The sequence below is a fragment of the Chiloscyllium punctatum genome, chromosome 21, assembly GCF_047496795.1.
Source record: "Chiloscyllium punctatum isolate Juve2018m chromosome 21, sChiPun1.3, whole genome shotgun sequence".
NCBI classification, from domain to species: domain Eukaryota; kingdom Metazoa; phylum Chordata; class Chondrichthyes; order Orectolobiformes; family Hemiscylliidae; genus Chiloscyllium; species Chiloscyllium punctatum.
Genome location: NC_092759.1, coordinates 10,602,418 through 10,850,806, shown reverse-complemented (window position 1 = coordinate 10,850,806; position 248,389 = coordinate 10,602,418). Strand labels below are relative to the sequence as shown.

Below are 248,389 nucleotides of genomic sequence, written 5' to 3'. Positions count from 1 at the left end.
ACAGCACTGAACGTGCTGCACCAACGCAGTACTGACAGAGCACTGAACGTGCTGCACCAACGCAGTACCGACAGAGCACTGCACGTGCTGCACCAACGCAGTACCGACAGAGCACTGAACGTGCTGCACCAACACAGGACTGACAGAGCACTGAACGTGCTGCACCAACGCAGGACTGACAGAGCACTGAAGGTGCTGCACCAACACAGGACTGACAGAGCACTGAACGTGCTGCACCAACGCAGTACTGACAGAGCACTGGACTGTCCTGCACCAACGCAGGACTGACAGAGCACTGAACGTGCTGCACCAACGCAGTACCGACAGAGCACTGAACGTGCTGCACCAACGCTGGACTGATAGAGCACTGAACGTGCTGCACCGACGCAGTACTGACAGAGCACTGAACGTGCTGCACCAACGCAGGACTGATAGAGCACTGAACGTGCTGCACCAATGCAGGACTGACAGAGCACTGAACGTGCTGCACCAACGCAGGACTGAGAGAGCACTGAACGTGCTGCACCAACGCAGTACTGACAGAGCACTGAACATGCTGCACCAACGCAGGACTGATAGAGCACTGAACGTGCTGCACCAACGCAGGACTGATAGAGCACTGAACGTGCTGCACCAACGTGGTACTGACACAGCACTAAACGTGCTGCACCAACGTGGTACTGACACAGCACTAAACGTGCTGCACCAACACAGGACTGATAGAGCACTGAACGTGCTGCACCAACGCAGGACTGAGAGAGCACTGAACGTGCTGCACCAACGCAGTACTGACAGAGCACTGAACGTGCTGCACCAACGCAGTACTGACAGAGCACTGAATGTGCTGCACCAACGCAGTACTGACAGAGCACTGAACGTGCTGCACCAACGCAGTACTGACAGAGCACTGAACGTGCTGCACCAACGCAGTACCGACAGAGCACTGAACGTGCTGCACCAACGCAGTACCGACAGAGCACTGAACATGCTGCACCAACGCAGGACTGACAGAGCACTGGAACGTCCTGCACCAACGCAGGACTGACAGAGCACTGAAACGTCCTGCACCAACGCAGGACTGACAGAGCACTGAATGTGCTGCACCGACGCAGTACTGACAGAGCACTGAACGTGCTGCACCAACGCAGTACCGACAGAGCACTGAACGTGCTGCACCAACGCAGGACTGATAGAGCACTGAACGTGCTGCACTGACGCAGGACTGACAGAGCACTGAACGTGCTGCACCGACGCAGTACTGACATAGCACTGAACGTGCTGCACCAACGCAGTACCGACAGAGCACTGAACATGCTGCACCAACGCAGGACTGACAGAGCACTGAAAGAGCTGCACCAACGCAGTACCGACAGAGCACTGAACATGCTGCACCAACGCAGGACTGATAGAGCACTGAACGTGCTGCACCAATGCAAGACTGACAGAGCACTGAACGTGCTGCACCAACGCAGGACTGACAGAGCACTGAACGTGCTGCACCAACGCAAGACTGACAGAGCACTGAACGTGCTGAACCAACGCAGTACTGACAGAGCACTGAATGTACTGCACCAACGCAGGACTGAGACAGCACTGAACGTGCTGCACCAACACAGGACTGACAGAGCACTGAACGTGCTGCACCAACGCAGGAATGAGAGAGCACTGAATGTGCTGCACCAACGCAGTGCTGACAGAGCACTGAATGTGCTGCACCAACGCAGGACTGACAGAGCACTGAACGTGCTGCACCAACGCAGTACTGACAGAGCACTGAACGTGCTGCACCGACACAGGACTGACAGAGTACTGAACGTGCTGCACCAACGCAGTACTGACAGAGCACTGAACGTGCTGCACCAACGCGGTACTGACACAGCACTAAACGTGCTGCACCAACACAGGACTGATAGAGCACTGCACGTGCTGCACCGACGCAATACTGACAGACCACTGAATGTGCTGCACCGACGCAATACTGACAGACCACTGAATGTGCTCACCAACGCAGGACTGACACAGCACTGAACGTGCTGCACCAACACAGGACTGATAGAGCACTGAACGTGCTGCACCAACGCAGTACTGACAGAGCACTGAACGTGCTGCACCAACACATAACTGAGAGAGCACTGAACGTGCTGCACCAACGCAGGACTGAGAGAGTACTGAACGTGCTGCACCAACGCAGGACTGACAGAGCACTGAATGTGCTGCACCAACACACAACTGAGAGAGCACTGAACATGCTGCACCAACGCAGGACTGAGAGAGCACTGAACGTGCTGCACCAACGCAGGACTGACAGAGCACTGAACGTGCTGCACCAACGCAGTACTGACAGAGCACTGAACGTGCTGCACCAACGCAGTACTGACAGAGCACTGAACGTGCTGCACCAACGCAGTACCGACAGAGCACTGAACGTGCTGCACCAACGCAGGACTGACAGAGCACTGAACGTGCTGCACCAACGCAGTACTGACAGAGCACTGAATGTGCTGCACCAACGCAGTACTGACAGAGCACTGAACGTGCTGCACCAATGTAGGACTGACAGAGCACTGAACGTGCTGCACCAACGCAGTACCGACAGAGCACTGCACGTGCTGCACCAACGCAGTACCGACAGAGCACTGCACGTGCTGCACCAACGCAGTACTGACAGAGCACTGAACGTGCTGCACCAACGCAGTACTGACAGAGCACTGAACGTGCTGCACCAACGCAGTACTGACAGAGCACTGAACGTGCTGCACCAACGCAGTACTGACAGAGCACTGAACGTGCTGCACCGACGCAGGACTGACAGAGCACTGAATGTGCTGCACCGACGCAGGACTGACAGAGCACTGAACGTGCTGCACCAACGCAGGACTGACAGAGCACTGAACGTGCTGCACTAGATTGACTAGCGACTAGTCTTTCTGTCCCTGTCTTTTAGTTTTCAGTAGTCTCATTGGGAATTTAGAATGGTGGGAATGGTGGTTCGGGCAGTTGAATGCTCCTCCTGCACAATGTGGGAGGTAAGGGTCACCTCACTAGTGTCCCTGCTGACTTCGTCTGGGGGAAGTGCACCCAACTCCAGCTCTTCGGAAACTGTGTTAGGGACCTGGAGGTGGAGCTGGATGAACTTCGGATCATTCAGGAGGCAGAGGGGTTTATAGAGAGGAGTTACAGGGAGGTATTCACACCTCAGGTGCAAGAAAGAGGCAGATGGGTTACCATCAGGAGGCGGAAAGGGAACTGGAAGGCAGTGCAGGGATCCCCTGTGGCTGTTCCCATCAACAAAGTGTACTATTTTGGATACTGTTGGGAGGCACGACATACCAGGGATAAGCCATGGGGTACAGGTCTCTGGCGCAAAGTCTGTCCCTGTTGCTCATTGGAGACTCCATAGTTAGGGGGACAGATAGGAGGTTCTGTGGGAACAAGAGAGACTCACGGCTGGTGCGTTGCCTCCCAGGTGTCAGGGATCCTTGAGGGGGAGGGGGAGCAGCCCCAAGTCATGGTCCACAGAGGCACCAACGACATAGGGAGGAAAAAGGGATGGAGATTTAAGGCAGAAATTCAGGGAGCTAGGGTGGAAGCTTAGAGCTAGAACAAACAGAGTTGTTAATCTCTAGTGTGTTGCCCGTGCCACGTGTTAGCGAGGCGAGGAATAGGGAGAGAGAGGAGTTGAACACGTGGCTACAGGGATGGTGCAGGAGGGAGGGTTTTGAATTCCTGGATAATTGGGGCTCTTTCTGGGGTAGGTGGGACCTCTACAAACAGAATGGTCTTCACCTGAACCAATCTCTTGGTGGGGTGGGTTGGGGGGGGGTGGGGGAGAGGAGGAGTTGGCTATTGCTCTTTGGGTGGGTTTAAACAATTCAGCAGAGGGATGGGAACTGAAATTGTCGCTCGACTCTACAGGAGGGTGAGAGGAGTGAGGTCTAAAATAAGGTTTCAAAGTTGTAGGAAGGCACTAGCAGGCAGGAAGTTAGTTTGAAGTGTGTCTACTTCAACGCCAGGAGCACCTGGAATAAGGTGGGTGAACTTGCAGCATGGGTCGGTACCTGGGACTTCAATGTTGTGGCCAATAGGGTGAGAGGGGAAAGATAGAAAAGAGACCTAAGGGACAACGTTTTCACCCAGAGGGTGGTGCGCGTATGGAATGAGCTGCCAGAGGATGTGGTGGAGGCTGGTACAATTACAGCATTTAAGAGGCATCTGGATGGGTATATGACTAGGAAGGGTTTGGAGGGATATGGGCCGGGTGCTGGCAGGTGGGACTAGATTGGGTTGGGATATCTGGTCGGCATGGACGGGTTGGACCAAAGGGTCTGTTTCCGTGCTGTACATCTCTATGACTCTATGACACGGGTAGAGCAGGGCCAGGAATGGTTGTTACAGGTTCCAGGATTTAGATGTGTCAGTAAAAACAGGGAAGGTGGTAAAAGAGGGGGAGGTGTGGCATTGTTAGTCAAGGGCAGTGTTACGGTGACAGAAAAGACATTCGAGGACTTCTCTACTGAGGTAGTATGGGCTGAGGTTAGAAACAGGAAAGGAGAGGTCACCCTGTTGGGAATTTTCTATAGGCCTCCAATTAGTTCCAGAAATGTAGAGGAAAGGATAGCAAAGATAATTCTGGATAGGGTGGTTATTATGGGGGACTTCAACATCCTAAATATTGACTGGGAATATTATAGTTCAAGTGGGTCAGTATTTGCAGGCAGGAGGGTTTTCTGACACAGTATGTAGACAGGCCAACAAGGGGTGAGGCCATATTGGATTTGGCACTGGGGAATAAGCCCAGCCAGGTGTTAGATTTGGAGGTAGGTGAGCACTTTGGCAATAGTGACCACAATTCAGTTACATTTACTTCAGTGATGGAAAGGTAGAGGTATATACTGCAGGGTAATAGTTATTGCTGGGGGAAAGGAAATTATGATGCAATTAGGCAAGATTTAGGATGCACAGGATGGGGAAGGAAACTGCAGGGGATGGGCACAGTTGAACTGAGGAGCTTATTCAAGGAACAGCTACTGCCTGTCCTTGATATGTATGTACCTGTCAGGCAGGGAGGAAGTGGTCGAGTGAGGGAACCATGGTTTACTAAGGAAGTTGAATCTCTTGTCAAGAGGAAGAAGGAGGCTGATGTTAGGATGAGATGTGAAGGCTCAGTTAGGGAGCTTGAGAGTTACAGGTTAGCCAGGAAAGACCTAAAGAGAGAGCTCAGACAAGAAAGGAGGGGACATGAGAAGTTTTTGGTGGATAGGATCAAGAAAAACCCTAAAGCTTTCTATAGGTATATAAGGGATAAAAGAATGACCAGAGTAAGATTAGGACCAATCAAGGACAGTAATGGGAAGTTGTGCAAGGAGTCAGAGGAGATGGGGGAAGCGCTATATGAATATCTTTTGTCAGTATTGCCACTGGAAAAAGACAATGTTGTTGAGGAGAATAGTGAGAAACAGGCTACTAGACTAGAAGGGGTTGAGGTTCACAAGGATGAGGTTCCAGAAATTCTGGAAAGAGTCAAAATAGATAACTCCCCTGGGCAGGATGGCATATATCTGAGGATTCTCTGGGAAGCTAGGGAGGTGATTGCAGAGCCTTTGGCTTTGATCTTTATGCCATCATTGTCTATAGGAATAGTGCCAGAAGGCTGGAGGATGGCAAATGTCCCCTTGTTCAAGAAGGGGAGTAGAGACAACCCTGGAAAATACAGACCAGTCAGCCTTACTTCAATTGTGGGTAAAGTATTGGAAAGGGTTATAAGAGATAGGATTTATAATCATCTGGAGAGGAATAGGTTAATTAGGAATGGTCAACACGGATTTGTGAAGGGTAGGCTGTGCCTCACAAATCATATTGAGTTCTTTGAGAAGGTGATCAAACAGGGGGAAGGTAAAGCGGTTGATGTGGTGTATATGGATTTCAGTCAGGTGTTTGATAAGGTTCCCCCACGGTCAGCTATTGCACAAAATAAGGAGATGTGGGATTGAAGGTGATTTAGTGGTTTAGATCAGAAATTGGCTAGCTGAAAGAAGACCGAGGGTGGTGGTTGATGGGAAATGTTCATCCTAGAGTTCAGTTACTAGTGGGGTACCGCAACGATCTGTTTTGGTCCACTGCTGTTTGTCATTTGTAAAAATGACCTGATGAGGACGTAGAAGGATGGGTTAGTAAATTTGCGGACGACACCAAGGTCGGTGGAGTTGTGGATAGTGCTGAAGGATGTCGTAGGTTACAGAGGGACATAGATAAGCTGCAGAGCTGGGCTGAGAGGTGGCAAATGGAGTTTAATGGGGAAAAGTGTGAGGTGATTCACTTTGGAAGGAGCAACAGGAATGCAGAGTACTGGGCTAATGGTAAGATTCTTGGTATTGCAGATGAGCAGAGCGATCTCGGTGTCCGTGTACATAGATCCCTGAAAGTTGCCACCCAGGTGGATAGGATTGTTAAGAAGGCATACGGTGTATTCGCTGGTAGAGGGATTGAGTTAGAACATAGAACATAGAACAATATAGCACAGAACAGGCCCTTCGGCCCACGATGTTGTGCCGAACATTTGTCCTAGCTTAAGCACCCATCCATGTACCTATCCAATTGCCGCTTAAAGGTCGCCAATGATTCTGACTCTGCCACTCCCACAGGCAGCACATTCCATGCCCCCACCACTCTCTGGGTAAAGAACCCACCCCTGACATCTCCCCTATACCTTCCACCCTTCACCTTAAATTTATGTCCCCTTGTAACACTCTGTTGTACCTGAGGAAAAAGTCTCTGATTGTCTACTCTATCTATTCCCCTGATCATCTTATAAACCTCTATCAAGTCACCCCTCATCCTTTGCCGTTCCAATGAGAAAAGGCCTAGCACTCTCAACCTATCCTCATACGACCTATTCTCCATTCCAGGCAACATCCTGGTAAATCCCCTCCGCACTCTCTCCAAAGCTTCCACATCTTTCCTAAAGTGAGGCGACCAGAACTGCACACAGTACTCCAAATGTGGCCTTAGCAAGGTCCTGTACAGCTGCAACATCACCTCACGACTCTTGAATTCAATCCCTCTGCTAATGAACGCTAATACACCACAGGCCTTCTTACAAGCTCTATCCACCTGAGTGGCAACTTTCAAAGATCTATGAACATAGACCCCAAGATCCCTCTGCTCCTCCACCTTACTAAGAACCCTACCGTTAACCCTGTATTTCACATTCTTATTTGTCCTTCCAAAATGGACAACCTCACACTTGACAGGGTTGAACTCCATCTGCCACTCCTCAGCCCAGCTCTGCATCATATCTAAGTCCCTGTGCAGCCGACAACCAGGAGGTTATGCTGCAGCTGTACAAAACTCTGGTGTGGCCGCACTTGGAGTATTGTGTACAGTTCTGGGCACCGCATTATAGGAAGGATGTGGAAGCTTTGGAAAGGGTTCAGAGGAGATTTACCAGGATGTTGCCTGGTTCGGAGGGAAGGTCTTCTGAGGAAAGGTTGAGGGACTTGAGGCTGTTTCCGTTAGAGAGAAGGTTGAGAGGTGACTTAATTGAGACATATAAGATAATCAGAGGGTTAGATAGGGTGGACAGTGAGAGCCTTGTCTTTGATGTTCAATATAGCTCGGAAAAAACGTTTGTTCAGTGGACAGGGAGAGCCTTTTTCCTCGGATGGTGATGACTAGTACAAGGGGACATAGCTTTAAATTGAGGGGTGATAGGTATAGGACAAATGGCAGAGGTAGTCTCTTTACTTAGAGACTAGTAAGGGTGTAGAACACACTGCCTGCAACAGTAGTAGACTCCCCAACTTTAAGGGCATTTAAATAGACTTTGGATTGGCATATGGACAAGAATGGAATAGTGTAGGTTAGATGGGCTTCAGATTGGTTTCACAGGGTGGCGCAACATTGAGGGTCTAATGTCCTTTACTGTGCTAGAATGTTCTAAGACCAACAGAGGGCAACAAAAAAAAAAGACATAAGGAGGGAGAACATGAAATTTGAGGGTAAGCTAGCCAGTAATATAAAAGAAGACACTAAGAGTTTCTTTAGATATATGTGTGGGCGGCGCGGTGGCGCAGTGGTTAGCACTGCTGCCTCACAGCTCCGGAGACCGGGTTCAATTCCCCCCTCAGGCGACTGACTGTGTGGAGTTTGCACGTTCTCCCCGTGTCTGCGTGGGTTTCCTCCGGGTGCTCCGGTTTCCTCCCACAGTCCAAAAATGTGCAGGTCAGGTGAATTGGCTATGCTAAATTGCCCGTAGTGTTAGGTAAGGGGTAGATGTAGGGGTATGGGTGGGTTACGCTTCGGCGGGGTGGTGTGGACTTGTTGGGCCGAAGGGCCTGTTTCCACACTGTAAGTAATCTAATCTAATAAGGGGCAAAAGTGGACATTGGGCCAGTGGAAAATGTCGCCGGAGAATAGTAGTGGGGTACAAGCAGATCTGAAGTCAGTCTTGTTTGTGTGTTGTGTGGAATCTTTCACCCGAGTCCATCAGAAAGATTGCTAGCCTGAAAGGGGTGATTATCCTTTGTGCACAACTGCATTGAGTTGTGCGTAGACCCTTGGTACACAAACACCAAATGTCACTACGTACTGAGGTTCTAGTGATCTCCATTGTTACAAAGGATGGGACTGGCCTCATTGCCACGCAATACTCCCAAGTAGTTGGCCATTCCGTATCACCTGTCCCTTGTGGAAAGATTTATGGAAGAAAACACCTTTGACCACAAGTCCATCAGGAAGTGGTCAGCATGAAGCCCTTCCAGAAACAGGAAAGGTGGACCCTGTCACATGGTACCCTGGGTAGATTGTCATCACCAGAGCTTTCCCGCAAACACCACGACATCGCTTGGCTGCTGGTGAGAAGGGCACTGCCAGTTCGATTCCTCAGGTATGTGTGGACTTGCTGTGCCACCACACGCTGCCCTCAAAGAGGCCGTGGGGGTGAAGTAGAGACGGTCACACATCTCCTGCTAGAACGTGTGCCTTTGTAAAGCAAGAGGGATGCGGTAGTTTTGTTGATGCACCGCAAAAGCAGCTCCGCGTTGCAGTACTCTGTATCCTACAGTCTGCTCCCTGGGAAGTGAACAGAGATCAACGGCGACTGCATCTGGACTCGGTCAAAGAGGTTCTGTGATCTTACCGAAACTCTTTCTAAAACATGGAGATAGACCGAGTATTGCTGCACAGCGGTTAGCACTGCTGACTCACAGCGCCATGGATCCAGGTTCGATTCCACTCTCAGGCGACCGTCTCCGTTGAGTTTGCACATTCTCCCCGTGTCTCCATGCTCCAGTTTCCTCAAACAGTCCAAAGATTGGCCATACCAAATTGCCCCATAGTTCTCCAGGCTAGGTAGGTTCGACATGGGAAATTCAGGATGGGATGGGTATGGTTGATGTGCTTTGGAGGGGCAGTACAGGCAAGGGGCCAAATGGCCACCTTCCATTATAGGGATTCTATGAGTGTTATAGACTGGCACATTCCAAGGTCCAGGACTTCATGCTTAGGGATGCAATAAAGCTTGGATTTGCAGTGGGGGAAAAACTACAGTCTTTCCGAAGTATTACAAGGGTCAGACCCTAAGAAATGCCTTTGGTTTATGCAGCTGCGGGCAATGTCAAATTTCTATTATTTGCTTTATTTGGTGCACAAAGACTGTACAGAACTACTTTAGCACCCACCAGTGCAAATGCAAGATCTTATTGTGAATAAAGTATATTTTTGCAACAGAAACATTTCCCCTCGGTAATTGTGGCCTGCTAGTATAGACAGCAGGAGTGAGGGAGATGAGATGAGATGAGATGACGAGTGGGTTGGGTGGTATATTCGGTTCCTGGATTATTGTCTGTAGGCTGATAAAGTTCAAAATGGCAGGAGAACGACGCATTACGTGGGAAACCAGAGATAGTTCTAGTGTCCGCGGTGACCATGTACACAAGAAGTGGATTCAGCTGCAGCTCCTGATGTGCATCACGGAGCACCCGGAGCTCCGGCCAAACTCACTACGGAGCTTCTGCGAGGCTGTGAATAATATGGGTAGCACCTTTCGTGAGCTGGTCACACCAACAGTAAGCACTACACAGAGAAGACTTGGGTGACCACCAGGAAGGGGAGGAGTAAGCATTGGCAGGCACTGCAGGAGTCGGTTGTGCCAAACAGGGGAAACCGCTTTGGATGTTGCTGCCAGGGGTAGCCTTGCTGGTGAAAGCAGCAGGAAAAAGGATATTTAAACGACTTTTGGATAGGCACGTGGATGATAGTAAAATGAAGGGTATGGAGGTTAGTTTGATCTTAGAGTAGGATAAAAGGTCAGCACAACATTGAGGGCTGAAGGACCTGTACAGTTCCATGTTCTGAAAGCCAGATCAATGGCACCACAGATGTCAATATCATACAGGAGAAAGTGTTGAAGTGTAGGTGAGCACTAGTGATTGTGGATAGTTAGGGCACAGACAGGTGTTTCTATGACCAGGAGAGAGACTCCAGGATAGGGTCATACCTCCCTGGTGCTAGGGTGAAGGATGTCTCTGAGTGGGCACAGGATATTCTGAAGGGAGAGTGAGCAGCCAGTGTCTGTGGTCCATGTTGGCATTAAAGCAGAGAGATGAGGTCCTACAAAGAAAGTTGAGGGAGCTTGGTAGGAAGTAGAAAAGCTGATCGCCTGAAGTTATAATCGTGAGATTACTTCTGGTGTCAAGTGCCAGTGAGGGTAGGAACAGGAAGATAATACAGTTAAATATGTGGCGAAAGAGCTGGTGTAGGTAGGAGGGCTTCTGGTATGTGGATCATGGAATGCCTCGGAGATGAGGGTGGGACCTCCATAGAGATAGGATGGGCATCAATATCCCGGCAAGGAGGTTTGATTAAATTAGATTAGATTACTTTCAGTGTCGAAACAGGCCCTTCAGCCCAACAAGTCCACACCGCCCCGCCGAAGCGCAACCCACCCATACCCCTACATCTACCCCTTACCTAACACTACGGGCAATTTAGCATGGCCAATTCACCTGACCTGCACATCTTTGGACTGTGGGAGGAAACCGGAGCACCCGGAGGAAACCCACGCAGACACAGGGAGAATGTGCAAACTCCACACAGTCAGTCACCTGAGGCTGGAATCGAACCCGGGTCTCTGGCGCTGTGAGGCAGCAGTGCTAACCACTGTGCGTTTGGTACTGTCACTGGAAGGGGGTGTACCAGGACAGTGGTCAGAGACTTAGTCCAGTCAGACCAAGAGGAAGAGTAGCCAAGGAGAGGTTACTAAAAACAGCAGGACTGGTGGTCTGAGGTGTAGCAGTATTAAGTTAAGAGAGATAAACTTCAAATTTGGATTAATACATAGATAGGATAGTGAAGAAGGTGTTTGGTATGCTTTCCTTTATTGGTCAGAGTATTGAGTATAGGAGTTGGGAGGTCATTCTGCGGCTGTACAGGACATTGGTTAGGCCACATTTGGAATATTGCATGCAATTCTGGTCTCCCTCATATTAGAAGGATATTGTAAAACTTGAAAAGGTTCAGAAAATATTCACAAGGATGTTTGAAAAGGTTGGAGGGTTTGAGCTACAGGGAGAGGCTGAACAGGCTGGGGCTGTTTTCCCTGGAGCGTCGGAGGCTGAGGGGTGACCTTATAGAGGTTTATAAAATCATGAGGGGCATGGATAGGGTAAATAGACAAGGTCTTTTCCCTGGGGTCGGGGAGTCCAGAACTAGAGGGTATAGGTTTAGGGTGAGAGGGGAAAGATATAAAAGAGACCTAAGGGGCAACTTTTACACACAGAGAGTGGTACGTGTATGGAATGAGCTGCCAGAGGATGTGGTGGAGGCTGGTACAATTACAACATTTAAAACGGCACCTGGCCACTTATACACAACTCAGGAATAGTAATCACTTTGGCGGGGATGGTACCAGAGGTCTCTCAACAGGCTGCTGGTTAGGAGGAACAGAGCATGGAAAAATACAAACAAGAGGGTTATTGTGGTGGGTGATTTTAATTTCCCTCGTATTAACTGGGACTCACTTCCTGCCAGAGGCTTGGAGGGAGGGAGGGCTTGGGGGCGGAATTTGTTAGATGTGTCCAGGACCATTTTGTGAAACAATATGCAAATAGTCCGACTAGGGCTGGAGCCACAGTCTACCTGGTACTGGGGAATAAGCCCAGTCAGGTGATCAAGTTTCAGTGGGGGACATTTTCAGAACAGTGAGCATAATTCTGTAGGCTTTAAGTTACTTACGGATAAAAATAAACATATTCCTCAGGTGAAAATATGAAATTAGGGGAATATTAACTACCACAATATTAAGCAGGATCTGGGAAACATAGCTGTATGAGGGCAATGCTTTAAGTGGGAATCTTTTAAAATGGCAGTTGATTGGAGTTCAGAACCAGCATGTTTCTGTGAAAATGAAGGATACGGATAGCAAAATTCAGGAGCCTGAGATACCAAGTGAAATTGAGAGCTAGTCAAAAAGAGAAAGGAGGCATAGATGCAGGAAACTGAAAACAGCCAGAAACCCTCAAAGAACACAAAGGTAGCAGGAAATAACTCAAACAAAGAACTAAGAGCTTTAAACAGGGCCATGAAAAGTCCTTGGCAAACAGGATTAAGGAAAATCCCATGGAGACTTATACATACGTAAGAAGCAAGACAGTAGCTAAGGCAGCACAAGGAACCACGCTCGGAGTCAGAGAAAGTGGAGGAGGTTCTTAACGAATGGCATTTGCAAAGGAGAAGGATGTGGTCGATGGTGACTCTGGGGAGGGCTGTTTGTTCTTTTCCTTCCTCTCAGTGCTTTTTTCCCTTCTTCTCTCATGATGCCTGATAACTCCCAGCTTCCAGCGAGCAACGGTCCCAGACTTGCAGTCAGCAACAATGCCTGACCTCCTACAGCAGTCTCCCGGCACGGTGACCTCCCACAGCAGTCTCCCGGCACGGTGACCTCCTACAGCAGTCTCCTGGCATTGCATGGCATGGTGACCTCCCAGAGTGGTCTCCCATCCTGGCATGATGACCTCCCACAGAAGCCTCCCAGTGTGGGTGTCACCTGGAGCCAGGGCCCAGTGTGGACAGGAAGCTAGGTGCCAGAACTTTTACTTCTGTGAAGCTGGACATTTCGCTATTGCCTATAAGAAGCTGTGCCTGGGTACAGGCTGCTGTAATTGGTGTCATATACTTTTCACTACACTCATTAAGTAGGTGTGACAATAAAGGCTATTCTAATTCTAATTCCGATATTCTGGGGAATGTCAATATGAAAAAAAAAAGAGGTGCAAGGTGTTTGAAAAATATTAAGATTTCCAAAGATTCGATCTGAACTATTCCAGAACGCTGAGGGAGGCAGGTGAGGAGATTGCCGGGACCTTGTAGGAAATCTTTATACCCTCTTCAGATACAGGTGTAATCTAGTGGACTGGAGATGAGCCAACATTGTCTCTGTTGTTCCTTTGTTTAAGTGCAATCTGGCAAATGACAAGCCAGTGAGCTTTACATCATTGGTAGGGATATTAAATGGAGAAGATTCTCAGGAATGGGATTTAGTCACATGTGGAAAGATATGGAAGTATTAGTGATAAGCAGCGTGGCTTTGTGTGGGGAAGGTAGTGTCTCACAAACTCCATTGTGCTTTTTGAGGAACATTGTAGGTTACAGAGGGCCATAGGTAAGCTGCAGAGCTGGGCTGAAAGGTGGCAAATGCAGTTTAATGCAGAAAACTGAGAGGTTATTCACTTTGGAAGAAGTAACAGGAATGCAGAGTCCTGGACTAATGGTAAGATTCTTGATAGTGCAGATGAGCAGAGAGATCTCTGTGTCCAGGTACATAGATCCCTGAAAGTTGCCACCCAGGTTGGGTTGTTAAGAAGGCATGCGGTGTGTTAGCTTTTATTGGTAGAGGGTTTGAGTTTCAGAACCACAAGGTTATACTGCAGCTGTACAAAACTCTGGTGCGGCCGCACCTGGCGTATTGTGTACAGTTCTGGTCATCACATTATCGGAAGGATGTGGAAGCTTTGGAAAGGGTTTAGAGGAGATTTATTAGGATGTTGTCTGGTATGGAGGGAAGGTCTTACAAGGAAAGACTAAGGGACTTGAGGCTGTTTTTGTTAGAGAGAAGAAGGTTGAGAGATGACTTAATTGAAACATGCAAGATAATCAGAAGGTTAGATAGGGTAGACAGTGAGAGCCTTTTTCCCTGGTTGGTGATGGCTAACGCAAGGGAACATTGCTTTAAATTGAGGGGTGATAGATATAGGACAGATGTCAGAGGTAGTTGCTTTACTCAGAGAGTAGTAGGGGCGTGGGCTTTGCCTGCAACAGAAGTAGACTCGCCAAATTTAAGGGCATTTAAATGGTCATAGGACTAGAATGGAATAGTGTAGGTTAGATCAGCTTCAGATTGGTTCCACAGGATGGCACTGGAATGTTCTATAAATGACAAAAGATAACTTATGAGGGGAGGATGGTAGATATTGTCTACATGGACTTGAGCAGTGCCTTTGACAAGGTCTCTCATTGCAAGCTGACACAAGAAGTGAAGTATCGTGGGAATCCACAGTGAGCTGGTAAGATGGATTCATAGCTCCCCTGTTTGTAGGAGACAGAGTAACAATGGATGCCATTCAGATTGGAGACCTGTGACCAGTGGTATTCCACAGGGATCAGTGCTAGTACTGCTCTGATTTGTAATTATTATAAATATAAATGATTTGGAGAATACAGGTGATCTGATTAGCATGTTTGTGGGTGACACAAACGATTGGGGAAGCTATGGATAGTGAGGGAGGATTACCAGAGGATACAACAGGATATAGACAGGCTGGAAACCCGGGCAAAGAAGATGGCAGATGGAGTTTAATCTGACAAATGCAAGGTGATGCATTTTGGGAGATCTAATGCAGGAAGAGTGTTTACAGAAATGGCAGAGCCCTTAGTAGCATCAAAATACGGAAGCATGCAGGTCCACAAGTCCCTGAAAATGGCAACACAGCTGACATGGTCAGGGCAGCATTGGGCATTGTAAGAGTAAATTACTCAAATGCTGGAATTTGAAACTGAAATCAAAAAGTACTGGAGATCACAGCAGGTTAGGCAGCATTCAGGGAGAGAGGGCAAGCTAACATTTTGCGTCTGGATGACTCAGAGTTGAACTGAAGAATGGAAGGAGTTTCATTAATGCAATGGGGGTGGGGTTGGAGTGCAGGGGAAGAAAGGATAGTTCAGATTAAGTGATGGAAATGGAGAATAGCTGAATTATGGGGTGTCTAACTGCCAGACTGGGAGGAACAGACAGTCCCACTGGAAGGGGCAGGGGGTGGAGTAACTAGCAAGGATAAAAGAAAGAGAAGGAATGGGTTCTCAATATGGAGGTGTTGAACCAATACTGAGCCCAGTAGGTTGTAAACTGCCTAGTTTGATGAGATGTTGTTTCTCTTTCACTGCAAATCACAATATGAGGCACAACAGGTGAAATAAAGCCACAGCTGATTGCAAGGAGGAGCCATGAGGTGGAGGAGTTGGAGTTGGACTGGGGAGGACAAAGTCAAACATCACACACACCAGGTTATAATCCGATAGGTCGACTTGGAATCTAGTGCTTCCTAATAAACCTGTTGGATTACAACCCGGTGTTGAGATTTTCAACTTTGGAAGAGAAAGATTTATGTTTCAACTTTGGAAGAGAAAGATTTATGTAAATTTTCAAGCTAGTTTTAAAGAGTCACACAGCACAGAAACAGACCCTTTGGTCCAACTAGTCCTTACCAAACATTATCCCAAACTAAACTAGTTACACCTGGCCTGTATTCCCTCCAAACCTTTCCGATTCATGTACTTATCCAAATGTCTTTTAAGTATTGTAATTGTGCCCACATCCATCACTTACCCTCAGGAAGTTCATTCCATACATGAACCGTGTTAAAAAAACATCTTTTTTAAACCTTACTCACCTTAAAAATGTGCCCCCAGTCTCGAAATGTCCCATCCTAGGGAAACAACTATCATTAACCTTATCGATACCCCTCATTATTTTATAAAGTTCGATACTGTCACTGTGCTCCAGTGAAAAAGTCTCAACCTATCTAACCTTTCTTTATAACCTTTTAGTGGTGGTATGGAAGCTCCGTGGTTAGCACTGCTGCCTGACAGGACCAGGGAGTTGGGTTCGATTCACCCTGAGGCAGAGTTTACACATTCTCCACGTGTCTGCGTGGGTTTCCTCTGGGTGCTCCAGTTCCCTCCCATCCCATCCAAACAGGTGCAGCTTAGGTGGATTGGACATGCTAAATTGTCCGTAGTGTCCAGGAATCTGCAGGCGAGGTGGGTTAACAATGGGAACTGCAAGGTTACAGAGATGGAATGGGTCTGGGTGGGATACTCTTCCGAGGGTCAGGGAGGATTCAATGGGACGAACTGCCTGCTTCCACACTGTAGGGACTTGATGAACTCAAACCTTCCATACCCGGCAACATCCTGGTAAATCTCTTCTGAACCCTCTCCAGCTCAATAATATCCTTCCAATAACTGGGCGACACAGTATTCTAGACCAGGCCTCACCACTACCCTGTACAACCTATGAGCTCTTTGATGAGCAACGTTTAATACAATTTCATGTCTTCCATACACGGTATGGAAAGATCCACCATCCAATTCAGACTTGCGTATTCCATGTCACTGGGGTCAGGCTGCTCATAAGGAAAGGGTAACGTCTGCTTCCTCCACGATGCAGGCAGCTTGTGGTTTGCTAATATTCTCCTCACGGGGAGGTGAACCATCTTGGAGGTGTTCTTTCCCCCTCAACCATCAACCTTTCTGACGTGTCTGTTTCAAGCAATGGGGTGGGGGTGGATTGGAAATGCTCTGGTTTCCTGGAAGTCCAGATCAGGGCTGGGTGGAGGGGTCACGCGAGAGGAGATTGCCTGTTCGACCCCACACACACACTATTGTCAATCGACCAGGCCGAGGAAGGTTCCCCATAACATCAAGTGACTCACTGGTTCCAGTGTTGGAGACATCTGTGACGGGCCTAGATAAAAGGTTGATAGTAAAATGTCCAAAAATCCAATAAAGTCAGTGAAGATAAACTTTGAGGGTAACCATTACCAAAACGGACAGAAAAAGCTTCTCAAAATGTATAAAATGGAAGAGGAAAGTTAAGGTGAACATATGCCTCTTAGAAAACAAAATAATAATGGGGAAAACAGGAAATGGCAGAGATGTTACATCAGTCTCCACCATTAAGACATTAATAATCAAGGGCAAAACATGAGGGAAATAAATACAATAACTATCACAAGAGGAGGCATGCTGGGGAAACTAATTGAACTAAACACCTCCAAGACCCTGGACCTGATAGGATACCACCAAGGATTGTTTTGTTTTAAAAATCACCGCAGACATCGTGGATGGAGTGTTCGCAATTTTGCAAGAATCCTTAGATTCTGGGACAGTCACAGATGATTGGAACAGTGCCAACATAAGGCCTTTGGTAAAAGGGAAACGATAGGCAAGTTATCCTAATGTCTATTCCTGGGGAAATGCTATGCGTCTATTATAAAGGACGCAACAGCAAAATAATATAATCAAACAGAGTAGCATATCACACCCAACAGCTTTACTGGAATTCTTTGAGGCGAAATGTAGGATAGGTGAAAGGGAAGTAATGGATGTAATATATTTGGATTTTCACAGGTAATGTATACCATACGCTACTTAAGAGTCTATGGTGTTGGAGATGGGTACATTAGCATAAAGAGAGGATTGGCTAACTAACAGTTAGGATAAGGGTTCATCTTCAGAATGGCAACCTGTAAGGAGTGGTGTACCAGAGGGTTTAGTGCAGTTATTTAGAATATACGTTAATGACTTGTGGACATAGAAAGTGAACTCACGATAGCCTTGCTTGCAGATAACACAAAAATAGGTGGGAAGGTAAGTGATGACGACTCAGTCTGCAGAGGGATACAGCAAGTGAGCGAACATTCGGCAGAAGGAATGTAATGTGGGGAAATGCGCACCTATGCACTTGGAGAAAAGAGGAGCTGAATATTATTTAAAGTGAGAAAGACTGTAGTAACAGAGGGACTTAAAGAGTCTCTTGTGCCAAAATCACAAAAAGCTAGCATCCCAGTTAAGTGAGCAATAGGGAAGGCAAACAGATTTCCTTTACCTTTAGAGGAAACGGAGTATAAAAATAGCAAACTCTTACTGAAACGATTAAAGGCACTTGTCAGAGCACAGCTGAAATAGTGTGGAAAGTTTTGGCGCCTTTATCTAAGTAAGCAAAGATGTCCTGGCATTGGAGACAGTCCAGAGAAGGGTCTCTAGGTTGATCCCAGGTTTGGAGGAACTCTCTTAGGAAGGAAGGTTGAGAAACGCACAGTGGTTAGCACTGCTGCCTCACAGCGCCAGAGATCCGGGTTCAATTCCCGCCTCAGGCGACTGTCTGTGTGGAGTTTGCACGTTCTCCCCGTGTCTGCGTGGGTTTCCTCCGGGTGCTCCGGTTTCCTCCCACAGTCCAAAGATGTGCAGGTCAGGTGAATTGGCCATGCTAAATTGCCCGTAGTGTTAGGTAAGGGGTAAATGTAGGGGTATGGGTGGGTTGCGCTTCGGCGGGGCGGTGTGGACTTGTTGGGCCGAAGGGCCTGTTTCCACACTGTAAGTAATCTAATCTAATCTAAAACCTGCAAGATCCAGAGGAGACTTGACAGTCCAGATGTGGATTACCTTCCCCTGTGGCAAAGTCATGGACCAGAGGACACCATCTCACAAAGAAGGGGTCTCCCATTTAAAACAGGTGAGGAATTTCTTATGAAGGCAGTGAATCTTTACAGAGATCTGACAAGACTGCATCGTTAAACCTATTCAAGGCTGAAATATACAGATCTTTAATCAGTAGGGAACTCAAAGGTTATGGGGCAGTGGGGCGGGGAGGGTGCAAGGCAAGCAAGTGGAGTTGAGGATTGTCAAATCAGCCAATCACTCATCAAAAGGTACACCAGAATCAACAAGGACAATGGTGCATTCCTGCTCTTACATCTTATGGTCATCTTCCATTTCTCAGGTCACTTGTAACATTTTCCTTGTCTACTGGCCGATGGGCTATTACCAGCTGAAGAAATGCAGTGGGGGGGGGGGCTTTTGCAGTCAGGAGACTGACCATGTCTGCATTTCTCTTCTCGCCCTTCGTATCCACTTCACTGTTATCCAGCCAATCAGGGATGGACCAGTACTTGGGCGTCTAATATTGTAGAAATGGTCTACCGAATGAATCAATGAAAGCCTGAAAGCTCTCCCTCTTTGTGCCATAATCACTGCGATCTCAATACATCATCAAGACAAACTGTTAAATAGATGGAACAATGGCACTATACAAAAAGAATAACCATTCGGCTGAGGTTAAACAATTGGTGATTACTCTGCAATATTGATTCTTTTGAGGGGTGGGGGAGATGATGGTATACAAGGAACCTCAATTATCCAACATTCTGTTTTGTGATCACATTTTCTCAAGGTGGTGTGCACGCAAGTTGTCAAACCCAAATCAAGAGGATCATTGCATCATGCATTGATAGATGAACAAAATATATATTTTGAATGAACGGTAGAACGCAGCAGAATTGGTGTAACAGTTTTAAAAAAAATTAAAAGACACAGAAACAAGCCCGAGATACCAACAGAGCAGCTCGCCAAACAGTAACAAGGGGGAGACGGGCCAATTCCGGATCCGATCATCACCAGGTCGGTTTTCACTTTACAGCAGTCTTTGGAATGGAAAGGCATCTTCCGAGACGGGGAAAAAACAATAATCGATCGGGTGGAGGAGACGGTCCGTCACAAGGAAGTGGGAGGAATGCAAGTGGACCGGATAAAGCACTGCAAAGTGGGGCTGAGGAGGAGGAGGAAGAGGGGGGCAGCAAGTTGGGAAGGGCAAACTGAGGAGAGAGTTGGCTTACGATTCCGAACGGGACGCTTCGGATTTTAAAACAGGGAGTCCAGTGATCCGTCCCCTCAGTGAACAACGATCGCCGCAGCTGGCGGGGTGTTTGCAGCAATGACAGTCTCTGGCAACGCGTAGACACCGCCTCTCCCCACGGCTCTGTGCTGCTCACAAGCTCCCCTTCTCACCCTCTCCCGGCTGGGCTTGGACAGCTGCCGGACGTTTAAGGCTCGTGTCCGAAGGTTCTACAAACGCCGAGAGCACCCACACCGCTCTCCGCCAGCCCAGTGACAGCACACGCACCTGAAACCCACTCCGGGGGGGGGGGGGGGGTCAACACAGGCAAACTCTAGGAGGGGGGCACCCGCCCACTTCACTGCTGCCCAACCCAGCTGTGTCACCCACTTGCCCCAATAAACTCCCCACAAGCCGGCCTGTGCCCCTGATGCTGTGTGAAACTGCACTTCAGCAACTATCCACTTTCCTCCGCCCCCTCACTTCCCAAAACCCCTCTGACAGTGATAGACGGAGTTATATGCAAACTAGGAGGATTATAGACCCCAAGCCTCCCCAGTACAAACCCCATCAGCATACAAGTCTTGCCATCCACCCCCCTCCCGGCCTCCCCACCCGCCCCACCTACTTACCCGAAAAGTACTCCACTGCTTTGTTTAGACCACACAGCCTTCAGCTGAACCGAAGGGTTCCCACATCTCAAGAGCTACCTTTACCCTCTGCTGTCTCCTTCCCACCCACCCCTCCCTCCCGAAATCCCGGCCCCAAACATACCATGTGAATGAGGCTGAAGCTTCTGTGAAGGCCAAGGTGCCTCCATGCTCTCCCCGTTCCTGTCTACCCCCCCAGAGACCCCACCCATCCTCTCCACAATATAGCCTGCACTGGTATTTGGTTGCTAACACGCACAAGGAATATTGCAGTGCCTCAACAGCCCCCACCCAACTCCCACCCTCCCCTGAAGTATAGAAATGTGTGTACTGGCATTAAGTATGTTACAGCTGTTGGTCGACTCCTGTGGTTTAAGGCGATTTTTTTGTTTTTGGAAGAGCCACATGCTGGAAGTATTGCAGGTCACTATAAGAAGGGGTTGGTAGATGTGCTTCCTGCTGCAAACTGTCCAGTCGGGGTTCCAGTCTTCACAGCGAGAAGGGAGAGAGGGAGGGAGGGAGGGAGAGAGGGAGGGAGGGAGAGGGAGGGAGAGGGAGAGAGGGAGGGAGAGGGAGGGAGAGAGAGGGAGGGAGAGAGAGGGAGGGAGAGGGAGGGAGGGAGAGAGGGAGAGAGGGAGAGAGAGCGAGAGAGGGAGGGAAGGAGAGAGAGCGAGAGGGAGAGAGAACAGGAGGGAGGGAGAGAGGGAGGGAGAGAGGGAGGGAGGGAGAGAGGGAGGGAGGGAGAGAGGGAGAGAGGGAGAGAGGGAGAGAGGGAGAGAGGGAGAGAGGGAGAGAGGGAGAGAGGGAGAGAGGGAGAGAGGGAGAGAGGGTGGGAGGGAGGGAGGGTGGGAGGGAGGGAGGGAGGGAGGGAGGGAGGGAGGGAGCGGGAGGGAGGGAGGGAGGGAGGGAGGGAGCGGGAGGGAGGGAGAGCGGGAGGGAGGGAGATCGTGAAAGCAAGAGAAAAGGTGAGGGTGTTCAAGAAAATGAAACCAAGATAGTGAGTGAACAAGATACAGCAAGGTCAAAACCCAGTGAGAGCAAACACAAGACAGTTAGTCAGATGGGAGCGAGAATGAGTGGGTGCAAGAGCAGGAATGGGAACGAGAGCATGGAAGAGATGGCAGAAGAGGGGAAGAGATAGCAAGCGGGCAGAGGGCGAGACAGCGGGCATGACAGGGAGCAACAGACAGATATGAAGAGTGATAGAGATATAGTGACAGATATAAAAAGATGGATATAGAGTGAAAGTATATACACACACACACATTGTGACAGACAGAAAATGAATGCAAGTAAAATTGAGGGAGAAAGAGAGAAAAAAAGAGAGGGAGAGAGAAAGAGAGGGGGGAGGGGGGAGAGAGAGAGAGGGGGGGAAAGGGGAGGGGGAGAGAGAGAAAGAAAGAGGAAGAGAGGGGAGGGAGAGAAAGGGGGGGAGAGAGAGAAAAAAAGAGGGAGGGAGGGAAGGAGGGAGGAAGGGAGGGAGGAAAGGAGGGAGGAAAGGAGGGAGGAAGGGAGGGAGGAAGGGAGGGAGGAAGGGAGGGAGGAAGGGAGGGAGGGAGGAAGGGAGGGAGGAAGGGAGGGAGGAAGGGAGGGAGGAAGGGAGGGAGGGAGGAAGGGAGGGAGGGAGGGAGGAAGGGAGGGAGGGAGGAAGGGAGGGAGGAAGGGAGGGAGGAAGGGAGGGAGGAAGGGAGGGAGGAAGGGAGGGAGGGAGGGAGGAAGGAAGGGAGGAAGGAAGACAGACAAACAAAGAGAGGGAGAGGGAGGGTGAGGGAGAGAGGGAGGGTGAGAGAGACAGACACAGAGGGAGGAAAAACATATGATTAACCTCTGGATTATCAGTAACAGTTCTATATTCAGTGACCCACTGCCTGTCTTTTTCTCATTCTTGCCAGAGTGGTGGTTCACCATCCATTAAATAGCTCACCATGACCCCATGCCCAAATGGTCAGTCTTGACTGGTGCCTATTTGACCACAGAGGTAACGTAGCTGAACTTGCTCTCAACATCACGACTGTTTACATAGCAAGCTTATGGGGAGGGATGCTCTTCCAGCACCACACTCACGAAACTTCATTATACCCCTGGTCAGGTTTCCTTTTAAAGGACATCTATTTCCCACACCTCTGGCTGCATTTCACCTTCGAATGGATCACATGTTCCTCCAAATTCCAACACACTCTCAGTTGAAGACAAATGCTGGATAAACTGATGAGGAAGGAGGGAACAGACGGGTATACCGATTGGATATGAAGATGGGGTGGAAAACAGCATGGAGCAGAAAGGCCACAGGACCTGGTACGGTGGGGAAAGATCCCACACTGAGGTAACAAAACTCAATAAAACATCGTTCCAACTAAAGGATAAAAGCTCTGCCAGGATTTAAACAGAATCAATGCTGACTGGCTACATTCCCCCACTTCCCCCCCCCAACCCCAGGCTGGAAAACCTGGCACACAGGAACACGCACTCAGGATAAGGTTTTGGACCGAGTTGTGCACTTAATGGGATTGTGACCTTTGAACCTCAGAGTGCTGCGGATGCTCAGTTGTTGATTACGGTAAAGACTGAGATCAATCAACATTTCAATTCTCAGCGAGTTTTGAGAAGATTTGTAGCTCAGGTTGAGGTTTCGGATGTAGGTTTGCTCGCTGAGCTGGAAGGTTCATTTCCAGACGTCTCGTCGCCGTTCTAGGTAACATCTTCAGTGGGCCTCAGGCGAAGCACTGCTGAAAATTCCTGCTTTCTATTTATGTGTTTGGGTTTCTTTGGGTTGGTGAGGCCACTTCCCGTGGTGAGGCCACTTCCCGTGGTGAGGCCACTTGCCGTGGTGAGGTCACTTGCCGTGGTGAGGTCACTTGCCGTGGTGAGGTCACTTGCCGTGGTGAGGTCACTTGCCGTGGTGAGGTCACTTGCCGTGGTGAGGTCACTTCCCGTTCCTTTTCTCAGGGGGTGATCGATAGGGTCTAACTCAATGTGTTTGTTGACATCAACAGAGAAAAGGAATAGGAAGTGACTTCACCACAGGAAATACCATCACCACAGGAAATGGCATCAAGCCAAAGAAACCCAAACATATAAATAGAAAGCAGGAATTTTCAGCAGTGCTTTGCCTGAGGCCCACTGAAGATGTTACCTAATAGGATAACGAAACGTCTGGAAATGAACCTTCCAGCTCAGCGAGCAAACCTACATCCAAAATTTCAATTTTCAAGTGGGAAAGTAGTGTAGAAGCACAAAATCTAAATTGACTGTACTGACTGGTGTTGGAGGATTAAGAGGCTGAAGGCCTACTGTTATTCATCTTTCCAATGCTCTAATTGCCTATGGTCTGTTGCTATGGCCAGATCAGCCCAGCTATTCCATGTCTATCGACGACTCACCCTCCCCATAGATCAGGGCTTCCCAAAATCTCATGGCAGCAATGGCGCTGTGTCTCTCGGAGTTACAGTAATTGTTCCCTCCCCACCCCCAGCACAAGCAGTGGCTTCCAGACCATTCTCATTCACTGCGGAAAAACTCAGACCTTTGACACACTGCCACATCAGCTGCCCAAAACCACGAGCCTGTGTCCCCTTCATCCTTGTGCCAGCTGACGGAAGCTCTCTTTCGTCTGCCTTCTTCCAAACCTCTCGTGATCTCACACACCTCGATCAAATCCTCCCCTCAATGGCTTTCTCACTGGGCAGAGCAAGCCCAACTTCTCCGACCCAACCATGTCACGAGAACCTCTCATTCCCTGGAACCAACTGGGGACGTCTCACATCCTTCGCATAGCGTGGGGACCAGAACTGGACACGCGGCTCGAGTTTGGACGTAGATGCATCTTTGTCTAGCCCTATAAGGGTCTGAAGAAGAGGTACCTCACCTCCTTGCAAACAGCGTAACAACCAAGCAATTCACAACAGGTTCAAGACAATTCAGAGCCGTGAGGTTATGCTGCAGCTCTATCGAACCCTGGACAGACTACTATGGAACACTATTGTTCAGTTCTGGTTGCCTCATTATCGGAAGGATGTGGAAGCTTTAGAGAGGAAATTTGCCAGAATGCTGCCTGGACTAGAGGGCAGATCTTATGTTGAACGGTTGAGGGAGCTAGGGCTTTTCTCATTGGAACGAAGGAACATGAGAGGTGACTTGATAGAGGTGTACAAGATGATGAGGGGCAGAGTGGATAGCCAGAGACATTTTCCCAGGACGGAAATGAGGGGGCATAATTTTAAGGTGCTTGGAGGAAGGTTTTGAGGAGTTGTCAGAGGGAGGTGCTGGGTGCGTGGAATGCACCGCCATCAGTGGGAGTAGAGTCAGAGACATGAGGGACATTTAAGAGACTCTTAGATAGGCACATGGATGACAGTAAAATAAAGGGTGCGTAGGTTAGTTTGATCTTAGAGTAGGATAGAAGGCCAGTACAACATCGAGGGCTGAAGGGCCTGTACAGTGCTGTACTGTTCTGTGAGACAGAGCAGTCTGAGTAGGTGAGGCAGGGACATTGAGTGAATCCTGACAGTGACCTTATTTTTTTTTTGCACATAACCTCTGGTTTCAGTTTCATGCTGCCCTGAGCCCCAAAACCAGAGCTCGTGGCTCCGCAGATTGGGACTCCGAGCTTGCCAGCATGCGGTTCCTTAATCCAGTCCCATTCACTTTACCCAGCTTTACACATTACAGCTCATCTTCGCTCCCGTTGAAAGCAGTCAGTGTGGCACATACCATAAATGGGTTGCTGGGCACTCCACCTCCTTGTAGCAATGGACCCATCATGTGTGGCATTCCTTTCGATTGCCCAAAGGCACCAAACCCAGCACCTACACACACCAGAAACAGGCAGAAAACGGAATAATACATATCACTGCACTGAAAAGATAAGTATATATTGGAAGCTTCTCCTCTCTCTCTCTCTCTCATCTGGACAGGAGTGCCGCGTTTCAAATGGTCACAGCTATTTATCACAGGATAGGAACGGGTGTTGATTGTTTGGTGAGACGACTCTGTGGTTGAGACACTGACATGGACACAAACTCCCTTAGCTCCCAGGTCGTTATTAGAAAAAGAATGGAGAGGGGCGAGATTTCGATCCCCTTTCAAATATTGTTCCCCACATAGCCCCCAAGTCTGGCTTACACTTTAGGGCACTGCCCTCTTGTTGTGGAGTCCGCTTGGGTGGAGCATCAAGAGAAGATTAGATTAGATTAGATTAGATTACTTACAGTGCGGAAACAGGCCCTTCAGCCCAACAAGTCCACACGCCCCGCCGAAGCGCCACCCACCCATACCCCTACATCTACCCCTTACCTACACTACGGGTAATTTAGCATGGTCAATTCACCTGACCCGCACATCTTTGGATTGTGGGAGGAAACCGGAGCACCCGGAGAAAACCCACGCAGACACGGGGAGAACGTGCAAACTCCACACAGTCAGTCGCCTGAGGCGGGGAATTGAACCCGGATCTCTGGCGCTGTGATGCAGCAGTGCTAACCACTGTGCCACCGTGCCACCCACGGTTGCAAGTTGGTTGCAAGTTAGTTACACACACAGTTGCAAGTTGGTTGCAAGTTAGTTACACACACCCCCAACCCCCAAAACACCCCCCCCCCTCCGTCACCTCCCCGCTGTCATTTAAACCCTTGGAGAGACCCATTCAGCGCTCCAACCCCAGCACACCCTCTCCGTCATGGACAATGTGGCAGCTTGGCTTTTCTATCGTGACAGACATTACCATTTTGTTGCTGAGCAAATCCTTGCTGCTGCAGGAATGACTGCTGCTGGGCAAAAGCCTGTTGTTGTTGCTGCTGCTGGCTGTATCCTTGCTGCTGAGGGAAGGCCTGTGGCTGAGCGAACACATGCTGCTGTTGTTGCTGCGGCTGCTGCTGCGAGAAGGGATGCTGCGGGAATCCGGCGAACCCCCCTGGGACTGAGGTAGGTCCGTACCCTGGTGGCACTCCACTGTACATTGGAGCTGAACGAAAACAAACATGTGCATTACTGCAGAGACTCCTGCCTTCCCCCAACCAGCGCTGGAACACAACGGAGGTCAGCATTTTTGAAGAAATCTTATCACGGGAGAATGTTGTGAACGTTCTCCGACAGTCAGCCCACACTGGACCCACTGACGGTTCTGGGCACCATGTGCTGAGCATCCAAGCTCCACGACTCTCAACGCACAAGGAGAGAGCAGGAACCCAGCCATTCTGCAGCCAAAGGTGGCAGGTCAGCCTGTCGGCCTCACAGTCCCCCTGGATCGGCATTCAGTCCTCCAGCTTCCTCAAACACTCACAGAGTCAGAGAGATGTACAGCATGGAAACAGACCCTTCGGTCCAACCCGTCCATGCTGACCAGATATCCCAACTCAATCTCGTCCCACCTGCCAGCACCCGGCCCATATCCCTCCAAACCCTTCCTATTCATATACCCATCCAAATGCCTCTTCAATGTTGTAATTGTACCAGCCTCCACCACATCCTCTGGCAGCTCATTCCATACACGTACCACCCTCTGTGTGAAAAAGTTGCCCCTTAGGTCTCTTTTATATCTTTCCCCTCTCACCCTAAACCTATACCCTCTAGTTCTGGACTCCCCCACCCCAGGGAAAAGACTTTGTCTATTTACCCTATCCATGCCCCTCATAATTTTGTAAACCTCTATAAGGTCACCCCTCAGCCTCTGACGCTCCAGGGAAAACAGCCCCAGCCTGTTCAGCCTCTCCCTGTAGCTCAAATCCTCCAACCCTGGCAACATCCTTGTAAATCTTTTCTGAACCCTTTCAAGTTTTGCAACATCTTTCCGATAGGAAGGAGACCAGAATTGCACACAATATTCCAACAGTGGCCTAACCAATGTCCTGTACAGCCGCAACATGACCTCCCAACTCCTGTACTCAATACTCTGACCAATAAAGGAAAGCATACCAAACACCTTCTTCACTATCCTATCTACCTGTGACTCCATTTTCAAGGGGCTATGAACCTGCACTCCAAGGTCTCTTTGTTCAGCAACACTCCCTAGGACCTTACCATGAAGTGTATAAGTCCTCGAGTGCAACAGAGAAAGCCACACTCTCGTACGAACCCGTGGGGGCTCAATACGGTCAAAAGGTTACCCGAGTCAGCAGCTGCCTTCTGATGGCACTCCGCGAACTGAATCGCAATGACTGCCTGTCGTGACGCAGGCACAGCCTCTGGCCAGGTGTCAACCTTGGGTGTTACTGGAGCTGCAGGTGGGAAGTTACCCATCATGCTCGTAGCTTGCCCAACATCTACAAGGCAAGTCAGGAGCGTGACGGAACACTCTCTGCTTGGACGCAGCTCCAACGCCACTCCAGAAGCTTGACACCATCCCGGGCAAAGCAGCTTGACTGGGACCACACCCCTCCACCAGCGTCACCCAGTCGTGAGCAGCGTATTCTATCGACAAGACGCCTCACCAAGGCTCGTTCAACAGCACCTTCCAAACCCACGACCGCTTCCATGTAGAAGGACAAGGGCAGCAGACACACAGAAACATCACCACACCTCCAAGTCACTTCCCCATCCCAACTTGAAAATACATCGCTGGTCAAAACCCTTCCCCTAAAAGCACTGTGGGATATAACCTCATCCCACGTACTTCAGCTGTTCAAGACTTTGAACCCGAACACTTTCTCCAGGGCAATTAGGGACGGGTAATAAACGCTAGCAACAACATTGACACACCAAGTACACAAAAGAGTTTAAAAGAAAGTATTCCGAGATGATCTGCGTGCAGAAAAAGCAAGCAGGTAATGTGGAGAATTTACCAGAAAATCCGAGCACAGAACAAAATTATGACTGTACATACTGCAGCATGGATACAACATCCACCAATATTTTCTGAGAGTCAATATTCCAACCCGTCATGGCCCTGAACTCCAACTCCTCTTAACGTTTCCCACTATAAACCTGACTGCACTGGGCAAGCTTTGGCCATCTGTCCAAATCGCATTTCATTTCAGACTGTTGCTGTGGCCCACTCTACCACACTTGGCCACATTGAAGGTGCTATATTAATGCAGTGGCTATTCTGATGATATTGCCGAACAACCTCTTCACACAGCGAAACACAGAAACACCAGGCAGTATGCAGCGTGTGCGGCATTCACTGATGCTTCGGATGGACAGGATTACTTTGAAATGCTCGATTAGAAATCTGACCACTTTATCATCTCCCAGACTGCAGGGCGTGACCTCCCTGGAATCGAGGGGGGCATGACGGCTTTGGGAAGCAGGGAGTATCCCCCTGGCTGATGCCCAGTACACCGCTTTGGTCCAAGTGCGCATTGGAAGGGGGCTGAGCCGGCTCAGGAAAAGACGGACATTTCTGCAAAGAGTTGGCAGGGAGCCAAGGAAAAGGTGACCCGGGAATGGTCAATGAGCTCAGGAGGCAGGGAACTGTCAGAGAAGGTGAGAAAACCGCAGGTTAGCACTACTTCCCACCAACCAGAGAGAAAGAGACACAGAGAGGCTCCAAAGACTCACCTGGTGCCATTCCGTTGGTCTGGAAGGGGTTGGTAGAAGCAGCTTGTGCTGTGGCAGTAGGAGCAGCAAACGGATTACTGAAAGCTAAAACGCAGGAAAGAGAGAGAGAGAGGGAGAGAGAGAGAAAGAGAGAGAAGGAGGAAGAGACAGGGAAAAAAAATTGGAGGAGAGAGTGATTAGTGATGTACAGCGAACAATACATTTCACTGGGGACAGCAACCAAGCACAAAGTGTTGACACAACCCCCACATACATGAAGCTCAGTCCCTCAGAGGTGCAGTGGCTTCTTAAAGAAATATCCCCGAACTCAGCATGCAAAGAAAGTAGGTCGGCCTTTCGAGGGGATCGAGGAGGAGAGGGGTGGGGACAGGGGTAGAAGAGGCAATATACACTAGGGAGGGTTAACATGTGAACAGCAAGAAGAATAAACAGTAAAACTTGAACCGTTTATCAATACCTCCAAAGCTCGAAGCATTCGCGGTGCCAGCTTGCTGTGTAGGCACTTGGCTCCCACTCATCGTCCCAGAAATACTGAAACCAAAGGAAGAATGAGAGAAACTGTGAGCAATTAGAAATTTCATCCACTTGGGGTGGCACGGTGGCTCAGTGGTTAGCGCAGCTGCCTCTCAGCGCCAGGGACCTGGGTTCAATTCCAGCTCAGGCTACAGTCTGTGGAGTTTGCACATTCTACCTGTGTCTGCATGGGTTTCCTCCCACAGTCAAAAGATCTGCAGATTAGGGTGGATTGGCCATGTTCAATTACCCCATAGTGTTCAGGGATGTGTAGGTTAGGGTGGATTGGCCGTGTTAAATTACCCCATAGTGTTCAGGGATGTATATGTTAGGGTGGGTTGGCCGTGTTAAATTACCCCATAGTGTTCAGGGATTTGTAGGTTAGGGTGGATTGGCCGTGTTAAATTACCCCATAGTGTTCAGGGATGTGTAGGTTAGGGTGGGTTGGCCATGCCAAATTACCCCACAGTGTTCAGGGATGTGTAGATTACAGTGGATTGACCACGTTCAATTACCCCATAGTATTCAGGGATGTGTAGGTTAGGGTGGGTTGGCCATGCTAAATTACCCCATAGTGTTCAGGGATGTGTGGGTTAGGGTGGATTGGCCATGCTAAATTACCCCATAGTGTTCAGGGATGTGTAGGTTAGGGTGGATTGGCCATGCTAAATTACCCCATAGTGTTCAGGGATGTGTAGGTTAGGGTGGATTGGCCATGCTAAATTACCCCATAGTGTTCAGGGATGTGTAGGTTAGGGTGGATTGGCCATGCTAAATTACCCCATAGTGTTCAGGGATGTGTGGGTTAGGGTGGATTGGCCATGCTAAAATACCCCATAGTGTTCAGGGATGTGTGGGTTAGGGTGGATTGGCCGTGCTAAATTACCCCATAGTGTTCAGGGATGTGTGGGTTAGGGTGGATTGGCCGTGCTAAATTACCCCATAGTGTTCAGGAATGTGTGGGTTAGGGTGGATTGGCCGTGCTAAAATACCCCATAGTGTTCAGGGATGTGTGGGTTAGGGTGGATTGGCCGTGCTAAAATACCCCATAGTGTTCAGGGATGTGTAGGTTAGGGTGGGTTGGCCATGCTAAATTACCCCATGGTGTTCAGGGATGTGTAGGTTAGGGTGGATTGGCCGTGCTAAATTACCCCATAGTGTTCAGGGATGTGTAGGTTAGGGTGGATTGGCCGTGCTAAATTACCCCATAGTGTTCAGGGATGTGTAGGTTAGGGTGGATTGGCCATGCTAAATTACCCCATAGTGTTCAGGGATGTGTGGGTTAGGGTGGATTGGCCATGCTAAAATACCCCATAGTGTTCAGGGATGTGTAGGTTAGGGTGGGTTGGCCATGCTAAATTACCCCATAGTGTTCAGGGATGTGTAGGTTAGGGTGGATTGGCCGTGCTAAATTACCCCATAGTGTTCAGGGATGTGTAGGTTAGGGTGGATTGGCCATGCTAAATTACCCCATAGTGTTCAGGGATGTGTAGGTTAGGGTGGATTGGCCATGCTCAATTACCCCATAATGTTCAGGCATGTGTAGGTTAGGGTGAATTGGCCGTGGGAAATTACCCCATAGTGTTCAGGGATGTGTAAGTTAGGTGCATAAGTCAGGGGTAAATATAGGATATGGAAATTAGTCCGTGTGGGTTAGTCTTTGGAGGGTCTGTGTGGACGTGTTGGGCCGAAGGACCTGTTTCCACACTGTAGGGAATCTATAAATTCTATTCTATAAAGAGAGAGGCACCTTTACTCTCTGCTTAATCCTATGCTTCATGTGCCATGGGATGGAGACGGTGTAAAGAGAGCTTTCCTCTGTATCTAACCCTGTGCTGTATCTGCCCTATCACAAAGACAGGGAGGACCCAACACAGGGAGAAGAACGTTGGTGCACAGTCAACACTGGGAATCCTCAACACTGGGAATCCTCAACATTGACTCAGGACCACATGAAATCTTATGGCATCAGGTCAAACATGAAGAAGAAAACCTTGCACTATTACACCTATCCCTTTCCTCCGTGTTGAGTGTCACTTGGAGGAATTTTGAAGGTGACAAGGGAACAAAAGATGTTCTGGTTGGGGAATTTCAAAGTTCATTACCACAAGTGACTCGGAGCAGCACTGCTGATGGGAGTTGACTGTACTAAAGAGCTTTGCTATTCGACTGGGTCTGCAGCATGTGGTGATGGAAACAAGAGGGAGAAAAGTATATATTTTTCCTCGCCAATCTGCCTGCCAGACATGCATCTGTCTATGACAGTATCCGTTAAGAGTGACCACTGCATAGCCCCCTTATGCAGCCTTCACAGAGGACACCTTCCAACGTGTTGTGTGGCATGATCACAATGTCAAATGGGACAGAATAGGAACAGATCTAGCAAATTAAGACCAGGCACACATGGGCCATCAATAGCAGCAGAAGTACGTTCAGCCACAATATGCAATCTCAAAGCCCATCATATCCCCTACTCAACCATACCATCAAGTACGGGGATTGAGTGTGGTTCAAAGGAGAGTGCAGGGGGTGCCGGAAGCCGCACCAGGCATAGCTAAAAATCGAGTGAAGCTGCAAAATATTCGCCTATCGAGCAGCAAGGTTGCAGAGCAAGTTTTAGCATCAGCAAGCATACAGTAACCTCTGCGCAAACAATGATTTAAATCTACGCTGCAGCTTTCAGGGCAGCACTACAAGTGCTCCAGGCGACAGGTTCCATTCCACCCACAGGCATGGAGCCTGCTTATTCTCCCCATCTGCTTCGGTATCCTTCCTCAGTCCAAAGAGGTGTAGGTTAGGTGGATTAGCCATGGGGCTACAGCGATAGGGTCGGGGCATGGGTTTGGCACGATGCTCTTCAGAGGGTCAGTGTGGACTCAAGGGGCCAAATGGCCTGCTTCCACACTGTGGGAATTCTAGGATTCACTTTGGCTTTACGGGCGATTGTCAGTTGTATTTTTAACTACTGCACTAGAGGTTTTAATATGGAAAAGGATGAGGTTTATTTTCCTAAAATGGTAGTTTTCAAAAATTATTTTACCCTGGACTTGAGCTTGGATTGTCAATAGTTTGTTAAAGAAACTTATAATGACAGTGTTTACAACAAATAGAAGAAAAACAAAGCAGGTAAAATTGGGAAACGGCAAAGAAATCCTTTAGCTACCTGATAATTAGATTAGATTAGATTACTTACAGTGTGGAAACAGGCCCTTCGGCCCAACAAGTCCACACTGACCCTCCGAAGCGTAACCCACCCAGACCCACTCCCCTACATTTACCCCTTCACCTAACACGATGGGCAATTTATCGTGGCCAATTCACCCTAACCTGCACATCTTTGGACTGTGGGAGGAAACCGGAGCACCCGGAGGAAACTCATGCAGACGCGGAGAGAACGTGCAAACTCCACACAGACAGTCGCCTGAGACGGGAACTGAACCTGGGTCTCTGGCGCTGTGAGGCAGCAGTGCTAACCACTGTGCCACCCTGAAGACAAGCTCCAGGGATCCCCAGAATCACAGACACCAGGCTTCAGCCAAAGCGATTCTTTCCAAGTGATATATCAGGTTGAACACCCCCTGACAACTACCTCAGCAGCAAGTGTGCCCCCTACAGCTTCTCATCAACTGCACCGATTGGTTGGAGCGGCAGTCGGACACACCTATCAGCATGCAGGAGGTGGAAAGGGTCATAGCTCGGAGTTTCAGGGACATGGCCACACCCAAGGTTGTGGTTCTTGGATAAATGGCTGCCAGGCAGTGCAGGCAGTCAGTACAGCAATCTCCTGTGGCTACGCGCTCTCAAACAGGTATAGTGTTTTGGATTCTGTTGGGGGTGGTGTGCCTGTGCCCGTGCCCGCTCAGAGACATCCTCGACCCTGGCACCAGGAAGGCAACACACCATGCTGCCTCGTAGCCTCAAAGGCACCTGCCTGTGCCCCGACCACAGAGTCGTATTCATCCCTGTACTTTGACCCTTCCTGCTGTATTACAGAGCCAGCTGTGGTGCCACTCCTCTGGCTGCTGCCATCGCCAAACCCTGATAGGCAAATCACCCCGAACAGCATTCAAAACAGTTGAGAGCGCGTAGCCACAGGAGATTGCTGTACTGACTGCCTGCCCTGCCTGGCAGCCATTTATCCAATAACCCCAACCTTGGGTGTGGCCATGTCCCTGAAACTCCGAGCTATGAACCTTTCCACCTCCTGCATGCTGATAGGTGCGTACAACTGCCATTCCAACCAATCCCTGCAGTCGATGAGAAGCTCCGGGGGGGGGGGCATAATTGCGACAGAGGTAGTTGTCAGGGATGTTCAAACTGATGTCGTGTGGCTGAAGACAAGTGACTGTGATGCTGGGGACCTCTGGAGAAAGGGCAGAGTGATCAACCAGAGGTCACGGTCTATACTGGAAATAACACCATAGTTGGGGGGGGGGGGGGGGTTGGGGGAGGTGGGAGATAAGGTCCTGCCAAAGAAATTTCAGCTAAGTTAAAATGCAGAACCCCTTGGGTTATAATCTCAAAAATATTAGCCGTGCCACATGCTAGTGAGGCCAGAAATAGGAAGACAGTACAGGTGAATAACGTGTCTGGTGTAGGAGGGAGGGACTCATATCTGGATTGTTGGAATCTCTTCCAGGGACAGGTAGGACCAGCACAAAAAGGGACAAAATTGAGGGGCATCAAGATCTTTGTGGGGAATTTTGCTAGTACCACTTGGGAGGGTTGAAGTGAGTATGGCAGGGAGGTGGGAACCAGTCAAGTTGTTAGAAAATTCATAGGGTGAACAAGCAGGATCAGTTTAATGAACAAAGCAGGACTAATAAAAACATTTACTCAGTAAGCCAGAAGGGAGAAATAATAAAAAGATGAAGGACAGACCGAAAAAGGATAGATCAGGGCTTTTTTTTTAAGAAGGCTCAATGTTAAATCCAATGGATATCCAAACAAATACAGGGGCTCAGGTGTACAGTTCTTCAAAATGCTTGAATGGGTGCAGAAAATAGTCAAGGCAGCTAATGGAATATTGTCTTTCATATCTAAAGGGTTGTAGTATAGGGGTGCAAATATTATGCTGCAGTAATACAAAACCCTAATTACACACCACTTAGAGTACTGTGTGAAAGTGAGGTCTGCAGATGCTGGAGATTAGCATCGAGAGTGAGGTGCTGGAAAAGAACAACAGATCAGGCAGCATCTGAGGTGCAGGAGAGTCGATGTTTCGGGCAAAAGCCCTTCATCAAGAATGTGTACGTGTGGGTACCACATCTTAGAATGTATGTTTTGACCTTGGAGGGAGTTCAAAACAGGTCTCCAAGAATGAAACTCTTGGACTTCAGGGGTTAGTTTATGAAAAGAGATTAGACAAATTAAGTCTTCATTCTCTTGAATTTAGAAGGTTATGGGGTGATCCAATGGTGGTCCTCAGGACATCATCAGGGAAAGACAGGATCAATAACAATAAATTACTTCCACGGTTGACGATTCTAGAACTAGGGGCATAATAAATGGATGAGGCCCATTCATAAGAGATGTTAAAAAGCAATTCTACACACAAAGAGAAGGGGAAGTTTGGAATTCAATTCCTCAAATGGCTGCCAATGCTAATGCTAAGTCAATTGTTTAATTTAAATCTGAGATGACAAACTTTTATTAAGCAAGTGTATGAATCGATATGGAGACAGATCAAACAGATCATATTGAACAACAGAGCAGCCCGAGGAGTGAAATGGCCTACTTGTGTTCCAAAGAAATGGTTGGAGGCACTGGATACTGCAAAGGCTATCGGCCCTGACAACAATCTGCCTATTATACTGAAGACGTGTGTGCCAGAACTTGTCGTACCCCCTGCCGAGCTGTTCCAGTACAAGCACACCCCTGGCATCTATCACGATGTGGAGAACTACCCAGGTATAAAAAGCAGGAAACATTCAACCTGGTCATTAATTTCCTAAAGAGTCCACTTTTCAACCAGCAGTAAAGTGGTGGAAGGGGCCACTCATAGTGCTGTCGACTGGCACTGCTCAGCAATAACCTGCTCATGGACACTTGGCTTGTGTTTTGCCAAGGCCATTGCACATTTAATCTCGTTACAGCCTTGGCCCAAACGTGAGACAAAAGAGCTGAAATCCCAGGGGTGAGAAGATCAAGTGACTGCCCGCGACACCAAGGCCACCTCTGACCATGCATGGCATCAAGAAACTCGGGAAAAACAGGACTCAGTGGGAATCGGGGGCATACCCTCTCCTGCTTGGAGTCAATCCCAACACAAAGGAAGATGGCTGCGATTATTCAAGGTCTGTTATCGCAGTTCCAGGACATTTTGCCAAGTCCCTCAGGGCGGACGCTCACTGATGTTCAGGGATGTGTAGGTTAGGGTGGATTGGCCATGTTAAATTACCCCATAGTGTTCAGGGATGTGTAGGTTAGGGTGGATTGGCCATGCTAAATTACCCCATAGTGTTCAGGGATGTGTAGGTTAGGGTGGATTGGCCATGCTAAATTACCCCATAGTGTTCAGGGGTGTGTAGGTTAGAGTGGATTGGCCATGCTAAATTACCCCATAGTATTCAGGGATGTGTAGGTTAGGGTGGATTGGCCATGCTAAATTACCCCATAGTGTTCAGGGATGTGCAGGTTAGGGTGGATTGACCGTGCTAAATTACCCCATAGTGTTCAGGGATGTGTAGTTTAGGGTGGATTGGCCCGTGCTAAATTACCCCATAGTGTTCAGGGATGTGCAGGTTAGGGTGGATTGACCGTGCTAAATTACCCCATAGTGTTCAGGGATGTGTCGTTTAGGGTGGATTGGCCGTGCTAAATTACCCCATAGTTTTCAGGGATGTGCAGGTTAGGGTGGATTGACCGTGCTAAATTACCCCATAGTGTTCAGGGATGTGCAGGTTAGGGTGGATTGACCATGCTAAATTCCCCCATAGTGTTCAGGGATGTGTAGGTTAGGGTGGATTGGCCATGCTAAATTACCCCATAGTGTTCAGGGATGTGTCGTTTAGGGTGGATTGGCCGTGCTAAATTACCCCATAGTTTTCAGGGATGTGCAGGTTAGGGTGGATTGACCGTGCTAAATTACCCCATAGTGTTCAGGGATGTGCAGGTTAGGGTGGATTGGCCGTGCTAAATTACCCATAGTGTTCAGGGATGTGTGGGTTAGGGGAGATCGGCCGTGCTAAATTACCCCATAGTGTTCAGGGATGTGTAGGTTAGGGTGGATTGGCCGTGATAAATTACCCCACAGTGTTCTGGGATGTGTGGGTTAGGGTGGATTGGCCGTGATAAATTACCCCACAGTGTTCAGGGATGTGTGGGTTAGGGGGGATCGGCCATGCTAAATTACCCCATAGTGTTCAGGGATGTGTCGGTTAGGTGCATTTGTCAGGGAAAATGTGGAGTAAGAGGGTAGGGGGAATAGGTCTGGGTGGGTTAATCTTCGGAGGGTTGGTGTGGACTTGCTGGTATGAACAGCCCGTTTCCAGACAGTAGGGAATCTATGTAAGGAGTCTATTCTACTGGCCAAATATGAGAATCCAGGAGCAGGTCAAAGTTGAGAATTCTGTGACTAGTAACTCATCGCCAAGCTTGTCCACAAGACAACAAGTCAGGAGTGCAGTCAGTACTCCCACTTGCTGGATGAGTGTAGCTCCAATACTCAAGCGGTATTGGACCATTTTACCAGGGTAAAGCAGCCAACTCGGTTAATTCTCTGTTCACCAGAGTCAATATTCACTCCCTTCATCAGCGATGCACAGTTGCAGCGCTGTACACCACCTCGACGATGCAGTGCAATAACTCACCGAGACTCCTTTTCAACATCTTTCATACCTTCAAAAACTTCAATCACAAAGGCTGACAAGGACAGCAGACGCATGGAAATACCGCCCACCTGCAAGTTTCACATCACCCTGACTTGAACTATAATCAACATTCCCTGGGTCAAAATCCTAGAACTCTATCCCCAGCAGAACTGTGGGACCCTTGCATGCGAAGGACTGCGGTGGTTCAAGATGGCGACTGACCACCAACTTCTCAAGGGACAAGGTGGCGGCTGACCACCAACTTCTCAAGGGACAAGGTGGCGGCTGACCACCAACTTCTCAAGGGACAAGGTGGCGGCTGACCACCAACTTCTCAAGGGACAAGATGGCGGCTGACCACCAACTTCTCAAGGGACAAGATGGCGACTGACCACCAACTTCTCAAGGGACAAGATGGCGACTGACCACCAACTTCTCAAGGGACAAGATGGGGCCTGACCACCAACTTCTCAAGGGACAAGATGGCGGCTGACCACCAACTTCTCAAGGGACAAGATGGCGACTGACCACCAACTTCTCAAGGGACAAGATGGCGACTGACCTCCAACTTCTCAAGGGACAAGATGGGGCCTGACCACCAACTTCTCAAGGGACAAGATGGGGCCTGACCACCAACTTCTCAAGGGACAAGATGGTGACTGACCACCAACTTCTCAAGGGACAAGATGGCGACTGACCACCAACTTCTCAAGGGACAAGATGGCGACTGACCACCAACTTCTCAAGGGACAAGATGGCGACTGACCTCCAACTTCTCAAGGGACAAGATGGCGACTGACCACCAACTTCTCAAGGGACAAGATGGTGGCTGACCACCAACTTCTCAAGGGACAAGATGGCGACTGACCTCCAACTTCTCAAGGGACAAGATGGCGACTGACCACCAACTTCTCAAGGGACAAGATGGCGACTGACCTCCAACTTCTCAAGGGACAAGATGGCGACTGACCTCCAACTTCTCAAGGGACAAGATGGCGACTGACCACCAACTTCTCAAGGGAAAGATGGCGGCTGACCTCCAACTTCTCAAGGGACAAGATGGTGACTGACCACCAACTTCTCAAGGGACAAGATGGGGCCTGACCACCAACTTCTCAAGGGACAAGATGGCGACTGACCACCAACTTCTCAAGGGACAAGATGGCGCCCGACCACCAACTTCTCAAGGGACAACAAGGACAGTGACCTGCCCAGTGACACCCACAACCTGTGATTAAATTTTTAAAAAGCAGCTCTTCTCAAACAGGGTGCCAACTTGCTCTCAACTGTTCTGTTAGATTGTACAAGTTGTTCAACCCCAGAACGACACGGTGGCTCAGTGGTTAGCACTGCTGCCTCACAGCACCAGGGACCTGGGTTCGATTCCTGCCTTGGGCGACTCTCTGTGTGGAGTTTGCACATTCTCCCCGTGTCTGCGTGGGTTTCCTCTGTGTGCTCTAAACAATCTAAACGTGTGCAGGTTAGGGTGAATTGGCCATGCTAAATTGCCCCGTGGTGTTCAGGGATATGCAAGGTTAGGTGCACTGGTTGAAGGTAAACGCAGAGTAATGGAGAATGGGTTTGGATGGGATAGTCTTTGGAGGGTCAATGTGGAATGAAGGGCCTGTTTCCACACACTGTAGGGATTCAATGAAATTGCCCAATGCTTAACTGACATCATTCCCCCTGCCCAACAGAATAGAGTACACGAGGAAGGATCGAAGAGGAAAGGGGAGGCAGTGAAGGAAGAGGAAAGGCCACCACAATACCTGCTAGTGCCAGCACTGGCATTATTTGAAGGCACTCCCATATTGAAGACGCTGCTGTATTCGGCTCCTGTATAATGGCTCGAAGAGACCGTGGGTTGGCTGCTCGTTGCTGACGTGAAGCTGAAACCGGACATCTGACCACCTGCTGCTTAGAAACATCAGTGAACAAGGGAACAAAGTCACTGCATTGTTCCGTTAACGTTACTTGCTTTTGGTGGGTGGGGGGGGGGGGGGGGGGGGGGGGGGGTGTTAGATAGTGCCTCATGCTCCAAAGTGATCACCCGCAGTGGGAATATCCTACAGGCCAGGTCTAGGCCCAGACCAACCCTTGGGAGGGCTGCCGGAGCTACAAACGGGATCAGGCCAACTTTATCCACTTTCCCTCACCCTTGGTGGGGAGGGGCGTTCCCATGCCACGAGGCCATGGCTCTGCTGCTGAATGACAAGCCTGGGACATTGTCTGTATTGACACAATGTCTTTCACAAAGTAAAGTGGCCTCGGGTAGCTTTGAGGAGTATCGAAGGGTCGGGCGATGTGCGAGAGATGTTAAGACTGGAGACCACCAACGTGGAGTTGAAAGCACATCTTAAAAGGGATCTCCAAAGCTTGACGGAGGCAACCAGTGCCAGAGTGAGAGAGTTCGGGACTGACAAAAAGGCCAGAATTGGAAGGTGGCAAGGCTGCAACAGATGGATGAGGGAGGGAGGCAGCAGACAGGGCAGGGATGTGAACAGGAATTTTTAAAATCCATGCAATGCTGGACCAGGAGGGTGAATGGAAGATACTGAAGGCAGGGAAGGAAAGATGAAGGGGTCTTGGTGTTGGTGTTTAAACAGGTATCAGAGTTTCAGGTGGGCAGACATTTACAATTTGGGGAGTGGGGTGAGCAGATGTGCTTTGGAATATTCAAATTCAGACATGGTAGGACGGTGGCTCAGTGGTTAGCACTGCTGTCTCACAGCACCAGAAACCTGGGTTGGATTCCACCCTTGGTGACTGTCTGTGTGGAGTTTGCACATACCCAGTGTGTGTGGGTTTCCTCTGGGTGCTCCGGGATCCCCCCCCACCAACACATCCCCCAAAAGATGTTCAGGTTAGGGTGGATTGGCTGTGCTAAATTGTCCCATAGTGTGCAGGGATGTGCAGGCTAGGTGGACTATCCATGGGAACCCATGCGGGGTTACCAGGATAGGTTAGGGAGGTGGGTCTGGGTGGGATGCTCTTTGTAGGGTCAGAGTGGACGCAATGGACCGAATGGCCAGAATCCACACTGTAGGGACCCTACGATTCCCAGGGGAGAGATAAGGATTTCAGCAGCTAATTTGAGGCACCGAAGGAGTTATGAATGGTACAACTCCACACTTTACAAACCATGCCTCAGAGCGGGGCCGAGAAAAATTGGCGTGACCTGACTGAAGGCAAGGCTGACAAAATAACAGAATGACTCAGCACTTCCACTAGAAAACTTGGCGAGTTTGTGACGCATATTTCCAAACTGAGGAAAAAAGCTGCAGGAATGAAGTGAAACCGGAATTTGCAATTACAACCAAACTTCTGAAACGCAACGCCACCCTTTGGGGAGTGGACGAGGTGTGGTTCAAAACTTTTCATGCATATTTAAGAAAACAAAAATCAAGAAAGACAACAGATATTTGATTTCAATAGTTTTTTTTAAAAACATTTTAACATTCCAAACAAAAATTAATTATTTCTTTAAAACAATTTTCTCCTGGGCCATTTCAGGACTCCACAAAATGGAAGTAAATTGGAAGGGGTTTGGATCCATTGGGATTGTGTACAACAGGAGGGGAACAAATTTGAATGTTGTCTGTGGGATCACAATGGTAGTAAGGAATGACCAGTTACCCAAACGTTGTGGGGCTGGAGGATCAAGGGTTATGGGAAGTAAGCGGGAGAATGGGGTTGAGAAAATCATCAGCCATGCTTGAATGGCAGAGCAGGCTCGATGGGCTGAGTGGCCTTATTTCTGCTCCTGAGTCACATGGTCCCATCAGAGAGCAGCAGAAGTTGAAAAGATGGCAAATACCGTTGAAGAAGCCACATTTCGGGTCCCAAGCCACATCAGCAACTAGAAAAGGTGTATTGTGACAAGGCTGGCCCTGTCATTTCGGCGTTACTTAGTGGCATGGGTCTGCAGCTTTGGTAACTGCACCAATTTTTCTTTACTTGTAAGACATGGGCATCATTGGCTGGCAAGCATTTATTGCCCCTCACCTTTGAGAAGGTGACAGCAAGCTGCTTTCTTGAACTGCTGTTCAATGGGAGACGTGCAACGCCGTTACAGAGGGAATTCGCCAATGATTGCACACTGTTCAGCCTCATTCGAGACATCTCAGAGACTAAAGTAGTCCAAGTTCAAATGCAACAAGATCTGGACAATATCCAGGCTTCAGGTGACATGGGGCAAGTAACATTCACGCCACACAAATGCTAGGATATGAACATCATCAATAAGACACAAATCTAACCACCGCCCTTTGATATTCAGTGTTGTTATCATCATTGGATCCCTCAAATCCTGGGGATTACCATCAACCATAAAATCAACTGGGCTCACCATATAAATATAGTGGCTGCAAGACAAGAGGCGAGGAATGCTGCGGCAAATAACTCCTGAATGATTCACAGAATCCCTACAGTGTGGAAACTGACCATTTGGCCCAACAAGTCCACAGACCCCTTACCCTATGAGTTCATATTTGCCCTGACTAATGCACCTAACTTACACTGAGCACTATGGGACAATTTAGCACGGCCAATCCACCCCTAACCTACACATCCCTGAACACTATGGGGTAATTTAGCATGGCCAATCCACCCCTAACCTACACATCCCTGAACACTATGGGGTAATTTAGCATGGCCAATCCACCCTCACCTACACATCCCTGAACATTATGGGGTAATTTAGCATGGCCAATCCACCCTAACCTACACATCCCTGAACACTATGGGGTAATTTAGCATGGCCAATCCACCCTAACCTACACATCCCTGAACACTATGGGGTAATTTAGCATGGCCAATCCACCCTAACCTACACATCCCTGAACACCATGGGTAATTTCCCATGGCCAATCCACCCTAACCTACACATCCCTGAACACTATGGGGTAATTTACCATGGCCAATCCACCCTAACCTATACATCCCTGGACACTATGGGTAATTTACCATGGCCAATCCACCCTAACCTATACATCCCTGAACACTATGGGGTAATTTAGCATGGCCAATCCACCCTAACCTACACATCCCTGAACACCATGGGTAATTTCCCATGGCCAATCCACCCTAACCTACACATCCCTGAACACTATGGGGTAATTTACCATGGCCAATCCACCCTAACCTATACATCCCTGGACACTATGGGTAATTTGGCATGGCCAACCCACCCTAACCTGCACATCTTTGGACTGTGGTAGGAAACCCACACAGACACAGGGAGAATATGCAAAATCCACACAGACAGTCGCCAGAGGCAGGAATCAAACCCGGGTCCCTGGCGCCGTGAGGCAGCAGTGCTAACCACTGAGACACTGTTCACCATCGACAAGGTGAAAGTCAGAGTGTGATGGAATACTCCCCCACTTGCCTGGATAAGTGCAGCTCCAACAACACTACCCATTTAGCCTGCTTGATTGGCACCAGACCCACAAATACCCACTGCATCTACCATTCACTAACAGCAGTGTGTCCCATCTACAAGGTGCACTGCAGAAATTCACCACAGATCCTTAGACAGCACCTTCCAAACCCATGACCGTCACCATCTAGAGGGGGGCAGCAGATACATGGGAGCATGACCCCCCCCCCCCCCAGTCAGTCCCAGAGCTTTCATGGTTTTACTGGAGCACCAGGCAATAAAGATTGATACAAAGAACAAAGAACAACACAGCACAGGGACAGGCCATTTGACCCTCCAAGCCTTTGCTGACAAATTTTGCATTTCCAGACGAAAACTGCCTTCACTTGAAGGATCCATATCCCTCTATTCCCTTCCTATCCACGTAACTGTCCAGGTGTTTATCGAATGCGGTTGTTGCGTTTGCTTATAAACACCCAGCAGCGCATTCCAAGCTCACTTTTAAATTTAACACCCCGCCCCCCCCCCCCCCCCCGAACCAGTGACCCCGAGGAATTGACCCCTCCACCCTGGGAAAAAGCCTCATACTTTTCACTCTCCCCACGCCATTCACTGTCTTATAGACTTATATCAGGTCACCGCACAACCTCCTGCAATCCAGTGAAAACAAATGCAACTTATGCAAACAAAAACAGACAGTGCTGGGAAAGTTCATCAGGTCTGGCAGCATCTGTGAAGAGAAATCGGTTAACTTTTTGGGTCCGGTGACCCTTCCCCCCCAGTCTATCCCAACCTTCCTTCATTGCTAAAATACCGCATACCAGGCAACATCCCGGTAAACCCTTTCTGCACCCTCTCCAAAGCATCCACATCCCTCGGGTAGTGTGGTGACCAGAACTGTACACAATATTCCAAGTGTGGCCTAACTAAAGTTCTGTAAATCTGTAGCATAACTTGCCTCTCCTTCTACTCAATGCCCCTTCCAATGAAGGCAAGCATGGCATTGGCCTTTTTCACTCCCTTCCTGAAGAAGGGCTGACGCCCGAAACGTCGATTCGCCTGCTCCTTGGATGCTGCCTGACCTGCTGCGCTTTTCCAGCAACACATTTTGAAGCTCTGATCTCCAGCATCTGCAGTCCTCACTTTCTCCTCTACATTCATCTACCTTGCCTTGGATTCTTTTCACACTGAAACACCTCCCCTGCTCTTTTCAGCAGCCTGTTCCTGTCGGTCTTGGTTTCTACCTCTCCCTCAGTTTCTGTACCTACTGCCTTAGTCCTCTGGTTCCAATCCCCCTGCCACACTAGTTTAAACCTTTCCCAACCATTCCATCAAGTACATCCAAAGGACATCAGTCCTGTCCTGCCCAGGTGTAATCCGCAGGTCCAACCACCCCCAGTATTGATCCCAATGCTCCTCAAATCAGAAACCCTCACCCCCCACACCATATTTTCAGCCACGTACTCATCCTACACACACATTGCTGTTTCTATTCTGACTAGTTCGTGACACTGATAGTTATCTCAGGATTACTTATCTTTGAGGCCCTACATTTCAACTTCCTTCCCAGTTCATATTCCTGCCATATTCTGCTTTTAGGACCTCATCCTTTTTTTTAAACCTATGCCATTAGTACCATGACCACTGGCTGTCCACCCTCTCTCTCTCTCTACAATGTCCACCGCTCTGAGACATCCGAGGATCGTAGCACCAGAGGTAATATACCATCCTGGACTCTCATTTGTGGCCACAGAAACGCTCATCTATTCCCCTAATGATAGAATCCCCAATAAATATAGCATTTCTATGCCTTTTTCTCCCTCCCTCTGCAGCAGAACCAACCATACTGCCATTCCCCTCAAGAGTATCCAAATATGTCTGTTCTGCAGGGGAATAGCCACAGGAGATAGAAGTTCTTTTTTTGGTTCATTCACGGGACAAGATATCCTTGCGATCCGAGGCAAGTTAGCAAACTGGATGAAAATTTGGCCTCCTAGGAAACTGCACACTGGTGAGTCTCATGTCTGTTGTTGAGAAACTACTGGAGAGAATCGTTAGGCATATGATTTACATACATTTGCAAAAGTGTGGCTAAATGAGAGAGACAGCATAGCTTTGCGTAGGGCAGGTCATGTCTTACTAATTTGATTGAGTTCTTCAAGGAGGTGATGAAGGTGATCGATGAGGGTAGAGCAGTGCATGCTGTCTACGTGGACTTCAGTGAGGCTTTTGACAAGGTCCCTCATGGTAGGCCCATCCAAAAGATTAGGATGCAGGGGATCCATGCCAAGTGTTTTTTTTTTCTCTTTATTCAGTCACAGGATGAGGGCATCATTGGTTAGACAGCATTTATTGCCCAGAGGGCAGTTAAAAACCAACCACATGGCTGTAGGGCTAGACCCAGATGTAGGCCTGGACCCACATGTGGGCCAGGCCAGGTAAGGATGGCAGTTTCCTTCCCTAATAAACATTAGTGAAAAACAGATGGCTTTTTACCCCAACAATCAGCAATGGATTTATGGTCATCATTAGATTTGAAATTCCAGATATTTATTGAACTCAATTTTCACCACCTGTGATTCGAATCCAGGTCCCCCAGAACATTATCTGGGTTTCTGGATTAACAATCCAGCGATTATACCACACCTTCCCCCGGATTTTGCTAGACGCCACATTGAGTTGACACTACGATTATTACTCAAGTCAGTCTTAGGGTTACTTAAAACCCTGTGTGCCTGCTAGTGAAAACTGGACCACAGAAACGAGGTGCAAAGAGTAACAAAGGGGAACTAATGGTCTCATTCAAAACCACAGGTAGGGCTAGCAGACCTCAATTACGTTCAAAGTGAGCATGACGATGAAAAAGTACTGAGATGGGCACAACAGAGAAGCTCCCAGAACACCAAGAGGAAACTACAACGAACAATACTGACAAAGGGACGTGCTTCCAAACACAGCAAACATGAAAACACTCGTGTCCAATCATTGCCTCCAAACAACAGAGGCAGTTATTCAGATTGAACAGGCAATGTGAGTTAGCACGGCAAGCACCTTTCAGTCAATTTCACACCCAGCTCAAGCACCACTCATACGCTTGCCTAACAATGATTTACTGCATGCACTGTGTCCAAACAGTCCAGCAAGGCAGCATCATATTTCAGTAATGCTGGAAACTCGTCTTTTCAGCGATTTCAGAACCTGTTCGGACTAAATCATCTCGTGACCGACCAAACGGGTCAATGCTTGCAATGTACCAGTTTCCAGACATGCCAATCTCAACATATTATCATTTGTTCACTCATGACTGGAAGGAAAGACGCCCAATGTTAACATGAGGACATTCCCAGGACAGATTCAGTACTGCGTGGGGTTATGTACAAAGCATAAAGATCTCTCTACTACTGTAAAAGATGGAAGTTAACAAAGTCAGAGGCTCATACAGCACAGAAGCAGATCCTTCGGCCCAACCTACCTATGCTGACCATAATCCCAAACTATACTAGTCCCACCTTCGCGCATTTGGCCCATGGCGTTGAGGTGTCTGTGTTGGACTGAGGTGGACAAAAGTCACACAACACCAGGTTGATGCGAAATCACAAGCTTCCTCCTGACGAAGGAGCAGCGTTCCAAAAGCTTATGATGTCACATAAACCTGCTGGACCATAACCAGATGTCATATCACTACTGATCAAATCATAGAATCATGGAGTCATCCCACCCCCAAATATTTCTTATTCGTGTACTCATCTTTCAAACATTGTAACAACACCCGCATTCAAAGTGATCTTCTAAATGATGATGTCCAGAAGGAGGGCTCAAATTAAAAGGACAGGTTGGAGGGGCTTGGACTGTTTTCACTGGAGGAGAAAGTGAGGACTGCAGGTGCTGGAGATCAGAGCTGAAAATGTGTTGCTGGAAAAGCGCAGCAGGTCAGGCAGCATCGGGCTGATGCCCGAAACGTCGATTCTCCTGCTCCTTGGATGCTGCCTGACCTGCTGCGCTTTTCCAGCAACACATTTTCAGCTCTGTTTTCACTGGAGCATAGGAGGTTGAGATGTGACCTTTTGGAAGTTTCTAAAACCATGAGGGGTACAGATAAGGTGTTCTTTTCCCCCTCGGGTGGGGGCCTTCAAGATTACAGGGCATATTTTTAAGGTGACAGGAAAAAGAAATGAGGGTCAATTTTTTTTTAAAACAGACAATTATTAGAAAGTAAAACTCACTTGACACTATCCCCATCACTACTCCCAGGACAGCGACAGCACATGGTGAGAAACAGAGTAAAGCTCCCTCTACTCTTTTAAAATGAAAATAGACAAAGTTCTCTCTACATTCTCCATCAAACACTCCCAGGACAGGTACAGCACAGGGCAAGGTAAAGTTTCATTAACAGAGACAAGAATCTTCCTCAGTCACAAAACATCTGCGCAATTGTTTCACGTGAAATTAAGCCTAGAATTTCTGTATCTGTCTGGCTCAGTATCAATAAGTGGATTTTACTTTTATAATTATAATTAGAATCCCTACAGTGTGGAAACAGGCTCTTCGGCCCAACAAGACCACACTGACCCTCCAAAGTGCAACCTACCCTGGCACATACTTTACATTTCCCCTAACTAATTCATCTAACCAACACATCTCTGAACACTACGGGCAATTTAGCATGGCCAATTCACCCTGACCTGCACATCTTTGGACTGTGGGAGGAAACCGGAGCACCCAGAGGAAACCCACGCAGACACGGGGAGAACGTGCAAACTCCACACAGACAGTCGCCCAAGGCTGGAATCGAACCCAGGTCCCTGGCGCTGTGAGGCAGCAGTGCTAACTGCTGAGCCACCGTGCCACCCAGTGGATACTCTATTAAAACAGACGCAAGCATGCAGGAGACAAGGTAGTTTAGATGTCACATTCCAGGTCTGTCACCACATCAGAGTTTTCTCAAAAGCTCTCTCAACCGATCACAGGAGACTACTATATCACCAGAGGGGCTCCAGGGCCAGCACTTAGAAATGTACAGCACAGAAACAGACCCTTTGGTCCAACTCATTCACGTCAATCAGATATCCTAAATTAATCTAGCCCAATTTGCCAGCATCCGGCCCATATCCCTCCAAACCCTTCCTATTCATATACCCATCCAGATGCCTTTTAAATGCTGTAATTGTACCAGCCCCCTCTGGCAGCTCATTCCATACACACACCACCCTCTGCGTGAAAAAGGTTGCCCCTTAGGTCTCTTTTATATCTTTCCTCTCTCACCCTAAATCTCTGGACTCCCTCACCCCAGAGAAAATACCTTGTCTCTTTTATTTTATCCATGCCTCTCATGATTTTATAAACCTCTATAAGGTCACCCCTCAGCCTCTGATGCCCCAGGGAAAACAGCCCCAGCCTATTTAGCCTCTCCCTGTAGCTCAAACCCTCCAACCCCGTCAACATCCTTGTAAATCGTTTCTGAACCCTTTCAAGTTTCACAACATCCTTCCTACAACAGGGAGACCAGAATTGCACACAATATTCCAACAGTGGCCTAACCAATGTCCTGTACAGCCACAACATGACCTCCCAACTCCTGTACTCAATACTCTGACCAATAAAGGAAAGCATACCAAACACCTTCTTCATTATCCGACATACCTGCGACTCCACTTTCAAGGAGCTATGAACCTGCACTCCAAGGTCTCCTTGTTCAGCAACACTCCCCAGGACCTTACCATTAAGTGTGTATTTAAGTCCTGCTCTGATTTGCCTTTCCAAAATGCAGCACCTCACATTTATCTAAATTAAACTCCATCTGCCACTTCTCGGCCCATTAGCCCATCTGATCAAGATACCATCGAACTTCAAGGTAATCTTCCTCGCTGTCCACTACATCTCCAATTGTGTCATCATCTGCAAACTTACTAACAATACTTCCTACATTCAAATCCAAATCATTTATGAAAATGACAAAAAGTAGTGGACCCAGCACCGGTCCTTGTGGCACTCCACTAGTCACAGGCCTCCAGTCTGAAAAACAACCCTCCACCACCACCCTCTGTCTTCTACCTTTGAGCCAGTTCTGTATCCAAATGGCTAGTTCTCCCTGTGTTCCATGAGATCTAACCTTGCTAACCAGGAGGAACCTTGTCGAACGCCTTACTGAGGTCCATGTAGATCAAATCTACCGCTCTGCCCTCATCAATCCTCCTTGTTATTCTTCAAAAACACAATCAAGTTAATGGGACATGATTTCCCACACACAAAGCCATATTGACTACCACTAATCAGTCCTTGCCTTTCCAAATACATGCAAATCCTGTCCCTCAGCATTCCCTCCAACAACCTGCCCACCACCGACATCAGGTTCACTGGTCTATAGTTCTCTGGGTTTCCCTTACCACCTTTCTTAAACAGTGGCATCACGTTAGCCAACCTCCAGTCTTCTGGCACCTCACCTGTGACTATCGATGATACAAATATCTCAGCAAGAGGCCCAGCAATCACCTCCCTAGCTTCCCACAGAGTTCTCGGGTACACCTGATCAGATCCTGGGGACTTGTCCACTTCTATGTGTTTTAAGATACCCACCACTGCCTCCTCTGTAATATGGACATTTTTTTAGACATCACAATCTATTTTCCCACATTCTGTATCTTCCATGTCTTTTTCCACAGTAAACATTCATTTAGTATCTCCCCCATCTCCTGCAGTTCCACACATAGGCTGCCTTGCTGATCTTTGAGGGGCCCTATTCTCTCCTTACCAATTTCCTTCTTGACTATACTCCTACTGCCTTTATACTCTGAAGGAATCACATGAACTCGGTTGTCTATACCTGACATATGCTTTCTTCTCTTTCTTAACCAAACCCTCAATTTCTCTCATCATCCAGCATTCCCTACTTCTACCAGCCTTACCTTTCACCCTAACAGGAACATATTGTCGCTGGACTCTCATTATCTCATTTCTGAAGGCTTCCCATTTCCAGCCGTCCCTTTACCTGCGAATATCCGCCCCCAAACAACTTTTGACAGGTCTTGCTTAATACTGTCAAATGTTGGTCATCCTCCCACTTAGGACTCCAACTTTTAGATCCAGTCGGTCCTTTTCCATCACTACCTTAAAGCTAATAAATTATGGCCGCTGGCCCCAAAGTGCTCTCCCACTGACACCTCAGTCACTTGCCCTGCCTTTTTTCCCCCCAAACTCAGGTCATGTTTTGCAACTTTTCCATGAGGTACATCCACATACTGTATCAGAAAATTTGGTACACACTTCAATTCCTCTCCATCTAAACCCTTAACACTGTGGCAGTCTATGTTTGGAAAGTTAAAATCCCCTACCATGACCACACTATTATTCTTACAGATAAATGAAATCGCCTTACAAATTTGTTTCTCAATTTCCCTCTGACTGTTAGGGGTCTATAATACAATCCCAATAAGGTGATCATTCCCTTTCTTATTTCTTAGTTCCACCCAAATACCTTCCCAGGACGTATTCCCAGGAAAATCCTCCCCAAGTACAGCCATAATGTAAAAACACTCCTCACTTGCCACCCCTTTCTAGCATAAGACAGTACATCCTTCGAGATATGGGGCCTATAACCGTGCACAATACTCCAAATCTGCTCCGACCAGAGCCTTGAGCCTCAGAAGTACATCCCTGCTTCTACATTCAAGTCCTCTAAAAATAAATGCCATCACTGCATTTGTGTTTGTAACTACTGACTCAATCTACAAGTCTACCTTGAGAGAATCTTGACTCGAACTCCCAAGTCACTTTACATTTCAGGCTTCTGAATTTTCTCCCCATTTCAAAAACAGTCTGTTGCCTTTATTCTTCTGACCAAAGTGCATGACCTCACACTTTCCTATGTTATACTCCATCTGCCACTCCTTTGCCCACTCTCCTCACCAGTCCAAATCCTTCTGCAGCCTCCCCGCCTCCTCAATGCTACCTATCCCTCGACCTATCTTTGTATCGTCTGCCAACCAAGCCAGAATGCCCTCAGTTCCTTCATCTAGATTGTTAACATTTGAAGTGGAAAGTCGTGAGCCTTGCAGAAGACCGGCTGTCATCCTGTGAAGAACCTTTCTATCCCCACTCTCTGCTTTCTGCCAGACAGCCAAGCTTCTATCCATGCTAGCACCTTGCCTCTAACACCATGGGCCCTTATTGTACTCAGCAGCCTCCTGTGCAGCACCTTGTCAAAGGTCTTGAACTCCAGGTAGATAACACCCATTGGCTCTCCTTGGTCTAACCTGCTCATTACTTCCTCAAAGAATTCTAGCAGATTTATCAGGCATGCCCTCCCCTTGATGAAACCATGCTAACTCTGCCCTATTTTACCATACACTTCCAAGTATTCAGAAATCTGATCTTTCACGATGGATTCCAGGACCTAATAACCGAGGTTAGACTATGTGGTGTGTAATTTTCCATCTTCTGCCTTACTCCCTTTTTAAACAGGGGTGTTACATTAGCCATTTTCCAGTCCTCTGGGACCCTCCCTGTCCCTAGTGATTCCTGAACGATTACCACTAACATCTCTACTATCCCTTTAGCCATCACCCTTAGCGCTCTGGGGTGTGGTCCATCTGGTCCAAGTGATTTATCCACTTTTAAGCCATTCAGTTTTTCTAGCACCTTCTCCATGGTGCTGGTCACCCCCATCCTCACCTCTGCCCGCTCTCTCACGAATTTTTGGGAAATTACTCGTGTCTCCCACTATGAAGACTGATAAAAAGTAATTATTCCGTTTTTTAAATTAGATTCCCTACAGTGTGGAAACAGGCCCTTCGGCCCAACCAGTCCACACCGACCCGCCGAAGAGTAACCCACCCAGACCCATTTCCCTCTGACTAATGAACCTAACACTATGGGCAATTTAGCATGGCCAATTTACCCTGACCTGCACATCTTTGGACTGTGGGAGGAAACTGGAGCACCCGGAGGAAACCCACACAGACACGGGGGAGAATGTGCAAACTTCACACACGCAGTTGCCCAAGGCTGGAATTGAACCTGGGTCCCTGGTGCTGTGAGGTAGCAGTGCTAACCACTGAGCCACCATGCTGCCCTTAGCCAGTTCCTTAGCCATTTCTTGGTTCCCCACTACTCTCTCTCCAGCGGCTCAATGCCCACCTCTGCCTCTCTTTTACCCTTTATATATCTAAAGAAACTCTTACAGTCTTCCTTTATATTATTGGCTAGCTTACCCACATATTTAATCTTCTACCTTCCTTATTTCTTTTTTGGTTGCCCTCTCAGCTTCCTAGTCCTCTGGCTTCTCACTGTTCTTTACTACTCCACGTGTGTGGAATGAGCTGCTGGAGGAGGTGGTGGAGGCTGGTACAATTGCAACATTGAAGAGGCATTTGGATGGGTATATGAGTAGGAAGGGTTTGGAGGGATATGGGCCGGGTGCTGGCAGGTGGGACTAGATTGGGTTGGGATATCTGGTCGGCACGGACGGGTTGGACCGAAGGGTCTGTTTCCATGCTATACATCTCTATGACTCTATGTTATGTCTGGCTTCCCCAGTCAGCCACGGATGCCCCATCCTCCCTGTAGCACGCTTCTTTTTCCTTCCTGTAGCATTTGTATCCTGGAACATTAGGCTGCTGTCCTATCCATCGCTGAGCTATGTCTCTAATTGCTATGATATCCCAGTCCCATGTTCCTAACCATGCCCTGAGTTCATCTGCCTTCCCTGTTAAGCCTCTTGTATTGAAATAAATGCAGTTTAATTGATCAGTCCTACCTCATTCTCTGCTTTGTTCTTAACTCTTTTCCCAACAGTACCAATCTCAGACGGAGCTCTTTCTTCAGTGCCTCCCTGGGTCCCACTTCACCCACCTTACTAGTTTAAATTCTCCCGAGCAGCTCTAGCAAATATCCCTGCCAGTATATTAGTCCCCTTCCAATTCAGATGCAATCCAACCTCCTTATACATGTCACTTCTACCCCAGAAGAGACTCCAGCGAGCCAGAAGTGCAAGAGTGAAGATTGTGGCGCTGCAAAAGCACAACAGGGCAGGCAACATCCGAGGAGGAGGAGAATCGACATTTCAGACACAAGCCCTTCACCTGGAATGAGGCTTGTGGGCCATTGGGGAGGGGTTGAGAGATGAGAGGGGAAAATGAGGCTGGGAGGAAGGTAGCTGAGAGCGCAATAGGGCAGATAAAGGTGGAGGAGAAGGTGATAGGTCGGAGAGGAGGGTGGAGCGGACAGATGGGAAAGACGATGGACAGGTGAAGAGAGCAGTGCCGAGTTGGAGGTTTGGGACTGGGATAATGTGGGGGAAAGGAAAATAGAGGAAACTGGTGAAATCCACATTGATCCTGTGTGGTTCCAAGGCGGAAGATGAGGCACTCTTCCTGCAGGCATCAGGTGGGGGCAAGGATTTGGCAACGGAGGCTGCCCTGGACCTGCATGTCCTCGGTGGGGTGAGAGGGGGAGTTGAAGTGTTCAACCACAGGGTGGTGGGGTTGGTTGGTGCAGGTGGCCCAGAGATGTTCCACAAATTGCGCCCTGACTTCCCGACCACACAGTGTGCAACAGATACATGCGATGACGTCCTGGAAAATTTCTGTTGGATGCGGAAGGCTCCTTTAGGGCCTTGGACGGAGGTGAGGGGAGGGGGGGGGAAAGAGAGGTGTGGGCACAGGTTTTGCATTGGCAGGGTAAGGTGCTGGGAGTGGGCTAAGTGGTGGTGCGGATCTGGCAAGGGATCCAAAAGAGTGCAAGTCCATGTCATCTGCTCTATCCTCCTAATCCTCCTCTCACCGGCACCAGGAGTAATCCACATATCACTACCTCAAAGACCTTTTTAAATTCCTGCCTAACTTCCTACATTCTCCCTTCAGAATCACATCCTTTGATGCTCAGGCAGTTCATTCAACTGCGCTTCCTGCAGGTTCGCAAATAGCTACCACGTATTGTTTAAGAGCTCTACATTTTCAATTTAACAAGCCAAGTGCCACAGTCGGGTTGCCCTGCAGCTTGAGATAAGGAATTCAGGAACTGAGCTCCACCAACTGCAGAGTCAAAGGCTGAACAAAAAACCAGGATGGACAACACAATGAGGTGAGAATCTAACCGGAGGCAAGGACTACAGGCTGAGAGAGACAGAGCCAAACAGAGAATCTGGTGTCCCAAAGCAGCAGCAGCTGAAAGTCAACAACTGGCTTCCACAGCTTTGGGGATGCGATTGGAAACCCAGAGGAATGTTACATCATGAGGTAAATCGCCCCCCCCTTCTAATTTAAACCAGCAACATAGAAAAAATTTACCCCATGTGGTAATCTGAACATTCGAGAGGCCAAGAACTATCCCAAAGGTCACTATTTGAAGTAAAAATTAACATTTCTTTTTACAAATCTTACAGACAATTAACTAACAACTATTTACAACTCCTTTCTCTAACCAATCTTTTACTTGCCCTTCTATAATACTGGTCCGATAAAACCCCTGATTAAGATTTACCAAAAAATTCAACTTCCTAAACCAGCCAACTGTTGATTCTTCTCTTTGTATCTTCTTCTGTCTTCCTTACCACTACTTATTGATAGATAAAGGTACCTTTAAGGGAGTTATTCTGTGGACAGTTCTCCTCCAACTATTCAATTTGTTTTCGGTTTTATACCCCAAAGCATCAGATTTTTTCTATGGTTTTAATATTGTCACAATACCAAATTCAAACTTGATTGGAGTTTAGGATCTTGGGGCATAACTTAATCGGATTTTGAATTTGTTTTTGTCTTATAGCAACCCGGGTACTGCTAGTTGCTGGACCAAATGTTACATTGTAAACTCTCCAGTACTCTGTGTGCTTGCCAAGTCCTTCAACTCTCTTAAAGGTACAATACCTCTCTACCTTCATACAGAAAGCAATCCTGTACCTGATGCTCAACCAAAAGGCACCCAACAATCTCTGACAGCACATCGTCACTGTGTCTAAAGACAGAACTCAGGGGCTGTGATAGATCCAGGCACAGGATCATTAGCCACAGCAAGAGAGAAATTTCACTGGTGCTAGCGGAAGAGCTGTGATCACGTCAGCGAACGTTCATGCCACACAAATGTCAGGCTATGACCATCACCAACAAGAGACAAAATAACCACAACCACTGCTGTTACCATCAATAAATTCCACAATATCAACCTTCTGGAGGTTTACCACTGACATGAAACTGTCACATAAACACAGTGGCTACAAGAGCGGGTCAGATGCTAGGAACACTGTGGCGAGTGACTCAGTTCCTGACTACCCAAAGCCTGAGCAAGACTCCAAGTCAGGAGTATGATGGAACACTCCCCACTTGTTGGAGCTGCAGCCATCTAGACAACACTCAAGAACCTTGAGCCCATCCAGACAGAAACCACCTATTTGATTGGTACTACATCCACAGGCACCCACACCTTCCACCACCAGTGCTCAGGAACTGCAATGTGCACTACCGACATGATGTGCTGTAGAAATTCAGAGCACCTTCCAAAGCCACAACCATTTCCATGTAGAAGGAAGAGGGCAGCAGATACATGGGAATTTCAGCACCTTCAAGTTGGCCTCCAAGCCACTCACCATCTAACCTGGAAATATATTGTCATTCATTCACTGCTGCTGGGACAAAATCCTGCAATGCCCTCCCCCTAAGGGCATTGTGGGTCAACCCCCAGCAGACAGACTGCAGCAGTTCTAAGAAGGAAGCTCACTACCACCTTCTCAAGCACAACTAGGGATGGGCAATAAATGCTAGCCAGCCAGCGATGCCCACATCCCATAAGTCATTTTAAAAAAAGCAAATGCCTGCTTCTGGGTGGAGGATCCTTCAGGAATGGATTCTGCTACCATTAAATCAGACACCAGGAAGACAAAAGGAAACTATCTTGTATATTCATCCCCCCAGTCAGAATGCTCCTTGCGTTTTGAAAATGGGAGACTCTCAGAAAAATAAGTCGAGGATCTGCCCTTGGCTGGAATGACCCCACTTCTCAATTCACCTACTGAGGCAGGTAAAATTAAAATGGGGCATTTAGAGGCTGAGGGGTTGACTTATGCTTGCACACAATGGATCAGTTGGGAATAGAGCTGTTCCTTGTCACATTCTTTCAGTAGGGCTGCTCGTTCAACTGTCCCTCGATCTCCAGTTTCTCTATTTGACATTTCTTGTCGCAAGGTGTGAGGAGACTGTTCCAATGTGCTAAAATGAGAGACAGATTTCGGATCGATCTAGGAACTCATGATTGGGAATCCGTGAGATGTGGTAGGTCAGCAGCAGCAGCAGAATTGTACTCCAGCCCAATCTGCAACCTCATGGCCTGGTATATCCCCCACTCAAGCCAAGGGATCAACCCTGGCTCAACAAGGAGTGCAGGAGAGCATGCTGGGAGCACTGCGAGGTATATCTGAAAATGAGGGGTCAACCAGGCGAAGCTACAAAACAGGACTACTGACATGCCAAACAGCAAGTGATACAGGCGAAGCGATCCCCAAAACAGTAGATCAGATCGAAGCTCTGCAGTCCTTCAACATCCAATTGTGAATGATGGCGGACAAATAAACAATTCACTGGAGAAGACTCCACAAAAAGAGTCCCATCCTCAATGGTGAGGAGCTCACTTCATCTGCACAAAAGAGAAGGTTGAAGCATTCAGAACTATCTTTATCCACAAGTGTTGAATGGATGATCAAGCGCTTCCAAACTTGCGATCATGGTCACCGCGATGGACAAGGACAGCAGAAACTTGGACACATCACCATCTTCGGGTTCCCCTCCAAGCCACTCACCATCCTGATTTGGGAATATTTTGCTGTTCCTTCAGTGTCACGGAGTCAAAATCCTGGAATTCCCTCCCTGATGGCATCATGGAGCGACCTATGACACATGGACTGCAGGGGTTCAAGAAGGCAGCTCTCCACTACCTTCGCCAAAGCAATTCGGGATGGCACCAAGCGTTGGCCCAGCTAGTTACACCATTGTCCCACAGGTGGGAAAAACAAAAGACAGACTAGCAAGGAACGATAAGGAGAAAAGGAGGGAGAGGAAAGAAGATGTAGATTGATAGGTGTGAGAGAGGAACAACTGGCAAAAAGCACATGTGAACAGTTGGAAGGAAGCTAACCTTCTGGAGAGTGTAATTATCTGTAACACACAAATGAGTGAAATGCCTTGGGGTGGGGGGGTGGGGGGGAGAAGGTAGTACAGGACAGAGTCAAAACTCAGATGCTGATAAAGCTTACATGCTGAACTCAATGACAAACAAATTGACGACTGGGCATTGACTCAGAAAACTCCATGTACAGAAGTGAGATGTGCTCTCCCAAAAAAGTAGTAAATAATTTCCCTGGAAAAGCGCAGCAGGTCAGGCAGCATCCAAGGAGCAGAAGAATCGACGTTTTGGGCATGAGCCCTTCTTCAGGAATTAGGAAGGAGCCTTCCTGAAGGAGGGCTCATGCCCGAAACGTCGATTCTCCTGCTCCTTGGATGCTGCCTGACCTGCTGCGCTTTTCCAGCAACACATTTTCAGCTCTGATCTCCAGCATCTGCAGTCCTCACTTTCTCCTGAATAATTTCCCTGCTTGTATTTGCAGTTCTCTGTTCACTGTCAAGGCCTGCTGAGAAACCTAGAAATTTTTTTCTGCTTTTTACTTCAGACTTCCAGTAGCTGTATTATTTTGCTCTTCCTTTTATAAACCAGAAGGTTAGAAATGCCATTCAAGTTTCAATAGTGAGGCAGCCCACAATTGCTTTAATGAAAGTTAAACTCAAGAGGGATGACACCTCAAATCGGACTGACCAGTGTGGCCCAGCGGTTTGCACTGCTGCCTCACAGCGCCAGGAACCCGGGTTCGATTCCCACCATGGGTGACTGTGTGGAGCTTGCACATTCTCCCCGTGTCTGTGTGGGTTTCCTCCGGGTGTTCCAGTTTCCTCCCACAGTCCAAAGATGTGCAAATTAGGGTGACAGAGATGAGGAGAAACTACTTCACACAGAGAGTGGTGGCTGTGTGGAATGCTCTGCCCCAGAGGGCAGTGGAGGCCCAGTCTCTGGATTCTTTTAAGAAAGAATTGGATAGAGCTCTTAAAGATAGTGGAGTCAAGGGGTATGGAGATAAGGCTGGAACAGGATACTAATTAGGAATGATCAGCCATGATCATATTGAATGGCGGTGCAGGCTCGAAGGGCAGAATGGCCTACTCCTGCATCTATTGTCTATTGTCTATTGTCTATAATTGGCCGTGCTAAATTGCCCAGAGTGTTAGGTGCATTAGTGAGGGGCAAATGCAGGGTAGGGGAATAGGTCTGGGTGGGTTACTCTTCGGAGGGTTAGTGTGGACTTGTTGGACTGTTTCCATACTGTAGGGAATCTAGTCAATATCATTGATTTCCCTCACTCGATAAATAAACAAGAGTGACGGATTGACATAACAAACTCTGGTTAGGGATGACAATCTTAATTGAGAGTCCTTCTCAGTGGACTGAGAAACTCCTGTGACCCCTCTCCACCCCTTAGGTCCAGCTCCTGTTGAAGGTACCTGGAGTACTGCCGATAGTCTTGGTCCCCTTACTTGAGGATGCATGTAGTTGCATTGAAAGCAGTTCAGAGAAGATTCACCAGACTGATTCCAGAGATGAAAGGCTTGTCTTATGAGGAGACTTGAGCATGAGAGAAGAATGAAAGGAAGTCTAATTGAAGTGTACAAGATGTTAAAGGGGGATGGACAAAGTGGTGCTGCCCCTTGTGGACAGTCTAGAATGAAGGGTCAAGAGTTTTCGGCGATGGGGTGGCAGTTTCCAAACAGAGATAAGGTGGAATTACTTCTCTCAAAGAGTCTTGAAACCTGCGGAATTCCCTACCTCAAGGTGCAAGGGGCATAACGTTGCGGAAGAGACAGACAGGTTTTTAACAAGTAACTGGTTGTGGAGAGCAGGCAGGAAGGTGGAGTTGAGGCCCAAGTCACGAGCTTACTAAATGACGGAGCAGGCTCAAGTTGCAGAATTGCCTACTCCTGCTCCAAGTTCTTATGTTTCATCTTAGTCCAAGTATTTGTTTGAGACCAGCGTAAACCCCGAACAATCTCCCTCTACCTACCCCAATACAACATAGTAGCACTGATCGGCTTGCAGCCAGCTTGCTCGGAGTTGATCTGAGATGGGACTGAAGGCTATTTGGACCTGCACATCCTCCTCACTTGTCTGTGTCTGGAACTGTTGTCAAGCCCTTCCCCACCCCCCCCCCCCCCCCCCCCCCCCCCAATAGCACCACCCCCCCACTTCCAACACTCTAATGCCATTTGACTGTCGCTTACCTGCAGAGGACTTAGGGGCATTGAAGATGCTTTCTAAGTCCGCGAGCGCTGCGTATTTGTCGGCTTGCGAGGCAGCCTGTTTACCGGAGGAAGTGGCCGTCGAACTTGCCGGCACGGATGTGGCCTGAGAGCTAGTGAAGGATCCGAAACTAGTGCTGGAAGATTTTGGGAAGGTATCAAAGTTTGCAAAGTTAGCGCTGCTCGAACCACCTGTTGCAAATGAAGAAAACAAAAAGGAATGGGAGGGGAAAAGAAACTAAACGAAAATGAAAACAGAACGAGAAAATAAAATTGACTCGAACTAAATACAATGCATGTCATGGAGTCACACACAACCTTGCAAGTCTCCAGGTCCAAAGTTTACATGGGGTTTGATATAGTGGGAGAATCAATGTTGAGCTTGTGGGGGAATGTGTATTTTGTTAACCCTGTCACAGTTAAGGCATCTGGTGCCCTTGGCTCTCACCCTCCCTCTTCGATTCCCGCCTACGGTCGCCAAGGCTACGATATTCCACTCAAAATCCGACCATTCAGGCAGAGAACCAACGTGCTCACTTTACAACCCTTCAAGGCACCCAAAGTGGCGATGTCGAATTACTGTACTGAACCGATGGGATCACTGTCAAACCTGATCTCAGGTTCCATCTGCCAGTGGAAGTAACCCGCCACAAGACCAGCAAAAAAAAACAAATCCAAACGGCAAAAAGGGCGCAAGTAACTCACTCACACAGATGTGCTTGGCGAGACACACTGCACTCTCCCGCACGCTCACACCCAGGCGTGCACACAATCAGAGGCAAAAACAGAAATCGCTGGAAAAGATCAGCAAGTCTGGCAGCTTCTGTGGAGAGTGTGAACGTTCCGGATCGAGTGACCTGCAAAGGAAGTCACTCAATTCACGAGGACATTAGCGATGGCAATACTCGCTGGCTCAATTAGATATGCCCACATCGTGAACAAATTTTTTAAAACTCTTCTAACCACACTGCTCACTTCAAAACAAGCGGAAACAGTTTCATCATATCCGTGCTCGTGAACTTGTCTTAATTTTAAAGGATGCTAAGGCATCCGTACTCGAACAGCACACCAAGCCAATCAAACTCCATCAGTGGGGGTTATTTGGAGCTATTCAGAGCAGAAGTCACCAGGCTGAACCTCCAACCTTGACTCTCCACCACACCCCCAATTCCGCTCCCAATCTCAACCTCACTGTGCTGTTTACACTCAGCTTTGGTATTACTGGAGCACACAATAATTCAGCCAATGCTCCTGCTTGCGATCAGACAAACCTGGCTGGTCTGATTGTCACCTTCAATCTACATGCTTGACTACTCCTGATAATCTTTCACCCTCCTTGCTTAACAAGAATCTATCCACTCTTGCCTTAAAAATATTCAAAAGCTCTGCTTCCACGCCCTTTCAAGAACATAGAACATAGAACAATACAGCACAGAACAGGCCCTTCGGCCCACGATGTTGTGCCGAACATTTGTCCTAGCTTAAGCACCTATCCATGTACCTATCCAATTGCCGCTTAAAGGTCACCAATGATTCTGACTCTGCCACTCCCACAGGCAGCATATCCCATGCCCCCACCACTCTCTGGGTAAAGAACCTACCCCTGACATCCCCCCTATACCTTCCACCCTTCACCTTAAATTTATGTCCCCTTGTAACACTCTGCTGCACCCGGGGAAAAAGTCTCTGACTGTCTACTCTATCTATTCCCCTGATCATCTTATAAACCTCTATCAAGTCACCCCTCATCCTTCACCGTTCCAATGAGAAAAGGCCTAGCACTCTCAACCTATCCTCGTACGACCTATTCTCCATTCCAGGCAACATCCTGGTAAATCTTCTCTGCACCCTCTCCAAAGCTTCCACATCTTTCCTAAAATGAGGTGACCAGAACTGCACACAGTACTCCAAATGTGGCCTAACCAAGATCCTGTACAGCTGCAACATCACTTCACGACTCTTGAATTCAATCCCTCTGCTAATGAACGCTAATACACCATAGGCCTTCTTACAAGTTCTATCCACCTGAGTGGCAACTTTCAAAGATCTATGAACATAGACCCCAAGATCCCTCTGCTCCTCCACCTTACTAAGAACCATACCGTTAACCCTGTATTCCGCATTCTTATTTGTCCTTCCAAAATGGACAACCTCACACTTGACAGGGTTAAACTCCATCTGCCACTCCTCAGCCCAGCTCTGCATCATATCTAAGTCCCTTTGCAGCCGACAACAGCCCTCCTCACTATCCACAACTCCACCAATCTTCGTATCGTCTGCAAATTTACTGACCCACCCTTCGACTCCCTCTTCCAAGTCATTAATAAATGGAAATATTTGGAAGATATTTCCAAAGACACTCGCCCCTCAGAGAGAGAAAACACCTCATCTCTATCTCAATTGGGCAACCATGGTTTATAAATAGTGATGCCCTAGTTCAAGATTCACCCTCTCCACATCCATCCTGTCAAGACCCCTCAGGGATCCTGTACGTTTCGTCTGCAGGGAGTGCACCATATAGACAATGCAATTGCTACAGCACTGTCATGGCCTCTGTGGTCAAAAGGTCACCCTGGCAAACAAAATGGTGGCTGCTTGAGTCAGCATGGGTCATCACCTTCAGGGAAGAAAGCAAGCTGATTGAAAAACGATTATTCCATTTTCCTACCACTACAGTCGAGATCAGGGCAGTTTGTTTAGGCCACAACAATACTGAGAGAGCAAGGAACTGTTCTCAGGAAGACTGCTCAACTACAGTTTGCAAGAATTAGCAACGGCAGTTAGAACAACCTACTTGGAGAAGCTCTGGCTACACACCTCTAAAAGGGAGTAGTCTCGGTACTCAGCACCATCAGACAAACTTACTCCAGGCCAGATGGCTCAACGTCTCATGTTCAGGGTAACATTTACCACTCATGTCCCTCAGAGATGGAAATCTGCTCTTTAGCCAGTGTGATTTACGTGACTTCAGACCAATAGTAATGTGGTGGACATTGAACTGCCCTCTGAAATAGCTGAACAAGCTGCTCACTTGTACCCACTACAGGAAAGATAAGATTAAAATGAGCTGTACTGCCAAGCGTCAACTAAAGTCTGTCCACTGTCTGGAAAGCGCAGGTCAGGACTGCGACAGAATTCTCCCCAGTTGCTTGGAAGAATGCAGCTTCAACAACTCAAGAAGTTTGATTCCATCCAGGACAAACTCGTTGATCAGTACGTTAACCACTACCGTCAATATTCAGTACCTCCACTACTAATGCTCGGTAGCAGCAATGTCTGTGCTAACTATAAGGTGCACAGCAACAACTCACCAAGGCTCCTCAGACAGCACTTTCTGAACCAGAGATCAGAAGAGAGTTCCAGAATTTTGACCCATTATGAACAAGATTTGGAGATGCCGGTGTTGGACTGGGGTGCACAAAGTTCAAAATCACACAACACCAGGTTATAGTCCAACAGGTTTAATTGGAAGCACTCGCTTTCGGAGCACTGTGTTGTGTGTTTTTTAATTATGAACAAGGGCAGGGAAACATCATCTGAAAGCTCCCTTCCAAGGCACTCACCATCCTGTGCTCTCAGTGACATTAGGTCAAAACCCTGGAACTCTCTTCAACAGCATTGAGTGTACACCTTCATTCGGAGGACTACTGGAATTCAAAAAGGTATCGCACTAAAACCCTCCCCAAGCAATAAACTGCTGGCCTAGCCAGCATCACCAACATCCAAATACCAAATTCCTAAACAGGCTGATAGTCTCTGTAGCATCTATGTGTGTATCTGATATTGTGTACGTGGATGTTCATGCGAGTGATTGAGTGCATGAAGGAATGTGCGCATTTCTGTGAGAATGTGCAGTTATATGACACTGCATCCATCATTCTCGCAACATCATCTGATATCATTTCCCATCAAGTACTCTGCCAATGAACAGATCTATTGGAACATTGAACATTCAAGTGTGGTACAGACCCTTCGGCCCTCGATGTTGTGCCGTGCTGTCTGAACCAATCTGAAGCCCATCCAACCGACACTATTCTATTATCATCCACATATTTGTCCAATGCCCATTTAAATGCCCTTAAAGTTGGCAAGTCTACTCCTGTTGCAGGCAGGGCATTCCACGCCTTTCCGACACTGAGTGATGATACGGAAGAGCCAGTGTTGGACTGGCATGGACAAAGTTAAAAACCACGCAATACCAGGTTATAATCCAACAGGTTTATTTGGAAGCACTAGCTTTTGAGGTGCTGCCTCTTCATCTGAGGCGTGATCTTTACTGAGTCAAGAACCCATTTGTCCATTATCTATCACCCCTCAGTTTAAAGCGAAGCCCCCTCATGCAGGCCATCACCATCCGAGGAAAAAGGCTCTCACTGTCCACCCAACCCAATCCTCTGATCATCTTGTATGTCTCTATTAAGTCACCTCTTAACTTTCTTCTCTCTGACAAAAACAGCCTCAAGTCCCTCAGCCTTTCGTCATAAGACCTTCCCTCCGAACCAGGCAACATTCTAGTAAATCTCCTCTGCACCCTTTCCATAGCTTCCACGTCCTTCCTATAATGCGGCGACCAGAATTGTGCGCAATTCTCCAAGTGCGGCCACACTAGAGTTTTGTATAGTTGCAGCATGATTGCATGGCTCCGAAACTCAACCCAATAAAAGCTAACACATTGTACGCCTTCTTCACAACCCTATCATTCTGGGTGGCAACCCATCCTTCTACGCCCTCATCAAGTCATTTTTATAAATGACAAACAGCAGTGACCCCAAAACAGATCCTTGCGGTACCCCACTAGTAACTGAACTCCAGGATGAACATTTCCCATCAACCACCACCCTCTGTGTTCTTTCAGCTAGCCAATTTCTGATCAAAACCACTAAATCACCCTCAATCCTATGCCTCCATATTTTGTGCAATAGCCTACCATGGGGAACCTTATCAAACGCCTTCCTGAAATCCATATACACCACATCAACCGCTGTCCCCTCGTCCACCTGTTTGCTCACCTTCTCAAGAGAACTCAAAAAGGTTTGTGAGGCACGACCTCCCTTCACAAAACCATGTTGACTATCCCTGACCAAATTATTCCTTTCTGGATGATTATAAATTCTCTCTCTGATAATCCTTTCCAACACTTTACACACAACCAAAGGAGGGCCCACTGGTCTATAATTACCAGGGTTATCTCTACTTCCCTTCTTTCTCAAGGGGACAACATTTGCTATCCTCCAGTCTTCCGGCACTATTCCTGTAGACAATGATAACAAAGATCAAAGCGAAAAGTTCGGCAATCTCCCTAGCTTCCCAAAGAATCCTAGGATAAATCCCACCCGGCCCAGGGGACTTACCTATTTTCACACTTTCCAGAATTGCTAACACTCTCTCCTTATGAATCCCATCTAGTATAATAGCCCGTATCTCAGTATTCTCCTTGACAGCAATGTCTTTCTCCTGTGAGAACACTGACAAAAAATATTCATTTAGTGCCTCTCCTATCTCTTTGGACTCCGTGCACAACTTCCCACTGCTGTCCTTGACCGGCTCTTGACCCTTCCTCCATATTTAAACTGACTGAATGGCTCTCTGACATCCAGACTTAGTTGAGTGCTAACTTCCTTCAGCTAAAGACTGGGTAGAGTGACCCTTTGGTCCCTGTAACAAACTCAGTTCCTTAGTCACCGACCACACTTTTCTCCCTGACAAGTATCCAAGGCTGAAGGGTTAGCGATCTCAGTGTTATTCCTGATCCCGAGATGATCTTCCTATGAAGTGTCCACACATTTCTAATATTCCCTCCCACCCCAATTCACATGGTAGCACTAACAGTGATACCTTCAGCAGCTCTGGAAATCCATTCCAAAGTCACTCTGTCTCTCACTCTCCTATTTTCAGATGCTGTTAAAACTGACCTCTTCAAATACATTTTTATTCACCAGTCACAAATGCCTGATATTGTTTGGTATCTGATTTTCTCCCCCCATTGGGGCAGGGGGTGGGATTGGGAACTAATGACAGAGAGGCAGGGAGAGAGACACAGACTAAGTATGATGTGCAGCACATTGGAAAAGACCATTTGGCTCATCTGCTCATTACTTCACATGAAATACCTCTCCACATACTATTCATAGAGTCATGGAGATGTACAGCATGGAAACAGACCCTTCGGTCCAACCCGTCCATGCCAACCAGATATCCCAACCCAATCTAGTTCCACCTGCCAGCACCTGGCCCATATCCCTCCAAACCCTTCCTATTCATATACCCATCCAAATGCCTTTTAAATGTTGCAATTGTACCAGCCTGCACCACATCCTCTGGCAGCTCATTCCATACACGTACCACTCTCTGCATGAAAAAGTTGTCCCTTTTATATTCATTTCAGGAAATATTTCCATTCCTTTCTCCCTTGTGTATTTCCACATTCAGTGTTATCAATACTATTCACCTCAACCACTTCCTGTGACAGCAAGTTCGAAATCCGCCCCCCTCTCTGGGTGAAGGAGCTGCTTCCGAATTTCTGATAGGACTATCTCACACCGACGGCCCTGAGTTCTGGCCTCCGATAAAAGCCGGTGCACCTTCACAACGCCTATCCCTTGATCACTTTCAAAGATTTCGATATGCTGGGAGCTGAGTAAGGGGCCATACCTGAGGTTGCGGACTGGACCTGGAAAGGGGCTTGGTTGGCCGGTGGGAAATTCCCAACATTAGCTGAGCCTCCGCTGCCAAACGGACTGAAGCCTGGGAAACCCGGATGTGCGGTCTGCTGAGCTGGAAGAGAAACCAAACTGTTTACTGCTGTGCCTACAGGGCATCGTCACACAGAACTCGTTGGTATTGTTTCTCAATGTAACCTAACTTTGAACCCCTGCATTTAATTCAGTAATAGAGGCTGAAATCACACCATTATAATGGAGGAGAGGTGGCAGTGTACTGTTTATAGTCATTTGAATAGTCACTCAAAACCCTAGGCTAACGTTCTGGGGAAATGGGTTTGATGGCAGATGGTGAGGTCTGAGTTCAATAAAAGCATGGAATAAAAAAATTCAGTCTGATGTCGATTGCTGCAAAAACTCATTCCTTAAGGGAAGGAAATACTCTCTACTACTCTACCTCCTGCTGATGGTTCCAGACCCACGTCACAGCAATGTAGGAAAGCAAGAACAGGAGTAGGCCATTCAGCCCCTCCAGCCTGCTCTGTCATTCAATAAGATCAAAGTTGATCTGCGGCCTAACTCCATATGCCTGCTTTGTTTAATAAAAAAATTCTCAGATTTACATTTAATAAGCACGGTGGCTCAGTGGTTAGCACTGCTGCCTCACAGCACCAGGGTCCCAGGTTCGATTCCAGCCTCGGGCGACGGTCTGTGTGGAGTTTGCACGTTCTCCCCGTGTCTGCGTCGGTGTCCTCCGGGTGCTCCGGTTTCCTCCCACAGTCCGATGATGTGCAGGTCAGGGTGAATTGGCCATGCTAAATTGCCCGTAGTGTTAGGTGCATTAGAGGGGAAGGTCTTTGGAAGGTCAGTGTGGGCCGAAGAGCCTGTTTCCACACTGTTGGGAATCTAATCCCAAAGTAAACTGTTGTTTTAGGAAGAAATTTCCACTACTCTATGCGTGTACAAGTGCTTTCTAACATCTCTTCTGAATGGTCCATCCATAATTCTTAGACAATGATTCTGGAATCTTCAACCAGTGCAAAGAGTCCACCTACCCTGTCCGCCCCTGTTAATATCCGAAAGGAGTGATCTGATTAAGGTCTTAAGCTTACAAATTCAAGCCTAATGTCTCCTCATAACTTAACCCCAAAGTCCTTGCAAACCTGCACTGAATTCTGTCCCAGGCTAAATATCCTTCCAAAGGTGTGGTGCCCAGATCAGCACTATAAGTGGGGTCTAAGTAGGGTTTAGTGTGACTGCAGCATAACACCTGCATACAATGGCCAGCAGTCCACTCACCTCCTTCACTATTTCTGAACCTGCTCATGGCACTTTAAAGAGCAAAGCACCAGGACCCTCAAATCTCATTGGACACTTTGTGTATTCTTTAATAAAACCCCTATCGATCCTTTCTCAGTCTGAAATAGAGCACCTCCCTCCCACTTGCTTAAATTAAAATCCATCTGCCACAGCTTTGCTCATTCACCTGTAAGCATCCTGTTGGACGCTCATGCTGTTGTCAACATGCTCAACAACACTGCCCACTTTTGGGTTGACTTCTTATGCCATTGTGCAAGTTCTGGTGAATAATTGAGGCCCCAACACAGATCCCTGCCAACTTGAGTACTTGCCCATTATTCCAACTTATTGGTCTTATTGATTAGTAATTTGTCCCCAGTTCCATGGCCTTCCAGCTTTGCCAACAGTCTGTTGCATGGGACTTTATCAAAAACCTTTTGGAAGTCCATGTAAACAACATCCGCCAACTTACCTCTGTCCACTATCTTTGTCACCTTTGACTACCATGCTGACTCGCTCTGAAACCTGAGGTGACCAGTACCCAATCCTTGATTTTGGAACAATTTCTGTTAGGCGAAATGGTCTTTAATTCCCTGGCTTCCCCTCGAAAGCAATACTGACTCTTAACTGCCCTTTGGCAATTAAAGATGGGCAATAAATGATGGCCCAGCCAGTAACATCCACATTCCATGCATGAATGAAAAAGATTTCCACAAATGCCCCGTGGGCGGCACAGAGGCACAGTGGTTAGCACTGCTGCCTCACAGCGCCAGAGACCCGGGTTCAATTCCCGCCTCAGGCGACTGACCGTGTGGAGTTTGCACATTCTCCCCGTGTCTGCGTGGGTTTGCTCCCACAGTCCAAAAGAAAACGTGCAGGTTAGGTGAATTGGCCATGCTAAATTGTCCGTAGTGCCAGGTTAAGGGGTAAATGCAGGGGAATGGGTCTGGGTGGGTGCGCTTCGGCGGGTCGGTGTGGACTTGTTGGGCCGAAGGGCCTGTTTCCACACTGTAAGTAAGTAATCTAAATATATGTATACTACATGGTTGGTCAGTTTAAACTGCCCCATTGAAAAATCACACCTCACAAGGAAAATAGTTTTTCTATAGCAGTCCCACCGTCCAAGGCAAAGAATCCAAGGCAAAAGCATTTTAAGGAATGTTTAACTCTATTAGATTGCCCCTTGACCATCTAAACTCAAGAGAATGGGACCCTACCCAACGTGTCTGGATAACAACCCATGGCACCTTTGCCAAATAGGCAAATTTGGACGACATCAATCCCAAGGCCCACATGTTCCCCTATGAGGTGCAAAGCCCAGAAATAAATCCACCCACCGACACCAGCATCACAAAATCCCAACTGTGGAACGTGGCAAGCTATTCACTTACAGACCTATACAGTCATACAGCATAGAGGCAGACTCTTCTGTTCATACCAACCAGGCTTCCCAAACTGAACTAGAACCAATTGCCTGTATTTAGCCCATATCTCTCTCAACCCTTCCTATTCATGTACCTGTCCAAATGTCTTTCAAATGCTGCAACTCTTTTGGGCCTCTGCTACCTTCTCTGGTAGCTCAATCCATCTGTAAGATAAAGCTGCCCCTCAGGACCCTTTTAAATCTTTCCCCTCTCACCTTAAACCTATGCCCTCTACTTTTGGACTCCCGTACCCTGGGAAAAAGACCATACCTATGCCCCTCAAGATGTTATAAACCAATATAATGTCACCTCTCAGTCTCTGACACTTCGAGAAGAAAGGCCCAAGCCTAACCACCCTCGCCCATTAACTCAAACCCTCCGGTCCCAGCAAAATCCTTGTGAATTTTTTCCGAATCCTTTCAAGTTTAACAACATCCCTCCCATAGCAGGGCAACCAGAGTTGCTAAAGCTGCCTTTTGTCTATAACCGTAACACGATGTCCTAACTCTTATACACAATGCTCTGACCAATGATGGCAAGTGTGCCAAACACACTTGTGGGTGAGGGTGAGGGCGAGGAGGAGAAGGGTCACGAGTCAGCCTACATTTGAGGGCCACGCTCTTGCATGAGAGTGATGGACAGTTGTTGCCAGGCCAAGGGAGTTAAAGCTGATTGGGAATAGGTGGGAACGTGCAACTCCGAATGCAAACAAATCAGGCATGAGCAGGTTTGATGGGCAGAACGGCCTACTTCTGTTCCTGGTCCATATGCTTGTAAAGGAAGCAGGTTCAGCTGTAATCACGGTGTCAGGATAGATCAGAGTCAGACTGTTCAGGCCTAGACCTCAGTTGGTGGGTACAGGCCTGTAGCTATAAACCAGCAGCACCTCATGCAAGGTGTTGGGCTTGTGATCAGAGGTGAGACATGCAGTGGAAGAACAAACAGTTCTCCTGTGGTTTCGGTTTGGTATACTTACCTCCGAAGGCAGGGAAGGCCCCAAAGGCCTGTGCTGCGGTGTGCTGGGGTGCCGGGGAAGCAAAAGGATCACCTCCAATGTCTGCCAAAAGATCCAGCTGCGATTTCTTCACTGGCTGCTGATTCTGGTGCTGCACCGATGCCTGGTTGGCAACCTAAGGTGGGGGAGGGGAGGAGAGAGAGAGACTGAATGAGTCTAAGGGAGGAAAGAGAACCACAAGACTGTACGCCATTCAGATCGGCTTTGATAATCCTCAACTTTAACTTTCCTGACTTTCTCCCATAATCCTGGATTCACTTACTGGTTTAAAAAAAAATCTCTCAGCCACGAATGTACCAATGACACAGCTTTGACAGCACTCTGCAGTAAAGAATTCGACAAATTCACTGCCCTGAGACAGGAAATGCCTTGCTGTAGTCTTAAACTGGTGACCCCTCAGTCAGATTATGTCCCCTGTTCCAAGAATCTCCCACAAGAGGAAACATGTATTCTAAAAAGCCCGTTAAGAATCTTCTAGGTTTCACAAGGCTTCAATTCCTTCTTCCAAACTCCACAGGGTACAGATCAAACCCACTCAAACTCTCCTCACAACACAATCCTGATCAGGGCGGCACGATGGCTCAGAGATCAGCACTGCTGCCTCTCAGCACCCGGGACCCAGGTTCGATTCCAGGCTCAGGCGACTGAGTGGGTTTCCTTCTGGTGCTCCGGTTTCCTCTCACAGTCCAAAGATTTGCAGGTGAAGTGGATTGGCTGTGACAAATTGCCCATATGGCTCAGGGATGCGTAGGTTAGGTGCAATAGTCAGGGGAAAGTGGAGTATTACAGGAACGAGTCTGGGTGTGTTTCTCTTCAGAGGGTTGGTGTGGACTTGTTGGGCCAAATGGTCTGCTTCCACACTGTAGGAGCTCTACGATGAAGATACTGATCCTTCTCTGGGTTGTCTCCAGGAACAGTGGAGAAATCCAAAAGCTCTGTTCTTTATAAATGGGAATGCTATCCCCAGCTCTGGGGCCAATGTTTACACCTCAAACACGATCATTAAAATTGATGGATCTGGTCATTATCATGTTGTGTTTTGTGGCCCCACACTGTGCATAATCTGACTGCAGCATTACCTGCGGTAGCATAGCGGCACCACTTTAAACGTGTTCCATTGTTATTAAAGTGATTAGATTAGATTAGATTATTTACAGTGTGGAAACAGGCTCTTCGGCCCAACAAGTCCACACCGACCCGCCGAAGCGCACCCACCCACACCCATTCCCCTCTCATGAGTTTTGAGGGTCTGAAAGGCACTAAGAGAAAGTTCTTCCTTGCAAAGGGAACATTTTGCATTTACATAGTGCCTTTGACATAAGGAACAGGTCAAAGGCATTGGGTTGGAAAGAGTTAGGCATCCCATTTGTATTGCCCAAAGCCTGCCCCAATCTACAAAGCACAAGTTAGGCATGTGACAGAATACTCCACACTTGGCTGGGTGGGTGCAGCTCCAACAGCATTCAAGCAGCTTGACATCACTGAGGTCAAAGCAGCCGGTTTGATTTAGCGCCACATCAAACATCCATATCCTTCATCACCAATGCTCAGCAGCAGCAGCGTGTGCAATCAGCAGGATGCACTACCGAAATGAAAGCACATTCTGAACCACTACCACCGAGAAGGACAAGAGCAGCAGCTACACGGGAACACCAGCCCTTGGAAGCTCCCCTCTGAGCCACCCACCATGTGACTTGGAAACCTATCACTGCTCCTGAAGTGTCACTGGGTCAAACACCTGCATCTCCCTTCCTGCCAGCATTGTGGTGTTAACACCACACAGACTATAGCAGTTCATAACGCAGCTCACCATCACCTTCTGAGGGGTGGGTAGTAAATGCTGGCCCAGTCTCTGGTTCTCACATCCCATGAAAGAACCTTTAAAAATGTGAAGTATTGACACACTAAAGCCTTGGCTCAAACCAGCGTACTAACTGTAACAGGCCTCGGTGAAACGAGGGACAAACCGGTACACAGAATACACACGCGCGCTCACAAGGTACGAGCAACAATCTTGCTGAAAGATATCGGAAATGGACTTGTGTACTTATACAGAACCTTTCATTGTCCCCAGGACATCCCATTCACAGCCGATGAAGGGCTTTTCGAAGTGTGGTTACTGATGCAACGGAGGGAATGCAAGGTTAATTGATGCACAGCAAGATCCCCAAACAGAACGATAAACAAACAGGCCACCTGATGCTGGAAGTCAGGTATTGGCCCTTGTAAACTAGAGGAGATGAAGGTCGGAGCTGAGACACAGCAGAGAAAGGAACAAGGAGAATACTCGGCCTTGTGCTGGTTGACACCAACACTGGTCAGTTTCAATGGAATGCTCTCCGCACTGTTTCATTAAATTATTTCACCTTTAAAAATCTGAAAAAGAATTTAAAGCTGCTTTGTAAGATAGTGCAATGATTAATGACATCTTCATTCCTTCTCCGCCCAGGTACTGCCAAACAATGTTAAACAGCTACAGCTCAAGGCCTCTTGCCCAGTCAGCATCTGTGCCCCAAGCTTCCAAAAAACAGCCCTCATTTCTGCAAGTTGTGCTGGAACTACACGGTGGAGCCATTGGCAGCTGTAGAGAAAAGGTTTGTTAATGTTTTAAACAAGCTACCGGAGAGCATAATTTAACTCTCTTTCAAGGAACAAGCAGTGAACTACAGTTAAACCTTCCAGTGACACTGTGGTGACCTATAGCCAAGGTGAACTTGTGCTCAGCTTGCTACGATATCCAGTCCTGCAATGGGAATTGGGAAGGAACGAAAACAAACTTGCATTTCTAGAGCAACTTTCAGCACCTCAGGATGCCTGGAAGCAGTTCACAGCCAATAGCAGCATTCCCAGCTGCAAATCTGCATACAGGAAGATCCCACAGAATAAAATAATGACCAGAGCTGTTTGAGGGTTGAATACTGGTCCAGAGTACCGAAATGAAAACCTGTGCTTTTCTCCCAGTGAAGGCCCTGGGATCTAAGGCAGCCTGCCAAGAGGGGCTTTATTCAAATGTTTCATCGGAATGACAGCACCTCCAGCATGGTAGCACTCCAACTGTACTGGAGAGTCAGCACCATTTATTGATCTGACATCTCTGGGTTGGGCTTGCATCTAGCACCTTCTGACTCCAAACCGAGAGTTACTGACTGAGCACATGGTTGTTCATATTAAACCTGTCCATCTTTTCTCAATTTCTGAAGGACGGTGAGAGGAATGAAGGAGAACAAAACTGCAGTGGTGCTTCATACAAAGCAGGACACACCAGACACAATCTATAGTACTGGCCAACTTAACTGTCCCAGGGCATCGCGTACAGTTATGAGAATGGACGCTGCTACACCAGTAAGGATGGGATTGTGAGGAGCTGTTGTAGCGTTTACAGTAAAACAGCCAGCTGACATTATGTTTACTTATCCAGAACAGCCATACATTAAGGAGCTGGAGATTTGCCAGAGCACAAGAAATGTTTTTTCCAGCAAGGTGACTGCATTTCAGGAGCACGGGAAAGCTCTTAAAATTCTCATCATTGTTTGCAAATGCTTCTGTGCTCACATTCGTCACCACTCTCCCTCCTTCAGACCCAACACCCCTCCCCATCTCTGTGCCATCCTTCAGCAATATATTCCCCCCCCTCATCCCCCAGGCTTGAAACACTTCCGAGATCTCTGCGCTGTCCCCAATTCCAGCCCCTTGAGCATCCTCTGATTCCCATCACTCCATCATTTGCAGCTGCCTGGGCCGGAGCTCTGGAATTCTCTCCCTAAACTGCTTCAACTCGCTTTCCAACTCAAATACGACTCTCCAACCAAGCCTTCTGTCACATGTCCCTAATATCTTTCTCAGCGGCTTGGGGCCAAATGTGATTTAAAATGGAGTGCCTTAGTTCATTCGAGGCTCTTTATAAATGCAGGTGTCTGTTGTTACTCCTGAATAGGGGAAACATGCAGCGCTCTCACTGCCTTGTTACCTGCCCAGCACTTTTGGTGACGCTCAGGGCTGGAGTTGAATCTCCCATGAGGGTCTTCAGCGGTTTGACATCAGGTGTGCTACTCCTGCTGCTCAGGGACGTCGTAGCTGACGTGGCAGCAGACACTCTTACCCGGTCTGGAGGAACATACCTGCAAGTGAAGACCACATTAAGTCCAACAAGAACAGCACGCATCGTCAGCCTTGAAACTAAAACATACTAACCTTACCATGTTACAGTCCATTTCACGTGTCCCACTGGCCATTCAGTCAGCAATTCCAAATTTGTCACATCACTTTTTTTTTTAAGTAATTACAAAGTTGATAAGACAACAGGACTTTCATAAGCAGACCCTGCAATCCCCATCAATATAATGCTGGATCACACGATGCCCTTGACTTCACTATACTGCAGGTAATCAAGTACTAAATTTGCCAGCCTTCCCATGTGGGGAGGAATCAATGCCCAGTTTCGGTTTCTAACTCCCAGTCTTTACATTTGACTGTCACTGGCAAGTCAGCACATGACTCGTCTAAACGGAAGAGCATGGAATCTGACTTGCCTGTAATAATCACTGTTGTCAAATCGCAATCTGAACTTGCGCAAAGTTGGTCATAGTACTAGAGACCTCACAGGACTCCATATTTCGGTTGAAAATCCACTCTGTGGGAATTTTTAAAAAAAATTCATTCATGGATGTCAATGGCTAAATCAGCACTTAATGCTCATTCCTAATTGCCCAGGTGGCAATTACAAGTCAACCACATTGCTGTGGGTCTGGAGTCACAGGTAGGCCCAGATCAGGTAAACATAAGTCATTTCCTTCCCAGTATGACTCAGACAGATTTTTATAACAATTGAAGCTTTGTATTCCAGCACTGTAATGAATTCAAAGTTCACTATCTGCCACAGTAGGATTCAAACCCATGAACTCAGAACATTAGCACAGATCTCCAGATGATTAATTAGTTACATGACCACGGTGATAGAAATTAGTTGGGATGGGGTTGTGGGTATACGCTTGAGTTGCGTTTCCTGGTGCTACTTCACAAACACACCTTAGACAACCTGCTACGGAAATCACACAGCAGCAAGAGGATTGGCTAAGGGCATTAGGAGCTGGAGTTAGCCAAATGGCCCTCAGCAGATCAAAAGACCCCAGAAAACCGAGGAGCAGAAGGAGGCCATTCAGCCCATCACGTTTACTCTGCCATTAAAACGAGATCATCACTGATAAGCTTCCTGCCTTTCCCCCATAATCCTCGACCCACAGCGGAAGCAATATGGCACATAATTACTCACCACTTCTTTTTCTCATATTTATCCTGTAGGAACTCCTTGATTTTTTGCGGATCCCTGTAATCTGGTATAATTGATGATCGGGAATCAAACAGGCCTAGCCAAATCTGCCGACACACCTGCATAGGAATAAAAGGGAGAAAAAAAAATTAGGAAGTTACAGACGCTGACACACGTATCTGGGGTTGTAGCTCCTCATCGCTATCGAGTGATTCAAGGTGAGAAGTGATCGCAGTTCTACTGCGATGCTCCCAAAGTCAAATGGTTTGTCAGCACTCAAGCGGAAAGAATGGTCTCTTCAGCAAAACTGAAAGAAAGCCAGCCAGAGTGGTGCCCTTAGATTACAACACCAGAGGAACAAAAGGACATCGTTAAACCACCACCTCAGGAGATTTTAACATCCTTCACAACCAACTAAACACAGTCGGTTCTGACATAACTTGATAGTTCGGCTCTCGTGTTATAAGAAAATCGCGCAATAGCTGTGCCATTTAAACTAATGGGGTTGGAATTGTGTTACAGTCAATTTGGGTAAGAAAAGTTTGCGCTCTACAAGGAACGGTTTGAATTCTTCAATCGCGTTAAAGCCAATTTGCGTTCAGGGAACACATTGCAGGAAAACCAACTGCACTTTCAAAGTGCAGCTACCGTTGTAAAGTAGAAACTTTAGTGTGCAATTTGTCCACAGCAAGATACAATGAATAACAATGCACTGATGACCTAGAGTCACAGAGATGTAAAGCACGGAAACAGACCCTTCGGCCCAACTTGTCCATGCCGACCAGATATCCCAACCCAATCTAGTCCCACCTGCCAGCACCCGGCCCATATTCCTCCAAACCCTTCCTATTCATATACCCATCCAGATGCCTCTTAAATGTTTCAATTGTACCAGCCTCCACCACATCCTCTGGCAGCTCATTCCATACACGTACCACTCTCTGTAGGAAAGAAAGGTTGCCCCTTAGGTCTCTTTTATATCTTTCCCCTCTCACCTTAAACCTATACCCTCTAGTTCTGGACTCCCCGACCCCAGGGAAAAGACTTTGTCTATTTACCCTATCCATGCCCCTCATGATTTTGTAAACCTCTACAAGGTCACCCCTCAGCCTCCGACGCTCCAGGGAAAACAGCCCCAGCCTGTTCAGCCTCTCCCTGTAGCTCAGATCCTCCAACCCTGGCAACATCCTTGTAAATCTTTTCTGAACCCTTTCAAGTTTCACAACATCTTTCCAATAGGAAGGAGACCAGAACTGCATGCAATATTCCTAAACTGGCCTAACCAATGTCCAGTACAGCCACAACATGACCTCCCAACTCCTGTACTCAATACTCTGAGACCTGGTAGTCGTTGAGGGATAAACACTGGCTCCAGCCCACCAGGAGAAAGCCTACAGTGCTGTGGAGGTAATGGACCAATAGGATTCTAGAAGGATGATGATATTATTTTGTGGGAGAGGTTTTCAGAAGCAGTGACACCACAGACTGGACTTGGAGGAAGAGGGGCAATAGAAATGAGTAAATAACTCCAGAGGTGATGCTGGTCAGGTGAGACTGCTTCAATGAAGACTGCTGAACCAGAATATGAGCATATACTATGGTAGCAGTGTACAGACAGCAAGCAGCACTCACCTCATCTCTGCAACACATCACGAAGGGCAGGATAAATTGTACCAACATAGCAGCCAGGGCACAGACAATACTATTGCCTAGGCCCTCTCTCTCACACACACACACACACACACACACATACACCCAGTCTCTCCTTCCCTCACATGAGTGTGCGTACGCGCGCACACACACACATTCTCTCTCTCCCCCTCATGTGCGTACGCGCGCACACACACACACTCTCTCTCTCTCCCCCTCACATGTGCGTGCGCGCGCACACACACACTCTCCCGCCCTCTCATGCACGCGTGCGCGCACACACACACACACTCACCCGCCCTCTCATGTACGCGCGCACACACACACACACTCTCTCCCGCCCTCTCATGTAAGCGCGCGCACACACACACACTCTCTCCCGCCCTCTCATGTAAGCGCGCGCACACACACACACTCTCTCCCGCCCTCTCATGTAAGCGCGCGCACACACACACACACTCTCCCGCCCTCTCATGTAAGCGCGCGCACACACACACTCTCTCCCGCCCTCTCATGTACGCGCGCACACACACACACTCTCCCGCCCTCTCATGTAAGCGCACACACACACACACTCTCTCCCGCCCTCTCATGTAAGCGCGCGCACACACACACTCTCTCCCGCCCTCTCATGTACGCGCGCACACACACACACTCTCCCGCCCTCTCATGTAAGCGCACACACACACACACTCTCTCCCGCCCTCTCATGTAAGCGCGCACACACACACTCTCTCCCGCCCTCTCATGTACGCGCGCACACACACACACTCTCTCCCGCCCTCTCATGTAAGCGCGCACACACACTCTCTCCCGCTCTCTCATGTACGCGCGCGCACACACACTCTCTCCCGCCCTCTCATGTAAGCGCACACACACACACACTCTCTCCCGCCCTCTCATGTAAGCGTGCACACACACACACACTCTCCCGCCCTCTCATGTAAGCGCGCACACACACACACACTCTCCCGCCCACTCATGTAAGCGCGCACACACACACTCTCTCCCGCCCTCTCATGTACGCGCGCACACACACACACACACACACTCTCTCCCGCCCTCTCATGTACGCGCGCGCGCGCGCACACACACACTCTCTCCCGCCCTCTCATGGACGCGCGCACACACACACACACTCTCTCCCGCCCTCTCATGTACGCACGCGCACACACACACTCCCGCCCTCTCATGTACGCGCGCACACACACACACACACACACACACACACACACACACACACACACACACACACACACACGCTCCCGGCCTCTCATGTAAGCGTGCACACACACACACACACTCTCCCGCCCTGTCATGTACGGTACACACACACACACTCTCCCGCCCTCTCATGTAAGCGCACACACACACACTCTCTCTCCCGCCCTCTCATGTAAGCGCGCACACACACACACACACTCTCTCCCGCCCTCTCATGTACGCGCGCACACACACACACTCTCCCGCCCTCTCATGTAAGCACACACACACACACTCTCCCGCCCTCTCATGTAAGCGCGCACACACACACACACTCTCTCTCCCGCCCTCTCATGTAAGCGTGCACACACACACACACTCTCCCGCCCTCTCATGTAAGCGCGCGCACATACACACACTCTCTCCCGCCCTCTCATGTAAGCGCACACACACACTCTCTCCCGCCCTCTCATGTAAGCGCGCACACACACACACTCTCTCCCGCCCTCTCATGTAAGCGCGCGCACATACACACACTCTCTCCCGCCCTCTCATGTAAGCGCACACACACACTCTCTCCCGCCCTCTCATGTAAGCGCGCACACACACACACTCTCTCCCGCCCTCTCATGTAAGCGCGCACACACACACACTCTCTCCCGCCCTCTCATGTAAGCGCGCACACACACACACACTCTCTCCCGCCCTCTCATGTAAGCGCGCACACACACACACACTCTCTCCCGCCCTCTCATGTAAGAGCGCACACACACACACACACTCTCTCCTGCCCGCTCATGTAAGCGCGTACACACACACACACACTCTCTCCTGCCCTCTCATGTAAGCGCACACACACACACACTCTCCCGCCCTCTCATGTACGCGCGCGCACACACACACTCTCTCTCCCGCCCTCTCATGTAAGCGCACACACACACACACACACTCTCCCGCCCTCTCATGTAAGCGCGCACACACACACACTCTCTCTCCCGCCCTCTCATGTAAGGCGCACACACACACACACACTCTCTCCCGCCCTCTCATGTACGCGCGCACACACACACACACACTCTCTCCCGCCCGCTCATGTAAGCGCGTACACACACACACACACTCTCTCCTGCCCTCTCATGTAAGCGCACACACACACACACTCTCTCCTGCCCTCTCATGTAAGCGCACACACACACACTCTCTCCCGCCCTCTCATGTACGCGCGCGCACACACACACTCTCTCTCCCGCCCTCTCATGTAAGCGCACACACACACACACACACTCTCCCGCCCTCTCATGTAAGCGCGCACACACACACACTCTCTCTCCCGCCCTCTCATGTAAGGCGCACACACACACACTCTCTCCCGCCCTCTCATGTACGCGCGCACACACACACACACACTCTCTCCCGCCCTCTCATGTACGCGCGCACACACACACACTCTCTCCCGCCCTCTCATGTAAGCGCACACACACACACACTCTCTATCACCCTCTCATGTAAGCGTGCACACACACACACTCCCACCCTCTCATGTACGCGCGCACACACACACACTCTCCCCCGCCCTCTCATGTAAGCGCGCACACACACACACACTCTCTCCCGCCCTCTCATGTACGCGCGCACACACACACACTCTCTCCCGCCCTCTCATGTAAGCGCGCGCACACACACACACTCTCTCCCGCCCTCTCATGTAAGCGCGCGCACACACACACACTCTCTCTCCCGCCCTCTCATGTAAGCGCGCGCACACACACACACACTCTCTCCCGCCCTCTCATGTAAGCGCGCGCACACACACACACACTCTCTCCCGCCCCCTCATGTAAGCGCGCGCACACACACACACACTCTCTCCCGCCCTCTCATGTAAGCGCGCGCACACACACACACACTCTCTCCCGCCCTCTCATGTAAGCGCACACACACACACTCTCTCCCGCCCTCTCATGTAAGCGCGCACACACACACACTCTCTCCCGCCCTCTCATGTAAGCGCGCGCACACACTCTCTCCCGCCCTCTCATGTACGCGCGCACACACACTCTCCCGCCCTCTCATGTAAGCGCACACACACACACACTCTCCCGCCCTCTCATGTAAGCGCACACACACACACACACACTCTCCCGCCCTCTCATGTAAGCGCACACACACACACACTCTCTCCCGCCATCTCATGTAAGCGCGCACACACACACACACTCTCTCCCGCCCTCTCATGTACGCGCGCGCACACACACACTCTCTCCCGCCCTCTCATGTACGCGCGCACACACACACACTCTCTCCCGCCCTCTCATGTAAGCGCGCACACACACCCTCTCCCACCCTCTCATGTACGCGCGCACACACACACTCTCTCCCGCCCTCTCATGTAAGCGCACACACACACACACACACTCTCTCCCGCCCTCTCATGTAAGCGTGCACACACACACACACTCCCGCCCTCTCATGTAAGCGCGCACACACACACACTCTCACTCCCGCCCTCTCATGTACGCGCGCACACACACACACACTCTCTCCCGCCCTCTCATGCACGCGCGCACACACACACACACACACTCTCTCCCGCTCTCTCATGTACGCGCGCACACACACACACTCCCGCCCTCTCATGTACGCGTGCACGCACACACACACAACTCTCCCGCCCTCTCATGTACGCACACGCACACACACACACTCTCTCCCGCCCTCTCATGTAAGCGCGCGCACACACACACTCTCTCCCGCCCTCTCATGTACGCGCGCACACACACACACACACTCTCTCCCGCCCTCTCATGTAAGCGCACACACACACACACACACTCTCCCGCCCTCTCATGTAAGCGCGCACACACACACACACACTCTCTCCCGCCCTCTCATGTAAGCGTGCACACACACACACACTCTCCCGCCCTCTCATGTAAGCGCGCGCACATACACACACTCTCTCCCGCCCTCTCATGTAAGCGCACACACACACACTCTCTCCCGCCCTCTCATGTAAGCGCGCACACACACACACACACTCTCTCCCGCCCTCTCATGTAAGCGCGCGCACACACACACACACACACTCTCTCCCGCCCTCTCATGTACGCGCGCACACACACACACTCTCCCGCCCTCTCATGTAAGCGCGCACACACACACACTCTCCCGCCCTCTCATGTAAGCGCGCACACACACACACTCTCTCTCCCGCCCTCTCATGTAAGCGCACACACACACACACTCTCTCCCGCCCTCTCATGTACGCGCGCACACACACACACACACACTCTCTCCCGCCCTCTCACGTAAGCGCACATACACACACTCTCCCGCCCTCTCATGTAAGCGCGCACACACACACACTCTCTCTATCACCCTCTCATGTAAGCGCACACACACACACACACTCTCTCCCGCCCTCTCATGTAAGCGCGCGCACAGACACACACACACACACACACTCTCTCCCGCCCTCTCATGTACGCGTGCACACACACACACTCTCTCCCGCCCTCTCATGTAAGCGCACACACACACTCTCTCCCGCCCCCTCATGTACGCGTGTACACACACACACACACTCTCTCCCGCCCTCTCATGTACGCGTGCACACACACACACACTCTCTCCCGCCCTCTCATGTACGCGTGCACACACACACACTCTCTCCCCCCCTCTCATGTACGCGTGCACACACACACACTCTCTCCCCCCCTCTCATGTACGCGTGCACACACACTCTCTCCCGCCCTCTCAAGTAAGCGCGCACACACACACTCTCTCCCGCCCTCTCATGTAAGCGCGCACACACACACTCTCTCCCGCCCTCTCATGTAAGCGCACACACACACACACTCTCTCCCGCCCTCTCATGTGCACACACACACACACACTCTCTCCCGCCCTCTCATGTAAGCGCACACACACACACACACACTCTCTCCCGCCCTCTCATGTACGCGTGCACACACACACACACACTCTCCCCCGCCCTCTCATGTAAGCGCGCACACACACACACACTCTCTCTCCCGCCCTCTCATGTGCACACACACACACTCTCTCCCGCCCTCTCATGTAAGCGCACACACACACACACACTCTCCCGCCCTCTCATGTACGCGCGCGCACACACACACTCTCTCCCGCCCTCTCATGTAAGCGCGCACACACACGCACACACACACTCTCCCGCCCTCTCATGTAAGCGCACGCACACACACACACTCCCCCGCCCTCTCATGTAAGCGCGCACGCACACACACACACTCTCCCGCCCTCTCATGTAAGCGCGCACACACACACTCTCCCGCCCTCTCATGTAAGCGCGCACACACACACACACTCTCATGTAAGCGCGCACACACACACACACTCTCTCCCGCCCTCTCATGTAAGCGCGCACACACACACACACTCTCTCCCGCCCACTCATGTAAGCGCGCGCACACACACACACACACTCTCTCCCGCCCTCTCATGTAAGCGCGCGCGCACACACACACTCTCTCCCGCCCTCTCATGTAAGCGCGCGCACACACACACACTCTCTCTCCCGCCCTCTCATGTAAGCGCACACACACACACACTCTCTCTCGCCCTCTCATGTAAGCGCGCACACACACACACTCTCTCCCGCCCTCTCATGTAAGCGCACACACACGCACACACTCTCCCGCCCTCTCATGTAAGCGCGCGCGCACACACACACACACTCTCTCCCGCCCTCTCATGTAAGCGCGCACACACACACACTCTCTCCCGCCCTCTCATGTAAGCGCGCACACACACACACACTCTCTCCCGCCCTCTCATGTAAGCGCGCACACACACACACACTCTCTCCCGCCCTCTCATGTAAGCGCACACACACGCACACACTCTCCCGCCCTCTCATGTAAGCGCGCGCGCACACACACACACACACTCTCTCCCGCCCTCTCATGTAAGCGCACACACACACACACTCTCTCCCGCCCTCTCATGTAAGCGCGCACACACACACACACTCTCTCCCGCCCTCTCATGTAAGCGCGCACACACACACACACTCTCTCCCGCCCTCTCATGTAAGCGCGCGCACACACACACACACTCTCTCCCGCCCTCTCATGTAAGCACACACACACACACACACTCTCTCCTGCCCTCTCATGTAAGTGCACACACACACACACACACACACACACTCTCTCCCGCCCTCTCTTGTAAGCGCGTACACACTCTCTCCCGCCCTCTCATGTAAGCGCGCACACACACACAGACACTCTCTCTCCCGCCCTCTCATGTACGCGTGCACACACACAAGTCTCTGGGGTGAACTTGCATTTTAGAATTGTATGTGCAGATACATTCCATTTTGTTCAAAGAGCACACAATCTGCAGGCAGTCAACATTTTTTACAATTCATGTGACATTTTATAAATTCCTACTTTGGAAACAGAACCAGTCTGACTCAAGATTGGAATACAGGCAGACTCTAACCTCACACCTTTAATGCATTGTCTCAGCTGATAGGTCACTTTCTTTAAATAAAACTTTGTTACCTTGAGACTGTGACTTGAAGGAAGTTCTGGGATTTTCAAATTAAACCTGCAATCCATTCTAAAAGATGAAAGACTTAACAGCAATCAAGGCTTGTTCAATATATTGCATCAGTTGCATCACACTGTGATCTTTTGCTACAAATTCTGTGTCCTATGATCCTACCCCCTGATGAAGGAGCAGCGCTCTGAAAGCTTGTACTACCAAATAAACCTGTTGGACTATGATCTGGTGTTGTGAGATTTTTAACTATTATCAAATAGAAAGAGGCGACATTCGAGTCAGATTCTTCAGGAGTATAAGCCTCTCACCTACAACGTTCCAAGGGCTCCATGCTCCTCAAATGTTGTCCACATCAACACTGATGTTTGTTCATTCGACCATGAAGCCTTCAGCTTCTGCACTCTAAGCCCTGGAACTGCCTTCCTAAACACCTCTGTCTCCCCTCTTTCAAGCTTCTTAAAAACTACCACTTTGACTAATCTTATCATCAGTCCCTAATATCTCTTGTGGTTCAGTGTCAGGTTTTCCTCAATACGTTGAAGTACCTTGGGAGGACTGACTTTGTTCATTTTTATTTAATCATTCACAGATGTGAGTGCTGCAGGCTGAGCTAGTATTTATTACCCATTCCTAATCCCTAAGTGGGCGGCACGGTGGCACAGTGGTTAGCACTGCTGCCTCACAGCGCAAGAGACCCGGGTTCAATTCCCGCCTCAGGCGACTCTCTGTGTGGAGTTTGCACATTCTCCCCGTGTCTGCATGGGTTTCCTCCGGGTGCTCTGGTTTCCTCCCACACTCCAAAGATGTGCAGGTCAGGTGAATTGGCCACGCTAAATTGCCCGTAGTGTTAGGTAAGGGGTAAATGTAGGGGTATGGGTGGGTTGCGCTTCGGCGGGTCGGTGTGGACTTGTTGGGCCGAAGGGCCTGTTTCCACACTGTAAGTAATCTAATCTAATCTAATCTAAACCCTGTGAAGGTGGTGGGGGGAGCTGTATTCTGGAATTTTGACGTAATACCACCAAAGGAACTGCGATATATTTCAGGTTGATGCGCAGCTCGAAGGGGATCTTGCTAAGGGGACTACATAAACGCAAGTGATTGACTACAGAGATTAATACAGCCCATCAGAAGTTCACTCAAGAGCCTTCAAAGCAGACACTGTCTGAAAAGATTTCTGTACAAACTGTGGTGGCTTTTGGAAAAAAGGAGATTTTGAATGCAGTTTCTCTCCGAAGGCCCAACAGTGAGGTTTCTCAAACGAGGGCCTGAGAACTCACTGCTCGACTGTGCGGTGAAATCAAGGTAAAAGGTGAAAGGGAACAGTGCAGACCACCAGTGAGAATGGAGGTTATAAAAAGATGGTTCAGGAAATCAAAGTGCTTTCAACTGGTGCCAATCATTGCGTTTAATTACTATTGAATTTGGGAATGAGGGAACATTTCGGCTTCCTGAGATGAAACAGTTGAAGCAGGTAGTGAAGCAGAGAGCGTGCTCCAGTGTGACTAGTCAACATTCAAGGGGGCCAGTCAGGTAAACACTCAGACCTTTCATCGAGCAAGTATGCGCTGTGCAGCATTCATTACACCCTCAGGAGTAAATGGTTAATGGACAATTATACTCTGCAGCAATAATGGAGAGCTTTAACATGAATCAGTGCTGCTCTGCTGAGTTTTATTGTGGTTTAGTCAGATCATATGTTTGAGGATGTTTGATAATTAACCCCTCACTAGCAGGTTATGTGGGTCTCACGTCTTCCCACGCAGCCAAGCATTGATGGTGAAAGCCCAGACACTCTGCTACTCAGAGGCACGAGACACGCACCAAAGGGAGCAGCATAGTTAAATATTGGAGAAGTTCACACCCCAGGAACTCCTCAATCACTGCCGCTTACAGAGTGAGCTACTGTGCAGACAGTTATGTCTCACACTCTCTTTGATCTCCACATATTATACTCTGTACAGTTTAAAAAGAGAGTAGGGGCTTTGTGGGATGAGGATCAGAGCAGCACACAGCCAGCCAGAGGAGAGAATGTGACCATGGAAAAGCCAGTGGGCCTCTCAGCCCCGCAAACCTAACTGGAACTGTTCATTCTGTCATTGAATGAGAACAAGGCCGAGCTCGCTCTGTGGACGGAATAAAATTCTGCTCAAAGAACCAACGAGATAGCAGAAGCCTATTAACCCTATTGAATCCCTTACATTCAGCATCTCACACAAATGCTTTGTTAAACCTGCAAAACCAAACATGTAATGTGCTCTTATAAGTAACCTCCTATTCTATTCACCTCTGTGGATAAAAGTCCTCGTGGAGAACCAGTGCAGGAAGGGTTTGAGGCAGACCCTCTCAACCCTCTGCACCAGCCAGGAAATGCTTTATTCCATCATTCCACAAGACTGGTCATCAGCCTTGTCCACCCTTTCCCATGCACATCCAGAGCAATGTAGGTGGTGTAGTGGTAATGTCACTGGATTAGTAATCCAGAGACTCAGGCTGATGGACTGGGGACATGGGTTGGAATCCCACCATGCCAGGAATTCAGCAAAACGCCATTCTTACTGGCAACCAAATAAGCACAACTCGTTACTGTAAAAACCCCAAAAGGTTCACTAATGCCCTCTGGAGAAGGAAATCTGTCCTTAACTGGTCCTACCTACATGTGACTCCAGAGAGCAATGCTGTTGACTCTCAACTGGATGTCAATAAATACCAGAGGTAAAACAATGACTGCAGATGCTGGAAACCAGATTCTGGATTAGTGGTGCTGGAAGAGCACAGCAGTTCAGGCAGCATCTAAGTAGCTTTGAAATCGACGTTTCGGGCAAAAGCCCTTCATCAGGAATAAAGGCAGTGAGCCTGAAGTGTGGAGAGATAAGCTAGAGGAGGGTGGGGGTGGGGAGAAAGTAGCATAGAGTACAATGGGTGAGTGGGGGAGGGGATGAAGGTGATAGGTCAAGGAGGAGAGGGTGGAGTGGATAGGTGGAAAAGGAGATAGGCAGGTAGGACAAGTCCGGGCAAGTCAAGGGGACAGTTACTGAGCTGGAAGTTTAGAACCACCGTCTTCCGCCTCGGAACACTTCAACCCCAGGGCATCAATGTGGACTTCAACAGTTTCCTCATTTCCCCTTCCCCCACCTCACCCTCGTTCTAAACTTCCAGCTCAGTAACTGTCCCCATAACTTGTCCGGACTTGTCCTACCTGCCTATCTTCTTTTCCACCTATCCACTCCACCCTCTCCTCCTTGACCTATCACCTTCATCCCCTCCCCCACTCACCCATTGTACTCTATGCTACTTTCTCCCCACCCCCACCCTCCTCTAGCTTATCTCTCCATGCTTCAGACTCACTGCCTTTATTCCTGATGAAGGGCTTTTGCCCGAAACGTCGATTTTGAAGCTACTTGGATGCTGTCAATAAATACCAGCCTAGCCAGCAGACACACAAACCTTCACTCCCCTACTTTGTGTGAACACATTAAAACATTTGTGTAGCCGGTCAGGGGGTCTCAACATCTAAAATCATAATATAAACGGCCCCTCTTTCATAACTTAAACTGTTGTCATTTTGAAAAAGATCACAAAAGTCAAACATTATCAGGAAAGATTGAAGAGACTGGTGCCCTTTCCCGTCCATCGAGGTGGTATGGGACCAGTGGGATGGGAATGTTGGTTAGACCTGATCACAGTCTTTACATAGCGGAGAAGGTTCAAAACGGTGCACACAGAGATATATGGTTTCACTTTTGTGGGGTTGACCAGAACTCAGGCTCATCATTCTCAGACAGCACGGCAAAAATCCCTTCAGGAATTCAGGACTTAGGCCTTCATCCAGAAAGCTGGGGGGGGAGGGGGAAATGTGGGGCTTGCTCCTACAGAGAGTGGGTAAGGGGAATGGTATCGATATGAGAATGTGTATAGGGTATAAACTGGCAGGGAAAGAGTTAAGTTCTGAATTTTTGTAAAACAAGAGGTTCGGCTGAGCATGACTCAGATCTGAATGAGAGACGAAATGCAAAGATACTTCCAGGAGCTAAGATCGTCTCCATTCACAGGTAAAGCACCCCTCCGGACCACCACCCACCCCTCCGGACCACCACCCACCCCTCCACAGCCTGATCCAACGGATTCCAAGAGCTCCCCAGTCACGAACACAAAATGTAAAGAATAGCAATGAGGAGGTGGTCAGTACGCTTTGTCGGTGGTCTTCCTACGGACATTAAACCACGTGAGCTTTACCTCGTCTTTCGGTCATTTAAGGGATATGAAGGTTCACTGATCAAGTTAACATCAACACAACAGCCAGTGGCTTTGTTCCATTTGACAGCAGAGTGGGAGCAGACGCAGCAAAGGATGCTGCATTCACCGAGCCAGCTGCTGCACTACATTACTTAGGTGTGCTGGTATCCTCCATCTGAAGCATCTCCGCAAGGATGGCAGTCTCTTCAGCTTTAAGTATTTAACTGCCCTTATCCAAGAAATCAAATTTCTCTCAGGTGTGATACAAGAACAGACTGAATTTTGTTTTCAGGTTGGACTTTACTGAAGAAGATTTTGGAGAACTGGCTCATTTCCACTCGATTTGGAGGGGATGGAGTGCTCACGAAGGACTGTGGATTTAAGAACTTGACTGGTGAATTTTTTTCCACATGGGAGGATTCTCCAAACTCCAATTACTGTAATGGACCAGTAATATTTGGTTATAAACATTGTTTGCAGTGTGTCAATAACTTGGTTAAATATTGGCTGTCAGAGTCTGCTGAAAGCAGTTTAGTGCCATCTCAGTGGTTATCGTGAAATGATAAAAGGAGTGAATGAGAATGCTTACAGGGTATGAGCAGGCAGGGAAAGAGTTAAGTTCTGAGTTTTGGGGAATAAGAGGTTCAGCTGAGCATGACTCAGATCAGATGAGAACTTACAGTGAACAACGGGGAGCTGGAGGCAAGGGTAATGGGTTAACAAGGTGGAAATGCAGTCATTATGTAGAGTCATTTAACAATATTGGAAGCATTCAGTATGCAAGGTCAACTAACAAGACGAAAGGTATTCATTATGTGGAGCTGGTTAACAAGGTTAAGGACATTTGTTGTATAATAGTAAAGGGCTTGGTCTCTACTATTGTAACAGTCACCCAATTACTATGTATGTTGCCTTATCTGGATGCTCCTCCGTGTAAGTGACTATATAATTCATTGAGAAGCTGCTGTTCCTGAGAAGATTGAGAGCACAGGTCTCTCCCTCCAGGGCCCAGAATAAAGATGGAGGTGGTAAAACTATATTGTATCTCTCAGCAGGGGGGGGGGGGGGGAGAAGAGGGAGGAGAGATATGGGACAACAAATACACTCAAAGGGGAGAGCTGGTAAAACACATGGAGGGAGGAACAGGAGGATACACTAATAGGGGATGGAGAATGAGGTGGATGGGAGGAGCGTGTGCGTGGCAGAAACACTAGCACGGAATAGACAGACCAAGTGGCTGTGTTAGAGATTGTATCTAATCCAGTACAAAAGCTCCCAGTGACGATAATCAGAGGGTAGGAATAAAATGACTCTTGCGATATTATCCTTGCTGTCCAAAGGTTCTTGCCACAGTCCTGTGCATTCAGCATTGGCAGGCGTACCGGGGGGAGGGGGGGGCTTTGCGCAGTGAATCAGATTCCACAATCTCGTCCTGCTCTTTGAAAGCTGACTGAATAAAAACCCGGCAAACTATGAGGAAAGAAGCAACTAAAGACAGGCACGCATTTACAGAGAACATTTCAACACCACCAGATGCTCCAAAGTGCTTGACAGCTAACAAAGTGCTTTTTGAAACGCAGCCTCTGTAGGAACAAAAGGAGCTGCTTCCGCACAGAGTGGGCTTTAAACTAATCAGGGAGGGGAGGGTTTAGGAGAGGGGAAAACGTAAACTCACAAAGCAAGGGGATATGGCAGCATTTCAAAGGAACCATAGTGGGGGCAGACAGGAAAGCACACAGCGCACAAACGCAGAAAATCAGCAACAGGTTGGGTCAAGGGAGAAAATGAGTAAAAAGGTAAAATGAATTGCTCTTTACTTGAACTAAATATTTGTGACAAAATAAACGAACAGGTAATGAATAGGAATTGTAGAGACATGGGAATCAAAGCTCAAATTAAATATTCAGGGGTATGCGGCTTTTCCAAAAGACAGGCAGGATGGAAAGGGCGGTGGGGCATCTTTGTCCATGTATGAAGAAATAGGTATGATAACAAGAAACAATCTTGGATCAGAAGATACAGAACCCAAATGGATGAAACGAAGAAACACAAAGATTACGAGACCAGTAGGAGTAGTACACATGTCCTCCCTTTCAATAGCTGCATCGATAAATTAGGTGATAATGAGGGCATGACAAAAAGGCAGCACATTAATCATGGGTGACTCTGACCTACATATAAACTGGGATAGCCAGATGTGGTTCCGAGGAAGATTTGATGGAGCCTATTCAGGACAGTTTACGAAAACAGGAAAGGCTGAAGGTAGTGGTGGAAGGGTGTTTCTTTTTGGCTGAAAGTCAGTTCCACAGGGATCTGCTGTTTCAGTGGAGTTGTGTTTAGTGCAGAAGGTTGTCAAAGGATACAGCAGGACATAGATCAGTTGCAAATATGAGCAGAGAAATGGCAGACAGAGTTTAACCTGGGTAAGCTTGAGTTGCTATACTTCGGGAGATCAAATATCAAAGAAAATTAAATGTCAAGAATAGTTAATGGCAGGACCCTAAACAGCACTGATGTATAGAGGCATCTTGGGGTTCAAGTCCACAGCTCCTTGAAAGTGGCCGCACAAGTAGATAAGTGGTAAAGGAGGTGTACGGGGAATTGAGTACAAGAGTCAAGATATCATGTTGCAACTTTATAAGACTTTGGTTAGGCCACACTTAGAGTATTGCGTTCAGTTCTGGTCACCACATTACAGGAAGGATGCGGAGGCTTTGGAGAGAGTGCAGAAGAGGTTTTACCAGGATACTGCCTGAATTTGAAGGACAGGCTAGAAGCTCAGGTTGATTTTCATTTCAGCAGCAGAGGCTGAGGGGAGAGTCGATAGAAATCTAGAAAATTATGAAATGTATAGATAGGGTTGACAGTCAGAATCCTTTTCTCAGTTGAAATGTCTAAAACTAGACGGTATGCATTTAAGGTGAGAGGGGCAACACTGAGATGTGGGGGGGGGGCAATTTCTTTTTAACACAAAGACTGGTAGGAAACAGGAATGCACTACCAGGAGTGGTGGAGGCCGAGACAATAGGGCATTTCACAGTCATGTTCAACACAACATCGTGGGCTAAAGGGCCCATTCCTGCCCTGTATTGTTCTATGTTCTAATTGTGGATCCAAAGGCTGCTTTGGTGATCTGGTGAGGTGCAACAAACAATGTTGGAGTGAAAGATCCCCTTAGAAACAGTGACCATAATATGGTCGAACTTAGCATTCAGTTGGCGGGGGAGAAATGGGTGGGTCAGAAACAACTATGCAAGATTTGTAGTGGGGCTGGAAGAAGTTAAAGAGGAGTGAAGAGGATGGAGATTGTTGCAAAGATGGGGAGTGAGAGGCCACATGAGATTTGAAAATGCTTCTGTTAGAAACGATTACAGCCTTTATTCTTAACTGCACACAAATTTTCCTTTTACTAATTCCCTGACTGTCCCTGCCCCCTCCAACTTCACTTAGCCGAAACAGCGGATCCTGCTGCATGTAGGTGCCACGGTAGAGTCTCCTACTCCAGCACCAACCCTTTTCCAGGATCCACCGAAGTCAGAAAACACATGACTTTATGAAGACCAAATCTGGAGGTGTTATAAGTAATCACACTGATTGAACGTGAAAGTGTGCAGTCAGGCCTGTTCCCTCAAAGACCGTTTCAGTTCTGTAGATTGCTGGTAAAACTTGCTGCTTTTCTCAAGGTCAGAAGAGGCTGACATGAAGGAATGGATTTCGCTTTTTCACTCATGCTTCATAAACACTAAGGTCATAATGCCTGAAGTGTGACAGAACTTCTCAAATTAGACACAATAAATCATTTTATCTGGGGTATTGTGAGAGTCAGTGAACCCCTCACTTTGAAAACCAGGGTTCATCAATCAGTAGACCCACTGAGATGGTCGTCTACTGGGATTTGAAGTGCAAAATCTATGTTTATAGTACAAGCAAGTCCACATATTTACAGTGGCAAGATAGACACCATAGTGGATGTTTATCTGACAGAACTGTACAGGTCATTTGGAAGTTCCCAAACTTTTGCATACGGGATCAGGTTCTCAGGTTGTCTTGATGTTGTCGTCATATCTCCGAGGACAGCACAAACCTCACTGTTGACTTCCGAAACGCAGTTGAGACCCTGTGACTGGACACAGCACCATGTTGGGATTGAGGGGCTGGGGGGGGGTCCTTGTCACATGTCACTCAGTTCCCACTGGAAAGACTGTGGCTACAAGAGCCAGTCAGAAGTGAAGAATCCTGCAGCAAGTAACTTACCTCCTCACTCCCCAGAATCTGTCTCCCATCTACAAGGCACAAGTCAGAAGCGTAATGGAACATTTCCACCTTGCCTGGATGGCTGCAGTGCCAACAATATTCAAGGAGCCATCATTCAGTACAAAGCAGTCTGCTTGATTGGCAACTTAACCAATACCGTCACCATGTCCTCCCACATCACAGACTCTCAGCAGCAGCAAGTAGGTACTATCTACAATAAGTAACTCACCAAGACATCGGTGACCGCCTTCTCCAAACCCAGAACCTTGACCACCCAAGAGGGACAACGCCAGAAGATACAATGGGAACACCGCCTCCTGCAAGCTCCCCTTCAAAGACCCACACCATCCTGACTTGGAAATACAATGCTGTTCCTTCAGAGTCACAGGGTCAAAGTTCTGGAACACTCTCCCTCATGTCACCGTGGTTCTGCCTCAAGTACATGGATGGCAGCAGGTCAAGGCGGTAGCTCACATCATCTTCTCAACAGGTCATTCGGAATGGGCAATAAATGCTGGCCCACATCCCATGGAGGAATAAGGAGACTCCAACTTGAGCAAACAATCTAGATGGACACTCCCCGTGCATGCGGAGGGGTGACGGGGAGAGGGAGGGGATAGACTCATACAGATGTACAGCACAGAGAGAGACCCTTCGGCCCAACCCGGCCATGCCGACCAGATATCCTAACCCAATCTAGTCCCACCTGCCAGCACCCAGTCCATATCTCTCCAAACCCTTCCTATTCATATATCCATCCAGATGCCTCTTAAATGTTGTAATTGTACCAGCCTCCACCACTTCCTCTGGCAGCTCATTCCATACACGTACCACCCTCTGTGTGAAAAAGTTGCCCCTGAGGTCCCTTTTAGAATTTTCCCCTCTCACCCTAAACCTATGCCCCTCTAGTTCTGGACTCCCCCACCCCAGAGAAAAGACCTTGTCTATTTACCCTATCCATGCCCCTCATGATTTTATAAACCTCTATAAGGTCACCCCTCAGCCTCCGATGCTCCAGGGAAAACAGGTACTGGCAGTTATAGGGGAGGGGAGTACGATGAAGGGTATGGGGAAGTGGGAAGAAAGGTAAGTGGAGTAGGGTGAAAAGCACAAGGAAAAAGGTGGGGAAGGAAGGGGTAAGTGGGAGAAAAGAAAGTGAGAGGAAGAATTGAAGTGGCAGGACTTGAGGAGGTGGGAAAGGGAGAAGAGACAGGGACGGTGCCAAGGTTACGAAAGAGAAGAGAGGGGAACAAGGAGGGGGGAGTGTAGCTGGTGAAAGTGGAGGAGGGAGGAAGGGATAAGGAGAGAACAAGATAAAGGGAAAAGGGAAAAGAGAGGAGGAAAACAGAAATGGAGGGCAGGACAAAGTGCCAAAGTGAACATGAGGCATGGGGGCACAAAGGGAGAGAGAGGGGGACACAGGATAAGACTGAGGGGCAGGGAGAGAGAGCAAGAGAGAAGCAGTACAGAAAGACAGGGCAAAGAAAGAGAGGACAAGGACTGGTGGGGGTTGGTAACATAAAAAACACAAGAAAAAAAGATGTCAGTGAAAGAGAGGAAGGAAAAGAAAGAGTAGTGGGGTGTGGCTGAAGCAAGTGAGAAAAAGCAAAGTGATATTGTGCACTCTGGCTGTGGCCAGGATTTCCTCCTAAGTTTTCGTCACAAACTTCCTCTTTGTACGGGCCACACTTCACAATGTGATGACATCGATTTAGTATCCCCATCAAGTGTTCAAGTCACAACCCACAAGACCCCTGTCTGTGATGAGTCAGCTCATCTCAGCTCTTTGCCACTGTCTAATTGCTGCATGTCAACCATGACTCAGGCCATTCCCTTCAAGTCAGCAGGTAATGAGGTAAAGACTCGTGACAGACAGCTGCACGTAAAACCATGTGACGTTCCAGTCTGAGGTGCTGGCATTCAGAGGAGATCGAAGTCCCATCTGCCCTCTGGTCTGGTATTATAAGATCTCAATGGTACTAATCTGAGCAAGAGCAGGCAAGTTCTATGCCAGCAAACACTCTCTAGACCAACATGAGCTTATTGGAATAAGTACTGACATCAATGAGAACTCCACCTCCAGGAAATAGAGAACCTAGAACCAAACATCATAAGAAGAATCAAACAAGCCATAGGGAGAGGCTGAATAGGCTGGGGCTGTTTTCCCTGGAGCATCGGAGGTTTATAAAATCATGAGGGGCATGGATAAGGTGAATAGAGTTGGACCGAAGGGTCTATTGCTGTGTTGTATGACTGTGCTTCTATTCATTCCCCAAGACGGTGGCGGAGGTGGTGGCTTCAGAAGGCTGTGAATGTTTCAAATAGGACAACTCGTCCTTAGCCATGAAGCTCATCAACCCATTCAAACACTACTCTAAAGATTACCAGCAACTCAAGTCACAATCATTCAGGTGCAGCAGGGAGCCAGCTCTCTTCTGGGCAACCCAGTCAGTCCCATTCATCTCCGCCCTCTCTCCCCAGCTCATGTAGGTTACCTGCTGCAACGGTCTGTCCAATTTCCTTTTGAAACTGTTCATCATTTCAACTTCCAGCATGTTCCAGGTTATTTCCACTCGCGACAGAAAAGCATTCCTCCCTCAGCATCCCCTGCCCCGTTAAATCCATTTCCCTTTGTGCTTGCAGTGAATGGGTGTAGCTTCTCTTGGAATAAAACAAAAAAAAAAAAGCGCAGATGCTGGAGTTCTCAAGAAAAATATACACATTACTGGAGCAACTCAGCAGGTCTGGCAGCATCTATGGGGAGAAAGCAGAATTAGCGTCCAGTGACACTTCAGAACGTGGCCAGCAACGTCTGGGGGAGGAGTCTGTTTAACCCAAACCTACCACCATCTCCTATACCTTGATGAAATCACCCCTCAATCTCCTTTGCTCCAAGGGGAACGAGCCCAACATCAATGCTAAAATGCCCTCACCCCTGGAACTATGTGGGGAAATGTCCTCCACCCCTCTCTTGGACACTCGCATCCCCGCTGAAAGTATGGCGAGCAGAAGTGAGCAGGGTGCTCTTGTTGTAGTTTTATATAAAGGCTCCACATGACTCAGTTTTTTGTTTTAACTAAAAGCCTCTTACTTCCAAAGCCCCAACTGCTTTCTTAATTGCGCTTTCCAGACGTCCCCCAACTTGAAAGGTTGATAAACCTGAACCTCTAGTCCCTGCGCGTTCCACAGGATGGGGCCATTAGGCAGAGCAACAACAGGCACAAATCAAGGCGGAACCTACTCGGCTACCTGGCTCTCAAATTCTTCAGAGATGCTGACACCTTCATGTGCCAAGACGCTCTCAAGGGGACTGTTAATTTATATCGCCAGCATAGCAAGAGTAGAGCGTTTGGAAAGCATGTGGCATCAAGCAACAGACAACCCATCTCTGGTTGGTAAATCAACACTGGTGCTGTTGACCAGAATGCTGCCAGCGATGTTTAGCCTGAACTTTATTTTACTATCTGTGCCCGGGCATGCATTTTACTTAAGACGAACATAAAATCTTCCCTTAATTCAACCTCTGGTTTTGACACTTGACTTTATTATAAAGCATTTTTTTTAACATAATGGAGGGGAGGGAGTGATGCCTCTATAAATCGCGAGCCCAAACCGCACTGCAGGATTCTGAAGTGCAGTCACACTGCTGTACACGAGGATGATGGAGAATAAAAGGAGTTGCTGACAGGGCTGCTTTCTGCCCCACTGAAATGCTGAACGTCAACACTCTGTTGCAAAGTGGTGAATAATGCAGTGGGAGACAGCGTATATTGTTACAGGATGTTGACGTGTGTGTGGGGTGGGGGGGAATAGATTAAAATTCAGTTGCTGTCGGCAAATCAGGTGTCACTACGTGAGTTACGAAAGTCAGGCAGTCAAAAGGTGTAAAAAAAAATTGCTGGAAAAACTCAGGTGTGGCAGGAGATGTGGAGAAAACACTTCAGCTTCAGTCACCCTTCTTCAGGACCGATTGCAGCAAACTGCTGAGATTTTCCGGCAATTTCTGTTTTCGCTTCAGATTTCCAGTACCCAGAGCTCTTTGGCATTTTTTTTTTACGTTTGGTCAAAAGATGTCTTTATCAGGTTGCAGCTTGTGGCAAAATTCCGAATCGGGTCGGACTCTTCATCAGAACAGTTCTGAAGAGTGGTACGGGATTCAAAACTATGCTCCTCTCTCTCCACCGATCTTGCCAGATGGGCTGGATTTTTCCAGCAATGTGTTTCAGAATTCCAGCCTCCACAGTCTTGTGCTTTTACGGTCTTCAAGTTGGACAAAGGAAAGGCTGGGGTACAAACCTAAACTTCATTATTAACCACACCGCCTTCTTGCGTGCGGCTCGTCTTAACACACGGGGAAGAAATGACAAAAAAAATCACCTCCGTATTCTGTCCCGTGCAACAAAGGCCGATTGCCGGAGATGTTCAAGTTCGGACACGACTCTAAACCCAGTCAAATAGCCAGGAGACAGTCCTGAATCATAGGAGGCCATTCACCGATCATGTCAGAGCCAGATCTCAGAACCAACAATTCACCTAGAGATACTCTCTTGCTTTCCCCCTGCACATTCTCTCTGGGAAGAGCTGAATTCCCTTTCCAGAACTTTGATTGAACCTGCCACCATCACACTCTTAAGTGACACATTGCAAAAGCCTAACCACTTCCTGCATGCGAAAGGTTTGCTTCTTGCATAGTTTGTTGCTTTTCCTTTTTGCTAATTATTTCGATCTGTGCCCTCTCGTTCTTAAGCCTCTCACAAATTGGAAATTGCTCCCGAACAACTCTGTCCAGATCCCATGATGATTTTATCTTTTGTCCAAGGCAAAACTGGAAGCTGGTTACCACCCTCAAACTGAGGCAAGTAGTCAGGTGGGAAAAGGAAGGAGGAAAATACAAAGACTGCTCCTGACAGGTAGCCAAACTGGCCACCGGTGAGAGCAGTGGAAAGCACCGAAGGCTGCAATTCTGAGGTTTTCTTCAGTCAGAAAATGGCAGCATTCATCCAAAGCTGTGCTCCCAATGTTTATTGGATTACATCCCACTAATGCCTCTGCCAGACTGACCAACACTGGTCAAGCGACTGCACCGATTTTAAAATTCTCATCCCCCTTTTCCCACATACAAAATCTTGCACTACCAATCTATCACCACTGTAACCTCCTCCAGGCCCACAACCCTTCCCCATCTCTGCAACCTCCTCCAGACCTGAGACCCCTCCAGGCCCTACACCCCTTCCCTCTCTCTGTTACCTGTTTCAGCCTCTACGCACCTCATCTTTGAAACCCTCCTCCAGCCTCTCAACATTCCGCCCCACCGCGCCCAAGGTGGTTCTCTCTGAAGGCAACTTAAACACTCCCCTCACCTATTTTTCACCATAACCCTGCAACCTTTCCTACTCCGAAAATGATTCAATTCCGCTTCGACAGATCACAACTGAAGTTGCCTCACCACACCCCCTAGTAATATATTCCAAATCCTATCTCGCTCCGTGGTTAGCACAGCGACCTCACAGTGCCGGGAACCCAGGTTCGATTCCAGATTCAAGCACCTGTCTGTGTGGAGTTTGCACATTCTCCCCTTGTCTGCGTGGGTTTCCTCTCACAGTCCAAAGACGTGCAGGATTGGCCATTCTAAGTTGCCCCCATAGAGTCCAGGCATATGTAAGCTAGGTGGATTAGCCATAGTAATTGCAGGGTTACAGGAATAGGTGGGTCTGAGTGGAATGCCCGTTGGAAGGTCGGTGTAGAATATATGGGCTAAAAGGTTTCTATCTGCACTGTAGGGATTTTCTGATTTTGAATCACTTATGTCCTCTGGTTCTATTTGGTCTTATTACAGTCCTGAAAGTAGAATGGGATTTTTTTTTAAACTGAGGTTCACGGTGCTATACAAAGGCAACTTCTTGTTGGTGCTGCCATGGACTCTGACACACTGCACTGACTTCATACCAAGTTCCGCCTGACCCACCCAGCAAGTACGCAACCTCTAAATTCTTTACACCAAAACAGGTCCATAAAAGGCATATTTTAGCAGTGGGTCTTCCTTTTTTTTTCCCCCCAAAAAGAGCTTTCCCTTGCGAGTTGATCCTTACTTCAAACTCTAATCCAGAAACGCAAGTATTTCAGCAGCAGAGCATGGGGCAATATCAAATGGAATTCTGCAAGACAGGTTTGGCAATGTGAAATATTAAACAGTGCAAGCTGTGTTTGTGGAGTGAGGCACTCTCTGTGCAGGAGGTTCAAACATTGATCTGTACAGAGGTGACTGCAGCATTTTTTTTGGAGCTGAAGGCACATTTATTCACAGGCACACGATGACAGCCAGGACAGGGAAACAGGCAGGCAGGGATCACGAGGGTCAAAGGAGAAACTCGAAGGAGAAACATTTAGAGATATGGGAGACGGGTGGAGGAAGAGGGCTATTCTTCGGAAAGTGTCAATAGGCAGAATGGCTTCCTGCTGTGCTGTACTATTCAATGCTTCCAGTGTATGTGTTTCAGCCAAGCCTGGCTTCACTACATCCAGCGGCCCAGCCAAATAAAACTCACTGAGCAAACACTGGGCTGCTCTCCAACTCACAGCTGAGCAAGAGAAAAATAAGTCAGTCTCAAGGTGGAGCATGTCTGCCTCAGGGAAACACCAGGAGAATTATCTCTAAGATGAGACTGGAATAGTTATTCATCCTCAGGCAGGCAAGGTGGGGGACATGGGTTGTAATCACCCAGAGGTGTACCAGTTACTTCAGGTCAGGTTACTCCTATCACTGGGGGCAAGACAGAACCACAAACACACGGACACAGAATTGGATGGCACTGACATGAGAGAACACTTTGGGAAAGTAGGAGGGGTCAAGATGATCTGTGTCAGGTAGCTGTTCAAACTATTTAGAATCATAACAGTAGAGGAAGACCATTAAGCTCATCAGGCAGTCCCAGTCCCCACCCCTCTCGCCCCAAAGTCCTGCAAGTTTGCTTCCTTCTATTCAATTTCTTTTCAAAATTATTCCACCACCCTCATAAATATTGGTAGATTCGAAGAGACTGAAATCATGGCAAATTAACACATTTTCTTTTTTGCATAGATCTTATTGACTTCCTCGGTTTTGCCACTCTCGTTTCACAGCCAGCATAACAGCTGCTCCATATAGATATATATTATAAATGTTATTACACATTACCTGGAGCAGGTAGGGCCTGAACCCAGACCTCCACATTCAGAGATAGGAACACAACCACTGTCTCACAAGGGTCCCCCCCCATTTGCTTCTTGCATAGTTATTTTTTTTAAATACTTGCCTGGTTACCTCCTCAGTCTTCACTGCTTCAAAGTAACGTGTAAACAAAGGAAGAGAGCGATGAGGGGAAACCCTTTCTCACCCATCACGTTGTTCGGGAATACACAGTCTGGAAATGTCGTGGAGGCAATTTCAATTCAGGCATTCAAGAGGACATTAGAGGATTATATGGATCGAAATAGTATGCAGGGAATGCGGGAAAAGACAAGAGATCGGCACTCAGTGATAGAACCAGCACAGGCACAAAGGGCCGAATAGCCTATTTCAACATTCTGACAATTCTATGATTCTGTATAGGAGAAAGTGAGGACTTGCAGATGCTGGAGATTCCTGAAGAAGGGCTGATGCCCGAAACGTCGATTCTCCTGCTCCTTGGATGCTGCCTGACCTGCTGCGCTTTTCCAGCAACACATTTTCAGCTCTGATTCTGTATATCCAAGGTTCTGGACATGCCTTCCAATTGAAGCAGCAAATTATCTACTCTACTGTACTCGCTGCTCAAGATGTGGTCTCCTCTACACTGAGGGGACAAAACCCAGACTTGTAGGACACCTACATTGTATCTGCACAAACGACGCTGAGCTTCCAGCCTGCAATTTCATGTTCCCTGACCAAGATTTCTGCCTTAGGCCTGCTACAGAACTCCAACGAGGCTAAATGAATATTTGCTGCTTGGGAACCCTGCAGCCTTCAGAACTGTACAGACTGAATACCTTCTTCCACATCCTTTACCCACCTCGACACTGCAGCTTTTGGCATGACATGGGTTGCTTTCATTATAGCCAACCCAATTTTACCTACTCACGGACTCTGTCTCTCTCTCTCTCTGTCTCTCTCCACCCCTATTTCTTCAGCAATTTCTGTTTTTTTTCTAGGAAATGCTTATCTGGACACAGGCTACAGATACTTTGAATATGCAGTGTCACCTGCAGAACTGCATCAAAAAAGAATTGCGGGTGATGGTTAAATATCAAAGTAGTGTACTTCAAGAGCCCTTGGAGGTTAACTGTTTCAATGTGGGAAAGATTATAGAGGGCTGTAAAGTCTGCCCATTTACGTCTGGCCTTCCACACCTCAAAACGGATATGCTCATCTTACACAGGGAGCAACACTCCTTCACCAGAAAGACACTGGAGCTAAAAAAAAATTACATTGTGAAGACTGGTTGTATGGCTTCTGCTTGTAATCCTTCCTCTACCCTGGAAAGCTGGAGAAGTGCCTGGCAGAACAGGGGCGTAAAACAACAGAAAACAAAAACTCAAAATAACAGCTGATCAGATTCACTGTCAAATTCTCTCATCGATCATGATTACAGTTCTGTAAATCGCTAGTTAGTCCCCATCTGGAATTAACTGGTCCCACTCCTTCGGGCAGAGCTATAAATGTAGCACAGATTCAACAAAATGATCCTAGGGTGCCTTAAATTTAGAGTCCAGACCACATGAATGAGGCTTGGGATATTGAGTACAATTCTGGTCTCCCTGCTCTAGGAAAGAAGCTGTGAAACTTGAAGGGTTCAGAAAAGATCTATAAAGATGTTGCCAGGGTTGAGTTGCTGAATAGGCTGGGGCTGCTTTCTCTGGAATATCAGAGGCAGAAGGGGGACCTTAGAGAGGTTTATAAAATCATGAAGGAGATGCAGAGGGTAAAGAGTCATAGTCTTTTCCCCAGAGTAGGGAATTCCAAAACTAGAGGGTTTAAGGTGAGAGGGGGAAACGATCTAATGAGTAACCTTTTCACACAGAGGGTGGTGCACTTATGCAATGAACTGCCAGAGGAAGTGGTGAAGGCTGGGACAATTACAACATTTAAAAGGCATCTGGATGAGTATTTCAATGAGGAGTGTTTGGAGGGATATGGGTCAAATGGGAATGGAATGACTTAGGATATCTGGTCGGCATGGACAAGCTGGACCAAAAGAGTCTGTTTCTATGCTGTACATCTCTAGGACTCTGAGTCAGAGCAGTGGCTGCGTCATCCCTTCCGTAAGCAGGATAGGCTGATCACTCCTGATTCTACAGACTGAGGAGCATCAAATAAGCTGCTGGGGGGACCCTTCAGCATTTTGAAAGAGCCCCAGGTCTCCAGCTCCCCTTCCTATCCCATCCATCCATGCAATACACAGCGTGCTCTCCCCCCTCCTCCCTCCCCCCCCCCAGGCAAGCTCTGAACTCACCTCATTACCATGCGACTGAAGGAATTCAATTTCCTGTTCAGTGAAGGTTGTCATGGAGATGGACTTCACTCGGTGAGGTGGATTGAGGCCTCTCCTGCAAACACCAGGGTCGAGGGTGGTGGGGAGAGAAGAGAAAAGAAATGCCCTTTGAGGAATGTGTTACATAAGCAGCTCATAAAAGACAAGGTCATAAAAATCTGTTTCCAGCAGAGTGCAGAAAATCTCAGACTACATTTTATAATGCCTGCAATTTCTTGGAATATTTGCAAACCATTTATCATACACTGGAGTTTATTGCTCGGGTTGACGTATCAGCAGCTTTTGCAGCACCAAGGAAGGCCACTCAGCCCACTGCATTGATTGCAGAATTCCAAAGTCCAGGGACCTGGGTGTTCGAGTGCACAAGTTACAAAAACGTTAATATGCAGATACATGATTAAGGCGGCTAATAGAATACCACCATTTATTACAAAAGGATGTCCTGCTTCAGATGCACAGGGAATGGGTGAGACCACATCTCAAATACCATGGGTAGCTTCGGGCTCTTAACTTGGAGGGTGTAAGTGTGTTGGGGGCAGTACAGTGGAGGTTTCTTCAATTGACGACTGAAATGAGCGAGCTGTCTTCTGAGGAAAGGTTGGACAGACCGGGTTTGTTTCCACTGGAGTTGAGAGAGTGAGAGCTGACTTAACTGAAATGTACTAGGCAAATGTGAGGACTGCAGATGCTGGAAACCAGAGTTGAGATCAGAGTGGTGCTGGAAAAGCACAGCAGGTCAGGCAGCATCCGAGGAGCAGGAAAATCGACGTTTCGGGCAAAAGCCCTTCATCAGGAATGAAGGACTTTTAATTGAAATGTATAAGACCCTGAATGATCTTGACAAGGTGGACATGGGGAGGAGGTCCCCTCTTGTGACTGTACTGTTTCAAAATTAAAGGTCATCTTTTTCGGACAGAGCAACTCTTGAACACGTTGCCTCAAACATTGGTGGATGTGGATTAATTGAATATTTTTAAAGGTAGAAGTGGAAAGACACTTGGTAGACAAGAGACTCAAGTATCAAAATCACAGCGTTCATACGGGATCAGGACATTTGCCCCATTGAGTCTGCACCGATCCTCTGAACAGCATTACACCCAGAACCACAATTCCCCCACGATATGTCTAGAACCCAGCAACTAATCCATCTAACCTGCACGTTTGGGATATGGGAGAAAACTGGAGCACCACACAGAAACTTATGTAGAGGTGAGAATCTACAAACTCCATACAGAGTAACCAGAGACTACAATTGAACCGCTGAGGTAGCAGAGCTAACCACTGACCCACCCATTATTAGTTGTCATATTTCAAGTCCTCCCTCACGCATTTGTGTGCAGCCAATCAGGTCAAGTCTGTATGAGTGGAATTACAGCTCTCTGTTCACCGGGGGAAAAGAAAAGGCAAGTGTTTTCTCCAAATTCAAATGCGTCCTGGAGAAAAGCCATATTGGGTTTGAGGCGTGTACTCTCCAGGTACTCAGCTTTTCCACCATTGTTTCAGATTTTCACCGGTTTGCTTTTACACATCATGGTTTTCAGCGAGCCACCGTGCTGCCCATTAAGTGGGGAGTAGATGGGAATGTGGTATAAAACACTGCTTCCTAAATGGCAGAGCTGTCTCAAATGGCTTATCGTTGCACCTAACCCATGCCCACATGCCCCAGTGCTGGTCCTGACAAAGAACTGGCCCATCCCCAGCTGCCTTCCAGACTTTTACATGTCTTTTCCCCCCCAAAATATTGTTACATTTCAGCTTCTAAAACTGGACTTTACAAAACAAACAGCAGATGTTACAAAAGATGCTTAGGTCTCAGTGCGCAGTGGACTTTCACCTGAGTCAGACAGCTGTGGGGTTTTGGCCCAACGCACAAAGACTCTTCGCTGACAATACCAGTTCCAGTATTGAGGGGAAACTTCAATGATGGGATCCTTCAGCCCAGGTATTAAACCAAGGACCCCGAACACCCTGCCAGCTGGATATAAACACCCCAGATTATTATACTGAAGCTTGCTGTACACAAATTAGCTGCTGTATTTACAACCACAGAAACATTAAGCACAAGAGGCCATCCAGATCATTAAATCTGTATTTCCTGTGTTACAACCTACAGTTCCAAAAGTTGGTCGTCTTCCCAACTTCACAGAATTCTTTGAGGAAGTGACAAAGTTGATTGACGAGGGAAGGGCTGTAGATGTCACATACATGGAATTCGTAAAGGCGTTTGATAAGGTTCCCCACGGTAGGCTGATGGAGAAAGTGAAGTCGCATGGGGTCCAGGGTGTACTAGCTTGATGGATAGAGAACTGGCTAGGCAACAGGAGACAGAGTAGTACTGGAAGGGAGTTTCTCAAAATGGAGACCTGTGACCAGTGGTGTTCCCCAGGGATCGGCATGGTGGCTCAGTGGTTAACACTGCTACCTCATAGCGCCAGGGACCCAGGTTTGATTTCAGCCTCAGGCAACTACCTGTGTAGAGTTTGCACTTTCTCCCCATGTTTGCGTGGGTTTCCTCCAGATGCTCCAGTTTCCTCCTACAGTCCAAAGATGGACAGGTCAGCAAATTGGCCATGCTAAGCTGCCAATAGCATTAGGTGCATTACACAGGGGTAAATGTAAGGAAATGGGTCAGAGTGGACTTCTTGGGCCTAATGGCCTGTTTCCATACTGTAGGGAATCTAATCGCTGAAGGGATCAGTGTTGGGACCACTGCTCTTTATGATGTGCATAAATGATCTGAAGGAAGGTATAGGTGGTCTGATTAGGAAGTTTGCAGACGACACTAAGATTGGTGGAGTAGCAGATAGTGAAGGGGACTGTCAGAGAATACAGCAGAATATAGATAGATTGGAGAGCTCGGCGGAGAAATGGCAGATGGAGTTCAATCCAGGAAAATGCAAGGTGATGCATTTTGGAAGACCCAATTCAAGAGCGACCTCAATCAGCTCCCCCCTCAATTTCCTTTCTTCTAATGAAAACAATCCTAACCTACTCAACCTCTCTTCATAGCTCGCACCTTCCATACCAGGCAACATCCTCGTAAACCTTCTCTGCACATTCTCCAAAGCGTCCACATCCTTTTGGTAATGTGGCGCCCAGAACTAAATCCCACAGCATTCTAAATGTGGCCGAACCAATATCTTGTACAATTTTAACATGACCTGCCAGCTCTTATACTCAATACCCCATCCGATGAAGGCAAGCATACCATACGCCGCCTTGACCACTCTATCCACCTGTGCATCCACCTTCAGAGTACAAGGGACCTGAACTCTCAGATCGCTCGCTCATCAGCTTTTCCCAAGGCTCTTCCGTTTACAGTACAGTTCGCTCTAGAATTAGACTTCCCAAAATGCATCACCTCACAGTTGTCTGGATTGAACTCCATCTGCCACTTCTCCGTCCAACTCTCCAGCCTATCTATATTCTCCTGTATTCTCTGACAGTCCCCTACACTTTCTGCCACCAATCTTTATAGTCATCTGTAAACTTGATCAGACCAACAGTGCCCTCTGCCATATCATTGATGTGTATTACAAACAACAGTGGCCCCAATACTGATCCCTGTGGAACACCACTCCATTCTCCATTTCGAGAAACTCCCTTCAACTACTACTCTCTGTCTCCTGTTGCTCAACCAGTTCTTTATCCACCTCGCTAGAATACCCTGCACACCATGTGACTTCACTTTCTCCATTAGTCTATAATGGGGAACCTTATCAAACGGCTTACTAAAGTCCATGTATATGACATCTACAGCCTTTCCTTCATCTATCCTTCCTCAAATAATGCTATTAAGTTGGTAAGGCACGATCTCCCCCACACAAAACCATGTTGTCTATCATTGATAAGCCCATACTTTTCCAAATATAAATAGATTTTATCCCTCAGCACCTTCTCCAGCAACTTTCCCAACACTTATGTCGGTTACTTGGAATACCCCTACCACCCTTATACAAGGGGACAACATTAGTAACTCTCCAGTCCTCCGGCACCTCACCTGTATTTAAGGATGCCACAAAGATATCTGTCAGGGCCCCAGCTATTTCCTCTCTCGCCTCCCTCAGCAACCTGGGATAGACCCCATCCGGTCCTGGGGATTTGTCCACCTTAATATCCTGTAACCTACCCAATACATCTTCCCTCCTTATATCAACATGATCCAGAGTAAACAAACTTCTATCTCTAATCTCAACATTCATCATGTGAACACTGATGCAAAGTCACCATTAAGAATCTCACCCATTTTCTCAGGTTCGACAGGCAACACCCCTTCCTTATCCTTCAGTGGACCAACCCTTTCTCTAGTTACCCTCTTGCTTCTTAGAGATGAATAAAAGATCTGGGCATTCAGGTCCATTGTACCCTAAAGGTGGCAGTGCAGGTCTGTAAAGTGGTCAAGGCGGCATGCTTTCCTTCTGGGGGGGCATTGAGTACAAGAGTTGGCAGGCTATGTTACAGCTGTATAAAACTTTACATCTGGAATACTGTGTACAGTTCTGGTCGCCACATTGGACCAAAAGGTCTGTTTCCATGCTGTATATCTCGATGACTATTACCAAAAGGATGTGGATGCTTTGGAGACGGTGCAGAGGAGGGTTCACCAGGAGGCTGCCTGGTAAGGAGGGTGTTAGCTATGAGGAGAGGTTGAGTAGATTAGGACTATTTTCATTAGAAAGACGGAGGTTGAGGGGGGGAACCTGCCTGAGGTGTACAAATAATGACAGGTATAGGCAGGTGGATAGCAAGAAACATTTTCCCAGAGAAGGGTCACGAGTTCAAGCTAAGAGGGGAAAGGTTTAAGGGAGATATGCGTGGGAAGTTCTTCACGCAGAGGGTGGTGGGTGTCTGGAACATGTTGCCAGCAGAGGTGGTAGAGGCGGGCACGATAGCGTCCTTTAAGATGTATCCAGACAGATACATGAATGGGCAGAGAGCAGAGGGATACAGATCCTGAGAAAATAAGCGACAGATTTAGATAGAGCATCTAAATCGCGCAGGCTTGGAGGGCTGAAGGGCCTGTTCCTGTGCTGTAATTTTCTCTGTTCTTTGGCAAGCATCAATTGCTGTGGAAAAATTTGAGACAACCAAAGTTGCAAATGGTGCTACAAAAATGCAAGTCTGAAGGACAAAGGAAGGGTAAAACACGGCAACTTAATCAAACGTCTGACAAGTCCTTTACCAGGATGATAACGAGGGGATTTGGCCACAAACCAGAGCTGTACTTTATGTGGCCCCTCCTATTTCTCAAGCACCATAAAATGCTTCCCTGTGGTGCTTTAAAGTGCAAACAAATAGTAGGCAAATGAAGCAACTAATTTGCAGAAATTAAACTCTCACAATAAAGCAGAGAAATGAAATATCGGTCTGGCTGCTGCTGCTGCTGCTTTTGGGATGCACGCTGGTACGAGACTGAAGTGCCAAGTTTTCACCCTCATTCAAACACCAGGAGAACTTTTGCTGTTTTTTTCTTCAGATTGTGGAACGTTAAATGTCTACTCGAGCTGGGTCAGAGCAGGGGTTGCTGAATTTAATACCTCATAACTGGAGAGGAGGATCTCAGATGACGTGGCCCTCCCTCAGCACCCGCACAGAAGCTTTGGCCTGTGCTATGTGGAGTGGGATTTGGCTCTCCAACGATATAAACTTGGACAGGAATGCTGCCAGCAGGACTAGGCAGAGTAAATGCACATTTTCCTTCACTCTGAACCTCCAAGTTTAAGTGGAAGCTTAAGCTGGAGAACCAGCCGGGTAAAAAAAAAATGCACGAGTTAGTTGGAATAATGGAGACGTGGCTGCAAGGTGACCAGGGGCAGCGAAAAGGAAAAGGAGATGGCTACCATTGTTGGCGAAAGAGAATATCAACGCAATTGGAAAGATATTAGCCCCGGGAAAGTGGGATCTTGTATGGGTAGAATGTAGAAACACCAAGTGACAGCAAGCAAATGTGGTTGTTGGACACAGACACCCCCCCACCCCACCCCCAAAAAGTGGAGTAGAAAGGCATTAAACAAGAAAGTACAGGTGCAAGTAATAAAAGTAAAGCTGTGATTTATGGGCAACAATATGCCCACAATGTGCACACGCATCGATACGCACACAGATCGGACAAATCAAATCAAATCAGTAACAATGCCATAGAGGAGGAATTGTTATAGTGTACACAGAATTGTTTTCAGGATAAATATTTAGCAACCAATTGGAGGAGAGCCTTCCTGGCCTGGAAACTGTACAATGAGAAACAGACAACTGGCAATCTAACTGTGTCAGATCCCTTAGGGAAGAGGGACCACAACGAGGGAGAATTCGGAGCCTGGAGGAGAGGTAGCGATCACGGGTAAAACCACCAGCTGCTTTCCCCAATCCATCCGAAAGCAAAAGCAATTATAATGAGCCATCCAGAAAACACCCCCAAGGAAGGGAAGCTAAATTCAAGGACAACCACTGTCTGTCTTTTCCCAGGCAACAACAGATGACAAACTAACTCAATTGCCTGACACAGTTGAACGTCCTGCAGTACAATGTGTTAAGTGCTTGCAGCAATGCTATTGCTCAAACATTAAAAACCAAGTAGGCAAAAGTGAGGACTGCAGATTAGAGTGGTGCTGGAAAAGCACAGCAGGTCAGGCAGCATCCGAGGAGCAGGGAAATCAACATTGCGGGCAAAATCCCTTCATCAGGAGTTAGGGCTCCTGCCTGAAACGTCGATTTCCCTGCTCCTCAGATGCTGCCTGACCTGCTGTGCTTTTCCAGCACCACTCTCATCTTGACATTAAAAACGAAGTGCCCCCCACATGGCATTGTACACTTGAAGCTTCCACTTTCGTCCCCTTCAGGTTCATCGACACAGTGCTGGAAACCTATGGCAGCCTTGACAGCTGAAGGGTGGGAGGGACTGAGTCACGTAGGCCATACTGCACGGTCAGCCAACCTTGCTCGAACAGCGCTAGCTTGGTGTCTGTGGTTTAGGAAGGAGGGAAACAGCAAAGAGCCCAGAGCTCCTCACCCCGACTTGTGGCTGTTATTTATCTGGTGAATAGGCAAGCTGTGCGGCTCTGTCAGATATATAACCACGTGTAGCCTCTCACACAAACATCAAGGGGAGGGGATGACCTTGTGGTATTACCACTATACGATTAACCCAGAGACCCGAGTATACAGGAACCTGGGTTCAAGTGGCAGATGGTCGAATTGGAGTTCAGTTTAAAAAAAACTGGAAATAAGAGTCTAATGATGACCATGGGCAGTTGTTAGGAAAACCCATCCAGTTCACTAATAGCCTTTAGGAAAGGAAATCTGCATTCCCCTAGGTGACTCCAGACCCCAGCAATGTGGCTGCCTGTTAACTATTCTCTCAGCAATTAAGGATGGACTTAAACATCACAAGAAGGCTTTTTAAAAATATACATGTGAAAGGCATGGGCTCAACCATTACACCCTGCCTTTAACAATAATTCAATGATAACTTTGACACCAAGTCACAGCTAGATTTCAGAAGAGATAAAGCAGGACAAGTCACTGAGCTGTCAGTGGGAGAGTACAGTCAGGCCAAAGATCATAATTCTTGTAGTTTTAAATAGTTATGGGAAAGGATAGACCTGATCTAAAAGGTATAGCTCAATATTGGAGGAAAGCCAAGTTTGATGGTCACAGGCAACAACTTCCAAAAGCTGACGAGGGGCGACGTTCACTGGTAAAGGACAGTTGGTAAGTGGGAGGCCTTCAAAAATGAGACAAGAGTCCAGTGGCAGTACGTTTCTGTGACTGTGAAGGGCAAGGCCGGTAGGTGGAGGGAATGCTCAACGATTGGGGAAATTCAGGCTCTGCTCAAGTAAAAGGAGACAGCAGGTGTCAGGTATAGACAGCCGGGATCGTGAGAATCCCTCGAAGAGTATCAAGACTGCGGGTCATATTTCTAAGGCGAGAGGAGAAAAATTTTAAAAAGACACAAGGGGCAACTTTTTTTTTTACACACAGAGTGGTTCATGTGTGGAATGAACTTCCAGAGGAAGCGGGTGGATGCAGGTACAGTTACAATGTTGAACAGACATTTGGCTAAGTTCATGAATAGGAAAGGTTTGGAGGGATAGGGGCCAATGCACAGGCAGGAGGGACTAGTTTAGTTTGGGATTATGGTCAGCATGGACACTGGCTGGACTGGAGGGTCTGTTTCCATGCAGTCGGAGTATATTCAAGAGGGAAATCAGGAGGGCAAAATGGGACCATGAGACAGTTTTGGCAAACAGGGTTAAGGAGAATGCAAACAGATTCCATAAATACCTTAATGAGTAAAGAGCAGCTAGGGAGAAAATAGGACCTCTTAAAAATCAACAAGGCTAACTGTGTGTGGAACCAAAGGAGACGGGGGGGGGGGAATACTAAATGAATATTTTGCATCAGTGTTCTTCAGTGTTACTTCTCTTCAGTATTTACGAACGAGAGGGACCGTATTGTTGAAGAGGAGAGTGTGAAACGGACTGATAAGCTAGAAGAGATACCTGTTAGGAAGGAAGATGTGTTGGACATTTTGAACAACTTGAGCATAGACAAGTCCCCCGGGCCTGACGGGATATATCCTAGGATTATGTGGGAAGCAAGAGAGGAAATTGCAGTACCGTTGGCAATGATCTTCTCGTCTTCACTGGCAACTGGGGTGGTACCAGGGGACTGGAGAGTAGCGAATGTTGTGCCCCTGTTCAAAAAAGGGAATAGGGATAACCCCGGGAATTACAGGCCAGTTAGTCTTACTTCTGTGGCAGGCAAAGTAATGGAAAGGGTACTGAGGGATAGGATTTACGAGTATCTGGAAAGACACTGCTTGATTAGGGACAGCCAGCACGGATTTGTGAAGGGTAGGTCTTGCCTTACAAGTCTTATTGAATTCTTCGAGGAGGTGACCAAGCATGTGGATGAGGGTAGAGCAGTGGATGTAGTGTACATGGATTTTAGTAAGGCATTTGATAAGGTTCCCCATGGTAGGGTTATGCGGAAAGTCAGGAGGCATGGGATAGAGGGAAATTTGGCCAATTGGATAGAAAACTGGCTAACCGGTAGAAGTCAGAGAGTGGTGGTAGATGGTAAATATTCAGCATGGAGTCCAGTTACAAGTGGAGTTCCGCAGGGATCAGTTCTGGGTCCTCTGCTGTTTGTAATTTTTATTAATGACTTAGAGGAGGGAGTCGAAGGGTGGGTCAGTAAATTTGCAGATGATACAAAGATAGGTGGAGTTGTGGACAGTGAGGAGGGCTGTTGTCGGCTGCAGAGGGACTTAGATAGGATGCAGAGCTGGGCTGAGGAGTGGCAGATGGAGTTCAACCCTGCCAAGTGTGAGGTTGTCCATTTTGGAAGAACAAATCAGAATGCGGAATACAGGGTTAATGGTAGGGTTCTTGGTCAGGTGGAGGAACAGAGGGATCTTGGGGTCTATGTACATAGATCTTTGAAGGTTGCCACTCAGGTGGATAGAGTTTGTAAGAAGGCCTATGGAGTATTATCGTTCATTAGCAGAGGGATTGAATTCAAGAGTCGTGAGGTGATGTTGCAGCTGTACAGGACTTTGGTTAGGCCACATTTGGAGTACTGTGTGCAGTTCTGGTCGCCTCACTTTAGGAAAGATGTGGAAGCTTTGGAGAGGGTGCAGAGAAGATTTACCAGGATGTTGCCTGGAATGGAGAGTAGGTCGTACGAGGATAGGTTGAGAGTTCTCGGCCTTTTCTCGTTGGAACGGCGAAGGATGAGGGGTGACTTGATCGAGGTTTATAAGATGATCAGAGGAATAGATAGAGTAGACAGTCAGAAACTTTTTCCCCGGGTACAACAGAGTGTTACAAGGGGACATAAATTTAAGGTGAAGGGTGGAAGGTATAGGGGAGATGTCAGGGGTGGGTTCTTTACCCAGAGAGTGGTGGGGGCATGGAATGCGCTGCCCGAGGGAGTGGTAGAGTCAGATTCATTGGCGACCTTTAAGCGGCATTTGGATAGGTACATGGATGGGTGCTTAATCTAGGATAGAAGTTCGGCACAACATCGTGGGCCGAAGGGCCTGTTCTGTGCTGTATTGTTCTATGTTCTATGTTCTATGTTTACTGTGGAGAAGGATATGAAAGCTGGAGAACTTGGGGAAATAAAGGGTGATATCTTGAAAAGTGCCCATATATTACAGAAGTGGTGGGGCTGGACACCTTAAAATGTACAAAGGTGGATGAAGGCCCGAGACCTGATCAAGTATACCCTAGAACTCTGCAGGAAGCTAGGGAAGTGATTGCTGGGACCCTTGCTGAGATATTTGTATCATCAATAGCCAAGGGGGAGGTGCTGGAAGACTGGAGGTTGGCAAACGTGGTGCCATTATTTAACAAAGGTGATGTGGAAAAGCCAGAGAACTGTAGACCGGTAAGCCCTGATGTCAGTGGTGGGTACGTTACGGGAGGGGATTCTGAGGGACGGAATTTACATGTACTTGGAAAGGCAAGGACTGATTAGGGATAGTCAGTATTGGCTTTGTGTAAAGGAAATCGTAGCCATTTGGATACAAAGTTGGCCCAAAGGCAGGAGACAGAGGGTGGCGGTGGTGGAGGAGGGAGACCTGAGACCACAAAGATTTATGCTGGATCCACCACTTTTGTTGGTTAGATAAAAAGTTTGGATGTGAATATAGGAGGGATGTATACAGAGTTTACAGACGACACCAAGATTGCTGGTGTGTGGACAGTGAAGGAGGTGACCTCAGAGTACAATGGGACCTTGATCAGATGGGCCAATGGCCTGATACGTGGCAGATGGAGTTTAATCTGGATAGATGTGAGGTGCTGCATTTTGGTGAGGCAAATTATGGCAGGACTTAATAGTAAAAGTTCTGGGGAGCATTGTCTAACAAAGAAACCTGGGGTTACAGGTTAATAGTTCCTTGAAACTGGAGTCGCAGGTAGACTGGGTAGTGAAGGTGCTGTTTGGTATGTTTGCCTTTATTGGTCACTGCATTCAATATTGGAATTGGGAGGTCACGTTGCTTCAGTACAGGACATCATTGAGGCCACTTTTGGAACACTGCGTTCAATTCTGGTCTCCCTGCTACAGGAAGAATGGTGTGAAACATGAAAGGGTTCAGAAAGGATGCTGCCAGGGTTGGAGGGTTTGAGTTTATATGGAGAGGTTGAATAGGCTGGGGCTGTTTTCCCTGGAGCACCAGAGGCTGAAGGGGTGACCTTAGAGAGGGATATAAAATCATGAGGGGCAGGGATAGGGTAATAGCCAAGGTCTTTTCCCCAGGGTGGGGGAGTTAAAAACTACAGGGCATAGGTTTACGGTGAGAGGGGAGAGATATAAAAGGGACCTAAGGGGCAACTTTTTCACACAGAGGGCGGTACGTGTATGAAATGAGTTGCTAGAGGAAGTGGTGGAGACTGGTACAATTACAACATTCAAAAGGCATCTGGATTCAAAAGGTAAATAGGAAAGGTTTAAAGGGATATGGGCCAAGTGCTGGCAAATGGGACTAAATGAGTTGGACTAAAGGGTCTGAATCCACACTGGACTCCCTGAGGTGACCAAGAGTTAAGCCGAAGAGCATGGAGCATCTTAAATGGAAAAAAACGGAAAGGTTTAAGGAAGGAATAAGGGAGCTAAATTCCCAGGAAGCTGAAGGCATGGCCAACAATGTTGGAAACTGAGAATTGGAGGAACACAGAGTGCACAGAGTTGTTTGAGTCAGGATTCAGGTACAGGAAGGAGCCAATACCTTTAGAAGTGTATCCCAGGCTGCAAATAGTGTATTCAGAAGATAATATCACAGACAGAGAGAGAGAAAAACAGATTGTTTGGCCATGTAAAGTACTATTTTGCATGCTTCCAAGAATAGGAGAGGTGGTGTGCTGATAATGTCATTGACCAGCAACACAGAACTCCTGGGGACGAGGTTCAAGTCCCACTATAGCAGACAATGAAATTCAATTCAATCATACCGTTGGCCGAATGGTAAACCATGATGAATGTTTTACAATTTTGAAAAATTTATTTGGTTTACTAACATGCTTTAGATGATGAAATCTGTCAACACGTGACGAGACCCACAACAATAAGTTCACCCTGAACTGCTCCCTGGCCAATCAGCAATGCCTCTAACTGATTAAGAAGTTCATATGGTGCTGTAACAGCATGAGGTGACAAGCCGCAGCAGCTCAGTCACGCAGACACCAAGGTGGGTTAAATTTTTTTTAACCACAGCAATCTATTCAAATCAGACAAGAAACCTGCCAGACAGTCTCTTCACCTCACCAGGAAGGTGCTGAGATCATCACATCTACGATCATTAGCAGCCTCTGAAAGTCATGCAACTCAAGAAAAAGAATGTCTTCTGAGTCATAATGTAAGACAAATTAAACTCACACTCAGGATATCAGGGCATCGCAAGCTATCACAGGAAGCAGTTTACAGGCTCAGCTGCATCACGCGTGGTATTCCTGTCCTGCCTCAACCAGGTCACAGCTCGAGTCAGGAAGGTGCAACTCCCAACACGAGGACTGTATAAAGTCCACACGCCAGTAACTAGCGTCACTTTGTTGGAAATGTTATCCATTTGGTGAGGCGGAGAACCACAGCGGTGCAAACCTCAACTTACCGATGTTAAAGATCCCTCAACAATACTGGAGGCAAAGCATACCTCTCAGCACGCCCTTTTCAACATCAAACACCCGGGGCCAGTTTACAGGTTAGGAGGAAGAGCAGCCCCTCGGGCCGGTGTGGACATTGGCTTACAGTTGACCCCCTTGTAGCTGCCAGCCACTTTCTGCCCAGCCCCAGATAACCTTTCATTCTCCTGCTCTTCGGATGCTGCCTGACCTGCTGCGCTTTTCCAGCACCACTCTAATCTCCAGCATCTGCAGTCCTCACTTTCGCCTAACCTTTAGAAACTACTGAGTGCTGCCTCAACTATTTTGCTGCTGACCTCCAGAGATCACAATTCCAGACAAACGGCTGGACAACTTTAAAACAATCCTCCTAATCTCTATTTGCGGGAGCTGGCTGCATGTATATGGACTGCACGTTGCTCCACGTGACACCAGCAGCTTTGCTTCAAAGACCTTAATACTCCTGAACGGGAGGAGGCCATTCAGCCCTACACCTGTGATGCCAGCCAGTGCGACTGTGGCAGCACTCAGATGTAATTGCAACACACTGGCCTTCACACCCCTCTGCCTCAAAATAAAAACACCCTCAGCTTTCAAATTAACCGCACTGGCTGCAAAGAGCTTCAGGGCACGAGTACATTCAGCAATCGTACATCTGCTCCTTCAACGAGAAGGAGAAATTCAAATAGCGCTCACGGCTGGCACTTGTGCAACGTTCCGATCTTTCATGGAGCAGCACACACGCGGGCAAACTGAAGGTCTTGTGGCATTTGAAAATAAACAAAGAGTTAATGAGGAAAATGCCCAGTGGCAAAAGACCTGACTACCAGATGGGACAAGTTCAGGATGATTTACAAAGCGGGCATGAGCAAAAGGATTCTAATGAATCCAGTGGTGAATGTCCGGAAGATGCTGCCAGGTCAGCTGGTGGACACAGATTCAGAGAGCATGGAAAAGGGGCATTAGAATAAATACAGGACAGGGATTATTAGGAAGAAGCTGGTTCAGACCTGATGGGCTGAATGGTCTTCTCCATTGCACACTTTAGAAATTAATTCATAGCGAGTGGATGGAGCTGGTTAAGGCAGCAATTATCGCCCATCCCAAACTGTCAAGTGGGGCTGGAGTCTCATGTAGGCCCAGGCCAAATAAGGAGGGCAGAAATCCTTCCCGAAAGGGCATCAGTGAACCAGGTGGGTTTATACTACTCTGGGCAATGGAAACAGCCACATGATTCCCAGATTTTAATGAATTCAGGTTTCACTACCTACCAATTGTGGGATTCAAACCCATGACTCCAGATCACTGGCCTAGGGTTCGAGATTGCTCGCACAATGGTGTTAGCACAAAGCCATTGCGTACCCTTCACTGTTCTAAGATTTCACAACCTCAGATCAACTCTATCTTTGATCAGGATCAAAACTGTATCATACTTCATTTAATGTGTTGGAAATGTTTTTCCAAGGGCGGCACTGTCGCTCAGTGATTAGCACTGCTGCCTCACAGCTCCAGGGACCCAGGTTCGATTGCAGCCTTGGGAAACTGTCTGTGTGGTGCTTGCATATTCAGCCTGAGTCTCCGACAGTCCAAACATGTGTAGGTTAGGGTGGATTGGCCATGTTAAATTGCCCCATAGTGTTCAGGGATGCGTAGGTTAGGTAGGTTAGCCATGGGAAATGCAGGGCTGCAGGGATAGGGTAGATTCTACGGAGAACACAAAAGCCAGACAATTATTCCATGTGGGAGCCCAGGCACATTGGTCTGTTCTCTGAAGATAGATGCTTCCTGCAGATCTGATCAACCCTCGTGTAGGCCTCATGAAATTTGCAATCCCAAAATCCTTCACTAAACAGCCTCAGTAGCCAGACCTTTGAGACTTTAAAAGCATTCCATACCAGTGAAATAGTTTTACAACCAATTTCACATCCTTCTCTCTCTCTCTCTCTCTCTCTCTCCACTGAACCAGTGTATTACCATTTGATCCTGAACTGAGCTCATGTCCCTGCATTCTCAACATTGGCGAGCCTGACTCCTTTCACCTCCATCAGCTTGCCCAGCTATGCCTGGCTGGAAAATATTTTTCAAAAGTCTTATTCCTACTCTTATCCTTCCCATTTCCTGACACTACTTCTCATCCACCTGCCCTCCTTCTATGCATCAGCCTAAAGCTGGGGGTTGCTCAGGAGTCCAGAATTGGTATCCTCAGCATTTAGATACGAGATTCCCACCCTCAACCTGCGTGCCTCTCCTTCATCCCTCGAAGTTCCTCCAAATCTACACCTCTTGTCTAAACCGAAGGTCACCTGCGCCAATGTATTTTGTGGTTCAGTGAAAATCTGCATAATCATCACTCTATGATCATCAGTTCTGACTGAAGGGAGCTCACTGGATCAGAAACATTAACTCTTGCTTTCACCACACACATCCTGCCAGGCCCGTTGAGTTTCTCTCCCAATTTCTGCTTTTCTTTCAGATTTCTACAACTGTTTATTTTTTTGCACTGAGTTCCAACCTGACTCGAATTCGAGTGAAACCTCAGTCATTGAACGTAGACCTGCACAGCACAGCAGAAGGCCCTTCGGCCCACGATGCTGTGCCAAACATGATGCCAAATTAAACTATTCCCTTCTGCCTCTGCTTGTTCTATATCCCTCCATTCCTGGCATATTCATGTGTTTATCTAAAAGTCTCTTAAACACCCCTATCATATCTGCTTCCACACCACCAAAGCAGACTCCTTCCACTGTGTATTAAAAAAAGGGCCCCTCACATCTCATTTGAATTTGCCCCCTCTCACCTAAAATGCATGCCGTGTAGTTTTAGACATTTCAACTCTGGGGGAGAAAGATTGTGACTGACAACCCTGTCTATGCAGCTCATAAGTTTATGGACTATTAAGTCTCCCCTCAGTCTCTGCCACTCCAGGGAAAACAACCCTAGTTTGTCCAGCCTCTCCTTAGAGCTCATACCCTCGAATCCAGGCCGCACCCTCTTCTGCACCCTCTCCAAAGCCTCCACATCCTTCCTGTAATGTGGCAACCAGAACTGAATGCAGTCGTCTAAGTGAGGCATAACCAAACTCTTATAAAGCTGCAACACAATATCCTGACTCCTGTACTCAATTTCGCCAACCAATAAAGGGCAGCAACGTATCTACAGTGGTTTCAGGGTTTAGCATACCTCTTGCCCAAGAGTACTGCTTTTCTTGATACCCATACGTATCACCCGCTGCTCAAGTCTTTTTGAAATTTCATTCAACAGACATGGGTGTCAATGACTGGGTTAGCATTGGATTCCCACCCCAGGTTTGAGCTTCCTTCTCCAAACACCATAACCCATTGCTGTGGTAGGCTCACAATGTACGTGGGGAGGAAGTCTAGCATTTTAATTGGCCGACACTGAAGGAACAGTGATATATTCCGAAGTCAGAATGGTGTGTGGTTTGGAGGGAACTTGCAGGAGATACAGTTCCCATGTATCGGTTGCCCTTGCACTCCTAGATGGTAGAGGTAATGGATTTGGAAGATGATGCCAAGGGAATTCAGCTACCTGTTGCGTTCCTAAATATTAAGGCATCCTCCTTTTCCTAACACTGTAGCTCTCTCCAGCCTTAGAGACCCTCTTTTTCTCTCAGAGTTAAAACCCTCCTCAGTGACCAGGCTTTTAGGCACCTGTCCTAATATTGCCAAATATGACTTAGCTTCAAGTGTTTCTGGATTACAACTGAGAGTATTATAGGGACAATACAAAGGATAGTTGTTGTACGTGTCCGGTACTTAGTATCATGGATAGACAGAACACAACCACAATATAGTATTTTATATCTATAAATGCACTATAATCACAGCATGTGGTATAGTCAGAATATCTCATGCAGTATCTCATGACTCAGTAAACTATTTATGATCTCTATATTTGTGCTATATGTACTATGAGATGAACTCAAGAATAAGATGCCTCAAAAGTATGTTACATTTATTTTGATGAGTCAGTCACAGAAAACACACTATTTGCTCCAGAAAAAGGGCAGCACGGTGGTTCGGTGGTTAGCACTGCTGCCTCACGGCGCCAGGGCCCCAGGTTCGATTCCACCCTTGGATGACAGTCTGCGTGGAGTTTGCATATGCGCCACGTGTCTGCGTCAGCATCCTCCCGGTGATTTCCTCCCACAGTCCAAAGGCGATGTGAATTGGCCATGCTAAATAATCCACGGTGTCCAGGGAAGTGCAGGCTGAGCGGATTAGTCAGAGGAAATGCAGGGTTACAGGAATGGGTCTGGGTAGGATGTTCACCAGAGGGTCAGTGCGGACTTGATGGGCTAAATGGTCTGCTTTCACCCTGTAGGAGTTCTACGATTCTAAACAAAAAGTGTTTTATTCCCAATTGACTGGACTTGGCCTTGTACACATTCCACACTGCATACACACCCTGCAGAGTAGAACCAGAGTACATGTCAAGCGGTTCAAGCGGGCTGTTTTTATTTATTTATTCATTTTTGTGGGATGTGGGCATTGCTGGCACACATTCCTAGTTGCCCTTGCGATGGTGGTAGTGAACTGCTGCAGTCCACCTGCGCTATGTTGACCCACAATGCTATTAGGGAGGGAATTCCAGGATTAGCCCCAGTGACAGTAATGGAAGAGCAAATTAGTGGCAGATGGGGTGGATGCAGTGCCAATCGAACTGGCTGCTTTGTCCTGGATAGGGTCAACCTTCGAGTGTTGTTGGGGCTGCATTTATTCAGACAAGTAGGGAGTAATTACTTCACATTCCTAACTTGTGCCTTGCAGATTAGATTAGATTTCCTACAGTGTGGAAACAGGCCCTTTGGCCCCACAAGTCCACACCGACCCTCCGAAGAGTAACCTACCCAGACCCATTTCCCCTCTGACTAATGCACCTAACACTATGGGCAGTTTAGCATAGCCAACTCACCCTAACCAGCACATTTTTTTTGGACTGTGGGAGGAAACCCACACAGACACTGGGAGAACGTGCAAACTCCACACAGACAGTCGGCCAAGGCTGGAATCGAACCTGGGTCCCTGGCGCTGTGAGGCAGCAGTGCTAACCACTGAGCCACCGTGCCACCCCCATGACCAATCCACCCAACCTGCACATCTTTGGACTGTGGGAGGAAACCGGAGCACCCGACAGAAACCCACACAGACACGGGGAGAACGTGCAAACTCCACACAGTCGGCCAAGGCTGGAATCGAATCTGGGTCCCTGGCGCCGTGAGGCTGCAGTGCTAACCACCGAGACACCATGCTGCCCTAATGGTGGGCACATTTTGGGATATCAAGAGTTACTTGCTGCTGTGCTCCTAGCTTTGGACCTACTCTTGTAGCCACTGGGTTTATGTGATGTGATGAGTTCAGTTGAGTTCCTGATCAATGATAACTCCCAGGATGTTGATAGTGGAAAATTCAGAGATGGTAATGCCACTGTGTGCCAAATGTGTAAATGCAGAATGTCTTTTAGTGATGGTCATAAATGTTACTTGCCACTTCTCAGCCCAAGCCTGGGTGTTGTCCAAATCTTGTTGCGTTTGAATATGGACTACTTCAGTATCTGAGTCATCACAAATGATGCTGAACATTGTGCAATCATCAGCAAACATCCCTCCAACTGACTCTATGATGGAAGGAAGGTCACTGATGAAGCAGCTGAAGATGGTTACACCATGGGCACTACCTTGAGGAACTCCTGCAGAGATGCCCTGGAGCTAAGATGACTGACCCCCAACAATGATGACCATCTTCCTACGTGTCAGTAATGAGTCGAACCATTGTTAAGTTTGCCCCCTGATACTCAATGATTCCAGTTTTGCTACGGGCGCCTTGATGCCACACTTGGCCACAGAGTCATAAAGACAAACAACACTGAAACAGACCTTTCGGTCCAACTTGTCCATGCCAACCAAATAGAATAAGTTACTCTAGTCCCATTTGCCAGCACTTGGCCCATACCCTTCTAAACCCTTCCTATTCATATACCCATCCAGATGCCTTTTAAATGTTGTAATTGTACCAGCCTCCACCTCTCCCTCTGACAGCCATTCACATACCACCTTCTGCGTGAAAAGGTTGCCCCTCAGGTCCCTTTTAAATCTTTCCTCTCCCACCTTAAACCTGTGCCTTCTAGTCCTGGACTCCTGGCTGTCAATCTCACCTCACCTTAAGCATTCAGCTCTTTGGTGCATGTTCGAACCAAGGCTGTAATGACATCCTGAGCCAAGTGGTCCTGGCGGAGCCCAAACTGAGCAGGTTATTGCCGCGCAAGTATCACGAGTGTATCATGAACAGGATCAGAACAGAACAGAGTGCTGTAGCCATACAGTCCAGGCGGTGCATTCTGTAGGAAGTCACGTACGAGGTGCCCACAGTATGAGGACTTCCCAGGTTTTATTGCCCTGCTGCCTCTCAGCACATTAGCATATAATGTCCATCCTGAGGCCAAGGGACCACAGTGCTGTCAGGGCCCCACAGCAGCCTATGATGCAGCCTGTCTTCCCTGTCTAGCCCACTCCAGGCCCTCAATCCTCGCACACTCTCCCTCACCCCAGCACCAGGCTGGGGCCTCATGTACTCTCCAGGCCCCAAGGGCTCTGGAGGCCGCAGTCTCCCGCCTCAGGTATTACCCTCGGCCTCAGCCAGCAGATCTCAAACACAGTCCACGGCCCAGGCCCCAGGCCTCGGGTACCCGCCAGGCCCCGGGCCCCCCTCCCCCAGGCCCTGGGCCCCCTCCCCCAGGCCCCAGGCCTCGGGTACCCGCCAGGCCCAGGGCCCCTCCCGCAGGCACCCGCCAAGCCCCAGGCCCCCTCCCTCAGGCCCAGGGCCCCGGCCTCGGGTACCCCCCAGGCCCCAGGCCCCCTCCCCCAGGCCCCAGGCCCCGGGCCCCCCTCCCCCAGGCTCCCTCCCCCAGGCCCCCTCCCCCAGGCCCCCCTCCCCCGGTCCCCCCTCCCCCAGGCCCCAGGCCCCGGCCTCGGGTACCCGCCAGGCCCCGGTACTCACAGGATGCCTGAGCAGGAGGTACACACGAAGCTGCCCACCGTGATGTCGATGTAGGTCGGACCCCGCTGCTCACACTCGAAGCACTGCCGGTTGTGGGGCCGCGATCCCAACTCCCGCACCAGCTTCAAGTGCTTCTCCTCCTGCTTGCGGCGGGCCGTGGCCGACATCCTGAGGCCGGGGCCGGGACTGGGCGGGCGGCGGCGGCTCGGATCTCCCAGTCTCTCCCGCTTCTCACAAACACCGCCGCGCCGCCATTACCGCGTCAATCAAACGAGGGCGGGGCCGGAGGACCGGGGAGGGGGCGGGGCCGGAGGACCAGGGGCGGGGCCGGAGGACCAGGGGCGGGGCCGGAGGACTGGGGAGGGGGCGGGGGCCGGAGGACCGGGGAGGGGGCGGGGCAGGAGGACCAGGGGCGGGGGCCGGAGGACCAGGGGCGGGGCCGGAGGACCAGGGGCGGGGCTAGACGAAAGAAGCGGGCGGGCCTGGAGGGGCACGGGCAGAGCTGGAGCACCAGGGGGGACGGGAGAATACCGGGGGCGGGACTGTAAGACCAAGAGCAGTGTTGGGGGACCGAGGGGCGGGGCTAGGCGACTAGGGGCGGTGCTGGAGGACTAGGGGCGGGACTGGAGGACTAGGAGTTGGACTGGAGGACTAGGGGCGGGGCGGGGCGGGGCGGGGCGGGGCGGGGCGGGGCGGGGCGGGGGTATTAGGGGCGGGGCTGGAGTATTAGGGGCGGGGGCTAGAGGACTAGGGGCGGGGCTAGAGGACTAGGGGCGGGGCTAGAGTATTGGGGGCGGGCTAGAGTATTAGGGGCGGAGCTGGGGTGTAAGGGGCGGGGGCTGGAGGATTAGGGGCGGGGCTGGAGGACTAGGGGCGGGGCTGGAGGATTAGGGGCGGGGCTGGAGGACTAGGGGGCGGGGGGCTGGAGGACTAGGGGGGCGGGGCTTGTGGTCGATGGGGCGGAGCTGATGGATCAGGGGTGGGAGTGGGGATGGAGGGCCAGGGGCGGGTCTAGGAAACCGGGGAAAGGAAGGTCGGGGGAGCCGCGGAGAGGGACTGGAGGATGAGGGGGAAGAGGATGGGTCAAGGGAGTAGAGGACCAGGGGTGGTGCTGGAGGACCAGGACGGGCGATGGTGGCGCAGGAGCGGGGCTGGAAGTCACGTGGGTGCACGGAGAAGGCACGGATTGGCGAGGACCAGGGGAGCTGGGTGGGTAACTGGGAGGAGGAAGAGGAGGTGGCGGGCTCGGCGAGAGGACTGGGGGAAGGAGTAGCATGGGGTGGAGAGGGCGGGGCCGGCGGTGGTGGTGTGGGGGCGGAGTTTGGAGGACCAATGGGAACCCTGGCGGTGCAGGGCGGGATACCTCGGGGCGGGCTGGGAGGATCTCCGGACAGCCTTTGATTATTGACGTCGGCGGCGGTGGGGAGGGGCGTGGGATATGACGACTGAGAGCTGGAGGAGCATGGGATAGGGCTGGAGGACAGGGGGCGGGCCTGTAGGACAGGGGGCGGGGCTGGAGGTCAGGGGGCGGGGCTGGAGGACCCGTGGACCGCTGGTTGGGCGGAACGGAGGTCCAAGTGAGGAGATGGACGCAAGAGGGCGGGGCTGGGGATCGAAGGGTCGGGGGGGTGGGGCGGAAGGATCGGGGGAGGGGCAGGTGAACTGGGGACAGCGCGAGTAAGGTCAGGGACAGGGTTCGACCGTTAGGAGGCGGGGCTTCGAGGGTTAGGGGCGGGCTTGGTGTTAGGGGGTGGAGGGCTAGGGGCGGGGCTGTTTAATTATGGGGCGGGGCTGTAGTTTTAGGGGCGGGGCTGGAGGTCTGGGGGCGTGTGGAGGTTTGGGGGGCGGGGCTGGAGGTTGGTGGTTGAGGGGAGTGGCTGGAGGTCTGGCGGGCGGGGCTGGAGGTTTGGGGGGCGCGGCTGGAGGTCGGGACGGGGTGGAGGTTTGGGGGGGCGGGGCTGGAGGTTGGAGGCGGGGCTGGAGGTTTTGGGGGCGTGGCTGGAGGTCTGGGGGCGGGCTGGAGGCTTGGGGGGGCGGGCTGGAGGTTTTGGAGGCGTGGCTGGAGGTCTGGGGGCGGGCCTGGAGGTCTGGGGGCGGGCTGGAGGTTTGGGGGGCGGGGCTGGAGGTTGGGGGCGGGCTGGAGGTTTGGGGGGCGGGGCTGGAGGTTGGGGGGCGGGGCTGGAGGTCTGGGGGCGGGCTGGAGGTTCTGGAGGCGTGGCTGGAGGTCTGGGGGCGGGTGGAGGTTTGGGGGGCGGGGCTGGAGGTTGTGGAGGCGTGGCTGGAGGTCTGGGGGCGGGCTGGAGGTTTGGGGGGCGGGGCTGGAGGTTGGGGGCGGGGCTGGAGGTCTGGGGGCGGGCTGGAGGTTTGGGGGCGGGGCTGGAGGTCTGGGGGCGGGCTGGAGGTTTGGGGGGCGGGGCTGGAGGTCTGGGGGCGGGCTGGAGGTTTGGGGGGCGGGGCTGGAGGTCTGGGGGCGGGCTGGAGGTTTGGGGGGCGGGGCTGGAGGTTGGGGGCGGGGCTGGAGGAACACAGGTGGAGCTGCAATGTTGAAATGTCAGGAATCTGGGCTGATGCATCCATAATGCACTTAAGACAATTAACCTGATTATTAAAAGGGTATGAATTGAATTTGCAAAATTATCCATTTTGCAAAATATAATTTTAAAATCCTCAATCTAATTTAAAATTTTCAGCGCACATATTGCCAAAGTGCTAAATAAAACATATTAATTTTCACTATATTTTAAATCCACAAATACACGTTTTTTTTAAGTTTCTTTACTGAATTTCAAAATGCTAAACATGTTGAAATTTATTGTGCTTGAAAGTATCAATATATAAAATTTGAAAGTTATCCTGTTTTTCAAAGCAGCATTGAGGGTCATGGAGATGTACAGCACAGAAACAGGCCCTTCGGCCCAACCCCTCCTTGCCAAGCAGATATCCCAACCTATTCTAGTCCCATCTGCCAGCACTTGGTCCAAACCCTTCCTATTCATATACCCATCCAAATGCCTCTTAAATGTTGCAATTGTACCAGCCTCCACCACTTCCTCTGGCAGCTCATTCCATACACACACCACCCTCTGAGTGAAAAAGTTGCCTCTTCGGTCTCTCTTATAACTTTCTCCTCTCACCCTAACCTATGCCTTCTGCGTCTGTATCCCCCCAACCCAGGGAAAAGACCTTCTCTGCTTTATTCATGCCCCTCAGGATTTTATAAACCTCTATAAGGTCACCCCTCAGCCTCTGATGCTCCAGTGAAAACAGCCCCAATCTATTCAGCCTCTCTCTTTTGCTCAAATTCTCCAACCCTGGCAACAGTCTTTTAAATCTTTTCTGAGCCATTTCAAGTTTCACAACATCCTTCCAATAGGAGGGAGACCTAATGTATCCCTTGTTACGTTGGAGCCAGTCTCAGTACCAGAAACCTGGCTGTTTGTCCCAGCAATTTCCTCCTTTGTCTCCCTCAGCATACTGGGATAGATATCATCAAGCCCTGGGGATGTATCTACCTTAAAAGTCTGTTTCCCCTTGATTTGGTATTCTTGAGCATCTGTCCTGATGAGTTAAAGATGAAAAGATTAGACAAATTACTGTCTGGAAATGTATCTCTGTCTTGTACATGCTCAATGACTGAACTGCCACAACCCTCTGATTCCAAAGATTCACCCTCCCTGCGTGTGAAGAAACTCTTCCTCATCTCAGTTCAAACTGGAACTTCTTTATTCCAAGACTGTATGCACAGAAAGCATCCAAAAGATTATCTCTCATTCTTCAGAACTGGGGAGACTCAGTAATCTTAAAGCTTTTTGCATAGGACAATCCCACTGTACCTGGAATCAATATGATGAACTTTCAATACACTCCCTCTATGCGAAGCATATCTCACCTCAGGTAGCACAGTACTCCAGCTGCGGCCTCACTCTAGTTCTATAGAATCGCATCAAGACATCATTACACTTGTAAACAGATCCTCATGCACTAATGGCTAACGTACCTTGCGCCTTCCAAATTGTTTGTTGCATCTTCCAGCTAGCTTTCTGTGACTTCTGTAACACTGGGGTGGCACAGTGGTTAGCACTGCTGCCTCACAGCTCCAGGGACCCAGGTTTGATCCCAACTGTCTGTGCGGAGTTTGCACTTTCTCCCCGTGTCGGCGTGGGTTTTCTCCGAATGCTCCGGTTTCCTCCCACAGTCCAAAGATGTGCAGGTCAGGGTGAATTGGCCATGCTAAATTGCCCCATAGTGTTCAGGGATGTGTGGGTTAGGGTGGATTGGCCGTGTTAAATTGCCCTATAGTGTTCAGGGATGTGTGGGTTAGGGTGGATTGGCCATGCTAAATTACCCCATAGTGTTCAGGGATGTGTAGGTTAGGGTGGATTGGCCATGCTAAATTGCCCCATAGTGTTCAGGGATGTGTGGGTTAGGGTGGATTGGCCATGCTAAATTACCCCATAGTGTTCAGGGATGTGTAGGTTAGGGTGGATTGGCCATGCTAAATTGCCCCATAGTGTTCAGGGATGTGTAGGTTAGGGTGGATTGGCCATGCTAAATTGTTGCATTGTGTTAAGGGATGTGTAGGTTAGGGTGGATTGGCCATGCTAAATTGCCCCATAGTGTTCAGGGATGTGTAGGTTAGGGTGGATTGGCCATGCTAAATTGTTGCATTGTGTTAAGGGATGTGTAGGTTAGGGTGGATTGGCCATGCTAAATTGCCCCATAGTGTTCAGGGATGTGTAGGTTAGGGTGGATTGGCCATGCTAAATTACCCCATAGTGTGAGATTCATTAGTCAAGGGTAAATGTAGGGGTCTGGGTTGGTTACTCTTCGGAGGGTCAGTGTGGACTTATTGGCCAAATGGCCTGTTTCCACACGAGGGAATCTAATCTAAAAACAAAGTTCATGTTCTCTGCCTTTGAAGGACACATCCCCTTCCAGGGTAACCCAGAACATTTGTTTGAGAATCGGTGATAGTCATTGACCATTGTGTTCAAGAGCTGGGTTCTTCCCCAGTGGAGACTGCCTTCAGGACACAAGAAAATGTTTGTGTACACCATACATTTACAACAGAATCTCAAAACCTTGCTGCCAATTTCGATACCTGAATATTGGTCTTTTTAATACCTGTGGACATTCGAGACTTCCCAAACCCTCGCCATGTCAGAAATGTTCTGCTTTCCAAACATTGTATTCCTTTTTCCAGGTTCTTGCCTTTTCACTTCAACGGCTCAGATCGGAACTCTGCAGTCCTGCCACCTCCAGCTGTGAATGGCGGTGGACGATCAAACAACTCACTGGAGGAGAAAGCTCCACAAATACCCCCACCTTCAAGGATGCTAGAGCCCAACATGTCAGTGCGAAAGGTAAGGCTGAAGCTCCCGCAACAATCTTCAGTGGATGATCCATCTCGGCCTCCTCCAGTGGTCCCCTGGCGCCACTGATACGAGTCTTCAGCCATATTCAATCCACTCCATGTGATACCAAGAAATGGTTGGCGATACTGGGTATTGCAAAAACTATGGGCCCTGACAACCTCCTGGCAATAGACGTGTGCTCCAGAACTTGCTGCTCCCCTAGCCAAGCTGTCCCAGTCCAGTTACAACACTGGCATCTACCTGACAATGTGGAAAATTGTCCGGGTATGTCCTGTGCATGAAAAACAAAACAATTCCAAACTGCAAAGTTTGCTCCATCAGGAACTCTCGATCATCTGTAAAATGGTGGAAGATGATTTGATTTGATTTATTATTGTCACGTGTACTGAGATACAGTGAAAAGTATTGTTTTGCATGCCAACCAGACAAATCATACCCTACATAGGTATATCAGGGTAATAGAACAGAACGCAGAATATAGTGTTGCAGCTGCAGCGAGGGTGCAGAGAAATTTCAACTCTCATAAATGAGAGATCCGTTCATAAGTCTGATAACAGCGGGGAAGAGGCTGTTCTCAAAACTGTTGGTCTGTGTTTTCAAAGGTTTGTATCTTTTGCCTGGTGGAAGAGAGTATAACCAGGGCGGGAGGAGTCTTTGATTGCTTTCCCAAGACAGCGGGGAAGTATCGATGGAGTCATTGGAAGGAAGGCTGGTTTGTAGGGTGGTCTGGACAGTGTACACAACTCCCTGTAATCTCAAAATAAAAACTGAAAGAACTGTGGATGCTGCAAACCAGAAACAAAAACAGAAACTGCTGGGCAAGTTCAGCCGGGCTGGCAGTATCTGCGAAGAGACGCCAGAGTTAATGTTTCAGGTCCGATGACCCTTCCTCACATCTGACCTGCTGGGCTTTTCAAGCAACTTCTGACTCTGTAATTTCTCACCGACCTGAGCAGAGCCGTTGCCATACCAAGCCGTGATGCATCTGGATAGGATGCTTTCTATGGTGCGTCGATAAAAATTGGTAAGAATCATTGAGGACCTGCTGAATTTCCTTACCCCTTCTGAGGAAGTTGAGGTATTGGTGTGCTTTCTTGACCGTAGCATCGACGTGGGTGGACCAGGAGAGATTGTTGAGGATGTTCACTCCTAACACCATGAAGCTCTTGACCACCTCCACCTCAGCCCCTTTGATACAGACTAAGGCATCCCCTTCACTCCACTTCTTGAAGTTAATGACCAGCTTTTCATTTTGCTGACATCGAGGGAGAGCTTTCTTTCCACCAGGGCGCCGCAGTGGCTCAGTGGTTAGCACTGCTGCCTCACAGCACCAGGGTCCCAGGTTCGATTCCAACCTCGGGCGACTGTTTGCACATTCTCCCTGTGTCTGTTTGGGTTTCCTCCGGGTGCTCTCATAATCCAAAAATATGCAGGTTAGGGTGAATTGGCCGTGCTAAATTACCCCATAGTGTTAGGTGTATTAGTCAGAGGGGAAACTGGGTGGGTTACTGTTCGAAGGTTTGGTGTGGACTGGTTGGGCCGAAGGTCCTGTTTCCACACCGTGGGGGAATCTAATCTTAAGTTGTCTATTTCTGCCTCGTTGTTTGAGATCTGACCCACTACGTGGGGTCGTGAGCAGATTTGTGAATGGAGTTCGAGCTGAATTTGACCACACAGTGGTGAGTGTGTAAAGGAGCTGGGTACGCAGTGTTGAGGATTAATGTGGAGGAGTTGTTGTTGCCTCGTCTCACTGAGTGTGGTTTATGGGTCAGGAAATCGAGGATCCAGTTGCAGAGCGGGGAGCAAAGTCCTAAGTCTCTGAGTTTGGAGTTTTGTTGGAATTACGATGTTGAAGGTGGAGGTAAAGTCAATAAATAGTGGTCTAATGTAAGTGTCCTTGTTGTCCTGATGCTCCAAGGATGTTCTGTAGGGCCAGGGAGATGTGTACCTGTTGTGACAGTAGGCGTATTACAGTGGCTCAAAGCAGTCTGGAAGGCTGGAGTTGATGTGTGCCATTACTATCCTCTCCAGGCACTTTATAATGGTGGCTGTCAGAACCACCATGCGGTAGCCATTAAGGCACGCTGCCCGATTTTATTTTGGTGTTGGGATGATAGTGGTCTTCTTGATGCAGGTGGGGACCTCTCATTGTGTTAAGGAGAGATTAAAGGCGTCTGCAAATATTCCCGCCAGCTGGGAGGAACAGGATCTGAGTACACGGCTGAGGTGTCACCAACAGCACTTACTCAACAACAACCTGCTCAGTGACGCCCAGTCTGGGTTCTGCCAGGGCCACTCAGCTCCTGACCCCATTACAGCCCTTGGGTCGAATATGGACTAAAGAGGTGAACTCCAGGGGGACGGGGAGAGGGACAGCCCTTGGCATATGGCCAAGTGCGGCACCAAGGAACCCTAGCAAAACTGCAATCAATGGGTAGCAGATGGCAATCTCTTCCACTGGTTGGAGTCGTATCTAGTACATTGGCTGTGGTCGTTGGAGGTCAGTCACCTCAGCTGCAGAATATCTCTGCAGGAGTTCCTCAGGGTCAATCCCTTCGGCTCAAACATTTTCAGCCACTTCATCAATGACCTTGCCTCCATCATAAAGTCAGAAGTGGGGACGTTTGCTGAGACTGCACAATGTTCAGCACCATTCGCCACCCCGCAGATACCAAAGCAGTCCATGGTTCAAATGGAGCAAGACCTGGACAATCACATCGCTGTGGGTCTGGAGTCACGTGTAGGTTCAGACCAGGTGAGGGTGGCACATTTCCTTCCCTAAAGGACAGGGGTGAACCAAATGGGGTAACTAGGGCGGCACGGTGGCTCAGTGGTTAGCACTGCTGCCTCAGAGCACCAAGGTCCCCGGTTCGATCCCAGCCTCGGGTGACTGACTGTGTGGAGTTTGCACATTCTCCCCGTATCTGCGTGGGTTTGCTCCGGTTTCCTCCCACAGTCCAAAGATGTGCCGGTCAGGGTGAATTGGCCGTGCTAAATTACCCATAGTGCTAGGTGCATTAGTCAGAGGGGAAATGGGTCTGGGTGGGCTACTCTGCGGTGGGTTGGTGTGGGCCGAAGGGCCTGTTTCCACACTGTAGGGAATCTAATCTTTAATTGTTTACTTATATTTATGTTTACCTTTGAAGCACAGATGTACATCTAACTAGTTCTTCCATGTAATGAGGGTTTCTGTCTCTACCAACCTCGCAGGCAGCGAATTCCAGATACCCACCAGCCTCTGGGTGAGAAAAGCCTTTCCTCACATCTCTAAACCTCTATTGCCTTGCCTTAATCTGCTACATCAAAGGGAGAATTTCTTCCTGTCTGTGCCCCTCATAGTCTTCTACGTCTCAGTGATGACCACCCTCAATCCCCTCTGCTCTCGGGGGAAACAACCCCAGTCTTTCGAATATCTCCTCATAACTGAGACTCTCCAGCCCAGGCAACATCCTGGTAAATCTCCTCTGCACCCTCTCAAATCCCTCCTATAATTGGATTCCAGAACTGCCACCTAAACCAACATTTTATACAGTTCCAGCACCACCTCCCTGCTCTTAACCTCTATGGCTAATGCCGTCTTAACCTACATTATGCATCTGTCGTGACACCAGAAGGGACTGGTGGACATGCGCGCCAAGATTCCTCTAATCCTCGGTGCTTCCCAGGGTCCTACTGCCCATCATGTATTCCGTTAACATGTCTGGTCTTCCCAACTGCATCCCCTCACGTTTATCTGGAATGAATTTCAAATTTTGACTGTTTTCATGAGGGATCCCATGGCCAGTACTGAAGCAAACCACCTCATTCTTAATCCCAACCCTTCATCTTAGATGGCATGAATTATCGGCTTTCATAGAATCCCCACAGTATGGGAACAGGCCCTTCGGCCCAACAGGTCCACACCGACCCTCTGAAAAGCAACCCACCCAGGCCCATTCCCCTCCCTTATCACCTATATTTACACCTGACCCTACACATCCACGGTGGGCAATTTAGCTAAATCTGCACATCTTTGGACTGTGGGAGGAAAGCAGAGCACCCGGGGGAAACCCACGCAGACACGGGGAGACTGTGCAAACTCCACACAGACAGTCACCTGAGGCTGGAATTGAACCGGGTGCCTGGCGCTGGGAGGCAGCAGTGCTAACTACTGAGTCACCGTGCCACCCCAGGTTATTTCGAGCATAGAACATGACAGCGCAGTACCCTTACTACTCTCTGAGTAAAGAAACTACCTCTGACATCTGTCTGATACCTATCTCCCCTCACTTTAAAGTTGTGTCCCCTCATATTTGCTCTCCCTATTCTTGGAAAAAGGCTCTCCCTGTCCACCCTATCTAACCCTCTGATTAATGTCTCTATTAAGTCACCTCTCAACCTTCTTCTCTCTAACGAGAACAGCCTCAAGGCCCTCAGCCTTTCCTTGAAAGACATTCCTTCCATACCAGGCAACATCCCAGTAAATCTGCTCTGCACCCTTTCCAAAGCTTCCACATCCTTCTCATAATGCGGTGATCAGAACTGTACACAATGTATATTCTTGAATATACTTAAAGAATCTTTTTGAATTCACCCTAATCTTCTTAACCAAGGCTATTTCATGTCCCATTTTCACCCTCCTGCCTTCCTTCTTCAGTAAACCCCTGTATCCCCTTTATATCTCCAGGGATTCTCCTTGCTCCCAGCTGCCTGCACATGAGCTATACCTCCTCATTTTCTCTTAGGCCAATTTTCCAAAATTTGCTGGACTCTGGGGCAGTTCCGGCAGATTGGAAAACAGCAACTATGACGCCACTGCTTTTTTTAAAAAAAAAATCCCTTCCCAAGTACGGAGCAGGTGAATCGTGTGACTGCGAAAGATTTCCTGCTGGAATGGATAATAGAATCCTTCCTCAGAACCCTCACATTCCCATGGTTCCTCCGTGGTGCTCAGGCTTTGCATGTAGATTAACCAATCGTAAAACATCGCTAATTTACTGCTGGTGGTTAATAACTGAAAAATGTAGCATGGGGGTATTTTAGAGTCATGGAAACAGACCGTTCGGTCCAACTTGGCCATGGCGACCAAGTTATGATCTCCCTTGTACCCTTGGTGTTAGTGTAATTTGACAGGGGAACCTATCTGCTGATTCCCCAAAGCTGCCCAGTGTCTACAAGGGGCAAGTCGGAGTGCGATGGAATACTCCCCACTCTCCTGGGAGAGTGCAGCTCCACACCATCCAGGACACAGCAGCCTGCTTGATTGGAACCTTATTGACATTCATTCTCCTCACCAACAACACAGCACACTTACTACATGGACTGTAACAATTGACTGAGGCTTCTCTGACAGCACCTGCCAAACCTGTGAACATTTGGTGTTTGTGTGCAAGACCACTTCTGGACATTAAAAAAAAATCAGAAAAGCTCTTACTGGTGTCCCAGTCAGTACTAACCCCAAAACAAATCCCTCAAAAAAAACTTTACATCCCATTCATTATCACCTTGCAGATTCTGGGATCTTCCTCTGCACAGATTGTCTGCAGTATATTGCAGCAATGACTTGCTGCAAAATGTTCCAGTGTCTACGGTGGGCTTTGCGATGTCCTGGAGTTGTGGGAGAGGCGCTATATCAATGCCAGTCCTTCTTTTTCCTTCCCTGACAGCCAACCTCCCCCCCACCCCCAGGGACTTTCCACACTTGTATTACCACCCCGTTATTCATCAAAAGACAGCTAGAGCCCTTTAAATGCTGCAGCCTGCATGGATTAGATTAGATTACTTACAGTGTGGAAACAGGCCCTTCGGCCCAACAAGTCCACACCGCACCCGCCGAAGCGCAACCCACCCATACCCCTACATCACCCCTTACCTAACACTACGGGCAATTTAGTATGGCCAATCCACCCTGACCTGCACATCTTTGGACTGTGGGAGGAAACCGGAGCACCCGGAGGAAACCCACGCAGACACGGGGGAGAATGTGCAAACTCCACACAGTCAGTCGCCTGAGGCGGGAACTGAACCCGGGTCTCTGGCGCTGGGAGGCAGCAGTGCTCACCACTGAGCCACCGTGCCGCCCATAAATTGTCTCAATCCTCCTTCAAAGTGTCTTCCAGGAAACATTTAAACTCTCTGAACTAGCTTCTCGTTTGTGCTAAGCCCCTTCAAGATAAGGGTGCTGAGTCTGACACAGCCCACTGAGACCACCAACAAACCAGCATTTCGCAAGCAGCATAAAAGCTGAGGCCGATCTGAGAGGGTTTGGCGTGAAAGGTAGAAGTACACCGTGAAATGCTCAGACATTGGAAAGCTTTGGTGCCCCGAGAAGCCCCTAAACATCAGTGTTCACGATTTACAGTATTCAAGGCAACCAACATTTCTCTGAAGGAGTTTCCTAGGCACCAGGTATGTTTATTATGGTTTAGAAGACCAACGAATGTGAGCCTTCCCCAGTGTTCCTCTGTGTAACACCATGAAGATTACCGTCAACCTTTGGTGAGCAAGGAGTGGCCAAAGGTGACGGTGCGAGGTGGCAAGGGCCCTGACAGTATGAAGCTCTCATGACATAGTGAACCTTGCCAGGGTTAGAGGCAAAGGAGCATACCTCCACAGAATTTTGTTCTCCAAATACTGGCCTGGAATTTCTCTTCTGATTTTGACCCCCAGCTCCAGGAGCTCAGCTAGTGTCAAGGGGATATTAGATTAGATTAGATTAGATTCCCGACAGTGTGGAAACAGGCTCTTTGGCCCAACAAGTCCACCCTACCCACTGAAGATTAACCTACCCAGACCCATTTCCCTCTGACTAATGCACCTAACACTGTGGGCAATTTCGAATGTCCTGCACATCTTTGGACTATGCAAGGAAACTGGAGCACCCAGAGGAAACCCACACAGACATGGGGAGAATGTGCAAACTCCACACAGACGGTCATAGAGATGTACAACACGGATACAGACCCCTCAGTCCAACCCGTCCATGCCAACCAGATATCGCAACCCAATCTAGTCCCACCTGCCAGCACCCAGCCCATATCCCTCCAAACCCTTCCTATTCATATACCCATCCAAATGCCTCTTCAATGTTGCAATTGTACCAGCCTCCACCACATCCTCTGGCAGCTCATTCCATACACGTACCACCCTCTGCGTGAAAAAATCCCTAGGATCTGATCAGGTGTACCCGAGAACTCTGTGGGAAGCTAGAGAAGTGATTGCTGGGCCACTTGCTGAGATATTTGTATCATCGATAGTCACAGGTGAGGTGCCGGAAGACTGGAGGTTGGCAAACGTGGTGCCACTGTTTAAGGAGGGCGGTAAAGACAAGCCAGGGAACTATAGACCGATGAGGCTGACCTCGGCGGTGGGCAAGTTGTTGGAGGGAATCCTGAGGGACAGGATGTACATGTATTTGGAAAGGCAAGGACTGATTCGGGATAGTCAACATGGCTTTGTGCGTGGGAAATCATGTCTCACAAACTTGATTGAGTTTTTTGAAGAAGTAACAAAGAGGATTGATGAGGGCAGAGGGGAAGATGTGATCTATATGGACTTCAGTAAAGTGTTCAACAAGGCACGGTGTCTCAGTGGTTAGCACTGCTGCCTCACAGCACCAGAGACCCAGGTTCAATCCCCGCCTCTGGCGACTGTCTGCGTGGAGTTTGCACATGCTCCCCGTGTCTGTGTGGGTTTCCCCCAGGTGCTCCGGTTTCCTCCCACAGTCCAAAGATGTGCAGGTCAGGGTGGATTGACCATGTTAAGTTGTTCATAGTGTTCAGGTATGTATAGGTTAGGTGTATTAGGCAGGGCAAATGCAGCGCAATAGAGTAGGGGAATGGATCAATGCAGACTTGTTGGATAAATGGCCTGTTTCCACATGATGGGGGTATCTATGATATGATAGACTGGTTAGCAAGGTTCAATCGCATGGAATACCAGGGGAACTAGCCATTTGGATACAGAACTGGCTTGAAGGTAGAAGATAGAGTGTGGTGGTGGAGGGTTGCTTTTCAGACTGGAGGCCTGTGACCAGTGGAGTGTCACAAGGATCGGTGCTGGGTCCACTATTTTCCATCATTCATATAAATGATTTGGATATGAACATAGGAGGCATAGTTAGTAAGTTTGCAGATGACACCAAAATTGAAGATATGGTGGATAGCGAAGAAGATAACCAGAGTATAACAGGATCTTGTTCAGATGAGCCAATGGACTGAGGAGTTACAAATGGAATTTAATTTAGATAAAATTGGAAAGGCAAATCAGGGCAGGACTTATGCATTTTAAGACATCCAGGACTAAATGCTAAGATCCTGGGGAGTGTTGCTGAACAAAGAGACCTTGGAGTGCAGGTTCATAGCTCCTTGAAAGTGGAGTCGCAGGTAGATAGGATAGTGAAGGCTGCGTTTGGTATGTTTTCCTTTATTGGTCAGAATATTGAGAACAGGAGTTGGGAGGTCATGTTGCGGCTGTACAGGACATTGTTGGAATATTGCCTGCAATTCTGATCTCCCTGCTATCAGAAGGATTTGTGAAACTTGAAAGGGTTCAGAAAAGATTCACAAGGTTGTTGCCAGGGTTGGAGGGTTTGAGCTATAGGGAGAGGCTGAACAGGCTGGGGCTGTTTTCTTGGAGCGTCGGAGGCTGAGGGGTGACCTTCTAGAGGTTTACAAAATCATGAGGGGCATGGATAGGGTAAATAGACAAGGTCTTTTCCTCCTGGGGTGGGGGAAGTCCAGAACTCGAGGGCATAGGTTTAGGGTGAGAGGGGAAAGCTATAAAAGAGACCTAAGGGGCAATGTTTTCACACAGAGGGTGGTACGTGTATGGAATGAGCTGCCAGAGGAAGTGGTGGAGGCTGGTACAATTGCACCATTTAAGAGGCATTTGGATGGGTATATGAATAGGAAGGGTTTGGAGGGATATGGGCCGGGTGCTGGCAGGTGGGACTAGATTGGGTTGGGATATCTGGTTGGCATGGACAGGTTGGACTGAGGGTTCTGTATCCGTGCTGTACATTTCTCTGTCTCTGAACTGTTTCCAACATATGAACAGCCTTCAGCACGTACAGTGACCAGTAATATACACTGTTTAACAGAAGCATAACCTCCCTATTCCTGCATTCAATTCCCCTCACAATAAACATTGTATTAGAATCATAGATTCCCTACAGTGTGGAAACAAGCCCTTTGGCCCAACAAGTCCACACTGACCCTCCGAAGAGTAACCCACCCAGACCCATTCCCCAAAAGTATTACTCTACATTTACCCCCGACAAATGCACCTAACCTACACATTCCTGAACACTATGGGGCAATTTAGCATGGCCAATCCACCTGAACCTGCACATCTTTGGACTGTGGGAGGGAACCCACACAGACACGGAGGGAATGTGTCAACTCCACACAGACAGTCGCCCGAGGCTAGAATCGAACCTGGGACGCTGGTTCTGTGAGGCAGCAGTGCTAACCACTGAGTCACCGTGCTGCTGATTATTTGCTGTTCCTGGATGCTAACCCTGTGTGATTCATATACTTGGCCATCCAGATCACACTGCACCTCCGAGCTCTGCAACCTCTCACCCTGTGTCGCTCTCGTTCCCACCCCTACCCTGTCCACTGGTAATGCATTCCAGGCACCCACCACCCTCTGTGTTATGAACGTTCCACACATATCTCCTTTAAGCTTATTCTTTCTGTCAAAATGGATGGTTTCAGACCTTCTCAGGAAGGGCTTTTGCCCGAAACGTCGATTTTTCCCGCTCCTCAGATGCTGCCTGAACTGCTGTGCTTTTCCAGCACCACTCTAATCTAGAATCTTCTATCGTCTATTCACCACATCTTTGCCCACTTGCTGAGGCTCTCTGCATCGACATTCTGATGTCCTCTTCACAACTGTCTTTGAGTCACTCACAACGTTGGCCACCAGACCTTCGATTCCTTGTAAGAAGGAACTATAGAGTGTTGAGGCCCTCAGACGGAACTCTGCGACACATCGCTGGTGACATCCTCTCAGCCTAAAACAGACTGTCTCATCCCTACTCTCTCTTCTGTTCGCCGGCCAATCTTCTATCTTGGCCGGTGAGTGGACGCTGTGCGGTCCCGTCAGAAGGCGCCTGGGTTGCTTCTGCATCGGTCCACCCGTTGGCTGGGGCGGCAGACGCGAGTTTGAATTCCTGGTGACGTCTGCACCCAGGGCAGCCTCACGGAGGCCACGCCAAGGGCAGGCTTGGGTCAGAGTAAGATCCCACGGAATCGACAGCGGCCACACACTCACGGGATTGGCCCAAAGCTGACTCTTGGCAGCCACAGCTGCAGAGTCGAGTTTGGGCCAGTGTGTATGTTCAGGTCCCTTGTTCCCTAAAGATGGGAGCACAGGTCCGTAGAGTGGTCAAGAAGGCACACAGCATGCTATCCTTCATTGGACGGGGTATTGAGTACCAGAGTTGGCTGGTCATGTTACAGTTGTATTGGACTTTGGTACTGCCACATTTGGAATACTGCGCACAGTTCTGGTCGCCACATTACCAAAAGGACGTGGATGTTTTGGAGAGGGTGCAGAGGAGGTTCACCAGGACGTTGTACGGTATAGAGAGTGCTAGCTACGAGGAGAGGTTGAGTAGATTCGGATTTCGTAGACCTCAAAAGGGGGTTGAGGGGGGAACCTGATTGAGGTCTACACAATCATGGGAGGTATAGACAGGGTGGATAGCAAGAAGCTTTTTCCCAGAGTGTGGGACTCAATTACTAGGGGTCATGAGTCCAAAGTGAGAGGGGAAATGTTTAGGGGAGGTATGCGTGGGAAGTTCTTTATGCAGAGGGTGGTGGATGCCAGGAAAGCATTACCAGTGGAGGTGGTAGAGGCGGGAACAATAGTGTCATTTAGCTGTACCTAGACAGATACATGAATGGGCAGGGAGCAGGGGGATACAGATCCTTAGAAAGTAGGCGACAGGTTTAGATAGAGGATCTGGATTGGCACAGGTTTGGAGGGCCGAAGGGCCTGTTCCTGTGTTGTAAAGTTCTTTGTTCTTTGGTACCCAGTGACAATGATGGTATCTGCGTTGGCAAGGTCCAGTGAGGACCCACAGTGGTGGAGGTGAGATGGCATCGAAGACTGGCAGCATTCGGACCAGCGGGTAATGGATTGACGAAGGGACCAGTGCCCAACATCCATGGCAGAGCACTTAACAAGAAAAACCGTACATTCGGACACTTTTCCTTTATTTCTTCATTCTTATATTCCAAGTTGTGATTTATTTTTGTCTGCTTTAAGATGGCACTGGAGACTGGCGACGCCATTCAACACTCCTCACTGTATTTTGTAACAACAAATAAATCAAACCAAATGTTACCCTCCCCACCCCCCCACCCCCCTGCTCTGTGAGCTTTGATTTGTCACAGTTTGTGGCACCTTTTCAAATGCTTCCTGGCCAACCTAAGTGTTCCCTGGTTCCTCTTTCTCTCCAGCACAAGTTCCTTCTGCAACGACTTCCAATAAATCAGAAAAAGATCATTTCCCTTTGCTGAAACCTTGTTGGGTCTTTCTGGTTATCCTGGATTTATCCAAATGCTCCGTTATTATGCCTTTAATAATTGCTTCAAATATTTTCCCTATTACAGATGTTGAGCTAACTGGCCTGTAATTTCCCATTTTCCGCCTCTCTCCATTCTTGACTAGACAAGTTACATTGGGCTGGTTTTCAAGGCAAAGAAATCTTCTCTGAATCTAATGAGTTTCGGAAAATAGAAAGCCAACACATTAACTGTCTCTCTGGCTCCTTCTTTTATGACCCAAGGATGAAATCCATTGCCATCTGGGGAGTTGCCAACGTCAGTAAAGCCTTTGACAAGGTTCCACCCAGTGAACTAAATTAAGTTGGATCGCATGCGATTCAGGGTGAGCTCGCCAATTGGGTACGAAATTGGCTGATCAGCAGTCGACAGAGGGTGCTGGTGGCGGAGGGCTGGTTTTTAGGCTGGGGCCTGTTGACCAGCAGAAATCGGGGCGAGGTCCACTTTTGTTTGTCATTTATGTAAACCATTTAGATGTGAATATAAAAGGCCCGGTTAGTACGTTTGCAGATACAATTGCAACATTGAAGAGGCTTTTGGATGGGTATATGAATAGGAAGGGTTTGGAGGGATATGGGCCGGGTGCTGGCAGGTGGGACTAGATTGGGTCGGGATATCGGGTCGGCATGGACGGGTTGGACCGAAGGGTCTGTTTCCGTGCTGTACATCTCTATGACAATGACTGTGTCACCAAAACTGATGGCATAGTGCACAGTAAGAAAGAGAAATTGATCAATTGGGTCAATGGGCTGAGGAGTGGCAGATGGAGTTTAATTTGGATAAATGTGAGGGATTGCGTTTTCGTAAAACAAACAAGGGCAGAACGTATACAATTAATAACAGGGCCTTGGGTGCTGTTGTAGAACAGAAAGACCGAGGGGTTCAGGTACATAATTCTTTGAAGTTTGTATCACATATAAATACGGTAGTTAAGAAGGCATTTACCCACTTACATTCAATGCTCAGTCCTTTGAGAATGGGAGTTGGGACATCATGTTGTGACTGGATTATTGTGTCCAGTTCTGGCCTCCCTGTTGTAGGAAGGATATTATTAAGCTGGAGTGCACTCAGAAGAGATTTTGCCAGGACGTTGCCAGGAATGAAGTGTTTGAATTACAAGGAAGAGCTGGATAGGCTGGAACTTTTTTCTCTGGAGCGTAGGGGGTTGAGGGGTGACGTTACAGAAGTTTATAAAATCATGAAGGGTATGGATAAAGTGACTGGCTGGTTTCTTTTAAATAAAAGCAAATTACTGCAGACGCTGGAATCTGAAACCAAAAGAGAAAACGCTGGAAAATCTCAGCAGGTCTGGCAGCATCTGTAAGGAGAGAAAAGAGCTGACGTTTTGAGTCTAACTCATCCTCTGACAAAGCCCAAAGGGTCAGTTAGACTCAAAAGGTCAGCTCTTTTCCCTCCTTACAGATGCTGCCAGACCTGCTGAGATTTTCCAGCGTTTCTTGTTTGGCAGGTGTCTTTTCCCTAGGGTGGGGGATTTCAAGACAAGGGGGTACATTTTTAGGGTGATTAAATTAGATTCCATACAGTGCAGAAACAGGACCTTCGTCCCAGCGGAACCACACCGACCCTCCGAAGAGCAACCCACGCAGACCCATTCCCCTACATTCACCCCTGACTAATGCACCTAAAACTACGGGCAATTTAGCCTGGCCAATCCACCCTAACCCACACATCCCTGAACACTATGGGGTAATTTAGCACGGCCAATGCATCCTAACCTACACATCCCTGAACACTATGGGGTAATTTAGCACGGCCAATCCACCCTAACCTACACATCCCTGAACACTATGGGGTAATTTAGCACGGCCAATCCACCCTAACCTACACATCCCTGAACACTATGGGGTAATTTAGCACGGCCAATCCACCCTAACCTACACATCCCTGAACACTATGGGGTAATTTAGCACGGCCAATCCACCCTAACCTACACATCCCTGAACACTATGTGGCAATTTCCCATGGCCAATTCACCCTAACCTGCACACCTTTGGACTGTGGGAGGAAACCAGAGAAGATAAAGATTAAAAAAATTCAGGGCATTTGTTTTACACAGAGAATGATTCATGTGTGGAGTAGAGCAGAGTTGCTTTTATTTGTTATTTCTATCATATACAGTAAAAACAAGACAGTGGTCCTCCGGGAGCAAAGGTGCGACATGGACGGCACAAACTTACACAATCGTACACAGCATAAAGTGCATAAGAAGTGCAAAACACTCAAGTTACAGTGTAACAGAAGAATGATGAATGATAGACATTTTGCGAGCAGCAATACGGAAGAATTTCAGATCGGCAAGAGTCCAAACATTGGATTAGTGGTGCTGGAAGAGCACAGCAGTTCAGGCAGCATCCAACGAGCAGCGAAATCGACGTTTCGGGCAAAAGCCCTTCATCAGGATGAAGGGCTTTTGCCCGAAACGTCGATTTCGCTGCTCGTTGGATGCTGCCTGAACTGCTGTGCTCTTCCAGCACCACGAATCCAGTATTTGGTTTTCAGCATCTGCAGTCATTGTTTTTACCAAGAGTCCAAACATACCGTGTGAAGGAGCCTGATGGCCTGGGGGGGGGGATGAAACTATTGCACAGTCTGGCTGAGGGAGACCAAATGCTCAGCTGGGAGAAGAGTTTGAGTGAGGGGCGTGTCTGGGGTCTTCCACAATGCTCTTAGCCTTTCGGACGCAGCGTGTGGTCTAAGTGTCTGTCACGGACAGGGAGAGAGACCCCGATGATCCTCTCAGCTGTCCACACGATCCGTTGTAGGGTCTCACGATCCGAGACGGTGAAGGTCCCAAACCAGGCAGTGATGCGGCAGCTCAGGGCACTCTCTCAAGGAACCCAGTGGACAATATGGGGAGGATGGGGGTCTGGGAGGTGGGCTTTCCTCAGCCTGCTGGGCTTTCCGGGCTCTGGAGCTGGGATTGATGCACCTAGTGACAATGTTTAGAAGACGTTTCGATAAGTACGTGAATACGAAATGTTTGAAGGAGGATGGACCGAGCGCGGGCAGGTGGAACTAGTTTAGTTTAGGAAGATGGCCCACAGTTCAAACATGTACAGGTCAGGGTGGGTGGGCCATGGGAAATGACCCATAGGGCTCAGGGATGTGTAGGTTAGGGTGGATTGGCCGTGCTAAATTACCCCATAGTGTTCAGGGATGTATAGGTTAGGGTGGATTGGCCATGCTAAATTACCCCATAGCGTTCAGGGATGTGTAGGTTAGGGTGGATTGGCGGTGCTAAATTACCCCATAGTGTTCAGGGATGTGTAGGTTAGGGTGGATTGGCCATGCTAAATTACCCCATAGCGTTCAGGGATGTGTAGGTTAGGGTGGATTGGCCGTGCTAAATTACCCATAGTGTTCAGGGATGTGTAGGTTAGGGTGGATTGCCCGTGCTAAATTACCCCATAGTGTTCAAGGGTGTGTAGGATGGGTGGATTGGCCGTGCTAAATTGTCCCATAGTGTTCAGGGATGTGTCGGTTAGGGTGGATTGGCCATGCTAAATTACCCATAGTGTTCAGGGATGTGTGCGTTAGGGTGGATTGGCTATGCTAAATTACCCCATAGTGTTCAGGGATGTGTAGGTTAGGGTGGATTGGCCATGCTAAATTACCCCATAGTGTTCAGCGATGTGTAGGTTAGGGTGGATTGGCCATGCTAAATTACCCCATAGTGTTCAGGGATGTGTGGGGAAGGGTGTATTGGCCATGCTAAATTACCCCATAGTGTTCAGGGATGTGTGGGTTATGGTGGAATGGCCGTGCTAAATTGTCCCATAGTGTTCAGGGATGTGTAGGTTCGTGTGGACTGGCCATGTTAAATTACCCCATAGTGTTCAGGGATGTGTAGGTTAGGGTGGATTGGCCATGCTAAATTACCCCATAGTGTTCAGGGATGTGTAGGTTAGGGTGGATTGGCCGTGCTAAATTGCCCCATAGAATTCTGGGATGTGTGGGTTAGGGTGGATTGGCCATGCTAAATTACCCCATAGTGTTCAGGGATGTGTGGGTTAGCGTGGATTGGCCATGCTAAATTACCCCATAGTGTTCAGGGATGTGTAGGTTAGGGTGGATTGGCCGTGCTAAATTACCCCATAGTGTTCAGGGATGTGTGGGTTAAGGTGGATTGGCCATGCTAAATTACCCCATAGCGTTCAGGGATGTGTAGGTTAGGGTGGATTGGCCGTGCTAAATTACCCCATAGTGTTCAGGGATGTGTAGGTTAGGGTGGATTGGCCGTGCTAAATTACCCCATAGTGTTCAAGGGTGTGTAGGATGGGTGGATTGGCCGTGCTAAATTGTCCCATAGTGTTCAGGGATGTGTCGGTTAGGGTGGATTGGCCATGCTAAATTACCCATAGTGTTCAGGGATGTGTGCGTTAGGGTGGATTGGCTATGCTAAATTACCCCATAGTGTTCAGGGATGTGTAGGTTAGGGTGGATTGGCCATGCTAAATTACCCCATAGTGTTCAGCGATGTGTAGGTTAGGGTGGATTGGCCATGCTAAATTACCCCATAGTGTTCAGGGATGTGTGGGGAAGGGTGTATTGGCCATGCTAAATTACCCCATAGTGTTCAGGGATGTGTGGGTTATGGTGGAATGGCCGTGCTAAATTGTCCCATAGTGTTCAGGGATGTGTAGGTTCGTGTGGACTGGCCATGTTAAATTACCCCATAGTGTTCAGGGATGTGTAGGTTAGGGTGGATTGGCCATGCTAAATTACCCCATAGTGTTCAGGGATGTGTAGGTTAGGGTGGATTGGCCGTGCTAAATTGCCCCATAGAATTCTGGGATGTGTGGGTTAGGGTGGATTGGCCATGCTAAATTACCCCATAGTGTTCAGGGATGTGTGGGTTAGCGTGGATTGGCCATGCTAAATTACCCCATAGTGTTCAGGGATGTGTAGGTTAGGGTGGATTGGCCGTGCTAAATTACCCCATAGTGTTCAGGGATGTGTGGGTTAAGGTGGATTGGCCATGCTAAATTACCCCATAGCGTTCAGGGATGTGTAGGTTAGGGTGGATTGGCCGTGCTAAATTACCCCATAGTGTTCAGGGATGTGTAGGTTAGGGTGGATTGGCCGTGCTAAATTACCCCATAGTGTTCAAGGGTGTGTAGGATGGGTGGATTGGCCGTGCTAAATTGTCCCATAGTGTTCAGGGATGTGTCGGTTAGGGTGGATTGGCCATGCTAAATTACCCATAGTGTTCAGGGATGTGTGCGTTAGGGTGGATTGGCTATGCTAAATTACCCCATAGTGTTCAGGGATGTGTAGGTTAGGGTGGATTGGCCATGCTAAATTACCCCATAGTGTTCAGCGATGTGTAGTTTAGGGTGGATTGGCCATGCTAAATTACCCCATAGTGTTCAGGGATGTGTGGGGAAGGGTGTATTGGCCATGCTAAATTACCCCATAGTGTTCAGGGATGTGTGGGTTAGGGTGGAATGGCCGTGCTAAATTGTCCCATAGTGTTCAGGGATGTGTAGGTTCGTGTGGACTGGCCATGTTAAATTACCCCATAGTGTTCAGGGATGTGTAGGTTAGGGTGGATTGGCCGTGCTAAATTGCCCCATAGAATTCTGGGATGTGTGGGTTAGGGTGGATTGGCCATGCTAAATTACCCCATAGTGTTCAGGGATGTGTAGGTTAGGGTGGATTGGCCGTGCTAAATTACCCCATAGTGTTCAGGGATGTGTAGGTTAGGGTGGATTGGCCGTGCTAAATTACCCCATAGTGTTCAGGGATGTGTAGGTTAGGGTGGATTGGCCGTGCTAAATTACCCCATAGTGTTCAGGATGTGTAGGTTAGGGTGGATTGGCCATGCTAAATTACCCCATAGTGTTCAGGGATGTGTAGGTTAGGGTGGATTGGCCATGCTAAATTACCCCATAGTGTTCAGGGATGTGTAGGTTAGGGTGGATTGGCCGTGCTAAATTACCCCATAGTGTTCAGGGATGTGTAGGTTAGGGTGGATTGGCCATGCTAAATTATCCCATAGTGTTCAGGGATGTGTAGGTTAGGGTGGATTGGCCGTGCTAAATTACCCCATAGTGTTCGGGGATGTGTAGGTTAGGGTGGATTGGCCATGCTACATTTCCCCATAGTGTTCAGGGATGTATGGTTAGCTGCATTAGTCAGGGAAAATGTAAAGTAATCGGTTCGGGGGGTGGGTCTGTGTGAGATACTCTTCAGAGGGTCTGTTCAGACTTATTCTGCTGAATGGCCTGTTTGCACAATGTTGGGATTCTATGATAGTCTGGTTGAACGGAAGGGTCTGTTTACAAGCTGTATTACCCTATGACTCTATAACTTACAATTCCAACAATTTACGTGGTCTTACTTGCCTGGTAACTATAATTATTTGAGCTTCTCCCTCCCTTTCAATTCACAGCAATTTCTGAGATGTTACTAGTATCCTCTCTGGTGCAGAACAACAGCAAATATCTTCAATTCACCGGTATTCTCCTTAATGATTCTCCAAACTATCTTCTCCAGGACCAAGACTTACTTTGTTAACATATTTTTCTTTTTAAATATCTGAAGAATGTTTTTGTATTTTCACATTTTTGGCTAATTTTCCCTTGCTCTATAGTTTTCCACCTCCTTATGAATCTTTTGGTAATTCTTTCCTTTCTTTAAATATTCTGTCTATTCTTCTGAGCTGCCACCCATCTCAGCACAATTAAACAACTTCTCTTTCAGATTGACGCTATGTTTTAACTTTCTGGAATAATCACAGAAACGCTGGCCGATCCTTGAACCTAAATTTCCACTTCACTTTGACTAGTTCTTTTTGCATGTCCTTATAATTCAAAACAGACCCACATTTCTCTCCTTTGAAACTGTATGTAGAACACAGAACATTCCAGCGCAGTACAGGCCCTTCGGCCCTCGATGTTGTGCCGACCTGTGAAGCCCATCTAACCGACACTATTCTGTTATCATCCATATGTTTATCTAACAAACATTTAAATGCCCTCAAAATTGGTGAGTCCACTACTGTTGCAGGCAGTGTGTTCCACGCCCTTACTACTCTCTGAGTAAAGAACCTACCTCTGACATCTGTCCTATATCTATCACCCCTCAATTTAAAGCTATGTCCCCTCATCCTAGCCATCACTATCCGACGAAAAAGGCTCTCCCTCTCCACCCTATCTAACCCTCTGATTATCTTATATGTCTCTATTAAGTCGCCTCTCAACCCCCTTCTCTCTAACAGAAACAGCCTCAAGTCCCTCAGCCTTTCCTCGTAAGACCTTCCCTCCATACCTGGAGGTAAATCTCCTCTGAACCCTTTCCATAGCTTCCACATCCTTCCGATAATGCGGTGACCAGAACTGTACGCAATACTCCAAGTGTGGCCGCACCAGCGTTTTGTACAGCTGCAGCATGACCTCGTGGCTCCGAAACTCAATCCCTCTCCCAATAAAAGCTAACACACTGAATGCCTTTTTAACAGCCCTATCAACCTGGGTGGCAACTTTCAGGGATCTATGTGCATGGACACCGAGATCTCTCTGCTCATCCACACTACCAAGAATCTTACCATGAGCCCAGTAAAGCAATTGTGGTTACTGCTACCCAGGGGTAGCTTTCCCGACTTGGTCAGTAATTTATCCTATCTCATTGACCAAGTACAAAACCAGAAATTGCTCAGAAACTCAGCAGGTTGGGCAGTATTTGTGGGGAGAAAGCAGAGTTAAAATCCCCTATTATAATCATGGTACCATTTTGAAAAGCCCCCTTTATTTCTTCTCGATATCCTGTCCTATCATTGTGTCACTGTTATGGGGCCTGTGCACAGTTCTCACAAGTGACCTCTCGCTTTTATCATTCATCATCTCTCCCCAGACTGTTTCAATATCCTGGTTTCCAGAATTTCGGTCATCCCTCTGAACTGTGCACATATAATCCTTAACTAACAGAGCCACTCTTTCCCTCCACAGACAGAGAGATAGACAGAGAGGAGAAAGAGAGGCGAAACCAGAGAGATGTGTGTGTGAGAGAGAGACGGGGAGAGTGAGAGAAAGACAGAGAGACAAAGACACAGAGAAAGAGAGATGTGTGTGTGTGTGTGTGTGTGTGTGAGGGAGAGAGAGAGAGAGAAACAGGGAGAAAACCAAAGACAGAAAGACAGTCACAGAGAAAAAAAACAGTGAGAGAGAGAGAGAGAGAGAGCCAGAGAGAGATGTGTGTGTGTGTGAAAGGGACAGGGAGAGAGAAAACGAAAGAGAGACAGAGAGAGAAAGAGAAGTGTGAGAGAGGACCCAGAGACGTGTGTGTGTGTGTGTGTGTGTGTGTGTGTGTCTGTGTTAGAGGCAGCGATAGGGAGGAAGACAGAGAGTTGTGAGATATACTGGGAGAGAGACAGACAGACAGACAGAGAGGTGTGAGAGACACAGGGAGAGAGACAGACAGACAGACAGAGAGGTGTGAGAGACACAGGGAGAGAGACAGACAGACAGACAGAGAGGTGTGAGAGACACTGGGAGAGAGAGAGAGACAGACAGACAGAGAGGTGTGAGAGACACTGGGAGACAAAGACAGACAGACAGACAGAGAGGTGTGAGAGATACTGGGAGAGAGACAGACAGACAGACAGAGAGGTGTGAGAGACACAGGGAGAGAGACAGACAGACAGACAGAGAGGTGTGAGAGACACAGGGAGAGAGACAGACAGACAGACAGAGAGGTGTGAGAGACACAGGGAGAGAGACAGACAGACAGACAGAGAGGTGTGAGAGACACTGGGAGACAAAGACAGACAGACAGACAGAGAGGTGTGAGAGATACTGGGAGACAAAGACAGACAGACAGACACAGAGGTGTGAGAGATACTGGGAGCGAGACAGACAGACGGACAGAGAGGTGTGAGAGATACTGGGAGAGAGAGACAGACAGACAGACACAGAGGTGTGAGAGATACTGGGAGCGAGACAGACAGAGAGGTGTGAGAGATACTGGGAGCGAGACAGACAGACGGACAGAGAGGTGTGAGAGACACTGGGAGAGAGAGACAGACAGACAGACAGAGAGGTGTGAGAGACACTGGGAGAGAGAGACAGACAGACAGACAGAGAGGTGTGAAAGACACTGGGAGAGAGACAGACAGACAGACAGAGAGGTGTGAGAGACACTGGGAGAGAGACAGACAGACAGACAGAGAGGTGTGAAAGACACTGGGAGAGAGACAGACAGACAGAGAGGTGTGAGAGACACTGGGAGAGAGACAGACAGACGAACACAGATGTGAGAGACACTGGGAGAGAAAGACAGACAGACAGAGAGGTTTGATAGACACTGGGAGAGAGACAGACAGACAGACAGAGAGGTGTGAAAGACACTGGGAGAGAGACAGACAGACAGAGAGGTGTGAGAAACACTGGGAGAGACAGACAGACAGACAGACAGACAGAGAGGTGTGAGAGACACTGGGAGAGAGACAGACAGACAGACAGACAGAGAGGTTAGAGAGACACTGGGAGAGAGACAGACAGACACACAGACAGACAGCGAGGTGTGAGAGACACTGGGAGAGAAAGACAGACAGACAGAGAAGTGTGAGAGGCACTGGGAGATAGACAGACAGACAGACAGAGAGGTGTGAGAGACACAGGGAGAGAGACAGACAGACAGACAGAGAGGTGTGAGAGACACTGGGAGAGAGACAGACAGACAGACAGACAGAGAGGTGTGAGAGGCACTGGGAGAGAGACAGACAGACAGACAGAGAGGTGTGAGAGACACTGGGAGAGAGACAGACAGACAGACAGAGAGGTGTGAGAGACACTGGGAGAGAAAGACAGACAGACAGACAGACAGACAGACAGACAGCGAGGTGTGAGAGACACTGGGAGAGAGACAGACAGACAGACAGACAGAGAGGTGTGAGAGACACTGGGAGAGAGACAGACTGACAGAGAGGTGTGAGAGACACTGGGAGAGAGACAGACAGACAGACAGGCAGAGAGGTGTGAGAGACACTGGGAGAGAGACAGACAGACAGACAGACAGACAGACAGAGAGGTGTGAGAGACACTGGGAGAGAGACAGACAGACAGACAGGCAGAGAGGTGTGAGAGACACTGGGAGAGAGACAGACAGACAGACAGGCAGAGAGGTGTGAGAGACACTGGGAGAGAGACAGACAGACAGACAGACAGAGAGGTGTGAGAGTGTAGTCTCAATGGGTAGAAGGGCTCCTTCTGTACTGTATGACTGTGGGTGAGAGGTGTGTGAGAAAGAGAGAGAGAAACAGAAACAGAGAGAGACAGAGAAAGGAGACTGAGAGGTTTTAGGGGTTGGAATGGTGGTGGGATCAAATTCTGTCTCACTCCACGTGAGAAAGATCTGGGACGATCTGGTATCAATCCCCAGCCAAGATCTAACACTCCCACCTCTCCTGACTGTCAGCCTCGGTCGATTCCTCTGGCTACTGTGAGTGATAAAAGCTTCTCAGTTAATCTCTCAAGGTGGAGGAGCAATAACGTGTCAGACATAGGAGTTGCTTCATCAACCTGTCATTCACCCTCCTTCCATGTAACTCATCTGTTACCTTACCCAGAGTGTAGCCGCGCCCTCTGCCCCACCAACTCTCCTGTCATTTAATCTCTCCTCTCCTCCACCTTATTACAAACATTGTCTTTGTTTCCTTTCCCACTCCCTTCACATGTAATACCATTCTCATTTATCTCAATGACAGCTCTTAAATGTTATTTCCTGTTTCTTTTGTCCCAGATACTGCCTGACCTGTGGAATGTTTCCATTATTTACTGCTTTAATTTCAGATTTCTGACACCCTTTGCAAAAAATGTTCTCTCTTCAAAGTGTTATGACCAATCCCCTCCCTCGAGCCATCCGTGTGGGAGTGACTTTCCGCATTCTTCCCCGCTCTCTGGGTGAAGATGTTTCGCCTGACTTCCTGACAGGATTTATTCCGACCTGACTGAGATGGATGGCCCTGTATTCAGGTTCAGGCGATTTTCCTGCCCCTCGGATGCTGCCTGAGCTGCTGTGTTTTTCCAGCACCACTCCGATCTAAACTCAGCGAGAGAGCTGACCACTCCCCTCTCTTTATACAGGTCGCTTCTAAAACATGACCACTGTGGCCTGAACTCTCGTCTGTTCACATATCAACAAAGGGCCTCTCAAAATCCTTTTCATCTCTGTACCAAACCAGACAGATTGGAGCCCGTTGTCCCTCTGGGAAAAAAAAAATCAAGACCTTGAGCCAAGGAACAGCTTCTAGGAAAAAAAAGGGACTAGCTTTGTGACAACATTTTCAGGGACATAGACAGGGTGGATAGAAAGCAACTGCCCCTCTTCGTCAAAGGCTCAGGAACAAGGGGATATAATTGTAAAGTGAAAGTTGAGAGGGGATTTGTGGAAAATCTTTTTCAGCCAGAGTGTGGCAGGTAGGGGTTTCTGGAGTGCACTGCCTTGGAAATTAGTTGATGCCTCATAATCTTTAAAACTTTTATTACGAGAGGAATTGAACACAAAGGTGATTAGATTACTTCCAGTGTGGAATCAGGCCCTTCGGCCCAACGAGTCCACACCGACCCTCTGAAGAGTGACCCCACCCAGACCCATTTCCCTCTGATTAATGTACCTAACACTACGGGACAATTTCCCATGGCCAATCCACCCTGACCTGCACATCTTTGGACTGTGGGAGGAAACCGGAGCACCCGGAGGAAACCCACGCAGACACGGGGGAGAACGTGCAAACTCCACACAGTCAGTCGCCTGAGGCGGGAATCGAACCTGGGACCGTGAGGCAGCAAGTGCTAACCACTGAGCCACCGTGCCACCCACAAAGGATGTTATGTTTCTGTTACACAGGGCGTTGGTGACCTTTAAAGGATGGGCACTTCAAATATCATCCAAGGGGACGGGCCAAGTGCTGGAAACAGCCCCAGCCTGTTCAACCTCTCCCTGTAGCTCAAACCCTCCAACCCCGGCAACATGATTAGATTAGATTACTTACAGTATGGAAACAGGCCCTTCGGCCCAAGAAGTCCACACTGACCCTCCAAAAACAACCCACCCAGACCCATTCCCCTACACTTACCCCTTCACCTAACACTAGGGGTAATTTAGCGTGGCCAATCCACCCTAACCTACACATCCCTGAGCACTATGGGACAATTTAGCACAGCCAATCCACCCTGGCCTGCACATCTTTGGACTGTGGGAGGAAGCCCACACAGAAACAGGGAGAACGTGCAAACTCCACACAGTCAGTCGCCTGAGGTGGGAATTGAACCTGGGACCCTGGCGCTGTGAGGCAGCAGTGCTAACCACCCTGCCACCCATAAAATCCTTGTAAATCTTTTCTGAACCCTTTCAAGTTTCACACAACTTTCGATCCTCCCCAGAACGGGAGCAGTGCCTTCCTCTCGATTCTGTCCAGACCCATCCTGATGTTGAACCCCTCGATCAAGTCCCCTCTCGAGCTCCTCACCCCCGAGAAAATTGCAGCTAGCTTCTCCAATCTATCCTCCTCTCTGCAGCTCCTTATCCCTGGAACCGTTCTCCTGAACCTTTGCAAGAGCCCTCTCTGACACCTTCACATCCGTCCTATAGTGCGGCTCCAGGGACTCACTGTGTGAATGCATCAGACTAGTAACCCTAGTGGCCTAGGCTAGTGTTCTAAAGAGTCGAAAGGGCGGTGCTGGAAAAGCACAGCAGGTCAGGCAGCATCTGAGGAGCAGGAGAATCGACGTTTCAGGCAAGAGCCCTTCATCAGGAATGAGGCTCTGAGCCGAAGGGGGTGGAGAGATAAATGAGAGGGAGAGTGGGGCTGGGGAGAAGGGAGCTGAGAGTGCAATGGGTGGATGGAGGTGGGGGGGAAAGGTGATAGGTCAGAGAGGAGAGTGAGCGGATAGGTGGGGAAGGAAGATTGGCAGGTAGGACTGGTCATGTGGGCAGTGCCAAGTTGGAAGGTTGGAGTTGGGGTGAGGTGGGGGGAAAGGGGAAGTGAGGAAACTGTTGAAGTCCACATTGATGCCCTGGGGTTGAAGTGTTCCGAGGCGGAAGATGAGGCGTTCTTCCTCCAGGTGTCTGGTGGTGAGGGAGCGGCGGTGAAGGAGGCCCAGGACCTCCATGTCCTCGGCAGAGTGGGAGGGGGAGTTGAAATGTTGGGCCACGGGGCGGTTTGGTTGATTGGTGCGGGTGTCCCAGAGATGTTCCCTAAAGCGCTCTGCTAGGAGGCGCCCAGTCTCCCCAATGTAGAGGAGACCGCATCGGGAGCAACGGATACAATAAATGATATTAGTGGATGTGCAGGTGAAACTTTGATGGATGTGGAAGGCTCCTTTAGGGCCTTGGATAGAGGTGAGGGAGGAGGTGTGGGCACAGGTTTTGCGATTCCTGCGATAGCAGGGGAAGGTGCCAAGAGGGATGGGGAGATGGGTTAGTGGGGTGGGGGGGTGGCGTGAACCTGACAAGAGCATCGCGGAGGGAATGGTCTCTCCGAAATGCAGATAGGGGTGAGAGGGAAATATTTCTCTGGTGGTGGGGTCTGTAAATAGGTGGCGGAAATGCAGGAGGATAATGTGATGTATATGGAGGTTTGGTGGGGTGGAAGGTGAGGTTCTAAGGACAGGGATTCAAATCCCATCATTGGCAGCTGATATATAAAAGTCAGCTTCAGCGACCGAAACCATGACAACCATGATCAATTGTTGTCAAAACCCATCATGACCTTGAGGGAAGAAAATCTGCCGCCCTTCCACAGTCTGGGCCAATATGTGACTTTGAAATGGCCAAGCTGCTCTGAATAAAGGGGACTGAATGGCCTGTTGTTGTTCACATAAAGAGGGGCTGAGTGGCCTTTGCTGTTCCCGTAGAGGGTCTGAGGGGTCTTTGCTGTTCCTGTAGAGGGGCTGAGTGGTCTTTGCTGTTCCTGTAGAAGGGCTGAGTGGCCTCTGCTGTTCCTGTAGAAGGGCTGAGTGGCCTTTGCTGTTCCTGTAGAAGGGCTGAGTGGCCTTTGCTGTTCCTGTAGAGGGGCTGAGTGGCCTTTGCAGTTCCTGTAGAGGGGCTGAGTGGCCTTTGCTATTCCTGTAGAGGGGCTGAGTGGTCTTTGTTGTTCCTGGAGAGGGGCTGAGTGGCCATTGCTGTTCCTGTAGAGGGGCTGAGTGGCCTTTCCTGTTCCTGTAGAAGGGCTGAGTGGCCTTTGCTGTTCCTGTAGAAGGGCTGAGTGGCCTTTGCAGTTCCTGTAGAGGGGCTGAGTGGCCTTTGCTGTTCCTGTAGAGGGGCTGAGTGGTCTTTGTTGTTCCTGGAGAGGGGCTGAGTGGCCGTTGCTGTTCCTGTAGAGGGGCTGAGTGGCCTTTCCTGTTCCTGTAGAGGGACTGAGGGGTCTTTGTTGTTCCTGGAGAGGGGCTGAGTGGCCTTTCCTGTTCCTGTAGAAGGGCTGAGTGGCTTTTCCTGTTCCTGTAGAGGGGCTGAGGGGCCTTTCCTGTTCCTGTAGAAGGGCTGAGTGGCCTTTGCTGTTCCTGTAGAAGGGCTGAGTGGCCTTTGCTGTTCCTGTAGAGGGACTGAGGGGCCTTTGCTGTTCCTGTAGAGGGGCTGAGTGGCCGTTGCTGGTCTTGTAGAGGGTCTGAGTGGCCTTTGTTGTTCCTGTAGAGGGGCTGAGGGGCCTTTGCTGTTCCTGTAGAGGGGCTGAGTGGCCTTTGCTGTTCCTGTAGAAGGGCTGAGTGGCCTTTGCTGTTCCTCTAGAGGGGCTGAGTGGTCTTTGCTGTTCCTGTAGAAGGGCTGAGTGGCCTCTGCTGTTCCTGTAGAAGGGCTGAGTGGCCTTTGCTGTTCCTGTAGAAGGGCTGAGTGGCCTTTGCTGTTCCTGTAGAGGGGCTGAGTGGCCTTTGCAGTTCCTGTAGAGGGGCTGAGTGGCCTTTGCTGTTCCTGTAGAGGGGCTGAGTGGCCGTTGCTGGTCTTGTAGAGGGTCTGAGTGGCCTTTGTTGTTCCTGTAGAGGGGCTGAGTGGCCTTTGCTGTTCCTGTAGAGGGGCTGAGTGGCCTTTGCAGTTCCTGTAGAAGGGCTGAGTGGCCTTTGCTGTTCCTGTAGAGGGGCTGAGTGGTCTTTGCTGTTCCTGTAGAAGGGCTGAGTGGCCTCTGCTGTTCCTGTAGAAGGGCTGAGTGGCCTTTGCTGTTCCTGGAGAGGGGCTGAGTGGCCGTTGCTGTTCCTGTAGAGGGGCTGAGTGGCCTTTCCTGTTCCTGTAGAGGGACTGAGGGGTCTTTGTTGTTCCTGGAGAGGGGCTGAGTGGCCTTTCCTGTTCCTGTAGAAGGGCTGAGTGGCCTTTCCTGTTCCTGTAGAGGGGCTGAGGGGCCTTTCCTGTTCCTGTAGAAGGGCTGAGTGGCCTTTGCTGTTCCTGTAGAAGGGCTGAGTGGCCTTTGCAGTTCCTGTAGAGGGGCTGAGTGGCCTTTGCTGTTCCTGTAGAGGGGCTGAGTGGTCTTTGTTGTTCCTGGAGAGGGGCTGAGTGGCCGTTGCTGTTCCTGTAGAGGGGCTGAGTGGCCTTTCCTGTTCCTGTAGAGGGACTGAGGGGTCTTTGTTGTTCCTGGAGAGGGGCTGAGTGGCCTTTCCTGTTCCTGTAGAAGGGCTGAGTGGCCTTTCCTGTTCCTGTAGAGGGGCTGAGGGGCCTTTCCTGTTCCTGTAGAAGGGCTGAGTGGCCTTTGCTGTTCCTGTAGAAGGGCTGAGTGGCCTTTGCTGTTCCTGTAGAGGGACTGAGGGGCCTTTGCTGTTCCTGTAGAGGGGCTGAGTGGCCGTTGCTGGTCTTGTAGAGGGTCTGAGTGGCCTTTGTTGTTCCTGTAGAGGGGCTGAGGGGCCTTTGCTGTTCCTGTAGAGGGGCTGAGTGGCCTTTGCTGTTCCTGTAGAAGGGCTGAGTGGCCTTTGCTGTTCCTCTAGAGGGGCTGAGTGGTCTTTGCTGTTCCTGTAGAAGGGCTGAGTGGCCTCTGCTGTTCCTGTAGAAGGGCTGAGTGGCCTTTGCTGTTCCTGTAGAAGGGCTGAGTGGCCTTTGCTGTTCCTGTAGAGGGACTGAGGGGCCTTTGCTGTTCCTGTAGAGGGGCTGAGTGGCCTTTCCTGTTCCTGTAGAAGGGCTGAGTGGCCTTTGCTGTTCCCGCAGAGGGGCTGAGGGGCCTTTGCTGTTCCCGTGGAGGGGCTGAGGGGCCTTTGCTGTTCCCGTGGAGGGGCTGAGGGGCCTTTAAGATGGGCTGAACGGCCTGCTGAGGGTGGTCCAGCCGCGGGGGTGAGGCGGCGCCGGCGGCAGGCGGCTATATCAATGCAGCGCTGAGACCAGAGTGAGTGAGTGGAGCTCAGCTGACACATTGATACACGGTCTCCATGGCAACGGGTCCTGGGGCTGAGTGACAGCGGCCGGGTCCTACCGCCCGCCCTCCCCCTCGTCCTACCCCCTGTGTGTGTGTGTGTGTGTGTGGGGCTGTGTGTGGGTGTGTGTGTGGGGCTGTGTGTGTGGGTGTGTGTGTGGGGGAGAGAGCTGTACCCCCCCCCCCCCAGGAGCATCCAGCCGGGTCCCCGAAGCCCCATGCCCCCCCCCCCCAGCAGAGGCCGGCGGTAGGGGGATGGAGTTCCTGATGGCCGGAGTGGCCGCCTGCGGAGCCTGTGTGTTGACCAACCCCCTGGAGGTGGTGAAGACGCGGATGCAGCTGCAGGGCGAGCTGCGGCCCCGGGGCTCGTACCCGCGGCTCTACCGCAACGTCTTCCACGCCGCCGCCACCATCTGCAGAGCGGACGGCTGGGCAGCGCTGCAGAGGGGGCTCCTGCCCGCCCTCATCTACCAGTTCCTCATGAATGGCATCCGCCTGGGCACCTACTCGGTGATGGAGGACGCCGGCTACACCTCCACCGAGGACGGCAGAGTCAGCGGGACGAGGTGCACCCTGGCAGGGGCACTAGCTGGAGTGACCGGGGCGTTCCTGTGCAGTCCCATCTACCTGGTGAGTCTGGTGGTGCTGAAGGGTGGGCAAGGAGGTGCCTGGCCATGTCCTCCTTCCATTGTTACAGCCCCCCCCCCCCCCCCACACCCACCCCCCACCCCCCACACCCACCCCCCACCCCCCCACACACCCCCCACCTCCACACACCCCCCACTCCCCACCTCCACCTCCACACACCCCCCACTCCCCCCCCCCCCACCCCCCACCTCCACACACCCACCTCCCTATGGGCAGGGGATCACCCCCCCCCCACCCACCCCACACCCACCCCCCACACACCCCCCACCTCCACACACCCCCCACTCCCCCCACCTCCACCTCCACACACCCCCCCCCCACACCCCCCACCCCCCCCCCACTCACCCCCCACCCCCACCCCCACACACCCCCCCCACCCCCCCACCCCACACACCCCCCCCCACCCCCCACCTCCACCCCCCCCACTCCCCCCCCCACACACCCCCCCACCCCCCACCTCCACCCCCCCCCACTCCCCACCTCCACCCCCCCCACTCCCCCCCACACCCCCCCACCCCCCACACACCCCCCCCCACTCCCCCCCACACCCCCCCCACTCCCCACCTCCACCCCCCCACTCCCCCCCCACCCCCCACACACCCCCCCCCCCCCACACCCCCCACCTCCACACACCCACCTCCCTATGGGCAGGGGATCACCCCCCCCCACTCCCCCCCCCCACCCCCCACACACCCCCCACCCCCCACCTCCACACACCCACCTCCCTATGGGCAGGGGATCCCCCCACCGACTCCACCCCCCACCTCCACACACCCACCTCCCTATGGGCAGGGGATTTCCCCCCCCACTCCCCCACTCCCCACCTCCACACACACACCTCCCTATGGGCAGGGGATTTCCCCCCCACTCCCCACCTCCACACACCCACCTCCCTATGGGCAGGGGATTTCCCCCCCACTCCCCACTCCCCACCTCCACACACACACCTCCCTATGGGCAGGGGATTTCCCCCCCCCCACTCCCCACTCCCCACCTCCACACACACCTCCCTATGGGCAGGGGATTTCCCCCCCACTCCCCACCTCCACACACCCACCTCCCTATGGGCAGGGGATTTCACCCCCACTCCCCACCTCCACACACCCACCTCCCTATGGGCAGGGGATTTCCCCCCCACTCCCCACCTCCACACACCCACCTCCCTCTGGGCAGGGGATCACCCCCCCCCCCCCCCACACTCCCCACCTCCACACACACACCTCCCTATGGGCAGGGGATCCCCACCCCACCCCCCACCTCCACACACCCACCTCCCTATGGGCAGGGGATCCCTGGGACCCCACTCCCCCCCACGCCCCGCCCCCCCCCACTCTCCTCTTGCGCTGAGTGTCTGATGAGGAACAAATGTCTGCACTCGGAGCCTGGCTGAGATCCCCCTACAGGGCAAAAGTGCAGACTGTAGATGATGGAGATCAGAGTTTAGATCAGAGCGGTGCTGGAAAAGCACAGCAGGTCAGGCAGCATCCGAGGAGCAGGAGAATCGACATTTTGGGCAAAAGTCCTTCATCAGGGATTCCCTAAAGTATGGAAACACGCCCTTCGGTCCAACAAGTCCACACTGACCCTCTGAAGAGTAACCCACCCAGATCCATTCCCCCACCCTACATTTACCCCTGACAAATGTACGTAACACTATGGGGTAATTTAGCATGGCCAATCCACCCTAACCTACACATCCCTGAACACTATGGGGTAATTTAGCATGGCCAATCCACCCTAACCTACACATCCCTGAACACTATGGGGTAATTTAGCATGGCCAATCCACCCTAACCTACACATCCCTGAACACTATGGGGTAATTTAGCATGGCCAATCCACCCTAACCTACACATCCCTGAACACTATGGGACAATTTCCCATGGCCAATCCACCCTAACCTACACATCCCTGAACACTATGGGGTAATTTAGCACGGCCAATCCACCCTAACCTACACATCCCTGAACACTATGGGACAATTTCCCATGGCCAATCCACCCTAACCTACACATCCCTGAACACTATGGGGTAATTTAGCATGGCCAATCCACCCTAACCTACACATCCCTGAACACTATGGGACAATTTCCCATGGCCAATCCACCCTAACCTACACATCCCTGAACACTATGGGACAATTTCCCATGGCCAATCCACCCTAACCCACACTCCCTGAATGGCGAGAATGTGCAAACTCCACACAATCACCCGAGGCTAGAATCGAACCCGGGTTCCTGGCGCTGTGAGGCTGCCGCGCTAAGCCACCGTACCACCCGTGGAATTCTCTGCTACAGAGAGCGGTCAAGGCCAGAACATTGGAAGTTCTCAAGAAAGAATTAGACATAGTCCTTACGGCTGAAGGGATCATAGGGGAGAATGTATGAACTGGGCACAAAGTTGGATGAACAGCCAGGACCCATATTGAGTGACAGACCAGGCTTGAAGGGATGAAGGGGTTTTGTCTGAAACGTCGATGTCCCTGCTCCTCGGATGCTGCCTGTCCTGCTGTGCTTTTCCAGCACCACTCTAACACAGGCTTTCATTGCTCACACCACTGAGTATTCGGACGTTATGTTAAGGTTGTGCAGGACATTGATGAGGCCATTTCACAGGACTGTGTGCATTTATGGTCACCTTGCTAGAGGAAGGATATTATAGGAGAGGGTGTCGAAAAGATTAACCAGGATGTTTGAGTCATATGGACTTTTTTCACTGCAGTATAGGGAGGCTGAGGGGTGACCTTATAGAGGTTTATAAAATCATGAGGGGCATATAAGGTGAATAGCAAGGGTCTTTTCCCTGGGATGGGAGGGTGGGAGTTCTAAACTAGGGGGCATGTTGTCAAGGTGAGAGGAGAAAGGGGCAACCACAGAGGGTGGGTTGCAGGTGGCATGAACTGGTGCCAGAGGAAGTGGCCAACGCAGGGTCAATTACACCATTTAAAATATATTTGGACCAGTACATGCAGAGGAAAGGGTCAGAGAGGAATGGGGCTGGTTTCATTTGGGAAACTTGGTTGGATCAGAGGGTCTGTGTGACTCCGTGATGGCACAGTTCCGCTGCTGTTTTCTGAGTTTCTATGGTTCTTCGGACACCGAGTCTGCAGAGTGCCTCTCTCTTCCCTCCTTCCACCACCATCTAGATTCTGAAGGTTCGAACCCTGACTGAGGTAACTCCAGCCAAAGCTCCCCGTGTCCTCAGTGCAGTTCCCAGGACTGCTATCTCCCGGACAAATCATTAATGTCCCCCAGGCAGCACCTTCCAAACCCATGACCACTTCCATCTTGAAGGACAAGGGCGGTATATTGAATTGATTTGAATTGATTTTATTTTATTATCACGTGTACCGAGGCACAGTGAAAAGCTTTGTTTTGTGAGCAATACAGACAGGTCACAGAGTTAAGTAACATCGATAAGTAAATAATAGGTAAACAGTGGCCAAAACAAAAACACAGGGACAGGCGAATGTTCAGCGTTTGTGAGTCCATTCAGTATTCTAACAACAGTTGGGTAGAAACTGTTTCCAAACCGGGTGGTGTGTGTGTTCAGGTTTCTGTACCTTCTCCCCGATGGTAGAGGTTGTAGAAAAACATTGCCAGGGTGGGGTGGATCTTTGAGAATGCTGGCGGCCTTTCCCTGACAGCGGGCCTGGTAGATGGATCCTCTAGATGAGAGGTTGGCCTTTGTGATTGTCTGGGCCGAGTTCACCACTCTCTGTAACCGTCTCTGATCCTGAATGATACAGTTCCCACACCAGCACCTATAAAAGTTGGCACCGTCATGCCAAATTTCCTCAGTTGCCTCAGGAAGGAGAGACCTTGTTGGGCCTTTGTAACCAGTGTGTCCACATGAAGAGTCCAAGAAAGCTTGTTGTGGATGACCACTCCCAGGAGCTTGACACTCTCCACTCGTTCCCCCTCTGTGCTGTTAATGTGTGTGTGGGGGGGAGCATGAGGAACATCCCACCGAAAAATGCATTGGGACACCACCCCCATTCAAGTTGCCCTCCAAGCCACTCACTCCCCTAACTCAAAACTATATTGCTGTTCCTTCACTGCCTCTCAAAATCATGAAGTTCCCTCCATAAGGGCAGTGTGATTCGTAGACAGCGGTGGTTCAGGAAAGTAGCTCACTCCCACCAAGGAGGCCAGTAAGGACAGGGGATAAATACTGGCCCAGCCAGCAAGGGCAACAACCCATGAATGAACTTCCAAAACAAAATGTCAAAGTCTGAGGCAAGTCCATAGGCAGTTCTCAGTCCATTTGGAGAGCTCCGTATCCTGGCAGTGGCTGGAATTCACAATATGGACTGATCCCTTCTCACACATTACTGTGCTTTCAACAGCTTCAGTTATGAATGTAGTTTAAGGCAGGCCGTTTCTCGCCTGGTTAACATTGGGTTAACTGGCCAAAACCCAGATGTTAATTGCATTTGAATATTGCTGTCCGTGTACCAAGATACGTACTCCATTTTCCACTTTATTTAGATTAGATTACAGTGTGGAAACAGGCCCTTCGGCCCAACAGGTCCACACCGCCCCGCCGAAGCGCAACCCACCCACTCCCCTACGTTTACCCCTTCACCTAACACTACGGGACAATTTAGCATGGCCAATCCACCCTAACCTGCACATCTTTGGACTGTGGGAGGAAACTGGAGCACCCGGAGGAAACCCACGCAGACACGGGGAGGACGTGCAAACCCAACACAGACAGTTGCCTGAGGTGGGAATTGAACCTGGGACCCTGGCGCTGTGAGGCAGCAGTGCTGACCACCGTGGGACCGTGGATCTATGTTTGCTGAGGATGCCAAGTTAGTTTGGAACGGGGGTTAGTAGACAACAGCAACCAAATGACCAAAAAAAAAAGACTTTGAGAGATCTGAAGGAGCAGATGAAATCTGTTTTTTTTCTCTCCAAAAAAGCTGGTGAGCAAATGTGGGGAAAGTTTGGATCAGCTGGGCCTATATCCATTGGGATTGAGAGGAATGAGTGACGTTCTTATTGAAAGGCTGACCATACTGAGGGGAGCTGGACAGGGTTGTGAAAGACAAGAGGAGGTTTTGCCCTTGTGGGAGATCCGAGAGGATCACTCTTCAAAAATAAAGGATTTCCCGAATGGCTGACTCCTGATTCTAACTTGGATGTTTGTAAAAACTGGTCGAAGGACTAACAGGATGTTGTTATGAAGGAGTCTTAAATGGCAAACTGCTTAAGATTATAAGGTCTCCAAAAAAAAAACAGCAACAGGAAGAGGCTGTTTGATCCCCTGAACCAGCTCTGCCATTCAATTGGATCGCGGCTGATCTGACATCCTCACTTCCACTTTCCTGCCTTTTCCCTGAGTGATCAAGGATCTATCCATCTCAGCCTCAACCCCCACAGCTATCTTTGGCAAGGAATTCCAAAGACTTGGAGGGATATGGGCGGGGTGCTGGCAGGTGGGACTAGATTGGGTTGGGATATCGGGTCGGCATGGACGGGTCAGGCTGAAGGGTCTGTTTCTGTGTTGTACATCTCTATGACTCTGCGGCTCTCAACCCTCAGAGAGAAGAAACTCCTCCTCATCTCAATCTTAAACTGGTGCCCCCTTTTATTCTGGGTGTTAAAGGGAGGGGATTGGGGGGTGGCACAAGACTGCCTGAGGAGTGGGGGGGTACAGATCAGCTGGGGATCTGGCTGTTGCTTCCTCGTCCTTGATCAGAAACATGAGCCAGGTTCCAGCAGGGTAAGGCACACACACACACACACACACGCACACAGACCCACACACACACACACACACACACAGACCCACACACACACACACACACAGACAGACCCACACACACACACACACACCCACAGACCCACACACACACACACACACAGACAGACCCACACACACACAGATCCACACACACACACACACACACAGACCGACCCACACACACACACACACACACACACAGACAGACCCACACACACACACACACACACACAGACCGACCCACACACACACACACACACACACAGACAGACCCACACACACACAGATCCACACACACACACACACACACACACAGACCGACCCACACACACACACACACACACAGACTGACCCACACACACACACACAGACAGACCCACACACACCCACACACACACAGATCCACACACACACACACACACACACACACACAGACCCACACACACACAGATCCACACACACACACACACACACACACACACAGACCCACACACACACACACACACACACAGACAGACCCACACACACACAGATCCACACACACACACACACACAGACCGACCCACACACACACACACACAGACCCACACACACACACACACACACACAGACCCACACACACACACACACACAGACCCACACACACACAGACCCACACACACAGACACACACACACACAGACTGACCCACACACACACACACAGACTGACCCACACACACACACAGACCCCACACACACACACACAGACCGATCCACAGACCCACACACACACACACACACACACACAGACCCACACACACACACACAGACCGATCCACAGACCCACACACACACACACACACAGACCCTCACACACAGACACACACACACACACAGACTGACCCACACACACACACACAGACTGACCCACACACACACACAGACCCCACACACACACACACACACACAGACTGACCCACACACACACACAGACCCCACACACACACACACACACACAGACCGATCCACAGACCCACACACACAGACACACACACACATACCCACAGACACACACACACAGACACTCACACACACACACCCACACACACAGACCCTAACACACACACAAACACACACACACACATAGACCCTCACACACACACACACCCACACGGGGACACACACACACACACACAGACTCTCACACACAGACCCACACACACACATCCACACACGGACCCTCACACACACACACACACCCACACACACACGGACCCTCACGCACACAGACCCTCACACGCACAAAGACCCTCATACAAACACACACAGACCCTCACACACACACACAGACCCCCCCACACACACAGACCTTCACACACACACGCACACACACACATGCTCCAACACACACATATACACTCTGACACATGCACACACTCCTACCCACACACACACTCTGACACACACATACACTCCAACACACAGACACACACTCTGACACATACATTCACTCACTCCGACATGCACATATTCCAACACATGCACCTACACACACAAAACTCTGATACACGTACATACACACACACACTCCAACACATGCACCTACACATGCACACTCTGACGCACGTGCACACACACACACACACACACACACTTACACACATACACACACTCCAACACACGAACATGTACTCCAACACACTGACACACGTACACACCCACACACTCTAACACACACACTCTGACACACACGTACTCCGACACCTGCACATACACACACACTCCAACACACATTCCAACACACACACTCACACGCATGTACACACACACACAAAATGACGCACGCATGCATACACGCTCTCACACACACTCTGACACACACAATCTGACATATAAACGCACACACACATACACACTCTCACTCACACACATACACACTCTCACTCTCACATACACACATACACACTCTCACACACACACATACACACTCTCACTCTCACATACACACTCTCACTCTCACTCACACACATACACACTCTCACTCTCACACACACACACATACACACTCTCACACACACACACATACACACTCTCACACACACACATACACACTCTCACACACACACACATACACACTCTCACATACACACATACACACTCTCACACACACACATACACACTCTCACTCTCACATACACACATACACACTCTCACTCTCTCACACACACATACACACTCTCACTCTCACACACACACACATACACACTCTCACACACACACACATACACACTCTCTCACACACACATACACACTCTCACACATACACACTCTCACTCTCACACACACACATACACACTCTCTCACACACACACACTCTCACACATACACACTCTCACACATACACACTCTCACTCTCACACACACACATACACACTCTCACTCTCACTCTCACACACACACATACACTCACTCTCACACACACACATACACAGTCTCACTCTCACATACACACTCTCACTTTCACACACACACATACACACTCTCACTCTCACACACACACATATACACACTCTCACTCTCACACACACACATACACACTCTCACTCTCACACACACATACACTCACTCTCACACACACACACATACTCACTCTCACACACACACATACACAGTCTCACTCTCACATACACACTCTCACTTTCACACACACACATACACACTCTCACTCTCACACACACACATATACACACTCTCACTCTCACACACACACACATACACACTCTCACTCTCACACACACACACACATACACACTCTCACTCTCACACATACACACTCTCACTCTCACACACACACATACACACTCTCACTCTCACACACACACACACACATACACACTCTCACACACACACACACTCTGACACAGTTAGTTTTTATTTTCTGACAGTTTTCAGCGGGGGACAGGCTGTTCGTGGACTGTTCCAGGTAAGAGTCTACCTTAAAGGGGAGGTGAAGTGGATGGGTGTTGGGGATGGTGTTAATTATTGTCCCTCAATTTTCTAAAACACCACATTTCTTTTAAAGGTGAAGACACATCTTCAGACACAATCTACCTCTATTATAGCTGTTGGTCACCAATATAAACATGAGGTGAGTTCATGTTTGTTTATGTGTAAATGGGAACACCAGCTTCCTTAAGGGTGTGAGAAAAAATTGAGACATTTTTAAATGGCTGGGAACAGACAGAGCAGAATTAAATCATACAAAGCTGTTCAAACCTGGTTTTTATAACTACATACGTGTTATTTCAAGGCATGTGACATTGCTGGCTAAGGCAGTATTATTACTAATCCCAATTTCCCCAAAGATAATAGTCAACTGTATTGCCGTGGGCCTGGAGTCACGTGTAGGTCCAAACCAGGAAAGGGTGTCAGAGTTCCTTCTCAAAAGGATGCCAGACTGGGATTTCACAACATGGTCTCCCTTGGAGTTCTGACTGAGAGTTGCTGGACTTGAAGTGTTGGCTTTGTTTTTCCCCCTCTATCGATGCTGACAAGCACACTGAGTTTCTCCAGCACTTTCTGCAATTAGTCTCCCATTACACCGGCTTTTTAATTTTAGTTTTTCTTTAGCTTTAAAGCCCGTGTCTGCAGAATGCTAGTGTGTGCGATTATAGTCTGGATGATAGTCAAAAGGTTGGGGGGGGGTGCTGGAAACGCACGGCCGGTCAGACAGCATCCGAGGAGCAGGAGAGTCGACGTTCTGAGCTCTTCATCGGGAATGTTGAAGGGCTGATGCCTGAAACGTCGACTCTCCTGCTCCTCGGATGCTGCCTGACCTGCTGTGTTTTTCCAGCAACTCCCCCCACACCTTTTGACTCTGATTTCCAGCATCTGCTGTCCTCCCTGTCTCCTGATGGATTATAGCCCAGTGACATTCCCGCTGTCTCACCCCATCATGAGAAGGTGCTAGAGCTGCATTACCCCTCCATCCCTCCACTTCGCTCCTGGATATCTTCCACTTACCTGCCCTCAAAGAACCAGCTGGAGAGTCCGGTGTACAGTTCCGACACTCAGACTCCAGACGCCGTATCTGAGTGATTGGAATCTGGAATTAAGAGTCTAATGCTGACCAGGAATCCCTTGTTGATATTTGGAAAAACCCAATTTAGTTCACTACTAATGTCCTTCGGGAAGGGATCGGCCATCCTTACCTGGTCTGGCCTACATGTGACTCCAGACCCACAGCAATGTGGTTGCCTCTCAACTGCCCCCCAGGGCAATTAGGGACGGGCCTAGCCAGTGATGAATGAATAAAGGAAAGATACTGGGAACTCACCCCGGGCAGTCGGAGTGCTTTCCCACTGAGTCTCCGAACGAGCCTCGTTTACAGCTGTTTTATTATCAGTGACAATGTACAGTGTTGGATCAAGGCCACACTAGAATGGTCTCTGGTGGGCTGCTAGTTGTGTTGCTGGACAGTTACAATTTGGGAATCGCATTGGACAGATTTGGTCTCAATTTCCCAGAGACAACAAAGAATGGAGCCTGTGACATCTCTCAGTGAGAGGTTATACACACACACACACACGTGCACACACAGACACATGCACGCACACAGACACGCACACACGGGCACAAGCACACACACACAGACACACACACATGGGCACATGCACACTCACATAGACACACACGGGCACATGCACACACACAGATACACATGGGCACATGCACACACACACAGACACGCACACACACACACACACACAGACACGCACACATGAGCACATGCACACACAGACACGCACACATGAGCACATGCACACTCACACAGTCACACACACATGAGCACATGCACACTCACACAGACACACACATGGGCACATGCACACACACACAGACACACACACACGGGCACATGCACACTCACACAGACACACACACATGAGCACATGCACACTCACACAGACACACACATGAGCACATGCACACTCACACAGATACACACACACGGGCACATGCACACTCACACAGATACACATGAGCACATGCACACTCACACAGACACACACACACGGGCACATGCACACTCACACAGACACACTCACACAGACACACACACATGGGCACATGCACACTCACATAGACACACACGGGCACATGCACACACACAGATACACATGGGCACATGCACACACACACACACACACAGACACGCACACACACACACACACAGACACGCACACATGAGCACATGCACACACAGACACACACACATGAGCACATGCACACTCACACAGTCACACACACATGGGCACATGCACACTCACACAGACACACACACATGAGCACATGCACACTCACACAGACACACACATGGGCACATGCACACACACACAGACACACACGGGCACATGCACACTCACACAGACACACACACATGAGCACATGCACACTCACACAAACACACACATGGGCACATGCACACACACACAGACACACATACACGGGCACATGCACACACACACAGACACACTCACACAGACACACACACATGGGCACATGCACACACACAGACAGCACACACAGGCACATACACACACAGACACGCACATACGGGCACATGCACACACACAAACACGCACACACGAGCACATGCACACACAGACACACACACATGGGCACATGCACACACACAGACACGCACACACGAGCACATGCACACACAGACACACACACATGGGCACATGCACACACAGACACACACACATGGGCACATCCACACTCACAGACACGCACACACGAGCACATGCACACTCACACAGACACGCACGCATGGGCACATGCACACACACAGACACGCACACATGGGCACATGCACACACACAGACACGCACACATGGGCACATGCACACTCTCGCAGACACGCACACATGGGCACATGCACACTCTCGCAGACACGCACACATGGGCACATGCACACACACAGACACGCACACACGAGCACATACACACACAGACACACACACATGAGCACATGCACACACACAGACACGCACACATGGGCACATGCACACACACAGACACGCACACATGGGCACATGCACACTCTCGCAGACACGCACACATGGGCACATGCACACACACACAGACACGCACACATGAGCACATGCACACACACAGACACGCACACATGGGCACATGCACACTCTCGCAGACACGCACACATGGGCACATGCACACACACAGACACGCACACATGAGCACATGCACACTCACACAGACACGCACACATGGGCACATGCGCACACACAGACACACACACACGGGCACATGCACACACACAGACACACACAGGCACATGCACACTCACACAAACACAAACACACACGCACATGCGCACTCACACACAAACACGCACACACGGGCACATACACACACACACAGACACACACACACTGGCACATGCACACACACACGGGCACATGCACACATAGACGCACACACGGGCACATACACACACACACAGATACACACACACTGGCACATGCACACACACACGGGCACATGCACACATAGACGCACACACGGGTACATACACACACAAACACGCACACACGGGCACATGCACACATAGACGCACACACGGGTACATACACAAACACACACACACGGGCACATGCACACACACACGGGCACATGCACACATAGACGCACACACGGGTACATACACAAACACACACACACGGGCACATGCACACACACACAGACACGCACATACTCAGGCACAGACATGCACACATACATACACAGACACAAGCGCACGCGCACACGCATACAGACACACAAAAACACATGCACACACACACACAATCTCACACGCACACAGACACACGCTCTCACACAGACACACGCTCTCACACAGATACACACTCTCTCACACACACGCACACACACACGCACACATACACACACACGCACACACACACACGCACACACACACGCACACACACACGCACACACACACGCACGCACACACACACACACACACAGTCCCTTTGTTTAGAATATGGGATACAGCAAGTTTGAACTAATGTCCATTTGTTGTTTGCACCCTTTGAGCTCACTTCAAAAGGCTGTGATTGTGTGTGTGCTTCAGCACTCAAGTTACTGGTCCTAACTGGTACATTTAAAGTCAGACTCAGCAGGTCTGGCAGCATCTGTGGAGAGAAAGCTGAAGTGAATGTTTTGGGTTGAGTGACCTTTCCTCACAAATACTCCAGTTTGACCAATTTCAACACAGCTCCTACTCAACAAGTGAGCATCCCAGTCCAACACCAGCACGTCCACATTGTAGGGAACAAGTGAACATCAGGTCACTGTGAAATGGTCACATTGTTCAGTCAGGTATGGGGTAAAAGGAATACTATTCAGAAAGTGTAGAGGGAGCTTTACTCTGTATCTAACCCCGTGCTGTCCCTGTCTTGGGAGTGTTTGATGGGACAGTGTAGAGGGAGCTTTACTCTGTATCTAACCCCGTGCTGTCACTGTCTTGGGAGTGTTTGATGGGGACAGTGTAGAGGGAGCTTTACTCTGTATCTAACCCCGTGCTGTCCCTGTCCTGGGAGTGTTTGATGGGGGACAGTGTAGAGGGAGCTTTACTCTGTATCTAACCCCGTGCTGTCCCTGTCCTGGGGGTGTTTGATGAGGGGGACAGTGTAGAGAGAGCTTTACTCTGTATCTAACCCCATGCTGTCCCTGTCCTGGGAGTGTTTGAAGGGGGGACAGTGTAGAGAGAGCTTTACTCTGTATCTAACCCCATGCTGTCCCTGTCCTGGGAGTGTTTGATGGGGGACAGTGTAGAGGGAACTTTACTCTGTATCTAACCCCGTGCTGTCTCTGTCCTGGGAGTGTTTGATGGGGACAGTGTAGAGGGAGCTTTACTCTGTATCTAACCCCGTGCTGTCTCTGTCCTGGGAGTATTTGATGGGGGGGACAGTGTAGAGAGGCTTTACTCTGTATCTAACCCCGTGCTGTCTCTGTCCTGGGAGTGTTTTTGTTTGTCACACCCAAAGCCAAATCTGGCAGCTTCAGTCCCAGCTTCTGGGAGTGTCTGTAATTTGCCTTCCCCAAGATCTGACCTCGGGTCGCTGGGTATCAGAACACAGAGTCAGCCCCTGGAGCCTCCTGGCACTCAGTTGGTTGAAACTGCCTTGTCATTCAGCCCGTCCTGACAGCTTCTATCTCCACAGCGAATCCTGAAGGTTACAATGGGTCCTGGAGGGGAGCACTGGGCAGGGAGAGGGATTCCAGATTCATCTTCACCTTCGTGTGAGAGACCATTTCCTGATGTCACCCCTCACTCAGCAGCCTGGCTCCGATTTGTCGGTTCTTTACCCCCCCCCCCCCCCCCCCCCACCCTGTACCCCTCGCACCAACCCCACTTCCTCTGTCGGGAAATACCTCCTGCTACCACTGCCGTTATCGTTTGAGTGACACAACCTGTTAATCTTCTTGACTCTGTGTAACCCTCACTGGGGGGTCTTCCCCTTTCAGTCATTCTGGGGAATCTGCGCTCCTCTGAGCTACCCGTCCTGAGGAGGGGGATCCGAGCTGCTGGTCAGACCAGTGCATTAAACACAACACAGCCCATCCCTCTGTCTCCCAATCGCATTGCCATAGCAGCCTACATCCCCTTCGCCTTCCCCAAGGAAATTGTTTGCCTCCGTACACTTGGGATTGCAATTTATGGTGACCCAGAGTGATCAGCACAATCCGCCAGTGGTAAGATTAGAGTGTTGGTGGAAAAGCACAGCAGATCTGGCACACACACACACAGAGACTCACACAGACGCACACACACAGACACTCACACACACAGAAACTCACACAGACACTCACACAGACACAAGTGCACAGACACACACACAGACAGACACACACACAAGCACACAGACACACACACAGACACACACAGACACTCACACACACACACATGCGCACACACACACAAGCGCACAGACACACACAAAGACATGCACACAGATACACACAGACACACACACAGACACACAAGCACACAGACACACACACGCACACAGACACACACACAGACATACACACGTGCGCACACACACAGGCACACACACACGTGCGCACACGCACACACATGTGCACGCACACACACACAGACACACACAAGTGCGCGCACACACACACGTGCGCACACACAGACACACACGTGCGCACAAATGCACACACAGGCACACACACACACACACGTGCGCATAGACACACACACACACGCACGTGCGCACACACACAGACACACACACATGCGCACACACACTTGCGCGCACACACACGCATGCACACACACAGACACACGTGCGCACACACACAGACACACACGTGCATACACGCACACACACAGACACACACGTGCATACACACACACACAGACATACACACAGACACACACACACAGACAGACACACACTCACGCACACGCACGCACACGCACGCACACACAGACACACACACAGACACACACGTGCGCACACACACACAGACACACACACACAGACAGACACACACACACGTGCACACACACACGTGCACGCACACACACGCATGCACACACACAGACACACGTGCGCACACACACAGAAGCACACACAGACACACACATGCATACACACACACGCGTGCGCACACACAGACACACACACAGACACACACATACACACACAGACACACAGACACACAGACACACACACACAGACACACACAGACAGACACACACACGCAGACAGACAGACACACACGTGCACACACACACAGACATACAGACACACACACACACACAAACACAAACACAGACACACACACAGACACACACACACGTGCGCACACACATACGTGCGCACACACAGACACACACACACATACAGACACGCACACGCACACACACACGTGCGCGCGCAGACACACACACGTGTGCACGCACACACACAGACACACACACGCACGCACACACATACGCACACGTACACACACACAGACACACGCACATACACACACACACACACACACACACAGACAGACACACACACACACAGACAGACACACACACACACACACACACATACCCCCCCGCCCATTTGTTTAGAATATGGGATACAGCAAGTTTGAACTAGTGTCCCTTTGTTGTTTGCAAATGTTTAGCTGAGCATCCGAGGGGCAGGAAAATCAACGTTTCGGGCAAAATCAGGATTCCTGACGAAGGGCTTTTGCCCGAAACGTTGATTTTCCTGCCCCTCGGATGCTGCCTGACCTTGCTGTGCTTTTCCAGCACCGCGCTGATCTCCAGCATCTGCAGTGACCACCTTCGGCAGCAATCTACCTTTCCAGCTTTCTGTTTCACTCCCGTTCCCCTCATCGTGTCCTGCGTCCAATTGTGTTGTCAGCACACTCCATCTAAATGTTCCTCTGCTTCAGGACAGTAACCAACATAATCAAAGACCCCATCCCACCAAACCTCAAACTCTGGTCATGCTCTCTTCTAGGGCAGAAGATAAAAAAGCTTGTATAAAATACAGACAAGGTTTGGATTTGGATGGGTATATGAATAGGAAGGCTTTGGAGGGATAAGGGCCGGGTGCTGGCAGGTGGGACTAGATTGGGTTGGGATATCTGGTCGGCATGGACGGGTTGGACCGAAGGGTCTGTTTCCGGGCCTCTATGTGACTCAAGAACAGCTTCTTGCCTGCCTTTCTCAGACTTTTGAACAGGCCTCTCAAACATTACTTCTGATCTCTCTCTCTCTCTGTCTCTCTGCCCCTGCACCTTCTATAACACTGTCTTCTGCACCCTGTTCTGCCACCCTGAAGCACTGTGTGTGGTAAGGTTTGCCTGTCCAGCACACCAAACAACATTTCTCATTGTACTTTTGGTACATGTGACAAAGATAAACCAGTCGGTCAACCGTACAAGCTTTTCCAACTACATCGAAGACAGAAGTATTTCTCACTGTGAGCCCCCATTTTTACGAGGTTTCAAAATTGTGGGCAGTCCCTCAGTTGAGAACCGAGAGAGCAAGGGCCTGTTGGAGTGGAATAGAAACAGAGAAAGATCATGTTGACGCATTGTCAACATACAAACAAACCTACTTCCTGTTTGTGGGATCGAGCTGTCCCCACATTCTCTTTCGCAGGTCAACGAAGGAGGCAGGCTGGGTTACTGTCAGGGAAGAGGGGGTGCAGGGATCCCCTGTGGCCGTTCCCCTCAACAACATTTTGGATACTGTTGGGGGCTGGGTGAAGCCATGGGGCAAAAAAAAGGAGAAAGGGAGTAGTGCAGATGTTGGAGATCAGAGCTTAAAAATGTGTTGCTGGAAAAGCGCAGGTCAGGCAGCATCAAAGGAGCAGGAGAATCGACGTTTCGGGCATGAGCCCTTCTTCAGGAATCTGAAGCCATGGGTTACAGGTCTCTGGCGCAGAGTCTGTCCCTGTTGCTCAGAAGGGGAGAGGAGCAGAACATTAGTCATTGGGGACTCCATAGTTAGGGGGACAGATAGGAGGTTCTGTGGGAACGAGAGAGACTCACGGCTGGTGCGTTGCCTCCCAGGTGCCAGGGATCCTTGAGGGGGAGGGGGAGTAGCCCCAAGTCATGGTCCACAGAGGCACCAACGACATAGGGAGGAAAAAGGATGGAGATTTAAGGCAGAAATTCAGGGAGCTAGGGTGGAAGCTTAGAGCTAGAACAAACAGAGTTGTTATCTCTGGTTTGTTGCCCGTGCCACGTGTTAGCGAGGCGAGGAATAGGGAGAGAGAGGAGTTGAACACGTGGCTACAGGGATGGTGCAGGAGGGAGGGTTTTGAATTCCTGGATAATTGGGGCTCTTTCTGGGGTAGGTGGGACCTCTACAAACAGAATGGTCTTCACCTGAACCAATCTCTTGGTGGGGTGGGTTGGGGGGGGGGGGGTGGGGGAGAGGAGGAGTTGGCTATTGCTCTTTGGGTGGGTTTAAACAATTCAGCAGAGGGATGGGAACTGAAATTGTAGCTCGACTCTACAGGAGGGTGAGAGTAGTGAGGTCGAAAATAAGGTTTCAAAGTTGTAGGAAGGCACTGGCAGGCAGGAAGTTAGTTTGAAGTGTGTCTACTTCAACGCCAGGAGCATCTGGAATAAGGTGGGTGAACTTGCAGCATGGGTCGGTACCTGGGACTTCAATGTTGTGGCCAATAGGGTGAGAGGGGAAAGATAGAAAAGAGACCTAAGGGACAACATTTTCACACAGAGGGTGGTGCGTGTATGGAATGAGCTGCCAGAGGAAGTGGTGGAGGCTGGTACAATTGCAACATTTAAGAGGCATCTGGATGGGTATATGAATAGGAAGGGTTTGGAGGGATATGGGCCGGGTGCTGGCAGGTGGGACTAGATTGGGTTGGGATATTTGGTCGGCATGGACGGGTTGGACCAAAGGGTCTGTTTCCGTGCTGTACATCTCTATGACTCTACGACACGGGTAGAGCAGGGCCAGGAATGGTTGTTACAGGTTCCAGGATTTAGATGTGTCAGTAAGAACAGGGAAGGTGGTAAAAGAGGGGGAGGTGTGGCATTGTTAGTCAAGGGCAGTGTTACGGTGACAGAAAAGATATTCAAGGACTTCTCTACTGAGGTAGTATGGGCTGAGGTTAGAAACAGGAAAGGAGAGGTCACCCTGTTGGGGATTTTCAATAGGCCTCTGATTAGTTCCAGAGATGTAGAGGAAAGGATAGCAAAGATAATTCTGGATAGGGTAGTTATTATGGGGGACTTCAACATCCTAAATATTGAGTGGGAATATTATAGTTCAAGTAATTTAGATGGGTCAGTAATTGTCCATTGCGGGCAGGAGGGTTTCCTGACACAATATGTAGACAGGTCAACAAGAAGCAAGGCCACATTATAGAGTCATAGAGATGTACAGCACGGAAACAGGCCCTTCGGCCCAACAAGTCCACACGCCCCGCCGAAGCGCAACCCACCCATACCCCTACATTTACCCCTTACCAAACACTACGGGCAATTTAGTATGGCCAATTCACCTGACCTGCACATCTTTGGACTGTGGGAGGAAACCGGAGCACCCGGAGGTAACCCACACAGACACGGGGAGAATGTGTAAACTCCACACAGTTAGTCACACACATATGCATGAAAATGGAAAAGTGTGGGATAGATGGGCTTCAGATTGGTTCCACAGGTCGGCACAACATCGAGGGCCGAAGGGCCTGTACTGCGCTGGAATACTCGATGTAAGGGGACAGTTGGAAAGTGGGAAGCCTTCAAACATGAGATAACAAGAGCCCAGAGGAAGTTTGTTCCTGTTCAGGTGAAGGGCAGGTAGGTGTCGGGAATGCTGGGTGACAAGAGAAATTGGGGTTTTGGTTGAGAAAAACAAAGAAGCATACATCGGGTGTAAAAGCAAATTACTGCGGACGCTGGAACCTGAAACCAAGAGAGAAAATGCTGGAAAATCTCAGCAGGTCTGACAGCATCTGTAAGGAGAGAAAAGAGCTGACGTTTCGAGTCTAACTGACCCTTTGTCACAGCTTTGACAAAGGGTCAGTTAGACTCGAAACGTCAGCTCTTTTCTCTCCTTACAGATGCTGTCAGATCTGCTGAGATTTTCCAGCAGATTCTCTTTACGTCAGGTATAGACAAGGAGAAATCAAGTGAATCCCTAGAAGAGTATAAAAGCAGTCGAGAAATAGACAAGAAGGAAATTTGTGTTTTATTTTGACACAGTGCCCTAGAACAGGCTGTTTCATTATTATTCTCAACTTCTCCTTCTAAAAGATTTGAGGCTACTTTACTTTCAATTTAAACGGCTAGAAGGAGCTTTAATTTACATTGAATGCCATGCTGGCCCTGACCTGGGAGTGTTTGATTGGGACAGTGTTGAGTGAGCTCTACCTTCATCCTAAGAAAGTACAGGGAGTCCCCATCCCCAATGGGCCTTGAGTTCCAGGTCTCTCCCACTCGCTGCAGGATAAACTTCTTTCTCACCCACTCCAACTTGTGTCCAGAACCTTCGGCCTGTGTACCCCACAACCAACGCTCTGTTATCCAAACCTCTCATCCTCTGGTACGCACCTCCGCCCCGACCTCGTCACTAAAAGCTCCCCCATCCCTGAAACCATTTGGGAAAATCCCACGATAGCGTGGACACCGGAACTGGACAGGGTGCTCTTGAGAAAAGTTCAGAATACCTTCCCTGTTCTTGTCCTCAAGCGTCGATATTTCTAAAGTGCAAACTGCCTTTCACGTTGCTGTCCCTCACGAGACGTTCTCTGTTCTCCGTACTCCAGACCAACTGCAACAGTTAGAAGTTCGGCACAACATCGTGGGCCGAAGGGCCTGTTCTGTGCTGTATTGTTCTATGTTCTAACACTGCCTTGCTGCTTTGAGAAGTGAAGTAACAGAGTAAACAGAGAGACATCGAACACAGGTGTAGGCCATTCGGCCCCTTCAAGCTTGCTACCTCATTCAACATGATCACGGCTGTTCATCCAACCCAATGCCCCATTTGCTGCTTTCTCCCTGAAGCCTTTGACCCCTTTAGCCCTATGAACTATATCTAACTCCTTCTAGAAAACACGTGAATGTTTTGGCCTCAACTGCTTTCAGTGGCAGAGAATTCCGCAGGTTCACCTCAGTCCGAAATGGTCCACTGTGTACCCTTAAACTGTGATTCCTGCGTTTAGGCTCCACTGTCATCAGGATTACAATGCATTCCCACATTGGGTGACTGTGTGGGATAGTCTCCCCGCGTCTGCGTGGGTTTCCTCCGGGTGCTCCAGTTTCCTCCCCACAATCCAAACGTGTGCAGGTTAAGGTGAATCGGCCATGCTAAATCAGGGCAGCACAGTGGTTAGCACTGCTGCCTCCCAGCGCCAGAGACCCGGGTTCAATCCCAGCCTCGGGCAACTGTCCGTGTGGAGTTTGCACATTCTCCCCGTGTCTACATGGGTTTCCTCTGGGTGCTCCGGTTTCATTAGGGTAGATTGGCCGTGCTAAATTACCCCATAGTATTCAGGGATGTGTAGGTTAGGGTGGATTGGCCATGCTAAATTACCCCATAGTGTTCAGGGATGTGTAGGTTAGGGTGGATTGGCCGTGCTAAATTACCCCATAGTGTTCAGAGATGTGTAGGTTAGGGTGGATTGGCCATGCTAAATTGTCCCATAGTGTTCAGGGATGTGTAGGTTAGGGTGGATTGGCCATGCCAAATTGCCCTGTAGTGCTCAGGGATGTGTAGGTTAGGGTGGATTGGCCATGCTAAATTACCCCATAGTGTTCAGAGATGTGTAGGTTAGGGTGGATTGGCCATGCTAAATTACCCCATAGTGTTCAGGGATGTGTAGGTTAGGGTGGATTGGCCATGCTAAATTACCCCATAGTGTTCAGAGATGTGTAGGTTAGGGTGGATTGGCCATGCTAAATTACCCCATAGTGTTCAGGGATGTGTAGGTTAGGGTGGATTGGCCGTGCTAAATTACCCCATAGTGTTCAGAGATGTGTAGGTTAGGGTGGATTGGCCATGCTAAATTGTCCCATAGTGTTCAGGGATGTGTAGGTTAGGGTGGATTGGCCATGCCAAATTGCCCTGTAGTGCTCAGGGATGTGTAGGTTAGGGTGGATTGGCCATGCTAAATTACCCCATAGTGCTGAGGGATGTGCAGGTTAGGGTGGATTGGCCGTGCTAAATTACCCATAGTGCTCAGGGATGTGTAGGTTAGGGTGGATTGGCCATGCCAAATTGCCCGTAGTGTTCAGGGATGTGTAGGTTAGGGTGGATTGGCCGTGCTAAATTGCCCGTAGTGTTAGGTGAAGGGGTAAACGTGGGGGAATGGGTCTGGGTGGGTTACTCTTCGGAGGGTCGGTGTGGACTTGTTGGGCCGAAGGGCCTGTTTCCACACTGCAGGGAATCTAATCTAATCTAAATTGCCTGTAGTGTTAGGTGCATTAGTGAGAGGTAAATACAGGGTAGGGGAATGGGTCTGGTGTGTTACTCTTCGGAGGGTCGGTTGTGGACTTGTTGGGCCAAAGGGCCAACTGTGGAGAATTTAATCTAATCTAATCTCATCCATATCCTTCCGGTCTAGTCCTGTTGGGCATTTTGTAGATTTTCTATGGGGTCCCTTCTCATTCTTCTCAATGAATATAGTCCTGACCGGTTCAGTTTGACCCCAAGCGTTCGTTCTGCCATAACAGGAACCAGTCTGTCCATAGTTAGATCACCTTCCCTCAGACAAGGAGCCCGACATAATCCAGGTGTCATCTTGCCAATTGCAGTAAAACATTCCTGCTCCTCTTCTCGCTATGAAGGCGAACATACCTTCTTCACCACCTGGTGTACTCATAGGTTTGCTTTTAGTGTCCTTGGTGCACAAGGACACCCAGGTCTTGTAGCACCTCACTGTCCTGCTCTCCCACCTTCCCCCGCTCCGAGATTACAGGCTTGGCTTTCTGCACTGGGGCTCGAACCCACGGTCTTCTGGGGGAGGCTGTGACAGCTGAGCCCTTGCCCACCCCCACGATAACGTCTCTGCCAGGTGTTCGCAGGATCACACTTTGCGCTCGGACTCCCCGTGAGCCGAGAGCATTCATTGATGCCCTTGAGAGAAGGAAAGCAACTGGGCCTTACACAACCCAGTCTGGGAGTCCCACAGTGAGTAGACAATCGACAATCGGTGCAGGAGGAGGCCGTTCTGCCCTTCGAGCCTGATACACGCGGACAGGTTCGGGTAGCTCATCGCCCGACTCTTCCGGGCCCCTCCACCATCTAGAAGACACAAGTCAGGAGTGTGATGGAATACTCCCCATTTCCCTGGATGGGTGCAGCCCCAACAGCACATCAGCAGCTTGAAAGTAACCCACTTGATTGGCACCACACCCTCTACCACCAACGCTCAGCAGCAGCAGTGTGTACTAACCTACAAGATCCACTGCAGAAACTCCTTAGACAGCACCTTCCAAGCCCATGACCACTTCCACCTGGAATGACACGGGCAATAGATGCATGCGGACAAGTTCCGTTCCAAGCCACTCGCCAACCTGATGCGAAAATAGATCGGCGTTCCTTCGGTGTTGCTGGGTCAAAGTCCTGGAAACTTACCTCCCAACCAGCTGTCCGTCTGCCCTGATACTACAGCATTTCACCATTACCTTCTCAGGGGCAATTCCTTCATTGGTCAGCCATGATGTGGAGGGGCTGATGTTGGCCTAGGATGGACAAAGTTAAAAAATCACACACAACACCAGGTAACTAGTTAGATGAAGGAGCAGCGCTCTGAAAGCTAGTGCTTCCAAATAAACCTGTTGGACTATCACCTGGTGTTGTGTGATTTTTAACTTTATTGGTCAGAGTATTGAGTACAGGAGTTGGGAGGTCATGTTGCGGCTGTACAGGACATTGGTCAGGCCACTGTTGGAATATTGTGTCCAATTCTGGTCTCCTTCCTATCGGAAAGATGTTGTGAAACTTGAAAGGGTTCGGAAAGGATTTACAAGGATGTTGCCAGGGTTGGAGGATTTGAGCTACAGGGAGAGGCTGAACAGGCTGGGGCTGTTTTCCCTGGAGTGTCGGAGGCTGAGGGGTGACCTTATAGAGGTTTACAAAATTATAAGGGGCTTGGCTAGGATAAACAGACAAAGTCTTTTCCCTGGGGTGGGGGAGTCCTGAACTAGAGGGCATAGGTTTAGGGTGAGAGGGGAAAGATATAAAAGAGACCTAAGGGGCAACTTTTTCACACAGAGGGTGGTACGTGTATGGAATGAGCTGCCAGAGGAAGTGGTGGAGACTGGTACAATTACAACATTTAAGAGGCATTTGGATGGGTATATGAATAGGAAGGGTTTGGAGGGATATGGGCCAGGTGCTGGCAGGTGGGACTAGATTGGGTTGGGATATCTGGTCGGCATGGACGGGTTGGACCGAAGGGTCTGTTTCCGTGCTGTACCATCTCTATGACATCTGAAAAGCACCTCATTGGTATGAGCCATGCTGTGGGAGGGCCTGTATGATCAAAATATAAACTGGCTTTGTATTTTTTAACTTAGAGGATGCAACTGAGTCGGCCAACACTGAGTTGAGGTTTTGGGTCCGCAGTCAGACTGATGTGTGATTTAAAAACATCAGAAATTACTGAGTGTGTCAGCAGGACAATGACACAGTGTAACTATGGTAACACGCGCACACCAAGTGAACAAATGTCACTCCGCATCAAACATATTGGAGAGATTCCAATCCCAAAGAACCAAACAGCAGGAGAAATCGTTCCCGAGAACAACAAACTCGTGACACTGCCAATTAAAATATTCCAGGCTGCACAGTACCTCTGAAATAATAAAACAAAACAAAATAATTGCGTATGCTGAAGGTCAGAAACATAAACAGATAACAGCAGGTCAGGTAGCATCTGTTCCTCAGAATTCACAACTGACAGTATTTATCAGAACTGAAACCTTCATTGTCCTTTCTCTCCACAGATGCTGCCAGACCAGCTGAGCTTTTCCAGTAATTCCTGTTATAGTGCACAGTACCTCGGTTTGATTTCAACAATAACGTTGGCGTTCAGATGGTCCAGTCACACGTCAGTTATGTCCAAGGTCCTGTGATACAGACAGAGCAGCGAAATGTACAAATGAACACTGGACCTGGGGACCCCCTGTAAATACTGACCCAGTCCCCCCCGGGGGACCCCCTGTAAATACTGACACAGTCCCCCCCCCCGGGGGACCCCCTGTAAATACTGACCCAGTCCCCCTGTAAATACTGACCTAGTCACCCCCGGGGGACCCCCTGTAAATACTGACCCAGTCCCCCCCGGGGGACCCCCTGTAAATACTGACACAGTCCCCCCCGGGGGACCCCCTGTAAATATTGACCCAGTCCCCCCCGGGGGACCCCCTGTAAATACTGACCCAGTCCCCCACCGGGGGACCCCCTGTAAATACTGACCCAGTCCCCCCCGGGGGACCCCCTGTAAATACTGACCCAGTCCCCCCCGGGGGACCCCCTGTAAATACTGACACAGTCCCCCCCCCGGGGGACCCCCTGTAAATACTGACCCAGTCCCCCTGTAAATACTGACCCAGTCCCCCCCGGGGACCCCCTGTAAATACTGACACACTCCCCCCGAGACCCTCCTGTAAATACTGACCCAGTCCCCCCAGGGGACCCCTGTAAATACTGACACAGTCCCCATCCCACCCCCCCACCCCCACCGAGACCCTCCTGTAAATACTGACACACTCCCCCCCGAGTCCCTCCTGTAAATACTGACACACTCCCCCCGAGACCCTCCTGTAAATACTGACACACTCCCCCCGAGACCCTCCTGTATATATTGACACACTCCCCCCGAGACCCTCCTGTAAATAGTGACACACTCCCCCCGAGACCCTCCTGTAAATAGTGACACACTCCCCCCGAGACCCTCCTGTAAATACTGACACACTCCCCCCGAGACCCTCCTGTAAATAGTGACACACTCCCCGTGACCCTCCTGTAAATACTGACACACTCCCCCCGAGACCCTCCTGTACATACTGACACTCTCCCCCCGAGACCCTCCTGTAAATACTGACACACTCCCCCCGAGACCTTCCTGTAAATACTGACACACTCCCCCCGAGACCCTCCTGTAAATAGTGACACACTCCCCGTGACCCTCCTGTAAATACTGACACACTCCCCCCGAGACCCTCCTGTAAATACTGACACTATCCCCCCCGAGACCCTCCTGTAAATACTGACACACTCCCCTCTGGGACCCCCTGTAAATGCTGACGCACCCCCCCCTCCCCAGGAACTCCCTGTAAATACTGGCCCACTGACCTCACCCATCTCCAGCACTCCCTGTAAATATCCCCCTGTTCGACATGCCCCAGACTAGCTCACCTAACGTGGAAAGGCATTGGTCAATCCATCCAGTGTAAGATCGCCCAGACAGTGAGGGGTGGTTAGCTCCGATGGGAAGATAGTGAGTGTGCAGTGGGGAACGGCATTAACTCGGGGCTTCCTCCCTGTTCCACCTGAGGTAAACCCCAGGCCTAGCGTGTTGCTTTGGAGCTGGTGCAGGAAGGTTCCTTGGGGAGGAGATGAGGTGGGGGCCTGCCCTCTGAGGGGCTGGCAAGACCGGGTCAATATCCACCAGTGTTTAGAACAATGAGACGGGAATCACAGTGAAACAGAGAGTTCTGAAAGGGTTCGGTCAGGTTGAGAGGTCTACCTGCACCCCCCCCCCCCCCCCCCCCCACCTCAACTGGGTACACATTGTGTCCCTGGTTCACCAGGCCAGAAGGTTGACTGCCTCGGAGCTGTGTGAGTATCTGACCATCCTTCCCCCGCCAACCCCGGGGCTTGACCCTATCCTGCACCCACCCACCGTCTTCGACTTTGCTTCCCCCCCCCACCACGCCAGTGTTTTCTCCAACGTACACCACCTGCTCTAACAGTGTGGCCGATACGTTGTCACTGAATCTCCTCAATGTTATACACAGACGTCCTCTGCTCCCCAGCCAACGCCAACTCTTCCTCATTCCAGCCTTAGTCTGGGTTGGGCACGTGAACATTCTCTCCATCTCCTGTCAGCTCACCGACGTTCCTGTTTGACCCCCCCTGCCAAGTCTGCAGGGCAAATACCAGAGATGACAAGACACTGCAGCTCAGCAATTTGTTTCCTCATATTCAGGGTCAACCTCCTTAATTCTCAGAAATTCTCTGACAAAACCCTTTTGGCAATCTCTGTTCCCTCTTTTCTTACTTGTGACATATGTCGCAAGACAACTGGTCCCGCTGTCGTAACACTTAGGTCAAGAGCAGGCAGTTCAACACTCAGTATAACTTCGGCTAATTCTGGATGAGTGGTGCTGGAAGAGCACAGCAGTTCAGGCAGCATCCAACGAGCAGCGAAATCGACGTTTCGGGCAAGAGCCCTTCATCAGGAATATATAATTTCGGCTAATCTCATTCCCAGACTCAACTTCAGTCACGTGTTCCCACCCTTTAACCCATGACTCAGTAAAAATCTTTCCACCTCTTTCTCAAATCTAATCACTGCGTTCTGGGGAAGTGGATTCTGCAGATCCATGCCCCTCTGAGAGAAAGAGGTTCTCCTCAGCTCCATTTTAAATCTGCCTTCGCTTTGCCAAAGTCCACGACCCTTGCTCCCCACACGACTGAAGCAAAGCACCCAGGGCATTGTGGTCCAAGTATTGCCCCTGTTGTTTGTGTGCAGTTTCTGGGAGCACCCCCCCTCCCTCCCCCCCCCCCCCCCCCCACAATCCTCCCTCAACCAAGACTGAGGCCCTTCAGTGAGATCCCTGGCCCTGGAGATTTTCGCCAACACACAGAGGGAGTCCGTTCGGCCCATCGTATTGTGCCAGCCCTCCAGTTCGTCCCACTCTCTCCTTAAGGGTTTGACTATTCCTTCGATTCTTTTCCCCCTCTTTTGAAATTTCCTGTTGCATCTAAAAATCTAAAACCTGCTTCCTGTTGCGAATTGCAACCATTTGTTGAAGATATTCTCCCCATCTCTCGCCAGCCGGCAGTCCTTTCACCAATTCTCTTCAAGTCTGTGTCCCCTCCACTGACAGAGTCAGCCAGGAGAAACCGTCAACGGACCCCTCGTGATTTTGAATGCCTCGATTAACTCTCCCAAAACCCTTCTGTACTCTGATGAGAACAATTCCAGGATCTCCAGTCCTTCCTTTGGGCTGACCCAATTGAATCACTTGCTCCGACTTATCCCTGGTTTGGTCAGTCAAGAGTCCGACAATTGACTGGTCTGTGGTCAGCGACCCAGGGAGAAGGCCTTTAACTGACCCATGACCCATTGCAGCCTCGATCTCTGACAAAGCATGCAGTGTGGCAAGCACACGTGTGGAATTCCAGACGTGGATAGTTTGGGGTTACTTACAGAAGCAAATGTCCCTCAACACTGTCTCCCATCAAGCACTCCCAGGAGAGGGAACGGCGTGGGGTTAGGTACAGAGTAAAAGCAAACAATGGAAAACCTCCTCAAAATTTTCATCAGATAAAAGATCACAGTGGGATAGGTCAACAAATGCTTGGTCACTATCCCAGGAAATTCCTTTCTTAGCCGTCCACTAAGGCACATCATTTGAGTAGCCCCTCTGCAAAGTGATGGCAGAGTTGTGAAAGACCGATAGTCCACCGTGACATCGAACTCAACTAAGTGATGCCGTGACAGGCAGGTATTTACAGATTCTGTGTCCTTCATATTTATACCTCGATTGTGGCACCAAACTGAGACAGCAGGGAAGCTGAATGGGCTGGTATGTTCACAATACTGTGTGTTATGAGGTGATGCTGCAAAATGTTTCTCCCCAGGGGATGCTCCACGCGCTGATGACCATTTACCGCCAGCACGGTGTCACTGGACTGTGGCGCGGGTCAAGCTCAGCGGTGCCCAGGGTGATAGTTGGCTCTTCCTCCCAGCTCTCCACATTCTCCACCGTGAAACAGTTTACCAATGACCTACAGGTCAGTATAATGTGATGGAATTTGTGTGGTTTATATATATATATATTGATGTAGATTAGATTAGATTGGATTCCCTACAGTGTGGAAACAGGCCCTTCAGCCCAACAAGTCCACACCCACCCTCTGAAGAGCAACCCACCCAGACCTATTCCCCTAACTAATGCACCTGGTACTATGCTTAAAAATGTGTTGCTGGAAAAGCGCAGCAGGTCAGGCAGCATCCAAGGAGAATCGCTGTTTCGGGCATAAGCCCTTCTGCAGGAATGAGGAAGGTGTGCCAAGCAAACTAAGATAAAAGGTAGGGAGGAGGGACTTGGGGGAGGGGCGTTGGGAATGCGATAGGTACTATGGGCAATTTAGCACGGCCAATTCACCCAACCTGGACTGTGGGGGGAAACCGGAGCACCCGGAGGAAACCCACGCAGACACGGGGAGAATGTGCAAACTCCACACAGACAGTCGCCCGAGGCTGGAATCGAACCTGGGACCGTGAGGCAGCAGGGCTAACCACTGAGCCACTGTGCTGCCCCCTAAGCATGTAGTTCTTTTAAAGTCTGACTGCTCTCCAAAATGGCCAAGAGAGCGACTCCGTTGCATCAAACAGCTAAAAAGTCTCACAAAAGAATTGGACGGATCATCAATTAAACGGCATAAAATGACATTGGCAAACTCAGTGACCACAGACAGACCATGGGCAGCAGTTGGATTGGGAGCACCACCAAATTCCCCTCCGAACCACTCACCACCCTGACTTGGAAGGATACCACTGTCCCTTTAGTGTCACTGGGTCAAAATCCTGGAACCCCCTCCCTCCTGGCATGTTGGGGTGTACCTCTGACGCATGGACTGCAACAATTCAAGAAAGCAGCACCTTTTCAAGAGGTGGAATTATCACTGGCTTCCTAGACCCAGGTAATGTCCTGGGGGACCCAGTTATAAATCCGGCCGTGGAATTTGAATTCACTTTTCAAAACTCTCGGATTAAGAGCCCAATGATGACCATGAATCCAGTGTGGACTGTGGGAAAAACCTATCTGGGTGTCCTTTCGGGAAAGAAACTGCTATCCTTACCTGGTCTGGCCTACGTGAGACCTTCACACCATGTGGTTGACTCTTTACTTGCCCCCCTGGGCTGGGCAATAAATACTGTGAACAAATTTTTAAAACTTACAGGTTGGGCGATAAATGTTGGCCCCAGCCAGTGATGCTCAGATCCCATGAAAAGCCTTTTTAAAAACAGAGGAGAAGCAGTTCCTGATGAAGGGCTTTTGCCCGGAACGTCGATTTTCCTGCTCCTCGGATGCTGCCTGAACTGCTGTGCTTTTCCAGCACCACTCTAATCCAGAATCTGGTTTCCAGCGTCTGCAGCCATTGTTTTTACCTCGAAGCAGTTCAGTCAATCTACAGATTTGATTTGGGAAAAGAAATCTCTCTGGTTTTTGAGTGAAGGTGTTGGGGAGTCGATGGGATTACGTTTTGCCGTGCTAAGGGATCTTTCAAAAAGATTTAAGAAGCATGGTTTGGATTATTTTATATTTGTTTCTTTTGTGTCACCAATTTCTGTCTTTTTTGTTCAAATCAGATCCTTGTGCCCCTATGTTTCAGTGAAAGATTGTCGTGTTTTAAGAATAAAACTATCATGCCAGATTCCATTCTGGGATCCGACATGTTCATTGGTCACATCAAACTGCTTGTAATTGTGGTTCAACAGTGGACTTGCCCAACACGGGTGGAGGGATGGACGCCTTAAAATTTGACCAAACTGGTGGTTGTCTGTCCCAATTATCTCCCTCTTTGGGCTGAATGCCATCTTTTCATTGGGGACTGGCTCTTTGCTAATAAAGAGACATGAACTGGAAACCGTTTGTCCTGAACTCATCATCACTGAACGTTCAGCCCGCTCCACCCCGAAACATGATCATGGCAGATCCTCTGTCTCAATACCACACCCCCCCCCGCCCCGCCGAACTCTCTGTTACAAAGTCAAGTGGGTGTATGTTCACTTTAAAATAGAGAGCGTTTTCTGAATATTGAAGTAAGTTTAAGGTGCAGGCTCAGCTGGAGAGGCTGGGAGATGGGGGCTGTTCCCAAATAGATAGTTGGCTGTTAAAGGGATACCTGAGTTTTGGTTGCCGTTTTGACGACAATTTGAATTTAACCACTTATTTTAAATTATGCCCAGTTTACTAAAACCCAATCGAGTTTGAATTTATTGTTTTGCCAACATCGGACCAATGACAGGGAACGATGCTGGAGGGTATAAAAGCAGGCCATTTTGAAAGTTTGGTCAGAGGGCAACTATCACTGAACAGCAGAGCAATTGCCGTAGAGCTGGAGGGCTAACAGCCCATCTAATATCTTACTCTCAAAGAAATTAAAAGGCACTCTGTATCAAAAGCAGTTAAAGAGTAAGATGACAACCCAGGGAGATTATCAGGTGGAAGATTGAAGACAGCAGAGGAGACAGAGACGGTGTAAACCTGAGATTAACTTAGTGTAATGTTTAATTGTGTTATTGGAGCAACGTTTTTATAGAGTGGGGGGGGTCAGATAGTACATTGTTAAGAAAAAGGGGGCTGGAATTTGTGAATAGTTTTGGTTTAGTGTTCAGTATTAGAGTTAGAAAAATGAATTGTTGTTTTTCTTTAAATAATGAAAATTAGAAAATCTCTGTCACTCATACATTTTAACAAATTATGAGGCGAGGCGAGTTTTTATAGGTGCTTGGTTTTAATTAAGTTAAAAATCACACGATACTAGGTGATAGTCCAACAGGTTTGTTTGGAAGCACTAGCTTTCAGAGCGACACTCCTTCATCGGGTGGTTCATCAGTGCTCCGAAAGCGAGTGCTTCCAATTAAACCTGTTGGACTATAACCTGGTGTCGTGTGATTTTTAACTTTGTCCACCCCAGTCCAACACCGGCATCTCCAAACCATGGTTTTAATGAACCGAGGGGTCTGACCTCCCCGTCATAACACTCTCCTTCCCACCTTTAGCCTCGAGAAATTGTTGATTTTTTGTTTTGTGAAATATATTCAATGACATGGCCAGCCCAGCCTTCCATCTTCACTAATGGAATTCACTAATTCCATTCACTAATTCACTAATTCCATCTTAGTGAATTCTCCTCATCGCAGTCCCAAAATGCCTACTATATATCCTTCGACTGTGACCCCTTGTTCTTAGACCCTGTCAAGCAGAGATCCGTCATCCCTGCATCCAGTCTGTTGGAATTTGGTACACTTCCCTCCTGTTCGACTGAACTCCAGTAAATACAGTCCCAGTCAAACCCAGTCAATCTGTCCTCCTACTACAATAAACCTGTCATCCCCAGGTGCACTCCCTATGTGACAAGTATATTTTTACCTCGATCAGGAGTCTGAAACTGCACACAGTCCTCACCAAGGCCCTGCACAGCTGCAGTAAGGCTGGACTGTACTCCAATCCTCTCACTGTGAAGGGCAGCATTTGCCTTCCGAACTGCTTGGTGTACTTGTGTGCTTGCTTTCAGGGACTGGTGTACAAGAACAGCCAAGTCCCTCTGTACATCACCAATTCTCAATGTCACACCAGTTAAATAAAGGCCTTGCCATCTTGGCTTCCCAACGAAAGTGGACAACTTCAGACTTCCTGACTGACTGATTTGCTTAATTATCACTTGTACCTAAAAAGAGTGAAAAGCTTTGTTTGCGAGCGAGGACATACAGATCCGTAGGGTGCCGGGACAGAGCGAGGTCGACAGCTTACACTGCACAGCCGGTACACAAAGCAAGACCAACGTTGTTTGAAGTTAGAGAGGTGCATTCAGCAGTCTAATAACAGCTGTTCTTGGAGCTGTTGGTGCCAGTGTTCAAGCTTCCGAATCTTCTGGCTGACGGAAGAGGTTGGACGAGGGTGTTACTGGGGTGGGACGGAGGGAGGGGGGGGGTGTCCTTGATTGACGTTAGCAGCCTTCCCGCGAAAGCAGGATGGATGGGAGCTGGCTTCCCTGATGGTCGCGGTCTGCACACCACCTTTTGTAGTTTCTTACAGCCCTGGGCAGAGCAGTTGGTGGGACTAGGCCTTTATGCAGCTGTGTCAAAGGTCGGTGGGAGTCCTTCTGGACATGCCAGATTTCCTGAGCTCCCGGGGGAAGGAGGAGGTGCTGTTATACCTGCTTGACCATCGCATCCACATGGGAAATCCAGAAGAGACGGTCAGTTATCGTCATTCCTAGAAACTTGACGCTATTGACCCTCTCCAGCCCCGCACCTGGGGCATGGCCTCCTCCTTTCCTCTTGAAGTCAATGATTGGTTCTTTTATTTTGTCGAGACCGAGGGAGAGCTTCTTGTTGTTTTACGTTATCTGCCATGTTTTTGCCCACTCACTCAACTTGTCGAAACCACCACGAGGACTCTTTACATCCGGCTCAATCCCACCGAGCTACGTCTTATCGAAAACACGCAGAAATCATGCTCAGAAAGGGAGCAGCGATTTATAACAGCCTGACCAGAGGATTCCGACTGGAGTTGGCAGGGAGATGTGGCAGGAACTGTTAACTGATTAAGTTGAAAGCAGGCAGGTTGACAGGATCCCCCTTTTCTCACCTCATTCAAGCTGTGTTGGAGGCGCTGTGTAAAAGCAGGTTGTTGGTGAGGTTCATGCCCAGTAAAGTGCACAGGCTGCAAACTGCAGGGCCGGGCCGTGTCCCTAGTGCTAAGAGTGAGCAGCCTTCAGCGATGGTTCCTCTGTTCTCTCGCAGGTCTTTCAGCCAGGAAGCTGGCTGGTATCACTGACAGCGGGGATGGTCAGCAGCATCTTCGTTGTCCTTGCCATGACACCCTTCGATGTAATCAGTACCAGACTCTACAACCAACCAGTGGACCAGAAAGGGAAGGTACGGTCATGACCAAACCCACGTGTGTGCAGATGGGTGACGGTGTGTGTACATTATTGAATCTACAAGGGATTTCGTGTGTGTGTGTGAGAGAGACTGGGATTGGGTGTGACTGTCTTTATGGGGTGGGAATTGTGTGTGTGAGAGACTGGGATTGGGTGTGACTGTCTTTATGGGGTGGGAATTGTGTGTGTGAGAGACTGGGATTGGGTGTGACTGCCTTTATGGGGTGGGAATTGTGTGTGTGAGAGACTGGGATTGGGTGTGACTGTCTTTATGGGGTGGGATTTGTGTGTGTGTGTGTGTGTGTGTGTGAGAGAGACTGGGATTGGGTGTGACTGTCTTTATGGGGTGGGATTTGTGTGTGTATGTGAGACTGGGATTGGGTGTGACTGTCTTTATGGGGTGGGATTTGTGTGTGTGTGTGAGACTGGGATTGGGTGTGACTGTCTTTATGGGGTGGGATTTGTGTGTGTGTGTGTGTGTGTGTGTGTGAGAGAGACTGGGATTGGGTGTGACTGTCTTTATGGGGTGGGATTTGTGTGTGTATGTGAGACTGGGATTGGGTGGGACTGTCTTTATGGGGTGGGATTTGTGTGTGTATGTGAGACTGGGATTGGGTGTGACTGCCTTTATGGGGTGGGATTTGTGTGTGTGTGTGAGACTGGGATTGGGTGTGACTGCCTTTATGGGGTGGGATTTGTGTGTGTGTGTGAGACTGGGATTGGGTGTGACTGCCTTTATGGGGTGGGATTTGTGTGTGTGTGTGCATGCGCACGTTCATGAGAGATGTCTTTGGAGGGCGTTTTGTGTGTGTGTGTGAGAGTGAGTGAGAGAGAGAGAGAGACAGACAGACAGACAGACAGACAGACAGAGTTTTGTCTGACTGTCTTTGGAAGTGTTCCTTTTTTTAAAATTACTCATGGGATTCAGGAGTTGCTGTCTGGGCCCAGTATGTGTTGCCCGTCCCCAGTTGCCCCTTGAGACGTTGGGCTGAGCTGCCTCATGAACCGCTACAGTCCGTGAGCTAGAGATAGACCCGCCTGTCCCTGAGGGAGGGAGTTCCAGGACTTTGACCCAGCAACATTGAAGGAACAGCGATATAGTTCCGAGGGGAACTTGAAGGTGGTGGTGTTCCTATGTATCTGATGCCCTGGTCCTTCTAGATGGATGTGGTCATGTTCTGAGGATGTTTGGTGAATCTCTGCTGTGCCTCTTGTAGATGGGACACACTGCTGCTACTGAGTGAATCTCTGCTGTGCCTCTTGTAGATGGGACACACTGCTGCTACTGAGCGTCGGTGGGGGAGGAAGTGGATGTTTGTGGATGTGGTGCCAATCAAGCGGGGGCTGCTTTGTCCCGGATGGTGTCGAGCTTCTTGAGTGTTTAGATTAGATTCCCAACAGTGTGGAAACAGGCCCTTCAGCCCAACCAGTCCACACCGACCCTCCGAACAATAACCCACCTGGACCCATTTCCCCCTGACTAATGTACCTAACACTACGGACAATTTAACATGTCCAATCCACCCTAACCTACACATCTTTGGACTGTGGGAGGAAACCCACACCGACACGGGGGAGAATGTGCAAACTCCACACAGACAGTCACCCGAGGTTGGAATCGAACCTGGGACCGTGAGGCAGCAGTGCTAACCACGTAGCCACCGTATGGTGCACTCAACCAGGCAAGTGGGGAGTATTCTCTCATACTCCTGACTTGTACCTTGTAGATGGTGGCCAGACTTTGGGGGTTTAGGAGGGGAGTGACTTGCTGCAGGAATGTTAGCTTCCACCCTGTGTTTTTTGGCCAAGTTATGGCTGGTCTAGCTCAGCTAATAGCCAGTGGTTTCTTCCAGCATGTTGGTACCAGCCTTAAGTTGCTAGATCTGTTCCAAATTTGACATGATGAAAGGGATTCTCAATGTCAAGGTGGGACTTGGTGAGCACAAGGACTCTGCAGTGCCCATTCTTCCCGATACTGTTTTGGACAGATGGTCAGGATGAGGTCAAGTGGGATTTTCCCTCTTCTTGATTGCTCACCATCTGCCGCAGACTTTTCTTTTAAAGATCAGATTAGATTCCCTACGGTGTGGAAACAGGCCCTTCGGCCCAACAAGTCCACACCGACCCTCCAAAGAGCGACCCACCCAGACCCATTCCCCTATATTTACCCCTGACTAATGGATCTAACTCCATGGGGTAAATCAGCGTGGGTAAATCAGCTTGGCCAATCCACCCTAACCTGCACATCTTTGGACTGTGGGAGGAAACCGGAGCACCCGGAGGAAACCCACGCAGACACGGGGAGAATGTTCAAACTCCACACAGATAGTCGCCCAAGGCTGGAATCGAACCCGGGTCCCGTGAGGCAGCAGTGCTAACCACACTAAGCCAAGACCCTGGAATCTTTTCAGGAATAGGTAAATAAAACAAGTGTTTGTTTGGAGGGTTTTAGAAGCAGTCCGATTGGGAGGACAGACCTAAGTACCTTCTATCTCTGCAACTGCTGAAGTTACGGGAATGACAAAAGAAGCAGAGCATAGTGATTCTCGAGGACCTGACCAGCTCACTCGGTCGTGTTGAATTAGAATTAGACTCCCTACAGTGTGGAAACAGGTCCTTCGGCCCAACCAGTCCACACTGACCCTCCGAAGAGTAACCCACCCAGACCCATTCCCTGAACCTATTACTGTACACTTAGTCTTCATCTACACAGCCCCGAACACTACGGGAAATTTAGTGTGATCAATCCACCCTAACCTGCACATCTTTGGAGTGTGGGAGGAAACTGGAGCACCCGGAGGAAACCCACGCAGACACGGGGAGAATGTGCCAACTCCACGCAGACGGTTGCCCAAGGCTGGAATCGAACCCAGGTCCCTGGTGCTGTGAGGCAGCAGTGCTAACCACTGTGCCACCGTGCTGCCCCATTGCTGCTAAGCCCCTCTTGATAGCAGACAGTGAAATATCTGCCCAGAGTAGGTTTTGCACCCTTGCACCCCCCCCCCCTGTGTTGTTCCATATGGAGGAGTACCGATTCATCAGCAAGAGGTTTCCTTACCCCAAAGCCATGAGGCTTCATGGGGTCCAGAGTCAATGTAGAGGGCTCCTCAGGCCTCCCCTCTGCCTGTACACCACTGGGCTGCCACCCCGCCACCCCCCCACCCCCCACCCCCACCCTCTGCTGGGTCTGTCCTGCCCGTGGGACAGGAGATATCCACCGATGGTGACAGTGGTGTCTGAGACATTTTCATGGTATCATTTCTTAGAGATTGTTGCTTGACTCTATGCTACTTTCTCTCCACCCCCCACCCTCCTCTAGCTTATCTCTCCACCCTTCAGGCTCACTGCCTTTATTCCTGATGAAGGGCTTTTGCCCGAAATGTCGATTTTTGCTGCTCCCTGGATGCTGCCTGAACTGCTGTGCTCTTCCAGCACCACTAATCCACAATCTGGTTTCCAGCATCTGCAGTCATTGTTTTTACCTCGGCTGTGAGACAGCTCTCCCAGCTTTGGCACTCTTCCCCCAGATGTTAACGTGGAGCTGAGTTAACAGGGCTCTTAGTGTTGTTGGCATTTCTGGTACCTAGGTCAACGCCCAGGGTATTGTCCGGTTTCATTTCATGAGATTTCATCGTGACTGATACAAGTGAATTCGACATCGCCTCCGGACCCCAATTGAATGTTAACCGCGTTGCCATGGGTCTGGAGTCACGTGTAATCCAGATCCAGTAAAGGACAGCAGTCCTCCTTCCCTGAAGGGTATGAATGAGCCAGATGTGTATTTCCGACAATTTCTGTCATCAGTAGCCCCTTAATTCCAGGTTTTTTCTTTTGAATTCAAATTTGGTGCGATAGATTCCAACCCAGGTCCCCAGAACATTTGGTGGGTTTCTGGATTAGAAGTCCTGTGATAGGCCAGCACCTCCCTGGAATTGTGTGCACGAGAGAATTCTTGTGTGTGTGTGTGTGTGTGTGTGTGTGTGTGAGGGAGGGGGAGAGAGAGAGAGAGAGAGAGAGGAGGGGGGGAGAGAAAGAGAGAGAGGAGGGGGGGAGAGAGAGGAGGGGGGGAGAGAAAGAGAGAGGGGGGGGAGAGAAAGAGAAGGGGGGGAGAGAGAGAGGAGGGGGGAGAGAGAGAGGGGGGGGAGAGAAAGAGAGGGGGGGGAGAGAAAGAGAGGGGGGGGAGAGAGAGAGGAGGGGGGAGAGAGAGAGGAGGGGGGAGAGAGAGAGGAGGGGGGAGAGAAAGAGAGAGAGGAGGGGGGAGAGAAAGAGAGAGAGGAGGGGGGAGAGAAAGAGAGAGAGGAGGGGGGAGAGAAAGAGAGAGGGGAGAGAGAGAGGAGAGGGGAGAGAGAGAGGAGAGGGGAGAGAGAGAGGAGGGGGGAGAGAAAGAGAGAGGGGAGAGAGAGAGGAGGGGGGAGAGAAAGAGAGAGGGGAGAGAGAGAGAGAGAGGAGGGGGGAGAGAAGGGGAGAGAAGGGGAGAGGGGGGGAGAGGGGGGGAGAGGGGGGGAGAGGGGGGGAGAGGGGGAGAGAAGGGGAGAGGGGGGGAGAGGGGGGAGAGGGGGGAGAGAAGGGGAGAGAAGGGGAGAGAAGGGGAGAGGGGGGAGAGGGGGGAGAGGGGGGAGAGAAGGGGAGAGGGGGGAGAGAAGGGGAGAGGGGGGAGAGAAGGGGAGAGGGGGGAGAGAAGGGGAGAGGGGGGAGAGGGGGGAGAGAAGGGGAGAGGGGGGAGAGAAGGGGAGAGGGGGGAGAGAAGGGGAGAGGGGGGAGAGAAGGGGAGAGGGGGGAGAGGGGGGAGAGAAGGGGAGAGGGGGGAGAGGGGGGAGAGAAGGGGAGAGAAGGGGAGAGGGGGGAGAGGAAGGGAGGGGGGGGGAAGGGAGAGGGGGGGGAAGGGAGAGGGGGGGAAGGGAGAGAGAGAGGGGGGGGAAGGGAGAGGGGGGGGAAGGGAGAGGGGGGGGAAGGGAGAGGGGGGGGAAGGGAGGGGGGGGAAGGGAGGGGGGGGGAAGGGAGGGGGGGAAGGGAGAGGGGGGGGAAGGGAGAGGGGGGGGAAGGGAGAGGGGGGGGAGGGAGAGGGGGGGAGGGAGAGGGGGGGAGGGAGAGGGGGGGGAGGGGGGGGAGGGAGAGGGGGGGAGGGAGAGGGGGGGAGGGGGGGGAAGGGAGAGGGGGGGGAAGGAGAGAGAGAGGGGGGGGGAAGGGAGAGGAGAGAGAGGGGGGGAGGGAGAGGGGGGGGAGGGAGAGGGAGAGGGGGGGGAGGGAGAGGGAGAGGGGGGGGAGGGAGAGGGAGAGGGGGGGGAGGGAGAGAGAGAGGGGGGGGAAGGGAGAGAGAGAGAGAGGGGGGGAAGGGAGGGGGGGGGAGGGAGAAGAGGGAGAGGGGGGAAGGGAGAGGGAGAGGGGGGGGAAGGGAGAGGGTGTGGGGGGGGAAGGGAGAGGGGGGGGAAGGGAGAAGAGGGAGAGGGGGGGGAAGGGAGAGGGAGAGGGGGGGGGAAGGGAGAGGGGAGAGGGGGGGAAGGGAGAGGGAGAGGGGGGGGAAGGGAGAGGGGGGGGAAGGGATGGAGAGAGGGGGGGAGGGAGAGGGGGGGGAGGAGAGGGGGGGAAGGGAGAGCGGGGGAAGGGAGAGGGGGGGAAGGAGGGGGGGGAAGGGAGGGGGGGGGAAGGGATGGAGAGAGGGGGGGAAGGGGGGGAAGGGGGGGAGATGGGGGGGAGGGAGAGAGAGGGGGGGAAGGAGGGAGGGGGGACGGAGAGAGAGGGGGGGAAGGAGAGAGGGGGGGATGGGGGGAGGGAGAGAGAGAGAGGGGGGGAGGGGGGGAGGGAGAGAGGGGGGGGGAGGGGGGGAGGGAGAGAGGGGGGGGAGGGGGGGAGGGAGAGAGAGAGAGGGGGGGAGGGGGGGAGGGAGAGAGAGAGAGGGGGGGAGGGAGGGAGAGAGGGGGGGAGGGGGGGAGGGAGAGAGAGAGAGAGGGGGGGGGAGGGAGGGAGAGAGGGGGGGAGGGGGGGAGGGAGAGAGAGGGGGGGGAGGGAGGGAGAGAGAGGGGGGAGGGAGAGAGGGGGGGAAGGTGGGAGGGGGGAGGGAGAGAGAGGGGGGGAAGGAGAGAGGGGGGATGGGGGGAGGGAGAGAGAGAGAGGGGGGGAAGGGGGGGAGGGGGGGAGGGGAGAGGGGGGGAGGGGGGGAGGGAGAAAGGGGGGGAGGGGGGGAGGGAGAGAGAGAGAGGGGGGGAGGGAGGGAGAGAGGGGGGGAGGGAGAGAGAGGGAGGGGGGAGGGAGTGTGAGTGAGGGGGGGGAGGGAGGGAGAGAGAGGGGGGAGGGAGAGAGGGGGGGAGGGAGAGAGGGGGGGAGGGGGGGAGGGGGGGAGGGGGGGAGGGAGAGAGGGGGGAGGGGGGGGAGGGAGAGAGGGGGGGAGGGAGAGAGGGGGGGAGGGAGGGAGTGAGGGGGGAGGGAGAGAGGGGGGGAGGGGGGGAGGGAGAGAGGGGGGAGGGGGGAGGGAGAGAGGGGGGAGGGGGGAGGGAGAGAGGGGGGGAGGGGTGGAGGGGGGGGGGAGAGGGGGGGAGGGGTGGAGGGGCGGAGGGAGAGAGAGAGGGGAGGGAGGGAGAGAGAGTGGGGAGGGAGGGAGAGAGAGAGGGGTGGGAGGGAGGGAGAGAGGGGGGGAGGGGGAGGGGGGGAGGGAGAGAGAGGGGGGGAGGGGGGAGGGGGGGAGGGAGAGAGAGAGGGGGGGAGGGAGAGAGGGGGGAGGGAGTGTGGGGGGAGGGAGTGAGGGGGGGAGGGGGGGAGGGAGAGAGTGAGGGGAGGGAGGGTGAGAGAGAGAGGGGGGGAGGGGGGGAGGGGTGGAGGGGGGAGGGAGGGAGGGTGAGTGAGAGGGGAGGGTGGGTGAGAGTGGGGGGAGGGTGGGAGGAGAGGGGGGGGGGGGGGAGTGTGTGGGGGGTGGGGGGGTGTGGGGGGGGGGTGAGTGTGGGGGGAGGGGGGGAGGGGGGGAGAGAGAGGGGGGAGGGGGGGAGAGTGAGGGGGGAGGGGGGGAGAGAGAGGGGGGAGGGGCGGAGAGAGAGGGGGGAGGGGGGAGAGAGAGGGGGGAGGGGGGGAGAGAGAGGGGGGAGGGGGGGAGAGAGAGGGGGGAGGGGGGGAGAGAGAGGGGGGAGGGGCGGAGAGAGAGGGGGAAGGGAGGGAGAGAGGTGGGAAGGGAGGGAGAGAGGGGGGGGAGAGGGAGGGAGAGAGGGGGGGGAGAGAGAGGGAGGGGGGGAGAGAGAGGGGGGAGGGGGGGAGAGAGAGGGGGAGGGGGGTGGAGGGGGGGAGAGAGAGAGGGAGGGGGGTGGAGGGGGGGAGAGAGTGAGGGAGGGGGGTGAGAGAGGGGGAGAGAGTGAGAAAGGGGGGGAGGGGGGGTGGAGACAGAGAGAGGTGGGAGAAAGAGAGGGAGGGGGGAGAGGGAGAGGGAGAGGGGGGACGGGGAGGGGGACAGAGAGAGAGAAGAAAAAAACAAGTAGGTGAGGGGAAATGTTTCCACTGAGGGCCATGAATGTATGGAACTCTCTTCCCAAGAGCAGCGTAGCCTGGGTGAGTGAATATATTCATGGCGGAATTAGGCGGCGTGTTAACGGAGGGGGTCAAAGGGGAGTGCCATCGAGGTCACAATCAGATGGCCGATGTTCTTATCTAATGGTGGAGGCTTCAAGAGTAGAATGGCCTACTGCCAATTCTGTTGTTCTCCTGTATTGGGTCACCTCGGGCTGTTCTCATCCATCACTCTGGCTGTGATCTTGTTGCAGGGTGTGATCTACAGAGGGTACCTGGACTGCTTTGCAAGCACCGTAAGGAAAGAGGGTCTGTACGGCCTGTACAAGGGCACTGGGGCCTCCTACTTCCGACTAGGCCCGCACACCATCCTCAGCCTCTTCTTCTGGGAAGAAATGCGCAAGTATTACTGGAAGGAGAAGCGCGCCTCATAGGGGCAGGCTCCTGGACAGCTCTAGCTGCAGGGTGCAGCGTCTCCATGCTCAGAGCGCCATTTTGTCTCTCTCTCCGGACCATCCAAGGCCTACTTACTCGCCAAGGGGGAGGCTGGGGGATGGCCAGTGAGCGATGGTGACCCTTGGACGTCTCGACAGATGAGCGAATGGAAACCTGTGAACGAACCCAGTGGATGTTTCCTCAGAATGAAATACGAACTGATCCTTTAAAAAGTGTGAGGTGTTTTTGTCGTGAGGCAGGAGTGAAGGGTGACTCGGATCAGTGGTGGGCAAGGCAGGGAGGGGTGGGCAAGGCAGGGAGGGGTGGGGAAGGGGGAGCGGGGGGGTGGGGGGGTGGGGGGGGTGGTGGAAGTCAGACATGGCGAGGCCGGCCTCATGTTTGTTTCCTGTCTGCAACTTTTAAACCAATCTCGTGCCTCGGTTCCCGAGACGATGCTATCGTTCCTCAGACCAAACTGGGTTTTAAAATGGATGGTGCGGCAGAGGAGGGGGGGGGGGGCAGAAGGGTTGAGAGGAACTGTGCCAATGGGGGTGAGGTTGAGTGGGTGGGGGGTAGAGAGCGGGGTTTGAGGGAAATTGGAGCAGGGAGGGGGTTGGGCGTGTCGAGGGAGACTGTGCCCGAGGAGGGGGTCGAGGGAGACTGTGCCTGAGGAGGAGGAGGGGGGCCGAGGGAGACTGTGCCCGAGGAGGGGGTCGAGGGAGACTGTGCCCGAGGAGGGGGTCGAGGCAGACTGTGCCCGAGGAGGAGGAGGGGGGTCGAGGGAGACTGTGCCCGAGGAGGGGGTCAAGGGAGACTGTACCCGAGGAGGAGGAGGGGGTCGAGGGAGACTGTGCACGAGGAGGAGTGGGGGGGTGCCGAGGGAGACTGTGCCCGGGGGGGGAGTCGAGGGAGACTGTGCCCGAGGAGGAGGGGGTCAAGGGAGACTGTGCCCGAGGAGGGGGTCGAGGGAGACTGTGCCTGAGGAGGAGGAGGGGGGTCGAGGGAGACTGTGCCCGAGGAGGGGGTCGAGGGAGACTGTGCCCGAGGAGGGGGTCGAGGCAGACTGTGCCCGAGGAGGAGGGGGTCGAGGGAGACTGTGCCCGAGGAGGGGGGGGGGGGGTGGGGGGTCGAGGGAGACTGTGCCCGAGGAGGGGGTCGAGGGAGACTGTGCCTGAGGAGGAGGAGGGGGGTCGAGGGAGACTGTGCCCGAGGAGGGGGTCGAGGGAGACTGTGCCCGAGGAGGGGGTTGAGGGAGACTGTGCCCGAGGAGGAGGAGGAGGGGGGTCGAGGGAGACTGTGCCCGAGGAGGGGGTTGAGGGAGACTGTGCCCGAGGAGGAGGAGGAGGGGGGTCGAGGGAGACTGTGCCCGAGGAGGAGGAGGAGGGGGGTCGAGGGAGACTGTGCCCGAGGAGGGGGTCGAAGGAGACTGTACCCGAGGAGGAGGAGGGGGTCGAGGGAGACTGTGCCCGAGGAGGGGGGGTGGGGGGTCGAGGGAGACTGTGCCCGAGGAGGGGGGGTGGGGGATCGAGGGAGACTGTGCCCGAGGAGGAGGAGGGGGGTCGAGGCAGACTGTGCCCGAGGAGGAGGAGGAGGGGGGTCGAGGGAGACTGTACCCGAGGAGGAGGAGGGGGTCGAGGGAGACTGTGCCCGAGGAGAAGGGGGGGGTCGAGGGAGACTGGGCCCAAGGATGGGGTCGAGGGAGACTGTGCACGAGGAGGGGGGGTGGGGGGTCGTGGGAGACTGTGCCCGAGGAGAAGGGGGGGGTCGAGGGAGACTGGGCCCAAGGATGGGGTCGAGGGAGACTGTGCACGAGGAGGAGGGGGGGGGGGTGCCGAGGGAGACTGTGCCCGAGGAGGAGGGGGTCAAGGGAGACTGTGCCCGAGGAGGAGGGGGTCGAGGGAGACTGTGCCCGAGGAGGGGGGGGTCAAGGGAGACTGTGCCGGAGGACGAGGAGGGGGTCGAGGGAGACTGTGCCCGAGGAGGGGGGGGTCAAGGGAGACTGTGCCGGAGGACGAGGAGGGGGTCGAGGGAGACTGTGCCCGAGGAGGGGGGGGGGTGGGGGGGCGAGGGAGACTGTGCTGGAGGAGGGGGGGGGGGGGTGGGGGGGGCGAGGGAGACTGTGCTGGAGGAGGGGGGGGGGGGGTGGGGGGGGCGAGGGAGACTGTGCTGGAGGAGGGGTGGGGGGTGGGGGGGGCGAGGGAGACTGTGCTGGAGGAGGGGGGGGGGGGTGGGGGGGGGCGAGGGAGACTGTGCTGGAGGAGGGGGGGGTGGAGCGTGAAGGAGATGCCGAGGGCTGTGGTTTGAGAGAGACTGCGCTGCCAGGTGGGGTTGCCCCCCCCCCCCAGTCTCGAATGAAGGCGACCTGTCCTCGGTGGAAGTTCATACCAACCTCTGACAGTGCTCTCTGACACCACCTCTCCCAAGATCCTGCCAGCATTCCAGGTTTCCCGACAGCACATGTCCATGGAGACAGCTCACCCCCAGCTTCTCCAGGGCAACTTGGTATCAATGGGCAACAATTCCAACCCCCACCCCATCTGCCCACTGATCTACACTGGCTCCTGCTTGAGCAATATTCTAACGTAAAAGTTCTCATCCTTGTTTTCAAATTCCTCCCTCACCTCATTTCCCTGTGATCCCAATTCTCCGAGATATTAGCACTCTTTAAGTTATTGAGTCCTTCCAACATTATGTGTCAGGGCTGCCCCCAACACGTGGCCAATGAGTGCCCCAAGAGGATGCGTGGGGCGTGCTTGGACAGCGCTGGGGAAACGCTTGCTTCAGCACCGTGCAACAATGGCGGCCTGTTCACTCGGCAAGATTGCATGCGCTACATTCTCTGAGAGAAAGTGAGAACGTGCAGCCGCTGGAGAGTCAAGACTCAAAAGGTGTGGGGGCGCTGGAAAAGCAATCAGCGTCCGAGGAGCAGGAGACTCCCGGTTTCCCGGCGAAGAGCTCAGATTCCAAACGTCGACTCTCCTGCTCCTCGGATGCTGCCTGACCGGCCGTGCTTTTCCAGCGCCCCCACACCTTTTGACTCTGCGACATCTTTGCCGATACTAAGGATGAGAACATCTTCCACCAATTAGTTGCCGCTCCTAAAATTTCTCGAACCCGTTATAATACCACGCGTAGATTTTAAGTAAAATTCCTCAAGATAATCATAGATTAGATTCCCTACGGTGTGGAAACAGGCCCTTCGGCCCAACAAGTGACACCGATCCTCCGAAGAGCAACCCACCCAGACCCATTCCCCTACGTTTACCCCCTTCACCCAACACTACGGGCAATTTAGCGTGGCCAATCCACCCTGACCTGCACATCTTTGGACTGTGGGAGGAAACCGGAGCACCCGGAGGAAACCCCACGCAGACACGGGGGAGAACGTGCAAACTCCACACACAGACACTTACCTGAGGCGGGAATCGAACCCGGGTCCCTGGCGCTGTGGGGCAGCAGTGCTAACCACTGAGCCACCGTGCCGCCCAAAAATCTTGCAGAGGTAATATATATTTATATTTTTAAAAATCACTAAACATTTTAGAAAGGTTTAGGAACTAATTATAAGAGACATCCCTTATCTTGTCGGAGGAACAGTGGCGAGAAGAATAATCAAACACAGACATCATAATTGAGACAGACGAGGGTGACTTGGTCACCATGGAGAAGTTGCGTCTCACTCACCAGAAGGGCCCATTCAGACCACAGCCATTGGTACATCATTCTATATTAGTAATTAACTTAACACTCAGCTACAGTTGGAAAACCCAGAACGAATTAACCAATAGTTCACACAGGGGGAGAGGATGTCTTGCTCTGCTAAAGTTACAAGGAAAGACAATTTACTTGTACTTAAAATTATAGAGCATCATTGACTTTTCTTCCGATCTGAGACAAAGTTTAAGGGGCTAACCGAGCCCTTCAGTTCAGGCCAGATTCGGAATGGTCTTTGGCCTCACTCTCTGCAATATAACAGTGAATGTGCAAATAAATTACCACGTGCCTGAACTCTGCTGGACTCCTGAAATTTATTGCCGATTGAAAGCTGGCTCTCTCGATGTGAAATTCAGGGTACTCTATACATTCTGTGTCGCTGCCAGGGAGAGGGGGTGCAGAGAAACACTGCCTTACACCAGCACGGTGACAGTGAATACGTCTGCAACTTGGTCTTTAATTCAGAATCTCAGTCTTATCGTTAAATTGCAGCTGGAGGTGTGTGTGTGTGTGTGTGTGTGAGTGTAGTGGGGTGGGGTACGTGTGTGTGTGGCGGGGTGGGGTACATGGGTGTGTGGCGGGGTACATGGGTGTGTGGCGGGGTGGGGTACGTGTGAGTGCGGCGGGGTGGGGTGTGTGTGTGTGTGTGTGTGGCAGGGTGGGGTGTGTGTGTGTGTGGCAGGGTGGGGTATGTGTGTGTGTGGCAGGGTGGGGTGTGTGTGTGTGTGTGGCAGGGTGGGTGTGTGTGTGTGTTGCAGGGTGGGGTGTGTGTGTGTGTGTGGGAGGGTGGGGTGTGTGTGTGGGAGGGTGGGGTGTGTGTGTGTGTGTGGGAGGGTGGGGTGTGTGTGTGTGTGTCAGGGTGGGGTGTGTGTGTGTGTGCGGCAGGGTGGTGTGTGTGTGTGGGGCAGGGTGGGGTGTGTGTGTGTGTGTGGGAGGGTGGGGTGTGTGTGTGTGTCAGGGTGGGGTGTGTGTGTGTGTCAGGGTGGTGTGTGTGTGTGTGTCAGGGTGGGGTATGTGTGTGGGGCAGGGTGGGGTGTGTGTGTGTGTGTGGCAGTGTGGGGTGTGTGGGGTGGGGTGTGTGTGTGTGTTGCAGGGTGGGGTATGTGTGTGTGTGGGGCAGGGTGGGGTGTGTGTGTGGGGCAGGGTGGGGTATGTGTGTGTGTGGGGCAGGGTGGGGTGTGTGTGTGGGGCAGGGTGGGGTGTGTGTGTGTGTGTCAGGGTGTGTGTGTGTGTGTGTGGTAGGGTGGGGTGTGTGTGTGTGTCAGGGTGGGGTGTGTGTGTGTGTCAGGGTGGGGTGTGTGTGTGTGTCAGGGTGGAGTGTGTGTGTGTGTGTGGCAGGGTGGGGTGTGTGTGTGTGTGTTGCAGGGTGGGGTGTGTGTGTGTGTGTGTGTCAGGGTGGAGTGTGTGTGTGTGTGGCAGGGTGGGGTGTGTGTGTGTGTGTGTGGCAGGGTGGGGTGTGTGTGTGTGGCAGGGTGGGGTGTGTGTGTGTGTGGCAGGGTGGGGTGTGTGTGTGTGGGGCAGGGTGGGGTGTGTATGTGTGTGTGTCAGGGTGGGGTGTGTGTGTGTGTCAGGGTGGGGTGTGTGTGTGTGTGTGGCAGGGTGGGGTGTGTGTGTGTGGCAGGGTGGGGTGTGTGTGTGTGGCAGGGTGGGGTGTGTGTGTGTGTCAGGGTGGGGTGTGTGTGTGTGTGGCAGGGTGGGGTGTGTGTGTGTGTGTGGCAGGGTGGGGTGTGTGTGTGTGGCAGGGTGGGGTGTGTGTGTGTGGCAGGGTGGGGTGTGTGTGTGTGTCAGGGTGGGGTGTGTGTGTGTGTGGCAGGGTGGGGTGTGTGTGTGGCAGGGTGGGGTGTGTGTGTGGCAGGGTGGGGTGTGTATGTGTGTGGCAGGGTGGGGTGTGTGTGTGTGTGGGGCAGGGTGGGGTGTGTGTGTGTGTGTGGCAGGGTGGGGTGTGTGTGTGTGTGGGGCAGGGTGGGGTGTGTGTGTGTGTGGGGCAGGGTGGGGTGTGTGTGTGGGGCAGGGTGGGGTGTGTGTGTGTGGGGCAGGGTGGGGTGTGTGTGTGTGTCAGGGTGGGGTGTCTGTGTGTGGCAGGGTGGTGTGTGTGTGTGTGTGTGTGGCAGGGTGGGGTGTGTATGTGTGTGGCAGGGTGGGGTGTGTATGTGTGTGGCAGGGTGGGGTGTGTGTGTGTGTGGCAGGGTGGTGTGTGTGTGTGTGTGTGGCAGGGTCGTGTGTGTGTGTGTGTGTGTGTGGCAGGGTGGGGTGTGTATGTGTGTGGCAGGGTGGGGTGTGTGTGTGTGTGTGTGGCAGGGTGGGGTGTGTTTGTGTGTGGCAGGGTGGGGTGTCTGTGTGTGGCAGGGTGGTGTGTGTGTGTGTGTGTGGCAGGGTGGGGTGTGTATGTGTGTGGCAGGGTGGGGTGTGTGTGTGTGTGGCAGGGTGGTGTGTGTGTGTGTGTGTGGCAGGGTCGTGTGTGTGTGTGTGTGTGTGGCAAGGTCGTGTGTGTGTGTGTGTGGCAGGGTCGTGTGTGTGTGTGTGTGGCAGGGTGGGGTGTGTGTGTGTGTGGCAGGGTGGGGTGTGTGTGTGTGTGTGGCAGGGTGGGGTGTGTGTGTGTGTCAGGGTGGGGTGTGTATGTGTGTGGCAGGGTGGGGTGTGTGTGTGTGTGGCAGGGTGGGGTGTGTGTGTGTGTGTGGCAGGGTGGGGTGTGTGTGTGTGTCAGGGTGGGGTGTGTATGTGTGTGGCAGGGTGGGGTGTGTGTGTGTGTGGCAGGGTGGGGTGTGTGTGTGTGTGGCAGGGTGGGGTGTGTGTGTGTGTGGCAGGGTGGGGTGTGTGTGTGTGTGTGGCAGGGTGGGGTGTGTGTGTGTCAGGGTGGGGTGTGTGTGTGTGTGTGGCAGGGTCGTGTGTGTGTGTGTGTGGCAAGGTCGTGTGTGTGTGTGTGTGGCAGGGTCGTGTGTGTGTGTGTGTGTCAGGGTGGGGTGTGTGTGTGTGTGGCAGGGTGGGGTGTGTGTGTGTGTGTGGCAGGGTGGGGTGTGTGTGTGTCAGGGTGGGGTGTGTGTGTGTCAGGGTGGGGTGTGTGTGTGTCAGGGTGGGGTGTGTATGTGTGTGGCAGGGTGGGGTGTGTGTGTGTGTGGCAGGGTGGGGTGTGTGTGTGTGTGGCAGGGTGGGGTATGTGTGTGTGTGGCAGGGTGGGGTGTGTGTGTGTGGCAGGGTGGGGTATGTGTGTGTGGCAGGGTGGGGTGTGTGTGTGTGTGGCAGGGTGGTGTGTGTGTGTGTGTGTGGCAGGGTCGTGTGTGTGTGTGTGTGTGTGTGGCAAGGTCGTGTGTGTGTGTGTGTGTGGCAGGGTGGGGTGTGTTTGTGTGTCAGGGTGGGGTGTGTGTGTGTGTGTGTCAGGGTGGGGTGTGTGTGTGTGTGTGGCAGGGTCGTGTGTGTGTGTGTGTGGCAGGGTGGGGTGTGTTTGTGTGTCAGGGTGGTGTGTGTGTGTGTGTGTCAGGGTGGGGTATGTGTGTGGGGCAGGGTGGGGTGTGTGTGTGTGTGTCAGGGTGTGTGTGTGTGTGTGTGTGGGGCAGGGTGGGGTGTGTATGTGTGTGGGGCAGGGTGGGGTGTGTGTGTGTGTGGGGCAGGGTGGGGTGTGTGTGTGGGGCAGGGTGGGGTGTGTATGTGTGTGGCAGGGTGGGGTGTGTGTGTGTGTCAGGGTGGGGTGTGTGTGTGTGTGGCAGGGTGGTGTGTGTGTGTGTGTGTGGCAGGGTGGGGTGTGTGTGTGGGGGGCAGGGTGGGGTGTGTGTGTGGGGCAGGGTGGGGTCTGTGTGTGTGTGTGTGGCAGGGTGGTGTGTGTGTGTGTGTGGGGCAGGGTGGGGTATGTGTGTGGCAGGGTCGTGTGTGTGTGTGTGTTGCAGGGTGGGGTGTGTGTGTGTGTGTGGCAGGGTGGTGTGTGTGTGTGTGTGGCAGGGTGGGGTGTGTGTGTGTGTGGCAGGGTGGTGTGTGTGTGTGTGTGTGTGGCAGGGTGGTGTGTGTGTGTGTGTGGCAGGGTCGTGTGTGTGTGGCAGGGTCGTGTGTGTGTGTGTGGCAGGGTGGGGTGTGTGTGTGTCAGGGTGGGGTGTGTGTGTGTGTGGCAGGGTGGGGTGTGTGTGTGTCAGGGTGGGGTGTGTGTGCGTGTGTCAGGGTGGGGTGTGTGTGTGTGGCAGGGTGGGGTGTGTGTGTGTCAGGGTGGGGTGTGTGTGTGTGTGGCAGGGTGGGGTGTGTGTGTGGCAGGGTGGGGTGTGTGTGTGTGTGGCAGGGTGGGGTGTGTGTGTGTGGCAGGGTGGGGTGTGTGTGTGTGGCAGGGTGGGGTGTGTGTGGCAGGGTGGGGTGTCTGTGTGTGTGGCAGGGTGGGGTGTGTGTGTGTGGCAGGGTGGGGTGTGTGTGTGTGGCAGGGTGGGGTGTGTGTGGCAGGGTGGGGTATGTGTGTGTGGCAGGGTGGGGTATGTGTGTGTGTGGGGCAGGGTGGGGTGTGTGTGTTGCAGGGTGGGGTGTGTGTGTTGCAGGGTGGGGTGTCTGTGTGTGGCAGGGTGGGGTGAGGTGTATGTGTGGGGTGAGGTGTATGTGTGGGGTGAGGCGAGAGTGTGTGGGGTGAGGTGGGTGTGTGGGTGTGTGGGGTGAGGTGGGCATGTGTGTGGGGTGAGGTGGGTGTGTGGGGGGGGTGCGGTATGTGGGGTGAGGTGTGTGTGTGGGGTGAGGTGTGTGTGTGGGGTGAGGTGTGTGTGTGGGGTGAGGTGTGTGTGTGTGTGGGGTGAGGTGTGTGTGTGTATGGGGTGAGGTGTGTGTGGGGTGAGGTGTGTGTGGGGTGCGGTATGTGTGTGTGGGGTGCGGTATGTGTGTGTGGGGTGAGGTGTGTGTGTGTGGGGTGAGGTGTGTGTGTGGGGTGAGGTGTGTGTGTGTGTGGGGTGAGGTGTGTGTGTGTGGGGTGAGGTGTGTGTGTGGGGTGAGGTGTGAAGTGTGTGTGGGGTGAGGTGTGTGTGGGGTGAGGTGTGTGTGTGTGTGGGGTGAGGTGTGTGTGTGGGGTGAGGTGTGAAGTGTGTGTGGGGTGAGGTGTGTGTGGGGTGAGGTGTGTGTGTGTGGGGTGAGGTGTGTGTGTGTGGGGTGAGGTGTGTGTGTGTGTGAGGTGAGGTGTGTGTGTATGGGGTGAGGTGTGTGTTTGGGGTGAGGTGGGTGTGAGTGGGGTGAGGTGGATGTGAGTGTGGGGTGAGGTGGGTGTGTGTGTGGGGTGATGTGTGTGTGTATGGGGTGAGGTGTGTGTGTGTGTGAGGTGTGTGTGTGTGTATGGGGTGAGGTGTGTGTGTGTGTGAGGTGTGTGTGTGTGTATGGGGTGAGGTGTGTGTGTGTGTGAGGTGTGTGTGTGTGAGGTGTGTGTATGTGAGGTTGGTGTGTGGGGTGGCATGGGTGTGTGTGGGGTGAGCTGTGTGTGTGTGGGGTGTGGTGTGTGTGTCTGGGGTGAGGTGTGTGTGTCTGGGGTGAGGTGTGTGTGTGTGGGGTGAGGTGGGTGTGTGGGGTGAGGTGGGTGTGTGGGGTGGAGTGGGTGTGTGGGGTGGAGTGGGTGTGTGTGGGGTGAGGTGTGTGTGGGGTGAGGTGTGTGTGTGTGGGGTGAGGTGTTGTGTGTGTGGGGTGAGGTGTTGTGTGTGTGGGGTGAGGTGGGTGTGTGGGGTGGAGTGGGTGTGTGGGGTGGAGTGGGTGTGTGTGGGGTGAGGTGTGTGTGGGGTGAGATGTGTGTCTGGGTAGAGGTGTGTGTCTGGGGTGAGGTGTGTGTGGGGTGTGTGTGTGTGGGGTGAGGTGTTGTGTGTGTGGGGTGAGGTGTGTGTGTGGGGTGAGGTGTGTGTGTGTGGGGTGAGGTGTGTGTGTGTGGGGTGAGGTGTGTGGGGTGGAGTGGGTGTGTGGGGTGGGGTGAGGTGTGTGTGGGGTGAGGTGTGTGTGGGGTGAGGTGTGTGTGTGGGGTGGAGTGGGTGTGTGTGGGGTGAGGTGTGTGTGTGTGGGGTGAGGTGGGTGTGTGTGGGGTGAGGTGGGTGTGTGTGGGGTGAGGTGGGTGTGTGTGGGGTGGGGTAGGTGGGTGTGTGGGGTGAGGTGGGTGTGTGTGGGGTGAGGTGGGTGTGTGTGGGGTGAGGTGGGTGTGTGTGGGGTGGGGTAGGTGGGTGTGTGGGGTGAGGTGTGTGTGTGTGGGGTGAGGTGTGTGTGTGTGGGGTGAGGTGGGTGTGTGTGGGGTGTGGTGGGTATGTGTGTGTGGGGTGAGGTGTGTGTGTGTGGGGTGAGGTGAGGGGTGTGTGGGGTGAGGTGGGTGTGTGTGTGCACACATGCAGTTTAGGTTTCATCTCAGCAAAGACATTATTCCCACACCGGGTGTGCAAGGAAGGCTCACCAACTGCATTCCCAGAACGCTGGGTGTATCCGATGAAGAGAGATCGAGCAAATCAAACCTGGATTCCCTCCACCTTTGAAGAATGAAGGTGATCTCATCAAAAGCGACAACGTACTTACAGGGATAGACAGGGTAGATGTGAGTAAGATGTTTCCCCTCGTTGGGGTGTCCAGAACTAGGGGCACCATTCAAAAACAAATCAACAACATTTTTTTCCTTTCTTTCCACATCATCATTCAGGGAGGGAGAGAGAGAGAGAGCAAGGTCTGAGCTTCAGCAAAGGTCACCAGCAATTGTCTCGACAGGATTCAGAAAACTGCTCACTTTTATCCTTTCCAACTTGTATTTGTCGCGCACGACAAGGGCAGCAAGTTTGTCCCTGGTTGTGAAACAGAAAGCTGTGTGGGCATTCAGCACTCAGCAGAAAGGCTGCCATAGCAACCCCCTTTAAAGGCATTCAGGTCAGAGCCAGGAGTTACATTGCACACTTGAATAATCTGTACCATTAACCTGCAGTTCCAGGAGGTTTACTCTTTTTAAAATTCTGCACTCTGAGCAGTCGGGATCATTCCCCCGCCCAGACCCAAATTCTTGCACCTTCTTTGCAATATTCCCATCCCACAAAACGCATGTCTTTTTTTAACAAAAACCACCTTCCAGTTGAACTCTATGTTAACTTCACCCACGCGTCTTGGTTCTGCACCCCTTTGGTAGATGAACAATTCAAGGGTAAGCAATCTCTGACTTAAAACTGTTCCCTCACATCAGTATTTCCTCTGTTTTGGGAAGGGACTGTTTGGGTGGGCAGGGGACCTTGTTCGATGTTCGATCTCCTTGCGCACGAAAAGGCATCACGCAGAGTTCTCTCCCCTCCAGCTGCAGTCCCAGGTCAGGGCAGGAGCTCCCCTCTGGCCGATTGAGTGTGTGGCTCTGGCCAGCTCTGGAGCAGAGAGCAGCAGGTCTCCAAGCCTCTGTGAGGTCGTGTTTTGCCGTTGAAGTGATGTGACTGTTTCAGCAGTGGACATTGGCGACTTAGTAACGGCCTGTAGTGTTTGGGGGTAGATTAGCCATGGGGCAGAGGATTGGCTAACTCATACAATAGCAATGAGAGGGGCATTCTCAAGATAGCAACTGGTGGATTACCACAATGATCAGTGCTGGGGTCCCCATCATTCATAATATGGTGAATGGGGTGGCATGGTGGCTCAGTGGTTAGCACTGCTACCTCACAGCATCAGGGACTGGGTTCGACTCCAGCCTTGGGTGACTGACTGTGTGGAGTTTGCACATTCTCCCCCTGTCTGCGTGGGTTTGCTCTGGTTTCCTCCCACAGTCCAAAAATGTGCAGGTTAGGTGAATTGGCCATGCTAAATTGCCCGTAGTGTTAGGTGCATTAGTCAGAGGGAAATGGGTCTGGGTGGGTTACTCTTCGGAGGGTCAGTGTGGACTTGTTGAGCCGAAGGGCCTGTTTCCACACTGTAGGTAGTCTATTCATATATATTTATTACTTGGGTGAGGTAAATATAACTGGCAAATTTGCAGAGGCCTTAGAAATAGGTGGGAATGGAAATACAAAGGTGTCTGCAATGTGTGACATGACTGTCCCCTTTAAAAAGGTAATTCTGTCCTTGTCTTTTTTTCCCCCAAGAGAGGTCATCAAGGTAGAGTTGTCGAAATGTCTACTTTAACAATGACAGGCAATCTGACCAGCTCTCCCAGTTCAGGCTTTTTTTTTCCTCTCGTTTGGGTTAGTTGTAAAAGCGAGAAGCTGCTGCAGTCCACAGAAAGGTTCCAAGCTTCAGCAGATGATTCCTGACCGGCTTTGCGCTCTGAAATCTCTCCCGCTTGTAAGCACCAGTGTTCAAATTTACCTTTTTGCCAAGGGGTGTGTTTATGGGATGTTACGGGAATTGGAACAGCTCCTTGGGTTGGGGTCAGTTAAGTTTTCCAATAGGTTATTCTAAATTCCCTTTTCTTTTGTTCACGTTTCAACTGTAGCGTTTAAATAAATTCTGCTGAGCTTAAAGCCGAGTGGTTTGACCAGCTGCCTCACACCTGGAACATCCACTTCACATCTGCCTTTACAATAAGAAAAAGTTAGGGTCTAGGCAAACTTCTTCAAAATATTTTGAGGGGGTCTGGCCTGGCTGATAACAAACTGCATTTGGACAGGTTAAATTTGTGGGCAGAAACTTGATAACATGAAATATCAGGTGGGGTAAAAGTGAGGTTATGCACTTTGGCAGAAAGAATACAGAAGGTGTATATTTTTCTTAAATGGAGAAGGACTGCAGAAAGCTACAGTTGAGAGGGATTGAGAGGGATTGAGGGATTGAGAGGGATTGAGAGGGATTGAGTCCTCTTCCATGAAGCTCAAAAAGACAAATGAAACAATGGCTTTTATTTCAAACGGAACATGAAAACGCAGAAGTTTTGCTAAAACTAGGCTTGGCACTAGTCAGAGCTCAGCTGGAATGCTGGGAACAGTTTTGGACACATTACCCAAGGAAAGACACATTGAAGACAGGAGTGACCGTGTAGAGGCTTATATAATCATGAGGGACATGGATAAGCATTGGCCCTGAAGACAGTCCAGTGAAGGTTCACTAGGGCAGATCCTGGGTATGGAGGGTCTGTTTTCGGAGGAGAGGTCGAGTAGAGTGGGCCTGTACTCAGTGGAGCTGAGAAGAATGAGAGGTGACCTTATCGACACATTCAAGGTTCTTAAGGGACTTGAGAGGGTAGGTGCGGAAAGGGTTGGCTCCCTCTTCTTCACTTAATGGCAAGGTCCTGGGGAGTCTCTCGCTGTCTCGTTTTTTTACTGTATCAGTTGTATATGGTCGAAATGACAAATCAAGCTAATCTCGACTCAAGTGTGGCTGAACAAAGAGACCTTGGAGTGCAGGTTCACAGCTTTTGAAAATGGAGTCACAAGTAGACAGGATAGTGAAGAAGGCGTAATTGGTCTATTGAGTATAGGATTTGGGGAGGGCATATTGTGGCTGTACAGGACATTGGTTAGGCCACTGTTGGAATATTGCGTGCAATTCTGGTCTCCTTCCTATTGGAAAGATGTTGTGAAACTTGAAAGGGTTCAGAAAAGATTTACAAGGATGTTGCCAGGGTTGGAGGATTTGAGCTACAGGGAGAGGCTGAACAGGCTGGGGCTGTTTTCCCCGGAGCGTCGGAGGCTGAGGGGTAACCTTATAGAGGTTTACAAAATTATGAGGGGCATGGATAGAATAAATAGACAAAGTCTTTTCCCTGGGGTGGGGGAGTCCAGAACTAGAGGGCATAGGTTTAACGTGAGAGGGGAAAGATATAAAGGGAACCTAACGGGCAACGTTTTCACGCAGAGGGTGGTGCGTGTATGGAATGAGCTGCCAGAGGATGTGGTGGAGGCTGGTACAATTACAACATTTCAAAGGCACCTGGATGGGAAGATGAATAGGAAGGGTTTGGAGGGATATGGGCCAAGTGCTGGCAAATGGAACTAGATTAATTTCGGATATCTGGTCGGCATGGACGGGTTGGACTCGAGGGTCGGTTTCTGTGCAGTATACCTCTACGGCTTAATGGGAGAGTTCAGGGTCAGAAGGCATCATCTCGGGTCAAGGGATAGCACATTCAAGACAGAGATGGGTGAGGAATTCCTCCTCTTGAAGGGCCGTGAATCTGTCGAATTCTTTACTGCTGAGGGCTGTCCAGGGCTGGGTCATTCAGCATATTCAAGGCTGAGGCCGGTAAGATGTTTAATCAGGAAGGCAATCAAGGGGTATGGGGAAATGGCAGGAGAGTGGAGTTGACGATTATCTCACTGAGTGGCAGAACCAACTCGATGAGCTGAATGGCTCATGGCCTGACTATGGTCGACTGATGTTAAACAGAAACTCCTGCACAAAGTCAGTAGAGGAGGCAATAGTGTTTTGACAGACAGACAATAGGTACTGGAGTAGGCCATTCGGCCCCTTCGAGCCAGCACCACCATTCGTTATGATCATGACTGATCATCCACAATCAGTATCCTGTTCCTGCCTTATCCCCATATCCCTTGATTCCACTATCTCTAAGAGCTCTATCCAACTCTTTCTTGAAAGTATCCAGAGACTTGGCCTCCACAGCCTCCTGGGGCAGAGCATTCCACACACCCACCACTCTCTGGGTGAAGAGGTTTCTCCTCAACTCTGTTCAAAATGGCCTACCGGAGGCATGCCGGAGCTGGGACTAATACTCCGGGGACACAGGTTCGAATTCCCTGGATTTAAACTCAGTTAATCAATCCGGAGTCGGTGATGGTTACCGTGAAACTATCATTAACTGCTCTAAAAACCCCAGCTGGTTCACTTGCTTACTTCAGGGAAGGAAATCTGCTACTCCTACCTGGTCTGGGCCTACACCAGTCTCTGGACCCATGTGGTTTGACATCAACTACCCCCCCCCCCCCAAGTGAAACACTCAGTTCAAGGAACAATTCGGGACGGGTAATAAACGCTGAGCTTACAACACATCTCCCACGAAAGAACGTTTGAAAAAAAATGCAGCACAGGCACGGATATTTCCTTCCCAGTTTTACTGAAAGAGTCCCTGCAGTTTCACAAATAACTTGCTGCTCTGTGCACTTCGAATACAGAGCCTGCATTTACGTGGAGCCTTTCGCATCCTTGCAACACCCAAAACACCCCAGACGACCAACCAATTAATTCTAAAACGCGAATGCAACCGCCACGGCTGTACAAACACGGCACAGTAAGATCCCACAACCAGCACTGGGATGCAGTGACCAGAGAGGCAAGACGGGGAGGGGAAGGGGAGTGGGGGGGGGTGGGGGGGGGGGGCTCTGCCTTGTTTTGGAGACAGCGGCCTTGGATGTGCATTTTTTTTTTCTAAAGATCACTCCTGTCACAAGGCCACAGTTTAACACCAGTTGGTGCATATCCCAACCCTCCTGCAATGCAGAGTGAATTAGAATTAGAATTCTGAATTAGATTCCCTACAGTGTGGAAACCTACACATCCCTGAACACTATGGGGCAATTTAGCACGGCCAATCCACCCTAACCTACACGTCCCTGAACACTATGGGGTAATTTAGCACGGCCAATCCACCCTAACCTACACATCCCTGAACACTATGGGGTAATTTAGCACGGCCAATCCACCCTAACCTACACATCCCTGAACACTATGGGGTAATTTAGCACGGTCAATCCACCCAAACCTGTACATCTTTGGACTGTGGGAGGAAACCGGAGCACCCAGGGAGAATGTGCCACCAGCGCTGCTCTGTGGTTTAACACCATCTCTGGCACCAGCGCTGCTCTGTGGTTTAACCCCATCTCTGCCCACCAGCGCTGCTCTGTGGTTTAACACCATCTCTGGTCACCGGCGCTGCTCTGTGGTTTAACACCATCTCTGCCCACCGGCGCTGCTCTGTGGTTTAACACCATCTCTGGTCACCGGCGCTGCTCTGTGGTTTAACACCATCTCTGGTCACCGGCGCTGCTCTGTGGTTTAACACCATCTCTGGTCACCGGCGCTGCTCTGTGGTTTAACCCCATCTCTGGCACCAGCGCTGCTCTGTGGTTTAACCCCATCTCTGGCCACCAGCGCTGCTCTGTGGTTAAACACCATCTCTGCTCTGTGGTTAAACACCATCTCTGGCACCGGTGCTGCTCTGTGGTTAAACACCATCTCTGCCCACCGGCGCTGCTCTGTGGTTTAACACCATCTCTGGCACCGGCGCTGCTCTGTGGTTTAACACCATCTCTGGCACCAGCGCTGCTCTGTGGTTTAACCCCATCTCTGGCACCGGCGCTGCTCTGTGGTTTAACCCCATCTCTGGCCACCAGCGCTGCTCTGTGGTTTAACCCCATCTCTGGCACCGGCGCTGCTCTGTGGTTTAACCCCATCTCTGGCCACCAGCGCTGCTCTGTGGTTAAACACCATCTCTGGTCACCATCGCTGCTCTGTGGTTAAACACCATCTCTGGTCACCGGCGCTGCTCTGTGGTTAAACACCATCTCTGGTCACCGGCGCTGCTCTGTGGTTAAACACCATCTCTGCCCACTGGCGCTGCTCTGTGGTTAAACACCATCTCTGCCCACCGGCGCTGCTCTGTGGTTTAACACCATCTCTGGCCACCAGCGCTGCTCTGTGGTTTAACACCATCTCTGGCACCGGCGCTGCTCTGTGGTTTAACCCCATCGCTGGCCACCAGCGCTGCTCTGTGGTTAAACACCATCTCTGGCACCAGCGCTGCTCTGTGGTTTAACCCCATCTCTGGCCACCAGCGCTGCTCTGTGGTTTAACCCCATCTCTGGCACCAGCGCTGCTCTGTGGTTTAACACCATCTCTGCCCACCAGCGCTGCTCTGTGGTTTAACCCCATCTCTGGCACCAGCGCTGCTCTGTAATTTAACCCCATCTCTGGTCACCAGCGCTGCTCTGTAATTTAACCCCATCTCTGGTCACCAGCGCTGCTCTGTGGTTTAACCCCATCTCTGGCCACCAGCGCTGCTCTGTGGTTTAACACCATCTCTGGCACCAGCGCTGCTCTGTGGTTTAACACCATCTCTGGCACCAGCGCTGCTCTGTAATTTAACCCCATCTCTGCCCACCAGCGCTGCTCTGTGGTTTAACCCCATCTCTGGCCACCAGCGCTGCTCTGTGGTTAAACACCATCTCTGGTCAATCAAGTAACAAACCATTCAATTGCCTGATCCTCTGAAATAGCTTATTGTGTTCGCAACACACATAACCCATGCAAATAAATAATATCTTACATATCAAATAATTCAAACCTTTACAACAAACCAGGAAAGAACCCAGATGTGAATCAGAAATGGTCAATTTCAAACCATTTAGCTTCTAGTGTTGGAGGCTGAGGGGTGACCTTATAGAGGTTTATAAAATCATGAGGGGCATGGATAGGGTAAATAGACAAAGTCTCTTCCCTGGGGTGGGGGAGTCCAGAACTAGAGGGCATAGGTTTAGGGTGAAAGGGGAAAGATATAAAAGGGACCTAAGGGGCAACTTTTTCACGCAGAGGGTGGTGCGTGTATGGAATGAGCTGCCAGAGGAAGTGGTGGAGGCTGGTACAATTTCAACATTTAAGAGGCATTTGGATGGGTATATGAATAGGAAGGGTTTGGAGGGATATGGGCCGGGTGCTGGCAGGTGGGACTAGATTGGGTTGGGATATCTGGTCGGCATGGATGGGTTGGGCCGAAGGGTCTGTTTCCATGCTGTACATCTCTATGACTCTGTGACTCACTGGGTAGTAGTCACGCGGTCTACAGTGCACCTCCTCAGCACCACAAAGGAAGGTGGTGAGGGCACCCATGAGATACCCAGCTGTCAACTGGAAGGGGAGAAAGGGCTGGATTGAGATGGGTTTGCGAAGCATTACACTGTGGAATAGGCATCTCTCTCCTCTCCCTCCACCCCACACACACGTGCGCCTACTAACAAGCCCTGGGGGTACCCAGACAGAACACAGCTTTCAGCACAGCTTGAGTCGGACAGGCTCCTGGGTGAGGACATGGCCCAGTGCCACGGTGACTGTCTCCACTGCCAAAGAGCCACACAGGTGGTAGATGAATCGGGCACGAGATGCCGGGCGTAGCATGAGCAAGGGCACAGGGGTGAAGGAGGAAGGAGCTACTGGGAGGGGGTGGCGTTGAGGTCAATGGCATTGAGGTGATTGGGAAAGTGCCAGGGTCTGTGAAAACACCAGCCCACAGGGAAGGTCGGAGCTGGACGGGATCAGAACCCTTACGGTTTACCTTTTGAGAAGTAAAACTGGACAAGGGAAGCATCAGTAAGGGATTAAACAGAGTGAAGTATGATAATACAGATGGACAGACACTAGTCTGCAAACAAGGCTTCACAATTCACTGCTCTGATTAGTTGTTTTCACAGCAACATTACAACAGTTCACGGATTTGGATGGGCTGAATGGCCTAATTTCTGCTCGCTTGTCTTTAATCTTCAAAATTCCACAAAGGGTGGCGTCCTCAAAGCTTTCAAGATATCGAGAGAAACAAACACAGTGGAGAGGGAGAAATTGCTTCAGACTCAGAGGCAGAGAGTGAAAATGAGATCCAGCCCTGTCAGGAGCGACCACTTTGACAAAAGTGAAGGTGATGAAAACTTGGAATTCTCTTCCACAAATATCACTGATGCAGGGTCAATTGTTGATTTTTAAATCTGAGATTTTCCTTTTGATGACCAAAAGTGTAAAGGAATAGCGAGCGATGGTATGGGCAGTTAGGTCTCAGACCAGCCATGAATTTCAATGGAAGGTCGAACAGGGTCCGAGAGTTCTCCTCCTATTCCTACACAGGCCTGTACTATCTCGCAGCACGGATACCTCATCCTTTCTCGATGCAAAATCCGCCCGCATGTCCGTCCACAATAGGGTTCGCCTCAATTGGTGTGCAAGCGGATGAGGAACGAGACTCTCGCGGTCTCCGCGGTGTGAGGCCTGACCACAAGGCATGTGCGTTCAGGAGAAGATGGTTGGATCCAGGAGCATGAAGGACTGTATGATGGTGTGGAACTGCTCCAGGGTCCAGTGGGGGGCAGCGCTGGCGGAGGAACCTCCTGCCTGTGCAGAGCTCCCACCCACGCTACTGCTGAAAGGACTAGTGACGGGGACCGGGAAAGAGAAAAACGAGAGAGCCACAGTTAAAGAAAATGACTGCACCAAGAATTGTCACAATCCCCAAGAGCTTGGACACCCCAGGTAGCTGTAATAGAGTCACAGAGATGTGCAACACGGAAACAGACCCTTCGGTCCAACCCGTCCATGCCGACCAGATATCCCAACCCAATCTAGTCCCACCTGCCAGCACCCGGCCCATATCCCTCCAAACCCTCCCTATTCATATACCCATCCAAATGCCTCTTAAATGTTTCAATTGTACCAGCCTCCACCACATCCTCTGGCAGCTCATTCCATACACACACCACCCTCTGTGTGAAAAAGTTGCCCCTTAGGTCTCTTTTATATCTTTCCCCTCTCACCCTAAACCTATACCCTCTAGTTCTGGACTCCCCCACCCCAGGGGAAAAGACTTTGTCTATTTATCCTATCCATGCCCCCCCATAATTTTGTAAACCTCTATAAGGTCACCCCTCAGCCTCCGACGCTCCAGGGAAAACAGCCCCAGCCTGTTCAGCCTCTCCTTGTGGCTCAGATCCTCCAACCCTGGCAACATCCTTGTAAATCTTTTCTGAACCCTTTCAAGTTTCACAACATCCTTCCTACAACAGGGAGACCAGAACTGCACACAATATTCCAACAGTGGCCTAACCAATATCCTGTACAGCCGTAACATGACCTCCCAACTCCTGTACTCAATACTCTGACCAATAAAGGAAAGCATACCAAATGCCTCCTTCACTATCCTATCTACCTGCGACTCCACTTTACCCTAGAGCATAGCAACATCTGAATTAGGGGAAGGCCATTCAGCCCCTTGGACCTGCTCTGCCATCCATTAGATCATGGCCATTATTCCACTTTCCTGTCTGCCATGAAAGGCAAATCACGCTTAACAAATCCACTGGAAATTTTTTGAATATGTAACTCAGAGAATAGATACGGGAGAACCAGTGGATGTGACAAATTTGGATTTTCAGAAGCATTTTGATAATGTCCTTCATGTGAGTTTCATGGAACAAGTTAAAGCACACACAATAAGGTGTATTATATTGGGTGTTGACAGACAGGAACCAAAGAATAGGAATAAATAGGACATTTTCTGAGCAGCAGGTAGCATTCAGTGGGGTCAGTGCCTGGGCTCCAGCTACACACGGATTTACATGAATGACCCAGAAAGAACCAAATGCAACATTTCCAAGTTTGATGGTAACACAAAACGAGGTGGGATTGTGAATTGTGAAGCAGGTTCAGAGAAGTTCAAACTGGTTTAAACAAGATGGAGTAAGTGGGGAAATGCATGGCAGATGCGGCTCAATGTGGAGTTATACGCTTTGGTGCGAAAAACAGAAAGGAATATTGTTTAATTGGGATAGATTGGGAAATGTGACTGTACAAGGGGTGTTCTTGTACACCGGTCAATGAAAGGAGACAGGTAGGTGCAACAAGTAATGAGGTAATGGTGTCTTGGCCTGCACTGCAAACGGGTCAGAGTTCAGAAGTAGGGATGTCTTAACTGGACCTACACAGGGCCTTGGTGAGACCACAGTTTTGGGAGGTTATATTTGCCAGAGAGGGAAGATAGTGGAGATTTATAAAGCACATCCCGGTAAAGCACCACTGTCCAAAAGGACAGACTGGTTCAACTGGGCCTGTATTTTCTAGAACCAGGGGACACCATCTCAGGAATCAGGGGAGACCATTCAGGACTGAGACAAAGAAACATTTCTTCACTCAAAGGGCAGTCAAGCTGTGGAACTCTCTACCACAGAAGGTCAAGAATATATCCAAGAATGGGACAGAAACATTTTTAGATTTTGATGGCATCAAAGGGTCAGAGAGTGCGGCAATATAACGCCGAGATACAGGATAAGCCATGACCATATTTAATGGCGGAGCAGGGTTGAAAGGTCAAATGGTCTACCCTGGTTTCTACATCCCTCCGTATCCTTTGATTCCCTCACCAATCAACAATCTGCCTAACACGACCTTGAGTATATTCGATGACCCAAACTCCAATGTTCTCTGGGGGAGGAAAAATTCCAAACAGTAATGGCAAAAGGGTCCAGAGGGGTAACAGTTTCCCACAGAGGGGCGTGAGGATCTGGAACTAGTAGTAGTAGTGAGTTTAACTTTGTCATTTAAGAAACATCTCGAGGGATATGGTCCAAATGCAGATAAACGGGACTAGTTCATTTTGTGAAAACGGGACGGTACGGGTAAGTTGGGCCAATGACCTTCTGAAATTCCTGTTCAGCCCCATTTTAAATGGGAGACCCCTTATTTTTAAACTGTGTCCCCTAGTTCCATTCTCTTCCATCAGGGACAGCATCCACCCTATCAAACACCCCCCCACCCCCATCAGAATCTTACGTTTCAACAGGTTTTACAAAGTTGAAGCATATATGGTGCCTTTAAAAGAAAAGAGGCTTAGAGTTATAAATAGTTGTTGTTTAATGGTGACTATCAGAGTTAAGGAATACACTGATATTATTTTCCTTAAATAGTGGAAGTTGGGAGTTCTCTGTTACTCATAGTGGGTGGTACGGTGGTTAGCACTGCTGCTTCCCAGCGCCAGGGACCCGGGTTTGATCCCAGCCTCGGGCGCTGTCTGTGTGGAGTTTGCACATTCTCCCCGGGTCTGTGTGGGTTTGCTCCGGTTTCCTCCCACAGGTCAGGGTGGATTGGCCGTGCTAAAATTGCCCCTAGTGTTAGGTGAAGGGGTAAATGTAGGGGAATGGGTCTGGGTGGGTTGCGATTCAGCGGGTCGGTGTGGACTTGTTGGGCCGAAGGGCCTGTTTCCACACTGTAAGTAACCTAATCATACTTTCACAGATTACAAGGTGAGGTGAGATTGTCTGGGTGTTCGGTTTAAATAACAGAAGGGTTCACCGTCCTGTCGTGACAGTGCTGTCTAAGGAGCTTTGGTGAGTTACCAAGGTACACGCCTTCAACTTCATAACACAAGATGGCCTCCCACTCTTCTGAACCCCAACTCGTATCGTCCCAACCTGCTCAACCTTTCCCTTGTGGAGTTGGCACAACCAAATGTGCTGTGCTCTCAGTACATGGGAAGATCCCAACGACAGCACCCAGCTGAATGGCCAGTTTGTCTGCTTTTCAGTGAAAGGAAGATTATCAGGCGAGGACGTTCGATAATCTGCAACCCTGTCCTCCCCACCTTTCTCTTCTTCAATGGACGACTGGAATCCTCAAATTCCACCTGAAGGGCCCGGACTCTTTTGCGTGTTATGAAGAAAGGCTGAGGGAGCTAGGGCTTTTCTCATTGGAGGAATTTTTTTTTGTAAAGATTAGATTAGATTCCCTACAGTGTGGAAACAGGCCCTTTGGCCCAACAAGTCCACACCGACCCTCCGAAGAGCAACCCACCCAGACCCATTATTCCCCTACATTTGCCACTGACTAATGTACCTCACACTAGGGGGCAATTTAGCACGGCCAATCCACCTGAACCTGCACATCTTTGGACTGTGGGAGGAAACCGGAGCACCCCTGGAGGAAACCCACACGCAGACACGGGGAGAATGTGCAAACTCCACACAGACAGTCGCCAGAGGCTGGAATCGAACCCAAGTCCCTGGCGCTGTGAGGCAGCAGTGCTAACCACTGAGCCACCGTACTACCCTAAATAATGAGAGTTGATCTGATATACATGTACAAGATGATGAGAGCCATAGATAGAGTGGATAGCCAGAGACCTTTCTCCCCAGGACGCAAATGGCTATCACGAGGGGGTATAATTTTAAGGTGATTGGAGGAAGGTTTAGGGGAGATGTCAGAGGGAGGTTCTTAACACAGAGAGTGGTGGGTGTGTGGAATGCACTGCCAGCGGTGGGAGTAGAGTCAGAGACATGAGGGACATTTAAGTAACTCTTGGATAAGTGCATGGATTGGAAGTATAATGAAGGGTATGTCAGTTAGTCTGATCTTAGAGTAGGCCAGTACAACATTGATGGTCGAAGGGCCTGCACTGTGCTGTACTGTTCGATGGTCTATGAAAGTGCAGTGATTAGATTAGATTACTTACATTACAGTGTGGAAACAGGCCCTTCGGCCCAACAAGTCCACACCAACCCGCTGAAGTGCAACCCACCCATTCCCCTACATTTACCCCTTTTACCCAAAACTATGGGCAATTTAGCATGGCCAATCCACCCTAACCTGCACATCTTTGGTGCTGTGGGAGGAAACCGGAGCACCTGGAGGAAACCCACGCAGACACGGGGAGAATGTGCAAACTCCACACAGACAGTCGCCAGAGGCTGGAATCGAACCCAGGTCCCTGGCGCTGTGAGGCAGCAGTGCTAACCACCGTGCCACCCAGTGGGAGCAGGTTCAAAAGGAACTTTCGAAAGAGGAAGAAATACTTGAAAAGGAAACAGGTTTCTGGGCAATAAAAAAGATTTCTGTTCCTTCTGCAATCCTTCTCATTCCAAGGTAGGTAGTGATCAAGTACCTGATTACTGTCGGATCGTTGAATGTAATGAGGATATCCGTGGAGTACTGTGGGAGTCTGAACAGGGCCAGGTGAATTGTCACAGTATTCCTAGCCTGTTACAAAATAAAAAAAGACAGAAGTAGATTAAGACAAAACAGGCAAATCACATTGTTCCCAACAGTAGCCTGATGGTCACTGTAGCTGTACTTAGTGACTTCAATGTTAAAACGCTCTCCCAAGCCCAGAGATCGACACAAACTCTGCTGTCCCACATGCTCACTTATTCAAGTCCCATTGATCCCCTGTACATCCGTAGCCTCTGCACCAGCAGTGTCTGATATAAAAGCTCATTCTCATCCTCCAATCCCTGGTTGCCACACCGTCTTCCACACCTCCAGCTGATCTCTGTAAGCTCTGACCCCACACCTTCTAGGCTCCCTGCCCACCTTCAATCCCAGCCTTTAGCACCTCCACAGTTTTAATGACTCCACCATTTGCAGTTGGACCTTCAGCTCCCTGTGCGCACCCCCCCCCCCAACACCTCCTTTCAAACATCCCTCTTTTTTTAAAAAAATTAGATAGATGCCCTACCATATGGACACAGGCCCTTTGGCCCAACAAGTCCACACCGACCCTCCGAACAGTAACCCACACTGACGCACCCCCCTACCCTATATTTACCCCCTGATAAATGCACCTAACACTATGGGTAATTTAACATGACCAATCCACCCTAACCTACACATCCCTGAACACTATGGGGTAATTTAGCACGGCCGATCCCCCCTAACCTACACATCCCTGAACACTATGGGTAATTTAGCATGGCCAATCCACCCTAACCTACACACCTTTGGACTGTGGGAGGAAACTGGAGCACCCGGAGGAAACCCACGCAGACACGGGGAGAACGTGCAAACTCCACACAGACAGTCGCCCGAGGGTGGAATCGAACCTGGGACCCTGACACTGCGGGTGCTAACCACTGAGCCACTGTGCCTCCCACTGATTTGGTCATCCATCCCTGGTGGGCCGGCTTTCTGCCACGTACCCCCTCATTGAATTTCGCCACCTGCTGCCTCCCGGAGAGGAACCAGGCACTGCTGGGGTCTTGCAGTGTAAGCTGCTCACTGCTGACGGGTTCCACGCTCAGAATCTCTGCACCGTCCACGCCCGTCGCATCGTTACTGCCCGCGAGGTCAGCAAAGTGGTACCTGACAAACACAAAGTAGTGCTGAATCGCCAGCAACAACCTGCATTTATATAGCCGGCACAGCAAGAGAGAATCCCAGCCAATCCCGGTTCGGCAAGAGCCATCCGGAAGGATTAAAATTGCATCTTTAAACTGTTTGCCTTTTCAATGCTGTTGCTGTTAGTCCCACAGGCGTTCATCCTGCTCCCAGCCAATTCCAGGCACAGCTTCCCACTCCCTCCCCCCTCCACCACCCCCCCCGACTCTCTGCAGCTCCCACCCCCTAACCACCACCAACCACATCCCCTGTCCCAGCCCCCAGCATCCACGGTCACCACCTACCCTCAACCAGCTACCTTCCCTAATCCCATCACCACCCCACCACCACACCCACCACCACCCACATACTATCCCACCCTCCCCCCCACACACCCCCACCCCAACAACCCCCATCCAACACACTCCACCACCACATCCCCCCACCCCAACAACCTCTCCCACACCCCCACCCTCACAAACACCACACCCTCCCACCCCAACAACCCCCATCCCACACCCCCACCCCCACAACTACCACACTCCTCCCCCAACAACCCCCATCCCAAACCCCACACCACCACAACCACCACATCCCCCCACCCCAACAACCTCTCCCACACCCCCACCCTCACAACCACCACACCCCCCCACCCCAACAACCCCCATCAAACACATCCCACTCTCACAACGACCACCCCCCCCACCCCAACAACCCCCATCCCACACCCCCCACCCCCACAACCACCACACCCCCCACCCCCACAACCCCATCCCACACCCCCCACCCCCACAACCACCACACCCCCCCCACCCCCCCATCCCCACAACCACCACAGCCCCCACCCCAACACCCCCATCCCACCCCCCCCACCACCCACCCCATCACACACCACTACCCCAACACCCCCATCCCACCCCCACAACCATCACACACCCCCACCCCAACAACCCCCATCCCACACCCCCCACCTCAGCACCCCCATCCCACACCCCCCACCTCAGCACCCCCATCCCACACCCCCCACCTCAGCACCCCCATCCCACACCCCCCACCTCAGCACCCCCATCCCACACCCCCCACCTCAACACCCCCACCCCACACCCCCCACCTCAACACCCCCACCCCACACCCCCCACCTCAGCACCCCCATCCCACACCCCCCACCTCAGCACCCCCATCCCACACCCCCCACCTCAGCACCCCCACCCCACACCCCCCACCTCAACACCCCCATCCCACACCCCCCACCTCAGCACCCCCATCCCACACCCCCCACCTCAGCACCCCCATCCCACACCCCCCACCTCAGCACCCCCATCCCACACCCCCCACCTCAGCACCCCCATCCCACACCCCCCACCTCAACACCCCCATCCCACACCCCCCACCCCCCCATCCCACACCCCCCACCCCCCCATCCCACACCCTCCACCCCCACAACCACCACACCGCCCAATCCCCCATCCCACACCCTCCACCCCCACAACCACCACACCGCCCACCCCAACAACCCCCATCCCACATCCCCCACCCCCACAACCACCACGCCCCTGCCCCCGCCAACAACCCCCATCCCACATCCCCCACCCCCACAACCACCACGCCCCCGCCCACCCAAACAACCCCCATCCCACGTCCTCCACCCTCACAACCACCACGCCCCCCGCCCCCGCCAACAACCCCCATCCCACGTCCCCCACAACCACCACCCCCCACCCCAACAACCCCCATCCCACATCCCCCACAACCACCACCCCCCCACCCCCCTGCCCCCACCACCCCAATCCCCGCTGCCCCCCCCCAATCCCCGCTGCCCCCCCCCCCTCCCCTCCCCCCCCCCCCCCCCCCCCCCCCCTCTGAGAGCCGGCTGGTACCCGTCCTGCTGTTGCAGTCACTGGCCTGGACTGACCTGGCTGCTTCCTGATCAGCAACGTGAGCCTGGTGTTCCAACAGCTCAATGATGATGCTCTGGTCTGTATCGGTGTGAACAAACACCTCCTGGTTATCGGGGATTTCACGCATCTCACTGGGGGAAGAAACGGAGACCAAACTAAAAATCCACCACAGAGTTCTATCAGGATGGTGAATGGCTCGGAGGCAATGCTCCCATGGATCTGCTACCCTCGTCCTTCGTGATGGAAATGGAGTCATTGGGTTTGAAATGTACTCTCTTCGGACCTTTGGTGAGTTATTGTAGACAGTAGACATTGCTGTAACTGAGCATTGGAGGTTGAGGGAATCGGTGTGGTGTGTAGCGATTGGAACGAGGCCAGGGGGGAATCTCATTGAGTAAGTGATCCCTGAGTGCATCTGTTGACCTGGTCCAGTTAGAGAGTCCTGGCTGACAGCTTTAAACAGCACTCTCAGAGATTTTACAGGAAGGATGTTACTAAACTGGAAATAGTGGAGATGAAATTGACATGGGAGTTGCCAGGACTCAATGGTTTGAGTTACAGGAAGAGGTTGGACAAGCTGGGACTCTCTTCTTTAGAGCGAAGGAGACTGAAGGGGGACCTTTACAGAGGTGTGCAAGATCATGAGAGGCATGGATAGGGTGGATAGGCTGCAGTGAGACATAGACAGGGTGCAGAGCTGGGCTGAGAAATGGCGGATGGAATTCAGTTGGGGAATCGAGGACTCGAGGCCATCAGGTTAAGGTGAGAGGGGAAAGAATAAAAGGGAATCGGAGGGGGCAACTTTTTTTTTTGAACCCAGAGGGTGGTACACAGATGGAATGAGCTGCCAGTGGAAGTGGATTAGTAGTGCTGGAAGAGCAGCATCCAAGTGCAGTAAAATGGATGTTTCGGCCAAAAGCCCTTCATCAGGAATACAGGCAGAGAGCCTGAAGGGTGGAGAGATAAACGAGAGGAGGGTGGGGGTGGGGAGAAAGTAGCATAGAGTACAATAGGTGAATGGGGGAGGGGATGAAGGTGATAGGTTGGGGGGGGGGAGGGGGGGGGAGGGTGGAGTGGATAGGTGGAAAAGAAGATAGGCAGGTCGGACAAGTCATGGGGACGGTGCTGAGCTGGAAGGTTGGAACTGGGGTGAGGTGGGGGGAGGGGAAATGAGGAAACTGTTGAAGTCCACATTGGTTGAGGCGGGTATATGAAACAACATTTAGAAGGCATTTGGACAAATACATGGATAGGAAAGGGTTAGAACGATATGGGCCCTGTGCAGGGAAATGGGGTTAGTGTAGACGGACATTTTGGTCGGCATGGACCAGTGTGGGCCGAAGGGCCTGTCTCCGTGCTGTACGACTCTATGACTCTGCTTGTTACCCATCCCCAATTGCCCTTGAACTGGTGGCAGTTCAGAGTCAACCATGTTGCTTTGGGTCTAAAGTCACGTTTAGGCCAGACCAGGGATGCATGGTGGATTCCCCTTCCTCAAGAGTGTTAGTGAACCAGAGTGGGGGTTTTATGACAGTGAATGGTCACCTTTACTGAAACCAGCTATGGATCCCAGACTTATTCACTGGATTTAAATTACACCAACTGCCATGGCGGGGCTCAAACTTGTACCCTTAGCCTGGGCCTCTGGGATACCAATCTACCCAAACACCTTCCTCATTCTCCTTCGCTCTCCCCCCCACCCAAAGAAGATGACTGTTGTAAGATGGTGAGTTACAGGCATTTGGAAACACCAATAAGGATTAGTAGTTAAACCTGGAGGAGGTTAGACACTGCTGTGGTTCACATCTCTTTGCTGCAGTTACACCTGGGATGACAAGACAGGTCAACGATGGTTGAGCAGTGGATGTGGTGTATATGGGCTTCAGCAAGGCATTTGATAAGGTTCCCCATGGTAGGCTCGTTCAGAAAGTCAGGAAGTATGGGATACAGGGAGATGTGGCTATCTGGATTCAGAATTGGTTGGCTGACAGAGGGCTATTGCAGGCTGCAGCGCGACATAGACAGGACGCAGAGCTGGGCTGAGAAATGGCAGATGGAGTTCAACCGGGATGCATTTTGGAAGGTCGAACTTGAGTGCTGAATATGGGATTAAAGACAGGATTCTTGGCAGTGTGGAGGAACAGAGGGATCTGGGTGTGCAAGTACATAGATCCCTCAAAGTTGCCACCCAAGTGGATAGAGTTGTTCAGAAAGCAAGTGGTGTTTTGGCTTTCATTAACAGGGGGATTGAGTATAAGAGCTGTGAGGTTTTGCTGCAGCTCTACAAGTCCCTGGTGAGACCACACTTGGAATATTGTGTCCAGTTCTGGTCACCCTACTGCGGGAAAGATACAGAGGCTTTGGAGAGGGTGCAAAGAAGGTTTACCAGGATGCTGCCTGGACTGGAGGGCTTGCCGTATGAAGAAAGGTTGACTAAGCTCGGACTTTTCTCTCTGGAGAGGAGGAAGAGAGGAGACCTGATCGAGGTGTACAAAATAATGAGAGGAATAGATAGAGTCAATAGCCACAGACCTTTCCCCAGGGCAGGATTGACTGGTACGAGAAGTCATAATTTGATGATGTTAGGAGGAAGGTATAAAGGAGACGTCAGAGGTAGGTTCTTTACCTAGAGAGTTGTGAATGCATGGAATGTGTTGCCAGCTGTGGTCATTGGGGACAGTTAAGTGACTGCTGGACATGCACATGGATAACAGGGAGTTGAGGGGTGCGTAGGTTAAGTTACTATATTTTACATTAGGATTAAACCTCAGCACAACATCGTGGGCCAAAGGGCCTGTTCTGTGCTGTACTTTTCTCTGTTCTACGAGAGCCCCAGCCTCAAACTGGGACTGACTGATGGGTGAGGGGTGTTTCTGCCTGAACCCCGTGGCTATATTTGCATATTAACCACACAGTCCCCACTGCGCCTGCGATGTGACAATTGTAATTCAACAACCCGTTTCGTCCCTGTCTGAGGCAGTGGTAGGCAGCAGATCAGCTTGTGCTGTGGTGCCCTCCACAGGTCACCAGCCAAGCACTGAGGTGCAAACCGAGCCGAAGGAAAGACAGGCTGACACCCACCAGAGTCACCGCCGACAGACGGAACGTGGGCAGGCCGAGGTCAGTGTGATGCAAAAGGTCACTCAGCCGGGTGTTCAGGGTCATCAGCTTGTGGCTGACACAGAAAGGTCAGGAGTGGGGTGTTTGGGTGTGGTGGGGAACTTCTGGCCCCTCCATGTTGAGGGTACAGCCATACTTTCACTTCCTGAGGAGGCCAACGAAATTTGGCATGTCTGTACAAGTGTTTACAGACGCACCACAGAAAGCACCTTATCTGACTACATCATGGCGGCACGGTGGCACAGTGGTTAGCACTGCTGCCTCACAGCGCCAGAGACCCGGGTTTGATTCCCGCCTCAGGCAAATGTGTGAGTTTGCACGTTCTCCCTGTGTCCGTGTGGGTTTCCTCCGGGTGTTCCGGTTTCCTCCCACAGTCCAAAGATGTGCAGGTCAGGTGAATTGGCCATGTTAAATTACCCGTAGTGTTAGGTGAAGGGGTAAATGTAGGGGAATGGTTCTGGATGGGTTGCTCTTCGGAGGGTCAGTATGGACTTGTTGGGCCGAAGGGCCTGTTTCCACACTGTAGGGAATCTAATCTAATCTAATCACTGCTCTTCCCAAGACTGCAAGAAACTACAGCAAGTTGTGAACACTACAGCAAGTTGTGAACACTACAGCGAGTTGTGAACACAGCAAGTTGTGAACACTACAGCGAGTTGTGAACACCACAGCGAGTTGTGAACACCACAGCGAGTTGTGAACACTACAGCGAGTTGTGAACACAGCAAGTTGTGAACACTACAGCGAGTTGTGAACACTACAGCGAGTTGTGAACACTACAGCGAGTTGAGAACAGCACAGTGAGTTGTGAACACAGCAAGTAGTAAACACAGCGGGTTGTGAACACTACAGTGAGTTGTGAACACTAGAGCAAGTTGTGAACACTACGGCGAGTTGTGAACACTACGGCGAGTTGTGAACACTACGGCGAGTTGTGAACACTACGGCGAGTTGAGAACAGCACAGTGAGTTGTAAATACAGCGGGTTGTGAACACTACAGCGAGTTGTGAACACTACAGCGAGTTGTGAACACTGAGTTGTGAACACAGTGAGTTGTGAACACGGCAAGTTGTGAACACTACAGTGAGTTGTGAACACAGCAAGTAGTAAACACAGCGGGTTGTGAACACTACAGCGAGTTGTGAACACTACAGCGAGTTGTGAACACTACAGCGAGTTGTGAACACAGCAAGTAGTAAACACAGCGGGTTGTGAACACTACAGCGAGTTGTGAACACTACAGCGAGTTGTGAACACAGCAAGTTGTGAATAGTGAGTTGTGAACACTACAGCGAGTTGTGAACACAGCAAGTTGTGAACACGACAGCGAGTTGTGAACACGACAGCGAGTTGTGAATACAGTGAGTTGTGAACACTACTGTGAGTTGTGAACACAGCAAGTTGTGAACACTACAGCGAGTCGTGAACACGACAGCGAGTTGTGAACACAGCGGGTTGTGAACACTACAGTGAGTTGTGAACACTATAGCAAGTTGTGAACACGGCGAGTTATGAACACTACAGTGAGTTGTGAACGCTATAGCAAGTTGTGAACACGGCGAGTTGTGAACACAACAGTGAGTTGTGAACACAGCAAGTAGTGAACCCTACAGCGAGTTGTTAACACAGCGAGTTGTGAACACTACAGCGAGTTGTGAACACAGCGAGTTGTGAACACAGCAAGTTGGGAACATTACAGTGAGTAGTGAATATAGTGAGTTGTGAACACGACAGCGAGTTGTGAACACGACAGCGAGTTGTGAACACGACAGCGAGTTGTGAATACAGCGAGTTGTGAATACAGCGAGTTGTGAACACTACTGTGAGTTGTGAACACTACTGTGAGTTGTGAACACTACTGTGAGTTGTGAACACAGCAAGTTGTGAACACTACAGCAAGTTGGGAACACAGCAAGTTGGGAACACAGCAAGTTGGGAACACAGCAAGTTGGGAACATTACAGTGAGTAGTGAATATAGTGAGTTGTGAACACGACAGCGAGTTGTGAACACGACAGCGAGTTGTGAATACAGCGAGTTGTGAATACTACTGTGAGTTGTGAACACAGCAAGTTGTGAACACTACAGCGAGTTGTGAACACAGCGAGTTGTGAACACAGCAAGTTGGGAACATTACAGTGAGTAGTGAATATAGTGAGTTGTGAACACTACAGCGAGTTGTGAACACTACAGCGAGTTGTGAACACAGCGAGTTGTGAACACCATAGCGAGTTGTGAACACCATAGCGAGTTGTGAACACAGCAAGTTGTGAATACAGTGAGTTGTGAATACTACAGTGAGTTGTGAATACTACAGCGAGTTGTGAACACCATAGCGAGTTGTGAACACCACAGCAAGTTGTGAACACCACAGCAAGTTGTGAACACCACAGCAAGTTGTGAACACAGCGAGTTGTGAACACTACAGTGAGTTGTGAACACAGCCCAGTCCATCTAGCAAACCAGGCTTCCATTTCCTCCCTACCTCCCTCTGCCTTGGGAAAGCAACCGACATACTCAAAGACTCTTCCCACTCCAATTATACTTTCTTCCACCCTCTTCTGTTGGGCAGATGATATCAAAGTTTGGATCCACGCATGGATCGATTGAAGAACAGCTTCGTCACTGTTGTTAACAGCCTTTTAAATGGATCTCTTTCATGTTAATATTGAGTTCTCAGAGAGGGAAACCTGGTCTTGGCTGCACAGGACTCCACAATAACGTTGCTGACTTTTAACTGCTCTCTGGGCAATGAGGGATAGGCAGCAAATATGAAAAAAGTCTTGCTTACTGACCGCAGTGGACAGCGAAGAGGGTTACAGCAGGATCTTGATCAGATGGGCCAATGGGCTGAGAAGTGGCAGATGGAGTTTAATTCAGATAAATGCGAGGTGCTGCATTTTGGGAAAGCAAATCTTAGCAGGACTTATACACTTAATGGTAAGGTCCTGGGGAGTGTTGCTGAACAAAGAGACCTTGGAGTGCAGGTTCATAGCTCCTTGAAAGTGGAGTCGCAGGTAGATAGGATAGTGAAGAAGGCGTTTGGTATGCTTTCCTTTATTGGTCAGAGTATTGAGTACAGGAGTTGGGAGGTCACGTTGCGGCTGTACAGGACATTGGTTAGGCCACTGTTGGAATATTGTGTGTAATTCTGGTCTCCTTCCTATCAGAAAGATGTTGTGAAACTTGAAAGGGTTCAGAAAAGATTTACAAGGATGTTGCCAGGGTCGGAGGATTTGATCTACAGGGAGAGGCTGAACAGGCTGGGGCTGTTTTCCCTGGAGCGTCGGAGGCTGAGGGGTGACCTTATAGAGGTTTACAAAATTATGAGGGGCATGGATAGGGTAAATAGACAAAGTCTTTTCCCTGGGGTGGGGGAGTCCAGAACTAGAGGGCATAGGTTTAGGGTGAGAGGGGAAAGATATAAAAGGGGCCTAAGGGGCAACTTTTTCACACAGAGGATGGTACGTGTATGGAATGAGCTGCCAGAGGATGTGGTGGAGGCTGGTACAATTACAACATTTAAGAGGCATCTGGATGGGTATATGAATAGGAAGGGTTTGGAGGGATATGGGCCGGGTGCTGGCAGGTGGGACTAGATTGGGTTGGGATATCTGGTCGGCATGGACGGGTTGGACCGAAGGGTCTGTTTCCATGCTGTACATCTCTATGACTATAATACGCTAACCGACAGGGAACGAACTCCTTGCTTACCTGACATCGACTGAGTGAGGGGGGATAATTGCTGCGAAGGAGCCTCCAAACAGTGGATGAGGCGTGTTACTGTTCATCACCACGATAACTGGTTCCACACAATGTATCACTGAAGAGAGACAGGGACAGCACGGGGTTAGATACAGAGTAAAGCTCCCTCTACACTGTCCCCTATCAAACACTCCCAGGGACAGGGACAGCACGGGGTTAGATACAGAGTAAAGCTCTCTCTACACTGTCCCCATCAAACACTCCCAGGACAGGGACAGCACGGGGTTAGATACAGAGTAAAGCTCCCTCTACACTGTCCCCCATCAAACACTCCCAGGGACAGGGACAGCACGGGGTTAGATACAGAGTAAAGCTCTCTCTACACTGTCCCCATCAAACACTCCCAGGACAGGGACAGCACGGGGTTAGATACAGAGTAAAACTCCCTCTACACTGTCCCCTATCAAACACTCCCAGGACAGGGACAGCACGGGGTTAGATACAGAGTAAAGCTCTCTCTACACTGTCCCCTATCAAACACTCCCAGGGACAGGGACAGCACGGGGTTAGATACAGAGTAAAGCTCTCTCTACACTGTCCCCATCAAACACTCCCAGGACAGGGACAGCACGGGGTTAGATACAGAGTAAAGCTCCCTCTACACTGTCCCCCATCAAACACTCCCAGGGACAGGGACAGCACAGGGTTAGATACAGAGTAAAGCTCCCTCTACACTGTCCCCCATCAAACACTCCCAGGACAGGGACAGCACGGGGTTAGATACAGAGTAAAGCTCCCTCTACACTGTCCCCCATCAAACACTCCCAGGACAGGGACAGCACGGGGTTAGATACAGAGTAAAGCTCCCTCTACACTGTCCCCCATCAAACACTCCCAGGGACAGGGACAGCACAGGGTTAGATACAGAGTAAAGCTCTCTCTACACTGTCCCCCATCAAACACTCCCAGGACAGGGACAGCACAGGGTTAGATACAGAGTAAAGCTCCCTCTACACTGTCCCCATCAAACACTCCCAGGACAGGGACAGCACAGGGTTAGATACAGAGTAAAGCTCCCTCTACACTGTCCCCATCAAACACTCCCAGGACAGGGACAGCACAGGGTTAGATACAGAGTAAAGCTCCCTCTACACTGTCCCCATCAAACACTCCCAGGACAGGGACAGCACAGGGTTAGATACAGAGTAAAGCTCCCTCTACACTGTCCCCATCAAACACTCCCAGGACAGGGACAGCACAGGGTTAGATACAGAGTAAAGCTCCCTCTACACTGTCCCCATCAAACACTCCCAGGACAGGGACAGCACAGGGTTAGATACAGAGTAAAGCTCCCTCTACACTGTCCCCATCAAACACTCCCAGGACAGGGACAGCACAGGGTTAGATACAGAGTAAAGCTCCCTCTACACTGTCCCCATCAAACACTCCCAGGACAGGGACAGCACAGGGTTAGATACAGAGTAAAGCTCCCTCTACACTGTCCCCATCAAACACTCCCAGGACAGGGACAGCACAGGGTTAGATACAGAGTAAAGCTCCCTCTACACTGTCCCCATCAAACACTCCCAGGACAGGGACAGCACAGGGTTAGATACAGAGTAAAGCTCCCTCTACTCTATTAAGCTGATCATAGTGCTCCATCCACTCATGTAAACTGACCCATTGACAGAAAAGGAACCTATCCCTGAACTGTTCCTATCTAACACCTCGCAAGACAGGGACAGCAGAAGGTTAGATACAGAATAAAGCTCCCTCTCAAATGAAAGTCCCTGAGACAGTTTGCCCATCCACTGCTCAATCGAGTTACAGTACAGGTTAAATAAGTTAAATCCTCTTTAAACTATAATTTCCCTATACAACTGGCCTGGGACAGACACAGCACATGGGTCAATATAAATCTGCCTCTACTCTTAACCAAACATAAAGCTCTCTGCACTATCCCCATCAAATATTCCCAGGACAGGGACAGTTACATACAGATTAAAGCTTCCTCTACTTTATTAATCAGCAAGTAAGGCCTTCTCTACACATTTAAACTGACGGTAACTTTTCTCTCCCTCAAACACTCCCCAGATAGGCACAATCAGGGGTTCCATAGTAAGAAAAAATACCTCTACATTTTAAAATTAAAATTAAAGCTGCCTAGACAATTGTCCCTGTGAATCGACATTTCGGGCATGAGCCCTCATTCCTGAAGAAGGGCTGATGCCCGAAACGTTGATTCTCCTGCTCCTGGGATGCTGCCTGACCTGCTGCGCTTTTCCAGCAACACATTTTCAGCTCTGATCTCCAGCATCTGCAGTCCTCACGTTCTCCTGGAGATTGTCCCTATCAAACACCCCCAGGACATGGACAGCATTGGGTCAGATACAGAATAAAACTCCCTCAACTCTTCTGAACTGAAACGTCAAGCTGCCTCTACTCATTTAATCAAAGGCCACGTTCCCTTGACACTGCCCCGTGGTATTTGCACTGCACGGACATGGACAGTATTAGGTTAGATAGAGTAAAGCTCCCTCTCATTATTCACGTTCACATAAGTTTCCCTTGACATTGATTATCACTGGAATACGGTGGGTTCCCATGGCACTGAGAGTCGAGGTTGGGACACAGACATGATTTGCACGGGAGCACTCGGAGCAACAGACATTGAGTCTCAGCAACTGTGACTCTCATTGGGATAAGTATCGATCAGAAACGGGCCAGTGTTGGAGTGAGGTCCACTGGTAGTGACTCTCACTTGGGAGGAGGCAGAGGTTGGTTGGGCAGCACAGACAGTGAGGGCTCCAGGGGACGGGGGCTCGACCAGCAATTAGTGCTCCAAGGCTAGGGCCATTGGGGGCTCAGGAGCTGGGCACTCTGTTGGAACAGGGCACTCCAGGGGACATGAACCCTACTAGCAGGGGGCGGGGTCTCCACTGACGGGGGGGCGGGGTCTCCACTGACCGGGGGGGGCGGGGTCTCCACCGACCGGGGGGGGCGGGGTCTCCACCGACCGGGGGGGGCGGGGTCTCCACCGACCGGGGGGGGCGGGGTCTCCACCGACCGGGGGGGGCGGGGTCTCCACCGACCGGGGGGGGCGGGGTCTCCACCGACCGGGGGGGGCGGGGTCTCCACCGACCGGGGGGGGCGGGGTCTCCACCGACCGGGGGGGGGCGGGGTCTCCACCGACCGGGGGGGGCGGGGTCTCCACCGACCGGGGGGGGGCGGGGTCTCCACCGACGGGGGGGGGCGGGGTCACCTCCGACGGGGGGGGGCGGGGTCACCTCCGACGGGGGGGGGCGGGGTCTCCACCGACGGGGGGCGGGGTCTCCACCGACGGGGGGCGGGGTCTCCCCTCCTCCATTGGAAATCCTGGAGAGTACCACGTGCCCCAAACGAGGACTATCCTGAGGCCAGTGTGAACCACTGGAGCTTCGCGCCAGTCTGGAGCCGCCTCAAACAGCACAGGGCCAGGGCCTGGGGCCTGGGGCCTGGGGCCTGGGGCCTGGGCCCCGGCCGCGCCGGCCCGTGTAACCACTCCATCCGCAGCCTTCTCTCCCTCACCTTTCCCGTCCCTGCTCCCTCTCCCACCGAAGCGAGGCCGGAAGTAGCCGATCCGTGCCGGAAGTGACCGATGCGCGCGGAATTACACGAGAGGGTACCGGAAATGACCGAGTGTTAGCGGAATTACACGAGAGGGTACCGGAAATGACCGAGTGTTATCGGAATCACCCGAGAGGGTACCGGAAATGACCGAGTGTTAGCGGAATTACCCGAGGGGTACCGGAAATGACGAAACGTGAGTAGACCGGAAACAGCCGAAGTGGCTCCGGATGACTGCGAGTAATGGCGGAGAGCAGTAATGAAAGTGTAAGTGTTGTCCATGTGAAACCGGGGAGAGGCGGCTGGGGCTGATTTAACCTGCGGGTTAACCCCGCCTCAGGCAGTGACCAGGAACACACTCACTGACAGTGCCTCGGCCATGACCCCCTGACCCCTGACCCCGTTCACTGGTGCTGTCAGTAATAACACTCACACTGACCAGTAATAATAATGTTGCTGCTGTTACCTCTATCAGTGAAATCATGAGCAACAATACTGGCGCCGTGACCACTCATACTGACACCAATATCACTACAGCGCAGTACAGGCCCTTATAGAACATTACAACGCAGTACAGGCCCTTATAGAACATTACAGCGCAGTACAGCCCCTTATAGAACATTACAGCACAGTACAGCCCCTTATAGAACATTACAGCGCAGTACAGGCCCTTATAGAACATTACAGCGCAGTACAGCTCCTTATAGAACATTACAATGCAGTACAGCCCCTTATAGAACATTACAGCACAGTACAGGCCCTTATAGAACATTACAGCGCAGTACAGCCCCTTATAGAACATTACAGCACAGTACAGGCCCTTATAGAACATTACAGCGCAGTACAGCCCCTTATAGAACATTACAGCGCAGTACAGCCCCTTATAGAACATTACAGCGCAGTACAGCCCCTTATAGAACATTACAGCGCAGTACAGCCCCTTATAGAACATTACAGCGCAGTACAGCCCCTTATAGAACATTACAGCGCAGTACAGGCCCTTATAGAACATTACAGCGCAGTACAGCTCCTTATAGAACATTACAATGCAGTACAGCCCCTTATAGAACATTACAGCACAGTACAGGCCCTTATAGAACATTACAGCGCAGTACAGCCCCTTATAGAACATTACAGCACAGTACAGGCCCTTATAGAACATTACAGCACAGTACAGGCCTTTATAGAACATTACAGCACAGTACAGGCCGTTATAGAACATTACAGCACAGTACAGCCCCTTATAGAACATTACAGCACAGTACAGCCCCTTATAGAACATTACAGCACAGTACAGCCCCTTATAGAACATTACAGCACAGTACAGGCCCTTATAGAACATTACAGCACAGTACAGGCCCTTATAGAACATTACAGCACAGTACAGGCCCTTATAGAACATTACAATGCAGTACAGGCCCTTATAGAACATTACAGCGCAGTACAGGCCCTTAGAGAACATTACAGCACAGTACAGGCCCTTATAGAACATTACAACGCAGTACAGGCCCTTATAGAACATTACAGCACAGTACAGGCCCTCATAGAACATTACAGCGCAGTACAGGCCCTTAGACAACATTACAGCGCAGTACAGGCCCTTAGAGAACATTACAACGCAGTACAGGCCCTTATAGAACATTACAGCGCAGTACAGGCCCTTAGAGAACATTACAGCACAGTACAGGCCCTTATAGAACATTACAACGCAGTACAGGCCCTTATAGAACATTACAGCACAGTACAGGCCCTCATAGAACATTACAGCGCAGTACAGGCCCTTAGAGAACATTACAGCGCAGTACAGGCCCTTAGAGAACATTACAGCGCAGTACAGGCCCTTATAGAACATTACAGCGCAGTACAGGCCCTTATAGAACATTACAGCGCAGTACAGGCCCTTATAGAACATTACAGCGCAGTACAGGCCCTTATAGAACATTACAGCGCAGTACAGGCCCTTATAGAACATTACAGCGCAGTACAGGCCCTTATAGAACATTACAGCGCAGTACAGGCCCTTATAGAACATTACAGCACAGTACAGCTCCTTGTAGAACATTACAACGCAGTACAGGCCCTTATAGAACATTACAGCGCAGTACAGCTCCTTGTAGAACATTACAGCGCAGTACAGCTCCTTGTAGAACATTACAACGCAGTACAGCTCCTTATAGAACATTACAGCGCAGTACAGGCCCTTATAGAACATTACAACGCAGTACAGGCCCTTATAGAACATTACAGCACAGTACAGCTCCTTGTAGAACATTACAACGCAGTACAGGCCCTTATAGAACATTACAGCGCAGTACAGCACCTTGTAGAACATTACAATGCAGTACAGGCCCTTATAGAACATTACAGCGCAGTACAGGCCCATATAGAACATTACAACGCAGTACAGGCCCTTATAGAACAATACAGCACAGTACAGGCCCTTATAGAACATTACAGCACAGTACAGCTCCTTGTAGAACATTACAGTGCAGTACAGGCCCTTATAGAACATTACAGCGCAGTACAGCTCCTTGTAGAACATTACAGCACAGTACAGGCCCTTATAGAACATTACAACGCAGTACAGCTCCTTGTAGAACATTACAGTGCAGTACAGGCCCTTATAGAACATTACAGCGCAGTACAGCTCCTTGTAGAACATTACAGTGCAGTACAGGCCCTTATAGAACATTACAACGCAGTACAGGCCCTTATAGAACATTACAGTGCAGTACAGGCCCTTATAGAACATTACAGCGCAGTACAGCTCCTTGTAGAACATTACAGCGCAGTACAGGCTCTTATAGAACATTACAGCGCAGTACAGGCCCTTATAGAACATTACAGCGCAGTACAGGCCCTTATAGAACATTACAACGCAGTACAGGCCCTTATAGAACATTACAGCGCAGTACAGGCCCTTATAGAACATTACAACGCAGTACAGGCCCTTATAGAACATTACAGCACAGTACAGGACCTTATAGAACATTACAATGCAGTACAGGCCCTTATAGAACATTACAGCGCAGTACAGGCCCTTATAGAACATTACAGCGCAGTACAGGCCCTTATAGAACATTACAGCGCAGTACAGGCCCTTATAGAACATTACAGCACAGTACAGGCCCTTATAGAACATTACAATGCAGTACAGGCCCTTATAGAACATTACAGCGCAGTACAGGCCCTTATAGAACTTTACAGCGCAGTACAGGCCCTTATAGAACATTACAGCGCAGTACAGCTCCTTATAGAACATTACAGCGCAGTACAGCTCCTTATAGAACATTACAGCGCAGTACAGGCCCTTATAGAACATTACAGCGCAGTACAGGCCCTTATAGAACATTACAGCGCAGTACAGCTCCTTATAGAACATTACAGCACAGTACAGGCCCTTATAGAACATTACAGCGCAGTACAGGCCCTTATAGAACATTACAGCGCAGTACAGGCCCTTATAGAACATTACAGCACAGTACAGCTCCTTGTTGAACATTACAACGCAGTACAGGCCCTTATAGAACATTACAGCGCAGTACAGGCCCTTATAGAACATTACAGCACAGTACAGCTCCTTGTAGATCATTACAGGGCAGTACAGGCCCTTATAGATCATTACAGGGCAGTACAGGCCCTTATAGATCACTACAGCGCTCTACAGCTCCTTAGAGAATATAACAGCGCTGAACAGGCCCTTATAGAACATTACAGCTCACTACAGGCCCTTATAGAACATTACAGCGCAGTACAGGCCCTTATAGAACATTACAGCGCAGTACAACCCCTTATAGAACATTACACTGCAGTACAGCCCCTTATAGAACATTACAGCACAGTACAGGCCCTTATAGAACATTATAGCGCAGTACAGGCCCTTATAGAACATTACACTGCAGTACAGCCCCTTATAGAACATTACAGCGCAGTACAACCCCTTATAGAACATTACACTTTTTGAATATTACAGTGCTGTCCAGGCCCTTTGGCCCTCTGTTGTGCCAACCTGTGGAACCAATCTGAAGCCCATCTATCCTACACTATTCCATTCACATCCATACAATGACCTTTTAAATGCCCTTAAAGTTGGCGAGTCCACTAGTGTTGCAGGCAGGCCATTCCATACCCCTACTGCTCTCTGAGTAAAGAAACTACCTCTGCCATCTGTCCTAAATCTATCACCCCTCAATTTAAAGCTATATCCCCTCGTGCTAGCCATCACCATCCGAGGAAAAAGGCTGTCAACTGTTCACCCTATCTAACCCTCTGATTATCTTATATGTGTAATTAAGTCCTCTCTTAACCTCCTCCTCTCTTAACAAAGGTAGCCTCAAGGCCCTCAGCCTTTCCTCATAAGCCCTCCATACCAGGCACTATCCCAGTACATCTCCCCTGAACCCTTCCGTAATAGCTTCCACCATGATCTATACCAGTGCCATGATCTATATCAGTGACACTATGAACAATTATACTGGCGCTGTGACTGTATTATTAAAGATGTGGAGGTGCCAGGTTTGGACTGGGGCGGACAAAGGTACCTGATGAAGGAGTGTCACTCCGAAAGCTGATGCTTCCAAATAAACCTGTTGTACTTTAACCTGGTGTTGTGTGATTTTTTTTTTTAGCTATGTCATTAATGATATTATTGGTGCTGTGACCTGTCTTTAGATTAGATTCCCTATGGTGTGGAAACAGGCCCTTTGGCCCAACCAGTCCGCACCGACCCTCCGAAGAGTAACCCACCCAGAACCATTCCCCAACCCTATATTTACCCCTGACCCTAACACCATGGGTCATCCATGCTAATCTGCGCATCTTCTGGATTGTGGGAGGAGACTGGAGCACCCGGAGGAAGAGCAACCCACCCCCCCCTCTGATAAATGCACCTAACACTATGGGTAATTTCCCATGGCCAATTCACCCTGATCGAGACATCTTTGGACTGTGGGAGGAAACCAGAGCACCCGGAGGAAACCCACGCAGACACGGGGAGAATGTGCAAACTCCACAGTCTTATGGGAACTGTAAACAGGAATGCCGTTTCTCAGACGCATATTACTGACACTCTGAGCAATAGTATTTGAGGCTCGGCCATAATTACTGGCACTATTGTCAATGCTGCTGGAGCTGTGACCAATTTTATTAGCAGTTTGGACAATGTTGCCCATGCTAAATCTGTACTACTGTCTCCATGAGCATTAATACTTAGTGCCGTGACTATATTATTGAATAGAAGAGAATCCACAGTGTGGAAACGGCCCATTCGGCCCAACCAGTCCACACCGACCCTCCAAAGAGCATCCCACCGATTCCCATTGTCCCTATACCACTGTATTTCCCATGGCTTCCACACCAACCATCCGATGAAGGAGCGTCGCTCCGAAAGCTAGTGCTTCCAATTAAACCAGTTGGACTACAACCTGGTGTTGTGTGATTTTTAACTTTGTGCACCAAACCTAGCCATCCCTGAGCACGAGGGGTAATTTAGCATCGCCAACCCACCTATTGACCTGATGAACAATGAGACTGGTGCCCTGGCCTATATTACTGGCACAGAGACCAGTAATGATGGTGTTCTGACCTGCATCATTGACACGATGAAACAAGACTATTTATTTATTTCATGTGTATTTTATTGCATGATGCAGCGTAAGGTGTATCGTGTCGGTGCTCCAGCACCATCTGAAAACACGCAAAAATAAGACATAAAGAAATAGTGTTCCAGTTGACAGTCCTTCTTGTTAAGTGCTCACTATGACCAAAAATGCCTTGAGCATTTTTACTGGTATGATGAACAATGATGCTTTAGCTGTAACTGTTAATGGCACTTGGAAGCAGTGATATTGGTGCCAAATCTATACTCCCTTCTCTATGAACAATAATACTCGTTGTGGTCCTGTTCGCCGAGCTGGGAATTTGTGTTGCAGACGTTTCGTCCCCTGTCTAGGTGACATCCTCAGTGCTTGGGAGCCTCCTGTGAAGCGCTTCTGTGATCTTTCCTTCAGCATTACCAGTGCTGTTTGTGGAAATAATGACAATGACCAATAATATTTATGACTGTGATCTGTCCTACAGGCTGTATGAATTATTACACATGATGATGGTCCTATTAACAGTAACACTGATGATGTTACCTGTATTAATGACATGACTAGCAATAATACTGACCAGTCACAGTGGCACATATGCTCGTGCCGTGACCTGGATTAATAATAATACTGGCTTTGTGACTGGACCCACAGGCATTACAAATACTATTAACACTGCCTTATTACTGGCAATAAAAACCGTAAAGCTATCACTGTGAACTGTATTACTGGCACAATGACCAATAGTGGGCTGCTTCTGCACTGAGACTCTATAGTTCTAACTCCCTCCAGCCCCTACACCCCTCCCTATCTCTGTAACCCCTACAGCCCCTACACCTATCTCTGTAACCCCCTCCAGCCCCTACACCCCCTCCCTATCTCTGTAACCCCCTCCAGCCCCTACTCCCCTCCCTATCTCTGTAACCCCTACAGCCCCTACACCTATCTCTGTAACCCCCTCCAGCCCCTACACCCCCTCCCTATCTCTGTAACCCCCTCCAGCCCCTACACCCCCTCCCTATCTCTGTAACCCCCTCCAGCCCCTACACCCCCTCCCTATCTCTGTAACCCCCTCCAGCCCCTACACCCCTCCCTATCTCTGTAACCCCTACAGCCCCTACACCTATCTCTGTAACCCCCTCCAGCCCCTACACCCCCTCCCTATCTCTGTAACCCCCTCCAGCCCCTACTCCCCTCCCTATCTCTGTAACCCCTACAGCCCCTACACCTATCTCTGTAACCCCCTCCAGCCCCTACACCCCCTCCCTATCTCTGTAACCCCCTCCAGCCCCTACACCCCCTCCCTATCTCTGTAACCCCCTCCAGCCCCTACACCCCCTCCCTATCTCTGTAACCCCCTCCAGCCCCTACTCCCCTCCCTATCTCTGTAACCCCTACAGCCCCTACACCTATCTCTGTAACCTCCTCCATTCCCTACACCCCCTCCCTATCTCTGTAACCTCCTCCAGCCCCTATACCCCTCCCAATCTCTGTAACCCCCTCCAGCCCCTACACCCCCTCCCTATCTCTGTAACCCCCTCCAGCCCCTACTCCCGTCCCTATCTCTGTAACCCCCTCCAGCCCCTACACCCCCTCCCTATCTCTGTAACCCCCTCCAGCCCCTACTCCCCTCCCTATCTCTGTAACCCCTACAGCCCCTACACCTATCTCTGTAACCCCCTCCAGCCCCTACACCCCCTCCCTATCTCTGTAACCCCCTCCATGCCCTACACCCCCTCCCTATCTCTGTAACCCCTCCAGCCCCTACACCCCCTCCCTATCTCTGTAACCCCCTCCAATCTCTATAACCCTCTGAAAAGTTTGTACTCCTCTCATTCCCTCCATCCCCTGATTTTCTTCACACCATTCCTGGCAGTTATGCCTTCAGCTATTGGACCTCAAGCTCTGGAACTCCCTCCCTCAGTGTTTTTTTTTTCTCTCTCTGTTTCCTCCTCAAGATCTTTGAACAACGATAATTTGGTGAGCTCCACAGGATCTCCTGGTGTGACCCAGTGTCAGTGTTTGCTTGCGGCACTGCTCCTGAGCTGATCAGGGATGTTTTCTTGCATCGGATGATATACAAATGCAGGCTGCTGTTGTTGCAGATCTGAGGCCGTTGTGGTGCAGCAGTGTCACCAGCAGATGGGGCTGAAGGTTAAAAGATGATGTTGGTTGAATTGGGGATAACAACAAGGTGTTTGACATCTCCCTATCGCACACTCCAAGATCACCCCATACAGGACATGGGGACATGATACACTACAGGGACCCCTCGATCAACATTGCCCCCTTTTTGCTCCATCAGCTCCCTCTATTATCATGTCCCCCTCGTCTGACAGGAGACCCCAGAGTTGAGCACAGCTGCAAGACCTATCTCATCTTAGATTAGATTAGATTACAGTGTGGAAACAGGCCCTTCGGCCCAACAAGTCCACACCGGCCCACTGAAGTCCAACCCACCCATACCCCTACATTTACCCCTTACCTAACAATTTAGCATGGCCAATTCACCCTAACCTGCACATCTTTGGACTGTGGGAGGAAACCGGAGCACCCGGAGGAAACCCACGCAGACACGGGGAGAACGTGCAAACTCCACACAGTCAGTCGCCTGAGGTGGGAATCGAACCCGGGTCTCAGGCGCTGTGAGGCAGCAGTGCTAACCACTGTGCCACCGTGCCGCTCCCCATGGGGAGCTCTCTCTCAGCATCAGCTTGGGACCCTCAAGCAGGGAAGGTGACACGGATTTGGAGGCCATTTGGCCCATTGTGCTTGTGCTGACTTTTTAAAAGCAATCTCTCTCTCAGAAAATCCTTCCCACAGACTCGTAGAGTCATTCCTAGGTCCCACTGGTCCACGTCAACAGTTTTCCCAAGCTAAACTTGTCCTGCCTGCCTGTCTATATCTCTCCAAACCTTTGCTATTCATTAACTTACCTAAATGTCTTTTAAATGTTACAACTGTACCTGCACCCACCACTTTCTCTGGTAGTTCATTCCAAACGCAAGCCACTCTCTCTGTAAAACACTTGCCCCTCATGTTCGTTTTAAGGGCGACTTTCTGTGTGGAGTTTGCACATTCTGCCCGTGTCTGTGTGGGTTTCCTCCGGGTGCTCTGTTTTCCTCCCACAGTCCAAAGATGTGCAGGTTAGGGTGAATTAGCCATGTTCAATTTCTTGTAGTGTTCAGGAATGTGTTAGTGAGGGGTAAATGTAGAGTTAGTGAGTGAAGGAATGGGTCTGGGTGGGGTACTCTTCGCAGACGGTCGGTGTGGACTTGTTAGGCCGAAGGGCCTGTTTCCACGCTGTCGGGATTCTGTGATTCTAAATCTTCCTCCTCTCACCTTAAAAATATGGCAACTAGTTTTCTCCTGGGGGAAAGATCTTTGGCCTACAGCTTATCTATGTCCTCATGATTTTATAAACCTCAACTTCAACCTCCTGCACTTCAGTGGAAAAGTCCCAGACTTTCCAGTCTATTTTTACACCTTGAATCCTCCATTCCTGGAAACATCCTGGTAAATCATTTCTGAACCCTGTCCAGTTTAATAATACCCTTCCTATTAACCGGGTGACCAGAACTGCACATAACAACCCAGAAGATGCGTCACCAATGTCTTGTGCAATCTCAATATGGCGTCCCAACTCCTATACTCCAAGGTCTGCGCAATGAAGGCAAGTGTGCTAAATAGCTTCTTAACTGCTTTGTGAAGCAAATTTCAAAGAATTATGAATCTGATACTGTAGGTCCCTCTGTCCTGCCACATGACGTGGGGCCCTATTATTAATTGTCTATCTCCTGCCCTTATTTATATTACCAAAATGAAATAACTCGCATTTATCCAAATTAAGCTCCATTTGCCTCTCCTCAGCCAAATGGACTCATTTGAAAATATCTCTTTGTGATCTTAGACAACCTCCTTCACTGTCCACTACACCGTCAACTTTGGTGTCAGCTGCAAACGTCCTAATCATGCATCCTATATTCTTATCCAAACCATTTATATACATGACAAGAAAAGTGGGTGGATCTGTGGGAATTAGGACAGATGTCAGAGGTAGTTTCTTTACTCGGAGAGTAGTAGGGATGTGGAACGCATTGCCTGCAACAGTAGTAGACTCGCCAACTTTAAGGGCATTTAAATGGTCATTGGATAGGCATATGGATGAGAATGGAGTGGTGTAGGATAGATGGGCTTCAGATTGGTTCTACGGGTCAGTGCAACATTGAGGGCCGAAGGGCCTGTGCTGCGCTGGAATGTTCCAAACTCTATGGACCCAGTACTGACCCTTGTGGAACACCACTGGTCACAGGCCTCCGGTCTGAAAAATAATTCTATGCTTTTTCTCCATATCTCTGTAACTTCCCTCAACTTCTGCAAAAGCCTTTTTTCTGTAACTGCTGCAGAGTCTCTATACTGACTCCCTGTCTCTGTAACCTGTTCCAGGCCCTACACCCCTCTCTCTCTCTAACTTCCTCCAGCCCATAAACCTCAGAGATCTCTATTTCCTCTACCTCTGGCCTCTTGAGCATCCCCTGGTTCCCATTTGGGGTGGCACAGTGGTTAGCACTGCTGCCTCACAGTGCCAGAGATCCGGGTTCAATTCCCGCCTCAGGTGACTCTCTGTGTGGAGTTTGCACATTCTCCCCGTGTCTGTGTGGGTTTCCTCCCACAATTCAAAGATGTGCAGGTCAGGGTGAATTGGCCATGCTAAGTTGCCCATGGTGTTAGGTATGTTAGTCAGGGGTAAATGTAGGGAATGGGTCTGGGTGGGTTACTGTTCGGAGGGTCGGTGTGGACTTGTTGGGCCGAAGGGCCTGTTTCCACACTGTAGGGAATCTAATTGCCCTCCCACTAGCTTTTATGCATAAAATGTATGTTATTCATAAACTTTTAGAATGTACATTCCAACAGAGTTCAAAGTTATCTTTACACAAAGAGCCAAGCAGATGAGTTTTCTTTTGTTATCATGTCTGAGGCTCCAGACTACATTCATTGTATTTACAATATCCCATCTATCTCAAACTTACAGCCTGAGGTATGACAATAAGAGGTTTCCAGCCCCTCAGTGTACAATGGCTGGAGAGCCTTAAGACTGTGGCCTATCTGCATTGTGATTTGCACAAGCCTGAGTGCACACGTAAGCTCATAGTCCTGGTATTTGGAGTGTGCCACTATGCAGCATTCAATCATAGACAGCACCTTGAACTAAAAGTCCACCAAAATGTGTGAGTTCCTCCCCCTGCCCCCACACAATGGCAACGTGTGGGCAGAGTGAGATTCTGACCGTGTAGGAAGGATTTGATATACAGCACCCTTCGCCAGGCCACGTTCCTGTCCTGGACAAACACGTGATTAACCACTTTAGTAGCAAGAGCGAGAGAGCAGACTACTTCCCTTTTTTGAAGAAGAGTCAACCCAGCCTTGCGAGTTCATTCTGCTTCTCAGTCCGCGGATGCTGCCAAACCGAGTTGTTTGTTTCAGTCTTCCAGCAGCTGCAGTATTTTGCCTTCGTTCAGGCAGATTATTATCGGAATGATGATAGTTTGGGAAAGGGGGAGTCGCTGAATGTAAGCGTGCACGTTCAGCAGTCGGTGAAGTTGGCACAGAGAGCATGTTGGCCTTCGTAGCAAGAGGATATTGAGTACAGGAGGAAGGGTGTTTTACTCCAACTGTACAGGGGCTCGGTAAAACTGCGCCTTGGACCTTTGTGTGCAGTTTTGGCCTCTTTATCTGAGGAAGGGTGTTCTGGCTGTTGAGGGAATGCACTGAAAGTTTACAGGACTGATTCCTGGGGTGACCGAACTAATGTGGCTCAGTGGTTAGCGCTGCTGCCTCCTCAGCGCTGGGGTCCCAGGTTCGATTCCAGCCCTCGGGCGACTGTCTGTGCAGAGTTTGTACATTCTCCCAGTGTCTGCGCGGGGTTTCCCCCGGGTGCTCCGATTTCCTCCCACAGTCCAAAGACGTGCAGGTTAGGGTGGATTGGCCGTGGGAAACTGTCCCATATTGGAGGTTATTAGTCAATGGTATATATATAGGGTTACTCTTTGGAGGGTCAGTGTGGACCTGCCTGGGCCAGTTTCCACACTGTAGGGATTCTAATTTTCTGGATCAGTTAGGAGTGAATTCATTGGAGTTTAGAAGAATCAGGAGGGGGTGGGGGTTGGGGGGGTGGGTTTTATAGAATTCTATAAAATTCTGATGGAACAAGACAGGCTAAACACAGGAAGGATGTTCCTAATGACTCGAGGAGTACAGAGCCTGGCACCACAGTCGAAGGACACAGGACTGAAATGAGTTTTAAAATGATGTTTAAAAAGGTGCTATATCAATGAAAGCTGTTGTTGCCACGCCACGGCCAAATCCTGGTCGATTCAGGAAATTCTTCACGTATTTGGATTGCTGCAGGTCAAAGTACACAATGGAGATTACTCACTCGATCCCTGGTGACTATCTGGCAATGACTACTGAAACCCTATGACAGAGAGGCAGAGGCATAACAGAAAAACAAGCAAGGTGAAACAGGAAGGGGTGTGGCTGCCACTAGTTGGTCATGTGAAGGATTATTCTCTAAAACAGATCGAAGCCCATTCAGCCCATTGTGTCTGTGCTGGCTCTTTGTGGAATGAGCCACATTAGTTCGGTCACCCCAGGAATCAGTCCTGTTAACTTTCAATGCATTCCCTCAACAGCCAGAACACCCTTCCTCAAATAAAGAAGAATCCCGCTTCCCATCTCAAATTGCCATCCCACCTCCCCCTTCCCCCTCCCCCAACACCTACCCGAACTGCATTTCTTTATTCCCCTCTTCCAATATTTATCCACCTCCTCCCGTTTACTTGGATCTTGCTTCCTCTGAGCTTTCAGGCAATGTATTCCAGATTATAACAACTGTCTGTGTCAAATTAAACAAACCATTCTCCGGTCCTGTTCCCTCACCTTCCCCTTGAATGGCCAAACCTTGAGAGCTCTCTGTGGGTGAAGGATTCCACAGACTCACTACCCACAGAGAAGACACTCCTCCCCACCTCAATCTTAAATGTGTGATTCCTTACTCTGAGATCATCTCATTCCGGACTCTCCCATAAGGGGGGGGGGACAAACTGTCTGCCTGTTCCCTGGCTGTCTGTCTCCTGTGCATGGTTTTTTAGACAGTAAAGTAAGGTAGGGTGGTGCAGAGAGGCAGTGTGCACGATTGACATAAGCCTTTTATTATAATCACGGGTAACTGAACTAGCTGCTTCTCATACAAATTAAAGTAACTTAAATTGAACGAAACTAAATTAATTTAAAATTAAATTACACCACTCCCTCACTGAAGCTCCCATCAATGGGAGCATCGGTTAATAATGGGGTATTGGGGTGGCACGGTGGCTCAGTGGTTAGCACCGCTGCCCTATAGTCCCAGGTTCGATTCCAGCCTCGGGCAACTGTCTGGGTGGAGTTCTGCACATTCTCCCCGTGTCTGCGTGGGGGTTCCTCCAGGTGTTCCGGTTTCCTCCCACACTCCAAAGATGTGCAGGTTAGGGTGGATTGGCCATGCTAAATTGCCCCATAGTGTTAGGTGCATTAGTCAGAAGGAAAGGGGTCTGAGGGGGTTACTCTTCAGAGGGTCAGTGTGGACTGGTTGGGCTGAAGGGCCTGTTACCGCACTGTAGGGAATCGAATCTAATATTCTCTCACACCGGCTGTTTTCCTCTAGCACCTACCAATGCATCCAAGGTCCTTCTGAAGTGTGGTCGCCATTGTGCCGTCCGAAAGGTAGGAGCCAACCTGTGCACAGCAAGATCCCACCAACAGGCGGTGTGCTGAGGACCCTTGATTGTCACTTTGGGTGACGTTAGTGGGGGGGTAAGGTTCAACATTGGCCTCGGAACACTGGGAGGGAGTGCTGCCCCCCACGTGCCGCCACCCCTCACTGCTATCCTTCCATTGGTGCCTGTGGGAGATTCCGCGGTCATTTCTGGGTGAGAGCGCCTCAGTTTAGCAGCTTGGCCAAGAGGTAGCATCTTGGACCGTGAAGCGCTCCCCCTCAGGGTGCACTGGGAGGCCGATTCAGATTATGCGATTGCCTTGGAAGGGGTGCGTGGGAGATTCATCAGGATTCCTCATCAGGCTTTTGCCCGAAACGTTGATTCTCCCGCTCCTCGGATGCTGCCTGACCTGCCGTGCTTTTCCAGCACCGCTCGAATCTTGACTCTAATCTGCAGCCCTCACTTTAACCCTGTTCCATTTTGGAGCAGAGGGGTTTGAGGCGGGTCTGGACAGAGCCGCATGAGATTATGAAGGACGTGGACAGATTGAAGCATCAGGAACAAGGGGACCTAATAGGTTTAGAAAATCATGAGGGGCATGGATAGGGTAAACAGACAAGGTCTTTTCCCTGGGGTGGGGGAGTCCAGAACGAGAGGGCATAGGTTTAGGGTGAGAGGGGAAAGATATAAAAGAGACCTAAGGGGCAACTTTTTCACACAGAGGGTGGTGCGTGTATGGAATGAGGAAGTGGGGGAGGCTGGTACAATGACAGCATTTTAAAGGCATCTGGACGGGGACATGAATAGGAAGGGTTTGGAGGGATACAGAGAAATGTCATCGCATTCAAGGCTATGGGCCAAGTGGGAGTACTGGAAATGAGTTAGCACAGAAGTAGTAGGGCCGAAGGGCCAATTCTGTGCTGTATGATTCCGATTCTAAGGCACACAAACCCCGCAGCAGTGTCTGAGCTTCTCATGCACGCTGGTATTCAAACAGACACACCCAAATACTCACACATAATTTCTGTATCTCATACATGCAAATTCCCAACACCCATCTCTCTCCCTCTCTCTCCCACACACACACGTGCGCAGACACACCTCTCCCCCCCCCCCCCCCCCCCCCCACCCCACCCCCTGGCAAAGACCGTTACTGATAGTCCCCTATGTCTCCCTCACAAACAAACTCACCCAAAGACATACAATGCCTGTCTTATGCCCACACACTTCCTTACACATTCAGTAAGCTACAGGCGCTGTCACACATTTGCCCGTATGTGTATATATCGACACTTTAAGGGAATCTGTTGTGATGCACATTTGGTGAATCTGCAGTTCAGGAGGAGTCTGTTTGCTTTCATTTATGGGAAGCTTTGTCGATTCCCACAGCAGCCCTGACCTGACCGGGGCTCACCCAGAGCTCATCTGGTGCCAAACGAAACGAGCTGTGAGTGAGTCTCAGCAGCCGTCTGCCTGGAGCAGTCCTTCCAGTAAAAAGGGCCGCCACTGAGTCACAGAATGACTTCTCATTTCGTAAGACCTGGGGAATAAAGTCTGGGGTGGTGTAGGCCATTCGGCCCCTCAAGACAGTTCTTCATTTCTGTAAAACCATGGCTAATCTGGTTGTGGTTCCAGCTCCATCTTCCTGTGCACCATTCTGGTCACCTCACTACAGGAAGGATGGGATAGCTCTAGGTGGGGTACAGAGGAGATTCATACAATCCCAATGGTGTGGAAACAGGCCCTTTGGCCCAGCAAGTCCACACCGATCATCCGAAGAGTATCCTACCCAGACCTATTCCCCTGTTACTCTACATTTACCCCTGACTAATGCACCTCATCCACACATCCCTGAACACTACGGGGCAATTTAGCACGGCCTGTCCACCCTGACCTGCACATCTTTGGATTGTGGGAGAAAATGGAGCATTCGGAGGAAACCCACGCAGACACGGAGAGAATGTGCAAACTCCACACAGACAGTTGCCTGAGGCTGGAATCGAACCTGGGACCCTGGGACTGTGGGGCAGCACTCCCTCAGCACTGACCCTCCGACAGTGCGGCACTCCCTCAGCACTGACCCTCTGACAGTGCGGCACTCCCTCAGTACTGACCCTCTGACAGTGCGGCACTCCCTCAGTACTGATCCTCTGACAGTGCGGCACTCCCTCAGTACTGACCCTCTGACAGTGTGGCACTCCCTCAGTACTGACCCTCTGACAGTGCGGCACTCCCTCAGCACTGACCCTCTGACAGTGCGGCACTCCCTCAGCACTGACCCTCCGACAATGCAGCACTCCCTCAGCACTGACCCTCTGACAGTGCGGCACTCCCTCAGCACTGACCCTCCGACAGTGCGGCACTCCCTCAGCACTGACCCTCTCACAGTGCGGCACTCCCTCAGCACTGACCCTCTGACAGTGCGGCACTCCCTCAGTACTGACCCTCTGAC

General features: G+C 50.2%; 3 protein-coding genes and 1 long non-coding RNA gene across 8 annotated transcripts; 2 read left to right on the top strand and 2 right to left on the bottom strand.

Annotated features, from left to right (window-relative positions):
- Window positions 1-19,558: 19,558 nt before the first annotated feature.
- On the bottom strand, window positions 19,559-121,099 carry LOC140492573 (arf-GAP domain and FG repeat-containing protein 1-like). 5 transcript variants are annotated; one of them, XM_072591541.1, is made up of 13 exons: window positions 120,816-121,099; window positions 101,135-101,228; window positions 74,781-74,896; window positions 73,479-73,629; window positions 69,473-69,626; window positions 65,766-65,888; window positions 59,097-59,306; window positions 39,182-39,329; window positions 29,546-29,619; window positions 29,089-29,172; window positions 26,315-26,554; window positions 25,306-25,400; window positions 19,559-21,082 (listed from the first exon to the last, which is right to left on the bottom strand). In XM_072591541.1, exons 1-13 carry the CDS (start codon window positions 120,980-120,982, stop codon window positions 21,023-21,025), a joined length of 1,716 nt encoding a protein of 571 aa, XP_072447642.1. In that variant the 5' UTR covers window positions 120,983-121,099; the 3' UTR covers window positions 19,559-21,022. The 5 variants fall into 5 exon arrangements, with proteins under 5 accessions (XP_072447642.1, XP_072447643.1, XP_072447644.1 ...); XM_072591542.1 differs by having other exon boundaries at window positions 39,182-39,326; window positions 120,816-121,098; XM_072591543.1 differs by lacking the exon at window positions 29,089-29,172.
- A 2,249-nt stretch (window positions 121,100-123,348) lies between these two features.
- LOC140492372 (uncharacterized) lies at window positions 123,349-137,418 on the top strand. Its single transcript, XR_011963542.1, has 3 exons — window positions 123,349-123,428; window positions 126,019-127,214; window positions 137,215-137,418. It is a non-coding gene; the product is annotated as an uncharacterized lncRNA (long non-coding RNA).
- Window positions 137,419-154,245: 16,827 nt separating this feature from the next.
- Window positions 154,246-196,064, top strand: slc25a35 (solute carrier family 25 member 35). The gene is made up of 5 exons (XM_072591540.1): window positions 154,246-154,717; window positions 163,549-163,614; window positions 182,875-183,027; window positions 187,772-187,906; window positions 195,651-196,064. The coding sequence occupies exons 1-5, from the start codon at window positions 154,343-154,345 to the stop codon at window positions 195,828-195,830; spliced, it is 909 nt and encodes a 302-aa protein (XP_072447641.1). The 5' UTR covers window positions 154,246-154,342; the 3' UTR covers window positions 195,831-196,064.
- Window positions 196,065-212,964: 16,900 nt separating this feature from the next.
- Window positions 212,965-232,646, bottom strand: rangrf (RAN guanine nucleotide release factor). Its single transcript, XM_072591539.1, has 6 exons — window positions 232,554-232,646; window positions 228,996-229,104; window positions 222,176-222,292; window positions 220,086-220,248; window positions 219,053-219,147; window positions 212,965-214,555 (listed from the first exon to the last, which is right to left on the bottom strand). The coding sequence occupies exons 2-6, from the start codon at window positions 229,070-229,072 to the stop codon at window positions 214,417-214,419; spliced, it is 591 nt and encodes a 196-aa protein (XP_072447640.1). The 5' UTR covers window positions 229,073-229,104; window positions 232,554-232,646; the 3' UTR covers window positions 212,965-214,416.
- Between the last annotated feature and the right edge of the window lie 15,743 nt (window positions 232,647-248,389).

Coding starts and splice junctions, on each gene's coding strand:
- LOC140492573 (XM_072591541.1), bottom strand. CDS start 120,982: ATGTCGGCCACGGCCCGCCGCAAGCAGGAGGAGAAGCACTTGAAGCTG. Junction 69,627..73,478: donor TCACCAAAAGTGCTGGGCAG/GTAACAAGGCAG, acceptor CCCCCACCTTAG/GTTGCCAACCAGGCATCGGT. Junction 59,307..65,765: donor GGTCCAGTCCGCAACCTCAG/GTATGGCCCCTT, acceptor CATTTGCAACAG/GTGGTTCGAGCAGCGCTAAC.
- slc25a35 (XM_072591540.1), top strand. CDS start 154,343: ATGGAGTTCCTGATGGCCGGAGTGGCCGCCTGCGGAGCCTGTGTGTTG. Junction 154,718..163,548: donor TGTGCAGTCCCATCTACCTG/GTGAGTCTGGTG, acceptor TTTCTTTTAAAG/GTGAAGACACATCTTCAGAC. Junction 187,907..195,650: donor CAGTGGACCAGAAAGGGAAG/GTACGGTCATGA, acceptor ATCTTGTTGCAG/GGTGTGATCTACAGAGGGTA.
- rangrf (XM_072591539.1), bottom strand. CDS start 229,072: ATGAACAGTAACACGCCTCATCCACTGTTTGGAGGCTCCTTCGCAGCA. Junction 220,249..222,175: donor GCTGATCAGGAAGCAGCCAG/GTCAGTCCAGGC, acceptor TGTGTTTGTCAG/GTACCACTTTGCTGACCTCG. Junction 214,556..219,052: donor AACGATCCGACAGTAATCAG/GTACTTGATCAC, acceptor CCCCGTCACTAG/TCCTTTCAGCAGTAGCGTGG.